Source organism: Cyclopterus lumpus, chromosome 5 (genome assembly GCF_009769545.1).
Source record: "Cyclopterus lumpus isolate fCycLum1 chromosome 5, fCycLum1.pri, whole genome shotgun sequence".
Taxonomy (NCBI): domain Eukaryota; kingdom Metazoa; phylum Chordata; class Actinopteri; order Perciformes; family Cyclopteridae; genus Cyclopterus; species Cyclopterus lumpus.
This window is the reverse complement of record NC_046970.1, coordinates 12,463,704-12,732,675: the sequence shown is the minus strand read 5'-3', so window position 1 is coordinate 12,732,675 and position 268,972 is coordinate 12,463,704. Positions and strand designations below refer to the sequence as shown.

At 41.9% G+C, this 268,972-nt stretch overlaps 12 protein-coding genes and 1 long non-coding RNA gene across 24 annotated transcripts; 5 read left to right on the top strand and 8 right to left on the bottom strand.

Annotated features, from left to right (window-relative positions):
• Window positions 1-1,023: 1,023 nt before the first annotated feature.
• On the bottom strand, window positions 1,024-12,065 carry slc4a8 (solute carrier family 4 member 8). The gene is made up of 23 exons (XM_034532193.1): window positions 11,927-12,065; window positions 11,307-11,442; window positions 10,323-10,483; window positions 7,843-8,019; window positions 7,261-7,349; window positions 6,547-6,704; window positions 6,364-6,451; window positions 6,126-6,272; window positions 5,877-5,977; window positions 5,180-5,354; window positions 4,931-5,064; window positions 4,576-4,821; window positions 4,219-4,324; window positions 3,686-3,847; window positions 3,468-3,581; window positions 3,207-3,368; window positions 2,845-3,096; window positions 2,673-2,741; window positions 2,000-2,173; window positions 1,789-1,920; window positions 1,604-1,707; window positions 1,210-1,315; window positions 1,024-1,029 (listed from the first exon to the last, which is right to left on the bottom strand). The coding sequence occupies exons 1-23, from the start codon at window positions 12,048-12,050 to the stop codon at window positions 1,024-1,026; spliced, it is 3,123 nt and encodes a 1,040-aa protein (XP_034388084.1). The 5' UTR covers window positions 12,051-12,065.
• Window positions 12,066-27,601: 15,536 nt separating this feature from the next.
• On the top strand, window positions 27,602-33,539 carry ttll3 (tubulin tyrosine ligase-like family, member 3). The gene is made up of 13 exons (XM_034533395.1): window positions 27,602-27,683; window positions 28,284-28,320; window positions 28,401-28,519; window positions 28,605-28,764; window positions 29,196-29,251; window positions 29,416-29,544; window positions 29,648-29,762; window positions 29,924-30,004; window positions 30,078-30,258; window positions 30,949-31,097; window positions 31,443-31,686; window positions 31,863-32,298; window positions 32,412-33,539. Exons 2-13 carry the CDS (start codon window positions 28,305-28,307, stop codon window positions 33,180-33,182), a joined length of 2,457 nt encoding a protein of 818 aa, XP_034389286.1. The 5' UTR covers window positions 27,602-27,683; window positions 28,284-28,304; the 3' UTR covers window positions 33,183-33,539.
• Window positions 33,540-34,847: 1,308 nt separating this feature from the next.
• On the bottom strand, window positions 34,848-38,590 carry LOC117731185 (class E basic helix-loop-helix protein 40-like). Its single transcript, XM_034533363.1, has 5 exons — window positions 38,160-38,590; window positions 37,980-38,043; window positions 37,637-37,744; window positions 37,100-37,223; window positions 34,848-36,888 (listed from the first exon to the last, which is right to left on the bottom strand). Exons 1-5 carry the CDS (start codon window positions 38,228-38,230, stop codon window positions 35,981-35,983), a joined length of 1,275 nt encoding a protein of 424 aa, XP_034389254.1. The 5' UTR covers window positions 38,231-38,590; the 3' UTR covers window positions 34,848-35,980.
• A 2,829-nt stretch (window positions 38,591-41,419) lies between these two features.
• On the bottom strand, window positions 41,420-104,286 carry LOC117731168 (inositol 1,4,5-trisphosphate receptor type 1-like). Of its 8 annotated transcripts, none has more exons than XM_034533334.1 (61): window positions 104,180-104,286; window positions 103,620-103,928; window positions 102,495-102,613; window positions 100,216-100,286; window positions 89,803-89,912; window positions 89,107-89,193; window positions 88,012-88,170; window positions 86,079-86,177; window positions 85,247-85,330; window positions 84,593-84,739; window positions 84,066-84,161; window positions 83,790-83,834; window positions 82,609-82,763; window positions 81,165-81,264; window positions 80,677-80,837; window positions 80,437-80,578; window positions 80,069-80,227; window positions 79,273-79,445; window positions 78,840-78,959; window positions 78,332-78,526; window positions 77,962-78,213; window positions 77,732-77,873; window positions 77,478-77,634; window positions 77,197-77,387; window positions 76,670-76,802; window positions 76,523-76,577; window positions 76,261-76,426; window positions 75,937-76,110; window positions 75,751-75,825; window positions 75,499-75,636; window positions 75,278-75,403; window positions 74,975-75,175; window positions 74,625-74,876; window positions 74,249-74,374; window positions 74,021-74,149; window positions 72,386-72,506; window positions 72,110-72,294; window positions 71,887-72,035; window positions 71,672-71,783; window positions 71,052-71,087; window positions 67,094-67,141; window positions 65,758-65,890; window positions 63,957-64,144; window positions 58,207-58,390; window positions 57,794-58,047; window positions 56,889-57,089; window positions 56,691-56,801; window positions 56,404-56,499; window positions 56,070-56,213; window positions 55,836-55,943; window positions 55,506-55,698; window positions 53,578-53,700; window positions 51,981-52,156; window positions 50,159-50,323; window positions 49,365-49,554; window positions 49,156-49,248; window positions 47,544-47,683; window positions 46,556-46,721; window positions 43,906-44,066; window positions 43,162-43,323; window positions 41,420-42,541 (listed from the first exon to the last, which is right to left on the bottom strand). In XM_034533334.1, exons 3-61 carry the CDS (start codon window positions 102,584-102,586, stop codon window positions 42,455-42,457), a joined length of 8,238 nt encoding a protein of 2,745 aa, XP_034389225.1. In that variant the 5' UTR covers window positions 102,587-102,613; window positions 103,620-103,928; window positions 104,180-104,286; the 3' UTR covers window positions 41,420-42,454. The 8 variants fall into 8 exon arrangements, with proteins under 8 accessions (XP_034389225.1, XP_034389228.1, XP_034389229.1 ...); XM_034533337.1 differs by having other exon boundaries at window positions 67,094-67,138; XM_034533338.1 differs by having other exon boundaries at window positions 102,495-102,579.
• On the top strand, window positions 104,194-110,666 carry sumf1 (sulfatase modifying factor 1). Of its 2 annotated transcripts, none has more exons than XR_004609512.1 (9): window positions 104,194-104,537; window positions 106,070-106,243; window positions 106,410-106,484; window positions 107,462-108,007; window positions 108,127-108,249; window positions 108,360-108,474; window positions 109,015-109,128; window positions 109,217-109,276; window positions 110,018-110,666. XR_004609512.1 is itself a non-coding variant. In XM_034533343.1 (9 exons), the coding sequence occupies exons 1-9, from the start codon at window positions 104,256-104,258 to the stop codon at window positions 110,117-110,119; spliced, it is 1,128 nt and encodes a 375-aa protein (XP_034389234.1). In that variant the 5' UTR covers window positions 104,198-104,255; the 3' UTR covers window positions 110,120-110,666. The 2 variants fall into 2 exon arrangements, 1 of the variants encoding a protein (XP_034389234.1); XM_034533343.1 differs by having other exon boundaries at window positions 104,198-104,537; window positions 107,462-107,544.
• A 1,268-nt stretch (window positions 110,667-111,934) lies between these two features.
• On the bottom strand, window positions 111,935-114,073 carry LOC117731060 (leucine-rich repeat neuronal protein 1-like). Its single transcript, XM_034533200.1, has one exon. It carries the CDS (start codon window positions 114,071-114,073, stop codon window positions 111,935-111,937), a length of 2,139 nt encoding a protein of 712 aa, XP_034389091.1.
• Window positions 114,074-144,825: 30,752 nt separating this feature from the next.
• si:dkey-28n18.9 (sorting nexin-6) lies at window positions 144,826-149,617 on the bottom strand. 2 transcript variants are annotated; one of them, XM_034533891.1, is made up of 14 exons: window positions 149,404-149,617; window positions 149,109-149,219; window positions 148,869-148,976; window positions 148,082-148,142; window positions 147,813-147,937; window positions 146,935-147,018; window positions 146,773-146,847; window positions 146,633-146,663; window positions 146,371-146,458; window positions 146,221-146,260; window positions 146,037-146,123; window positions 145,789-145,878; window positions 145,525-145,590; window positions 144,826-145,421 (listed from the first exon to the last, which is right to left on the bottom strand). In XM_034533891.1, the coding sequence occupies exons 1-14, from the start codon at window positions 149,407-149,409 to the stop codon at window positions 145,284-145,286; spliced, it is 1,110 nt and encodes a 369-aa protein (XP_034389782.1). In that variant the 5' UTR covers window positions 149,410-149,617; the 3' UTR covers window positions 144,826-145,283. The 2 variants fall into 2 exon arrangements, with proteins under 2 accessions (XP_034389782.1, XP_034389783.1); XM_034533892.1 differs by lacking the exons at window positions 148,869-148,976; window positions 149,109-149,219; window positions 149,404-149,617 and adding an exon at window positions 148,433-148,860.
• Window positions 149,618-150,363: 746 nt separating this feature from the next.
• LOC117731378 (dnaJ homolog subfamily B member 9-like) lies at window positions 150,364-151,949 on the bottom strand. Its single transcript, XM_034533699.1, has 2 exons — window positions 151,278-151,949; window positions 150,364-150,751 (listed from the first exon to the last, which is right to left on the bottom strand). The coding sequence occupies exons 1-2, from the start codon at window positions 151,516-151,518 to the stop codon at window positions 150,456-150,458; spliced, it is 537 nt and encodes a 178-aa protein (XP_034389590.1). The 5' UTR covers window positions 151,519-151,949; the 3' UTR covers window positions 150,364-150,455.
• Window positions 151,950-151,956: 7 nt separating this feature from the next.
• Window positions 151,957-156,446, top strand: zc3h10 (zinc finger CCCH-type containing 10). The gene is made up of 3 exons (XM_034533698.1): window positions 151,957-152,176; window positions 153,265-154,462; window positions 155,447-156,446. Exons 2-3 carry the CDS (start codon window positions 153,326-153,328, stop codon window positions 155,957-155,959), a joined length of 1,650 nt encoding a protein of 549 aa, XP_034389589.1. The 5' UTR covers window positions 151,957-152,176; window positions 153,265-153,325; the 3' UTR covers window positions 155,960-156,446.
• A 171-nt stretch (window positions 156,447-156,617) lies between these two features.
• Window positions 156,618-173,197, top strand: esyt1b (extended synaptotagmin-like protein 1b). Of its 3 annotated transcripts, none has more exons than XM_034533697.1 (52): window positions 156,618-157,575; window positions 158,315-158,356; window positions 159,269-159,403; window positions 159,508-159,581; window positions 159,671-159,743; window positions 159,911-159,994; window positions 160,190-160,245; window positions 160,363-160,483; window positions 160,585-160,761; window positions 160,963-161,045; window positions 161,273-161,321; window positions 161,401-161,490; window positions 161,588-161,683; window positions 162,158-162,229; window positions 162,319-162,405; window positions 162,511-162,660; window positions 162,862-162,975; window positions 163,059-163,235; window positions 163,353-163,438; window positions 163,525-163,573; window positions 163,749-163,838; window positions 163,924-164,019; window positions 164,105-164,176; window positions 164,311-164,397; window positions 164,524-164,670; window positions 164,889-164,995; window positions 165,076-165,253; window positions 165,388-165,561; window positions 165,668-165,750; window positions 166,049-166,097; window positions 166,185-166,274; window positions 166,449-166,544; window positions 166,852-166,923; window positions 167,338-167,424; window positions 167,508-167,654; window positions 167,733-167,851; window positions 168,152-168,272; window positions 168,381-168,475; window positions 168,603-168,744; window positions 169,556-169,732; window positions 169,829-169,911; window positions 170,255-170,303; window positions 170,376-170,465; window positions 170,623-170,718; window positions 170,808-170,879; window positions 170,969-171,055; window positions 171,146-171,292; window positions 171,367-171,509; window positions 171,826-171,957; window positions 172,064-172,166; window positions 172,437-172,486; window positions 172,856-173,197. In XM_034533697.1, the coding sequence occupies exons 1-52, from the start codon at window positions 157,300-157,302 to the stop codon at window positions 172,881-172,883; spliced, it is 5,400 nt and encodes a 1,799-aa protein (XP_034389588.1). In that variant the 5' UTR covers window positions 156,618-157,299; the 3' UTR covers window positions 172,884-173,197. The 3 variants fall into 3 exon arrangements, with proteins under 3 accessions (XP_034389588.1, XP_034389587.1, XP_034389586.1); XM_034533696.1 differs by having other exon boundaries at window positions 156,619-157,575; window positions 159,911-160,001; window positions 168,152-168,230; XM_034533695.1 differs by having other exon boundaries at window positions 156,619-157,575; window positions 159,911-160,001.
• On the bottom strand, window positions 159,444-161,683 carry LOC117731379. Its single transcript, XR_004609527.1, has 2 exons — window positions 161,567-161,683; window positions 159,444-160,255 (listed from the first exon to the last, which is right to left on the bottom strand). It is a non-coding gene; the product is annotated as an uncharacterized LOC117731379 (long non-coding RNA).
• A 6,671-nt stretch (window positions 173,198-179,868) lies between the features above and the next one.
• Window positions 179,869-184,380, top strand: LOC117731369 (E3 ubiquitin-protein ligase DTX3L-like). The gene is made up of 6 exons (XM_034533687.1): window positions 179,869-179,970; window positions 180,259-180,308; window positions 180,465-180,518; window positions 182,420-183,511; window positions 183,621-183,838; window positions 183,938-184,380. Exons 2-6 carry the CDS (start codon window positions 180,273-180,275, stop codon window positions 184,005-184,007), a joined length of 1,470 nt encoding a protein of 489 aa, XP_034389578.1. The 5' UTR covers window positions 179,869-179,970; window positions 180,259-180,272; the 3' UTR covers window positions 184,008-184,380.
• An 80-nt stretch (window positions 184,381-184,460) lies between these two features.
• Window positions 184,461-268,454, bottom strand: LOC117731368 (low-density lipoprotein receptor-related protein 1-like). The gene is given in 93 exon segments (XM_034533686.1): window positions 184,461-186,205; window positions 186,306-186,450; window positions 187,374-187,467; window positions 187,568-187,641; window positions 187,733-187,840; window positions 187,923-188,106; window positions 188,212-188,373; window positions 188,613-188,786; window positions 188,869-189,009; window positions 189,138-189,314; window positions 189,446-189,565; window positions 189,993-190,099; window positions 190,241-190,389; window positions 190,391-190,423; window positions 190,525-190,790; window positions 190,938-191,057; window positions 191,146-191,283; window positions 191,371-191,511; window positions 191,661-191,783; window positions 191,882-192,004; window positions 192,108-192,240; window positions 192,335-192,441; window positions 193,135-193,251; window positions 193,341-193,466; window positions 194,139-194,261; window positions 194,850-194,969; window positions 195,066-195,182; window positions 195,265-195,358; window positions 195,447-195,595; window positions 195,671-195,859; window positions 195,946-196,151; window positions 197,589-197,776; window positions 198,020-198,139; window positions 198,242-198,327; window positions 198,406-198,589; window positions 198,674-198,861; window positions 199,328-199,468; window positions 199,577-199,699; window positions 199,834-199,962; window positions 200,335-200,451; window positions 200,555-200,677; window positions 201,039-201,188; window positions 201,292-201,405; window positions 201,508-201,627; window positions 201,726-201,854; window positions 202,438-202,563; window positions 203,390-203,582; window positions 203,765-203,969; window positions 204,068-204,257; window positions 208,047-208,421; window positions 208,588-208,712; window positions 208,800-208,951; window positions 209,059-209,185; window positions 209,319-209,448; window positions 209,746-209,880; window positions 210,012-210,143; window positions 210,261-210,386; window positions 210,587-210,727; window positions 210,907-211,056; window positions 211,158-211,252; window positions 213,201-213,375; window positions 213,543-213,770; window positions 214,558-214,689; window positions 214,869-215,113; window positions 215,221-215,385; window positions 215,569-215,773; window positions 217,270-217,467; window positions 218,356-218,601; window positions 218,761-218,958; window positions 219,044-219,226; window positions 220,091-220,258; window positions 221,261-221,341; window positions 221,442-221,558; window positions 221,651-221,776; window positions 222,451-222,591; window positions 223,285-223,410; window positions 223,564-223,753; window positions 224,203-224,425; window positions 225,493-225,673; window positions 225,852-226,088; window positions 227,067-227,210; window positions 227,323-227,512; window positions 229,123-229,345; window positions 230,613-230,775; window positions 237,972-238,235; window positions 238,342-238,470; window positions 241,719-241,838; window positions 246,043-246,180; window positions 256,580-256,592; window positions 256,594-256,632; window positions 256,634-256,657; window positions 256,659-256,705; window positions 267,837-268,454. Coding segments are annotated over 93 exon segments (13,671 nt in total). The 5' UTR covers window positions 267,934-268,454; the 3' UTR covers window positions 184,461-186,064.
• Between the last annotated feature and the right edge of the window lie 518 nt (window positions 268,455-268,972).

Here is a 268,972-nt window from a genome sequence, read left to right as displayed (position 1 = left end):
TAGCTGGTGAACATGGTGCAGCAATCAGCAGCTAAAAGACGGATCATTTCCCCAGGAGTTAGTCTATACCAAAAACAGAGCTAAAAGCAGAGTGAATATTCATTCATTGGAAAAATAAAATGCTAATGCACTAGACTGTTATATTACATATTGCATTGGTTTTAGACTGTGTTTATTCCTGGTTTATATCTGTGCTAGAGTTCAGTTTATAGTATTAGATGAAACATCCATCCTACAAGATAATTAAGTATGGGCTATTTCACTGACGTTGGGAAAGTTGATATTTATAGACAAACAATAGCTGTGTCTCATGAGTTAAAAACAAACCATCCAGACTTTTTGGCTGAAAAGTTTTGGAGACAGACAGATCAGTGACACTGAATTACTGACTCAGTGTCGGGTTGTGTTTGAGATGTGATTAAAATTAGTTTTGATTAAATGCATGGCTTTAAGGTGTGAATCAGCAAATGTTCCCATCTCTCAGTAAAATGACCATGGCTGCCAGCAGCTGTCACCGTGTCTTCCATTATTTACTATCACTGTGGATGGAACAGGATGTGTCTCTAGATCACATTATCACACAAATGATAATTATTATCATGACAAATGAATTCAAACTGAGCTATTTGATACTCACGGGAGAATGCCGGTTCATCCTTTATATCATCCTTCAACCTCACAACCAAGATGGCAAGTCAAAGGCAGGGTACAGGCCAGAATGTATTATCACTAACTGATTAACTGGTTATTTATTATTATTAGTGTTAGTTTATAGTTAAGGAATCAGAGTTTAAATTAATTAATTAGTTATTTTTGAGAAATACGCTTACAAATATATTTCTCGTCCCCGCAAAAATAAAAGTGCATGTGTATGTCTATCTATGTGCGTGTATTACGTTCAACATTTTTCTCTAAGCACTGAAGTGGCTGATGGTCAAAGCATCCAAATCGCAGTGTCCTGTGGTCCAGAACAAGTGTGTCAGGAATGCAGACATCTTTTACTCGTCTATGAACGTAATCCCTTCAATCCTGCAGAGAAAATCACACAAACCCAGAATTAATACAGCACAGAGCACAGTATGGCCACCCTCAATGTGCAAGTACCACTCCTTGCAACAACAGCAAAGCACAAAAGAAGTGAGTGACATCAATGTGCTGCAGGGATATTTCCAGAAAAACCGGGTGAGGAAAATGAGGGTACGGCCTTGCCTTTTTAGCAGCTACAGGACAAATGTCCTTTTGATTGGAGTTGAGGGATTTCCACACGGTGGTTTTAGACATTTCATCAGATATATTAATATCAGAGGGGTCACACCTGAGGAGCATTGAGAGGAAAAGGAGGTTGAGAGCAGAAAGAAGAGTAAGGAGTTGGGGCTTAGGGAGAGGTCTCATATACTCGTTAGTATTTACACGGTGCACTTGAAAGTAGATCACCACACACCAAACAAGACAAGCGTGCATATAGATAGACAGGAAGGTAAAGCATTTCTCTCATAATCTTACCACTCATTTGATAAGTGGTAAGACATCATTTGATGACATAATGTAATGTCGTCCCTGTCCATTTGAGTGTGTGTGGGGGTTCATGTGTGTGTGCGCTCACCTGGGGTCATGTTCTTTGGGGGTCGGAACGTGCTTGCAGCTCTCCATTGGAATCTGAACATCAGTTGTATCTTCCTTCTTTGGACTGAGCATAATCTGGGATTCCTACACATCAATGCCACAAACGTGCAGTCAATATGTGCATGTTTTATTATTTTCATCTGTGCACGTCAAGACTCAGACTACCTCTTCTATCGATTTGGAGGCATCATCAAGGTTTTTCTTCTTCCACTCAGGCATTACGTCATCCAGGAAACTTAGCTCTCGCTTGGAGAAACACCAGTCCAGCAGTTTGCGAACGAAAACCAGAGCCAGCACCTTCAGGCACAGGGGAGGGGGTTAAATGAAAGACATTTGGAAAGAGAGAGAGAGGGGAGGTTGGCGGTGGCCAGCTCACCATCATTGGGAAGATGATAGCGGCAGGTGAGTGCTTAATGACCCAGAGCAGCAGCAGACAGGTTAGCTGTGTCAGAGTGAACATGTGCACTTTCCTCAAGGGGACGTGACGCAGGTAGATGAAGTCTGGCTGGTGCTTCGCCGGCATGCCAAACAACTTTAGACGGTCGAAGAACTGACCGCAGTTGGTGGAGAAGTTAGAGACAAAGAGGGAGAAGGAGATATAGGAATTAATGAGAGCAGAGAAGGGAGAAAGGTGGTGAATATCGCTGAGAGAAAGTGTTTATGAATGATTTAGTTGGATTAGTCTGACAATTAACTGTCAAGCCTTACTGAATTGGAACGGAATGAATTAGATCAGGAGAGGGCATCACAGGGACAGCCACATTAATAAGATGGAGAGGGCATAAGAATAACCTCAGACACTTTGTATTTGAATGACTTCCAGCTGAAGCGATACGTATGAATATAGTAAAAGTTGAACACATATCTGCTCATTGCATCTTTCAAATTATTCACAAGTTCCAGACTGTCTAAAAATAGACACTTTCATTGAAACTACAACTAGGGGGTGCACAATACAGAAATTATCTAATTGTACTACAGTGGCTTTATTGTAAATTTACCATACTTTACCATAAAGGATATTGTTCCTGGGTCACTTTTCACATTACCTGTATGCCTTTTAATGAAGAGACTCCCATGTAAAGGAAAACACCATACAGCACTGGCATAGGAATGAACTGGAAAAAAAACAAAATACATCAATGAGCTCGAAAGATGAACATTATACAAAATATCCCAGCCAGAGGGGGGCAGCATTATTGCAGAGCTTGTCTGACTAACCTGCAGAGCTCCAGTCATAAATACAGAGCAGCCCATGAGCAGGAAGATGACCAAGCCAGTGAACCTTTGTTCCCTGATGCCCAGGAAGCGAGGCTGCTCTCCTGGAGCCGAGCTCTCTGACTCCAGCTTTAGGCTGTTGACGTGAGAGATGGACAGTACCGTGGCCGCTACAAACCAGGGCAAGCCCATGATGGAGCACACCGCCAGCATCACCCCGACGATGAGCAGGTCCAGGTGGTACCCACAGCCCTTCTGCAAACCAGAGAGAAGGTTAGTTAGATACACGTATGACTGAGCTACAGCCTGCAGCTCACCAGCTTCAGTTGGAAGCAACAGTCCAAAGCAGATGTATTTTGTCTAACCAGCAGTTTGTGCTCTTTGCGGTTGATGATGACGGCAGTTATCTGTTGGTCCATAAAGATGAGGATGGTGCACAGAAGAGCAGGAATAGTTGCAGCCAGGACTGTCCACCATGGGTTGCGTCCTATTGGATTGATCAACCAACCTCGGTCGTCTCTGGTGGGCTGGAAGATCACAATAGAGAGGAGTGAGGCCATGATTCAAAACATAACCATGTGGCGTTCATTTTAAAGTCCACACTAAAATCATTAATTCCTCTATACCTGGAATTGACTTGGCACCTTCAACTTCTGGGAGGGCACTCCAATCATATAATCAAGCAGAACCATGACGGCAATGGTGAGGAAAACAGCAAAGTCACTGATCATGGATCGCACCTGGGCACGAGAGATAACAACACCAAGAGATTGGTGGTTACTAATGTGGCATGTCAGGTTAGTGAATGTCTGATGATATCTTTTTTTTCTTATACGTCGATTACCTTGGTGGGGAAATAACGACTTGTCTTGAAATCTTTGAGGAATGCAGACATAAGGAAAGTGGAGAAGAACAAGATGGTGGACCAGAAGAGAACATCTGGGGTGTAGGGGCCATGGTGGCCGCATGCGGTCCCAACAAAGTGGCCCTGCAGACTGATACACTCCTGTAGAGATTCACAGATCGGTTACATTAAAAGTTGATTTTAATAAAAATAGATCAAAAGGATGTTTTATCTAAATGATCTGACGAACAGTAAGGAGTCAACAAAGCTGAAAGAATACAATACAAACTAAACAAGTCAAGTCTTTGGTGTGCTCAGTTATACACACAGCAGCGAAAGGTTAATCAATTACATGTCATTGTCAGTGTTTGCAGAGGTCCTTGAGAGAGGCGAGCTGCACAGGTGATTGGGTTAGGTGAATGTTAACAAAAGTAAACACCTTGGCGCAAAAGCAGTGTGTGCTATCATGTTGAAGTCACACTGAGATTTGGTTTCAAAGTGTGTGTGTGTGTGTTTCCACATAGTTACATTACCTTGACAGTAAGGTTGGTCCAGGTTACTTCCGCTGATGTGATGTTTTTCCCACTCCACAGTTGTAAGGTTTTATTACTGGGGTTATCAGGTTCTGCACACCTACAGCTACAGAGCACATACAAAACTGGGTTTGCAGACTTTTATCACTAAAATTAGGCCAAACATGAAGGGAACAGCGATCTAGAATTCTTCTTGCAGAGGAGAGCAAAAACGTGGAGGGAATAGAGGGGAAGCCACAATGTGAAAAGATGCTTGTAGAGAAAATGATAGCTATATATTCTTAGAGAAACACTACAATCAATGAAAAATGAAAAATCTGCCAGATGAGCCAGCAGTGTGAAAATGTTGTTACTCACTATGCCAGTGTGAGTTTGTCTAGATCGCTGTTTGCATTGAAGGGGTAGACTTCTCCCAGGTAGAATAGCTTCTCCAAGGCCTCGTAAATGAAGATGAGGCAGATTAGGGCGGCAAAGGCCTCCTCTGTGAACCGAGTGATGTAGCACACTAGAGAGCTTGCATCAGTGGCGACCAGTATCAAACACAGCACGGCTGTCCACAGGCCGATGCAAGTCCTCAGAGACAGATATGACAGGTCGTAGTCCCTGATGTGAAAAGAGAAGAGAAGAGTTGGTGACAGGATACATAATTAGTTCACCAACGACTGCGGCGGTGATAATAAAAATGTCACAGACAGGTTGTTGGAATACATACTTGCAAAACTTGTAGAGGATTTTCTCAAAAACCAGCACAGGACCTGTGCTGCCCAGAATGGTGAGAGGCTGACCAGCAAACACAGAGTAGGCTATTCCAGTCATAGATGCACCAAGTAAAGACTCTATGGCACTCTATAACACATGGTGGAAATACAGAGTATATCATATTCAGTAACAGAATACATATTCATAGTCTTCCAATCACACTGCATTATTTTACTGTGTCTGAGTATGTTTTTGCCCTTACGATGCTTCCCTCTGTGGCCTCCCCGAGCAGACCTCCAAAAGTGATGACCGGAGACATGCAGGCACAGTAGAGGAAGAGGAAGGAGGCGACACACTGGAGGTTAAGACCGTCCTTAAAGTCACTCAGATAGAACGGAATCTTCCTCTTGATGTCCAGTACCAGACCACCAAACAACCTGAACACGGCAAACAACAAAAGAAGAGAGGTGTGGAGGTTTAGAGCACAATCTGGTGAAGAAATAGGTAGGTAGAGATATAATATCAAGCTGACATGCCCACATATCCTAGAGTACACTTCTACATCATGACAGCACACGCTCAAAAATAATATTTTCAGGGATCTTTGAGAAATATCACACTTGGGTTGTCATTTGTCACTTGGGTTGTCAGTTTCTCATCGCACGTTAGCTCTTCCAAAATCAAAGTTTAGATTTGATGGCCCCAGCAACTGACAAACATGATGGACAGTGCTAATTCACCCCAGGCTTCTAAATATAATTTTAGAAAACAAAACCGGTGCTAAATTATTGTTCTCCACCGGCTGTGTTTTAAGACAGCATATCCTGATATTTACCAGTTGTGGGGATATAACATGTTTCTTTTTTAAACTTGAATTTGGCTAATATATTAACCTTGAATTATACAAACCATTACTGAAGCAACAAGCCTGTGTATTCAACCTGCAGATGAAAGCTCACCTTCCAGTTCTCTGTAGCTCTGGTCCGTGATGCTCAGCATGTAGTTCTTCCTCTACCAGGCAGGATGTGCCGTTAGAGACTCCTGCCGTCTTTCTCTTCTCCTGTAGGCACCCAATACCAGTCCAGGAACAGACACATTATAAAATTGCTCAACATTTACATACATATACACCTACTCATGGTTGTATCTAAGTTCTAGCTCAAATTCAAACCTAAAGCGTAAGTATCTATGTTCCCATAGCTGTGTACCTGAGAGGGGACACTCTTTGGGGGCTCAATGCGGATGGAGGGGTCCCACTCTCCTGGTGGTAGGACCGTCACCTGGTCTAGAAACTCATCTATCCCAGCCAGCAGGTCACTTCTGTCCTTTGCCTTGTAGGCTACGTCATGGAAGATCTGGTCCAGACAAAAGTGAGGCCAGGGGAAACTTAACTGCCTGCTATTGCAATACAGATGTTTAGATTTTGATTTTACTAGCAGAGCTTACTTCATCTGTCATGATGGTCGCCATAGAGCGTCCAATTTCGTGGTATTGCTGAGCCTTTCCATCTTGGCCAAGGAGAATGAAGAGGAACCTGATATTTGTCATCAGATGATTTAGAGCATATCAAGCATTCCCGGATTACTGAATTGACATTTGATTTTAAGACAAACTATTGTGGTCGTCTACCTGGTAGGAATGGGGACCTCAGTGAGTCCGGTGAGCAGCACAGCAGGGGAGAGGCGGACAAAGGCCACAATGGGCCTCTCCAGGAAGTCCAGTTCTCCCACCAATACATTGGAGGCCTCTGCCCCCTCTGGAATCTTCTTCATAAAGTGCATGTCCACCTGGTAAACCAATTCAGAAATTAACATCAGTTAAGAATACAAAAAAGACTGAATACCAATGGTGCTAAGAGATTCTTGCATCCTGTAACATCAGAACTAACAATGCAAATATAAATGTCTTTAATGTACATAAAGCTGTCCCACCACAGGTGTAGCCTAATGCCATTAAACTTAGCTAGCATTTCAGTGCTCTGGATATTAAATGGAAACTTTTATCTTTGCTCTTTGTGGCCGTACGTAACAGTCATGCAGTGATGGGCTGCTGCTGTGGTATGCACTTTGAACAAATGTAGTTCTCCTGTTGTTTCCTAGGGGGCACTATGCGACCCAGTTGTTGACAGCACAGTGCACCAAACATTGATTATAAATAACAGTGTGCTGCAAGACATGTATAGAGCTAATAGACAAGCAAAACGGATCTTACACTGCTTAAGTGCTGCTTAATCTACCCTTTTCTAAATTCATGTTTTATTGTGGTCTTCACAACATCTACCAGAAACGTAAACTGTGTGCACTGAACAAACTGCAGTACGTTAATGACTGCCTGCTTATTTACTTTGCTGAGGTCCACTTGAGTGCCGTCCTGTCCGCCACCATTCTTGGCGGGTTCTGTAGCTGCCGGAGGCTGGGAAGATGTGACTGACCCTGCCAGACAGTAAGGGTGTGTGTATGTGCATACGAGTGTGTATGTGTGTTTGAGAGAGAGAGAGAGAAAATCTGAGTTAGTACAAATATCTATTGGCCTGCCGAGTGCAAAGTGAAAAAAGGGCAGTAATGCTGAGCTTCCAATATATCGCCAATTTGTTCGGGAACAGGCTTTGGCAGTCAGTCCCTGGAAGCAGTAAATGTCACTGAAATCATGCTTTTGTATGTCTTGTTTCTTTTAGTCTCCCCATGTCTACTTTTATTCCCTATTAGTTTTTCTCCATCCATCATTCTGATAAAATTGTATGTAACTATTGTATCAAGCAGACCAGTCTCTGAGTAAAGTAATTATAAGTCAACTCATATGTCTAAGACTTGCTGCTTCTGAAGCTAGATGTACAAAAGTAATTATAGTTTAAATCCATGACAGTGGATTTCTACATATGAGTCATACCAAGGAATGATCTGTGATAACTAAATGTATGTCACTCACCTATCAGATGGGTCTCTGAATGTTTGCGGGTTCCCTCAGCGATGGAGCGCACGCTGGGCATCAGGTTCTTCTTCTTCTCATTCTGGTGGTGGTGTCTCTTCAGCAGAGCCTCTCGCACCTTCAGTCTCACACTGTCGTCCAGCTCATGGGACGCCTCCTGGTGGTCCAGCACCATGTCTGCAACACACAATCAAAGAAACACGCACATGCTCATGTTAGTGAAAGCAGACTCTAGACTTTTTCAGTTTTTATTTGTACATGTATTCATCTGTATTAAGTTGTTATTTATAATATTTGATTTAGCTTTTTCAAGGTTAAACACATTGGCACACAGCATATAACTTTTGAACGATGAATAACAGTACAAAGTCAACAAGACAACAACAAACTGTACATCAAGTAAACCACAGTGACAATAAAATGATATAACTACACAAAGCATTGAGAGAGGATAAAGTATCCAAGCACATCCCGAGAACAAGATTAAATAGAGACATGATCAATTTGGTGTGATGGGAGATTTTCCATATAATCCAAAAAGGGTTGCCATATCTTATTCCTCAACCAATAAGATATTTTCTCTAAGGTATACAAATAGTAATTTCAGAGAGCCACATTTAAACTGAGAGCAAGACATCGGATTTCCATTTTAAAGCAATATCAATTTTTTTGCAATGGCAAGATTTCTGTGAGGCTTGTTGTATGGTTATTTCTAATGTTGGATTTAGTAAAGTTAACCATTAAACAAATCCCTGGGACCAATCTGTGCTATGTATTATTATTATGGTCAATAAAATAAAACCTAGTTAGTAACCTCGTTAAGAACAACAAAGCTTTTTTCCGTTTTTCGCTTTCTGTCGTTGTAAATGTAATAATCTGTCAACATGTAAAGACCCAGTGTTGATAAGAAAGTGTGTGTTGGAGGTGGTCAATCAATATGTGGCTGACATATCAGGTCATGTGGGACTGCAGAGAATAATCTCCATCTCTTTATCTCTCTCACCCCTTCTACTCTCTGCCCTTCCCAGTCTTTTCTATTCCCCTTGCTGAGTCAGCACTGGATCTTTCCTTCCTTCTTTCCTTCACTCCTCCACAGTCAATCAAAGGGTCTGCCTGACACACACACACACACACACACACACACTGCAGTATCAGCATTCATTCTGAGCACGCTTCAAGACCAGCGATAACGTGTGACGCTCAGCGCCAGTTTAATCAGCAAGGACGGTGACAAGAGAACCGCCTGAAATGAAATCAAAACCCACAAATGGTACTTCACTTCCCTTTTACCCTAATTTAAGACTACATCAAAAGCTTTGCCTCCTCCGGTGTATAACTTGACCGGTGACCATCAGTTACTCAAACGAAAATGAAATCCATTCAGTAATACCTGGCATACAAATGTTATGCTACTTCAAGCATTTCCTATTCCATTCTCTTGGTCTCAGTTTTTGCCACAAAATCCAACAAGTAAAGAAATAAATAACTTTTTTTGTCTTAATCTCGCCTCCCATCTTGGCTACTCTTGTTGAGTCCAGGTGCTGCTGGCAGGAGTCACATGGACAAGAGAGGGAAGTGAGAAGAGCGCTGGAGAGCTGGAGAATAGGAATGATTGCAGGCAACAAGGTAACTCAGTGTCAATCGTAATCTGATCATGAGGAAAACTGACTGATGTGGAGCCTTGAACCATGTGATCTTTTGTATGTGTGTATGTGCATGCACTGTACAAATGTGTCTGTAATTTCAGAAGTGCTAAACCATTTGAACTTGTTATTTGTGCATTTGTTTAGTTTTGTGTGTTCTTAAGTGTGTGTGCGTGTGTGTGTGTGTGGGGGGGTGGGGTGGTGGGGGGGGGGGGGGGGGGGGAGGGATTACATATCGTTAATTGCATACTTGCATGTAAATGAGCTTGAACTGTGCAGGCAGCAGTTTTATGTAATCAGGTTCAACAGAAGTTCAGCTGCAATATTTCAGGAAAGCACAATTAAATAAAAACCATGCAGCTAATGGCACGAACTGAGCTTTCACAGCCACTGGTGAACTGTACGTATGTGTTGTGCTTGTCTATGTTTACGTCGCACAACAGTAATTTAGGCTTTTTTATGATTGATAGTTAAGTCTGCGTGTGTCCGTTTGCATTCAGCATGATAATGAAGCTCCCTGCAAGCCTGTACGATCGATTTGTAGAAGACTTCCAGCAGGCATCTCAGCTGAGATATGAAGCCTATTTTATATCAATGAATGTAATATTTGCTCAAGGACAGGAGCAAGACTTTAGAGAGCAGGAAAAAGAAAGACAGGAGAACAAATTGTGAAATCATCTATACATTTGAAGAAGCATAGCCAGTACACTCCCCACCAACGATACAAACTGATGTCTAATGTATGAAAACGTGTTCAGAACAGAGCTTGCCTTTCTTTCTCAGAATAGATAGCGCCCTGAAACTGAGATATACATGTCAGTTAGTAAAAGGTGTCACCTGCAATCTCTTCGATGCTGTCAGCGTGCATGTCAAGCAACACGCTGCCATTGATGATGCAACTGCGCAGCTCAAACAAGCTGTGGAGGGAAAGAGTTGCGACATAGGGCTTGCTCCACCTCTCCCCTCCATCCTCCACGTCTTCCTCAAACTTCAGCCACCTGCGAGGTAAAGACAGGCGAGAAGTTTGCAAGTAGGAGTAAATGTTAAATTCTATTCATCAAATTTCTTACAACTTAAAAATGCTCTTGAATATAAAAGAGCTCAAGAGGTTTCCTAAAGGGGCAATCTTCTTAAAAAACATTTTTGCTACTTTTGAAAAAATTCTCATTATATCAAGACAGCAATCATTGAATCAAATGCTCTGGGGAAAAAAGAAAAAAGATCTGGTATCTGTAGCTGTGGCAAGACTGTAATAAGCCTGGACAATCATTTAATTTGGCCCGTATATAATGATTGGACGGGCCACCTGCCTGGCTGCTTTTGTGTATCTGCCCGAGAAGATATACATATACATATATTATTCAATATTATGTATATTATTAAATTCCTTGTTTATGAATTACTATTTTTTTATTAGACATATATTAGATTTGTTGTCTCGCATGTTAAATGCTAGCGATGATATTAAGGATTTCACAAAAAACTTTTTTAGTAGCATAGTAGCACACATTCTTGTCATTGATTGGCTTCTCAAGCATGATCAATAACTTGTATCCCTAAACTTCACTGTAAGTTGGAGTGAGTTGCTTGATGAATGTGTCTTCAGAACTTTTTACTTCCATGTTGGGTCTTTAGAGCATTTTAAGTGCAATTCTCAGAGGATTTATCAATACAGTCCCAGATCAAACAGGAAGGAGGGAGCAATAGATAAAAAAAAATTTAAAAAGTTTTCCCTCAGAAATACACATCCCGCTATATTGTGGTTTCTCTATTCCCTCCCAGGATAGCATTGTTGCAAAAGCACCGGGCGGAAATCCTGACCTGGCTGTTTCCTTCCACTCGGCATCCTTGCCATCCTTCACACAGATCTCATCCAGCTCAGTGAACAGCTCGTGGGCCACATGTTCAGCATCCTCCTCGGTGCCCAGAATGAACTGGACACGCTGGGACGGCGTGTCTGATGAAGCGAGATGATGTGAGGAAGAACAAGAAGTGAACAGTGGTTCTTAAAAGACTTTGACTAAAACACACACAACACTTTTAAATGACCACTGGGTCCACACACACACACGCACACACACACACACACACACACACACACACACACACACACACACACACACGCGCGCGCGCACACACACTGATTGCTGACGAATCCCTGCTCTTTGGTAGCTAATTATTGGGCTTGTCAATTTCAGCCTGGGGTGCTGTATGTGTGTGCGAGTGTGTGAAGTGACCGCATTATTGATTAGCTTTATTTAACAACCACCTCCTCTCTGGTGGATGTGCAAGTAAGCAGGCATGTTCTACACTGAGCCATGACAATATGCTTGTAATTTTCCTTCTCTCTTTTTGAGAAATCACTGGATGCACCTAAGAAACATTGAATTTGAAAAGTAAAAGACACAGAGTTGCTTAAGAAGAGGTTCTGTGTGTGTTACCATGGCTGGAAGTGGCCGTCTCACTTTCCTCGCTTTGCTGTGTTGCAATGCTTCCCGCCCTCCTGTCTCTCTTGCGGTGCCGAGAGCCGTGGGCCTTGTGGTGCCGATGGCTCTGCCTGGGCATCCGGACCCCCACAAACAGAGCCCTGTGGCCTGAAGAAGAAGAGAGGATATTTGACTATCACTGAGTAATATTTCTACTGAAAGAAATCTCACAATGAACGTCTTGGCAAGTTATATGATGAAGTTTGCAACTTAAACAGTGGTTCGCAGTTAAAGCATGTCCTTTTTTAATAAATGTTTTCAAATGTAGGGGTGTTTAACTTTTTTAAATTTTGGGCTGCACTTTTACCAAATGTTGTTCTTTTGATTCTACTTCTTGGTAATTTCCAAGGAACAAAACCTGGTAAAATCGTTGTTATCATCACATGTTGTTACCTTTACATTGTGTCTGTTGTCTGCTGTTTGCCTTTACTTGTTTTTGCTATACTTACCTTCTGTTAATTTGGCATATGGGACTGCTGTTTGTCCCATATACTTCCAAAAATGTTTGTTTCAAGCGGATACATACCTATATAGATAGAACTCGTTGTTTAAACCTAGCCTACATGACTCTCCTGTCGTTGGGTTGTGGTGTTTGTGTAATTGTGTCCACTTTCCATCAATGCAAACAAAAGTCAGTTCATTTCAGGCTTTCTGATGAGACTTTATAAAATAAAGTCCTAATTAGCTGAGGATACAACTGCTAATGGTGGAAAACAGAGTTGACTATGGTGCATTGTGATCTCTCAGCTAAGGTGATTAAAGTGACTGAAGGTGAAAGGCATTAACCGCAGTGTGAGGTGTTTGCCCAAAGCTCCACAGGGAGAATCAGGGAACAACACTCTGCTTCATGTCCCACACTAGTGATCTGTGATTATCATCAGGGCTTTCAGTGTTGAATACAACATGCTGCGACAACAGAATGCACATGACGCTGACAATAATGTCATTATATTTAAATATCAAAGACTTCTAAATGTAGAATAGTCAATTGAAATAATCAGACAATTAAAACACAGACACAGACACATACCTGTGTCCAAGATTATTTTGGATGGATGGATCATTATTAATGTTCAACTCTATTCATCTCCACCAGACAAGGAGACAAAATAACATTCCCATGTTCTCAAGACACCTCACACTGTAAACTATCTACACATACCCAGCTCTACAAGAAGAGTGACAGAAATTACTTAATCATGCTGAACATCTTGCTCGTCATACGGTTTGGTCTGATGAAATATGCATAACCAACAGAAAGTGGTATTACGGGATCTGCTGTTGGCTGAGTGAGGCCAGGTCACCAGTGATGTTGTGTAAGGTAATTAACTGCAGAGCAAACTGTCCTTAAGCAGATACCACTTTTAAATATAGGTATTTTTCTTAAATATGTATATATTGTTTAAGATGCCATACTTCTGCTGCACTTCCTTTCAAAGTGGAATACATGTACTGCACTCTTTACTCCACTCCTTTTAGGCAATTTGATGGACTCAGTGACATTACAAACTGGAAAAGTGCACTCAGTAGAGAGCAGATCTCCCCCAGGTGTGTCTGCAATAACCACTGTTTTAATGTTTGCTTAATTTAATACAAACGGCAAGTGCCTGCCCCCATCAAGACCGCAAGCATTCTTCGGAGGCAGCAATCAGATTAGCAAACGGAAATGACAAAAATCGCCCCCAAAAAACAACTGGTGATAATGCCCAGCGGCAGCTAACTAGCTGTCCTCCTGTCGACATGAGAGTACACGCTACGTTGTAGGCAGTGGTTGGTTGAATGTGTCATTTGCTAAGCCATGGTGAACACATTATCGTTGCGGGTATGGCCCTATACCACCCGGTTAAGGGTCAATAAAACATGTTTTTAAAAAAAAACTGTGAACCACTGCTATGTATTTTCTCCATCCGAATTGCAAACTGCAGGTGTGAAGGTTGTTGGTAACACAGTGGGCACAAAGAGCACTAAATGCACTGTTAGAAAACACTACTACTATATGATTATTGTCATTGATAATAATAATAATAAACCCAAATGTTTTCCTCCAGTTTTCATCCTTTTGTTTTGTCTGTGTGACATACTGTGTGATTACAAACATTAGTACTCAAAGGTGAAGGTTGAATGGCATGGGAGTGAGTAAGAAAACCATACAAAAGAGGAAAAAGATTATATTCAATCATGGCATTTAATAACAATAACACTATTTTGTGAAAAGACATAATTCTTCATAAATTATCATCTTTTCTCATGATACATGTTGCCCCACACATCCCCATATCTGGCCCAGGGCAATAGCGAGAAACAAAAGCTTATCTCATCAAAACCATTTGAAACATAATCACATAAATATTCTACACTTTAGAACTTTAAGTAACGTGTTTGACAGTGTTTTCCACTGCATGTTACTCACCTTCTAGTTCCTCCTTCTCATAGTGGATGTTCAGCACTGAGCTGGTCCCTCCCTGGTCTACCACCCCCTCCTCATCTGGCCTCTGATGGATACACACAAAGACACATATAGGTATAATGTCACTGTTCTTTTTAGTAATATTCAGTGCCGATTACAAGTTTCTTTACAATATAGCCTTTGTCTCCAGGAGCCATATTGTTCTTATGGAAAAGTTCAACTTTGTAGAAAACCTTCATCCCATGAAGATTAGTCTGTAAAAAGGTCATTATATACAGAAGTGTCCTGTTAAAGACAAACTGCAGTAACAGAGCCACTAATTAATTTTTTTAGGCCTTAGTGCAGCTTTTGATACTGTAGATCACGCCATTTTAATCGATCGCCTCAAAACTTGGGTTGGCATCAAGGACACTGCACTTGGCTGGTTTTATTCTTACCTTTTAGAAAGATCGTACTCGGTCACCATAGGTAATCACTCGTCTTCCATGACTCACATTACCTGTGGTGTACCACAAGGTTCAATTTTAGGTCCACTTTTATTTTCTATCTACATGCTTCCACTCGGCCAAATCCTAACATTTTGAATCACAGATCCAAAAAATTGTCCAGTCCTGCTTCTTTTAATCAAGAATAATCTCAAAAATCAAACCCATATTGTCACGCTCAGATCTGGAAAAAGTCATTCATGCACTCATTTTCTCTCGACTCGACTACTGCAACTCCCTCCTTTCCGGCATAAATCAAAAATCCATCTCCCGTCTCCAACTAGTCCAGAATGCAGCAGCTCGGCTTCTGACTGGTTCTAACAGACGGCATCACATTACTCCAGTTCTGGCCTCCCTCCACTGGCTCCCTGTTAGTTTTAGAATTGATTTTAAGATTTTGCTGCTCACTTTTAAAGCGCGCCTGGGTCTGGCCCCAAGTTACATCATTGAAATGTTAGCCCCATATGAGCCAGCTCGCAGCCTTAGATCCTCCGGTGGGGCCCTTCAAGGCCCTTCAAGACCCTTCAAGGCCCTTCTGGCCGTTCCAAAGTCAAGGCTTAAATCAAAGGGTGACCATGCTTTTGCCATCAGAGCCCCTCGACTTTGGAACGACCTACCTGAGGGGACAAGACTAGCAGAATCAGTAGCTTCTTTTAAATCACTTCTTAAAACCCATTTTTATAGAACTGCTTTTAAGTGATGTCGTCCTTTTATGCAGTTTCCCCTATTTTAGTTTGTCTGTTCTGCTTTATTTTGTATTTGTAATTTTCTATTCCTCTATTGTGTTCATTGCCTCATGTATTTTCTGAAATGTTTACTTGTATTGATGTTATGTTTTTACCTTGCTTATATGTAGAGCACTTTGTAAACTCTGTTTTTAAAGGTGCTATATAAATACATGTATTATTATTATTATTATTATTACTAATTGGCCAAACTGGCAAACAGCCTTTCAACAATGTGCATCAAATTCCAGACAGTTTATTCTCAAACCGTCTGGCACAGACACCCAGAGAAGGACAGGCAGGCAACACACACACACACACACACACACACACACGCCACATCAGCATTGGGGTTGCTGATGTAGGACGTTGCTGTGTTTTACTATCCCAGCTTTGAGGCGTTCTCAGAAACAGTGGTGTTTGACTAAGTGCAGTGGCAAGTGTTATCTACGGTCATGTATTGGTGTTATGATAATGAGGGCAGAGTGCTGGGGGAACCTCTACTGTGGCTCTGGAGGTCTGTGTTGCTGCAGCGTCTCTGTTTTCAGCATCTCTCTTCATCCCTCTAGGACAAGCAAGAGTAAACAGTACATCTTTCATTTCTAATCTGTGTAACCTCCCACATGCTGTTAACGATGTTGAGTGTGTACCACTGCACCAAAGTATAAATGTGTTCAAACAATGCTTTGTATTCTGGCCTAACCTTTGACCCAGATAGGATGGATGATCTACACACAACTGGATACCGGATGCGACATGGACATAAAGTATGTGCTCATGAGCATAGTATGTAAAAGCTGGCTTTAGTTGTTGGAATCTATAGCAAAAATCTATAAATAAATGCAAATGGTTGATGGAGACACACACAGGCACACTGGTATGCAGCTTTCTACATAATGGATGCTTCCGCCGACTCTGAACACACATGATCTGTACGTTCTGGATGTGTTTCCAAGATTGTGTGAGGGAGGTAAAGGCAGAATTTGTTACAGAAGATTGAAATATCTGCCATGTGGAAAAACTGACACCCACTCTTAAAAAAATGATTCACGGTGTAAAGTGTTGACCTCCTTGAAAAAAAATAATTAAATATTTATAATGAGAATGGAGAGCTAAATGTCACAGAAGAGGAATAGCTTCAATTCAGTTTATTTTGTATAGGCCAGAATCACAAATGACAAATTTGCCTCAGAGGGCTTTACAATCTGTACACATATGACATCCCTGTCCCAGGACGTCACATCGGATCTGGAAAAACTCCCCTAAAAACCTCAGAAAAAACCCTTTCACAGGGAAGAAAGGGAAGAAATCTTCAGGAGAGCAACAGAGGAGGATCCCTCTCCCCGGATGGACAAGTTACATACGATTGTTACTGTTCAATAATGAAACTCAGAGCATATATATAGATATATATCTATATATATATACTATATATATAGATAGATGTGTAAATAATGACAGCCCATTCACTTAGTCTCAGTGAAAACTGCGATCCACAGTCTCATGCAATCTTTTACTGTAATTGTCTGTCCACTATCCAGAGAGCAGCAAACGCAACATCTGGCTGCTACATAATGGCCACAGAGGCATTATGTGATTTTTCTTAGTTCTGCTGGGTGTGTGTGTGTGTGTGTGTGTGTGTGTGTGTGTGTGTGTGTATTTACATCCACACTAAAGTCTGTCCATGCGCCTCTCCATGCTACTAAAACAGAACAGCTACGCATATTAATACAAGATTGTGATAAGAAAAACTAATTAACATGCAGACATAAATGTCTTACCTAATTAAAAGCAAGAAATCAGAGCAAAAAGGCTCAGTACTCTCTAATATCAGCACACGGTCACTTTAATTCACACAACAGTTTACAACAGCTTCGGGATCCCAAGACATTCACTTAATTCACAGGTGTGGGTGGCCTGGTGCTGCCTTCCTGCCTCCTTCCTCCACCATATCAGTGCCATGGGATTTATCTTTCTTTCCATGACTGAGCACTTCTTAATCCAGAGACAATTCTCTCCTCGTAAAGAATAAGGCCACTTAATCAAGAAGGCATGCTTGGGCCAAACACTGAATGTGACTCATGGTGATATGATTATGCAAGGGATGTGGTGACAGAACAAGATTGAATGTTTATGTAACTCCTGTACCTCCTGTTCCTGTCAAAGTGCCTCTAAGCAAGGCACCAAACTAGCACTTGATTTTTCCCTTAGCCACAATGGTGCTTGTACTGAGTACTGGGCTGCTCCTAGAAGTGACCATAAACCATGCAATGTGAAATGTCTTCTTCATCTAACTGTAAAGCAAGGAATCTCTGTTGTTCTGTTGTTCTGTTTGTCTGCGTGTTCTTTGCATATCTCAACAATATCATCGTACTTTACACTCGGCCAAGGGAGTGCCAATTTGGATATGTGACACGTTTACTATTAATAACCTTTGAATAAACAAGCGAACAGCGCTCTTTGCAGCAGCAGGAAAGGGGATGGAAATACCAAATGGAATTGAACCCGGGCCGCTGCCATGACCCAGGCAATGGGGCCCATGCTCTATCTAATTCCTCCTCCTCCAAAGTATAAAGTAAGTAGGTATACAGTTGCCTTGTGGGTAATTTGTAAGTTATACATTAGTACATTGTACTTTAAGTTAGAATAGTAACATAATTCAGTATTTTTCATGGCTAAACATCATAATAAATCTACAGCTATTAAAGACTATTAGTTGGGGGGCCCCAGGCACAGGTTGCCTATGTGTGGTGTTTCTCCCTGTGATCCAGAGTGTGTTTTACTGTTGTTTCTGACTGTTATTAGCTGCAAGCACAGTGTCAAGTGTCAAGTTGTATGAGCGGTTCTTGAGGAAGCTGCGAGCGACAAGCACTGCACTGCACAAGTCTTTGACAATAAGACCGATCAACCAGTCACTCTGCCTGGTTTAAGTACTTTTGTGTCGTGTTGGTTGACACTAAACGTTTTTCTCCTTTCTTTCACGCTTAAAAAAGACAATGACAAACTTAAAAAACTGTACGTTGTGAAGTATAGCACCACAATGTACAATAAATGTGCCAGAGGTAGAAGAAGAATTGTACAGAAGCAGGTAAATGTATCTTGTGAGCATGTTATCGAACAGTTGCTCTCTTTTAGCTCTGTTTTTGGTCTCCACAAACTCCGGAGAAAAACATCTGTCTCTTTAGCTGCTAAATGCTCCACTATTCACCATTGTCTTAGTTTGCGTCCCCGGGCGCTTCACTGCAGCCCACTGCTCCTTAATAACTAAGGATGGGTCAAATGCAAAGAAGAACTTCCCCAATAAAGGCATCAACAAAGGATACATTATTATTATTATTATTATTATTATTATTATAGTCACTTTCCATGTCTCGTCTGTCATTTTGGTGCAGAGCAGGTAATGTACAGTGTTTACAGCTGCCTGCTACTGCTGTAAATGACACTATGAGAGTGGTAAGTATGAACCATACCAGTATAGTTGCTAAACAATAATCTGAAACATGCTATAAAGTTCCATAAAGTCAAAGGGAGCTGCAGATTTAGGTGATTATTGTTGAGTATTGGTCTATAACAATCCGGTGCATGCAAACCTCCACTGGGTGAATCGCTCTCTGCTCTCTCATGCAATCCTGATTCACACACACACACACACACACACACACACACACACACACTCACACACACACACACACAGTGTTATCAGACAGTGCAGCTGTGGCTGGTGAATTAGGGCTGCTATGCAGTGTGTGGGTTTAAGCTCATGCTGGAGGCAGTTGGGTCCATTGGAACTGGAGCTTTACCAAACATACAGACACACAACAAGAGAGATGGTGAGAGAGGGAGAAACTCTAAAAGCTCTTTGTCCCAGAAAGCATTGTAGTTCATTAGATAATCAATTATTTTGGATCCATATGGTACACACACACTGACACAGACACACACATACAGACAAACAGAAAAAATAGGAAAATCAACTCCTCGTTCAATTACACATTAACTATAGATTGGGTGGATTTATTTTTCAGAGAAAAAAAAGAAATCTTCTTTTAGGTCATCTTTTGTGGCCAACATTGGATTACACCAGATATAGATATGATGTTCAAGTCCAAGCTATCGAGAACACACTGTGACTCACAGCTTGTAGTCACAGTCCACCTTCTTTTCAATGACAAATGCATGCAGGTTTGTGTTTTTCTATAGGTTAATGATTCCCTGTCGTTCATACCTCACCTCCCTTGTGTCACATTATGTGCTTCAGCTAATTTAAACCTCACATAGCACTCAAAGTTTAGTTTGTTCTCTCTCTGTGGGTGAGCACATCGGTGACCCTCAAAGCATGCATATGTGCATGATTATCCACTGACATGGGATTTTCTGCCTGTTTCTATCACCTGGCAACTGTCCCTTTTTTCTCCACTCTTGTCCTCAAGCTTTATATCAGTCACAGTGCTTGAGAGGGTTTATGACTGCAAAATAATTTTCCACACAGATTACTGCCACTGCACCATCGACTAGTCCCAAAATGGCTGCCTGTCCTTGAGTTTCCATCCTTTACAACCATAACAAAGGTAACCGCCCATGGGAAATGCACTGGACCCACCTCCTGGTTGGTTTCTGAGAAATGAAGCACATTATTGTGCCAAATCAAATGTCTTGAGGATACTATCATGAACATTTAAAAAAGGAAAGAAAGAAACAGAGCATTGTATTCTAACTCTTTGATATTTTTGCTTCATTTCAATTTTGGTCAAAAAGTATTTGTGGCCAAAAATATTCAGATTGTTCTACAGTGATGTTATTAAAGATATGGTTAAAATGTTCAAGTCTGTCTTAAAAATAATTTTCCCTTGCCCTTATGAGCATAGAAAAACAGTGTTTCCTTACTGAACGAAATCCTCCTGGTTGTAATGTTTAAAAGATCTATTTCTGATGCATGTGATGGGGGACCAAATTCACTTGTGTAGAAACTCAAATGTGGCTTTAAATCAAGTAGGTGTCTTCAAAAGTTGCAGTTATTTTATTATGAAATTCCTTCTTTGTGTTTCCACAGACAGTGTTTGCTTTTTGAGCTGCGGTGGAGAAACAAGGGCAAGTTTGACACTTGATTTGTCTAAATCAGACTGCTGAAGCCTCATATAAGCTTTATATAAACTTTGGAATGTGTATAGCACAAAACATGTATTTTTTTCCCACATCACTTCCATTGTAAGCATGTTAGGAATGGATCTTTTAATTGCTAATATGAACAGGAGGAATGATTAGGCTACAGCAAGCAAAGACATTTCAATGTTTATATGGGCACCTGTTTCTTCATTGAATCTATCATTGAAATGCTTTGTCTATAGTGCCCTCTGAGGCAAATTTGTAATTGAATTGAATAGTGACACATTTTCACATAATTTAGTTATTGATGATAATCTAACACAAACTAATCCTTCTATGAACCCATGAATACTTTAGGCACCGCAATCTAGTGTCTCAGCATGAAAAGGCCAAAAATAGAGAGATGCTATTACTCGCCTACGTGTGATAACTAAACAAAAACAAGATGAATTTTCTGGCCGGGCAGATTGTTCCAGAAAGACATTACCTTCCCAAAGCAGAATAAGATACTTCAGTCGCACACAGTGTCCTATTTATGCTGATAAACCTCCAATTGATTGAAGTGGCTGTGGACACGGACATGTTTATTCATTGGTTTGACATGTAAACTGTAAGTTAAGAATCACCTATAGAATATAAAGGAGATACATCCTCATACATTCTCTGATTATTGTTGTGTGACCCCATAAGCATGTATTAAACATAGTTTTCATGGGAGACTTTGTTGCCAAGAAAAAACATCCAGGTTGTGTTGTCAGTGAGCAGTTAAAGCTCTTCTTCAATTATTGTAGTTCAAAATTCCTCAGAGATAAATCCAGTTGGGTTGTGTTTGGCAACAACTTCAGACAAAATCAGAAGGTAATGTCAAAGTGCATTACAGTGAGACCAATTGAAGAAATAGAGCAGCAATGATTTGTATCACAGTCTCTGGACTGAGAGGGGTAATCAATGTCCACTCTATCAGGACTGTGAGAGAGGTGTGAGAGGAGCTTCAGCGGTTCGCCGCTATGAAGACGCTTGAAACGCAGACGGACAACACACATGACAGACGTCGTCTGGTTTGGCAAGGAAGAAGCAGGAATTATTTCCATTGATCGTAGTTCATCCAGTGTGATAACCACATAAGCAGTGAGCGCTGCATGACAGCGAATGGTACTTTAGATCCATAAAAGTGCATCATGCAATCATTTGCGATGTCTGTCAATAATGACTTAACTGAGTACGATGATCTAACAAAGCACTTGTTGAACATTTGTTTCTTTTCCAGTCTACGGACCCCCTCACACACCCCACTCTTAGGATGCTGATCCCTTGCTCCTCCCTTCCCAGAAGCACCCTGAACTGACAGCAGGGACACAGATCCTGACTCTGGCCTGTCACTTCCAGACCAGACTAGGCTTGGTTCCTGAGAGGCATTGTTGGCGCTAGCCACCAAAGCAGCTGGCTTCCGCTGCCCCTTCATTGCACCATCGCTAGTCTGCTGTACACAACTGATGGTGCTTCACTCAGAGGAGGGGTTAACATGAATGGATGTAAGGAAGAGGGACTGGTGAAAAAGTTAGACAGGAGAGGAGAGAGCTGCAAGAGGATGAAAGGGGCGGTTGTTTTGACTGCTTCAGGCCACGGGTAGCATGAGTCATACGCACCTTTTTCATACAATTCTGCCTCTCCACAGCCCTGGTGCTCTAATTGTTTTCTCTGCAGACAGATTACTGCAGCCTTAGATGGTTTAATGGGTGCACCAACGGTACAGTATAATTAAAACAGATTTGGGAGTTACACTTTACAAAATATGTTATCAAATTGAGATCATAAATTCTTAAAGAATATTCTCAATCGAAAACAAAAACATACTGAACTACATGTGTCTGGGTGATTCTCTGGTCATATGAAACCTAAAACAGTCACGTGAAATGCGTCTGGACCTACCGTTTAAATACGTTTGTTAGTTATTCATCAGATGGGTGACTATGGATCACCCTCCAAAAAGGACACCAAGCTGATTAAAATGAAAGCTAAAGTGAAATCGAATTGTGACCTAAAAGCAAAGCACAGGTACTGGTACTTTATGGAGTCACATTACAAGGCGTGATGGTACATTTTAAGCACAGAAAAAGAAATGTCAAGCAACATAAGATAAATTTGTCACACAAACATACATGCACAATAATAAACACTTATGTGGATAAAGGAAACACTGTAACAAAATCTTGAGCTCAAAATATTTTTAATAAATATTATTTTGAAATACATGTGTAAATAAGCAACAATATATTTGGGACAGTTGGTCAGACAAAACAAGGAATTTGAAGAGATCCCCTTCAGCTTTAGGAGTTTGTGTTGGCTATTTCTTTGTCAGTAATGACTGACATTTTATAGAGCAAATGAGGAATCTAAAAATAGAATCTTCAGAAGAATTGACCATGGTGTCTTTTACTTACGAAGGCTAAGGGCCACCTGTATTCTCAGCAACATTAAGGCTGCAAAGTGCTGCTTACAAATCAACACATAAAGAATTTAACACTCTGGATATGTGCCCTTCCGCTTTGGCACCTTAAGTGGATTTTTTAACACATAACTTTATACTATATTTATAAATGTATACATCCTCATATTGCTGTTTTCACTCAAGCGAAATGATCGCATTACCTTTCCCACTACTTGGGAAACCTCAGCAGCACATTGCAAACATTACAACTGGCTTCAGGTGGGGAGAATGGCAAAGATCCCAGTCCATGCTGACTGACCAGACTGTCACACACTTACAAGTTTCCTGTTGTGATAGTTAATTGGCATAACCCTTTGAAGAGTGAGCTTCCCGGGCAATTTACCCTCCCTGTCTGACAGATGTCTAATCATAGAAGATACTTCCCAGCTCACCTCTGGTCCTATACCACCTGTCTCCTGCCCTTAGACCGGATGCTATTATAAATCACCATGATGGCATGCCACTGGCATACTGCATGCATGTATGTCAGCTTCACTGTGTGCTCACTGGTCTATTTCACTACTGCTTTCTCCTTTCCCTCCAACTCCTCAGCTGACCTGGGATGTGATCATGGATCACACATCAACAAGACATTCAGGATGATGTTTACCTTCAAACCTCACATGACCGCACGTGTTCCTCCCCCTGCAGCCAGGATGGGCTAATAACGCACGTAAAGTAGAAGCTGATCAGCAGTGTATGGTACACGGTGTAAGGATGGCGTCAAGGTCATTTGAGGGTAACTGGGAAAATAGCACGCCGTTTAAGCAAATAGCCATCTGAAACCCCAGCAAACTGTCCCGTTCCTGTTATTCCTCTCAAACAAGCGACTTCAGGACGGGCAATTGACATTTTAAGGCGTTTACAGTGCATTGGGATCTATATTCAATAATCTGCTGCAATCGTCGTGGCTGGAACGCATTTATGTGTACTTCAGGAACAGTAAAAAATAACTCAGTTCATTGCAATTTCATACGCTCACCGGAATTACTGCACGTGTTAGCATCCCAAAATATCAGTATCAACAACATCCTCCGCACACAGCGTCATTCTGCAGGGTAAGAAACCTAATACAACTTAGTATCTAGGGAGAACGTGATCCGCTTATAAAAAACATGTGCAAAAAGCTGATCAATTTAAAACACTGCCGCATTCTAGGAAATGCATGGGGAAATACAACAGTGGCAAAAAAACGGTCGGGATCAATTATGTCATTAAGTAGTTCCTGATGTACGACACATTATTAATGTATATTGGAGAATTTCAAACTGAAGGCTATAGTTGTTGGAGCTTGCGTACAGGCTGTCTGTGCCAAAGCACCGCTCCATGCAGAAGACATTTAAAGGGCACTTTACCTGGTAGCTCAAGATGCTCTCGGGGTCGTTGACGGGTATGCTCATGGTTTTTGGGTTAACCTGCACAGTGTTCACGGAGTATACAGGTGAGACTTGCTAAGGGACGATCAGCCACTCAGCGCGGTCTTAGGACCTTTTGTAGAAGCGGTCACGAGTTGGTAACAGCAGCTGCTTCTGTTTCCGCAGACATGGTGAGTTTAAACATCTTCTCTTGATGAGGGAATTGGTGAAAAGCGTAATGTTTCCCTGGCCGTGTTATGATGATTTCCCGTCAGCGCTTCCACCTCCCCTCCATCCTGTCCTGGCTGTGGGAGCAGGATGCACTGAGCATCGCTGCAGCATCAGCCAATCAGAGCGCAGCGACACACAACGGGCTGCAACGCACTGCTACCCAACACTATAAAACCAAGAGTAGTATAAGGTTATAGAGTTACGTTACTCTACACAATGTCCAGATTAGCAGCTTCTCACATTTACTCTCTGCGTCCACACCGCTATCCGAATCATTAGAATGTTGACAAAACTTCATCTTGGCCTATTTATATTTTCATTAATTAGCTCCCATTTATTTTCTTAGACAGAAAAAGTGGCCGAAGAAATGCTTAGATCCTTTACATGAGGAAGTAAGAATACCACAATTCAAGGACGTAGGTTTGGTCTCAGCAGTGGTAGGGACACTGCCAGTCATTTATTAAAAAAAACAGTATTCTGTACCAAATAAATAATAATAATAAGAAATAAATAAGAAAGTTCTCCTCAAATGCCAATATACAGTAACAGTATATATGCAAAATATATATAAACAACTGTTACCAGTTGAATAGTGAAAAAAGACAAAAGAAATTAGAACATTTTAAATAGTGCCTTGCCTCCCGCTGTGTTTTAGCCATTGCACGTCGTAGTTGGGTGTGAACTGGCGTTTTCTCCAATGCATTTGTTGTTACAGCATGATGGCGATTAAAGCTTTCAATTACATTTTTCCAGTTACTAAAACCATTTAATCAGAAGGCTGGGTCATTCTTTTTTCCAGGGTAGTCTTTTTGATGGTGTATGATTTGACACACAAGTATCCTTTTCAATGTAGGGCTATAATGCAGCCACAGATACTGACTCTACCACTTTGCCTGAAACCATAACTTATTGTGCTGAAGTTGCTGGACTCTGATGAATTTAAGGTCAGGATGGTATGGTTCACTCCTCATGTCCAGGACACTGCTACACTCACTTCATGACGGTCACTGTCACTCAAACTGACTGTTCCCTAAAGAGCAAAGAAAACGTAGCCTAGTCTGCACATGCATGTTTTAACATAATAATAATTCACATAAAACAGGTAGACAATGTTTACACTGTCAGCCATGATAATACACCTCAACACAGAACCAATGTAAGACCTCACCTGAAGCCCTGATGGTCCAGCTGCTGCTTCCTGGATACATTTCAAAAATAATGCCTTCATGAATGAATGTGGATCTTATGTGAGTAGTATATGTATTTATTTTGAAAACAATTTAGAATATTTAGGTAATAGGTTCAGGTTTTATTATTCAACATCACATAATACACAATCCAAAAGTGCTGACATGAGGTCAGATTCCCCAAACGTCCTTCAGTTTCATTGCTAATGCATGGTAAAATGGTAATTCTTAACAAAAAGCCATGAGTAAGACCTCACCTGGAGCCCTGATGGTCCAGCTGCTGCTTCCTCAACCTGCACTACACCTGCCCCTGAATGCATCTCAAAAGGATGCAGGTTTGTACTGTGTGGGTAGTTAGCCTGCTACTAGCTAACTAACAACACTCTGGTGGTGAACAAACTTCAGATATATCTTTTATTTGTGGGTGTCATTTTCCTAACTACAAAGCACAACAGGGTCAACATATCAATGCTGAGACTAAACGAAAATACTACTATGAGGCTTTACTAACTCCTGTCGTGTTTAGTAGCTTAAGTGTTTCTCACTCTGACACTTCAGCCAATTCAATGACTTGAGGCCGCATTGGAAAACGTGGAAATGTATTTTTCACTGTTCTGGGCGACGAACATAATATAGAATAGATAATAATACGAATGTGTCTGCAAATATATTGTGCACAATTATTTTTTCAAATTAACAAAAATATTGGTGGGGACAATTGTGTATTTCCCAAACCTACGCCCTTGCCACAATTCAATACTCTCCGTTACAGAAGTAGATGAACTTTAGTGGCAAAATATACTTATATAGGATATAACAAAATCAGAGGTTTATGATAATATTAAATTCCATTTCTTTATCCGAACCGCTTATTAGCTGGAGCCGATCCCAGCTGTCATTGGGTGAAGGCAGAGTTCACCCTGGACCGGTTGCCAGTTTCTCTCAGGGCACATAGACAGACAATCATTCACGCTCACATTCACCCCTACGGGCAATTTAGACTCTATAATATTACATGACAATTATATAATATAATATAAATGGAATGACGAAATATTCTTCAGTAAAGTAATGCAAAGTGAGCGCACATACAATAAAAGAGAGAACAGCGTTATTATTGATATTGTAACACACTATAGTACAAAACCAACCAGAAACCCTTGGAGGCCATCTTGTGGTAAAGGTAAAGCATTAAGCAAAACATATGGTTATAATAATCCATGTAGGCTTCATGGCGTAAAGCTCATGTGCACGTGTTTGACAAAATGACGACAATACAGGCGTATTATTTAAGATGCAGGGCCAGGTAGTTAATTTTTTTAAACCTCTGCTGATTGGAGCTGATATTCATAAGGAAGCAAACATTTGAAATTGAGCGACCTCCACATTGGCAAACACTTGGTTGGATTTAGCTCAGCAGGTTTCAATAAGATGTGTCCACACATATGCATGACTCATGCTCCCCGTGCATGTCGCTGCACGTGTAAGCTATACCGCAGCGTCGATCAAGTGAGTGATCCACTTTCTTCAACGCATGGATACATGTGATAGATTTGGCATCGCGCTGCATAGCGTCCTGTTTCTCCTGGGTACGGTTGTCGTGGCAACTATAAACATTATGTGGGAGCATGCACGGGTGTTATGGGAACGGTCTGTGGGAGCGTGAAGGAAGCAGGACTGACCGAGTGTATGGGCTTGGTGGTCGTGTCACTGGGGAGGTGACAACATTAGGTTGGTATAATAATGCTCAGAGTAGAATCTTGGCTGCTTTTGTTTGAGAGGTATTTTAGGCACACTGACAGCTGTCATAGTTGTCATACAACGAGCTGGTCAAAGGTCGTTCAACATGTAGCTTAAGCCTATACTGTTGTTATGTTTCCTAGCCTATACATGCTTCTTTTTTTATGTTGTGTATGCGTGTCTGTGCGTGTGTGTGTGTGTGTGTGTGTGTGCTCCTTTTTGTGAATGGGTATGTCAATGAAAAGGTATGACTGCCTCAGTCAGCTCTGTCCAGATTTAGATGCCTGCTTGACCCAATTTACATCCTTCTTCAGTAGCTACAGAGGCAAAAGTTTGTGTAATGTTGTCTGTTTATACCGCAACAGCAGAGGACATCATGTCTGACAGTGAAGAGGTTATGTAAATAGGAAGAATGCATTTTTAGATCAATCAATCAATCAGTCTGTCTGTCTGTCTGTCTGCCTGTCTGTCCGTCCGTCCGTCTATCTATCTATCTATCTATCTATCTATCTATCTATCTATCTATCTATCTATCTATCTATCTATCTATCTATCTATCTGAACTGAACACTGTATGCTGATCACCTGAAGAGAGAACTATATAACAGTAACATGCAACAAATGCCAGGTAAGTGGATAGAGATCTGCTTATTCAAATACATGTTACAGTTACTTTATACTGTAATTTGACCAAGCAGTTTGTCTCAGTGTTACAATCCACAGTGGCTCCAGTGGAGGGGAGGTTACGTCGCAGTGTACCAAACCTGCCAGCGATCAAGCCAGACAGGCTAAAAACGGCTAAAACGCTAGTGGCGAAAGCAGTGAAGGTTATTATATCTATAAGTTAGATGTAATTGTAAGAACTCTGCATTTTCATGTGACAGTTTCTGTCTCTCTTCCACTCATTCACAGCTGAGGAAAGTGTTTTCAGTGCAGGGACCCTACCCTGTGATCCGTGCTGCCTTGTGGGCCAGAGGGTGGGTGGAACGTCATGTGCCCCATCCTGCCCAGAGAGCAACTCATTGCCATGGCAACGAAGAGGATGATGGTGATGCTGGTGCTGATGTTACTGGTGAGACAACGGAGGACACAAGCCTAACAGCTACCATATTAGACATACATGAAATGTGCAAATATCTACTCAAACCAAAAATGTCTATATATAAGTGAATAGAATACTGTGACAAGACTGGATGTGTATTATGAGACATTGCACTACTAACAAAGTGTCAATTAATCATATTTTGTCTGTTCATTCATAGTTTTGTTTGCAAAAGATCAAGAATACAGTCCGTTTAGTCAGGAGGGGCCGGCGCATATATATGTAATTGGAGCACTAGTTATGGAAACATGGATACCCCTACACCTGATATATGATACATTGTGTGCCACATTACAGACGCAACCTATAACAAAGACCCCTACCCTCTTAACACACCCCTCTACACATATAAGCCTGCATGCACGCACACACATGTACACTCTTTCCTCATCTCCTTCCAGAGAGAGCGGATGAAGGCGAGAAAGAGGAGAACCTTGATGACATGTATGACCTCATGGTAAGATAACGATCTTGTGAACCAACTTCACACTGACACTTTGCCCAGTGAAGCAATCGAATGTGCTATTAATGTCTTACTCACATTACTTCATTTCCATTTGTCTATTTTCATCACACTGTGTATTCTAGCTCAGCCAACCGTATTTATCCAACCTTTTCTAGTCTCGCCTGGTTCGAAATGAAACAACATATTTTCACTGGACAACACGTCGGGATTACATAGACTGTCACTCCTTACGGAATGACCAAATAACCAACCACTATGCGAATTCTGGGACGTTTACTACTAAGGTCTCAACCCTTAAAAGTTTCTAATGATTGACTGGCAAAAATACAAGCTTAAACTTTGGCCGTAGGTCTCCTACAGTATGTATATATGTTGTTTCTTTTTCAGGTGGGGCTCTGTGTCAACTTGCGTAACCTTCAGTGGTTCGATACAGCAGATCCTGACACCTTCTTTCCAAGATGCTACAGGCTCGGAGCAGAGGATGAAAAGCATGCATTCATAGGTCTGTTGTATGGCTCTCTAACACATATCCAAAGAGAAAAGATGTGACAAGTAGACTTGTCACAACAGCTGTCTTTGTTTTATTGGTGATACATAATCAACAAAACTACACGCCCTTTCCCTCTTTTTTGAGATCTCGTTCTGTTTTCTCTGACACTGCAGAGGATTTCAGGAAGACGGCCTGCACCAGCCTGCTGCAGCATGTGGTTGAGACAAGTAGATGGAGGAGAGATGGAGCAGAGGGTGAGGATCAAAAGGCCCATAACAGATCTGACCTGGCCATTTATTCTATCACTAATTATGTTTTTCTCTATAGAGTTGGATAATGTGGAGCATCGATTTGTTGGTCCAGGAATGATCGACACGGCTTTGCACGTGTGTCAAGAGTTTCTTAATGTTTTAGAGCACGCCGACATTGATGTTACAGTAGAGACACTCCCCTCGGTGGAGGAACAGCAGTGGGCAGAGTTTCTGCAGGACTACTACGTGGTTGTGCAGTGAGTATGTTTTCCCTGAGCTTCCTGAGTTCGATAGAATTATCTTTCTTAGGTTACACTAAATTGATCTGCAGTACTGACAGCTCAAGTCAACATATCAAATGAATAAAGGTTATTAAAATAGGTAAAACTCACTCTAAATGTATCTTGAAGAAGTTATTAGGTGAGGTTCAGAACTGATTAGATATTATCATACATACATGGCTACATGGATATGGCTTTTATATAAAAACACATCTACAGTTCATGTTAAGACATCTTACATACAAATACTATAGAATAAAATGCTAATATTTATAGTCCACTATTTTGACAATTGGTGTACAGGATACACACGTAGCCAAACCGACGTCATTGAGCTACATTGTCAGAGCATTACTGCCTATTTCAAATAAAAATAAAAGGTAATTATAAAGCTGCTGGGTGGATTTGTTGCTTCACAGTCTGCTATTTTTTTACAACATGAGTGAGTAGCTCCTCCACAATTATGTCCATGAACACCACACTCAGAAATTAAGTGGTTTTAATATTCATTGGTTGGTATTTTTATTGTCAAAGGTTTTCATTTCTACTGGGAATATACAGTATGTATATGTACTGTATTTTACATAATTACATAATAAAGCACTCTGGTAAGATTGAGTGAATATGCACATTAATCAACTCTGTGAGTCTAATGTTTGTGTGTAGTGAAGGTGCCTTGATCAGGGGTAGCGGTGTGTTTGTGGAGCGCTGCCAGGCCACTTTAATCAGACTGCAGGAGGCTTGCCCTCAGCTGGATACCGATGGACTGAATAACATCTGGATCATCAAACCAGGTGCCAAGTCAAGAGGACGGGGTGAGGTTATACAAATAATAATAATGATAGTTACATGATCATCTTATATATCAATCTTTAACTTTCTCTGCACACAATTCTGAAACAACATTGAAAAGAACAATTTGTGTCGTGAATATTATGATCACAACATGAACTGTAACATGCAGCTTGTTTTTCTACATTTAATAGGGACTAACTAAAATGATGATGCCTGCGATTTCTCTTATAGCTTCAAAGGAAAGTTAGCCTATTTGTTTGAAAAGGTCATCAGCAACACCATGTCTTCTTAGTTTAATGCACTTTTGATTTGTTTAAGCCAGTTGTGGGTCCTTTTTCCTCTTCCATGTCACCTTAACCACCCAGGTATTATGTGTAAAAATCGCTTGGAGGAGATTTTGGCACTTGTGGACAGTGACAGAGCCCTGACTAAAGAGAGTAAGTGGGTGGTTCAGAAATACCTAGAACGTCCTCTGTTGGTCCATGGCACCAAGTTCGACCTCCGTCAGTGGTTCCTCGTCACCGACTGGAACCCTCTGACTGTCTGGTTCTACAGAGAGTGCTACCTGCGATTCTCCACTCAGCCATACTCGACAAAAACTCTGGACAGGTCAGACAAAAGAGAAACGTAATATTGACTTGCACTTGACCTTCCTGTATCTTGCATCTAAAGAGATTGGTGGATGGATTGATTAAACATGTCAAGTAGACTAAATGTACTCATTTCATTCAAAGCATGTTTAACATTTTCCTTCATGGCCTAACCTCATTCGTTATTTGCCTCAGCTCAGTCCACCTGTGCAACAACTCTATCCAGAAGCACTTTCAGCCATCCTGTGACCGCCATCCAGGAGTGCCTGAGGACAATATGTGGTCCTGTTCTCAGTTTAGGGCTTATCTGCAGCAGCAGGGCCGTGGGGAGGAGTGGGAATCAGTGGTGGTCACAGGCATGCAGCAAGCAGTGGTCCGTGCCCTGCAGACAGCCCAAGACCTGGTTGAGCCCCGCAAGGCGAGCTTTGAGCTATATGGAGCCGACTTTATGTTGGGCAAAGATCTGAGACCTTGGCTTCTGGAGATCAACGCTAGTCCGACTATGGCCTGCACCACCGCTGTGACCGCTCGCCTCTGCCCTGCTGTGCAGCTGGACACACTGAGGGTTGTTCTGGACAGACGGACTGATCCCAGTGCTTACACAGGAGGCTTCCAGCTCATCTTCAAACAGGTTGAAATATATTTACACATCATGCCTATAGGCAATAGGTGTTCATTTCCAGGGGAAGTATTAGAGGTTACACTAAAATCATTTATTTGTGTCTTACTTTATCACCCTCCCAGGCTGCAGTTGACGTTCCTCAGTATATGGGAGTGAATCTGCTGGTGGAAGGAGCCCCCATAAGGCGATCCAGACCTCTACTTCATAGACAAACTGTTACTTCTAACCCAACTCTCGCTGTCCAGTTACCTCTGGACCAGTCGTTGTCAGAAAAGGTTGAAACGACACATAAACCATCAGGTCAGAGGTCCTACGCAGTCTCCGCTTTTCGTCACTCAGGCAAGGAGAACCGAGCTGCTGGAGAGAAAAAGAGGCAGCTGACATCAACATCTTCTAAGAGGGAACCCGAGGGGAGAACATATGTTCAGAATACCTTCCATGTTCGCAGGCCCTGTCGCAGTCGGACATGTGAACAGCCATTGGTGGTACACACTGAACCTCAGAGGAAAGCACAACGTTTGGGTTTGAGTCTTGTTGCCAACGGGGCAACTCTGGTCCCACAGAGCCTTTTCTTTTCCCTCAGCCCTCCTCAGAGCGTGTCAGATTGCAAATCTCAGACCAACGCAGGCCATGGATCAAGCATGTCCAGATCCTTCCTTCCCCAGACAGCCTTTGAGCTCCAACACAGAACTCCTACCTGCGGCTTTCCTTCACTCCGGGGTCCCCTTCCTACACTGGAGGTCTTTAGCTTGCAACCAAACATTGTGGCTGCAACCTCTCCCTGTCGTAATCCAAATGTGTCCTTTCACCCAAGTGTCCACATGCATCAGTTATTCCTCTGCTCTCGAAGGCAAAGCATGGCCAAATTTAAAAGAGTGCACAGGGGAACATAAAAATCAACGCTATTGAGTGTCATTACAACAACACATTACATATTACAGTCACAACCTATTGTGATTGTTGTATCATTCAAATTATTCTGATGGCATCAGATGTATTTGTAGAAACTTGAAACAATCGTGGTGCGTGGCAGTAGTGAGACATTCTCAAATCATCCACATAGGGACTTTAAATTTACAACATCAAAGTAAATATATGAGTAATTTAACACTCCCAAATAAGGATTTAAATATCACATATTCCATATATTTCAGAAGTACATTTGAATTTTTTAGTTTTAGTTTTTAGTTTTAGTTTGGCAAAATGACGACTGGTTCCATCCTCTGCATTAAAATAAACAGATGTATGTGAATAGAATGTAGGTATTTGTAATGTCCAGCAGATGGAAACAAAAGCTCAATGATCTATCTGCATGTTTATGCCACAGCCTACCTGGGAAAGGGACTTAACGGGAAAGTGCTGTCAGTTCTCATCCAGATGTTGCCACATCTTCAGCAACACCTGGTGTATTTGGTATTTCGACATATATTTTCGGAATAACTTCAATATCAATACACATTCACCTACCACTTATTTGAAAAAGAAAAGTAATTTATTGTCAAACATTTTTTTAAATAACAAAATAAATATGGGTGTTTTTTACTGAGCTACATGACTTAAAATCAATTACTGAAATTGTCAAATTGTAAGTAAATTATTAAATTATTAGATTGACATAAATAGTCAATCTAATAATCTAAAACAATCAACAAACAATCTTCCCTTTTTTCCCTATGAAAGGTTTTTTTTCAATTTTTTGGGGAGTTTTTCCTAATCCGATGTGAGGTCCTGGGACAGGGATGTCGTATGTGTACAGATTGTAAAGCCCTCTGAGGCAAATTTGTAATTTTTGGGCTATTTTGGGCTATAAACTGAATTGAATTGAATCAGGAAGGGAGACAGGTACGATGTGCAACAAAGGTCAAATTGGAGATGTTGTGGTTATGCATCTTCACCACTCGGTATCCAGGTCCCAACTACTGAAATGAGTGATAAAAGCATTATTTAATTATGGTAAATGCTGGCTGTAATAATGTGTTTACTACAGCTTGAGACATTTTGTGTGCTTTTACTTCAATTTGTTGGATCGAACATACAATAATAATACGAGGTTGAAGAGTTTGTGGTGTTGAACATTGACACTGGATACGTTGGGCCTGTGTAGAAATTTAGAAATCTGCAGCATGAGATATGCTTTCTTGATTGTAAGTGCAATCACACACATAGCTAAAAATTGTGATCGCACAAATCTACACATGTTGTGGTAATTAAGTAGTATCTGTTGAAATGTGTGCGTTTATATAGCATAGAGCAATCATAGAGCCAATAATAAACCAAAAAGGAGAAAATGTTTCCCTTTCAAGGCTGTTGTCAACCAGCAGATGGATCCTGATTATTGCCTCAGGAGCTAAACTGAAACTGTTTACACTCACGTGTATTTACTCGTTGTATTATTAGGCACATACGGTTACCAGCAGGAGAGGCAGGCAGCAGACCTGCCATTACATAAGTGTTCCCGGTGACATGAATGTTGTGGCACTGTAAAAGATGCGATGCATTTCATTGCCCCCCCCCCCCCTCCCCACACCTTCTCTTTTGTATACATACAGTCAAGGCGATTTTCCACGGGAAAAAAATACTTTATTAATCCACTTATATAATGTATACCAACATTTATAGACAAAATATGTACATCAAACATCTTTCACGTAGGTCCCAAAATATAAAATCTCAAGTACCTCTTTCTATAGAAAACTAGTCTTCTGGTAAAACTTTTACATTCAACTTCTCTCCTTCTCACTCCTTTGACTCCAGTATTCATACGTAGTACAGAGAATAAACATCTGAGATTTATCAGCTTTTCACAAGTAAAAGGCAACAGCAAGAACAAACACCAGGTTTGACTTGAGCAGAAACAGATGTTGAGTATGCAGACCAGGTCCAGCACAGTGCTACAGTATGTACACAGTTTTCTGCGTACACAACGTACAATTATCTGCACTCTGCCCACCTTCTATCTCTCTGGACAGACAGAGTGCGAGAACAGGTATCAAAAATAGAAATGTACGAGAAGGCTATGAACAATAATTACAAGAAATCCATCTGAACTGTCTGTTTGTTTGTCAATGAAAAACAAAACTTCTCATTCAGTGTGGTCATGTGGTGGCCCATTCCTCCATCCATGCATTGGATGTACCTTTACTCTTGTCTGTACACACTTGAGGAACCCCTTGTATCTTATGGTGCCAGTCGTCATAGTGTCTGGTTCGAAGGGCATTCTCAGTGATGAGCGTAATGGGGACCTAAAGGACATAGGCAACAAACTTTGGGTGAAAAATAACCTCTAACATTTGGTGCAATACTTTCTAAAGTACAAAGACGGCGTGTCTCTATTGCAGCTACAAGATGCATCAGTCATTGGCATTTAAACTTTAACAGCAGCATCTAAAACTTATCTTTCTTTACATTCAACCAAGTGTATGCAGGGCAGGTCCAGTTTATATGATACATTTGCACTGAGTAATACCACTGAGTATTTAACATTCAACCAGAGCTTTGCATCCTCCGGGTGTGGATGGATGTTGCTCTCTCCTCCATCTCCTCTTGATCAAGTCCTCCAGTTCGCTGTTTGACCTCCAGGCTGAGGAACAGAGAACGGGTATGAGGATGGGTTATGGAAAGGCTCAGTCATGTTTTCATTCCTACTACTGTCTGGGTACGGGAACAGGATCACCTCTTTACCCCTTTTCTCTCAGTCTTTGGTTTCCTGGTTGAGGGGTGGTACCTGCTTTAATGCCTGAAGGAGGGCAGGGGAGTCCATGGGGGTCTGAGATATGGCTGGGGCTGGAGAGCCTCCCCTGGGAGAAACCATTAGCTGAGGTGGATGCGGTCTTTCGCTGTGCATGGTGGGTGCAGAGACTCCCATGCCAGGGTATAGCATGGGCATGGCCCCGGGGTACCAGCATTTCTCCAGCATTGGCAGGTAGGCTGCAGCAGAAGGTGGAATGAGGTAGAAAGGCATGCAGAGGGGATGTGGAGGAGTTGGATTGCTCATGTAACTGCCATAACCGCTAGAGGACGATGATGTTGATGATGACTCTCCTCCTGAGAGCAGCTCGTCCTCTGACGACTCCACCCGAGGGCGTTTGTGGCGCGGCTCTTCATCCTCCTGTTTGATATTGGAGCTCTGCCTCTCGCCGAGTGCTCGCTTCAGATGGCTCCCATGACCGTAGTAATCTGGACGTCCCTGTTGCGCCCCAGATTCAGTCTTCTCCAGCTCTCCACCATAGCCGCTGTCCGTATCTGTATCACTGCCACTCTGCTCACTGCTCATTGGAGCATGCGCCCGCTGGATGACGGGCACACAGTTCCTCCCATAGCCCTCGCTGGGTTTAGGGGGTAAGCTGGTGGGCATCTCCTTGTGAGGTTGGTGCTGGAGGTAGGCAGGGTCTTCTGTTTGCGGGGTGGGAGGAGTGCAGGGTCGGACTGGACTTTGCAGCACCTCTGCGGCTAACTTGTGAAGGTAATTGATCACATGGGATGGGGTGAAATCTCCATCAGTTTCATGATTGCCTAGATACTGAAGCATCTCCTTGGCACAAATGTGGAAGCCAGAGCGAAACATCTCCTCTGACTTCTCCTGGTTGACAGCAGGCTGATCTGTAAAGACAACAAGAAACCAGTCAGAAAGGCTACAGTTTGAAATAGAACAACTATAGCTATATTTGAAGTTATTTATTTGCCTGCAGTTCTGTATAATCCCTTCAATGTGTATTCATCTTGGTAATTTGCACACTGTCCAACAAAACCATCCTGCTGCACGTGCATATTTGTGTGTGCAGCACGTGTGTGTGAGTGATCTGCAGCTCACCAATTTGCATGCCATTCTGCAGAGCGAGGATCTTCTGCTGCTGCTGCTCCAGAAGAGAGGTGAGGGCTTTCACATGCTTGAGTGTAAGCTCTAAAACTACAGCCTTCTCCAGATGGCCCAGAGTCTGTGGGAAAGACACAGTCAGCACATCCTCACATTTTATATAACACACATAAACTACGCTTTACTGCTCATGTTCACAGGATCACATCATCAAAACTCTACAACAGCAGCCATAAAGGCGAAAATTAATCAATTAGAAATATTCCATTTAATATGGGATCATATACATTTCATAACTAATATGCAGTCTGGAGTATACATTGTATTGCAAGTTCTTGTTTTATTGTGTATTGGTTTGAATTGTATTGTTTAAATTCCCAGTTTTAACAAAAGACACCTTTCAGTGCGAGCTGTCTTTTACTGACTGCTGACGCACTCAGCACAGAGGATGTAATACCACTGCACCGCCACTGGATGGTGCGTGCCACTCTACAGTGAATCCCGTTTTCCCTCTCAGCCACAGCATGAACTTACCGTGAGTTTCAGGTGCTCTGGTAATAAATCTTTCAGCTGAGCGATACACTCGTTTATCCGGTCACGTCTTTTCTTCTCAATAAGTCTGTGAGGCAGCTTGTAGGTTTCCTGCAGGATTAAACAGCATTGTTGGTTAAATGCAGCTGAACATAGAGCACACACATATAGCTCTTTATGATCAGAGGCAGTCACTCCGATAGGGAGGACTCCAGGAGTTATGTCATAGCAGAAATTAGGTCAACCATTTATGGTACTACAGGACTACTGCTAGGCTAATGCCTTCATGGAGTTCACACCCTTTAATTAAAACATGTGGTTATAACTAAGTAAAATAATAACGGACCTTGCTCTCCTCTCCTCTCTTCATTCCTCGCCTGGGTTTATAAACATACATCGGGAAATCCATCCTAAAGAAGTACAAAGAGAGAACAGTTAAGTATGAGGTAACGGTTTGGTAGAGATACAGAATACAAATAAAATAGTAAGTGCGTTTGAGGACAGCATTTTTCAAAGTATAACTTACCCCTGCAAGTCCGACAGATCCGCCTGGTGTTTGGACAGAGGAGGTGGTTGCGCGCTTGGGATTCGCTCCATTCTTTTCACTCCAATTACACAGTATATTCGAGGTACTTCTCCAATACAGTTACGAATAAAAACGCGTGATGAAAAATGTTGGAAGGACAAAAAGCAGTTACTAAAATACACAATAAACGGTTCCGATTTGTATCAATTCCGCAGTATTCAATACGCAACTAGTCGCACTGATGTAAATGTTATTTTGCGTGTGAAAATAGTTTCAAGTTAGTCCCTGCGATTTCCACTCCGTGGTTCCTGCCGCAGAAGGAAAGCAACCCTGTTGGTGGCGCGTTGGGAAAGTGGGTGAGGACAGAGCGACGAGTTAAATAAACCCTCTGACTCTGCGCTCCGCCTGACCTACCTCTGTCACATGAGGCTCACGTGTTAAACCGCGCTGTATCCTCGGCGGAGGGACGGCCCACTTTCTACCGATAAGGAGCCTCAGTGGGCTGACGGCGGCGGACGTCAGAGCGGAGGGCGGGGCGTGTCCCTTCTCGTGTACCACCATGCTGAAGTGTATTGAAACAAGGCTGAGCGCGCCACCGCACAGGGAACGTGCTTGCAGCTGGCAACAGGCCTGAGGCACGAGACTCGAGTGCCTCACTCCACTGCCAATGAAACTATACAACAACACAATTAATATACTATCGAAGTATAGAATTATATTATTAATATCCTGCAAGCTTATTATATAGTGATAAACAATGTCATTCTGCGCATTGAAGTCATTTTTAAACTGAGTGCTTTGTGATGCATCGAGGTTTATTTTGTTATAGTTTTACACTCAAAATGCAATTGATTTAAAGTTAGATTAGATTCCTGCAGAAAATACTACTAATAATTGATCATTCAGTGTATTCTATTGGCCGTTGGCTGCGGCAGGCAGGTGGGCTGCGGTATAAACACTGCGGTCACTGCGGGACAACCACGTGTACCTGTGCGTGGATGAGTGTGTTCAGTGGGTTTGTTGTCATGAGGCGACGCCGACTGTCACGTTGATCTCCTCATGGCCCAGGCAGCCTGCTGAGCGTGCAGGGCATATCCTGCTCATCCAGCACACGGCGGCTGCTGCTGCACCTGTCTGCTGCAGGCTCCAAGCACAGGTCACACAAGTAGGCTACACCCTTTTTCAAATGTTGATTTTCATTAATTTCCTTTTGCAAGTGTAAAGGTGCATAAATACAGGATATTTACTTTGAAACTATCATGATTACTCAATTAAATCCCTTTAACATATTTTTAATAACTCTAAAAGTATATTCTCATGCCAAGATAAGAACATAAAGGCATTTGAAAACATATAATTATTATCCTTATTTGCTATAAGCTATTTTGATCTAGAAAGAACACAATTGTATACAGTTTGTAGATGTCATTTGGAACCAGACAGCTCACAACAATTACTTTTTTTGTGCCAATCCCATAAATTCCATTATTTGTTCCTCTGCTGCTGCTTTGTGCAGGTTTCTTCCTTTTTTCACCCCGTTAAAGTTTTTTCTTTTTTGGGGGGGGGGGGGGGGGGGTTACCTGATCCGATGTGAGGATCCTGGCACAGAGCATGTATGTGTAGAGATTGTAAAGCCCTCGGAGGCAAATTTGTGATTTTGGGCGACACAAAATAAATTTAATTGAATTGTTAAAGTCAATGTGGACTAGAATGACGGAAGTTTTGTGAAGCTGTAAACAATTATAGCTATTATAGTGGGAATTATTATGTGATTAAAGCACAGCTGCAAGAATCTCTTTGCTCAAATTTTATTTTTTTATTTGTGCATGGCTCAGGATTTTAACTGAAAATCCCATTTATCAAAATCCCTGCAGTAATTGAATAATATGAAATCATACTTTTTAAATCATTTTGGGACAATTTATTGTTTTTTTTTCCGCAAAAAAACTTTCCCGCTCAAGACAGGAACACATAATATTGCTTTACAAGCCAGATGAGACTCAGGAGGCTACACAAAAGAGCATGGCAGTATTTTGGTTAAATATTTTTTTCCTATGTATTTTTAATCACAAGTAAGCTTGAATTTCTATTTAAATCATTTTGGCAACTCGCACAAAATTCACTAGAGATAAATATAGTATTTCTTGGCTGATTTTTAAGGTTTTCTCACCACACTAATAGGAGCTCAATCTTTAGGACTATTCATACATCTTCTCTGACCAACATTAGCAAAGAAAGTAGCAGCTGTCATAGTTATTTTCACAACCTTGGAGCTGTCAACCGTACAACTTTGACTTTCATGACATAACATTTTCAAAAACAGATTTTTCAGATTCAGAAAAGTAGTTTCTTTCACAGCAATAGTGGCCTATTTAACAAATGAACAAAGGTCAGTTAGAATATTCCTGGAGTTTAATGCATTAAGTAGGCAAACGGATTCAGTAATTACAATATTACTTTAACACTGTCACAGTGATACAGCTTTAACTGAATAACAACGATGGAAATTCCCTAAAAGGCGGTTAACACAAACGTGACTTCATTTAATACTGAATTTGAACTTGAGTTAAAATTATGATAGTGGCACATTTGTTTTAGTTCACTCGTAGATCTTGAAGTTGTTTTCAGCAGAAAAGTTCAGCAGAAAAAGTTAATATTTGAATTTTTTAACGAGACGGTTTTAATAATTTGAAGATGTATGTTGATAAAATGTCTAACAAGCTTAAGACAAATGGCAAGATGTTTGAAAGGTAATGTCAAAAGTGTCATAGTAGGCTATTTATATATAAAAAAGGTCATGACATTCTCATTAGGTTCAACGTGTATGTTTTTGTATTTTTGTTATAAACTATAATGTCAGTCTTCAGAAAATAACAGAGCCGTTTTACAGTTAAACAAATTCTACTTAGCTCCACCTGTGCTATGATGAAATCCCAAAACGTCAAAACTTTGCAACACCTACATGTGCTAAACATGCATACATATTTCCTCATACAACATGGTTATAAGATAAGTGCACTTCCTCATTTGTAGATAACAGAGTTCATCTGCAGGCAATCCCCAAATGTACTTTTCTTCTCTCTTTCATTCGACTGTACCACGTTAGCAGCATGACACCACTCACGTTGTCCACCAATACGCAGACAGACGGATAATAAAATGCAAACATCTGCATTACCTTTAGTCGCGCATATGTTCTGGCCTTTCTATCTTCTGGACTTCTATACAGATGAAGATACCGTTCAACACTCATTAACAGATTATTTTACACACTTGTTTATTTAAATAGACTCTGAGAATGTAATGTACAATTCAGACAAAAGCCATCCATTAGTAGAAAAGTTCACTTTGGTCAAGCAGCACTCCAAATGACTAAGCTACTATTGTTCTTTTCCCCCCTCATTCTCAAGTGGGTCTTTTACAAAGTGCCTTCACAATTATTTGCGTGCTACAAAAAATATCACTGCTTTAGGACTAAATGAACGAAAAGAAGATTACATAATTCAGTGCAAAATAAATCTAGTTTAACTAACGTTCTAACGTTTCTCCCAAATTAAATTAAGTTTGGTTCTACAATATGCTTCCGATGTGACTCCATATCACTACTATCATTAAAAAAAATGTGAAGGCAATAATGAATGGAGAAAAACCTGTATAGATTGTATGACAGCATAAAGAGACTTTGAAAGTAAGGTAACCTCTCCAGAATTATTTACAGGTGTTGTTTATCTTCATACTTCAAATATAAAATCAAATACCAGTTCCCAAAAAGAGTTCATTCTTATTTAGACATTGCATACCATTACGCTTTCCTATTGCTGTCAGTCAAAAGCAAAATGTGTTGTAGAGGTCATACAAACCTTCAAATACACGTGACCTGAGTTTGCTGGAGCAACACCGAGGATCAAAACCTCAATAAAAGGCCGCATGAGAGCAATACCCCCTCTGGAACAATGTCTGAACTTTGGCATGCTATCAGTGTGGTACAATACAGAAATCATTCAGGGTAGTAAAGCTGAAGTCAGTGTTTTCATCTCCTAAACCCACAGGGCTGGCTTCTCAGGTCCACCCACACAGACATCCACTCTACAGGCCGCCAGTAACATACTCCGATAACTTTCCCTTCACACAGACGCTCAGAAGCACGCATGTTGTACAAACACTTATTGTAGGAGTTTCTGGTGAAGACATCAACCTAAATACATACTGGCGACGGACATGATTTGGCATTCTCCTGTATAACATTTGGAGCACTGACAGAAGTGGTGGCACTGGTGATACTGGCCCAAGGGCCCTCAGGCAGGTTGCTGGGGATTGATGTTCATGTGCGGGGGATGACCAAGAAGACCAATTCGTTGCTTCTGCTTCCTCTGCTCTGTCATCTGCAAGTGGAAACAAAAAATAATGTTGAACACTGCAAGGTTGAAACCATTGCAGGATTTAAACAAATACACAAAAACGGACACAAGCGTGGTACCCATTGTCTCATCTAACACTTGGCATGAAAAAAAATAAGTGTATTTCCCAAGGTGTAAAACTATTCCTTTAAGACTCACAGGTAATAGTGTGTTCCATAACAATACAATAGTTCTTAAGTGTTTATAACCTTTTCAAATGAAAGCTGTTGCATAATCGTGTAACTGCATAATGTGACTAAGTATGGTGTATATTTAATTTGTGCATGAACAAACCCATGCCAAGAAAAAGATGAGGTGCAAATACTGAAAATAAACTACTTTAGGTATTAGCTTAAGCTGTCTGAGTCACCAGTTCCATAATGGTGATTGTACAACAATGAGCAATCAATCCCCAATACCTCTTCCCATGTTATTGTTCATAATATGGTGGTCCTGAGTAATTACATAACTTGTGCAAAGGTTGTCTATAACCTCCCAATGAAAAAAAAAAAAATCCTGTTAAAGCGGAGGGAAAATCAAAAAATAAATCATGGGTGATATACTACAAACTAAAAGTGTGGATTGTTCACGGTCACATGATCTACCTGTTCCTTGAGCTCTGTCAGCTGTCCGGACAGGTTGGAAACCAGCCTCATGGTCGTCTCAAGTTTCTCCTGCAGGTTCCTGATTTCATTTTGCTCCCCCTCTGCATCGCTGCTCACCAGTGACATGGCGCGCATCCGTGGGAACCAGTCCAGGTTGTGCTCCTGTGGTCAACCAAGCACATCAGTCACTGGCTTTGGTACATTTACTCAGAGTTAATAAAGCTGAATGATGTCAAAAATGAATTGGTCATTCTAACAGCTAATTCTAGGTGCTGCTGTTGGTCAACTGAGTGCTTCCATCTGAACTCCAAATGATGCTTACAGTAAACTACCTCAGACTGAGCACATCATGTAGTGCAATGGGAATCTCAGTGAACTGACCAACGATTCCTTGTCATGCTCTGGTCAGTTTAAGGGTTAAAGTGCAACTAATGTAATGTCTTGTACTGCATTCCAGTTTGTTATGTCATTAAATATGCAGCATGTCTGTCAGTTGAAATTAAAGAGAAACACGTTGTTGCATTAGGTGTGTGAAACAGGCCTGCACGTTTCCAAGTCTGACTCGGTAGGATAACCAACGAAGTCTACTTGATCATAGTTACTGTACTCAAAACATCATTCAGGATTGCTGCACCCGACTACAATGTACTCCAAGACAGCGTGCTCCAATAAAAAAAGAAAGCCTGCACTGAGAAGGTGGATCAGGATGTGTGTTTTCAGGGTGTGTCGGCACTCTTTATTTACCTTGATCATCTCAGCTACGTAGCTCTCGGGGCCTGTGTATTCAGTGGAGTCCTTAACTTTTACCAGCACAATAAAGAACAGGTAGTGCCACATGTTGTGCTCCTCTTTAATGTGCCCCTCAAAAGTCACCGTCTTGTTGTCAAACTTGTCACGCTCCAGGCCTGCAGAGGGGCAGTGACTCACATTATTTATGGTACACGTTACAACGGGTTTCAGAACAAACAGCTAGCTTTATACTGGGAAGCTGACAGGAAAATAGTAGGTTAGTTAAACATATGTATTCATAAAGTCTTATTGATGTAAAGGTTTTTTTAAGAGCGACTGGAGAAGAAATGACGAACTATAAGCTATACCGCAATATCAATAGAAAAAATAATGACATCCTCTCGCTCATTATTGGATAGGTATACATATATAACAAATATAATGCAGTGCATTGCAGAACATTTTGAAAAGAGGAGAATATCAGGGACTTATTTGTTTTGGGGATATTTTAGGTGGATCTGGAAAGCGAAACTCATGTTAATTATGGTCTACCTACTATAGTCCAGAAACTAAAGAGCAAAGTATACCATCAAAGTGAGAAAGACATTATTATTATAAAAGATAGTACAGTCCTGTAAGACTGACTACAATCAATTTGATTTCCACATGTTTTATGAAACCATGCAGACACCTTGTAATGTGGAGTCTTACAATACATCAAACAAATTTCAGTTCTCTGTGTTTGTGCCTTGAGAAAAAGATGTATCTGTGTGTGTGCGTGTGTGTGTGTGTGTGTGTGTGTATGTAGTGTATGGTCAGAGAGACAAGTAAAACTCACTGGTTATTTCTGTCCCTAAAAGTGCTTAAAACACATCTTTGGATTGTATATAAATGACAAAGGGAGTTTCCAGCTGTGCAGGATTAATACGATAGTTCAGCCAGGGATAACACCTTGGAGGGCTAGATTTAAAAAAGCAGGGGCTGTCTCTATATTTAGACCCAAGTTATAACCAAAAGATTAACTAGAATTATATTAGTTATATGCCTCCACCAATTTGCATTCAAAATATTTTATCCTGTTTCGACATGTCTGTGATTTTGTCTTAATTAGCATATGTAATCTTGAGTTGAAGTCACAGTGACCTTTGACCACCAACATTTGATCAGTTCATCCTTGAGTCCGGACCGACGTTTGTGCCAAATCTAAAGACATTCTCTCAAGGCGATCCTGAGCTATTGCGTTTACTAGAATGGACTGTACCAAAGGACGAACAAACATAATGCCTCCGCGCTGGCGACAGCTGTACAAACTGGTGTTAAGAATCTCATTAATGTTAAATACAGGTTGACATGTTTAGTAATGCACAACATTAGTTATTCATTTGTAGTGACAAAATACAGCTTTCTTGAGACATTTAGTCAGTTCCTCTTTCCCTTTTTCTATACACGATGGTGAGTGAGGTTGAGCTGGATTTCCTGAACAGAAATTATTTTAGCTATAGGTAAAAACCAAACCTGCACAGGAAGTTCCTGATGTTATTATTGTCTATAGACCCGAAGACCTAAAAAACAATACAAGATTGAAAGAAAGATCAATGGCTTATAAACCGAGCTGGAGGATGGAGAGACACTTAAGCCTGCGGAGGTCGGCTCCTAATCTCTGCATCTCCTGTTCCCTTGTGGAAACCATAGAAACGGCAGCTCCCCCCTGGGCCCTGGCCTTCTTTAAAATGAGTGAGTCAGATGATGGCTGGCTGGGTGACATACTGTTCTCATTCCATATGCTGACCACTAAGTGCGTGACCCAATTTATGCACGTACACACTTGCTCACCTACAGTACTTTTTTGTAGGCACTTGCGCATATAATGCACATATAAGGAAATGTAGATGCCGCTAGAGAAAGGGTCAGAGTATAGGTAATTAGTGAAGATGCACAAAACATATGGCGTGAAAATTAAGTTTGTGCTTGTGAGTGAGAGGAGGAAAATGTCAGGACGTGTGAGACAGACATGAATTATGGAGGCGAGCAGAGCCATGGCAGGAAGCTTTTATGACTCAGCCTTCTTTGGAACGCCTGCAACAAACTACGTGCACCTTAATGGACATACCAGAAACCACAAACACACCAAGAAATCACACTCTGAAAGCGATTTGGGGGCTTTTACCGAGTGACATGGGCTGGATTGTGGAAGAGTACTAATGACGCCTTTCAAACACAGATCATCTACAACAACAGAGCCTACCTGACCCGATGATCGGAGAAGTCATTCTGCCACTGGAAAGTTAGAGGTTTGATTGCTATGACAATATCAAGTCCGAAAATATTCCCGCACCAGCGGCAGAAGAGACAGTAAACGTGTGAGTGACACATTAGCTGTATGCATGTCTGAGGCACCGATGTAGTCAACTTTAGGGCTTGAGCTAAACATTAATATAAGACAACTATTCAATGATAGTTTCCAGAACCTTAGATGTTTTCTTCCAATTATTTGTCCGTACAACAACCCCATAAACTGGAGTGGAACTTTTTTAAGCAAAGACACACATTCAATCAATTGTTAAAATCATAATACATAGTTTAAGCACTAGTCACCATGCAGTAACTGAAAAAAGACATTAGGGAACCAACGACTGCTCTCTAAACACACGAAGAGCAGTCTCACCGCAGATGAAGCAAGTGGTCTTCAGGACTTCTTCTTTCTTCTGTTTTTCACTCCTCAGGTCAGCAAAGGTGTCGATGATTACGCCAAAAATGAGGTTGAGGACAATGATGATGACCATGAAGAAGAACAGCAGGTCGTATATTACTCTGGCTGCAAACAGTGGCTCCTGCGAAAGGAACAGAAACACAGCAATAACATCTGTACAGGAAGTATTCAGAGGTAGTGACTAGAACATTACATAGTAATTATTAACTGTATTTTGACAACAGAACAGTTAAGAGTACATTTAAGAAGAGCTGTATTGTAGAGGACTAGTATAGAAAGATTCTCCCATTTAAATGTATGACCCCAAAGGGCAGGTCTTCACAGAAAAATATGTGTAAGATGTTATGAGTTTAAAACAAGGTTAACCATTGTCATCATGAATCTAATGGAAACACAAGACCACAAGTGAAGCCTGCCAGATGCTAAAGTAACAGAGCCGGCAGAAAGCCGGTCAACCTGATGCAGCCTGTTTCTGTCTCTCTAGGACACAGGCGCATGTTTATTCAACATCATTAGCCAATCGAGCCTCAATGGACTTCAATGCCTACATACTGTGCTGTATAATGGTGAACTTTATTCACTCATTTTTCCATTTTGAGTTAATCTTTTAAAAGAAATGCTCACCAACCTAATGCAGTGACGCACTCACATGTAAGCTTGTTTTGAAGCAACAATGATCTGAACCACTCTTTCACCCATTGTGACTTTGTGGGTTGAATATGCGACTTTTTGGCCCCAGTTGCATTGTGTTGTGAGGCAGATATTCACATCCTCTTTTGATATCATTAGTGGTTCAGCCTGAACTCTGTGGAAATCTATCTTGAGGTTTAGCTCTGACACAAGATGTAGGCAGTACAGCTGTAAGGAAACATTGTGAAACCTCCATTTCTTTATAAAAAAAGTTCAGCACACGGTGGACACACACACACACGCACACACGCACCTCTTTGGAAGGCTTGCGGAGTACATCCCCTACACCTCCTCCACTCCTCAAGCCATGACTCAGCACAGTAACGATACACATCAGTAGAGAGTCACATGCCCGCTCCATGCCGCTGTCCTCCTCACTGTTATTCCCCAAATCTGAAGAGGCAGAGAGGAAAGCTTTGATCTAATAATTTTAGAGGCACGTAGTTATCTTTAAAAAAGGTGTATATTAGTTTACATACCCTCATAAACAACCCTGCAGCACCAGAAAATTTCCTTTACATTATAATGCATTAAGAACTGGTATAACTGGTTATTAAACTAACTCATGGGACCCAAAGATATTATGCAAATAAATTACATTTGAAATTAATTGCGTGACATACAACGTAAAGTACCACTTCAGATACTCATTGTATTTCTTAAGGAAAAATACAATCAAAAGTGAGGCATGATACAATGCACTATAATTTATTTCCATCAGAAATTGTAAAACAATTGTTCTGAATCATCATCATCATATTATTATTAGGTAGTATGGGAGTAACACTAAAGTCACTTTTATTAAAAAATTATGAATGATGATGAATTGAGTACATCATGGTATTTGTAATGTTCATACACAGTACAGACTCAAATTAGTTGTGATAAACAATCTAATGAGCGTATTAACTTGTTTTGAAATACTCTTTGAATATAAATAATATTAGACATCTGTGTTAGGGTAGGTTTGATAGCCTTGTAGTCAGTGTCAATAGGGTATCATCTGCTATTCAAATATCAAAATATCCTTGGCTTAGTTGCATAACTTAATATATGTTGGAACCTTGTTTACATGTTTTGCTTTACAGTGAGATGGTGGTTCGTTAAAGCAGAAGTGGTTTTGTTTGGATGGAATGTGACAACAGCTTTGGTTGAACTTGTAAGCAAGACAGAAAAACAAAGATCAACATGTCCGAAAGATATATCCAATTAGATAACGTTTATAGTTAATTGACGAATGACCTCTGACCCAGTCAAATGGTAATCCCCCTGCTAACTGTGTGTATAATTGGCCAAATCATATTATAGTTTTATGTTTGGTTGATGGCCAGGGGAATTAAAAACTTTGTTTTTTACTGAATACAAAGGCTCATGTTGATGTCATATGAGGGCCAGTGAGGTCACATGAGAACTGTTTGGCAGTTATGTGTCAATGGAGTCACATGAATGACATTGTGAGTTGGTGTGAAGCTGCAGAACAGAAGGAAACTGCAAAAACATCCCACAATTTTACTTTCACTAGTTTTTTTGCCTGAAGGGGCTTAGGAAGATTTCAGGTAGCTCGACAATAAATTAATTCCAATTATCCTCTTCCCTTGGACATCACCATGAACAATTCGTACATGAACCACTTCAACTTTTCAAATATGGAGTCTAGTCTAAAAACATTGACCCCAGGCTTTAATTAACCACATTATGTTTGTCGTTATCACCTTTTTTTAAATTGACGACAAGTACACCACAGTAGAACACAAAACATTAAAATAATATTTATGGACCGATTTGCTTTTAATGATTTAAATATTTAGGTAAAACACATTTCTTAAGATAAACCCATATAAAACCAGGGTTGCAGTTTACATTACCTTCCTGCAGGGCTTCCGTTGTGCAATTCCCATCAATCCCTCCCGGACACATTCCTGCAGACAGAAACTCACTGGCCAGACTGGCTCCATTTTCTGGAGAGTATAGGAACACATGTTGCAGAAGTTTTCTTGTCTTTTCAAAATGACAAACCTACAGTCTGTGATCTTCATTTGTCAAAAATGATTAAACAACAGGAGTCTGCCCTCACTTAGAGTTATGTTGGGGATACGATCCACCTCCAGGATGAAGTCATCTTTGAAGAAAATGTAGCCAACAATGGAGAAGAGGTAGACCAAGATGAGCGCCAGCACAGCGGTAAGCACGATGGAGCGTCCATTACGGGTCACACTCTTGATTACATTCAGCAAGGTCTCTTCTCTGTATACCAGGTCAAACAGCTACAGAGGCAACGCACACGTTATGAAACAAAATTGTAAAGTGAGCAAAATCTGAAATTGTCAACACGTAGTATATTAATTTAGATTACATACTACCATCCTCTACATACAGTGAGACCAGTGTGTGATGTGAGGTTACACAAAGTACAAGTGGCAAGAAACCAACAGTATATGTTGGATTAGATTTGCTTGCATTTTGTGGCTTTTATACTTTTTTTCTATTATGCTGAATCCTCAGTTTTTTCTCTGTCTGAATAGATTGATTTTTCAGCATCTTGCTATTACAAAATGTGGAGATATGTTGCACTGCATCTGCAGAGCAGCTGCTTGGACCTGTGTGAATAGAAAACTTCACAGTTCTTGCATTTTCAGTCTGACACGTTATAAAGGCAGTTAACACCAAGAAAAAGCAACAATGGAAAAAACATCAAAGCACTAAATAAGGCAACTTCTGGCAAGTAGGATATGTCTGTGAATGCACCAAAATGGGAAGGCTACATTCAGAGAGAGAAGTAATATTTTACAATAGTAGGTTTGTGTAATTGTTTTTGTTCTTAGTATATACAGTATGTGTGTATTCACAGGGTGTATGTGTTTCTCTCACCAGCAGGCTGTAGAAAAAGACATGAACAAACACCCCCAGAGAGCAGATGGTGAGGTAAAGGAGATGGTAGAGGAACTCAAAGTCAAACACCATGGCTCTGTAACCCCGCGTGAAGGTTCCTCGGTTCCCCACGAAACTTATCAGGAAGATTATTTTATTGCACACCTGGAAGATGAAGTCAACGTCTCTTTAGTAATAATACAAATAATGGACAATCAACCATTCATGATTAAAATATCGGAAAGTCTTGGCCTTGGCTGAGGGCTCTGGCCCAGGCACATCAAATGCTACACATCTAGGGTGTGGCTTTTCAAGCTAAATTAGGACACATTTGGTGTGTTTACATGCACATAAGTAACCTGCTGATTTAAACCAAACACGAGGGAAGGGGATAAACAAAAACCCGGTTAACATGGCGTCTGTGGATACATGCCGGGGAAACCTGAATTCTTGGTCATGTATACACTTAAGCGAGTTTCTGAAGGGTTTTCTTTTTTCTTTTCTTTTTTATAAATTTTAATAAGCAAGTCTTTGGTCTGACAATGAAAAACTGACACTGTTAAGGGCTATTTGAAAAATCCACACAGCTAGAAAAAAAACAACACATGGTTAAAAAATGTCAAACACACAGAGGGAGACATCTGACTACTGACCAGCTGCATGTAAACTAGATTTTAGAGTAACCAGGTTACTGCAGTCCATGGTAACGTGTTCTCAGATTTCCTGCATTAATGTGATCTCTCTCAATAACCCGGTTTCTTTTGTACATATATACGTAGCGATTATGGGGAGAGATAATCGAGGTGTGTCCAAGACGTTATTTTGTGTGTGTGTGTGTGTGTGTTTGTGTTTAAGAGCACATCTAGAAAATCTCTAGCGGGCGCAGGGTCTTTATGGGGGTCCAGTGACACACTTCACACCCAATAGGAGCTGACAAGGAGAAGCGTGGGGCCAGGGAGCAACACCACAGACAGACGGGGGCACCGGCCTGCTAGGCAGCAGGAGTGCGAGTTGAAAGAAGAACTGGAACTAGCGCTGTTGAGGTTTCTCACCACGTGAAAGTACAAACAGTAGTGCGTGTGAATGGGGAAATAGAAATGGTATGTTTTTAACATTTTCTGGGGGAAATTACAGACCACACAAACACACACTTTCACACAGGAGGAAAGTTTAAAGCGTGAGTTCACCGAAAAGAAAACAATATTTGACTCTTTTAGTGGCCATGCAGATATTTCTGACTTCATTTGTCCAGATTTTTAAATATTCTGAGATTTCTGCTCCTACTCCAATACAATGTAGGGGAAATAATTTCATCAGGTCTTCTCACACGGTCAGTTCTCATCGGGACGAGGCTTGTCTGTAAATACTAGATCCAATACAGACTGTCTAACAACATATTTGGAGTATCCAGGACAAAAGCTCATTGTTCAATTACATTTTCTCAATAAATGTTGAGTGCATGAAATGTTGAAAAATAGTAACTAAAACACAGAGTCCAAGGTGGCATCTTCCAGTTGCAATAATAATATGACGAAATAGAAAAGCACAAAATCCTCACATTTCAGAAGCTGGAAACAGAGAACATTTGCCATGATGATTAAAAAAATAAACCATTAAATCGATTATGAAAATAGTTGCTGGTTAATTTTCTTTGGATCAGTTAATTAACTAATTGTTTCAGCGCTACACAATTCCATTTCCTTCCTTTAGATTTAAGGGCAACACAAATTTCAGAGACGGATATCTCAACAGCCCGGTCAATTACACCAAACCTAACTGCGTGATGGTAACTTGGGTGACCATTTAAAAGGAGACTACTCACATTGAAGGAACCCAGAAGGAAGAGGGTGGGCTCCAGGCCAACAGAGAAGATGAGACGGATGATGGTGACAATGACGAGGGCACGGATGCCCAGCGGTTGGGGCATGATGATAACGATGAGCAGTGTTGCCAAAACTCCCATCCACAGTAGGGCAGAAAGGTGGGGATCCAGCATACCTGCAGGAGATAAATGCGGGTATTAATGCACATGCAAGCCTTTAGGGATACTTGCTACAATAGCTGTATTTAACAACCCGGTAACAGAGTGAATTGGTCATACTTGGAATAATAATGTATCATGCCAGGATTACAGCGCCGCTTAAATAAAGTATGTGACATACTTTTTTGTATATGTGGGCTTTAAGCTTTGGTGAGAGCCTACCTTATGCTTCCCTTGATCCCAAGGTAAATCCAGGATTAGTCAGGGGTTTCATGTGGCAACAAATCACTCAGGCTAAAACCCTGGATCAAGTTTGATCATCCTAAAAACAAGGCCACACCCAACCTTCTGCCTCTGTTACTGACCCCTCTTTCTTAAAGCACAGGGCTAACATGTGTACAAGTGCCTATGTTAGTAAGCACTCTATGAGCACTGGTCATTGAGTGCTCAGAGAACATAGAAAAGGGATATATAAATACATGTGTTGATGTTAAAAGGTAGAAAAAGGTCAAGAGAAAATTGTGAAAAACAAAGAAAAAGGAAAATGGGGAACAACTGCTGAGAAAAACAGTGAGAGGCAGATGTAGTCAATGAGAAGGCAAGGCAAAGGGGGAGTACTGCGACTAAGGGAGACCATCTTCCCTCCCACCTTGACTATCACTGTCTCCTTCCCTCCTTCCCTTCCTCCGGATTTCTCTCCCTCCCAATCCCTGTGGAGATCACATGACAGGTGCCACTTACATAACAGCCATCTCTAAAAATACCTCAACTGAAAGATTCATGAGGAACGGGCCAGGGGCAACACACAGCTCCAGTGATGTGGCAGACTGGCACATGTGCACTCACAAACTGTCTAGCTGCCTTGCACTTGCGTTTTTATGTGCAGACGGATAATTGTGCGCAACTGTCTGTAAAATCAAGAGTTGAGAAGGCTGCACGCCCACACTGTCAGTGTTTTAGCATGTGTTGAGTTCATCGGTGCTAACCAAAGCTATCAGTCAGAAGGCAGAACACACTGACCGAGATCTCCTGCTCTTATAACCCTTTAAAGCCCAAAGCAAAGAAGGGAGGAGAGGAGAGCTATGTGTGTGTTATATATATATATATATATATATATATATATATATATATATACACACACTATGTAAATAGTCTGTATGCAAGAACAGTGCAATACACATGTGTAAATGCTGCATCAATACAAAATCAACATGCATGAGCAAATTCACGACATGAAGAGTAAATGCATGAAAAATGACCAGTACTAAGCTGATATCCACTCCACAGTAAAAAGCGTACACATGATGAAAAAATATTGCGCCACTTGAAAGATGAAGTGAGATCTTACGAGGATGTTAGTGAGAGAATGTAAGCTGGTTTGGGCTCAGTTTTAAAAAGCCTGTTCTCACACTCAGGTGTCTTCTCATATGCGACTGACCTGCATGTACACCCTCTAGGGGGTAGAAGAAACAGACCAGCAGGTTCATGAGCACAGCCAGGTTAAAGGAGACGTTACTCCACACCGACATGTTTCTGGAGCACCAGTACAGCACTGGTTGAGCTGGAGAAGAAGGAGGAGGAGGGGGTTGGGGGGAAAGTGAGACCTTTTTTATTTATTTGGTCATGCACAATTAATTGAGAGATTTTGTCTATGAATGTTGTTTTATATTTGTAAATTCTAAGGTCCAATCAACAGATTCTCACGTTTAGGAAACTATAGGACCAACATTTGATGACTAATGATGATAAAAAGTAATGAATTTAACCATAAGTCAATGATCAAAAAGGTTTAACAAAACTTCTGTTGAATAACTGTTTAGTCAACCAATTGTTTCAGCATTAAATTGATTATTACATAATCCAATGTGTGAACAAGCTGTTGCTAGTAAGAACTTAACTGGTTCAGTTCTCCCTCTTCATACAGAAAATAATGTTACAGAAAGTAATGTAAGGACAATGTTGAACTTTGACAAAAATGTCAGAAAGCGTAGACAAAACCTATCCCAGCCAACACTGTTAATGTGTGTTGAAATGTTGATACTAAAAAGTCAATTAAAAAAGGTCTAAACCCTAAAACAGACCACTTTGACCTTAACACACAATCTGACAATATTTTCTGTAAGTTGAAAAGAGAAAAAGAATCAGGGACCTTTCTCTGTCCATTCCCTCTTCTGAGTGAGACAAAATATGGCTTTGTATGCAGTCTTTTATGTGCATTAGAAATGTGACAAAGTGTGGATGCCGGTCTTGTATGTGTAAGTTTATGTGAGTGAGCAAACACACTCTCAGTTGTGATTCATAAGGTTAATGTACAAATGTTTCACAACTCAAAGAATGTGGAAAGCCCCGGTCTGCTTTTAGACAGTGGGAACATGCACACTCAAAGCACGAGTACACACAGGGTGACACTGTTAGCCCTGCTTTGGAGTTGGAGATACGCTTCCATTTTCCATCCCGCTTTGAGGTCTATACCCCGCACGCATTGGGCAAGAGGCGGGGTACACCCTGGACATGTCGCCAGTCTGTAAGTGGGACACGTAATCACACAACAACATTCACGCCCACAGTTAATTTGGAGTTCCACACAGAAAGGACCGCCTGGCTGACGGTAATCATTGAGCCGCAATGTCGCAACCAAGTTGATGAATCTTCATCACATTAATGAAAATTCAAGTTAAATTTCAGAAGAAAGGCAGTGAAGTTGTGCACACTATCATCTGATGAGCCTCTTAAGAGACAACTCTTAAAATGTCCCATTTTTTAAGACGCTGGTAACAAATAAAATAACTCAAAAGGCTCACTAAATAATAATGCTGTTGCTCCTTACTGCTCCACCAGCTGTGTGCACAGACTTCTCCCACCAGCCCTGTCATTTCCCATTGCATTTTCCCATTAAGATTATTGTCAATGGCATCTCTGGTCTGAGGAATTATGTAAACTGTTGAAACAATTAAGACCGTTGATCGATTATCCAATAAATAAAAAAATAATCAGTAACAGTTTTGCTAATCATTTGACTAATTTATCAAGCAAAATGCAATTGCTTCCAATTCCTGATTTTTACAGTATTTTTCAATTTATATATTCAGTTTAGTTGGTCAAACTAAACAAGAAATCATGAGATTTCAATATATGAATCTGTTATTAACACTAATGATAATGAATAGTTCAGTTAATTAAGATTATTGCATATCTCATTGGGGAGCACTTAATAATTGTAAAGCACCTATAAAAGAAGACTTTATTCAGCCAAACTCAGGTGAATGATGAAACTCTGAATAATGATTTTCTGGGTCAAAAGTTGTCCTGTATCATTCGACATAGTTGATCACTATATGCATTACACCTGCTCCATGTTGACCCCACCTCTGAGTTTCTTTTGCCAGTTCATCTCATTAAAGAGGTCCTCTGCTCGCAGGAAGAAGTCGTTGATCTTGCTGCCCTGCTCGTCTCTCTCTGTGGTGAAGTAGACTCGCAGCTTTGACTCGGAGGTCAGGAACTCACAGATGTTAGGCACGGGGAACACTATCTCCTCCATGGTGCGGTCCTGGCGCACAATCTGAACAGAGAGACACACCGTCACCTTGCCATCCGACGGTCAACATTGTTGTACATTTGCAAGGAAATTGTCCCAAAATATTGTCAACATTTGTGAAATTCTACAACAGACTAGTGACAAGGGTTGCATGCTATGACCTCTATCTGAGCAGTGTGTTTGGCGTAGAACTCCAAGGCCTCATCTCCCTCTCCACTGGCCCCTCCTGGTTTCAACATTATGGACAGCTCCTTATTATGGCGCGCCAACTGTAAGGAGGAACAGGAACAGCCAAGAAGTGAGCGTGACACTCAAAAACAACACATGGATAATGTGTGTGTCTCATGACATTCCTGTATTAATAGAGTAATTGATTCATGAAATGAACAGCAGACCTGGTGAGCTAAGATGTAGATATTGTGTCCAACATTTCGGGGGGAAGCAGCATCGTGTTCTTCCTCTTCCCCGTTATCATCCTCCTCCTTTGTATCCTCAAACTCTACCTCTCCCTGTAGATAGGCTTTCTTTATCACCTCCACCTGGACACACACACAAACACAAACACACACACACACACACACACACACACACACACACACACACACACACACACACACACACACACACACACCTGTGCTGTGATTCTGGGTAGCTAAGGCAAAAGCTCAGTTGTATTTGAGAAGTAAAAAGCAAAAGAGAGAAGGACAAGATGCAACATCCTCTTCTCACCAGCTCTTTAGGCCTCATGTTGTATAGGATCCTCTCTGAGTTCTCACTGTCATGGCGGCTCTCCATGATTGCAAGCAGCAGCTTGGATGCATTGTTCTGAGAGTGACAAAAGAGACAAAGTAGGCAGAGGAAAAAAGAGCTAGTTTAACTCACATAAATAAATGCCAAGCTCTTATACTTGTAGCTTGTCTCTCCTGCTGTGAAAGGAAAGTACTGCACAATTGTTTTTTCTCACCCTAAACCCCACATCAAAAAGGTATAGATTCCTCCTATGAAGTCTTCCTCACCTTGAGCTCCAACACCAGGTCCATCCGCTTTTTCCCAAGTGGGTTGATGTCATTGAGGATCAGGGCGATTATAATATCAATTCCATTGGACTCGTGTGTGGCAATGCAATTCTGAATGAAAAAATACAATTATGAGAAAGACAGCTCGTGCCCTCGTACAGTCACAGAGCTCCCCTGTGGTATAGTCTCTTTATGTACCTGGTTTTCGTGGCAGGGGCCTTGGCAGTACTCTGTGAGACTCTCCAGAGTTTGGTTGATGAGGGCGACGTTCTTCTCGTTGATGTACAGTCCCAGTAGACCGAGACCCCCTGTGGTGCTGCCGCAGATACAGTCCAAGAACTGAAGCGTCTCACACACAAGGTTGTAGTTGTTTTTGTTGTTTTGACAGCGAAGGAAGTTCTGAGGAGATACAAGTGGTTGGGTTTGTGTGACTGGGACGGAACTGGATACAAACCCAAAAAAAACTAACAATCAAAGCCAAACAGAAAAACTACATAGTAAATTGTGTTGCTACAAATTTACATTCTGCCATTAACAAATCCCTCCTCTGTTAGACAGAACTTCGTGGAAGTTTTAAGATGACCAAAGATAGCAAGTTTGGATCCATATTTCTTTTTTAGCCTTCATCTGAACTGTTGAACTTGACTGTTCCATCAGAAACATTCTGCACCGACAGTACCATAACTATCTGTCATCGGAGATAACCATAAACAACTTTTAGACCCATAAAATACAAAAGAGGCTAACATGATCTGTCTTCATAAAAACTAAAGTACAGAGTGTTTCAGAGGAGAAAGTAGCTAATAAACAATCTTTGAGAGAAATCTATTCCTAAAAGTAATAATCTAGAGGAATGTTATGTGCCAGAGAAGCCATCTCCATAGCCTAAAGAAGTCAGGCCTGGCCTCCCATTCACATGACAATGGTGATTAGGGGATTTAGCATTGGGAATAAAACCATGAGACCTGTGTTTTAAACCTGCAGCAAAGACGCAAAATAATGGATGGATAAGATGTCAAAACCATAGTTTAGAGTAAGAAAGCCACTCTAGCCAAGTGTGATCCACTCTAATGGATATCTGTCTGAAAATGCGTCTTTCCCACCTGTAGGTCCCGGTTGTGATTCTCACAAAGCAGCTGGAGAAAGCGAAGGATGGGCTGCATGATAACAATTACAAAACTCATTTCTCCTTCGTCCTGGTTCTTGTCCCCAGTGCTGGGTTGGCCGTCGGCTGAGTTGAAGTGGTCCTCAGGGTCTGCTTCACGCCGGTATGAGTTGAAGGCCTTCTTGGTGGCAGTCGAGGCCTCTAATAACTGCTCTCTCACATCCTCCGTCATGACCACCGCTGAGTCTCTAGCTAAACAGAGACAGGCACCAAACAGGGTCTATGAAATCAGTCAAAACCCACATAAATCCTCTTTCGTTTCGGGATATAATTGTAGCAGGTCTTGGCATCCTTCGTTGGTAACAACCTGATGTAAATTCATACCTCAGATGATAGTATGTGACCTCTGACCTTTTTTGCGTACAGGAACATCTTTGTCCTGGCTGTCATCATCTCTCTTTCTGTTTCCCAGGTCGCTGGTATTTACGGTCACCGTAGCTTTGATCTCCAGCTGGGCCAGCTTCATACGGTCGTAGAAAACCCGAAAGAACTTTTCGGATTTCTTGTCTTCTGTCAGACGGCAAAAGAACGAACGCTGGACACATGAGAGAAGAATAGAAAAAACAGAGATTGTGGATCTAAGGGTCTGCTTAACGAAATTTTGATAATTGATTAATTGTGTCAATCATGCTCCAAGCAAAAACACAAGTTCCTCTGGTTCCAACATCTCAATGTGAAGATTTGGTGCTTTTCTCCATTTCACAAAAGATCCAAAGAGCAAAATGTTTCACTGATTTCTGACATTTATAGACAAAAAGAGCTCAAACTGATTAATCGCTTATTAAAATAGGAATTAGTTTCAGCTTTGATTATGCAACAGCTGTTATCCGCTGCAGCCTCCAGCCTCACCAAACTTACAGGGTGAAAAGTGACACGAGAGGGAGGACCCTGGTCTACCTTCACACAAAGAAACAGAGATGGTGGGAAATGGGAAGAAATGAGCTAGCGAAAGACAGACACCAAAAAGGGAATAAGGGAGTAAAAAAGGGAGAAAAAGCTATGATTGAGAGAGGGGAAACGCGAGCAAGAGATAGGAAGGGAATGTTATCAGACAGTATCTAGGCCAGTGCTCAAAGTTGTTACATAACCATCTTTCTTTCCAAGTTATATGTAAAACTGGGCTGCTAGAGAAAACAAATAAATGAAAGTCACAAGGAAAGCGTTCAGAAAAATTTACAAAACAAGCCTCACTTCTCCTACTTCAACGAGACTGAGGGTGTCTGAGAAATGTTTTTATAAAACACACTGCTAAATCTTTTCATTCCAAATTGAGAATAGCAACAAGCCAATAAAGTAGCCAAACAAGACAGTGTATGTAGCTTATTAACATACCACAGCAGAGCTACTACAGTCTTGCTGTTTTTTTACTGCATTGTGTGGCTTTCATAAGAAACAATGACATAACTGTGTGCTTGTGCGCCAAAACAGATTCCTGAGCCTCACTGTGCCCTCCACCACTGAGCAGAAGCCCTCCTGCACGTACACACTCTGCCAACACTAAGGAAAAAGGAGATAGCAGCGTGGGGAGGTGTGTGTGTGTGTGTGTGTGTGTGTGTGTGTGTGTTAGAGGAGAGCTGGCGAGCAAGGCCATCACGCAATTAACAGCTTGATGACAGAGTGGAGAGCGCCGAGACGAGGATTAGCTGCACCACTGGCAACACACTCACAGCTCACGGCTCACAGCATGCCTGAGGAGGGAGGTGATGGTCATTCCTGTCTGTCTGTCTGTCTTTCTCTGCTCACATAACAGTGTCCTCCTACAGGCCGCTAAAGTGTGGGCCTGCAGGGGGGAGAGGGTGAGGCATGAGGCCCAGGTTGACACACAGGGATTGGACCAGAGCAAACAGAAGCCCCCCACCCTCATCCCCAGCCTTTACCATTGCATAACTTGCACAGACAAACAAACACACTTGTACAGTACACACACACACACACACACACACAAGCTGGAGAGCACATACGCTAACACACCCACTAACATTTACACCTCACAAAACCTGGTCAGCTGTCTCCGGCATAGGCCCATGCCAATTTTGAGAAGACACACCCACATATCATACATGCAGTATTAGATTTCCCTAAAACTCTGTCAATGCCAATTCATTCTACTGCCTATCCTTTTAATAATGTCGTAGTCCTCATCTCCGGGATATCCCTGGTTAGAGATTCATTCAGTCTCAGTGTGTAGAACTAGCACCATGCCAGCAGGGGAATTTCATCTCATGGATCAGGGTTATCTGAGCTATTATGTTTCACTTCGGTAGAGGCGAGTTTGTTTGATTGATGGTGGCTGGGACGTGACCGTATTGGTCTTGTTGGAATTAATAATTATGGTGTCCAACGGTGAAAGTCTTTACCTGCAGCAGCAAACTGAGTATTTCTACAAACTGAGCTGAGCCACTGAAACAAAGACAAAACCTTGTACATACGCAATGAAGACAAGACACCACAGCAAACTTTCATTTGATGGTTTCTTTAGAATTGTATGTGAGGCTGCTAAAATGAATCAAAATTGAAAACCTAAATGTTCATGTCCAACCACAATGCTGCTTCTGAAAGGGTTTCAATGACAAACTATGTGCAGCCTCATCAAGACACCATCTGTGTTTAGATATCACTGGAAAAGCAAGGACAAGAGTGGCGTGGGGAGGAATGACGTTATGGATGAAGTAACACATGGGGGTTAGGGAGAGAATGGAATAAAATTAACTGAGGAAGAAGGAGCATCTCAGCGCCCCCCTACAGTGTTGGGTAAACACTGTGTCAGTCTGTATCCATGGAGACAAACCCAGAGAGGAATGAGACGAAAAGGAGTGGGGGGGAGGTGGGGGCGAACAACATTGAAAAACAAGGTCATCACGCTTTCCCTTCTACCCTTCCCTTCCGCCACTTGGCATCAACAAAGGGATGTTATGTAACAGCTATTTATACTTGCGCTCCCTTTCCCTCTCACCCTCCCTCTCATGTCAGGCAGCACACATGCAAACCAAATGCTGCTCCGTTCTCCTCCAAGTCCTTTTCCTCTTGTCCTTTGCCTCTTCCTTTTTTCCTCAAACAACCACCTTTCACTTTTATTATTCCACCTGAAAGAGAGTTTGTCTACTGCATTATGTTGCTTTTGCAATATCGGTTAAATGCACCTGCAATGCAAGACTTTTGGAGGGAAACAACACAGCATGCCATGCAGTTACACAACATATGGCTGACGAGTGAAATGTCACAAGTTGTCATGTCACAACACAATTTACAGCTGTTTTCAGCTCTCATATTTGTTACAGAGGAGCTGGCATGCGCCAGAAATAAAGAGAAGCGGTGAGGAGCCATCAAGTCTAGAAAGCAGTAAAATGCACCGACTAAGATATCCAAAACCTCCAAGGGCATATATGCATTAGCTTAGCATGACAGCAGAACGAGAGGGCGTGTGTGTGTGTAAATAAGTGACATGCAATATTGAGTTATTCTGTGTGGTTTATTTATTTCTGTGCACTATGTAGGTCATGTGTAATTAGTTAGCTGTGTTAGATGACAACAGGATATCCAAGTGGTGCTTTTAGTCAAGACACTGACAAAAAGCAACTCCAATTATCCTTGGAGTGCTTTCTTAAAGAGAGCACTGAGCAAAAGTAGTCATTTGTCTCTCATGGTAACACTTACTTACTCACTTTAACTTTTAAAAGGTTTGGACGAAATTGTCCAGCAACTCAAAGAACACAAATATTTGTACTATGTGGCACGTTTATAGCACTGCATATAGAGTAGGTTCCCCCAAAAGAAACCTCCCATTCCAGAACAAACTTAAGAATGCAAGGGTGAGAGCAGCTCCAGTTTCTCCTCAATCCCCTCTGTGTCCCCCCTCGCCACCCCCTCTCCCCACTGCCCCAGTTCCGGAGGCCCAGCATGACCCAGTTTGGTCCGGCAAGAGAGCGCAAGGGAGCGGGAGAAGCTGGTATGTTTTGTAGGCTGAGACATTCCTCATTGTTCATTCACACAGAGCTTATGTAACGCAGACGGATCACGTGACGTACTTCTGCAGCAGCCGTGGGAAGCCAAAGCATTATCTTCGCCACATTGGCTTCCTTGCTCTAATCTGATTATGCAAGCCCCGTGCTTACACAACAACACAAACATGGACAGACAGATGGAAAGACAGGGAGATCGACAGACATAGCAACAGACAGAAGGAAAGACAGGGAGATCAACAGACAGTGCTACAGACAGATGGAAAGAGAGGGAGATCGACATACAGAGCTACAGACAGAGGAGAATACAGGGAGATCAACAGACAGAGCTACAGACAGATGGGAAGACAGGGAGATCGACAGACAGAGCTACAGACAGATGGAAAGACAGGGAAATCGACAGAGAGCTACAGACAGAAGGAAAGACAGGGAGATCAACAGACGTATGGAAAGAGAGGGAGAGCTGCAGACAGATGGAAAGAGAGGGAAATCAACAGACAGAGCTACAGACAGATGGGAAGACAGGAAGATTAACAGACAGAGCTACAGACAGATGGGAAGACAGGGAGATCAACAGACAGATGGGAAGACAGGGAGATCAACAGACATAGCAACAGACATAAGGAAATACAGGGAGATCAACAGACAGTGATACAGACAGATGTAAAGAGAGGGAGAGCTACAGACAGATGGACCGAGAGGGAGATCAACAGACCGATGGAAAGACAGACAGATCGACAGAACTACAGACAGATGTAAAGACAGGGAGATTGATAGACAGAACTACAGACAGAAAGACAGAGCTACAGATAGACGGAAAGACAGGGAGAGCTACAGTCAGATGGAAAGATAGGGAGATCAAAAGACAGATCGACATGAAAAGAGAGAAAATTGAGAGAGTGGCTTAGGTTACATAAAATAGGGAAAGAACAGCCCCACTAGAGAGCTGCGCTCACTAAATGTGGGGGTACTCGTGGTTCCTAGAGTCTTACAAATTAGGATGGGAGCCGGAGCCTTCAGTTATCAAGCTCTTCTTCGATGGAACCAGCTTCCACTTTCAGTCCGGGAGGCAGACACAGTCACCTCATTTAAGAGTAGACTAAAGACTTTCCTCTTTAATAGTGCTTATAGTAAGGGCTGAATCAGGTTTGCCCTGGTCCAGCATCTAGATATGCTGCTATAGGCTGCTATCTCCTCTTCTCTCTCTCCTTATGGATGAATTTACATCTCTTCATTGCACATTACTAACTCTTCTTCATCCCCGGAGTCTTTGTGACTTCACGTCTCATAGGGTCCATTGGACCTGGCTGTGTCTGATGCCTCCTGCTATGGCCATGCTGATGCGCCCCGCCCCCTCCTCTCTACCTCCTTCTGATTCATGGATTGTGGAGGTCTGGATCGTGGTCCATGCCTACTAGGAATTATTCATACATTCTGTCATATACATTGAATGTGTTGTAACTCTGTAATGCTGTTCATATCATCTATTGCTTCTGTCCATCCGGGGAGAGGGATCCTCCTCTGTTGCTCTCCCGAAGGTTTCTTCCCTTTTTTCCCTGTGAACTGGTTTTTTCTATTATTTGGGAGTTTTTCCTGATCCGATGTGAGTTCCTGGGACAGGGATGTCATATGTGTACAGATTGTAAAGCCCTCCGAGGCAAATTCGTAATTTGTGATATTGGGCTGTATAAAATAAACTGAATTGAACAGTAAGTTAAATTGGCAAATGCACACATCAGCCCAGAGTGAGAAAATCAAGAATATACTTATCTACAAACCACAGACTTGATTAGCAGCTGCCGTGGCCTTTTAGCCAAAGGATGGTGTGCTAGATATGAGGTTCAGCAATGGTCTCCCAGTGACCCACATACTGTACATCCTCTTGTAATGAAAACCATCCATGGGACATTGTATTATTTTTACTGACCAAATTGAAAAGATGTACTGCCTGATAAGCTGAGCCTTTCCATAGATAACAGCCCATGAACTTTAAACACCGCCGATCAGTTACAGTAAGTGCAATAGGTAAGTGTGTCATTTGTATTATTTTACAATAATAAAGATTCAAAAGTAGACAGTAGCCCCAAAGATGTCCCTTCAGTTTCCACATGTGCAAGGTACGAGATGCAGGGGTTAACTAACCTGGATGGTGGTGTTTCCACCTTCCAGCAGTGCAATAGCCAGGAGGATGCTTTCTTGGAAAACTCGGTCACTTGTGGTGTTCATGATGAGGTCAATGACCAGGTCAGAGGCTCCCTCTTTGTCCAAGTGACACTGTACCTCTGCCAGGCTCATTTCCCCGCGACTCAGCCCCCCTGGACCCCCTAAAGCTGCAGAGACAGAGAAAGTGTGACAGGCCAGATCAGAATCATCAGGTATAGGGTTTCAAAATCTAGTTCCAAAAAGCAAAATCCTGCATTTAAACAAGAGCTGCAATTGTAATTGCAACTTCAGTAACTTGCAGGTATTCAACCAAGAAATTAGCCAAAACATGCCCACACGATAATCTTGAGTGCGATACAGGATAGTCATGTTTTAAACCATCCAACTGAAGAAAAAAAAAAAGAAATCACCTTACTCTTACTATAGTAATACAGTAGTAGCTGCCATCTTGTTTTGCAATATTTGCAAATGCAGAGGCCTGATATATTTAGCATTCATCTACATATTTTATAATTGTTTTATTCATTTAATACAACTATAATAATTATGATATACTTCTACAATAAAAAAAAAAACTGTAAATATATATTCTATATATTTTTTTCTTTATTTTGAAAAGAAATAGTTCTCCCTTTTTCATACAAGAAATCAATGGATCCAGGTTAACATATAGGGCAGATTGTTTGGGACATGCAAAGTCCAAAATCATTTATTTAAAAGATTTCTAACTGTGACGCTATCCCTGTGCTAATTTGTATAACTGCACAGTGTTGTTCATGACTTTGCCTGCACATTTCCCCTGAGGCCTCATCTTCAGGCTACATATTGAATTCTCAGCCTGGCTCTTGTTTCTGCAACAGGTGCAAAGACGGGAAGTAGCAGATTGTCACCTAGCAACAGTCACAAGTGGATCATTCAAGGGGAGGAGTATATTTCTTGTGATCAGTGTGCCAACATCTTGGTTCACATGGGAGAGATGTTGAACCCTGAACCATGGTGATTCTCTGTGTCTTTGACTTCAGTCAAAAATACATCAACATCTGGCTTATTCATCACAATTGTACATTACACATTATATGCATACAATGTGGCGTCACACCGATGTTACACATTTCACACGTGAAAATGCTGCCTTTCGTGCCACAGCAGACAACAACACAATATGGCAGCACTGAATTTATATCAAAAACCCTCACAGCTCATACCCTTGGCACCAAAATGTCCTCCAAAATCTACATGCAGATAAAATATTACATCATACATATCAGTCTCAATAACTCAAATAGAGGGAGAAATACTGCACAGATTCAGTATTCAGTATTTTGACTGCAGATGTAGTTACACAATGACCACGCTATCAGACAGTGATAAGAGTGTTGTGCTCAAAGGGCAGCTCACAGTGAAACTCTGGAGCTGATAACCGCTCAGGGCCAGACAGATGGAGTCCCATCTAATACAACATTATTGAGAGAACCTTGCTTTACTATGACTTCAGGGGCAGAGCACATTTTGGCAAACCAAATGGAAAGGTTTATCTAGACTAGACTTTGCCCCCTGATAGTAGTTGTATTCTTTACTGGCAGCAAAGTCATGCATCTCTTTGGCAGAGGCTTTTGGTTAATGCTTCACAGAAACGTCAGCTCAATTAAAGATTTTGACATCAATATTTGTGTGGCCTTGTGTGCTCTACACAACTAAACTACACTCATTACTTTCTGCTGTGAACAATTAACAACCAACTTCTGTCTTTGCTCTGAAAAGTGAGCAACAGCTGTCCCACCTGATTGATTTTTGCCGGGTCCTACTGGACTGAGGGGGCCATTGCTAAATGACGTCAGGCTGTCCCTCCTGCCACCACTTCGATAAAAGTTGCCATAGTAACGATTCACCAGAATCTGTCTCAGTGCCTCGCCCTACAAGAGGGAAAGAAAGGGAAGGATGTGATGTCAGCAACAGACACACAGAGAGAGAGAGAGAGAGAGAGAGAGAGAGAGAGAGATGTTGAACAACAGTGATAACATGCATCATCAGTAATAAAGTCTGCATTTTAGAGGCACATAAAGACTTCAGAAAATAGTTATGGAGAAACTGTTTCAACATTTCATTTGAATATTGAATTAAATGAATTGCTCCATCACTATGCAAGCAAAACCTGCAGACATAACCTGACGTTTATGTGATTCAGCAGCAGCAGTGACCCTGTATAGTGACAATGTGAGGTCCTGGTGTTCACTTAGACAGACCTGGGGCCAGCCTTCCCACACTGTGACTCATCCACTATTGAGCCGTCAGCAGCACGACTTTGTCGTTGTTATGGCAACCGCAGCCCATAGCTACCTACCAGACCCCTCATGGGATAAAGTGAAGGAGATTAGAGTTTTTTTCTTTTTGTGTTCCTGCGTGATCATGTTCAAATCATTGTCAACTGTTGGTGGTTCATGATAGTCGACAGCAGCGTTATGCAGGCTCCCCTACCACAGGTGTGAAGGATGCTATTCTCATCATTTTATTGTCAGGTTAATCAACTGCATGTATTGTGTGTCCCTCATGGTATGATCAGAAGACGATTCCCTGGTCTCACTGAAGTCTTGAGTCATGAGCCAGATCCTGCTGATGTCCTGTCATCTAACCTGGCCTGTATCTAGAATTAACAATTTACTGAAACCAACAAACTAAAACTGTAATCAAGCCGTTTTGTGAACTTGTTGAACAAGTTGGTGAGTAATACATAAAAGCATTTTAGATATGGTGACATTACTACCCTCATGAAGAAAGGCACGGCTGTGAAGAATTTGACATCTGGATTTAATCAACAGCTGAATACATGATGCTTAGTAGAGTCCCTGCACTGAAATAAACAACATTAGATAAGGAGGCAGAGGGAAATTTGGTTATTAAATTGTTTTCTTTTTTCCCACCTTCAGTTAAACAGCAGTTAGTTAGGTGGTTAGGTGTCACTTAAAGCAGGGAAGGGGAGTGATTAGAAAACACAAAAAGCAGGGAAGAAAGGCACAAACAGATCATTTTACATTCAAGATTGAATGACTGCTCTATGTCTAAAACTTGATGTCTCACTCTGAAGTATTGATGTTAAGCTGCCATGCTGCTGTACCTACCCTCTTCTGGTCCTCCAACAACTTCTCAGGCTGGTTCTGATCCAGCTGCTGGGTGCAGTGAGGAGTGTAAGCACAGTCGTCCAACAGATACAGACACAGGGTTAGTATTCATGCAGGCAATTGTCAGGTGAATAACCACATCGTGAGCGGCAATGCAAAGGTCTACTCGGTGTGGATTGCCATGCATTTACTGCTATGTTAGAAACCAGGGAAGCGTTAAGGAGGTGGCGCTTTTAGATGGCTGAGACAGGAGATGTGTACAATGTTGACGAATAATACCATGTCCAGTGTGAATAGATTTTTTTCTTGTGTTCATGGCCTTCTTTTCTTCATTTTAGCTGATTTTCACTTTTCCAATTGCTGTCTGAGAGTGAGTAAATATTGGATTTTACAGCTAGAGTGGCTCTGCCAAAAGTTAAACCAGCATTTCTAAAGTGTAAAAAATATATTTTTTAATGTTCTTGGCTGGTGCGCAGTGACTTCCTGGAGTCTCTGCAGTCAGGGTGGCGAAGAGACTCCAGGAAGTCAACAAAAATAAGCATTTCTTCCTAAAATGTCACACTTTTCTTTTAATGTTGAAGGAAAACTGAGAAAAATATGAAATCATACTGGAACAGTCATTTAAAGTCAGGAAGGTTCTTGTTTTAAGCCATTATGGGCAAGATGAATAGCACAATAATCAAAGCTGGACCAATGAGATCTGGTGTTTTCCCTCATCTGTTTTCTAATTTCCTTAATGGTTCACAGAAACAATGGGAATTCAGGTTAGAGCCTGTGTTGCAGTATCCAATTTCACTGCATCCATGCACAGTAATCACCAAGGGTAAAAGGAAACTGGTAAAGGGCAATTTTCCACATAAATTGTTATGTAAAAGGACACACTGAGGGACAGACGAGAGGTGAGGATTGGCGAGGGGCGATGGGGTTAGAGTTACATAATCCCTCCAAAAGGAACCAGGTCCCTAAACCAGTGACACAGAGCTGCTTACAGTGGCCATCTGTCACCAACAACACAGAGGGCAAGTGGTAGAGCAAGTGAGAGAGAGAATAATAAACACAGTAGGATAAACAAACTTTGACAGTTGACTAGTCTCTGTCAGTCAGGGTCACAGGCATGATATACAGTACTGAATGTATGCATATTCAGAGGGTAGTTACTGTTGCTTCTGTATACACCAGATATGGTAAGTTACCAGGGTTTATCTATACCATATCATGTCATGACTCTACTGTGTACCTTTTTTGAGGCGTGAACTTTTATGGCACCCTTATGGATGGATGATGCCACTGGCATTAATCTATACCACCTATGCCTAGGTTCAGCTCTGCACATATCTGACTCATTCATAAAATTACCTTGGAAATTAGCCTTTTCACTTATAGACCAAATATAAAACAAAATAACTGGACATTCAGTGAGGCTGTTGAACAGAAAGGAACCATAAGGCTCACCTAAACTGGTGTCTAAAGATACAGCCATGCTTGATAGTGAAATAAGTTACTCTGGGAACTGAAAAAAACAAACAGAAAAAGGGTCTGAACATGGCAGCACATGCTACATACAGGTTCTCAAACAGTACACATGAGATTTCAGCACATATAAAAAGTGAGACTTTTAAGCTGACCAAGGACCTTTTTATATCACTCATCATTTCCAAAATGTCCAGTACGTTTGTAGATGAGCAAAATTCTTTAGCTGTGTACTTGTCTTTTCTCACTTTTGACAGGCACAATAATTGCTGCGATCCTGCCTAAAGACAATTGATGTGGGGCAGAGTTCAGCAGCAGTCCAGGGAGCCAAACACTGGAAGAGCAACATCTTCCATGAGTCTGTGGACACGGCCTCACTGTCACAACTTCAAACCACAAAGCTGATCAGAGGAGATGAGTGCAACTAATCATCCCCGGTCCGACCATAGACACCACAGGGTAATAGTGCATTCCACCAAACTGGAAACTCCCCGGGGCAAACCCCTGATCTCAGACACACACACACGTTTGTTTAGGTGTTAAACATGTTTCTGCACCACGCAGGCTGAGAGTGAGTCGTGTTTAAACCAGTGGGGAATGACATGGACGCACCACTCGGCTGCTTGTTATGCGCAGACAGTAAAGCAGTGTAAGTTAAAAGACTGCCGCATATTTTCATTGCAACTGACCTATATTTACACCAGTGCCATAAAATAATTTTCTGTCTTGAACAAACTGGGTAAATCATCGACGTGTGTATGAGAGAAAATGTGTCGGGGGATATAAAAGCGAGCCGGTCTTAAAATGTTAAATATATTTCTTCTTATTTCATCTACCGACAAGTTTGCCAAGAGCAGAGTCAGGGAGGTGAAATGGATGGAACATGACTTACTGACAACATGGAGGGCTTGCATAACTGCTTTGATTATAGGCCACACACACTGGAGGCCAGGTGAAGAAGGGAGCCAGCACTGTGCATCGTCTTACATAATTCCGACAGGCAAAGAGCAACACATTTAGCTGATAATCACCTCCCTGACATTTAAGCAACGGTGTTGCTTAAGCAACGCATTGGGGAGTTAAAAAATGCATCTCATGCTATCTCGATTTTTTTTTTTAAATGCATTGATAATAACTTATTATGCAGAATACTATTATACTATACCTTCTTCAAGTGACCCCAACAATCTCACTATCAATAATATACTATCATGCTATACTGCTTTATTCAAAAGGGTAACAGAGACAAGAGACACTTACACACTTTCATATCACACCTTCACAAACACAGCCAACCCCATTAAGTTTACACGGCGTGGGTGTGTGTTTACATCCCTGTGAGAAAGGGTGTGAATAAAAGTGTACATTTGGGGTAGTTGAGAAATTGTGTCACAATGATTTAGCAAGAGCCAAAAGGGGAAAGAGAGAAATATGAAGATTGGCACTTAACTGCCTCTGCTTTTTATGTGGAGACAGACGGAGATACAACATTTAACAGGTGTGTGTGTGTGTGTCAACAGCTCCTCCACACTTTTATTGGCAATTATTGCTGAAGGTCACACATCAGCAGAGGGGCTGAGCTCCAGGAAAAAAAGCCTGGTCCTTATGTAACCTCAGCTCAGAGTTGGCAGGGGCCCAGGAATCGTGCAGCTCTCAGGCAAGGAAACACAGCCTCAATGACTGCCACATCTTCTCAGTCATGAACATACACGGCATACACGCAGTCACAGTGCCTCCTATTGGCACCGAAGGGAGATGCAGGGAAAACACCCTTCAAAAAGTGGAGCAGTCAAGCCATGATAAAAAAACTATGATGACCTCACTTTAAAGAAATAAATTTGCCTGAAATATTGGGAACATATGTGCAATGTCCACTAAATATTATTTGAGAACTCACTATCACTTTAATTTTTGTCTATTATTTTTCTTTTATAATTTATTTTATTTCTAATTAGTATGAGCATATATTATCTTTTCACATTAGTTATCTGTTGTTATGCTATGTGTTTAGGTGTAAAATAAAAAGGCAAAAGTATTAAACTGGAATTGATGTTAAAATATACAGTGAATATGTCCCAAGTTGACTTTTACTTGATGTGGTGCTAACAGTGGCAGAAAGTAGGGCACGGTAAATGCAGCACTGGCAGTTTTGCCCAGACAGAAAGTGACTCACCTTGGAACCTGGAATAACACCACTCTGTTGAGCAACATGCAGTCAGCCACAGCACACATCTCCCTATCTCTCTCTCTCTCTCTCTCTCTCTCCCCATCTTTCTTCTGTCATTTTCAGTTGATCTACACAGCGGTTTATGGCAGGAATCAACCTACCACTATTGTTACCAGCTGTGCCTAGAGCCTCTACAACCTAGGGCCACTACAACACACAACAACAGCAGCTGCTACAGGACTGTTAAAGAACAACTACTAGTGGTACACAAAAAGCAGCTCAAGGGAAAAAGAGCATGAGTAGAAGAAAAAGAGAAACAACCTTAGGCATATCCATCTCATCATCAAAGGCCCTGAGCTGAAAGAGAACAGAGGGTTTGAGGGGTTAGATAACAACACAGGCAGAAGGAAGCTAAAGCAGAGGTCATTGATACAGCATGGCATGTAAGTCATTCAAGTTCAAATTGTGGATATTGTGGATTGTAGATATTGGACAGTGTGCAGAATTAGTGTCATACAGTGGTGAGTGCAGTGAGCAAGTGATCAGTCCTGCCTTACTGACTACAGAGGTGACTGTGACAGGAAGAACAAGCAAATTCCCTTCAAAATAAGGGTACCCACTGGGTGCGTGGCCCAGTGAGGCAGTAAAATGATATACAACCCCACCTACATGGATACATCATTTAATCACATACCATAATGTATACACTATGTGAAACTTTGCAACTCAAATCTTTGATCATAATAGTTCCTGTAAAGTTAATATATATCTTCGATCAGAAATCCAATGCATCAACCCCCCCAATCCCGCAAAACCTGCAATATATTTTCTACAACTGTATTTAAGCATTTTATACAGCACAATATACATTAAATGCAAAGTTATACGGTGCACATGAGGTACATCTCCCCACCGTGTCCGCGCTTTGCAGCTTCTCCTACCTTCTCTCCATAACCACGGTCTTTTGTCATCATCTCTCGCAGCGTTTGCAGAACTTTGATGCACAGTCTCTCCTCGTTTTCCTCCAGCAGCTGCTTTGTATGTTTGATGAGCCTGCACGAGTACATCACTTCATGAGTCTAATTTATAATGAGAACACTTAGTCACATGCCAATAATAGACATATTTAGCTGAAGAAGATATTTACAGTACTTACTTGCATATGAAACCTCCGCTTTCACACTTCTTACGCGAGTCTGTGTTTTCAGGGAAGAGCAGCTCGGGCCGATGCAGCACATCCACCAGAACGGACAACTCAGCCTGGACCAATGGACGCAGACGGTCCTCGAGAGCTGACACAATGTCCTACAGTGCAGAAAAAGACACGTCCTTACTACATGAACCTTTTGACACACATCAGTAAGTATAAAATACTGCACCTGCAGCCTCTCAATGATGTTCCTGTAGTCCCGTGAAGCGGTGACCACAGAGTCCCTGCGGGCAGCATTGCGAGCAGAGAGTCTCCAGCTCATGGCGGTCTTCTGGACAATGTTGTTGGATTTCACAAACAGGTTGTTCACCTGGTTGTCAAGGTCCACAGGGATGGCTATTGCTCTGCCTTTGGCTGGCGGGTACACACAGAAGACAAGTCAGCTCCAGACTCAAAATACAAACTTTTAAACCAAGTGTAGATGATGGAAGGATTTTGATCTTACCAACATCAGAGAGCACCTTGATGCAGTTCTCAACTGAGCCCTTCTGGACTGGGACCAACCAGTTACAATGGTAGACCCTGAACACTGCCTGCAACAGCTGCACAAAGACTGGCTGCCTGGTCTGAGAAGAAGATGCAAGAAAAAAAAGCGTTGAGCATGTCGATTATCATACGCATCTATCTGGACTATCTTCTCTGGTCTTTAAAGAAAGAAATCGGTCCCTCGACAACATGCAAGATATGCATCAGCCATCAACAGTGCAGCACCACCAATCTGAACCAGCGGCTTTGTCTTTTAATAACAGAAACACAGTGATGTAGATTAGCAGCACATGTAGTCAGAGTGGTTTGTTACTTTTACACGAGACCCTGAGCAGACATACGCCCAAACCTAATCCAGTTCGAATCAGTTCCCTCTCAAAATACTCACTTAATAAATATGTTTATCTCACACCCAACAAGAATTTGAAACACCCAACTCTGTGTTTTATCCTCTGAATTGAACAAGTACCTGAAATATTTTCCACAAAGGAGAGGCCTGCAGCAGAGGATACAATCAGTGACGACATAAAACTGTCCGGATGCATCACAAACATACTTCCAAAGACATTACTAAACATTTCAGAGACAGCTGTCATTATTGGAGACGTCTTAAGTGCTCTATAATACAAATCTTTAAATCGTAAAACAATGTGATGTTTTGTAAAGTAAGTGAGATGATAGTCCAAAAATGTTTCTTTTGTAATTGCATCAGAGTTGACCAAAAGGATTACCATTATTTTACTGGTCACAAAGTTATTAATAATGCACTGAAAGAATATATATTGTGAATTGAAAACTGTTTCTATTAAACTATGACTGTTTAAATGGAAAAAAAGGACACTTTGTACTTATGTTCAAAGGAAATGATTAACCAGCAGGATGCTAACAACCACAATCATGACTAACTGGTCTTAACGTTGTAATGTCTGATTAGCTCTCCAGAATCATGACAAGCATTACTCTAATAAACACAAACGAATGGGAAGAGAAGGAGAACATTCATTCTCCATCAACACTTGCAATTATGTTAAACAGAAGAAAAATTATTCTGAGAAACTCCACAGAAGCATTGATTTGACCACTTAAGGAAGAACTTAACCCGAAGACACTGCAGTGTTTGTAATCTTAAAGTTAGACTTTTGAATAAGGGGTTTCTCTGCAGAGTCATTCTATTTGGTTATAATTATATGGGGTATACATATTCTATTTGTACTTGCATTCTTCTGATCGACACCTATAGCATGACAGTGTGTACAGTGAGGTTAGCAGTGATTTACATGTAGATATTAAGAGAAAAGAACACCTGAATATCGACCATCCATCACATGCTTCCCTCCCTAACTTTACTTTCTCTCAAGATTATCTTTTACAGATTGATAGTCGGGATTTGGTCTTTTAAAAGTATATTCTGAGAAAAATGACCTTTTAACAAGACTGTACATTTCAGACACTGTATGACAAGTCTATAAGGAAAGTTTATAGCAACAAATTCACGTTACTCCTGCAATCGTCAACTCTGCATGTGTGACTGACAACCAAACTACAGAAAATTGACACTGGATTCATTTTCCTTTTATTATTGGTGATTACATACCTGCAGGCTGGTGCTCTGGTCAGAGAAAGGAGAGCTGAAAAAAGTCGTTACAATGCCCATAACAGTCTCCGTCACATAGCGCTCCAGAATGATGTCTGCATGCTTACGGTCGCTTGTATTGTTGCACACCTGTAAACATAGAAAAATAACACAATGGCTTGTATTTTAACAATCCTCATTTTTTTAAGTGAGGTAAATGTTGCCATGGAGCCTCCCGGTGTTGCTTACTCTACAAATGTCAACCAAGAAGTTCTCAAAGAGTTTCCACATGTGGTTAGAAGTGTAGATCTCCTTCATTTCCACCTCGGTGTCCACATAGCAATGGTTCAGGAAGTTTATATAGGCGATCTTCACCTGAGAGATTAGGATATGGGTTGATGTAATAATGTAGTGCAGGTCAAGGATGGTTGACAGTCAAATACAACAAAAATAATTTTCGGGGAAAAATGATCACACAATACAACATTTATTTATGCACAAAACTCCTTGTATTGGTCGCAGATAATTAAAAGCACAAATTGCTTTGTACGCCTCGGTAATAAAGGTGGTGCTTCCTGCATCTGTTCCAAAGTCTTAGCACGGCTCAGTCTGAGGCCAATCTCACCTCGGGGATGCAGTCCTCATGAGTCACCACCCGCACAATGTCATCCAGTGGTAACAGGCTGTTACACTTGATCTCTGTGTAGACGTTCTTGCCCTCAGTGCACACAGCCAACAGCTCCACTAAGTGTATGTGGTACATCAGAGGACTGTTCTCATCCATGCGGTCCCGCTCTGATCGCATCATCTGGACCAGTGTCTGGAAAGAGGCGCGGTCATTATAGAAGACCAGAACATCTTCGCCAGCGTTCACCAGCTGTAGGAAGGAACCAATATACATGATTACATCAGTACACCAAGAGACATAGCAGTAGCATAGTTCAATTATAAAAAAGGCAATTAACAAGGCATGACCTCTGCCATGACGATGTCTTGACACTTTTTGATGAATTTATTCTCTGCTTTGACAATAGTCTGAAGGAACTTGAGGTACTGGACATTGCGGCCGTGTGTTTCGATGCAGTGGACAAAGTGCTGAACCACACGCTCATTGATCTCACTGCACAGCTGGAAGTTGTTCATGAAAATATGCTGCATGGTGATGGCTTCTAAAATCTGAACAAAAAAGAAAAAAGAAAAGAGAGGCGCATCAGAACACCATAATGTTGTTTGAATAGTAACACTGTGGATATGGAGAAGTGCATCATCCCTGCTCACCCCTGGGTTGAGAAACAGATTGATGTGCTTGTGCAGCAGGGCTTGGTTCTGCTGGTTTCCTGCACAGAAATTCTGTAGAAACTGGTGGGCTAGCTTCATGATATCCTGCATACGCAAATCTTCTCCCTGGAGGGGAAATGACTGGCGTGAAGGTTTGTCCACTTTAATGCACACACAAAAAGCATGCCAACAAACATTTCACTGAAAGTGATGATTAATACCTTCTCGTAGGGAATCTGTAGGAGCTCAAGGACCACAGCATGCGCCCCCATGTTCCTGAGCAGCCTCTGCTGCTGTTTCTTGCTCTTCCTACCTGACAAACCTTCTTGGACACACAGCCTGCTGAGCCGTAGCAGGATCTGATAAAGAAGAAAAGAAAATAGGAGACGGTGAGGTATGTGAAAAAAGCAACAACATTTGCAACATAGGCAGATAAGAGCTTGTTGACCATACTTATAAAGTGACATAGTTACCTCCTTTACCACCCTGTAGTTGTAACTGCTGGTGCTTTCTGCTTTCTTTGGTTTGTCTGTGCCCCCTGAATCTCCCTACAAGGTACACCAGAGACAATGCATCAGATGAAAAAGGTCTTACTCAGTAAGGAGAGTGTTAGTGGAGAAAGGCTTTTAAGTGTGTGGTTCTGTTGATGTATAATGGACCTTTTTATGCTCTTGCTCATTGGAGAGTCCCTCTCCCCCATCCATGCCCTCGTCTGGCCCCTGCCTCTTGTACACCCAGAGCTCAGACTTCTCTACGATAGAGCGCAACTGGTCCAGGTCTGACTTTATCTGCTTGTAATTTTCCACATCTTGGCTGGTGACCAGCAGCTGGACCTGTGAACACATATGTTACAACTTAAAGTGAAGTGCAGAAAAATAGCCAGATGATGCCCATCCCACACGCATTTGTGTTTGTATGCATTCAAGTTAAAATTGTATGTTTTTTGTTTCTTTCATTTTTAGCTGTAGCTGTAAACTGCATACCTGCTTAAAAGCCTGCAAGACCTCCTGCCTTTGGCTGAAGTGCCTAAAGAGCAGGTGGAGGGCTCTAGACACCAGAGGAGGATAGTCATGCATGGTCAAGTGGAGAAGGACCCTCAAGAAGGTACGGCCACCATGATCATCCAGGTCCAGTGGGGTGTTCTCTTCACTACACACAGAGCACACACACACACACACACACACACACACGTATAAACCTCTTTCTGGTATTTTGTGACTTTTCCTTTATTGAAACTGGGATTACCTTCCACCAAATATCCCCTCTGCCTGCTCTTCTATGTTCTCAAAATCCAAAGCACCTTGAATAAAAAAAAAGACATTAGTAAATCAACAAAGTCTATTTCATTGGCTCCACATTTGTGTAATATGCAGATAGTGATGTCACCCTGACCTGGCATGTTGTTAGGTCCTTCCACTGCTCCAGTTACAGAAAATTCACTCTGAGAGTTACTCTCATCAAACTCCCTCTTAAATATAGACAGCAGACAGGAGATCCTGTAGTCTAGGCGGACATTCAAGATGAACTGCAGAGCAGGACAAATAGTTGATGGGGACTGTGTATGCATTGTATGTCTACATTAATGTGATATATGTTTGTATATGCCTTTAAGTGTAAATTCAGGCTGAAACGAACGGTTATTTTCATACATTCAAATTAGTTGTCTGGTCTATAAAATGTCCGAAATTTGTGAAAAGTGTCAATCTGTGTTTCCCAAAGCCCAAGAGGACATCCTCAAATGCCGTCTTTGTCTACAACTGAAAGATATTCAGTTTACTATGATAGAGTAAAGACACCCCAAAACATTCACATTTAAGAAGCTGGGAACAGACAACTTAAACCGATTAATTCATCATGAAAATAGGTGGCGATTGATTTAATAGTTGACACCAAATCGATTAATAGTCGCAGATCCTCACCTGCAGGATTTCAATGATCTTTAGCTTGGTGTCCATGACAAGTATGTCCTGTTTCTCAGGCTCAGTCTGAGTCTTGACTGTGACTCCATTGGAGCTAGTGCTTGAAGTTGTGGGTAGGAAGCCCCCCCCTCTTAGGACTACTTGGGACATCAGCTCTCCTACACCGTGAATGGACCTCATCACGTTGCTGCCTGGAAAAAAGCACACATTCATAAATACAGACATCAACGTCATGTCCATGACATATTTGGTCCTCTACTGACCAACCATGGTGTTCATACCTTTACTCTCTTCTTCTTCTGTGTCCATCTTGTTGAAAGGGAACATTGTGCTCACATGGACACAGTCTAAAATAGCCAGCAGGATCTTGGTTAGTCTCAGCAGGTCACTGAAGTTGTAGAAGCCAAAATAAATCAGGTTCCTGGCCAGATTCACCACCTAAACAGGGAAGATAGATCAGTAAAATAGGTTTGCAGGTTTTACCATCAAAACGAGACATGAGTAGGATAAGAGATCAAGAATATGCCAAACTGACCTCAAAGGTGAGCTTGTTCTTCTCTTTATCTGCAAAAGGGAAGCTCTGACACACCACGTCTCTCAGGTAGTTCTCAACAAACTCCATAGTCAGACAGAATCGCTCCTTAATTTCATCTTTAGATGTTCCATCATTGTCGTAGCTACAATAAGACAACAAAATGTGGATACATCTACAACATGCAAAACACTCTACAATGAACAATACATTACATTTGTCTATTTACTCACTCATCAATTGCAATCTCGGAGGGGATTTCAGACCAGAGGCGTGCGTATTTGACAGGTGTAACCTGCTCCTGAGGATCACGATCGACATGCATGTGCAGCATCATGCGGCAGAAAGAAGCACGCAGATCATACGGCAGGTCTTCATCCGACATGCATCGCAAGATCAGGTCCACATCCAGCTGGCCAGATATCTTGTTGATTGCCAGGTACTGGCGGTCCAAACACATCCTGGCAAACAGGTTCAGCTGGTACCTATTGCAGCACAAACACGCTGTAATGTGATGAATTCCATTTGAAACAGCAAATACTTTTGTTGTTATGTTTGTTTTACCTACATAAAACTACATAACAAATAAAGCCCAGTAACTACCTGTAATAACTGATCACCTCCTGGTCCTCCTTCTGGTCCTCCTTGGCATCCTGAGCCAGCTCCCTAATGCTTTTACTGCGGATCTCTTTATTGCTGTCTTTCCAAAACAACCACACCTCCTCCTCATCCTCCTCTGACTCCACAGAGTTCTCCCCGAGCGGCGCTCCCTCAATCTCAAATCTCGACAATACCAGTCTGCAGGAGGAGGAGATTATTTTGGTTTGTTTAAAGGCTGATGGAAATAAATGAGTACGCTTTTTTTGGACAATTTTACAATAAAAACATTAGGATAAGGATACAATGACTTCCTCTGCAAATACGATTACCCTCAGAGCAAAAAGGATGCTATAGAGAGGATTCAGCTCATTAATATAGCCAGCCATTTACAATTATTTTCATTATTGATTCATCTTCTTCAATAACTCAAAGTGATACCTTCAAATTAGTGCATGTTGGTATTAAGGAGAATTGGACAAAAGTGGGTCGAGGCAGAGGGTGGTCCACTCACTTAGTTTCTATGAGGATGTCTGCGTTAGCTGGATCCAGCACTGCGTTACAGATGAGCTCCTGTGTCACAGGGATGGACTTATTCATTGACACACACAAGTCTGACAGGTAGTCCAGGAACCTGGACACACACACAAGATATGCAAAATTAAATCTTCAAACACACACACACACACACACACACACACACACACACACACACACACACACACACACACACACACACACACACACACACACACACACACACACACACACACACACACACACACACACACACACACACACACACACACACACACACACACACACACACACACACCACACACACACACACACACACACACACACACACACACACACACACACACACACACACACACACACACACACAATTCAGTTGATCGTGTTCATACACACAGACGCAGACAAACCTTGGCTCACGGTTCTTGCGGACCAGGCTAACGAAGGTGTCGATCTCTGCAGCAGTGATATGTTTCTCCAGCAGCTTGCGGTTATTATGGAGCAGAGCCGTGATTGTGTCCTCTGCCAAGACATCATAGCCAATCTGTTTCTGCATGAAGCGAAACTGTTTGGCGATATATTCCTGTGGAACGGACAGACAAGCAGTCTGACTATACACAAACCAAAACAAGACGACACAGACTCACTGGGAAAAATGTCATTATTAACTTAGCCCCTTTATCTTTATTTCTTTACATTCTCCAGGGGGACTAAGAGGCATAACGTTGTTATTTCTCTATCCATTACTTATATTGACTGGAGGCCATTTTGATCCTTGTTCATCTGTGTGCGGGAAAACAGAGCACGTTCACAAGAACCAGGCTGCCTCCTCCTTCAACATAATTAAATGACCATCCTAACAATTACAATGTAATGAGTTTAAAAGAAATTGATTTTTCTACGGAAATAGGAATGTTGAATTTCACATTGATAAGCCTTTGTTATAGGATGTGCTCGAATCACTGTGTGGCTCTGTGTATTTGTATCAGCAGACAATTTGATTAAGGGCTGAGCCTTGCAAAATGCACAAGACATTCAGTTATCTCTGTATAATATCAGAGCTGCCAGCAAAGGCCTCTTTCACTTGCTATTAAACTTAATGAAGGGATTTTGGAAAGCACCTTCGCACAAACTCCAGCAGCACGTAGACCATGTCATACAGTACCGGGGCTCAAGAAAACGGCTTTCTGGCCTGACAAACTGTACCTGGTTCTTGCGGTAGTCCTGCTGAGAGTGACGTAAAACACGGTAACACAGGCGGCAGATGTGCCTGAAGGGGGCATGACGCTGGTCAGCTAGCTCCTCCAGTCGCAACATGGGCCCGTCCCCACTGTCTGTGAAGGGAGCCTGCAGCAGCTTGAAGATCTGAATGTGAGGATAAGGTTGTTTGGAATGTAAAACCAAAAGAACATGCCGATACAGATAGCAGGCCTGACAACTGTGCTGCTTTGAGTCATGACAAAGAGTTGAGGTTATGTGGAGTTCAGTGAGGTTCAAACAAGTTCACATTCAATGGAAAACGTAATCTAAAGAGTGATGATCAACATGTTAGAGTCACTGTATTAAGGCATTACCTGTTTGAGAATATTTTGTTCTCTCATGAGTTTCTGTCGTTCCCTGTTGGGTTTGTTGACCATGATCTCCAGAACATCCTGTCCGTTGTTGGGAATATCCACCACAAAGAACACCAAATCCTCCAGTAGCTTGGTAACGGCTCTGATTGTACACACAAAAGACAGAGACAAAGCCATATCACACGACTATCTTGTTTCCTGATAGAATATGACAATCTGGCACCACGATGCATTTTATACCTTCTCTCATTCTGTGTGATGGTTCCTTTTTCCAACTTTCCAGCAATAGAGGCGAGCACTTTGCTGGCATCGTTGGCAAAGTCAAGGTCTCTCACTTCAGCAGGGGAGACGGGCACAATGGCAAATGCCTCTTTGTCCTCTTTTAGTGATGAGGTGCCAATCTTGAATGAGAAAAGAAATTTACAACTTTGTCATCAATCGATATGATTATTGTTTTTGTCCTTAGAATTGGTTTCTTGTACCACTTTTGATTCCTTCCCAAAATACTTTAGAAACCCATAATAAACTACAATTGTACATTTACCATATACAGGACACGTTACATTTAATTCTAAAACACTACCATAATTTCACAGCAGAGAAGAGGTTTGAACAGTAGATATTTCAGCTGGTTTAGATTTGTATCACAGGTGATGCACAGAGTCAATCGAGTCAACAGTTTACAAGATATAACTGTTACATATGAGTGTGAATGATCCATCACTCACGCGCAGCATGACGGGCTTTTCCTCCTCCTTGTCAATTGGTTGGTTGGTGCTGTGAACCCATGTGTTTGTACACAGGTGCCTGAGGCGCACATAGGAGTTCCTGAAAAAACATTTTTGTTTGAAGATAGTGAAGAGATATTTGAAATTACAAACAGCAACAAAATTATTAGGCATCTCTAAACTCTGTAAATCTATGGACATTCCAATATAAAGCAAAAATATAGCTTGGACTTCATGTTTGACAAATTCATTTAAATGCTGCAAAGTGTCCTCTTGGATTCAATTCAATTTATTTTATATAGCCCAATATCACAATTTACAAATTTGCCTAAGAGGGCTTTACAATCTGTACACATCCTTGTCCTAGGACCTCACGGATGGATGCCCTTATAACAATTTGATAACTAAAGTGCCCTCCCTCTATGTGGCTAAATGGTATGATAAAAGTGCCCGTCCACTGGAGAAAACATGAAGCAGTGCACTAATGGGCGCCATTTCAATCTTTATAATGTTCACTGTCTGCACAACTCATACACATGTGGCAAGACATGGCGAAACTGGGTCTGGCTGATGAACTTTTCATGTTTATCTTGGACTAAAGAGACTAAATATGTCTTGCTTTCATTAGTTAGAATATAATGATGTTTGATTGTGCAGTGCATAGTGTTGAGAGTATGGCATAAGTACTTATAAAGTACAAAAGAAAGTGTAGAGTTGATTGATAAGTTTAAACCAAAGAGATGTTCCTCTAAAGTTGGAACACAGCAGAGCACCAGATATTAATCGTGAACTTTAGTTTCACTACTTGATGAACTGATCTGTCTGTAATTTACCGTCCACAAAAAGGTAACTGCGTCAAAGACTAAATTAATCAATCGGAACAATGGAGACCACAACATCTTACATGATCAAATGACAATTACAATTTTGTATACAAAATATATTATAATGGATTGTAGGGTTTTTAGTTTGTACAAAAACCATTCAAGATACACAAGAAGCACAACAACTTTTAAGTCAAGTCGTGATAAGACGTGTTCACATTAACACGAGTTTATAATAATTTCTATTACAATAAATGATAATATAATTATTACTATTATATAATTACACACAAACAAAGATCATGCCGGAAAGTGTGTTTGCCGCAATGAAAAGGATCTCTATCTGTAAGACCAGCATGACACTGTCTACTGTGAGTAACACACTCACACACTCTCTTACATTAACAAGCATTAACACACAAAAACACTATTTCCATGGTGTATTGTTCTGCCAACATAATAAGATGACTTAATCTACAGTGGAAGTCCCCCAACTTATTATGTGCCTGCTTTTGGTTTTCTGTAGAAAGAGCGATACCCCGGGGAATGGACCGTGGTGCTCCTCTATGTAACATACGTCTGGGCCGGTCCAAAACACTTTAACGTTACGGTATTCCTACCTGGGTACCAGTGAGTCTCCTCCTCTTAATGTCGTAGGGTCAAGTTCAAATATGGAAGAGATGTCATTCCCATCAGGTACAGACACAAGGGTGTACATGACTTTGTCCTGGACATTTCTCAAACGGGCTCTTAAGGCTTCTTGCTCAGAGTCCAGCTGGAGGGAAAAGTTAAAACAGCAACTAAGATTACCTGTCACATTTGTGTCAAGATCAATAAGAGTGAACCAGTGACAGGGTTAACACTAGAGTATAACTGAAGATAGATTTCTAGAAAAATAAAATACAGTGGTTAAGTTTTTCTTTTGAAAGTTGAACCAGATAAATGTAACAGTCTTTATTCAATTAGCCAATAATGGTGGACAGAAAAGACTTACCTAAAGAACATCATCAAATCAGTCAGAGCTTTAAGTGCATTTCCTTCTAGGTTTGCTTAGTTTAAGCCTTTTTTGTAGACTCAACTGTAATTTTAAAAAGCCTTCACAATAAATAAGGGCCTAATTTATTTGTGCCTGGTACTTCTGCCATACTCAGTCATCAGGCCATTTTTCAGATTCTTTGGTTGCATTTAATTGTCTTTGTTTGTTGTTTGCTGGAGAAGCAAGGTAAAACACTCAGGAAAAGACTGGAGAATGTGAGATGGTTCAAGTGTGAACAGCCTCACCTTGACTGTAACAAACTACTACCAACCAGAAAGACGCATTCACAGTGAAAGGCTGCCATCTGCTGGTGACTGAGAAGTAATACAACCTCACGCTGCAACCATCTACTTCTGGAAATACTAGTACCTGCTAAAGTAGCTGTACAGCTTTCACATTTCACAGGACATTTACCCTCCAGGTACCTCTATGATTCTGTTTTTTTTTTTACGTTTGTTTGAAGGCACTTTAGGCCAAGTAAGTTTCACCAGTGAGAAAACCGGCAAAATAGTGCAAAGAATACATGTAGTCACAATGGTTACTTGCATTTTACTGACACCTTTGCTTTTCAACGGTAGTTAAACATTTTTCTGGAGCTGAGTTTGTGGTGCCGTGATATACTGCCAATCAGAAACAAGTATTTTCTTGCTCATAGTATTATATCAACAAGTTCAATTGGGTAACCATTAGACAATAAAAGGACACACTTGCTTGCATAGAAATGTTGCCCAATATAAACCCAAGTCTTTCAGCACGCTCACTTACTGAGGAGCGGGACTCCAGGCACTCCTCTTCATACTCTGGATTCACCTGCAAAAAGACAAAGTGGTTCATATTTGTTCAATGTATTATTGTTTTCTGTAATATCCATTTAGCTTAAATTTAATTTCAATCTGTTCTTCTCAGGTCTTAGAGGCTGCTTTACAGTGCCACAATTTAAAATGTGTGCAATATAAATACAATCAAATGATATCTAGAGTATTGCATTTTCTCAACGTTACTGTTCTAATCACAGTTACACTGTATCTGTGCTCCACTGACCTCTGCAGCCAGGTAGTGTCCAGTAGCCAGGTGTTTGAATCGGAACAGGCTGTTCCAGTAGCCGGCCCCCCCGCGACATGGATCATGCTGTACAACCTGATACCAGAGCAAACAGCAGTAACATCTTACACTTATGCATTGGGTGCTATTTATTTAACAGGTGCTGTAGGCTTAATGACCTGATAGGCTGTAAAGTAAATGATGAGAAACATATCAATGTTTTCCCTACAAAACTGGAGAAGAATAGAATAATCCAGCAAGGCTTACTTTATGTTTACTGGTGGCTACACTTTTTAACCACAATCAGCAAAACCAGCTCTAAAAATAGTTTACATTACATTTCATTTAGCTGACGCTTTTATCCAAAGCGACTTAGGGGAACAGCTCCGGGGAGAAATTCAGGGTTAAGTATCTTGCTCAAGGACACATCGACTAGGGCTAGCACAGCTGGGATTGAACCGGCAATCCTCTGATTGAAAGACGGACCTGCCACACACTGGCCCACAGTCACCCTGACCATTCCTCACCTCAATCTCCCAAAGGGCTTTACTGCTGGTTGCTGAGGTAGCCGACTGCCGTCCAGTAGTGCGAAGAAAAACATATTGTTTTTTTCTGTGATCATCACAGGTGAGGAATTTCTCCTGCTCTGCATGAAATAACCGTACCACGTCACCCTGGAGAGAGGGAGAACATTTCTTAGTCAAACATGATACCTGCTTAACCTTAAAACCAAATAATTACCCAATAAAAAAAATAATCTAATCTTTCAAATTCCAGAAGATACATTTCTAGTAATAAACCACAAGCTATTCCAATTTATATTTACAAAATAATTAAGACCCCTGTCGATCTTGACACGTCATTTGTTCCAAAATAGTTTCAAAATTAATTTAATGTATTCACAATTTTGTCACATATTCTGAAGAGACCATTAGACCCACTGTTGTTCTGGCTATTTTTGGCATTATAGCTCCAAATGTAGTGTTGTTCAATAACCAACAAAAACAATATCATCTTTAGAAATGTTTGAAAGAAACATAATAGGCCACTGCTAGTATAATATTTTCCCTTGTTTTCCCTATATTGTTTTACTTGACTTTTCATGTATTGTATGTGTGTTATTAGATAAAATTGAGTTTTGTACCAAGTTTGTAAAAACATACTAAAAGATAGCTACAAACCCCTTTTAGGATGATCTCTTGATTGTCGCCCCATTTCATAAACAAGACAATCTTCCAGCTGGTGTTACAGTTGACCGAGTTCACCTGAAAAACAAATAATCATAATCATCTCCTGGCACAACAACTCGGCCAAGATTAAACAGATAGTTTAGTCTTTGTGGAGATCATTTTTTTCCTCAGTACCTGCTTAGAAAAAAATCATGGATGAGTTTATTTTTTAAAGAGATGATAAGAACACAAAAATGTGTCTAAAGATTGATACATTGAAAATAATAAATGCACCTTCTTTTTACATGTGCCACAGCCAATGCAGCAGAAAGAATAGTTTAATAACTTTACCATGTTGTTCTACTTCATGTAGAGAAGTATAATAAGTTGAACATTGAACAAATTATAACTTCTTTCCTTTGTTAAGTTGCCACTTGATGTCATAAACATCAATTATTTGTGCATCCATTCTTCCATTTATTTATTCTGCTTGCAGAGTCATTACAAATGAAAAATTAACGAGTTTGACTCTTGGTAAACAGAAAAAATTGCACAAATTCCCCAAATCAGACCCCAGGGTCTATGTTTCTGTTTGGCACTTTGATGCAATATGTTGTTAGAAGCTGATCCCACTCTAGTTGTACGAGACCTTCCAAATGCAGAGTTAGCTGTAGCCCTGTCCTTAACTGTGCTACATTTGGAGGGCAGGAAAACTGCTGGACTGTTTCACATCAGACAATTAATAACCAAGCAGCACTTATGAGAAAAAAAGCTGTGATTAGTTTCCAACACTCCCACAGAAACATCTGAGTAGTGAAGATAAGTTGGAACAGCGTAGCCAAACCTCATTGCATCCTGGATTATCCACTAGCTGGTGTGTGCTGGCATGGAGCGGCTGACCAGCATTCACTGGGTTGAGGACCACTTTGTCCCCAATCACCACCTGCAATCACGCGCAAAAACAGATACAATAAAATAATGTTAACATATAGAGGAACAAAGGTTATGCCTTGTAATCCTGGCACAAGCAGAATTGTCTTTGACATATTTAAGGAAATGGAAAGCTATCAGGACCATGATGTTTGATCAAAACAGCATGTCATAATGCACACTAGGAAATAACTGGGTTTGGGCTGTTACTTAACTGTATTTGTACATATTTTATTGAGTTTGACTTACCTGTTTTTTTTACTGTATATATGGCAATTACTATATCAGAGCACAATGTATGCATCTACCATGAGTACAGTGCAATTTATTTGCATCCATGTACTCAACATTGAATCTGTAACTGTTAGGAGAGCATCTGTATCTATTTACATGCAACTGTCCTCTGTCTTTTCTCAGCAGGGATGGAGTTTTTAATCCAAGGCCTGCTGCTTAGGCCTTGTGCCTAATTTAAGAGGAGTTTAACAGATATGCTTGTGGTTGTCTTTGGGCACCAGCAGGGTTGCAAAATTCCGGGAATATTCAAAGTTGGAAACTTTCCATGGGAATTAACGGGAATATACGGGAATTAACTGAAAATGTTGGGGTAATTTAACTGAATTTACCTTGTCATAAGCAGACATGCATGCAAACGTTTATAATACAACTTTTAAAAATGAAATTTTTGACTTTTTTGACATTTTGTGAGTAGAACTTTATTCTTTCATCGAACAACAAAAACATGAACGTTGAAGGTATATTCCCTATGATCACCACCCCCCAACCCACATTTTTTTCCCTGAATCTAAATGCTTTCTTCCTGGACCTCATCAACGTCCTCCTCACTGCTGTACAAAGTTAGTCTACTGTACACAAATAAACTTGGTATTAAAATGAACATGGCTTCAGTTTACCAAGTACCGTAATCAATATGCTAGGTAATGACAAACAGTGTTGGGAAAGTTCACATTCTACATGAACTAGTTCAGTTCATAGTTCACACATTTTAAAATGAACTAATTCAGTTCATAATTCAAAATGTTGAACTAAGTTCACAGCTCCAAAAAATGAACTAGTTCAGTTATATATATATATATATATATATATATATATATATATATATATATATATATATATATATATATATATATAATATATAATTGAAATCTCTATCTGTCTGCAATACCGCTCTTGGCCTTTACGCCACTCGGCGCTCTCACACTTGCCAGGCATAGGGCTGAAACGTTCAGACGCAACACTGATGACAAAGACGTTCAAAAACAACAGAACGTTTTATGTTTACGTTTATGTTTCTGGCAGACAATGTTCCAAACCAGCTGCATTCAGGGTCCAGCTGAGCTAGGAGTGCATAGTCTTGTTCTCAACTACATTTAAGTTCCCTGTTATATGCTTTTGCAAAAAAACTTCTTTTTTTTTAAATTCCCAAAATTACCGTGGAAACTTTCCGGAAACTTTCTGCCCCTTTGCAACCCTAGGCACCAGCCCACTACTTCCTGCTTGAGGGAAGATGAGCTTGTGCCAACAAGAGCTTTATGAGCGGGTTAACACAAATTGGGTGCTGGCACAGGTCCATCCAGGGATATATGTGATCAGCGAGAGCCTCACATTGAGGCTTAAGTAAAGAAGACATGTGCTCTAGAGGTCTCAACCTTTATTCTGCGGTCTTAACCTTACAATACTCATTTACTGCTATACATTTTAAAGAGAGAAATGGCCTACAGTTACTGTATTTTAAAAAGTACACATATTTAAAATGTAAAAGATGCATCCCAGGCATGATGACACAATGCACCACTCCCACAGACGTGTGTGTACATGTGATGACTCACACTGTCCCCGATGGAGCGTAGTTTGTAGAAGGGCTGGATGTAGAACCAGGAGCCTTCATTTCCAGCAGTGTCCAACATCACCCTCATGGCGTTCTTCTCCAACAGCGCAGGCAGACGCTTGTTCACCGTCAGGTATTTGTTGCTCTTCAGGTGGAGGAGCTGAGCAGAAAAAATCAGATACAGCCTGATAAAATACAAACAAACAAACATACAGAAAGTGTACTGTCTAGAAGAAAGCCACTTGCATTTAGGGCACTATGAGAAACAAACTGCCTTAAGGGTTATTTAGTAAACCAATGTCATACATCAGGTAAGATAAATCCAAACAAGGATTGCCTGCAGAATGACACTTAAAGTCTTCTTCTTACCCAAAGTTACTGTGAGAAACTTTTAACTGGTTACGAAACAGTGTAAATGTAATACTGATGCCTCGATATAACCGACATAATTAAACGAGACCATCACCGAGAAGATTGTCTATCCCCCCCCTCCCTAGAGGGAAGAGAGACCCAAACCAGGAGAATGGGCGGGGCAGGCTGTCAGACCCTGTAAAATGGGAGGTTTTCTAAAGGGACCCTGGTGATGAGAACACTACCACTTTTGTTCACAGGGAGCACCACAATGAATACAAAAATGAAAATTCCATGTAGTAGCTTGAATGAACTGTGTAGGTTTGTTTACATACTATATTATGATTGCGTATGTTTGTTGAATTAATTTATGATCCTGCTTCAAGTATTCTCTGTTCAGGATGCTTTGCAGTATATTTGTATTATTAAAATTAGTGCTTTGTCTATGACTGCAGGAGGTTTCAGCTTCTTTCATTTTCACTGGGACTATGCCAAAGTTCACAACATTTTAATAATAGAACACGCAGTTTATGGTTCTCATTTTTTATGCAATGGTTAAATTCATTTTGGGGAACACGCTCAGTTGAGGCATATTTCAAATTTAAGATAGGGTGAGATTAAATCAGCTTCTTTAATGACATGTCAAAGCCATCTCAGTTAATCAAATAAAGGGTGGTAGTCTAAACACATCTTATCTCATCTGACTAAATACTAAGAAGATGATGACCATTTCAGAAGAACAAACCTGAATGACATTCCCGTACTGAATTACTGTTCCAAGCAGCTTTTTGTTTTCAGAGTCATTTTGCTTTTTCTCCAAGTCAGCTGCATGCTGGAAGGCAAGAAAGAGATCCGAATGAATATAACATGTATTAATTATCCGACCCACTATCTGCAACATTGTTAATTGATATCAGTTATACACAGTGATGTGGTCGGAAGTAATCTGATTGGTTAGCTGCTAAACAATAGCATAGTATAGTAGAAAGAAAGTTGTTAGCCAAAAGCAAACGCTTAAAGAGAGGTTGTCTCCATGGAAACGCAGGAAAGATTTCAGTCTTTCATTTTATAACTGGGTGGTCAGTTAGTAGATTGCTTTAAATGGTATTGTATTGAAGCAGAAAGAGAGAAAGTAGAGTGTAAAGGGCAGAAAGGTAGGACAGTAAGAGTGAAATGTCTATAAAAGGACTTTAGAGCAGGTTTCAAAGTAATTATGTATATTTGCTGCTGTAGAATTGTAAACTGTAGTCCAGGGTGAACATTTCTACACATTCACTATGCAGCTTGGCATTCAGTTTCGACCAAATCGTCCATTTAAATTTGAAGATTTAAATCTTCTGAAAAAGTGCCCGTCTCTTTCCCCTGTGAGTCCCGAGGACAGGTCTGTGTGTGTGCTGGTAGTTTACTGGTCTGTAGTGGGACCTGTTGTCACCTCACTTACATGGAGCTTGTTAAGGAGCACCGTGTCCGTGTTCCCTCCAGGCTTCGCCGCTTTCCAGAACTGCTTCTGGGCAGAGTAGCGGTTCATGGGACACAGTCTGAACAGACAGTCTGGGCAGAGAGAAAGAAATAGAGGCCGAGACACATGGACAGAGATTAGTACATAGAAAAGAAGAGATGGAGGAAGACAGTCGGATTGAGAATAATTATGTTGATGCACTGTTGTGAAGGCAACAACTCGGTTGCTAAAACAAGACGATATAAGATGTGCAATAAACACAGATGAAAAGTACACGACAGGCTTAACCTAATGAATGACCCCTCTCTCACATGCCAAGTGATGTATTCAAAGACCTAATAGCCAAACTATTTTCACACACTCTTCTGTGTGTGTGCGCTTGCCCTTTAAAAAGATATTCACTATTCTCCTGAATGGCTTGGTCTAGCTCGAGGAGGAGGAATGAGGGACAGGAAAGCATGCGCTTGTTTTTCGTGTACGTGTGTGTGAGTGCACTCGGCCATATATACAAGTATAGTAATACGTAGGTACATCCTGTGGTTAGTCAAAGTGCGTAACCGCAGCAACCATGCGATGCCGTCGTCAGCAAGACTCTGATTGTGCTGCTCATTTTCATAGATACCGTAGAAACTAGCCAGCAGGGAAAACGTTCCCTTAATTTGCATGTGGACACAGTTTTAGAATAACAGAGTTCCTCTTCTGCAGCAAGCTGCACAACTGCAACTGAGGACAGAGGCACTTTTAGCCCTGGCTGAAAGTTTAGTTTTGCTCACGGTTAACCAAAGCACATCAACTACAATGACAAAGTTAAACTTCATCAGCGACTCCTCCCTCGGAGTCCTGACTTTCCTCTGACTTCATCTCTCAGACCAAAGCCCTCTGTTCCGAGAGGGCGAAAAAAGAACAATCTGTCCATCCTTCCCTCTTTCTCTCTCAATCCCCCTCTCTCTCTCCGTCTGTCCTCCTGCTATAGCCGCCACAGTAACATGACCAAATAAGGCCAGCCAAGAGAAGGGGAGTGGGATGACAGAGGGAGAGAGAAGAGGGTGGGGACTCCCTATCTTCTCCCGTTCTATATTCTATCATCCCTCCTTCTACTTTCTGAATTCCTCTAGCCATTTCACACACCACTCGCTCCCTCCAAGTTAATAGTCTATATATCTTTTAAATCTTTGCCCCCCCCCTCCCTTTCAGGGCCTCATCTGATATAGTTTACTTTATGCTGACCTTAAATACAGCTCGAACAACAGGGAACAGGAAGTGAAAGAGAAATGAGGAATACAGAAAGACAGTGAAAGAATGTGAAACAGAGAGAGGGCATACAGAGGTTAAGGAAGAAATGAAGTGGACCTTTTTGCTGAGTAAATGCATTTTAGTGCGTCCCACATATGTTCACCCAAGTAGTTGAAACTCAAGTTAATCTACACCAGAACTGGATCATGCTAGTATGTGTAAACACCAAGTGAAGAAGAACACACACTGGGTGCAGACTACATGGGCAAAAATGCAGCGAGCAGGGATTTCTCAGCTGGATTCCCAGCAAGCCGGACCATTTGCTGGATATCATTCCCCCACCCTATTCCCCAACATTGCCTGTCTCTCTCCACTACCTCTATCAAATTATAGCATACAATGCTCAAAAAACAACCTAAAAAGAGAAATGAACACACACACTTACACTAGGAGCTCTCGTCTATAACGTGAACTTCCCTATCATTTGATGCAGATCAAACTGTTTATCAAACTTTATTAAACTCTAAACACCCAATCTCAGCTACAATATGAGTCCAATGTGCGTGTACTGAACATTTGCGTGTACTGAACGTTTGCCTTTAATCCTAGTCAGCTGGGAGAGAAAACATGTCAGTTCAGTGAAACTGAAAAGTGGGTTGAGAACTCCTTCTGGGATCACTAGGCAGAAGAAGTGGTGGGATTGGTCCAGAGGGCAGAAAACTCAAATGATTCATTAACATTCCTCCAACTTTAAATAGTTTTACCAGAATCTCCACCCCATAAACATCAGGTTAAGCACTCAAATATATATTTGAGTTCATAAACAAAGAACATCTTTGATCGTAGCTGCCCCACGTGCTCTAACAAATGCTGACCTGAAATCATGTAGCCCTGCGGTATGCATGATGAAAAATATAAACATTAGAAGTCACTAGTCCTTTAGGGCAAGTCCCAAATATTTAAGTAAAATGCAAGCTAATTGAAAGGTTTTCAGGCCTCTAAATGCCTGCATATGTTAAGAGTTTAGAGTCTTTACAGAGCTGACACCAGGTCTTTTCATTGCGTAGGCCTCAAGATAAAAAGGAGCACTCCACCAATTTCACATAGACAAATGGTTGTATAACATTGTCTGTGTCTCTGGAGGGTGTCTGAGATGTTGCTTTATGGGTAGTGTAGCATTAAATTTGTTTGGAACTTGACCCATACTAAGGACAAAACTTGTTTTCCACCTGTGTCACATACATTAAGATGTTCAACTTATGCAATGCAGTACCAAAAGGAGTATCTGTTTGAATGACCTACTTAAGTAAATAAGACAATCAGCACTGGTTATTCTCAATGCCCGTCATAGTGCCATCGGGTCAGATTCTGCACAAAATCATGCAGGTTCACCAGAAACTCTCAGCTCGGACTCTGCAGGGCCTGTGGCAGCGACCATCTGGGTCCAGACAGCCCAGAGCAGGCTCCACTGCTGCCCCTGACCTGCTGTCAGAAGCTCTGATGGGAGGCAAGAGATCAGCTCCCGTCAGCAGCATCGCTTCTGCCGGCTCATTGCTCCACGCTGGAAGCAAACACAGACACCCTGCTACTGGAGACCCAGGCCAGATTACTGGGCCCACTGAAGGGACCTCGGGAGGCCCGCAAGAACCACAATTAGGACTGACACTGCTGCAGGAAATCCAAGATGAAAGTCGCACATAGTAATCAGCGTATTAGAGTAAAAAGTTAGACATTTTGACAAAAGTGAAGCAATAAGATCGACTCTCTTACTCTCGTCTGTCTGTTAATTATAAAACTACAGCCAGTTTACGTGGAACAATGCACCTTTCAGCACCGGTAAAGCACATTTATAAAAAGGTTATATTTTATTTGTTTAATTAATAAAAAAAATCCAAAGTCAAAAAATGGCAATTAGCTGTTTATTGGTGGTTCTGTGCTAAACTAAGTGTGTCGCTATGGAGGGTCGCTTATTTTTTCTTGCCGTTTCGTTGTTAAACTTTGGACCTTCAAGTCTCTAGTCATGTCAGCTTTTCAGTCAACTCATTTGCTGTGACTTAAGTGTTACTTGAAACGCAGTCTGAATTCTCCAACTACAGGCCCCTGAGCTCAGCACACATATAGCCAAAGTGATGTACAGTAAGGACTTGCAGGCAGGACTTTGGTTCATTAGTGGTCACTATGTAGAATATGTCATGTAAAAGAGTTTCATAATGATCTCACAATGAAGCGCGTTAAAAAATTCTCATGTCTTCACAATAATTATCCTTCTTAAACAAACGAGTTGCTCCCTCACTCACACACTGCTGGCTTCAGAATAGCGACCGTGACCTGTGGAAGATGGTGTTAGACGCTGGCACTGCCTTGAAGCTTAGTGCTGATTACATGTATGGCAAGTGTGAACATCTTATTGAGGAACACAACACAGTAACAGTTTATTTTGTATATGACACTCTACATTGTAATATAACTGGTCTTAAAAGATGAGTCTGAGTTTAAGACGTGTACATAAAAGCATGATTTGTGACATCACAACTAGTTTAGAAGCCAATCATGGTCCAATACATGAATTACACGATGTGATGGGGAGCCTTCCGTGAACATACGGTGAGAATGGACCTTTCAGTGGCGTATGAGACATTGGTGTGTCCAGTAGTTAACGTTGAAATTAAATATATGTGCACATGATTATGTCGGTTTTAATTTGATATTTGTAGATTTGGATTTAATCATGTTTAACAGGGTAATTAAGCTAGATACAAATAAGTAAAATAATAATACAAAAGTGTTAAAACATGTTTGGATGGATCTTTAAATAAGTTTGTAGACCTTGTCTCTCTGGTATTTCAGTGGTATGCATGCAATACTGCTTTGAGCGGTCTTGCACAAGGCCTGCAGATGACTCAGAGAGAGATCACTAACACCAACTCTTTCAACAAAAAGCTAATAAAAGAAATCCTGATCCCTGATAAACCTCACCAGATTTAAGACTATCAGGAGGAAGATGCTTGTAGCCAGGGCGACCACAAAAACTACTAAGACGATGTTAGGTCAACAGAGATGACTTACTGAACCTGTGGGGAAGTTTGTATTAGAGCATATCAAAGTCTGATACTGTAAGAGCAGCAACAACACACATCTTCCAACAACTCTCAATTAGGTCCTCTGTGTGACAACACAGCGCTGCATCAATTACAATGATACACAAGTTTATCAGGTCACGGTATCAAGTGCAGAACAAGTAAAGATCCTGAAATGCAAATGTCCATCTCATCGACAGTGGCACAAAAATCCTGACACGTGCAAATTACGAAGAACTCATCATTGGTCAAACACGAGCAGGGAGGCTGCTGTTACCGCTGTCAGAGATCTGAGCTAATCTTCAGTAATTAGACAACATCAGTCTGGCTAGGGACCGAGAGAAACACATTGCATAATACTTCTTCTATTCTGTGTTAAATCAACAATATCCTCAATGATCTGGCTTGTATAAACTGCTGCTCACTCAAAAGGTTCTCATCCTGTTGGAGATATTATAGAGGAAGCATCTAATCACCTTGTGGTGCATCAAAGACAATAAATGGGTCTACTGACAACAGCTTCCCCGTTTCCTGCAATAGCTCTTCTCTCTTAATAGAGAGGAAAGCAATATATGTGGTTATTACTAGAGGAAGTGACTAAAGACAGAACTGCTCCTGGTGTTCATCTCAGATGAACCACCCAACTAGTCTGCAGTAACAGCGGTTTGGGCTGACAACAGACAGGTGGTGACAAAGGAGGTTTGTTGGAATTTCTGAGGTTTAAATATTTTTTCCCCCCCTTTAAGATTTTGTATATGCATACCTATAATGTTTGCCTTTGATACATACATCTGCATCAATGGAACCTCTGTTCCACACACATCTTTAACCTTGGTGTCATCTTTGATCCAACCCTCTCCTTTGAATGCCACACGTCACATCACAAAGAAAACGCCTTCTTTCATCTTAAAAACATCGCCCGTCTACGTCCCTCCCTCTCCTCTTCAGCTGCAGAAACACTCATCCACGGCTTCACCACCTCTCGACCGGACCAATGCAACACCATCCTGTATGGCACATCCACCAAAAATCAACAAACTACAACACGTCCAGAATTCAGCTGCCCGTCTGCTCTCCCGCACCAGAGATCACATCACCCCAATCCTTCAAAAAGCTTCACTAGCTCCCGATACAGCAAAGAATTCTCCTCATCACCTACAAAGCCCTTCGCAACCTTGACCCTCCGTACCTTTCTGACATCCTGCACTGACACGACACCACCCGCAACCTCAGATCTGCAGAAGCCAGCCTCCTTACCCCCCCTACTCTGTCCAAGCATCGGACCTCCTTTGCCATTGCTGCCCCCTCCCTCTGGCAGTCTCTCCCACAGCACCTCCGTCACTCGCCACTTTCAAGACTACACATATATTTAAACCTGCTTTTAACCTGTGGTGCTAGTTAAGTATGTTTTTGTTTCTTACTGTTATTTAATCTAATTTTTAGTATATATTGTTACTGCTTTTATCGTTTCGTTTTTTTACCATGTAAAGTCCATTTGAGTACCTTTTTTAAAGCGCTATGCAAATAAGAAAAATACTATTATTACTTCATGACACAACCGAAAGAGCTGCCACCATCAGCAACTTCAATTAGATATGGTATGCCAAAAATATACATTTACAAATAATCCAAAAGAGGATTATTTTAAACAACTAATAAAAAGAGCCCTATCTGAGTGTGTGTGTAGGTGTGTGTGTGTGTGTGTGTGTGTGTGTGTGTGATGACATTTCAAATACTCTCGGAGAGCAATACAAAGCAAGGCCCCTGATGTCTCAGCATATGCATACAGACTACATGACTGAGAGTGTGATTTTACGGAGGGTGCTTGTGTTTACATTAGGAGGAAATGTTATGCATACCTCAGCAATGACAATATAAGGCCTTGCATGTGGACATGGCTAGTCTGGCCTTGTGCCCTCATAGCATCCCTCTCAAACATCGGAGGAGGCGTCCCAAACGAGGAGGAAAAGTTGACCATTTGCTCTGCCAGAGGACACCCTGAGGACTCAAATTAGGAGTTCCCAAAGAAGTTTGAAGAGAAAATACAGATATGCAAGTACACTTAGCCAGACTGTGTACAAGGAAACCCCTGTTTTTGTGTTTGGTTGTAGATATGTTTTACACAATCTGTGGCAACTTGAAGTCTGTAAGGCAAATACTGAATTCATATTCCACGGTTTCTACTTCTAAACTGTCTACCTGTCTCTTGGACCCTATCCCGACGAGGCTGCTTAAAGACGTTTTGCCTTTGATTGGCATCTCTCTGTTGGATATTATCAATGTGTCTTTGCTAACAGGCCATGTACCACATTCCTTCAAAGTAGCTGTAATTAAACCTCTCCTGAAAAAGCCCAGTCTTGATCTAACTACCGACCGATCTCTAACCTTCCCTTCCTCACTAAGATCCTTGAGAAAGTAGTCGCAAATGAGTTGTGTGACTTTCTACATCATAATAGTTTATTTGAGGAGTTTCAGTCAGGATTTAGAAAACACCACAGCACAGGGACAGTACTGGTGAAAATTACAAATGACCTCCTAATTGCATCAGATAAAGGACTCATCTCTGTAATTGTCTGCACTGCCTTCTTAGTGCTCAATTCGACACCATTGACCATGACATCCTATTACAGAGACTGGATCAGTCGATTGGCATTTCAAGTACCACACTAAGTTGGATCAAATCCTATTCATCAGATCGATCTCAATTTGTATTTGTAAACAATGAAGCCTCGATAATCACGGAGTTCCACAAGGTTCTGTGCTTGGACCAATTTTATTTACCTTATACTGAATATGATTCCTTTGGGCAATATTATCAGGAAACACTCCATAAACTTTCACTATTATGCAGATGATACTCAATTATATCTATCGATCAAGCCAGATGAAACCAACCAGCTCACTAAACTTCAAGCATGTCTTAAAGATAGAAAAACATGGATGACCTGCAACTTCCTGACGCTAAACTCAGACAAAACTGAAATTATTTTACTCGGCCCTGAACACGTCAGAGATCAATTATCTGGTGATGTGGTTTCTGTAGATGGCATTGCCCTGGCATCCAACACCACTGTAAAGAATCTCGGCGTTATCTTTGATTTGTCCTTTAACTCCCACGTTAAGCAAATCTCAAGGACTGCATTTTTTCATCTACGTAACATTTAAAAAAAAAAATCAGGCACATCTTGTCTCAAAGCGATGCAGAAAAACTGCTTTACGCTTTTGTTACTTCTACACTAGATTACTGCAATTCCTATTATTAGGCTCTAATAAGTCTCTTAGGTCCTTACAGTTGATAGAGTCTTAAAAAGTAGGTCCCCTTGGCCCGGGCCTGGCCTCCTTCCCAATGGCCCTGCCTCCTTCTTTGTACCTCCTGCCTCAAGGGCCTGGCCTCAATGGTCCGGCCTCTTTCATGATGCCTCCTGCCATGGCCCTGCTGATGCCCCCCTCCCTCCTCCTTCTGTTTCATGGATTGTGGAGGTCTGGATCATGGTCCATGCTTACTACTCATTCATAAATGTCTGTCATATTCATTGAATGGGTTGCAACTCTGTAACGCTGTTCGTTCTGTAAACATGACATCTATTGCTTATGTTTATCCGGGGAGAGGGATCCTCCTCTGTTGCTCTCCTGGAGGTTTTTTTCCCTTTGAAAGGTTTTTTTCTGAGTTTTTCCTGGTCCGATGTGAGGTCCTGGGACAGAGATGTCGTAGGTGTACAGATTGTAAAGCCTTCTGAAGCAAATTTGTAATTTGGGGCTATACAAAATAAACTGAATTGAAACACAGTATTCAGTTTTAAGAAGACATTATGGAATTGGGATCAACATTTTGACATGGTACAAAAAAATATGATGGCTCTGTTACATTTACCAGTGACCCAGCATGCATCATACCAGAACCCTGAAACAAGCAGCCATCATTAATGTTGTTAATTACACCTGTATTTGAGGAGTCAGTTCTGTTTCTTATGCCGAACGTGCAATAAGCATCGCCAGTTTAACATTGCAATTTAATATTGATGAATTTAATGAAATTGGGAGACTAGAAGGTGACAAGTTTTAAAAAGAAAAAGGTCAAAACTTAACCAGCTGGAAAACTTTTAGTCTCTAATATGGGTAAAGCTCCAAACACTACATTTCCCATAATGCACCCAAAGGCATTATTATTATTATTATTATTATAGGATGAATAATTATTATTATTCATTAGATCCTATGTTCCGGTTAAAGGACACGTCTCTCAAACCCCACTTTGTGTTGCAGAATTTCAGTTTTACATTTTGCAGTCTCCTGGTCCAGGCGGAGATAACGCTGATGAAATCATCAAGCGTTATTTGCTTGCTCATTCAGAGCCGCAGAAATGACACAATAAGTTTGACATGCCAAGTAGTCCTCCTCATGATATGTATACTGCCATTCATGTGAGAAGTAAAGGAGCTGGTTACTGTCCCTAAAAATATCAATCTCTATTACATACCAGTATATATGTCTGTTCTAGCTGTCTTTGTCCATATGATCCTATAGTACACATATGTATATCTGGTAGACATCCAGAGGCCTCTCACCGTGACATGAAGGCCTCTTCTGGTCAAGACCAGCTGACATGGTGAAGGTTTTCCCAACTTGTTGTAGAGACATGCTGCTACGTTTACAAATAAAGCTCTTGAACACACAGCTTTAGCCACAATTAAATTGTTGTGTTTATTTGTTTCTTAAATATTGAAAATCACATCAAATAAAAATGGCAATCTACAACATATCTACAATATCGTGCCATAATTTAAAGATATTTAGTGCACTGCAGTGGGTCAGATTAAGAACATGACTTTTCCTTTGAGTGAACCATACCTTGTGATGAGTTTTATAAGTGAGGCGAGGGAAAACTGAGTGTGAGAAGATGGAAGAGTAAAGGAGACAACGTGATTAGCGAAACCCTTCCTGCATAAGTGAGCCAATAGGCAGCTCTCTCGGAACATTCACATGTTAAATGCAAACATGCTGTCAAAGTCCAGCTAAATTACTGAGTTAATGTACATCTTATGGTTTCAAAGCCCTTTTACAGCAGAGACAGACGCACACAATCACTGCACACTGAAGCTGTTTAGGCTTGTATGACGATGACAGATATAGATCCTAGTTTAGATGGAAAGAGAGATGTTGGAAAAGTAGAGCCACTGCTTCCATTATTGTTACACTTATTCACACGTCTTGGTCCAAGTCTATGGAATACACTTGACAGGTGACAGAATTACACACGGCAGCAAAGACAGAGCAAAAGACTGCTCCTTCTTGTTGCTGCAGGAGGTTTCAGTCAGCAGCCGGCGTTGCACACTGCTCAGATTAAAGCTTTCAGCTTTCTAAATACGGTGCAATCTTTATACTCTAGAGACAGTAAGATAGCATCCTAAATGGAACGCGTGAGCATGTGTGTGTGGAATGCTCACTCTCCAACAAGCTACAAAGTCAAACTGATACAACACTTTAAAGTCAAGCTGCTTGACATTGCAAAGTCAAATGGATTTGACAGATCCACAGCCAATAAAAAACTAAACAAAATGTAGTCTTTAACTGTTAGCCTAAATGTACCCACCAAAAGTCCTATAACATTGCATTTTTTGGATTAGAATATTTAGCAGTGACCAACAAAAAAAATGCATTTATATTTTGTACTATAAGATATACCACACAAGCCTTCAATACCCTCATATTCTCTGTTCAATGTCGAGCCAGGCGTCTCCACAGAGACATAAACCTCCAGCCTGAGAACTGAGGGTCATGAGTTCCACTTCCTGTATGGGAGCTAATAATAGCGGGTTCACCCAAAGAGGCATCTCAAGGCTTTTGTTTAAAAAAGCAGCTTTTCAAGCCTGTCGTTTTCCAACAAATCAACATCTGAGGAGATTCTTTATCAGCCTCTACCTCCACAAGCATGATGTGCACACACACAGCTATGAAGAGATGCACATATTGTGGTCACCAAAGAAACACAGCATAACACATTCAGCACAGAGCAGCAGTATAAACAGACAGCAGTTAATCTGATGACATCCGCCTCAGGAGGACAAGGGGAGTCAACTGTTCTTACCTCGGAACTTCTTTGGAGGGTTGTTAAGGTCTCCCGCGTCAGGTTGCACGACACAGCGGTCATCCACCAAGCTATGGATAGGAACAGGTAACACCATTAATATCAATATCTGTGCATATTATTTAAACAGTAGTTTAAGTATAGTATCTATATATTGTCACTGATGTCACAGTCAACTGACAGGTTTTCATAATAGAGTAGAGTTGCAAGTTATGATGTTTTTGTCATTTACTCTTGAGCTGAAACAATTAGTCGAATAACAATAAGAGAACATCAACTGCAAAGAAAATATCAAATTATCCTAACCTGTTTATTAATCATTTTCTTAAGCAAAAAAAGATTAGGTGGTTCCATAATCTCAAATGTCTTTCTTTGTATTTTGTGATTGTTATTTTACTTGGGTATGTGAAGCTTCTGCATGTTCAAAAGTTGACTCCTGTTTCCTATTTATACTGAGACCTCTTGCATAGCTGCAGAATAAATACTCCATTGCGGCTCCACACAATAATTAAATCATTCTGGATTACATTACATTACATGTCATTTAGCTGACGCTTTTATCCAAAGCGACTTACAATAAGTGCATTAAACCATGAGTCCAAACTCAGAACAACAAGAATCAAGAAAGTACAGTTTCTTCAATAAAGTTAAACTACAAAGTGCTATCAGTAAGAGCCATTTAAGTGCTACTAAAGTGCTAAACAACAAAGTGCTAAACAACAAAGTGCTATCGGTAAGGGACATTTAAGTGCTACTAAAGTGCTACTACGCCGCTACCTTCCCTATTCAAGGTATAGTCGAAAAAGATGTGTTTTTAGGATTAGAATTTCTAGTGACAAATTTGACTTTTACTGGCTTAGAATAACACTTGGCTGGACACGGGCCAAATCCCACATTCATTTCAGGCCTTTTCCCGGGGAATGTCTGCAGTTGTCCAAACAAACCTGTCTACTGCTCCAGTCTATACACCTCAAGGAACAAGGCTGCAGACTTCGATAAAAATAGAGAAAATATCCAGGAGTGAAGAAATCATAAAGTATGTGTGTGCGGTCAACTGCATGTGTGGACTATTCACATCATTTCTAATCCAGCAAGTACACCTTTCTCCAGATCCTGTTACAGGCTCAGTGTCCAAAACAGGATTTCTAAAATGTTGAACCTTTAATTTGCTGACCTCTCTTCAGTGAGATAACAGGAGCTGAGAATGCTGCTCAGCTGAAGAAGTTATAATGCTAAAAGAGTTTTGTTTCTTCTTAATATGATTTATTCTTCCAAGAGTAGATGATCTGGAGAAAGCTGCTGAGTTGGTGGTTATGCGTGGAGAACATGCACTTGTTTGTGTGAGTGTGTACGTGGGACGCACAGGTATTCGAGAAAGGCCACATTGTGTCTTTGCTGTAGGTCATTCCATAATTCATGAGCAGATAGGGTTCATGGACACTGAGTCCTGATGGCATGAGAGATGCTCGATACAATATACGGCACATTCATAGTAATATATTGAGGTTTCTACCAGCAATACATTGGTGCAAACTTTCTCTTAACATTCACAACAGAAGAGGAAGTGCAACAATCGTGAATCATTATGTGATATCTTAAGACCAATATATTAATGCTCTAATCCATCTCTAGAGAAGGCGTTGTGATTAATTAATTCATTAATGTCAGAACTGCTTTTATTATGCTCCAAATTAGTTAGAATTAATGCACAAAATAACAACATTGCTGCGACTGTGTGGGCGATTGTAAATGAGCTTTACCATTAGCGTTGAATATTCTAGCAGCACCACTCGGGTTGTTTTCCTCCAAATCTGCCCTGCACACCCACCTGCCCCACTCTCACAAACAGACACCCCTTTATTATGAACTGGGCATTTACCGCCCCTGTATTTCCTTTTCTCCAAACATTATCAGTGGCGGGGTCAGTTATGGCTAAAGCACCACTTCAAAGGCCTCCCACTGTTTCCACAGCTTACTTCTGTGGGATAAAATGCAAACTTACATCCATTCGTCTCTCCTTACCTACTTAATCCCATGGTGTCACGGACTGTGCAAATGTTCATCAGGCACACACAAACACAGAATCCAAGGGAAATGCTGTTTCGGATGGCACCAAAATGTTATTCTCACTAAATCAGACTTTCTAAAAAGGCGAACAGTCACTGCTACTGGTGTGACTTCCTTCCTTCCAAATAGTGCTCAGCTTGCAGTCAAGCAGAGAAAGGTGTGAAGTGGGCCCACACACACACATAATGTTCGGCCAGCGAGGTTGGACATACCCCAGGGTGCTGATGAAACCATTGGTGGATCCTTCTGCATACATGGAGCAGATGTCCCCGATGTGTAGGAAGCTGGACATCTTGTCTGACATGTTTGACACACAACACACAGGGAACAACTATAGCAGAAGAAAGGAGTACAGATGAGTCATATAGTCCCAATGACAGGCATGCTTGCATAACAAATAAAGTCATAAAAGCAACAGAAGCATCCTTGTTTTGAATTCAGTGAATATATTAACGGTAATCTTTGTGATCATGACCTACAATTACATTTAATAAGCTTCAGATATGCAAAACCATTGGCGGATCCTCATCATTAATGAGCATGCACATGTGAGTACTTTCACAGTTTGCGTTTGCAGATATGAATATGCACACACAAATCCATGTGGCTACTGAGTTACCAGTGAGGTGGCAGTGCGATGTTAAAAAGAAAGGCTTCCCTGAGAGGTCGAGACAACACTGATACAGTCTCTACCGACGAGCATTTGCATAGATGCTGCAGGGAAATTCTCTGATGCCACGGTTACCCGTGTGTGAGGTGGAGAAAGGGATGGACAGTTAATGAGTAGGAGCTGAGCCACCAGGTCTGTGCACCTGCAACAGGTCATCGCTGCTGAAGCGGATCTGTGGGCACTGCAGGTACACCACACTCAAGTGGTCTGCTTGTTCTTGAGGCACTGCCTCTCTTTGAGGGCGATGGAGATTCTGTTTTCTTTTTGGGTGTTACTATTGGTGGGGGCTGTGGCTGACAGCCCTTTGTTGCACGCACTAAATAATGGCACACATCACGGACTGGTCAACTATTACACAGAAGTGTACATCTTCCTCATGGGCCTGTGTATGTGACCAATAAACCGCCCATGAAACTTGAGCGAACGCGTCCAATGGTGGGCTGTCATTTGATTCCGCAATCACACCGTTTCTCAGTAATGCGAAATTGTCACCGGACTCGTTTCCTTGATTGTTTTCGGTCCCTGTTGTGTGAACGACGACATATCCCACATGAGATGTGAGCATCGTGTTAACCATTTAAGGAGAGCGAACTAAACACATATGTGTGTGTTTTTCTCCGCGACGAGAGTAGATCGAAAGAGAGGATGGTAAAACTTTAAACTTTACCTCGGTCGTGGTAACGGCTTTCTCTGGACCCGCTAGGTCAGCATGCCTGTAGCGCTCCTCTTCCCCGCCGTGCCGAGGGGCAGATGCAGCCGTCAGCCACTGTAACAATCCCGTTATTTACGTCAACTCGTTCACCTTTCCGCGCCTGTCGGTGCTCCGCGCTGTGCTCACTGAGGCAGGCGGCACTCTGGCTCGCTGCCACTTCTTCTTCTGAGGCGGCCGGAGTGTTGATAGCTGAGAAATGATGTGGTCGCATCCCACCACCAGGGGACTCCAGGAGGTGTTATCACTCATAACGTGGAGCCTGGGCTTTTACCGTGCGAACAAAACAGCCTCTTATTGGATGTAAACGTTCAAACAAGCACCACTTAATTAGTTTAGTTTGAACGATTATTGTTAGGCCTATGGTATTTTTAAGGAAGTGATTTTATGTACATCAAAACAGGCACCCGCTGTATTTTACAATCCCCGAACATAATTTGAACTTTAACAATATTCTTTAATAGAAACTATAACAATCAATATCCCCTTCAAGCAGGAAAGAGTTACATTGCACCCACCTGACTGACCACGTGACATTGCGGAAGTGAGAGAGCATCAGCAACATGAGCGGGTCTTGAGTCGCGTCGTGCAAGAATGGTGCGCTGTTTCGCTTTGTGTTTCCTCTTCACTTGTGTGAACACAGTGTGGCACATTCAGGGTTCATGCGCGGCTCAGTCAGAGCCCTCCGCCCCGCGGGGAGCAGCGGGCTGCGGCTGCGAGAAGCTGAAGAGGGACGCTGCTTTGGAGCGTGTGGAGGACAGCGCTGTGTGTGTGGAGGACAGCACCGAGTCTTCAGACCCTGCTCACAAATACTCAAGAGGCGCGAGGGAAAGCCTGCCAGAGGCTCGGCGAGAGGAGAAGAACACGCAGAGTCCGGTAATCTATCTCTGGCCTGCCTTGTTTTGACTTTGTAGAGTAGACTAGTGGTTCTCAAATGGGGGTAGGCCTACGTGTAACCCTTGGGGTACGTGAAGGCACTCCAGGGGGTATGTGAGATACAAAAAATATTATCATCCATTTAAAAAATCCTTTAATAAATAATCAATAAAATATTAGCGTAAGTTCATAAACTGAATATTCTATATTAAATCAGACGCTAATGGCACAGCGTTGTGTATTTGTTTCAACCCAAAATGCTTTGCGCTGGTTAGGGGGTACTTTGCTGGAAAAAAATCCACTGGAGTAGACTACTATCTTCAATAGTCTATATGGAATAACCACACAGTAGAACATATTTGTGTTCACTCCAGTATGATTTAAATACTTGACAGTGTAAAGTACTGAGTATGTTCTTTATCAAGAACTTAAAATGAACATACATTTAACATGTAACAATAAATAAGTATTACCAGATCACTGACTGTTTACATGCATGTGGGGTGTTCCTATAAGCAGCATTCTTATTAAATCAGAGTTTCTATGAAATGTTAGTTGGTACTGTAGGTGTGTGTTGCCATCAATTTAGACAATGCAATTGTGTCTGACAATATCTCTTTATATGACTTGACCACAATATGATTCTGCTGAAATATGATAATTTATCATATCTAATTTAACGGCCGGTCATTCTTTCAGACCGCATTAGAAGAAAATTCAATTCAATTTAGGAAAAAAAAGGATGATCTGATTTCCGGAAATGATAACATCTTACACATAAGGAACTCTCAATACAAGTTCACATCCGTATCAGTCCCACAGCGAGCCGACTACCATGGTGGTTCTATTGCCTTGTTTGCTACAGATTGCTCCCGGCATGAAATGATTTTTTTTGGCTTTGGTTAGAGAAGGTTATGGTCATAGTCTGGTTCTGGTAAAACATGTGCAATCGTTTCACAGGCAGGAATGACACTCTGTTGCAACACATTTCATTTCTGTTGGAAATATGAGAATTCAGTTGCAGTCAGAAGCGCTCTCTGTCTGAACTCAAGTACTGACTGACAGCTTCTTCTACTCTACTACTGTCAGCTTCTGTACACTGACTAACTTAAGAATGCCTATGAATAATGAACACTTAAATGCAATGGACACATTTTACATATTACTATAAATGTATTTTCCTTTCCCAGTGTAACAACAGTAATTACAATAAAAAACCCAACAGTAAATACACCCTTTTAACCCACGGTGTTGAAAGAATTGCATAGGAATGATAAAGGCTGTCATATTAGCATTCTAGTAGCAATTATCATACCGATTTTATTTATCTATTAGCTTTCTACCCTCGTAAACTCTCTCTTGATTTTTTTAACTAAACAAATCTCTAAACTCTACTCCCAAATCTATATTTGCACCTGGAATAGATTACGTTTCCATGTATTCTTCTTCAGGCTTAAGAGACTGATATAACTACTTTTCTCCTCAAGGAAAAGTCAAATGAAGGGAAACCAAAGTGTATTTCTTCCATACAGATGGTGCTGATTTCTGGAGGACAGTTCCTGATGGGAACAGACGATCCAGGCATCCCTGCAGATGGGGAGGGGCCTCAGAGGCTGGTGCATGTTGATGCCTTCTACATGGACATCCAGGAAGTCACTAACCAACAGTTCCAGAGCTTTGTCAATGCCACAGGATATGTTACTGAGGTATGTATCTAAAGATTAAACCACAAGCTGTTTTTTAAAATTAATTCAAAATGAATTGAAACAATTCAACCAATAAGTATGAAAGCAAATCTGTAGCAGTGGTTACTTCAGTGTCAAAGGTTAACTGGCATCATTGCTCAAAACTTGTTTGACCTCGTGCTTTCAGGCAGAGAAATTTGGAGACTCATTTGTATTCGAGGGGATTTTGAGCGAAAGTGTGAAAAACCAAATCACCCAAGCAGTAAGTATAAATATTCAACTGTCACTATACCTGTACAACCCACTTCTTTACGGCACACCCGTGTGAAGCATTGTTAGTGCCTTGATTACTGGCCTTATTTTGAAGCCCTGTAGGAACACTTCATGCGTAAACCTTGATCGTTTTTCTTCATCAGGACACACACACACACATGTACACATCACACATGCCACACAAAACCATGAACATGCTCACAGATTAGTTGCTCACTCTTTGTGGTTGCCTTGAAAATGTGTAGCAATTTGAGGCCAGGAGGAGAAGTTCACATGCCTGGCTGTCTGTCTGGCTGTCATTTGTATGTTGCTCCTGCTTTTATATTTATTTCCAAACAACAACAAAAAAAATCTAATAAAATATACATTCCTAAGTTAACAGTTTCATAATGCTTCCTGCCAACTGCTAAATGTACCTAGAGCAGTAAACAACATCCAGTTTTTCATTAGGGTGGTTGTGATTAGCTGTGTGAGGAGAAGAAAGACGGTGTTTGCGTAATGTGTAAGAAAATGCCATTTTGTTGTGTCTCTCCCGCCATGATGTCTTTGAACATCTTTCGAGTAATATTTGTGTACTAAGCTTTGTCTGGAAAACCTGCCAGCCTGCGGTTGCACACATTTTCATCTTAGTCTAGCTACAGAGACAACTGTTCTGTTGTTTAAGAGTCTTGAGAATGTTCACAGATTAGTTGTAAGAGACCTGAGGACAACAGGCCTCCCACAGACAAAAGCCAGACATTAAGGAACTTGCTGCTTCATCTCAGCTGTCATGTGCAGCCTGATCATGTGGCTGAGAAGGCGCTCTGTACCCATTAGACTAGCAATACTGTAAACCATTTGTATAATTGCAATTAGTTATGCCAAAGACAATTCTAGATTAACCCTGAAGAGAGTGTGTATGAATGGAGAGTATGAGAGAAGCATAATATCAGTTAGTAACCATTGTTTATATCACATTGTTTTTAGGTTGCTGCTGCCCCCTGGTGGCTACCAGTGAAAGGGGCCAACTGGAGACACCCTGATGGTCCAGACTCTAACATCACATACGTGTAGAACGACACTACTTATACAGTTTTTACCTGTTAAATTGTTTTATAATATTTGTGTCTAAAACCTCATAATATATTATACTTTTATAGGATGTATAATAATAGTCTTTTACACACATTAAACACTTACTAATTATACATTGACAGCAAAGACACTTCATATAAACTTTAGCATACTTAGAGCATACTTAGATATTAATGAATACTTATTCATCCAACAAGTCAACCTTTATCCACCACATTTTTATCAACTACAAAATCAAACAAGCCGCTGATTGGCTCCTGATAAGCTCGTACACATGTTGTCTGATGAAATTAAGGGGGCTTCTGTGCCTGAACTATATGTGGACTGTAAACATTCTCAACAACCCCAACTGCAACTTTTGAAACCTTTGTTGATCTAAAAAGACAGTTTGGACAAAACCAACTTGATCAATCAAACTCAAACTGCTGTTGCCAAAAGGTATTTTTACTCAGAACAAAGACTAGATTGTGGTGTTCTTGTATTTTATTATGTACATTATTTATTTTGGCAAAGCAAACAAGCTCAGCCATTTAAACTTTTAAACCTGTTTGTTGTAGGCTGGACCATCCTGTTCTACATGTGTCCTGGGCAGATGCAGTTGCATACTGCTCCTGGGCCAACAGGAGACTTCCTACAGAAGCGGAATGGGAGTACGCCTGCAGGGGAGGCCTTAAAGACAAGTACAATATTTACTCATTGTGTCAAATATGCCAATGTTCTTATGCATGTGCTGTGATTTGAATACAGTTTGTCACATGTCAATATCCTGACATACTTCCCCTGTATGTAGACTTTACCCGTGGGGAAACAAGTTGAACCCTAAAGGACAACACTATGCCAACCTCTGGCAGGGGGATTTTCCCAACCATAACTCTGCAGAGGACCGATACATTAAAACGTCACCGGTAAGAAAATGAAAGATGGAGAGATGCCGTCGTTATGGATGTGTTAAAGGTGCATCATGACACAGGGTGACTGTGCTCATGAGCCATTGCCACAAAACTGAAAACGGGTTTATAATTGAGCCACTATAGAATCTGCGTGAAATGAAAGGTGCGGGAGATAAGGGCTCATTTCAGAAGCTGATATTATATAATATTGAACCAAAATCTTTCTCTACTGAGGGGGCAATCCCCGCTTTAGAGGTACATCAATCATGAATATATGCACTCTGATTCTTTAAGGACCTGAGTGCATCTTTCTCTTCGCACTAGATGAAAATACATGGACATTTATGGTTTACATGGAAGACTGATTATAATAACGCCAATGTTACATGCTTTTTTTATTACTATCTCATTTATTATGCGGCGATGCATGATGGGCAATAGAAAAAAAAGATGGGACTACCTGTCCAGATTTAACACTAAATGATCTGTTTTGTCAGTAAGTTCTTGGAAAGTTCCCTCAGAGTCACATTCTCATTCTGGCAAACACAAATACAGGTGAAGTCATTTCCCGCCAATGCTTTTGGTCTGTATGACATGGCCGGGAACGCATGGGAATGGACCTCAGACTGGTGGACTGTGCATCACACCATAGATCAACAACACAACCCAGTAAGAACACAATGCCTCGAAGCTTTGGAGTTGTCCAGGTTCAGTTTTTGCCCTGATATCTGATGTCTTCTCCCTCTCTCTCTTTCAGACAGGTCCTCCATCGGGCACCGACAAGGTGAAGAAGGGAGGTTCTTACATGTGCCACAAGGTAAAACATCATGATTATGAAACATGAAATTAGAAATGGTCTACTTCCATATGTGAACTGTTTGCTCACTGGGTGGTTAGATTGTATGAGGAGTGCAGTATTTTGTGATGTGACCTAAACAGTGCAAACAAAGTAGTTTTAGCTGATTGTGAAAACCAAGTAATGGATCCAGTCAACAACAGCTCTGACATCAGCATCAGAAGACTCTGTTAATCTCTAATTGTTTGATTATAGAGGGGCAATGCCACCTCTCTCCTATTCTCCCTTTTCTTCCTGGAATGTGAAGTGGTTTCTGTGCTCGTGCATTCTCAGTGGCCTGGCCACTTGTTCTGTGGCTCTGTTTGATTCATTCCTTGATATGGTAAATTTACTTTATCTCCAACACCATTTGAGCCACCTTCTAGTTACCATTCAGGTTAGCCTACCACAAGCATTGGTTGCCATGGGAATGTGGCTAATTGCATGCAAAATAAGTCCTCGGCACAAAGGTCTAGTAGTTTGTTTGATATGAATAAATCATGTGAGCCTTAATGAATGTACACAAACAGGTGTAGGAGTGGGAGGATCAAAGAAGAACTCAGAAATATAGTGGTGGCTGTACTACAATGGTCGCTGTGTGATTGTTTTCATTCTTTTTTTTGACATATATATATATATATATATACTGTAACAAAGCAGTTTCCATTGCTCAGAAAATTAATTCCACACTAACTGTTCTGGTTTTCTTTCCCCCTGCTTCAGTCTTACTGTTACAGATACCGATGTGCAGCCCGGAGCCAGAACACTCCGGACAGCGCATCCTCGAATCTTGGTTTCCGCTGTGTCTCTCGGGGGCAACGGTGACCTGAACAAGTCGTCTTAAACACAGGGATCTAACTATTGATTGTGCAGTAAACCAAGGACAGGAATTTAATATGTGCCATCTAACTGACGGGTAGTTGAGAATGTCTTTCATTCCAGTAGATATTCTAAGAAATAACATAACATTTTATAACTTTCTTTATAAGAAATTAAGCTAAAAGGCAGTTTGTTCTACATATCTGTTTTCTTTAGCCCTTTGAGCATAGGTGAAAAGAGCCTTGAATAACTTATAATAATAATTGTAAATGTTAAGAATAATCTTAGTAAGCAGTTGTACAAGTTAACATTATCAACAAAAAGGTTCGCTGAGTAACAGACTAAAAGTCAACTATACAGCCAATATACAATTACACTGTTGATGTGCAAGATTATTGTAACATCTATGACAAATGTGATCCTAAACAATCCCATTGTTCTTTTTCTGTGTGTATTCTAATTAGTTCAGTTAAATTTTCTTTCTTTCAAGATTTTAGTTTTATATTGTGTGTAAACATGGCTTAATAAAAAGCATGACTTTTTCAAAATTGAATGAGATTTTACACTGAATTTGTGTGGGAAACTTTAGGTTTAGTTCATTGATGCTAAATCTCAAGGTGCTACTTTGCTCTGTTTTATCATTACTATGAATATATAGGTGTATTATGTAGTTTGTATGTAAGTGTCGCATCCACCAGAGGGCAGCACATGCTCTTATTTTTATATATATATATATATATATATATATATATATATATATATATATATATATATATATATATATGTGTGTGTATGTATATGTCTCTCGAGTCAATGTACAGTATGTGATTCTTTCATCCACATATTGAGAAGTTAAGCTCACAGAATATAAACTACCAGTAAGGATGGTTCGGGGCAGTGAGCACTGACGATGTAAAGCTGACAGTTTTGGACTGAAATGAGTTTAAGTTCTTCAAAGACATGCGATTAAGACTCCAACCAACAGCATGTATTACCTGGGAGGGAGAGAGTCTGTTTGAAACTCTAAAATAATAATATAGATTAGAATGAGAATTGAAAAAAGACCAACTGTCTGCAAAAGAACCAACGGGTATTTATTGTAACTTCTTCAGCATACAGATTGCATGTGTAAATAATAAACTACGTAATTAGCGAAAAAGTCTAGCAAAGTAAGTCAGTAAATGGGGAAAGGTTCAAAAAGTTTCTAGTGCACCTTAGTAAAAAGACTCAAAATGTTTTAGCAAACATTTATATTTCTAGCATTAACATCACATTTATCAGCTAACTACAAATCCTATTCTCTTGCAATATAAATCAGAAAGTTAAAAGGTATAGTTGATACAACATTACTGCACAATTGCTAACATTCAGTTGACAGTTTAACAAGTCTAAACCTCACTGTCAGCTTTAACTGAAGTTCATACAAACTCCATTATCTATCAGTCAGTGCCTGTTTTACGAAACAGAGAAAAAAACACTGATTGCTACTAATGCTGCAAGAAGATCATTGGCACCTGCTGCTCTATTATTACAGAAAGTGTGTCAAAAAAATGCACCACGGAAACAACAGCATAGCAACTAAGACAACCTGGAGGCTAAATACAGCTGCCATCCTGGAAAGTCCAAAACAATTAAGAGATATAAAGAATCAAACAAAGGCGATACGCTATACTAATAAAAACCCTGTCCTTGATCACTCTGCCTCTTATTAGCAAAGCTAAGAATACAAAAAAACATTTGCAACTTTGACTTTTGCACCAAAATGGCAAAAGTGTGTCTTTTGTGCTGCTGGAGAGGCAGCCAGGCCTCCTGACTGAGTCCTCACCACATGTAATAACTGCGTGTGGTGTCAACAGGAGAGGGTTTTCCCTGTGCACTGCCTTCTTTGTCCTTCTCCGCGTCTACCTCCCACAGGTTGATGAGCGGCGGGTAAAGCTCGTTCAGAGGGATAGAGGACGTCTTCAGCATGTATTTCTTCAGAGAGTGGTGGTAGTTTTTTCTCTTCCATCTGCGAGCTATGTAGACGACCACGGTGGCCAGGCTGAGGAAAGCCAGCATTGTCGCCATGACGGCCAACACAGCCGCACTTGGGTGCTGGTCTGACAGGTCCAGTGCGAAGGTAGCGCTACGTGTTGTCACATTAACACACGACTTGTGTGTCTGCAGGTGAACGTTGGAGACAGTGAGGCATACCTCATACTCTGTGGCAGGTTGAAGGTGTGTGAGGTTATACTCATGGACGTCTACGGGGACGCGAGCTGTGTAGGTGATGTGCGGGTTGTCAATCTTCATGGTGGCTGAGGCCCACTTCAGGTTGGAGGACATAGCGTTAGAATTGATCTTCCAGGAGACCAGGATGGAGTGTGATTCGGTCTGCTTGACGTAGATGTTCATCACCTGGGCACTGTCGAGCAGGGTGCCATTTACACGGATGGTGGCGACCCGTGTGTCGGCTCCTTCTGTGTTCTGGGCCACACAGGTGTAACGACCAGAATCCTCCACCTGAACATGAGACAGCCTCAGGGTCCCCTCATTGTTCAAGTGGTACCGCTCTGACAGAGAATCTATTGTGATTTTGGACCCAAGAGGAGTCACCCAGTAGATCTCAGGCTGTGGTTCAGCCATGGCTCTGCAGTCGAGACTGACACTCATGCCCAGCTCGAGGTTCAAGTGGCTCTGGAAGGTATTGTGGGATATGAGAGGCAGGCATTGCTCTGGGGACTGCAACAGCCTTACCTCTCTAACCCGCTGGCCTTTGAGTTCTGGTGGGGAGGAGCAAAGCATAGCCAGGGGCTCCATGAAGCGCACAGTGGTCCTGTTAGAGCTCATCCACTGAATGACACAGTCACAGCGCAATGGGTTGCTATGCAGACTGATTTCCCGCAGATTAGTCAATGCCTCCACAGTGTGCTGATAAAGCGCAGTGAGGGCATTATTGTTGAGCATCAGGCTCTCCAAAGAGGACATGTCCCGAAAGGCCAACCTATGCACATAAGAAAGCTTAGGGTTGTTGGTGGCCTCCAGCTTTGTCAGCTCTGGGAGGTTGTCCAGAGCGTAGCGATCAATTGACACTAACTCCATCATATTGTTGATGCCCAGCTCCTTCAGACGTAACATGTTCCTGAAATCTCCTTCCTGGATTTTGTGAACTGGATTCTTGTTCAAATCCAAGAATTTCAAATTGTGAACTTTTTGAAGGGCCAGTTGAGGAATTCGGACCAGTTTGTTGTCATAGAAAGAAATGCTTTCAAGGCTATCCAAACCTACAAAAGCATTTGCTGGAACATCAGTGAGGTCCATGCCAGCCAGGACCAGACTCCTCAGACTTCCGAGAGGCTTAAAGTTCATGTCTAAGAGGCCAATAACTGGGTTCTCCCCGATCATGAGGATCTCAAGGTTAGGTGTTTCTTCAAACCAGCGGCTGTCTATGACATGGAGCCTGTTGGAGTTCAGATGAAGGCGCAGCAGGCTGTGCATGCCGGCAAATGCCCGAGGGGAGATCGTGCTTATCTGGTTGTGGTTGATGTAGAGCTCCTGGAGATTGGAGAGGTTTCCGAGGCAGTGGTCTGGCAGTTGGCTAATCTGGTTCTCCTCTAGATGCAGGGTGGTCAAGTGGTTCATGCTTGTGAGGCCCACAGCTTCCACAGTGCTGAAGTTGTTCTGGGATAGGTCCAACTCTGTCAAGTTGAACAGCGCCTCCAGCTCTCCACTGGTGTGAGAGATGGCGTTACTTTGGAGCAGTAACACCTGAGTGTCCGTGGATAGGTTGGTCGGGATGTGCATGAGCCTCAAGTCATTGCAATCCACTGTGGTTGCCTCCTTGTAGGTCGACTGGGGGGTGAACCAAGGGCGGATCTCGCAAACACACAAATGTGGACATTCTTTGCCATATACGGGGCCCAGAAACAATCCCATACACAGCCAGAGTAGAGGAGGCCACTGGTGTGAACTGTGCGCCATCTTGTCTGCTCTGCCAGCTCACACAAAGCTTAGACGAAAGAGAGGCAGTGTTCTTGAGAAAGCCTTGGAGAGAACGTTCATGAGCATTAGTTTTCTTCACTGCTTGCTGAATGCTGTTGGCATTTTCCACAGTGGAGATTTCTAATCCAGGAAAAAGGTTATTTGCAGAAGCCAGGGCAGAAGATCATCTGGTCCAAACTTGACCTCTGCTGATTGTTTTGTTTGTTCTCACTTCCTCACCTTGATGTTTGAGCCTAAAAAAGACAGAAAGCAAGTACAACGTTAAAGCATGTAACCTGCATATGCAATTTATTTGATTATCAGTTTGCAAAAAAAGTATTGAATTAGATTAACAGAAAAACAGCTGAATAGAGAATGTGAGAAAGTAAGAGCGACATATTTGGTTTCCTTGTAAGGGTAAGAAAGTATGCAAGTGCCAGTTTTCCACAGTGCCACCCCGCAGATATTTAGGGGACTAAGTTGACATGTCCAACAGGGTAGAATAAATCTGTCAAATTTGTCTTGTTGCCCTGCCCTCGTGTAGAAATTCATTCCTTACCTTTTAATGAGCTCCTAGGCAGCCATAAAATAAGAATAAGTTTGAGAATGAATTACTTCTGGATCTTGACACACAGTGGAGGGAGGCCATGCATGCCAAAACAAACTACTTCACCATTATGCTGTTCGCTTGGCCATTCTCTGTTCCATGAGTTTCACTGTTTCTAAATGCAAAGATAGCTATAATTTGGATATTATCTAAGATGATATGGTTGATATTAGCTCTGCTTCCCAGATGTGTTGCGTATCTGTCTCCTCAGAGATTAACAACATGTTTTGAGCTCTTGGGCTGGGTAGATTATCTTCATACCAGCTTGGTACCAGTGATCCTCTTGAACGAGTGTGTGGCACAGCCGGCAGCTCTGGCTGTGAGCCCATTACACAACGGCCTTAATAAACAGGGAGTGTGTGCTCTTCCCTGTTAATCACTCACTACTTATGATACAGGTCCATGGGAAGCAGTCATGCACATGTGGAAGTTTTAAGAGCCAGAGCTGCTGCTGATTCATGCACACCATGACTCTTACAGGTTTGGTCAAAGTGAGACAAGAAGAGAGAGATTGGAGGGGACTGACAGGCTGGGCCCCCAAAGGAATTGTAATATGTTATATTATGCTCTCATTTTGTCGATTTCATGACACCAACTCCCAGAAACGTCTGAAGGGATGAAAGGTACTGACTCAGTTTTCACAAGCAGATATGATATCATGAGCAATGGGGATGAAGAATCAGTCATCAGTTTCCTTGAACAAATCCTTGAATATATACATGTATATTAAATTGGTGTGTGAAAAATATGTAATGACTAAACATTACTGTGTGCAGGCATAACTTTGTCGGCATTTGTGTGCGTGCGTGCGTGGGTGGGCGCGTGCGTGTGTGCGTGCGTGCGCAACAGAGAGAGATAGTTGAGTGCAATTCGTTTCACATAAGAACTGACAAGTTTCTCCAGTATTAATATAAAACGGATACAGATGTTTTTCCTCTACTTTCCGTCTGTTCATGCCCTGCGATGTTTAAATATTTTTTCTAGAAATGTCAGGTGGCTGGTCTTTGCAATGACCCAGTCACACTCAAACTGATTGGATTCCCTAAGTGTGACTGAAGTGTGGCAGCAGGGACCTCAACCTTCTCTTGGCTCAATTCATAGATCCTAACTGCTTAATCATCCATCATTCAGTTTCTCCTATAATCCATTCAAATGTCTTTCAATTAAACTACGATCTACTGTGCTCTGGAATATAGAGATTAACTTGGTGATACATTTGTCTGTCTTCTCTCTTCCCCCAAGTGTTGCATTGCTTGGGTATTAAATTGGAGGAGACAAGCGGAGTAATCACTGCTTTCATGCTGAGCCTATAAAACTCAAGACACCTGGCACCAGGTTTCTGGCAGACTGGCAGCACTACGGGGGTCTGCATCCGTTCCACCTTTCTCTCACTGTATGTACGTGTTGACCTTTTTGACCCAAGGAAGCTCTGCTGAACACATATGCTCTTTTTCACTGATAACTTTCTTCATAATCACTGCAGTATACAAGTTCATACTTTCAAGCTGCCCAGTAGACCCACATATTGCCTAATGTTGGCCACAGACCAGCTCCACTGAAGTGGTTGGAGTTAACTATTGTGTTTAACCTACAAAATGTCTGACCATTTGTATATAAATGACTCACCCGGAGTGAGCCTGTGCAAGCGTTACACTGATTTGTGTTTTAAATAGTTATGTTTTAGCGAAGACGCATGTGTTTGATAGTAGTGAGCATACAACTGGATAAATGAGATTTAGATCATACTGCACGAGTTGTGTGAGAGTTTGTAAGCGGATGTTTTGCTATAGTTTTACAGTTAAACGCGGCCCCCATACTTCAATTCATCAAGATTCTTCACCGTTTGTTTTCTTATTGTTCGCCCTGGAGGCATGTTCCATCAGGTACTCGAGGTAACACGAGTTGAGTAATTGATACAAATCGTAATTTTTTGTATGAAGTATTCTTTTAGTATTCTTTTTAAGTTTTACATAAAGCTGTGCAAACCAAATACATGACCCATCACCGCCTTCCCACCTGTTTGCTTTTGCACTCTGCTACAGTGTGTGTGGGTTTCTCTGTAACCTATACCTAGACATCTCCATCACACATCAGTTACTTTGTGCTTTCATGCAGATACATACAATGTATCCATGTGTTTAAAGACACTTTTAAACACTCCATCTATCCATTTGCTACACAGCATGTATCACATATCTGAATCATCTCAAATATTAATTGATTGTCCCAACACATGTTTTACCTTGTGAGTGTCCTTTGTGAACTCTTGGGTTCTCTGGGATGCGACAGAGATTAGGTTTGAGATTAATTATCTCAAAGCAGGCCTGGACCAGTTGAGGGCCAGCACCTGTATCCCCAAAATATAATTGATTGGCTAAGGTGGCAGAGAGCACTGTAAGTAGCATAATTTAAAATGCTCACATGCAGCCATCTCCCATCTCCACAGTGCCAACAAATATACTTTTGGTTTCCCTTCACATGCTGTGACATTAATGCATACGCAGACCGCTGGAAGGAGACAGAAAAAAATCCTCAACAGTTTGGGATTATCCAGTTGACTGTCTGAATCGAAGCCTCCAGCAGGAGGGATTTACACTCTTTACTCACCCAATCCTTATGAGGCTTTAATCTAACATTACACATTTAAAACACACACACTGTCTCCAAGTACACACCTAGTAGCTGATGTTTCCTCTGGGTTCTGTTAAACCTTCAGAGGATCACTGGCCCGGAGGTTGGCAACAAGACAGCGAGATGTAATTGTTGGACATAATAAGCTTTATATTCTTCCTGCTAACGCCTCAGAAATCCAGTTATAAGATAGGATCTCTGCACAATACAGGGAGCAATGAAGAAAATCATAGTCAATTAAAAAACAGAGCTGCAGTGCAGTCAGATGCAAGGACCATTCCTCTTTAGATCTGTGAAATGTAGGTGTTCGTGTGTGCAGGCAGCAGTCATTATTTTCAGAGAAAGACATTTAAAAAAAAAGTCTTTGCTTGAAAGACTTGTTAAAATGATGTCTCCTAGGTTGGTTTGAGGACATTTCATTGTACTTGACTTAACACCTTCTCAGAGTTTAGATGCAATACTACATTTCACCATGTGCCACTGGTGCTGCTGGGAGGGACTTCACTTGATTGCACACACTGCATAATTTTTCATAGGAGGCTTTGGTTTTACCCCCTTTATTTCTAAGGCCCTTTTTACTGGGTGCAAAATGTAAGCAGTGTTTCTGAATCAGCACAACAAGCTCTCAGACATGCCATCACCATAGCAACGGCTATGCCACAGGCATGTCTGTTTCATAACCAAATGAGAAGACATGAGTAGAGTTATCAGTGTCATCAGGCAGCTTTCAGAACATGCTACTGGGATGAAACAACATAATCATGTACATGCTCAAAAGTCTGTATCAGCATACACCGCACTGTAATAATGTATTTTTCTAGATTTAGACACTTAAGCGGCTGTATTTTACAATCAGTTTCAACCTAGAGCTATCATGTGGTGCTGGGAAGCTGAGTGGTGCTGCCTGATGTTTTCTCCATGTCCCCACTGTGCTGGCCTGCCTCAGAGACATCCTGCTCCATTAGTATGCAAGCGTCTCACTTCACATCACACAGGGCTCCGTTGCAGCTGCTGGTGGCAGAGGTGTAGAGTCGAGGAGGAGTAGGATGCATGTCCACTCAGTCAGAGAGACGAGAGAAAGTAAGGAGGGAGAGGTTGGAGAGCTCTGTTTTCTTTTATTGGAAGGCCACGGGAGGAAACTGATGAACTGAAAACGCGATAGGGCTGAAGGTACAATGAGAAAATTCAAAACAACATATGGAATGAAAGAAAAATGTGCTGCATACTTTCACAATGTCTCTTTATACTGCATTAGGGTTTAAAAGTGGCAGCATGGCAAATTGTCTCTGCATTTCTGCCTACTGCAAATCCATATGGTTGCTTTATTTCCCTGTGGAACTGAGATGGATCTTGGCACAATTTTTCGTCGCTGGCGCTCAATTGTTTCTCTCTCTTTATGCCCTCATCCTCCACTTCATCTATCCTTACAGTTGCAATGTTGGTGAAAATCCAAATGTGTTGTCATTGGGGCATCGATCAATTACACTGATGGGTCAGGTGGGTCTCTAATCTCAGGGGAATCACTATTTGAAACAATGCAGAGGTCAAGGAAGATTAAGTTGCACAGTTCAAACTAGCTTTAAAATCAAAAAAGAGTGTGTCATTAATAATGCTTTTAAAATGGATTTTGATAAAGGGCATAAATGGAAATGTGTTTTTCCCAGGTTTTGGTTCAACTTAACTTTTCTATTGTATGATCACATCCAAAAACGACAAAGTGTCTTACACCCTGTCTATCTAAAATATTTTTTTTTCAGTTGATGGCTGATAAGTATGATGAACAGCTGACATAACATCTTGACTAAACCTTACAATGGCCCGTCGTGTTTCCATGTTCCCCTTTAGCTCACGCTCACAAAGGGAGAAGGTCAAGCCATTGCATCCTTGTCTGTGGGAACCCCAGCACTGACACATGCTGCAGAGTTAAGGCCCTGTGGCTCACAATGGCTTGTACCCGAACACGCACAGAGACACACCAAGACGTGTCTTTGTTTTGGCAGGTTCTCACACTCCTCATTACCAGCTGAGGAGATACGTCACTATGCCTTGTGAAGATTGGGGGAAGGTGCCACGGCCTTCTATACATATCATTGGCTCATTGGGTGACATCTGGATCAATTGTCTGCTTTTACTCACAAGACAAAATATATACATACAAGTTGTGTGGTTGCGGTTTCCAGAAAAGAAGCGTGCAAATCATGCAGTGCCTAATTTTCTTCCTTTCTTAATCAAATATATACGTGATAACCCATCTACCACAGTGTCCTGATATTAGTGATTATTTGTGATGTTGGTGGTTTCAGTAACAGGTGGCGCTGTGCAGCAGCTGAAACAACGGAGCCCATTGACAAAGGTGACCCTAACAATACACACTCCCCCTGCTTTCTCAAACATCTGAGCAGAAACTCTGGAACCCTTGTATTTCTCTTCTGTGTCTTCATTTCAGAGACAGCTGCCAATTTCCTGAGTTGTGGGCACAACTAGGTTTGATGGAGCACTTTAGTCCATTACTCCTACTCAGCTGTTTCACTCTGCACTGGAGAGTGATGCTGCAGTTTGTGTAAATGTTACACTTCACTGTTAGTTGAACCTGGTGTCACAGTGCAGTGAAATGTCAGGACTGCTGGCAAGACTGCAGTTTTAATAATGAGCCCTTTAGAGATTCATGAATGCTTGGCTATTCATGGCTATAAGTATAAGAATGGGCAAAAACTGTTTCTAAATATCATCACAGGATTGCAGTGCAGATTGTATTTGGTCATGTTTTGTTTTGGTTGCCTTTGTTCATCCGTGTATATGTTTCATACATTGTCTTGACTTCATAATAATGATAGATTCACTGCAGAGCACAGTGTCCTTGCAGATCTAATACTTCTATATATTGTATTGATAAGACTGACCCGACGCACACAAAGAAGATAAATGTTAAGAATACATCAATAAATATGCAAAATGTTTAGCATCGATCTTCTGTTTTTATCAAATCTTTGTTGAAGCTATGTAATGTTAGTGTTATCACCTCTTTGCGGTGATAACACGCCATGGAGAAATAACGCGTTATTGTTCATGTTCATCTTTGTTGATCGGCGCATTTACAACGTAAAGATTATGACTTAATCTGTTCGAGTTTAACACTCTTTTCTAGACCGGACTGATACACCCCCCTTTCTCCGGAGCAGGAAATGAAGAACAGATCAGTTGATATATTTCATAGACATATGTATCACAATTTCAGCCGATGCGTAATAAACACATTGCTCTCACCTCTGAAGCGCTGTATCCTCCTGCTGCAGGCTACTGTATCTGACCCATGCAGTATCCGCAGCTCCAAGATGATGCGCGAGGGCTTACAGATGATGTTTCAGAATGAAAACAACCAGTCTTGTTAACGAGAAGCAATCTTATCTGTGGTTGTATCTTGGTTGGAATATTTGCTGTGATCTCCAACGCTGGAGACGCGCTGATACTTCAGAAGGGGAAACGCTGCATGCGGCGCACAGCTTCCAGTGACGAGCAGCTGCCTGGTGCAGGTCAGCTCGACTGAAACACCAACAGTGGTGCCCAAACAGTCAACCTCACCATATGTTCTGTCATCATCACAAACCATGGGAACACAAAAAGTCCCCGCCTATCGGCTAGTAGAATGTGGTGGTGGGTGTGCTGGAGAGACCAGCTGAGATCTCATTGTTTGAATGCTTCTGTTTCTGACCTCTTTAAGATGGCTTCTGTTGTCACCCCTCACGTCAACATAAGTGAAATGTATTCGTTATTTAGGAAAAGGCTTGTTTGAGGGGAGGACATCATAAGACGTGTTGGTGCCATGGATACTGTTGATATAAATTGAATGACTTGCTAATTAATAATTAATAATAATTATGGTAATGAAATGGACTTGAACGTGGATCTTGTGAGTCTCTCTCACTCTATCTCACACACATATACAAACACTTGCACACACACAGAGTCATGTGGAAAGGGAGAAATCTTTTCTCTCAGAAGTGTCACTCCTCCTCCTGCTCCCCCTCACCCTCCCCTCTAAGGGGAGCAGTGAAAATGACAACGTTTCATCACTTGCTGGTTGAGCTGCTGGTTTGGGAGCTGCCTGACAGGTTCATCATCCATTGCTACAAGAAGAGATGTGATCATCTCTGTGTTCAGACCAGAAAGTGTGCCAGGCAGATGCCACGTGCATGTTTTGGCTGTTTATATTGGAATTAAACAGAATCAGAATAAGCGTTATTGGCCAAGTATGCACAAACAAGAACTTTGACCCATTTTCTGCATCTCTCATAATGTACTAACACAAATAGAAATAACAGCTTGGGTCAAGGACAACAAAGCTGAACTGTTAAGCAATTGTAAACAAAACTAATTTGGAAATAAATAGTGAATTAATTCATTTAAATGGACTGGATGATTATAAGTTAAGATGTTTATGTACTGTATATACAGTGTGTGTGACTTATATTGACAGTGACAGATTAAATGTACCTATTATGCAACACATTGTGCATTCAAAACAAAAATTAGAATCTATACAGGCAGCAGTTGATATTTTGGTGTTGGTGGGTTATTGACAGTGACTGATCTTAATTGTTCATCAGAGGGACGGACGGCCTTTTGGAAGAAGAAAAGTTATTGCACTGTTTTTCTCCTCTTTAAATTGTACTCAGATGGTCCACAATAAGTCCTCCAGTGTTTGAGTTGTTTATCGGGCAGAAATGTATCCAGAAAACTATGAAGCTTGAACACATTTATGCAGTCGCCTCATTAATGAAATTCATAAAGAGTAAACACATCTTTATGCATTTAGCCTAGAGTTTACTTCTGAACACAAACATTAAAAGGTTCAAAAAATAGACTTCTGACAGCTTAGAGGGTTTAGTAGGCAACAGTGACAGATTCATTTCTATTTTTGATTGTTTATAACATTAAATGTACTAAATGCTCTGTAATACACAACCTTCAACTTAGTCTAGTAGGGCCAATCTGTAATGTATGTATAGTGTTTAACTACAAATGGAAATTATGTTAGCCTTCTGCACTCTATTGGCTGACATTTTTTCATCACACAAAGTTTCAACATTTTGAAACATACTTAAAACCACCTGTTAGAAGAATTCATATTTGAGATTATTTTGGGCGTTTGAGAGATTATGGTAATCTCATTTGAAATGTTTTACTACTTTCAGATTCAGGATTTGATACATTTGACTGCATGAGGAAAATATAGAGTAAAGCCTTTCTAAATACAAACACATTAGTGAACTGTAATTCATTTTGCTGGAGGCCAACTGGAACTTGTTCAAAGACCTGCACTGTGGGAGCCTGTTGTATCGTTCTGCCACCACAGAGAGCTCAAAGTTGATTCAGCAGTCACCCTTTTATGTGTGTTAGTTGCAACCGGCAAATCCTAATTTCCCACCATTAACCTGCAGTGCTTGTGGTGTGGTTGCTATGGCAACAACTCCCTTCCAGGAAAGGCGATGCAGCATATCTACCGGTTTATTAGATCTCTGACTCTGATCAAACAACTCCCTCCACATGGCCATCCGGGAAAACCAGTCACACAGAAACGTATTTTACCTTTAGCAAGTCTTCTTATCATCTTGCTGCATTACACTCTAATGAGAACACAAGGTGTCAGTTTTCTCGTTAGTGCTTGTTTTCGGTCATTGATGGATAGCATATTACATGAGAAGTGTTGCAATGAATGTTGGAAGAAAATAACCAATATGCAAAAACAAACACAGTCATGTGATTCAATTTCAATTCAGTTTATTTGATATAGCCCAATATCACAAATTACAAATTTGCCTCAGAGGGCTTTACAATCTGAACACATACGACATCCCTGTCCCAGAATCTCACATCGGAGGTATTTGTCTGATTCCTCCCACAGTTTATGTGGAAAATATTAAATAATGTCTATCAGAGCATAAGAGGACAGATACTTTCATTTTTTAGATAAATGTTTTAGTTTTTAATTAGTTTTTTGTGATTAGATTAAATCTGATTTTAACTGGCATTAATATGAACAGCTTGACGCTGTCTTCAACTGTAACTAGAGCAACTGTAACTCTGAACATGGAGCGCATTTGCCACCTTGTTGGGACATTATGTTACTGGCACACTGTTCCTGGTACCATCGCTAGAGCAAACACTGCTGACAAACCGCAGATGTTGTGTCACTTTCACGCACACACACGCACGCACACACACGCACGCACACACACGCACACATACACAGTCACACACATACACACACACACACACATACATAAACATGCCTCTGTGTATATATACATAACAAACACTGTCACTCTCAATAAAAAAGTAAAAGTTCACATTTTATTTCAATGTCCTTTTACCTAACCTAATACATGTTTGTCATGGTCCGACTCTCTCGGTGGACACAGAAACAGAAACACCGTACGATATGCAGCCTATCACAACAAATAGCACAAACTACAGCCACAGAAAATCCCATGTGAGTTGAGTCAGCACCAGGCTCCACACAATTTGAACATTTTGAGCTTCACTGTGGTTGAATTTATTGCAGGGTTGTTATATTGGATTGCAATGGAGTGTTCAGGTGGGAGGCTACTTATATTGTTTACCATGTAGCTTTCACCTGTTTTCAGAAGAAAGAGTTTGACATTTTGGGGAATACCCTAATTTGCTTTCTTGCCGAGAGATGAGAAGATAGATGTTTCTCTCATGTTGCTAACAAAGCTACAGACAGGAGACGCTAAGCAGAAGGCCTGAAAACAGCTTGTCTTGCTCTTTTCAAATGTAACACAATCTGCTTACCAGCTCATCAAAAGCTCACTAATTAACATGTTATATCTTATTTGATTAACAAGCATTTCAGAGCCAGTGCTCTGTACTCCTCCGTAGTCTGCTGGAGGAGCAGCATTGGAGCTGGAGACACCAACCGACTCACTAAACTGGTAAGGAAGGCCAGCTCCATCATTGGCTACAAACAAGACTATCTGGAACAGGTAGTGGAGAGGAGGACACTGAAGAAATGATCGTCCATATTGGATAACCCGGACCACCCTCTCCACCACCTACTGCAGGGACAGCGGAACACTTTCCCCAACACATTGCTTCAGCTCCACTGTCACAAGGACAGATACAACTGCAATTATACTTTATAATGAACCACCTATCTAATATCTAATATCTATCTATCGATCTATGCTAACTCCCGGCAGGAAAGAGAATAAGCATATTTCCAAAATGTAAAACTATTATTTTAAGTATTTTTTTCCACATCACTCAAATAAGATTCCTTGAACTCCCTTGCATAAGGTTTGCAGATGTGTCCTATAATTTGACTAATTAAACAGACATATTCCAACCAATATGTAGCTGCAGAAGACAGAGGTTTATTACAAGATGAGGTTAAACTTCAAATTGACCCAAACAGTAGTGGCAGTGTCAGCTACGGGACAGTTTTAGAGGGAAGTGACCAGGATGAGCCATATACTCTCCATATATACATTTGTATGTGTTAATTGTGTCAATCACTGTTGAAATGTAAGGCAGTGCTCTTCCATTGGCATTGACTGTTTATAGTTGCACTGTCAAGGGCTCAAGGTGAACGTGAGTGGGAAAGGTCTCATCTGAATTGGTCTTAATAGCCACAGAGGTGATGGGGTCCTGACTCCTGTTACACATGTCACTTTGCATTAGTGCCCACATTAGAGTCTGGCACTCCGCAACCAATCAGAGACACATGACAAACAAAATCAAGGGATCCCTTTATAATTGCTCCTGAGTAAGCAATTTAGCTGCAGCTCTTGGGTATTGACTTTCATTTGGGTTTGTCAAACACAGGTCTTGCTTGATTTGTTTTGGCCCAATCAAAATCAAAATATTTTCTGAAGCATGTGTGTGTGTGTGTGTGTGTGTGTGTGTGTGTGTGTGTGTGTGTGTGTGTGTGTGTGTGTGTCTGTCTGTCTGTATGAGTGTGTATTTGAGGAAGCCGTTTGTACTTATTTGCTTTATGTAAAAAAAAATTTAAATGAAAGGTAATTGGTCTTAGTAGAAAATAATAGTACTCAATAATCGCCTTGTGTTAATCAATTTTACATATTCATCCTTCTTATGTTCCCAATTTAAAAACATTAACCAGAATGTGTTTCTTCCTTTCACAGAAAAAACCCAGAACATTAATATTGAATTGACGTGACATTCACAGCTCACTGATGTTTGCAAAGAGAACTGCTCTAATTAGTCAACTAATTTTGTGGGGGATTTTAAAGTACAGATTTCAGACACAGCTGGAAAAACATGACCATTAAGTTAAATATTCTGTAATTCATTTAACTATTCATTCCATTCCATGCAACCCTTTGCAAAGTATGACATCACAGCGTTAAAGATGTCTTTACCATCTGTGTCTCATCATTATGTTAGGATCATGGAACCATACCGGCTGGATTGTGTCTCCATGGAACGAAGCAGGAAAAGAGCGAAAGGTTCTGAGTTAATAATGAACGAAGTTTACTTAGCTTTTAAAGTTCTCTCTAGGTCGCAACAACATCGTGTTTCTTTACTTCCTGCTCGGAAGCTGAACATGAAGTGATTGTTGGTTGTATGGTAAATTGTTGATGGTCACATTTTTCCATTGCTCAGGTGTTCACCATGCCAGCAGCGTGGCTCTAGGGATGGCAATATGGCAGTCAGTTGGTCCATCCCTTTGGTTCAGACGGAGATTAAAAAAAACATTTTGATATTTTGGACACACACTCATGTTTCCCAGAGGATGAATTCTTGAATTACAAGGGCGTAAATATAGACAGTGAAGGCTGGCGCGGTTGCACTGGGGCCCGTGGGATGGGGGGGCCAGTAGAGAGAGAGGGCCCTCCAACAATATGTTGAGAGAGGAACAGGCTCAAATGGTGATTCAGATTTACTATTACTATTATACTATTTTACTATTACATTTACTTTAATACCATGTTGGGCGACTGGCTCAGGGCTGAGCTAGCCCATGTCGATGTGTCCTTGGGCAAGACACTTAACCCCAAATTACTCCCATAGCCGTGCCTACGGTGTGTGAATGTGTGTGTGAATGTTAGTTACTCCTGATGGGCAGGAGGCTATCAGTGTATTAATTGGTGTGAATGGGTGAATAATGACACATTGTGTTAAAACAAGTGCTATACAAGTACAGGACTATTTGCAATATATTCCCTTGTAAAGGAAAATTCATCTTCATCATGTTTTTTTAGTGATTAGTGATCACAAAATGATATACTTGTGTTTGTCTGTGTGCTTCCTAACAAAAATAACTAGCATGAACTTGACAGGGTGTTGTCTCAAATTGAACATGGCGGCTTTGCACATTGCAATCAGATGGAGCATTACTACCAACATTTGACCGCAGTTGTTGCTCCCCAAAATATTTGCAAACTTACATTTTTATAGTATATCACTGTAGCAATTACAACCATTGCAGCTTCCTCTGACACCATATTTTCAAATGTCGATGGTTCCCCCTCTTCCAATGATGACCATTAAGAGTTTTTATCCAGTATTCCACACTAAAGCTTTTGACCGTTATGATTATCCAGTTACGTGTGCTGCATTTTGTTATACTTAGGCCTACGCCTTATATAGCATCTGTAAACTACATACGGAAGAGCACACATTGAGAAATAGGATAAGATGGTGAAAATGGACATTACACCTGCCTAACATAAGCATGTGTACATTGCGACTGTAAGCATATCAGCATGCTGATGTTAGCGTTTAGCTCAAAGGCGCCACTGTATAAAAGTACAGTCTCACACATGTGCTTGCATGGCTAGAGCTATAGCCTTGACAGCACAATTCAAGCTAAACTCATTCTTCAAGAGCAGAGATACACTACATGCTCAAAAGGAATAAACTGCATTATTTTATACACCACTACTGTAAGTATCAAAAATCATTGAAGTCATTAAAAACACCTGCTTAAGCAGAGCAAGTGGTTGCAGCTCAGGACTCTCGATCTGAACAGGTTGAATTGTGTATGTGTTTGATTAGTGTAGGAAATGTTGCTTGTCTGCTGTTTTTTGAGCTCAAACAGAAAAAAGGGAAGTCGGTGTCTCTCCCCATCCTCCATCCTTATCCCTCCTTGTTCACGCCTCCCTCTCCTGCAGCAGCTGAACAAAGACAACTGCTCTTTGTTAGCTACATGCTCTGTCTGAGACTTGGAGTCAGAATGGGTCTGTTCACTGATGCTGCCGGTATAGAGATAGGGGCACTGCTATGTGTGTGTGTGTGTGTGTGCGCGTGTCTGTGTCTGTGTCTGTCTGTCTGTCTGTCTGTCTATGGGCAGCTGAGATGGGGGGAGGAAATAATCCTGAAGATAATGTTAGGTCTTGTACCCACTGGGTTTCTGTTTAGAGCATCAGCGCCTTTTTCAGACATTTTCAATAGAGACTGAATGCGTATGGAGCTGAAGCAGCTGTCTCTGTAAAAGTGCTTTTCACAGCACCTTTTCTGGTTCAAAACACTCCATGTTTTTGTTCTGCTTGGCGCTTCAACTTGAAAATATCTCTGATTTTCAAATAAAAAAGCATTGCACTTTTCCTGTCAGAGGATGAGATGTTGTCAAAGACCTTTGTTTACCCTCAATCCACCAAAGCACTAGATCCCAGCAGCCTGCGAATGCTTATTTGCAAGAAATAAATGCCCACTGAGCACAAGGTTTAGCTCTGGGTTAAATGGCAGGTCAGGTTGTTCCACTTGGGAAGAAGCAAGGTGAATAAATAAACGCTGGAGTGATTAAGCCCGGGGGGGGGGATAGGGTTTGCATTAGGAGGAAAAGTGAGGAGAGTGATGGAATTTTCTATCCCGTATACCCCACCCAGTTTTGTCTATATATGGCAGGACTGATGGGCTGGGGGCTGATGAAGAGGTTTACCGGTCTGTTCTCTGAGGGTATTATTCGGGCAAAAGGAGGGGGTTGGGTGGCCTCCTTTACCAGTCTGCTCTATATGGATTACTTCTTTGTCTGCTTTTTCACTATTTTTTCCTTTTTCTTGAGAGCCCTGATAGCCATGTTGTGCTTGTTTGCATTGCTGGTTGTCTACACTGTGACATAGTTTAGAAGGAAAAAAGCTGTATCGTAATTTTTGATAATGTCTGCATAATTAAATTGCTACATGTGCATAAGCAGTTGTCAGTGGGTTGAGATCTGTAAGTGTGTGTGCGTGTGTATGTATGAATGTTACAATGTAGAAGAGTTTCTCTTAGACGGTAAATCCTATCGACTGTTAAGGTCACCTGGTGAATGGGATAATTTAGCTCCATTTCCCAGCTGGCTAATATCAATAGATGGAGAGTTAAAGAGCGTGAAGGGACTGGGCGGCTATTAGCCCTTATAAATCACTGATTCTAGAGAGAGAGCTGGAGATAGAGATAAAGTAGTAGGGTGTGAGTGTACGATGTCAAGGACATGAACACTTTACCTAAAAGAGTCTGTTTAACTCCAAAAGAATGACCAACTGTCTCACATAGATGCTAGTCTATTATGGAAATACCACCTGAGATATAAGACAACCTATGAACAACTATTAGGCTACTCTTAGATGCTCTATATGTATGTAACATATACACAAAGATGCCTCAGGAATATGTATATTTTAAAAACAGGAATCCAGGTGCACATCCCCACTGCACTACATCAGCTTCTCGACTAATTGCAGCTGCAGTAATTGGAACGCATTTGGGATTTTAAAAAAAGTAGTTTCATTAGGTTAAATCAATAAAGACTGCTCTTTAAAGGGACACAGTGAAGCAGTGTTAAAACTCTTCCAAGCCTCATTACATGCGAATAATTACTAAAAATACATTTGAGGCATGCTGCCTTTCCAACCCTGACATCTGGTTTTGCAATGACTGGTTCAAGTACGTGGCACCATTTAACACAATCTCTTTAACTGGGGCTAGGGCTGGCTCTAGCGATGTGTTTGCCTCACAACAGCAAATGATATCCCCAACATGTTCCAGCTTCCATTGTAGTTGTTCTGTATTGCAGATACAGCTGAAACCATATGATCAAATATGTAAACACAGGGCATTCCCTCAGGAGACCACTGCTCATGTCCCCTGTGAAACCAAGTAAATGTAAATTCCAATGTAAATGTTGACTTTACGTTTGTTATGTAACCCAAGCCAGGAATTGTTTTCTAACCTTGAACAAGTTTTGTTGCTTTAACCTAACTAATAGTTTCACAATGTTAACCACGTACATTTCTTAAAGCCTGATATATGAATTGAAATGCATTTTTTGTTCTGAAAGGTCGACATTCATCATATAGCATGACTTGCAGAGCCGTACAATGCCGACCTTTTTTTCTGGCGACTGGGTTGACCTGCCACAGCCCCGTTACCCATCTCCCTCCCTCTTTCCCTCCCTCCCAGTGCTGTGGTTTCTGTCACTCATCACATCTAGACAAACATGAAGTTTAAATATTAACTAGCTCCTCAGACAAGAAATTACATTCTCTCTGGGACAGCCGCACAGCCAGTGGTAGTGGCGGCAGCAGGGGAAACCAGCTCAGTCAATGTGCATTTTACACCTACAAATGTCAAAAAATCTCATTAGAGGTTTACACAGTGGTGTGGTTGGAGTCACATGGCATGAAAAAGCCTATTTGGGACAAATGTTAGCCTTGAAAATCTTGGTCAGAGGGATGAGAAAGGGGCGAACCTTTGGCTCAGTGGTTATCAGATCCGAATTAAATGTGAAATGTAAATGTAAAAGCATGTCAGTGTAGGAAATTGGTGAACGTAGCCCTACATGTTGAATGAATGGGCTTTTCCAAATTCAAAGTGCTGTATTTACATTAAGGGAATTGTTTAAGCACTGCTGAGTTGAGTGGACAGAAGTTGCCTTTATCCAGCTAGCCAGTTTATGATGACTTTGCTGCTGAGCAGCTCCGTGACCAATTAGAGAGGGAGGCTGGAGGGGTAATGCTGTGGGGCGTAAGGAAGCTCAATGAAAAGGAAGGCATGACTGACAATATTCTCTCAGCCACTGCTACTGAGAATTGAGTTCACATCAGAGTTACAGTATCATTAGATTACTGTGCTATCACCCACCTCAGACTTCAGTCGAGGGACATCTCTGTTCTTTGACCTGGAGCCAAAGGTAATGCAGTCATGCCAGGAGTATATTTTTGAGGCTGCTGCATAATACGATGACTTCCATAGTTGCACCGTCTACCAGTGGCATCTTTCTGCCATCATGGAAATGAAGCAGTGTGTTCAAGCGTCCCTGTAGTTCCTCTGTGGAGAGCATGGTTCCATTTGGTATTTAAATGGGTCAAACTGTGGTGATTTATTCATGCTCTGAGTCTTTAGTGCCACTCAGCCTGACAGGCAAGCTCCAGGCTCACCTGCTCTTAACATAAACTCTCCCTTCTACTCTGATACACCTTTATGTAAAGTATATACAAATGTACTGTCTTACAGGGTATTTATATGCGGGTGTGTGTTTAAATACAGATATTTGTTATTTTTTAAATTGTCAATATGCACACAATATTACAGAATAACTGAATTAAAATGTTATGGCATATCATGTTATGGCACTCATCAGGCTCAAAGTTCCTCCAAAAATCAAATTATTCAATAAAGAACATAATGGTTAGTTGTAGATTGTTTCTGACTTTTGGCCATTGAAAGAGAAGAGCAAGTGATAAAGTCCCATATAAAATCATTTACTGGAGAAGAAAAAGATGATTCAATTCAATTTTCAATTCAATTTTCAATTCTATTTTCAATTCAATTTTCAATTAAATTTTCAATTCAATTCAGTATATTTTGTATAGCCCCAAATCACAAATTTGCCTCAGAGGGCTTTACAATCTGTGCACATACGACATCCCTGTCCCTATGATTTTGATACGGTGGGTTTGATTCTTACCAAGATCAAACCGTTAGGACACTCGATCCAGAACAAAGAGATATAACAGAATGTACATGAGTGCACCTGCACCTTAGACTTTGGCCCAAGTGGACTTATGTTTGTATTTCCTACATGGACCAGCTTTCAGACAGTGCTGTTGGTGAGAGAGGTATCCAAACCCTCTCAATCTCCCTTTGAAATCAGCAAGCTGGTGCTTCTGCTTTCATTCACTCTGCATCACCTGTATCACTGAGCAAAAGAATAGGAGCATTGTTCACTGCACACTCAAACTAAAAAACACTCTTGAGACAAACGTACATGCAGCCAGGTACTGACACAGAGTTCCATTGTGTTTTTTTCACTCCTGGGCGGTGTAAATGATGGAAAGAGGGAGAAAGGAAAGGAGAGCAGAATGACAGCAAAAGGTTGACCCATAGACCCATGAAGGTTGCGACAAAGACCAACTCACAGGGTGACAAACAGGATGAGATTCATATCGAGGGCACGTGACATCCAAGCTTGTTTTGACATTTATAACCTATAGAAAGGTCTTGTCTCATTGTAGCAAAATTGGGTCTAAATATATCTTGCACAAAAGGTGTCAGACTGCCCAAATATACGGAATCATGATAAATCAACTCCGACACTCTAAATATACAGGATCTATATCTACTCCCTTCAAATAAGCTTCATCTTAAAGGCTAGTGTTATGCAAATGTCCGTGTCTCTTTGTGTAATGCCTTTACTATCTGTGTTGAAATGTGGAAATGTTTCTTTGGGGAAACAAATATTCCTTGAAATAGCTGATAGTAGAGAGGTGACAGGAAACAAGAGAGAGATGGGAGATGACATGCAACAAAGGTCCTCATCGGAGTGCCAGGATGTCTTGGAACAAAACATTTATTATGCATATTTCTCAACACCCAATAACATAATCCTCATTAACAACAAACCAAAATCAACAAAAAACTCTCCATAAAAAATTATCAATATTAAAAAATACAATCCAAACTACCAGCAAAGTAGCAGTGGATTTATTTTCTTTTTCAGTATAGTCTTGATCCACCGACTGATGCCGGGTGCAAAGAGGGGCCCAGAGAGAACTGTTGCTGTTTTTGAGGCCTGGGAAACCTGCAGTAATTACACTAATACAGCACCCTCTCAACAGGCTCATTTGTTCAGCTTCCAATAGAGCCGACCAGATGGTACCCTGAGCCCAGCGGCCTTCCATATTCATGAGATGAAGTTTGACCCTGCCACCTTTGGAGGGCTGACCTCTAACCTGGATCCTTTAGGACATCAATAGGATATGGAAGAGGGCAGAGAGAGATGCATCACACCAGGCACACCAACCCCCACCCACAGTCCCATGGGTGAGCACCCGACCCCTCTGACTGAAGGCATTGGTCATGTTTGAACATTATGAGTGAGCTCAAGCTAGGCAAGCCTTGGCACTGGTTCCCATGTACCTACGGGGCGTCGTCTTTGGAAGTGAGCATCTGTCCCAACTACTCAAGAGTCCTATGCATGGAGGTGTGGCAGGGAATCAAACTAATGATGTCACACCGTGTCAACAGTGTTCAAGAGCGTGGCGGTAAACTTTGACCTCCCTGTAGGATGTTTTCATGAGCTCAGCCAATCTCTGGGAACATTCAGTGGGTTTATCATTCAAATAAAGTAAACATAGTAACTGTAAATTAATGGCCTGCATGATTGATGAATAAAGCGTCTGGAGTGAAAATTTGAGATACGACCTGCTGGCTTCTTATCTATTTTGACTCTATTCCTCCTTTGTTTTTTCTCAAAGAGAACATTGCAGCGTGGTTTTATACCAAAGGAGGAGAGTGTCAATCACACAAAGTTGTTAGTGCAGTCTGTGTGTTTTAGGGATTAATGTATACCAACTATGCTGGTTGGAAGCTGGTTAGCTAAGGACGCACCAATCATGTGCCTTTCTGTGTTCATGATAAGCAAAGCCTCTGACTGAACTCACAACTCATTCCATGGTGTTATGAATTTATAATAAATAATCATATGTATTATATATAAGTTATATAGTTCTGTCTGACACATGGTAAGGGACCAAAAGTCAAGTTTCTGCTGCATCACGTTCGACAAGTATACAACAACATTTCTGGAGTACCCCTTTACGATATGGTTTCTAAGACACTCTCATTATGGTCCAAGAGATGAACAGAGATTACTTTTGTGTATGTGAAATACTTTATTATCTAAACTAAAAAAAATGAGAGTGGAGAGGTTACAGAAACAATTTATTGCCCATTCAATAATGCTCTAATTAATTAATTAATTAATTAAATGAGAGTATATACGACACCATAAGGTGGTAACCTCTACTTTTTCTCTTTTAGCTGCTGTGATGGCAGAAATATCAGCTTGTTGGTTCTTTATTACTGATCTTATCTGGGCCTATTGGGCCGCAGTACAGGGGCTGCCTGCGTAGTGGAGATGAGCGAGAGTGAAGATAACATTGCACATCCATCTGACTAATTGGCTCTACAATACAGCCAGAAGGGAAAACACTCTGATTTATAGGGGTTGAGAATGTAGTTTCTCGCTTTAAAAATATCTATCCTTCTCTATCAGCGTACTCTCAAGTCTGAATTTACAGCCCATTTACCAATTAAACAATTTGGTCAATGATCTGATTTAGGGCATTCTGTCTGCAATGCACAGTTAATATATTTCCATGATAGAGACTTCTAGTGCTCAAGATCATTGAGACCATTTTGCTGCTTGCTGGGTGTGTATTGTAAAGCAGAAAAAGGGCCACAAATGTGCATCCCTGGAGCCTCCGGCAGGCTAAAAGCCTTCAGAGAGGGTTTGTACAAAGAGATTCATCCGTATAAGCTGATTATGTTCCTCCCAGAGATGATCATGTAACACTTTATTTTGGGTGGCCACACATTATTCACAAATGATGTGCACAATGGGATCTAATTAACTATTCATTTATAATGTGCGGACTCTCTCTCTGTTATTGTCCTGAAACTCGATAGGCTTTAACAGGGACATTGATGGTTTTAGTGTCTCTTTCACACTAGCTGTGCCCCTGTGGGAATGTCGAACACAGTTGTGACATACGGAGTGTGGGCAGACCTGTCTATGCCTGTCACACCCTTCGGCACCGCCTTCACGGAAACATGTCACAATTTCCACCATCACACTTGTCACAGGGATACTTGCCTCTGTCAATACAGTCCTTGTCACAGCAGATCCAGGAAGTTAGTTTGAGGGAAGTGAACGTTTGATGACAGTGTATGTATATGTGACAGTGTCTATATTATATCAACATTTGTCCACGTCAGAGAAACAAATTACACAAATATGTACTTTATTATTGAAGAGGAGAACACATTGCCCTTCACATACCGAAGAAATGCAAGCCTTTATGAATATTTGCTTCAAGTCTTGCATTGACCTGATACATTCACCTCAGTAGTTGTCAGTAGGCAACATTGTTATAGACTGAATACAGAAGAGTATGACAGTGAGAGTTTACTCTATTACAGAGCGGAAGAAGAGTTTTAGAGTTACCCACAATTTAGCAACTCGCCTTCTCATCACAAACTTATATTTTTTCAATCATGCTCTTTATCTTAAACATGTCCACGTTAGGAAAGGGTTTAAATGGCTGTATTTAAGGATAGGCGATACTTTAATATGATCTTCTTTCAATTAAATAATATCGTGATGAAATCATATTTTAAAATATTGTGATACAAAATTACATCGTCTGATTTCATACTAACAAGAACAACTATTATTATTAAGTTATTAATTAAATGAGAAAATACTATATTGTTCAAGTATTCAATTTGCACAAGAGCCCTGTTATATGAACAGGGAAAAATGGTTATTGATTTCTTGCCGAGATGAGAAGATCTTGTGCTTTATGTTCAATATGAAAAGCAGCGGGCAACTTAGCATAGCATAAAGACTGGAAACAAGGGAAACAGCTAGCCTGGCCAAAGATAACAAAAGCAGTACATTGTTTAACTCACTAATTCACATTGTTACAAAACCCAAGAGCAAAAAAACAATGGTGGTTTTTATGAGGGTTCTGGACTATTTGTCCCTAAATAGATCCTTGTAAAAAGTGGTGGTTTTACTAATTTGTTATTATGTGTTAATGAGCAGGTAGGTGAATATGCAATAGTTAACTAATCATTAACAGTTAATAAACCATCAATAAATGGCTTGTAAATCAGTGATAACTTAATTTTGGGTTGCAAAGTTGTAATGTTGCCTTGGGTACATCCTCTTGGAGCATCAGGCCACCTCAGCCATCTAATGAAGAGCCCTTGAACTCACTGTAACTCTTTGGCAAAGCCATAATGTGTAGTTGTCCATGCAGACATTTCAGACTCAAGACTCACTTCTCTCTTGCAGGGATCAAGGGCTGCACAGTCAATATCCCACAGATGGTGGGGGAACAATGTGATTCACTCAGCCATTGGTGCCTCTTGACTCATTACTGTGAATGGAAGGCCTGGGGTAAATGGGGAAACGCACAAGGTAAGGAGGTGGTAAATGATCCCCCAGCTGTAGGAACAGGAGACGCTGCATTAGCCCTGTAATGGACCACTGAGAGGCAACAACCTGAGGAAAGCCTTTCATTCCAATGGAAAGTTAAAGCAGAGGGGATTGAGTGCTGGGTGACACTGAAAAGAGGATAGCAATGTCAGGTATCCATTATCAGTGATACCACGCTTTATGGTAGCTCAGTAAGCAATTAAGTCAATAAGAAATGATGACCCTTGACCTAGCCCCATAACTTCCATTAGTTCCTCTGTGATCTGACTGGCTTGCCTCATTGAGCTCTGGGGTTGGCTTAATCAGTTTAATGATAATGAAACCATTAAGGAAAATGCATGGCTTGTTTTGCAAGTAATTTATCATCCCATAAAATATCTTGCCGTGATGCCATTAGTTTGTCAGGCTGGATGCATTCATTACATTTTGTTTACCACAGCTTAAAATGTACCAACACACATACCAGTTCTCATTAATTACTAAGGCTGCAGACAAATCAGTGCAAGGTTACAGTGAAGTGTTACAAATGGAGCTAAGAGATTTGAGACAACACTGCAGAGTTATGGTCAGCTGACCAACAATTCTCTGATAAAAAATACTTAGGCTTTTACATCAAACATGTATCTATATGCACACACTGAACTGGAAGTGTATACTGAGCGACAGACATGCCTGCCAATCATGTGGGTGCTCTATGATGATTGATTGGTTCCACTTAGTGCTCCCACACCATCAGTCAGAGGGTTAAGAAACTGCCTTCATGAATATTCTTTTTTTTTACTCATCTATATTCATATCCTCATTCATATTCATCACTGGTTACACAGAGCAGATTCGGGGGCTTTGTGTGCATTTCGGTGGATCGTTGTTTTAGGTGAAAAGGTGGAGTGCTGCATGCTTGTTTTTGTCACGGGAGAACGGCAAGAATAGGACCCAAACGCCAACAAATAGGTAACAAAAGGCAACTTTATTGCTTGCAGCAAAAATCCAAAGTACTACCTCACCCCAGTGATCTATGGTGATCATAACAGGACGAACTGACAAAGGGGAAAGACACAAACAGGGATTAAATACAGAGGGCTGGTGCAGGTGATTGGACACAGGAGGAAACAATCAGGGACATTGCAGACAATCACAGGGACAGGATGTGCAGGGAAAAAGAGGACACGATAGACAAGGACTTCAAAATAAAACAGGAAACACAAAACAAACTACAGATCCTGACAGTTTTAGTTAATTAAACTAGTTAATGTACACATTTTACACATTAAACTACACTTAATTGTGTAGTTTCACATTGTTTGGTTATATTTAAAGTGTTTCCAAAACAATGCCCCCTATTTACTATTTGTAAGAGACAAACCATGATAACATGCTGACATATAACCAGTACCATGTTCACCATCTTATTTATTAGGTATTTGGTCACAAATCATAAATAAAAAAGTAGTGGACAGATGTTTTGACTTGATGAAAAGTCAGAGGATCACAAAGGTTATTACAAGTCATCAATCAAAGGGAGAATCAATATATTTGCTAAAAGCCATGACAATCCATCAAGCACTTCCCTACAAAACAAAAAAGTCAAACATGATGACGCTAAATGAAAAGTCTGGGGGAAACTAAAACCATGAGGTCACAGAGTTTAAGAACCATATCAACTTTTTGTCATTCCAGAAGTTGAGAAAATGTACTGGATAAGTGAAAACATTTGCTGGTTAATCTCAACTCAGAGAAAGACTGGACACACTCCCTCATCATTCATTATCACTCCCTGAGAATAATTCACTCAGCTGTTTGACTTTGATTAATAACAGCAGTACACGTAAAAAGACTGGATTCTTTAAAGATGGCCCAATTAATCTCCTTTTCCTGAAAGGTGTGTTTATCCTTTGCTGTTCTTTTGTTTGAGTTACATAGCCATTGCTCTCTTATCCCTTCTCCTCCATTTGCCTCTCCGAGCCACCTCCCCTCTAATTTCCACATACTTTTTCCACTTTGTCCATTTCCCCCAATCAGCCTCTAATTGTCTGCTTCACATTATGAGAAGGGCAGAGATAGAGCAGTCTCTTACACACACACACACACACACACACACACACACACACACACACACAGAGTAGACATGTGTAATGGTGGAGAGAAAACAGGAGCACAGCTTGTTAATTAAGCTTGTTAAAAATGTACAACTGTGCTCATCACTTTAAATTACTCTGTCCCCCCCCCCCCTCTCTCTCTCTCCCTCCTGCTCTTTTTCTCACTCTTGCTTCCTCTCTCTTTCTCTCTCTCCCTCTCTATGTGCATCATGCAGTATCATCAGTATCATCATGCTCTCTATAATAGTTGCCATACTAAATGGCACATTTTGATCAACTGAGAGATCTTTTTTAAATATGTGTGATCTTGATCTTATCTTTGCTACTACAGCACATGCCTCACCTGTCCTTACTCTGTGTGTGTGTTTGTTTTGGAGAGGGGTAAAATATAAAATAAAACATGAACAGTTTATTGGCTAGAAAATAGACCTAATAAGATAACTCAATAGGTATCATGTCCTCTCCTTTGTCTCAGCTGCTCTTTTCTGTAGATGTGCTGTAACTGCTGTAATCGGCAGAAAATATTTTTTTTCTCGGGGCCAGTTACTAAGCCCTCTGCCTCCCCTGTGGGCTCAGCTGAAGGAGAGAGAAAGAAGAATCGCGGTTCAGGCAGCAGGTGAGAGAAGCAGTACAGGACACAGAGCTGTGAACAGGCTTTAACACACCTATCTTCCAGAATGTGCTGTCATGTCATTTCTTATGGTTTAATATGCCCTAACCTTTATGGGAAAAGTCATGTTTTTGACTAATAATTCCTACATTTCTTCAGTTTCATCTCCCCAGTATTGTTTTCCTATTAAAGGAAGGCTTGCTTTTAAAATGCTGCTCCAAGCTTATGAAATAGTTGATAATCTTGCTCTGCCATACTTACCAACGCTTAGAAGCTCCCACGTCTCTTTGGATGCTTTAAGACCTCAGCGGGCAGGCCGCTTGGTTTCCAAGAACAAAGAAAAGTCCTGAGGATGCTGAGCTCTCTCCTACTGTGACACCTCTCTTTGGCATAAAGTTCCAGCTGCTGTCAGGGGAGCTTCCCTCCTTGTCATTTTCATATCCAGATTTAAAAAACTACTAATTCTCACAGTCTCAAAGTGAGCATGATGTTTTAAATTTGATAGCATTAAATCTATCTCAGTTTAGGCTCAACATAGGCGTGTGGCTATGTCACTGTTGCCTCGGTGCAATAGTTGGTGCAATAGTTTGTCGGATGGGGCACGCAGTCCAACGGCCGCTGCTGAGGTTCCCTCCATGTCGTTTTTTCTTGGTTTTTGTTGTTGGCTCTTTATCCAGTATTTCTTTGTCTTCGTAGAGCGCTGATATGGTAGCCGTTGTTATTATTTCTTTTATAGCCTCATTAGACATTATATCAGCTATTGGACAATACAAATAAACTTGATTTGACTTTGTCCTCCAATGATATGGGTGGAGTCTGAAATAGCAGGAAGCACAGAGACCGCTGCTGATTCCTCTCTGGCCCTGTGTAAAAATGCCCTGTGCCATCTGTATGGAAAAGCTTTAGTTATTTAAATATCTGGCAAAACTATACGGAGGGTGCAGCTAACAAATAAACTAAAACAACTTTGTCTCCTCACTTCCATCCATGCATGCACACACACACATTTGTGAGACCTTACATCTTTTGTTTCCACTCCACAGCTTAAGACTGAGACATTATCAGTGAATGATACGTTGGATATATCTCAGGTGTAGCTGTGGGTATTACAGGTAGTTGTGAAACGTGCCGTAAACACGTTCCCATAGAGCTTGGGTCAGCAACATTGGGGAAACCAGCCATAGTAAGCCACTCCCCCCAAATTATCATAATGAATGTAAACAACAAACATGGCTATAGTTTGGACTCACAGCTGTCACGCAAGCAGCTTGTGGAAGACTTCGGTGACAAGCAATGAGGGCTCAGCAAAGTGCGTGCAGGGAGACAGACAAGTAGCTCGTCAAATGATTTAATCTCATTGTAGTGCTGTGACATCCACAGATACCTGGTTCTTTTTCTTTTTTGGTTGGAGTATTCAATACACAATGTAAAGAGAATTTCAACAAAGAAATTAACCTGATAACTAAAAGTGTGCTTCTTATAAGAGTGTGAATATATTCCAAATATGAAATTTTTCTGACAAAGTTTGAGAGCACGAGAGACATTAGACTGATGCAAAGCTCTTTTTGCTTGTTCATTAGTTTGTGTTCCAACAAATTATTCCTTTCTGGAGGCACAGTAATAACCCTGAGAAACAATTCCATTTAAAATCCACCCTCATATACTTTCATTATGCCAAAAACAATACACAACCATTTCACTAGTGTCCTCAGAGAGAGAATAAATAGTTTCTGCTTGCTCAGCTTGTTTTGCTTTGTTCCTTCTTTTTCTCTCTCCTCTTAGCTCTTGTTTGCTCTGCAGCAGGATGGATCTGATTAAAAAGACAATCAGCACGACGGCCGCCTTCTAATCAAACCATAATGGAAGTTTACCACGCATTATCTCTGACTGCGATTTAATGAGACTTTAGCTTGCATTATCTCAAAGTGAAATTTAATAGCAGTATCCAGGGGGCATTTGCTATCCCATCTGTATTTCTTTGCCAAGTCTGGAGTCAGAGGTAACAGCGGCAGGAAAGGTGAGGCGGGACTTGAGCTCTGGAGTGGGCTTGGATACATCCCTGCAACAGATGCTCAACCTCTGTTTGCCGCCGGCTTGGGATGACTTTCCATCTGGTTGCTTTGCCCTTGTATGTTTGTTTGGAAAGATACTGAATATATGCTGTGGAAGGCCCTGGTTTGAGGCCCTGGTTTGGCAGCAAGCATCACCCCGCTGAGGTGTCCTTGAACCAAACTGAATCCTGTGCAGTTCCAGAGGCACAGTAAAGTAGCTGATGGGTAAAAAAATGAATATAAACTATCAAAAATCACATTGTCATCAAAGATTTAACAATACAACAAATCAAGCCAAAAACAAATGTACTTTTGTTCTGCAAAATAGCAAAAATAACACAAATCTGTCCCACTCACATCATTAGGCCATCTCACTGATTTTCCAAAACACAGACCTTTCCTTTCAGCTGTGGAAAATGTGCCATGTGGCAGATTTGTTCACCTCTGCCACGTTGCAGTGGTCATGCAGAACAACTGTTGCTACAGTCGTATTTTATAGCAATCGTGTCATGCAATACAGCACACAGGGTGCTGTAGGTTACGCTGTTGGTGATGGAGACTGAACAAAAGGCCACATGTTGAAGACATGTGACTAAATGACCTCTGGAAGTGCACAGCCTGATTGTGTATGGGTGCCCTGACACTCTGGTCAAAGCTGTGGTGGAAAGATTGATGAATAATTGATTTTACTCTAATGGGTGCATTTGTATCTGTGTGGGTAAGTGCCCCCCCTGAATTGTGTACTTGTTCAGTCACTGTACTGTAACTTTTGCGTGACAAAACATAATCACTATTTCTCAGATAATGCGTTTCCTTCTATAATATGTAATGGTAAGCTGTTATGAGAGAAAAAGGAATGATTATGTTTTGAATTCAGATGATGGACAGTTTTTCCTCCCCACCGTATGTCTCCTGTTAGTGTTTTCAATGTTGCGGTATTTTCAGAGAAAACTGTTCAATTCAATTCAATTCAGTTTATTTTGTATAGCCCAATATCACAAATTACAAATTTGGGATTTACAATCTGTACACATATGACAACCCTGTCCCAGGACCTCACATCGGATCAGGAAAAACTCCCCAAAAATGAGAAAAAAAACCTTTCACAGGGAGAAAAGGGAAGAAACCTTCAGGAGAGCAACAGAGGAGGATATACAGACAGTCATACTCAACAAACTGGTGTGGAGTCATAAGTCATAATCTGTTGTGTATTAATGGCAGGAAAGTCATCACCTCAGCATGTCAGCTGGTCCAGAGGTTCGCTGCTGACATTATTCCTGCAAACCTAATTAACAATATCATACCATCACCCGCAATCCCCTCAGTGCATGACAAGCAGCTAGGCGGGAGTGTGAAAGTATTAATATGTATGGGGCCATTCAGTAGTGAACAGAGAAATCGAGCAAATTAGCAAGTCTAATGCTTTGCAATGCTATAATCCACTGCAAAGGGGGAGAAAATTGATACACCCACTATCCAAATCCTCGGTGGAGTGCTGCCTTTAAGGTTAATTTTAGGGCTGAGAGGCACTATTTTGTAGCATTCACCTTGTGCCGTGCTGCACATTCAAAACGGTTCATCTCTTTTTTTCCCCTTCCCCCTCTCCTCCTGCTTCAGTCTCCATTCTACCAACTTTTAATGAGTCATATTTTGTGGACGGCAGTCCTTAGATTTAATGAGGTGCCAACAACCTTGGGTTGAGTCAACTCTGCTGCAACACTCTTACTAATTTTTGACAGAAGACCGTATGACCTTATGACAGAAGCACCACAAAAGCGGTTAAAAAATGAAGGCTCTCAAATTATGTTTTTTATTTTAAGACCCGTGTAATTGGCAGGGATGTCAAGTCCTTGCAGCTTACCAGGAGTGGGAGATTCTCAAATCAATTCTCAGATATCACAGCTGGCTGTGAAGATGGAGAAGAGCAATATAGACCTCGGAAGGGGGAACCAGCCGGGGAAATACAAGAAAGAATGTATGATTTATTATCAAATTCACATGCAGTAGTTGTATGAGACAAATTAACAAATTTCCAATGAAAGTTTTTGCATTAAATCTTGGTTGTTAACTTTTGATTTGTTTAGCCTTCGTACAGTTAATGACTAGATGTAGCAGAACAAGTATGTATAATCTATTCCAACAATATCCTATTTCAAGATCAAACATTCTCATGACAATTCATGTGACTCATATTACAAAAGATGAATACATTTATTACAGCAACATATAAATCACCCAGTGCAGATGTATAACTCTAGACACCAGAAAATGTGGAAGCAACAATAAAACACCTCCGTTGTAAACACTGCTAATCAACTGTGGCCTGACTCCATATTGTTTAATCATCTAACAGACATACTAATCAAACTGGTGTGGAGTCATAAGGGCTTTGTCCCATTGTGTATTCAGACAAATTATTGCCTTCACTTCGCACTAAGACGCTATCTTTAAGGGCGGTGTTCCGAGTGCTGCCTTTCCACCAGTAATGAGCTACTTTAACAAATCAGCTCTTAGTGCATGTTGTCAATGGGATGCTCACACACTCACAGACACACACACACACACACACACACACATACACGCTCACTCACAGACACACAGAAACACACACTCACAGACACAGAGCGGTGACATGATCTCTCCACCCTTGATCTGGGTCATGCTCTCAGCAGTGTGTGTGTGTGTGTGTGTGTTTCACCACGTGTGATAGTTAACTGCTGCCGTCCATAAATGAAAGCACGAGACATGTTGCTTCCTGTTGTGAAATTAATTTGGTATAGTGCTGTTCCAAGCAGCAGAGTTGGAAGCATCACAGCTTCAGATAATAACAGAGAGAATAATGTTACAATATATAGACTCCTGTGAAAAAATGCATAGTTTTCCATTTGTGTTGCTCACGGCATAATGCATTTTGTTCATCATCCCACAAACCTCACAGGTTTGTATCCACAGTGCTTCTCTCAGGTAGATAGAAGCGTTCACATAAAAAATGTAAACCACAGAATCATAAAAATGCTCGATAAACTTCTTACATTTAACTTTTACTGCGCCTCATTAAAACCAATAAACCGTGCGAAACATAAATGGTGAAATTGCTGGATTAATTATCAATAAATGTGTGCACTATAAGGAATTTGCATGTCTTTGTGTTGCTACTTAAACAAGATAAAATGGGGTATAAAGATCTGATATGAACATAAAATGTGTTTTAAAATTAGGAGATAAAAAGCTCATGCTGCCGTGGTTCAACTTGCACGAGAACAAACAGCTGTCTTCCATTTGTTTTTAACAGTTAAGCCTACAGCGTTAGCATGTATGCTTTGGGACTAATGCTTTTTGTGCATATTTTCACAACTTTCAAAACTTAAATACTTTAAAAAATGATAATGAATTGAGGCTAAAATGTTCAACATGGTAAACATTATACCTGCTATACCACCAAAATTGTGATTATAAACATGAAGCACGGAGCCATAGACTCTTAGTCGAAGTTTAAACTCCATTTGTGTGTATTTCTCTAGGACCAAGACCACATAGACAAGATGAAGTACATTTATTTGTTGTTTGGCAGCATTGTATGATTCTATCCCAGGCTGAGGATCAGCAGTAGTTATGAGGATGGAGGATACAGGTATAGAAAGGATATCAGGTTACTGGACCATGATACATGTGTCCCAAAGGGAGAACAACATGTGCCATCCATCCAATGCTCAGAGCAGGCAGACGTTCATTTTGATGCTATACCAAATTGTTCCATTCATGAAATAATTTATTCATTTGTGATTCTGGGCTATACAAAATAAACTGAATTGAATTTAACTGAATTCTGTTTGGATTCTGTTTGGGCACTCCATTGCATGATTGCCCTTATCTAGATCGTCATCTTCAAATAAGCCAAACCTCCTTCCCACCCTCTCTTCTTATGAGACCAGTCATCTATCTCTCTCTGACTCATTCCCTCAAATGGGATTCACTCCTCATTCACCCAACGGAGACATTACGGGCCAGGACAGACACATAAGAGGGGGATGGCGTTGTGCTTATGTGCAGAATTATTTGAGCAAATTCCGGAAAAGTTTTATTCTATTTAGTTTAGCGCTCAGACCTCACTCAAGGTTTAATACAAGCATATGGAAAATACAACGATTGTAAGAGAAATCGTCAAGATAGCCAAAATAGTTTCCAAAGCCAGCACACAGTGTCCTTGTTGCCATGTCCTTGCCGGGCCAGTCAGACCAACTGATTAATGATCCAGGAGTAAGAAACACAAACAAAGGCAAGCAGGTACCTTGGGAATCAATTCATCACACTTTATTTTGTGTGACCCCAGCTGATGTGGTGGCTGGAGAGCCGCACAATACACTCCCAGCACAAACACACACACACACACACACACACACACACACACACACACACACACACACACACACACACACAATTGCCTCGCCCGACTACAAGTTCACTGCTAAAAAATCAAAACCATCATTTCTACAGGGGCTTCATTTCATTCATTTGTGGAGTGTGATTGAAGAAAGAGTGAGGGAAATAGAGTGAGTGTACAAATTATAGGGTGGTTTGATGATCAATAAGGTCCCCCTTTCTTTTTTAATTGCATTTCCTTATTTACACTGGATGTAATGAATCCACTGAAGACCACCACAGCCCAACAGCATGAAGGACATGTTTGGGTTATCCCATGCTATGTTTAGACATACTGAGGATGCTTCATTAAGAGTGGGTTCACTAGGCCATCCCCCTAAAGGCGTGCAGGTGCTGGGTAAACTGGTCAGCACTTTCTTTGGCTGTGAGAAGCTGCTTTTCACACCACTGAACCAGAGCCTGCTGCAGCATCTCCACACGTGCAGCCTGGAACCGAGCAACCTGTTAGAAACACAGTATGTGGATGTCAACAAAAAGGATGTTACATAATACACTTACGAGCCATGAGGAAACGGAGAATCCAGTTTTTAATTTGGTGTTTTACCTCCTGCTTAGCTACTCCACAAATGTGATCAAACTCTGTCTCCACCGCTTTCTTTGCCTCCTCCATCTGATGATTAGGGGGAGCATGATGTTAATCCTCATTATATACTTCATACAGATTAAACCTGCAATGAACATCTTCTCAGCAGTTTTCCAGGTCTATGGCTACTGAATAAACTCAGCAGAGCGTCACTGACACCTGCTGGCCACAAGAAAGCATGCACATCTGATCTCGCAGTATGTTCTTGTGATACTTAGTACTCACAGCAGCCTTCTTTAAAGGTTTGGCCTTCTCTGCATTCCTTCTGGCAGTCTCTAACTCCACTAGTTTACAGGTTCTCCTGAAGAGCATCTCCTGTGTTGGATATATTATTATTATATCATATTAGACACAGGAATATTAGTCAGACATTTCATTGTGGCATTTCACACTTTAATATAAGGCCATGATTTAAGGTAGATGGAGAGACAACATACACATAGAATGACTAATTAAATGACAAGAAGACACACCTTTTCTGCCTCCTGGCAGCGTGACTCCAGGTCCAGGCTGAGCCCAAGAGTGTTGATGTTGTTCTCAGCAACACTTGTCATGTTTTTCTGCCCACACAAAAGCACATTATGTGCAGTGTATTTGTCAAAGCCATGGTGCATTGCTCTGTAAATATATCATTGCTAAAACACTCAAACAACTTACCTTCATAGAATCAAAGACTTCTGATAGTTTCACACAAGCCCTGTAAGAAGAAGACAGTGTAGTTTTGTTATCATGCTTATTTATTGTAACTTTTGCGCATTCATTTTAAGAATGCATTGTGGCCTGTTGTCAATGATATAACTCTCTCACTTAGAGAAAGCCAGTTTGTCAGGATCCTCCCCTGGTTCCACACAGAGATGCAGAGAAGCTGAGAAGTGCCCACAGGCCACTGCTATTTCTGCAAATCAATGCACATGGAGCACACACTCACATCAGGCCCGGGACAAAAGAAATGTGCATACACTACATATCCTATATAGATTTGAACTGTTGAAACAAAGCACCAACAAATCCTATAAATCCAAATGCTTAGCACCTCTTGTCCCCAAAACTTTAAATGAAGTGTTCTTACTTTGCTCAGATTGCACCACATCTAGGAATTTCTGCAAGAAAAACAAAAGTGCAAAAATCACACAGGACAATGTGTCTGGTTGTGTGAGAGAAGAAAACAGTGGAGGAGGACACAACAAAACCATTAGGTGACTGGCTCACCTCGGCTGCAGTCCGGGCACAGCCGGTTAGAACAAGGTTCTGATGGCGTTCAGTTTGAAAGAACTCATCCACATCCTGCAGACACAGACATTACGGTAGTACAACCTGACATGCGGGTGTAGAGGCTGTCAATTCTGTTTGTATGAGTCACAGTTTGTGTACCTTATGGCCTTCTTTCCTCCGTTCTTCCACAGCTTGACTCAGCCGGTTGAAAATGTTTTTCCTCACTCTCTGTCTGCCTGGAGGCTAGACACAAGGACACAAATAAGCTTCAACATTTTTCAAGCACAGCGTGTACAGTATATGAAATCTTCCCAAAATGAATCATACATGAGTGTTGAAACTATGTGCTGTTGTATGATTGCATCTTCAAGAAGTGTAGGACTATGCTCACAACATTTTTCCTATGGAGCATATATTATCTATCTTAGCTTATCTTCATAAAGGCTACAGTCTGACAACAGGAATATAGTATTCCTCTAAAACAAAATAAATATGGAAACAATTGGTATGTGTTTCTTTGATTCAAGCATCAGGTGAGATCTTCTTTCCTCTTGATGCTATTTGCAGGCCCACTGAGCAGGTTGAGAATATGTACTTGGTCCCTTTTGAAAATGTCAATGCACTCATTTTGTGACATTTCACCAGCTTTTTTAAAGTTTTGTTTATCTACAGTCAAAATATTATCTTCCACTGCAGCTGCATCCCACTTCAGGTTCTGCCTTCTTTAAAGTGCACAATAATCACAGGCCCACATACAAAAGGCTCCTCCAAAAAGTGTGCGGAAGACCATTCTGCCTGTAGTTCTCGTACGAGACTACAGCCAGAAACCCGCCCTCAGTCCTCCCTATGTGGAGGACACTTTATTTGTCACGTGGAACGTTCCATTTTCTCTTTTGAAACAATGTCAGTGAAGGTTTAACGATTTATTATCTGCCTCTTTTGGAAAAAGGTATCACGTTGCACCCTTTTATAACATCAAAATGTAATCGTTAAAAAGAGAATATAAAAAAACAGGCTGTTTATTAGTGTCCACTTACGTCTGAGCTAGTCAGGAAGATCTCCACAGCTTTATTTTTGCTGAGTATGCTGTGTGCAGCAATCTGCCGAAGGAAGCTTTCCAGTGCTTTACAGTATGGCAGCCACTCTCCTAAACCAAGGAAACCTGCGAGAAAACCATCAACATTTGTACTTTATATATATATATATATATATATATATATATATATATATATATATATATATATATATATATACTTTATATCACACTCGACACGACTTTTATGGAAGTGGTGTCAGATGTACTCACCAAGCTGTTTCATAACCTTGGCGGATGCATTAACCTGAGCCTTTGCAGGAAGAGAAGGAAACTTGAAGAAAAACAGAGGAGGATGTTATTACTTTATATTGTTTGTCAAAGATGTATTCTATCGTTTGTTTTTCCAAAAAAACTAAACTTTTTATAATTAGCTGCCTGGCATGGGAGATGAATATGAATAAGGTTAATGTTTTTTGAAATGTGCACTGCTTGAGTTTACAGTATGCACACTTCATGCCCTGGATCAGACACAGCATAATCTTACATATAATACATGACAAACACAGCCACGCTGCACACACGGCCATACTAGGAAGAAGTCTACAAAAAATACTTCCTGACAGGATACTGTTGCATTTTCTTGAAGAAAAAATTATCCAATCAGACCACAACGCTTTGGCTTATTTTCCTACAGTACTGTGCCAACTGGCAGAATGGCAGCTCTAAAATTAGCTTCCTGGTTACAAAGGAAAGGAGGACGTTAAGAATGAAAGGAGGAGCATTTTAAAAGAAGCAACTTGCTTCCCATAACTTGGCTGACTGTAGCACATTTTATAACCATGTATTGTCATTTTGATTTGTGATTTTTCTGTTACAAAAGTTAAGCTCAAATGATTGTGTACAGTATGCAGTTAGAAAAAAAGATAACATAAAGCAGCATGCACACTTCTTTGTATCTTCGCTGACTCCATATATAGATTTTCCAGTACTTATCGTCTTGTTATTGTCAGAAAGGTGTGAAATAGGGGACAGTGTGCAGATGAAATGAAGCACTGACTATGACTCCCTGTATCCCGGGCTCATCCTCCTGAGAGAACAGGTGCTGTTGCAGCCATTCAAAATCCTCATAGGTCCGGTCCACGTGGTACTCCCCTGTCCCAGACAGCTGGCATGGATGAGAGACAACATCTCATCAGAGCAGTCAGTTTTTGCAATACCATAATTCAAACAAATCAACTGTCATTTTCTGCAATCTAATGTAGCTTGGAGCAAATAACGAATAAATGAATCATCTCACCTTTTGAGATACAACTAGAAAGGTAAGTGTGTCCCCGTCTTTCAACACCTCTGTAACCTTGATGTTAGGACCATGGACACTCAGAGTAGAGATCACTTCTTTTACCTCTTCCTGTGATTAAATGTGACAAGCAATTGTATCAACAGCTGGAAGTAAATTCACATTAGTATGCAAGCCAAAGTTAAAGGGAATTAAACACTTCACTTAAAGTGCATGCTTTAAATCGGAATGTCTCTGTAGAGAAAAAGTCACATGACACTCAGAGGCTGTAAAAAACATGTTCAGGAATACTTACCATCATTGTAAAAACTGTAAGTTAATGACTCCAGTATGTCTTTTATCTGCTTTGTAGAATGCTTAAATCTCTGTTTATCTCGATTAAAGTGCATAAAGCTTTAAAGATCTTTTGTCTTGTGTTGGCTTTAGTGCGCTTACGCTCCAACTGCTGAGAAGGCACAGGATATCCTCTGGGTCAAAGTGCACAATGGTCCTGTGAGAAATGGAGTAAAACAGTGCCAGATCTGAAGTGCTGACGCAGGAAAAAAGATGAGTAAATTGTGTTAGTCAGTAACTCAGGCCCTTCGACACACCCACACAGGAAAAGTGGCCCAGCAGTCTAATTGTTCAACCCGTCAACCTCACAAACCTGAACCAAAACCTGAAGTTCTCGTAAAAGAGGCAGAACACACACAGCTTCCTTTGTTTATTTATAGAGCAAATTGAAAAACAGCCAACGTGATTTAGAAAGAGATTAAATAAAACTCTGGAATAATGTAATAAAAACAGACACAAATAAGAGAATACAACTAAATTAATAGAAGCATAGAATTAATCAAATCATGGCTCAACAGTATTGCACGCGCAACCAAATAAAAAATACTAACAGATCAAAACCAGCGCATGGTCAGGGATGTCGTATGTGTACCGATTGTATAGCCCTCGGAGGCAAATTCGTAATTTGTGATATTTAGCTATATAAAATAAACTGAATTGAATGGTCAAGCATGTCTAATTAAAAGGCTAAAGAAAAGAGACGTGTTTTTAAGGTATCAATGCAGGGAAAAGATCTCATTTGTAATAGAAAACTATTCCACAATTTAAAAATTGTTCACCTTTAGTGTTAAACTGGGTGTGTGGTGTGAAGCTCAGTCATTGTTTAACAAGAGGAATGCGGGTAAGCAGTTCAGAGCCAGGTGCCAGGTGCAACACATGAAAGATCACTTGAGCTGAATTTCTACAAACAACAAGATACATATACTGTTAAAACAATTTTATATAAAGATGTGTTCATCAAAGTCAATACACTTAAACAGACACACAGGATACAGGGTCAAAGATGCTAAACATCTAGCAGTAGTGGTCTTCTTCTTCATCCCCCAAATAAAAGCTTAAGCCAGGCTCTTCTATACTGTAATGTTGATATGGACCATCCTCCTCCCCCCCATCCTGATGAAAGGTCCAGTGGAAGAGTGGCTCCTCCACAAAGGGAATGTCTTCGAAGTCATGGAAGAGGTCTTCAAAACCAAAGGGCCTTGTGTCATGTTCATCCTCAGGGTTAACAGAGGCCTCGTCTTCTAGGAAAGCCTTGTGGCCCACAGAGTCATACAGCCTCCTCTTCTCCTTGTCGGAGAGCACCGTGTAGGCTAGGGGAGGAGGAAACAGGGGTGTTACTTTATATTTAGTTGAGATTGCCAGTCTTGCAATAACTTCATGAAAGTTCTAATGTTTGTTTTGGTGGAACAGTTTTAGAGGGGGTTTGATATACCTTGCTTGTGGTGCTGTTAAAATTGTATTGCATTTACTGTATAGAAAGTTTTTCAAATTGTTCCCCCCATTTATGTCAATACGGGAATACAAAAATATTAGAAACTCCTCGCTGTATAATACATAAAAACAGATGAACAGCATCACACACTACAGCCTCCATAATAACAATAAAAACGGAACCTAATGGAAGTTAGATTTAATTTAATAATTGAATGTATCGCAGGGCTGTTTATTTAGACTGAATCAGTATTAGATGTGACTGCCTTAAAAGAGGCAACGGGCTGTGTTTATAACCTCAGGAGAATTTAAAAAAAAACATGTTTTGAAAGTGGTGCACGTCATTTCACTTGCGAAACGACATATACAACATAGATTACACTATAAAAAGGTCCACCGTGTTACCTTCAACAATCTCTCTGAAAGACTTCTCGGCACCGGCGCTCTTGTTCTTATCTGGGTGGTATTTGATGGCCAGTTGGCGGAAAACCTTCTTTATGTGGCTGCCAGTTGCTGATCGCTCAACATCGAGAGTCTCGTAGTAAGTTCTGTCCGACTCGGAGGCGGCGGGCAGGACTTCGGCTAAGCAGAGCAGAATGACCACATATGCGGGCATCCGGTGGGAAACACCTTGCACTGCCATCATGGGGGTTCGGAGCACAGATGAGGAACTGTGTGACACAAAGAAGTTATCTGGAAGTCGGCTACAGCTGTCTTGCGGTTTGACAGCTCATCTTCATACGTCGTGTAGCTTACGGCTGTCCGTCCACACGTCAGCGTAGCAGCACTGGGCACACCTTTAACGCTGCTTGACTCGGTTTGGCCCAAGTCAACTTGCTCAGCTGACATGAGCTTCAAGATGTTCCGGACAAAACGTGGTGGTGAAAGAGTGTCAAATGAAATGCTGTTATTGTGCAGCTGTCGTTTCTAGCTTAGCTCCCCGTCGTGTTGCAGTCGGGCTAACGTTACCTCCTGCGTACGAAGAAACTTTTAAAAAGACCGGTTTTCTCAGTGTAAAGACACACAAAGCGGAACTTACTTCAGTGCAATACAGCCTTGTCGCCGCTAGAGGAAAGAAGAGCACTCGGAAGACAGCTGGAAAAGCGTCTTCTTCGTTGGTAGTGAAAGATGTAGTAATGTGGTAAACAGACCAGGACATCGAGGAATTGCCATACAAACTAAAGAAACAAAAACACATGTCTGGTTGATGTTGCAGCTGTATGCATTTCAGTCAACGAGAGCAGGGCGTTTCTGCGTGGGAGTCCCTCGGCTATTCTCTGGATCCTGTTTCTAGTTTTTATTTGGTAAGACAACATTAGCATTTAGCCAGTTAGCTACATACCATTCGCTAGCTAGTGTAAGTCTAAAATGGGTTTAATTGGCTTAGCTATTTATTTACTTAGCCTAACGTCACATGCCACACGTGTTCTTTATGTACCGAGAGCTAACGTTACCTGATACAATTGAGCTACGCATGGTGTGCATTTTGTTTTACCAAACCAGTGACAACAACAACAATGCTGACGTTATTTGTTATTTACCAGGTTTAGTCACGTGATAAAGGGCCAGTTAGAGATGTACCTCGCCTATAATATTTTACTTCAGTTAAGACAGTTTCCACTAGCCTCCAAAGGTAGACAGGAAGTTATTGGAATAGTTTGCGATTTGCAGGCTACTTGTAGTTTGCAGACCACGTTTCGATTAGTTTGTAAGTACATATATGTGGAAATGTATCTGCATTGTACTTTTGTCTTTTTATTCTTTATTCTCTTACCTTGTAAAACACTAATTCCTTCCTGTTTCCTGTATGAATAACCGTTATTGTTATTATCAACCACGCAATATATGTTCGTCAACAGATTAAACGTTCATTGAGACATGAGACTAATAGCCTACAATCAATTATTACATCTACACCAAAAATTATGATTTTCTATAAAACATGGTGTTTGTTGTCAAAACCAAGGGCCAATCAGCTCTTTGATCAGGTGACAGCCAGGCATTTCCCATCATGCCCTAAGTCTTGCAGTCGGTGGAGAACAACTGCAGCGCCTGGCTCTAAATACTGCGGCTGCGTCTATCTTGTCAGGCTTTAGTTACCCACATGTGCATGAAGTCAGAGCAATATGAGATCAAGTTGGACACAAATCTAACCGCCATGCATTGTTCAGTGATTGATTCTGCACAGGCCTGGCTCATCGCGAACTAGCCTAACATTTCAGCTAAAGCCAAAAACATATCCAGTTTAACCACACATGCTCTTCCGGGATCTGTCATATTCTCCTGTAACGGAACTTTGAAAGCTAATCTAAATCTTTGAATAGGAAATTGCAGTACTCCAAGTAAAAAGCTATTCATGATTTGTTTAACTCTGTATGTGAATGTTTGGCAGGTCATGTCCGCCCCTCTCACACACATGAGTGCTGTTTTCTCCTTGAGCTGGGCCGAGCGCTATGCCTGACCGGGACAGCTCCTACCTGTCAGGTGGTGGTGGGAGTCTGGGTGAGGAAGGAGGACCTGGGTCTGGTTTGGCAGGGGGCACACCGGAGGGCAGAGGTGGTTCAGGAGGAAGTCTCGGAAGCAACGTCTCTGGCATGGGCGGAGGAGGGGCACTCGGAAATGGCAACAGCTGTGGGAACAGCGGAGGTGGGGGTCAAGGTGCAGGATTGGCAGTGGGCGGTGTCTGCAGGGACTTCATACGCAATGTCTGCAAGAGAGGAAAGCGCTGCCGCTTTAGACACCCAGACTTTAATGAGGTGCCAGACTTGGGGGTGCAAAAGAATGAATTTATCTTCTGTCATGACCACCAGAACAAGGAGTGTATGCGCTCTAACTGCCGCTTTGTCCATGGATCTAAAGAGGATGAGGACTATTACAAGAAATCTGGAGAGCTACCCCTCAGACTAAGAGGAAAAGTTGCAGCACGACTGGGCCTGTCCCCAATGGATCTTCCCCACAGTCGTGGGGAAGTCCCTATCTGCAGAGACTTCCTGAAGGGGGAGTGCCAGAGGGGCAATAAGTGTAAATTTCGCCATGTCGAAAAAGACTATGAATATGAGCCTTCCAGGGTTGGAGTGGGAGGTGTTATAGGGCCAGGGACCAGTGGAATGGTGAATGCTGGGGGAGGGATAGGTGGTGGAGGAGCAGGTGCCTGTGGAGGAATGCAAGGACTTGTGGGAGGTGGAGGTGGAAGTAATATGATGGGGATGGGGATGGGTTGCCCCAGCCTGGCTGGTTGCAGAGATCCAGGTATCACAGGAGTTGGGGGGGTAGGTGGAGGTGGAATGAGCACGTGTCTGTCCATAAGTTCTGCGGGGCCACGGCGTTTTGACAGGAGCTCATGCTCAGTGTATGACCCTGTGCTTGAAAGTGGGCTGTTTGATGCAAGCTCCCTAGAGGCCTCCATGGACCACAATGCTCTACAGTTGAAGAGGCGGCGGTTGGAGGGGCTGCGCATGGCTGATGTGAGTGGAGGTGCGCACTTTGAGCTGGGAGTTCAATCTACCTTGCCGCCACGCCCTCTGGAGTACATGTTCCTGGAGGAGGAGAACTCCCTGCTGAGGAAGAGAGTTGAGGAGTTGAAAAAGCAGGTTAGAATGAGACATTTTGGGAGGCCTTTCTTTAATTCATTAATAACACTTGTATTTCAGTCAAATCAAAAAATATTTTTGTGTTTATTATGCAGTATGATTCCTTTTGTACAACTAATACCAGATTTGACTGCACAATGTAATGCAATATAGCATGTAAACAAAGTCATAGTCTTTACAGAAAATTTGATTTTATAAGCTCCACAAAGATATCATTTATTGTCGGCCGTTGTATCGAATTTAGATATATTGTCTAATGTAACTTACTTTACCGAATAAATCATGATCATGTCATGTGAAAGAACTATTTTACAAATTTAACTTGATTCACAAGAACTTTAGTTTGTATTATATCTCACAGGCAAAGTAAAGTTTATTTGAGGAGCTAAGAGGTGATTTTAACAATGCAATCTGTGTCGTCCAACACTTCTCATCTAACGTTATCACAGCATCTGAACACCAGTATATCAAGCAAGCATCTTGGAATGTTGAAATGGAACAAATTAACTGAACAAAACTTGCTATTAGGGCCAGAAGTTTGTAGTAGAGCTGAAACAATTCAGCAATCTTGTAAGTTTTTACAGATAATCTTTAAACTAGTAGTTTTTGATAAAAGATGACAGCCCAAGAGAATAGTTCTGTAATAAATGCACTAATTACCCTAAAACAAGGACCCGAATAATACCCTAATGAATACATTTGGCACATTTATTACACACAAAACACACTCCTAAGAGAGTAATGCTTAATCATTCTGCACAAACTTGTAGAATCAGTATCTGCAAAAGCTGTGATCACGGTAGTTAGTTGACATACGAAATGTAAAGAAACGATGGCTGTCTAAACAATGTTCTTTTTTACTTAAAGTAGCTAGAATGTTTAGAAGTATCAAAAGTATCATTTTATAAGAACTTTGTTTCTGCCAGACACAAAGCCACGGTTTCTGGAAGTGGACTTCTAATCCATGTCTTGTGTGTTTCTCAGGTTTCAAATCTCGTTGCCACAAATGAGGTTCTTCTGGACCAGAATGCCCAGTTCCGAAGCCAGGCCAAAGTGATGACTCTGGCTTCCACTTCTGCATCCATTGAGCAGAGTCTGGTGCCCCCTCTAGGTGCAATTGGTTCCTACAATCATAGCATTGCTCAAACTCACACCACCCTGAGCAGTGCTGGACTGCAGCCACGGCTTGTCACCCAGCAAGACCTGGTAGCATCTACCGGCGCCCCTTCAGTGCCGCAGAGTAGCGCTGCACAGCCCACAGCCCCTCTGCCTCACCTCAACCCTGAGATCACCCCCCTCTCCGCCGCCCTTGCACAGACTATTGCCCAAGGGATGGTGGCACCGGTTTCTATGGCACCAGTGGCTGTATCTGTGGCACCAGTGGCCGTGGCCATGACGCAGCCTATGTCCGGCATCACCATGAGTCATGCTACCACCCCGATGGTGGCGTACCCCATTGTGAGTCAAAGCATGAGAATCACCACTCTGCCTCATTAACTGATTAAGGGCAGGACTGTAGTACCCATGATTCAAACTGTAGCTTCCTGAACTGTGATTTTTAACATAGATGGCCTTCTTTTATGTGTAGTGTACACTTACCTGATGACAGAAAAATGATAACCGAGCTGTATTAGACTCTTGTACTTCTCCACCAGGGGGCAGGATAAAGACTCCCCTCAGTCTTTTTTTGTGGCAACATTACAGATACATTTTTCCTACAGACAAACTGACCTGTGAACAGTTTGGTACGAAAGGAATCTATTCATACACGCATGATAAATGTCAACAAACTGAACATATGTGAGATCATCCATATTTTTTTGAACCATTTCTGCAACACTGCTTTGCTGTCCTTGTGGGGACATGGCCATTTTGGGAGCAGTTTGTTTTGACATTGTTGTGGATGCTCTGGTGTAAATTAACTCTGATACTTTGCACATTTAAAAAAAAAACAAAAAAACAATAACAGCCACTCGACAATGAATCCTGTGTTATGTGACTTTTTTCTTCTTTTTAAGCTGCCCTCTCCGTTCACATGTACTTGTGTATGATCATTTCACAGGTGCAATGTTCCTGTTTACATCCCATTGCTCGATTTGTTTGGGTGGAGTCACATTGTGTACACTTGAATATAACAGCTGTTGCTTGTTCAGTAGCTTCATATCCGTGTGGCTCTTTAAACAAGTGGACTATTGTGTGTGTCGGTGACGCCGGATCGAGGAGAATGTCCACTCTGCTGTTTTAAAATAAACTGGAGCAGCAGACAGTTGTGCTGGGGGGTTAACTTGACTTGACAGGAAGAAGTATGCTGCATTAATCCAACAGGCACGGTTTAGTTTGAATAGACGGGGAAAGTTTCATTTGAATAAGTAAGCTTTTTGATCGCGTGGTGCTGCAGTAATAACGCTAATTACTACAAAGTGGATGACTGTCTTGCCGCAGTAACGAAAGAGTCAAAGATGCGTTTTTTGGCTTCGGGGAGTGGGCGTGTTTTCATCCGGATAACGGGACTGGGCGAGGGGGGCAGACATTGTCTGGCACTTTTTCTGGACCGTGGTTAGTCGGTTAAACGGCTCCAATTCAACGATACTATCGGTAACGTTCCATTTGTAACGTCCAACATTTGTAACGTGCAGCCGGCTGACGTTACAAATGTACCGTTAGACTAACTTTGCTAACCTCCGTATCCTTACGAACTCCTAACTATCGTGTAGTTATATCTAACGCTAACATATTAGTGACGGTCTTCTCGAGGAAAACAGGATGCAAAGCGACAAATCGGAGCCGAGCGAAGCCAAGGTCCGACGGGAAACGCCGAGAAGAAAGCCCTGAGCGCCATGGAGACGGAAGGTTCCACACCGAAAGGCATAAGTGCGGTCGCGGTACTCTGGACGTTTGGGAAATGTCTGGGCGCCCTGCTCCCAGTCTACCTGGCCGGGTACTACCGGGTCAGCTCCAGCCTGTTGGTGTTCGGAATGATGGTCTACACAGGATGGAAACATGCCCGAGAAGCCAAGGAGACACGCCTGAGGTCAGCCATGCAGCTGCTCAACAGCGAGGAGGAGTACACATCCATGCGGGTGTCCAAAAGCAAGCGAGGGCTCCCGGCGTGGGTAAGAAAGTGTGTCTCATATAGTCTATCAACAACATTCCGGATACAGCAGCGTTCCACTATCTTTGAACCCTTGTAGACCTAGAATTACCCGAAGTTACCCTAAAATCATAATATCACTACTGGGTGTTTGACAGTAAAAAAACATAATTGACACTAGTTTTTAAATGTAGCATTTTGTATAATAGCTTTGATTTGAAGTTATACAACCTGAGAATATATTTACCAAAAATGGAAATGCTGAAACGCACATGGGCCTTTTTTTGTCAGAACATCTGGCCACACCCATATAATGTTCCTTTGGATACACGTTTGCATTGAGTGATTTCAGTTCAGCTTGCATAACAAGGCAGCATGCATATACTCCTCATTCCAAAAAGGGTCATCTGTGTATTACTTTCCAGTGTGCATAACAAATAACGTTTTAAGATTTTCTGGAGTTGTTCAATGTACGGAGACTCACATTTAGCATCTCAACTTGTAAACGTTTTGTCACACATGGAATATAAACCATACAATAGCATGACAGTTGCTGCACTTATCTGATTCCCTTTTTCCTTTTTGTAATAGTTATATAGCCTAAAACGTAAATGTAAAAAGCACCGGGATAATATCAATAGGGCTATTGATGACATTTTATGAACTGTATGAACAATGACTGAATAATGTCCCTATCCTGTTGTGTGTTGAGCACAAAGCATAATGTAAGTATGTGCACTCATTGTCTTTCTTTCCTTCAGGTCAGCTTTCCAGATGTTGAGAAGGTTGAGTGGCTGAATAAGGTAAAATATCAGTGTTTTCCTATTCAGCTTCATGTTTTCACTTTTGTCAAGCCCACAGCAAACACATGTCTGTCTGTTCAGCTGTTGTGCTGATTGACACTCCGTACAGCCTGCTAGGTTAATAGCTGGTAGCACTGCTGCTGTTGCTACCATGTTCCAGAAAAGGCCACACCCCCAAGAGTGTAGCCACTCTGTCTGTACTGCAGAGAGCAGGCCAAGTGCCAGGCAACCCTCTCAACATTTCCATGTCATTACAGGCTAGCTGACAGGAAGGAGGAGCTGCACAGCCCCCGAAACTAATAATAAAACGGCAGCCATTGTCCCTCCAACCCCTTTGCTTTTTGTAGCTCAATAAAACAGCTACAGTTATATACAGTAATAAAAGTACTCATGCTAACGGAACCACGAGATCTAAGCGTCAGAACCAGACAAAGCAGTGATTTGAGACTCTTTACTGAAGGGAAGGTCAGCAGATTCACTGGTTGCTCAGGCTGCATCCCTCCCAGGAGCAGGCAGCTGATGACTCAATCTCCACTTATGCTGAAACCAACTCTGTTCTTTTTTTTTTCAGTCACACAAGCACAAGAAAAAAGCAGTGCTTTTGGTTCTTTCACCAAAGGAATAAAGACTTAAAAAATGAACATGTTTATGTAGCAACATTACCTTTGTGTAAAACATAAACACACAAAGAGCACAGGAGTCATTGTGGTATATGTAAGGACTCAAAGTAGACTACTGGTAACAGCTGTCTTTGTCATTCTTTGGTTATTGGTTATGGAAGCTGTTGAATTTGGTAGACCGTTTTGTGACAGTGTGGCTTAATGCCAAAATTTTCTGGGATGTACAATGTATCATGCTATGCGTCTTACCAATAAGAGTAGCTTATAACCCCGTCCTTGTTGGCCTGCCTAGGTGCTACAGCAGGTGTGGCCATTTGTTGGTCAATACCTTGAGAAGCTGCTGGTGGAAACCATTGCTCCATCTATCCGAGCCTCAAGTGCCCACCTCCAAACCCTCAGCTTTACAAAAGTGGATATGGGAGACAAGGTGATGCCATTGATAGCCCAAGTATAAAATGACACTGCCATAAAGATTCACACAGATGCATGTTGTTTTTATTGTGCTGAAAATGTGCTTTCTCTTTGCTGCAGGCCATGAAAGTCGTAGGGATCAAAGCACACACTGAGAATGACAGAGGACAAGTACTGCTAGATCTTTATATTAGGTGAATGTTTGGGAACACCCTCACCTTGGTATCACAACTTTTAGAAGGCATTACTGTGGATGACATTTTGTTCTTCATTGTGTCCTCAGCTATGTTGGCAATGTAGAGATCGATGTTGAGGTTAAAAGATACTTCTGCAAAGCTGGCGTCAAAGGAATACAGGTCAGTTTTCTTTTCAAGGTTAAAAGTATTATTCAATTAAATTACAGAGTAGCATGTCATTAATACAAATATGTTGTCTTAATGGATAACTGAATTATACAATGGGCCATTCATTGAGCATTTATCCATGTGTGTCACAAACATCCGTCGTGCTCCTCTGTCCTCAGCTACATGGGATGATGCGGGTGATTCTGGAGCCCCTGATTGGAGATGTGCCCATAGTGGGTGCGGTCACCATGTTTTTTCATCCAGCGGCCTGTACGTCCATCTACATTCACTTCTTTTTGTCATTTTCTGGTTGCCCATCAACCCCGATTCCTGTGAACGGGAGAGAACGAGACTCTATCAAGTTGTGTCTCGATAGTCTTGTATGCTTTTCATGCTGTTGATTTATCATCTATCCTGATTGATTTGCTACATACAGCACATGTGTTATCTCTTACCAGAAACTGGACATCAATTGGACTGGACTTACTAATTTGTTGGACATCCCTGGACTGAAGTGAGTCATGCTGAAATAACCTTTCATTAGTAATAGCCAGAACCTTATATTAACATAGTAAATTATGAAGTCAGTACAGCAGTACATTGCCATTAAAATGCAGTTTCTTTGTTTCAGTGTCATGTCTGACAGCATGATTATGGATGCCATTGCCTCCTTCTTGGTGCTGCCCAATCGCTTGGTTGTCCCCCTGGTTTCAGGCCTGCATTTGGCCCAACTACGCTCTCCTTTGCCTAGGGTAAAGCCTAAATATGCACCTACAGATGGAGGAAGACTATTATATAATGTTCTCAGTCAACACCAGTACATTACATCTTGGCCCCTCTTTTCCTGCATTAGGGTGTTGTACGCATCCACCTACTGGAGGCACAGAATCTAGCAGCCAAGGACAACTACGTGAAAGGGGTTATCGCTGGCTTGTCTGACCCCTATGCCATATTGAGGGTTGGCCCTCAGACCTTCACCTCCAAACACTTTGACAACACAGACTCTCCCAAGTGGGAAGAGATTTATGAGGTAAAAAACAATGAAATGTTTTATGGAAAGCTTCAAATTTGTGTCATCATTGCACAGACTCAATCAAATACCATTTAACCTTGTCCTGTACTTGAGGGATTAGAATGCTCATTTTCATTCATGGTCGCATGAGGCCGCAGCCAGCTTCCATACAAATCCCTCTGTCAGTCTTCATGTCGTTGTCTGTGTCTGGTACATCAGGTTATAGTCCATGAAGTCCCTGGTCAAGAGTTGGAGGTGGAGGTATATGACAAAGACCCAGACCAGGATGATTTCCTGGGCAGGTACATATACATATTCATGTCTCTCGTGTGCCTACGTTCAATTTTGCATTGTCACTTTTCATTTGTCATCTTTCCTGGCCAGTTGGAACAAGTACACTACTTCTTTATGAAGCATGTCTCTGTATTTTTAACGTTACTTCATCTGATTTCTATGCTATCCTGTTGTTTACAGAGATACATTTTTCTTATTTTTATTTAATTCTGTCTTGCACTCCTTCTCCATATAGGACCAAATTGGATTTGGGCATTGTGAAGAAATCCATAGTTGTCGATGATGTAAGTCAAAGCTATTATCATTACAGTCACAGTTTGAATAAGCTATGTTGAGTCATTGTATGACTGGTTGTCTTCCCAGTGGTTCACTTTGAAAGAAACTCCATCAGGACGGGTTCATTTCAGACTGGAGTGGTTGGCCTTGCTGCCTGTCACTGATCGACTAGAGCAGGTTTGAGTCCCTCACACTCATTCAACTAATGCATTGCTCTGATGCATTAACAATAATCCCTGATACTAATAATCACCTTTTTGCAATTCTCCCTCAGGTCCTAAAGAGAAATGAAAGCGTCACCAGTAAGACTGCCGATCCACCTTCTTCAGCCATCTTGGTTGTATATCTGGACAAGGCGGAGGCACTTCCTGTGAGTCAAATAGCTCTACCCTCTCTGCCCACATTCGTGCTCAGCACAGAGCTGCTTCCTGTGTGTGTGGTTAAACTGGGGCAGAGCTGTAACTACCAGCTGTCATGACATTCCACAAAGTTGTTGCCTTGGCTTTTAACCCCGTTCCCTCATTGCAGTATGGATGAGTGTGGCTAACTTTATACAAAGTTGTTAAACGCTCATTTCCTACCGTATCAATTCATATACAAAAGAAAACGGTAATAAAACTTTGTCTTTGTGGTCTCTGGTGATGCAGACTTATACTTCCTGATTATACCATGCTGTGTGGTACTTCCTCTCAGTTATTTGTGCTGTTGCTATGGTAACCCGGTGCACACTATTATTCACGTCAACCATGATGGCGCTCAAGTGGATGAAGTCTATTTATTACTCTGCTCTTGAATAGAGTATTCCATTGTTCACATGCCTTACTTCTGTATCTGTATCTTTTAGATGAAGAAGGGAAATAAAGAGCCCAATCCAGTGGTGCAGTTGTCTGTGCAGGACATCACGAGAGAGAGCAAGGTATATCTGTTGGGAAAACTATTATAGTACGGTAGACTGTGTTTAATTAATTTCTATTTTATATGCACACTATTTATTCTTGTCTTCAGACTTGTTACACAACCATTAATCCAGAGTGGGAGGAAGCTTTTACCTTCTTCATCCAGGATCCTCGCAAGCAGGACATAGACATTCAGGTAACGGCTCATATGATTAGCTTCTCTGCACTGAACTTTGTGTTTGGTATTCTATCAAACTTCTTTTATTCTTGTTTTGGCTTTCCTTCATGGTAAATAAACCAGGTGAAGGACGCTGACCGTGTGCAGACTTTGGGCAATCTGACCATCCCTTTGTCCCGCCTGCTGTCCAGTTCTAATCTTTCTCTGGACCAGTGGTTCCAGTTGGACAACTCTGGATCTGCAAGTCGCATTTATATCAACGCAGTTCTCAGGGTAAATGGCAACACGATCCATTCACTGATCCTGCATGGCATCAGACCAATTACTGAACAATAAGTAAAATAACCAAGCACAATATTGGAGGTTATTAATCATAAAATCAAAAGTTAGATTTTGAGCAAACTTTTTTCATATATATAATGGTGTCCCAACTGTGTATTTTAGCGGTCTCTTCTCTTTTCTTTTGTAACATAGATCCTGTGGTTAGATGAGGAACGAATTCCATCTGATGTGTCATCTAATCTGGAGTCTGGAATGTCCAAACAGCTGCCCCAGCAGACCTCCCCTCATCCTAGTTTTGCCACAGAGGTAATGGAGGACATTGTACTTATTGTACTTATTTTGTCTTTTCTTAAATTGCTATTCTAATGTCTTCGCAATTGTTTTTTCAGGGACTGCTTAGAATTCACATCTTGGCAGGACAGAACCTTGTTCCAAAAGATAACCTAATGGGAGGCATGGTAAAAGGCAAGAGTGACCCCTATGTCAAGATCAACATCGGGGGCGAAACATTCACAAGTCAGATTATCAAGAGTAATCTTAACCCCACGTGGAATGAGATGTATGAGGTAAATAACACAAGATTATTTATTGAAAGCAAACATTTTTTGTTGAAAAGAAAAAGTGGCTGCATTTGTAATTTGATTTTAGTCCTTTGACATTTGGAACATTATTTCACCCCCCAGGTGATTCTCACCCAGCTGCCTGGCCAAGACTTGCAGATGGAGGTGTTCGATAAAGACATGGACATGAAGGATGATTTCATGGGAAGGTACAAGAGCTATACATTATCAGATATATCACATACAATGTATGGCTTTAGAGATCAATTCTAAGCTCACATATCCTGACATGCAGGCTGAAGATCAATCTGAAGGACATCATCGATTCACAATTCATTGATCAGGTAGGATCTTCCCTTCCAGACACAATGCTGCATGTTCAGATGAAGCGAACATGAAAGTCTGCCATATCTTCTAACTCCCGTTCGTGCAAGGGTCTAAGACCCTGAATCCAGAAGATTTACATCTGTAACCTGTAACACAGCTCCTGTGTTAAAATTATTAAAATTCTTCTCTCAGTGGTACACTCTCAGTGATGTGAAGTCTGGTCGAGTTCACCTGATATTGGAATGGGTAATGACAGCCTCAGAGTCAGACAGATTGGACCAGGTTGGTATTCCCAGATTAGACATGGATTGGTGGGCCATAGCCGGTAAACTTGATCCATACTCACTGGTACTTTCTGTGTCTTCAGGTTCTTCAGTTCTATTCCAGGCAGTCCTACCTAAACAAGGCGGTTCCCTCAGCAGGCCTACTGTTTGTCTTCATTGCGCAAGCAGATGGTTTACCAGTGAGTCTTTTTCTACTGATGTTAAGGGTGATGTCAGGACAGGCACATATGCTTCTATTGCTATTGCCTGTTTGTCTCTTTTCAGGTTAAGAAGAGTGGTAAGGAACCAAAAGTAGGAGCAGAGGTTACTCTTGGAGAAATGTCCCGCAAAACAACAGTAAGACCTCAAACTTAATTTTAATAGTGTTGCTTGGAATAATATGACTGTTAAGGTACATTCTAAGCACTAATTGTAAGAGTGGCATGAGGTCTGTCAGTAATATGACATAACTGACTCTTGTGTCTCTGTAGGTGTGTGATCGTACCACATCACCTCAGTGGGATGAGGCATTCTGCTTCTTGGTTCGGGACCCCAGAGAAGATATTCTCGTTGTAAAGGTACGCTCACTACAGTGCACAGTCAAAGTGGAACAGAAAGAGTGTCGGTCATACAGATGCAAACAGAGTGTGATCTCCAATATATAAATACTACCAATGCTAACCCCCTGCATTGTGTTTCTTCAGCTCTCCCACAGCTGGACCTTGCCCATTGGTTCCCTGGTGGTTCCTATCAGAGAGCTGCTCTCTGAACCAGAGCTGGTCCTGGACCAGTGGTTACATTTGGATGGAGCCTCACCTGAGAGTCAGATTCTTCTGAGGGCTGAACTGAAGGTGGTTTCCTTGTCATTTTCTATATTTTAATTATTTTGCAAATCTCTATTTCTTTCTATCACTTTCACTAGTCCCTTTCTCTAATTGATCTTTTATTTTCTCTGTTTCCTATATATTTCACTGAAATATGGTTTTTGGTGATATTGATATATGCAATCAAAATGGATACAATACTGGTTAACAAAGTGAAACATTAATTATTTTTTAATCAACTGTAGATGCTGATTCCCAGCAAATGTCCGGGTACTATTGATATGGCTACTATCACTTCAGCATCAGACCCTTGCCCTGCTCTGAGAAAACAGGAAATGGACAGAGTGCTTAGGTGAGATAGTTAATTCAAAAAGTCTGTCCATTAGACCTTTGGTCTCCTACATTTTTTTATTGCCACTCTTTGGGTTTTAGGTCAAGTTCAGTGGACGTTCCTTCTGTGGAGACTATTGCCTCCTCAGTGACCTTGCATGAAGATGTTGACGAAAAGGAAACGTCAGTTGATGTGACTGAAGAGAAGGTGGAAGAACTACCAAGCCCTGCCATAACACAACCTCCTCGTACTTCCCCAGACCTCAGCTTTGCCAGTGAGGTACCTTCACAAAAGCGTGATCTACAGAAGCAGATACATGCAACACAGCATGACACCACATTTAATCACAACACGTTAACCACATATAATTTTTTAAAAATAGCAATATAATGTTTAATGATCCCTTCCCATAGGGGCTGCTAAGAATCATCCTGTTGGAGGCCCAAAGTCTGGTTGCCAAAGATAACATGATGGGTGTGGTGAAGGGCAAGAGTGACCCCTATGCCAAGATCAATGTCGGAGGAGTTGAGTTTATGAGTAATGTGATCAAGGAGAATCTTAACCCAGTCTGGAATGAGATGTATGAGGTATGTATCAAATGACTCATTTCAAATAAGATTTCATTGATACAACTTTAAGTTAACCACCTTGTATTTTATTCATTTAACTGTTGTACCTCTTGTGTTCTCTCAGGTGGTGCTGAGGCCCCTGTCAGGACAAGAGGTGCAAGTAGAGCTGTATGACAAAGACATGGGCAAAGATGACTTCCTGGGCAGGTACGGTCACTGGATCAACATGTACACACTCAAACTGTAGTTATTTCAACATAAGCATAAATTACAGGTATATTTCGCTCTGGTTTGAGTTATGGAAAAAATCTGCATTTGGTGTTTATCAACTCTTCCTAGTTTTTTTTCTTCTGTGTTTACTACCATTTCTTATGTAAACAAACCTTTCTCAGCTTTAGAAAAATATGAATAATTTAGATAACATTTTAGTGTAATTCAAATTTAAGCACTTAATTTTCACATTTTGTTTGTGTAAAATGTGCAACACATTTTTCATTCCGAGCAGATCCAAAATCAATGTGGCAGACATCATCCGTTCCCAGTACACAGACCAGGTCAGTATTGCTGGCCTTACTGTATCTTAGTCAATGCTGTGGTGTTATAGGCTGCTATAATTCAGTAAGTGTCCCTTTCTGTTTCAGTGGTACACCCTAAATGACGTGAAGTCTGGACGTGTTCGCCTGATACTGGAGTGGGTACCAGCTGTTTCACATAATGACCCCCTGGACCAAGTTAGTGCAATTGTTATTGTTTGTTTTCTCCCCTATTTACACAGAGATCTATAATCTTTATCAAATGCGTTGCCTATTCCTGCCACATCAGTTCTATTCCATAATGATACCCTGTTTTCACCATGCACATCAGTTGAGTCATTAATGTATTTGTCATGTGATTCTCTGCTGCAGGTGATGCATGTGCAGTCTCTCCAGTCTTTCCAGAACAAGGCTGTTCCCTCTGCAGCCCTGCTCTTTGTTTATGTTGACAGAGCACACTCATTGCCCGTGAGTCCCTCTACATAATAATAATAAGTGTGATGTCTCAGAGTTTTAGATAGACGACAGTTGATAAACAGATGCTCTATTGGCATAAGGTGAACAACTCCTACTCTTTAGGATAATGTTTATGTAAGTCTTTTACAGGATGTTGCCTGCTGAGTAGCAGTCACTGTTGTTTGACTTTGTGATGCAATTATTCAGGAATGTTTAATGTTTAAAAGAAAGGGAAGTTGGCTCTCGACCTGTTGTGGCCGTAATTACAGTGAGACGATACAAACTACTCGCATAATGTTATGTGTCTTTCTGTGTCCAGTTTAAGAAAAGTGGAAAGGAGCCCAAGGCTGGGGCAGAGCTGGTTTTTGGTAAAACAACCTACAAAACCAAGGTATGAGACTGATGATAAAGACAATAAACTAAACCACACTTTTGCTATACCAGCGTAGACAGCAACTAATTAATATTTCAATAAAATGTCATTAAGAAGTCCCCATCATAATTTCCCAGAAACCTAACCAGTTTGTTGTCAAATAGTTAAACATTTGTTATGGGATAGATGACTAAACGGTACTATGTTTAAATGTTAAAACAATTTAAACTTTGCCGCCCCCCACTGGTGGAGACTTGACAGTAATACTTGCTGATACCTTTGTTAGGCTGTTCAAAATACCAGTGGAAAGATAAGAAGAAGAGAAGTAACAACTTAATCAGATTACAATGACTGTATAGATATTGTTATTCCATGCCCAGTTTAAAGAACAAACCCGTGCCCAATTTACCCCTCCTCTTTTTCTATCTGAAGATATGTGATCGCTCCAGATCACCTCAGTGGGATGAGGCGTTCTACTTTCTGGTTCGCAACCCCAGAGAGGAGATGCTCATAATAAAAGTGAGTGTACTCGAAAACCACTGCGAGTGTCAGGAACCTCTCCCGGTCTGAGTGGCATTATCCATGTTTCCTTATCTCTGTAGTTGTCGAGCGCATGGGACCAGCCAATGGGGTCTATTGTAGTCCCAGTGAGAGAGCTGCTCTCTGAACCACAGCTGGCCTTGGACCAGTGGATGCCTTTGGATGGAGCCTTACCTGAAAGTAAGATCTTACTGAGGGCTGAACTCAAGGTAAGAGTGGAAACGCAGGGCATTGTTACCGTTCTCATTGATACACAGAATAGCCAACAGCAGATGTGTTGTTGACAGGTCCTGAGCTCAAGGATGGCTGAGGCTCCACAGCCTTCTGTGACTGGCTCAAAGAAGGAAGAGACGGTTATTTCATCAGCCAGTGAGGACAAACACAGCTCAGAACTGACAAAAGATGAGTAAGTGTTGTGTGCCTGGTTCATTAATACACACAAAACTCTTACGATTGTAACTTGGTCTTATCAATAAAACACCAACTGCATACCACTTACTGTATTTTAAATATTAATAAAAGTTAGCAATAAATACAAGTTTGAAACATAAACTAGTGCTAATTAACATTAAATGAAAAGTGTAGTGCCTGGCTTTTGGTAGGATGTACACCTGAATGTGCTCCTATAAAAGCTAATATTCTCCGTGGTTAGTTCCAGTCAGAAGTCTGGCTGTGGTGTTTTGTAACAGCAGTGTGTATTTTTCAGATCGCTTGTGGTATCCAGCCAGTTTAAACGCTCTGAAGCAGCAGATGCTGCGGCCTTCGCAGAAGACGCTGAACCAAATGTAATTTACACTGCACTCGATACATTCCCCGCAGCTGCAGCAGTGAGTCCTTGCGCATTATAGTCAGTTGTTATCAGGTTTAACTATTGAAACTAAACTAAAGTCATCTGTCTATTTACACCTTCATAACCTGCATGTCATTTTGCCCAGCTGGTGGAGGAGCCAACAGAGCTAGAAGAACATCCCAAGCAGTCAGACACAGACGTTAAAGAAGAGTTTGAACCGCAGCAAAGGCACACAGGGGGGTGAGCTCCATGTCACAGCAAAGACGACAATGTTTATTTGTTTACCCTTTTTATTGTTCAAAACATTTGAAAATAATATTTATTAATAAATAATATTTATTAATAAGAAACGTTTACATTTCTGCAGGACTGGTTTAGGCAACCTTGCTCAAGCCACAGTGACGAGTCTTCCCACTGACACCCTGGGGCCAGCAGAGGTCACAGAAATCCCCAAAGCTGGGGAAGTCCTACAACCACACACAACCCCCAGCCAAGACTTTGGTGAAGAGGTGTGTTTATGCCATGATTAGCAAAGGGGGAGTTCAATAATAAGTTGCTACCAACCGAACAGTGTTTTTTGTTCTAAAAAACACTGTTTTAGCAGCCCCTCCCCCTTCTGCCAAAGTGAACACACTTGAATTACGGTTTTCATCAATCAAGAAAAAAACATATACTATCTTAACCATCAGAACTATGTGTCTGCGAATTGATCATATTGACAGTAATATGCTGCAAGTTATTAATGTTGTTCCCAATCATCAAAATAACTCATATGCTGCTGGGTCTCAGCCTCGTCATCTGCCTGTTCTGAATAACCCCAGCCTCTTTCCAAACACTGAATATGCCACTTCCTCTTGACTTTAAATATCACTGTATGTTCTGCTGGGGAGATTCCAGTGTCCTCTGGTGATTTGGTGGATCAGGTGTGTGTTCCACAGAACTTCTGCATAGATACCTGTGTCATGCCAGCTTTAGTCAAAGAAGAGGAATTTCCAGACCGGAAGCACAAAATGAAACGGGCCATCTATTGTATCGTTAATATAATGTAGAGAGGTCTGGTGTGAGGGAGGGACCTTTACTTCTTTAAAAACTAGTTTTCATACACCCAATTTAGATTAGACAATTAGAAATGCATCCTCTATCTTGTAGTTCCCTTTGACTTTACTTACTACAGTGTCATAATATGCTCCTAAAGGCAGTTTAATGTATAATGACTGTTTTCCCGTCACACATGTAGTAGATTCACATTACCAAGCTACTAAATTGTGTGTTCAGTGACTCGCTTTATGCTTAGTAACATTTACAGTCTTCATCCTGCAGGGGCTGCTGAGGATTCACTTGCTAGAGGCCCAGAATCTGGTTGCCAAGGATAACCTGATGGGGGGCATGGTGAAGGGCAAGAGCGACCCCTACGTCAAGATCAACATAGGAGGAGTTACATTTAAAAGTCTTGTCATTAAGGAGAATCTCAACCCAACATGGAAGGAAATGTATGAGGTATGAAGTATTCTCAGGTTAGGCGTTGCAATTTGTTTGAATTTCACTGCATGTACAATATTTTGGACACAAATGTGTTTTGTTTGTTTCTAACAGCTGGTTTTGAGTGGGCACAGTGTCCAGGAGATCAAGTTTGAAGCATTTGATAAGGATTTAGATTCTGATGACTTCCTTGGCAGGTATGTGTCTTAATGTTGGTTAAGTAGTCACTTATACGTATAAGTACTCCAGATAACAAGTGTAGAATACTGATCCTCAGTGAGATACCTGTGACTTTACATACTTTTGCACTGAAAGACAATATCCATTCACAGTGGGGTCCAGCAGCTGCCTATCATTAACATGGACTGAATATTTGATGTTGGTGGATTTATTACATATTTACAGGAAGGGTATTTACAAATGCCTGGAGATTATCTTCAAGAATATAGGGGGTTGATTTATGTTCCTTATTTTTCCTTAATTATTATTGCTATACACAACATTTTGTTGTTCACCATTTGCCTATTTTCATGTTCACAGATTCAGCATTAAGCTAAATGAGGTCATCAGATCCCAGTACACAGATAAGGTTAGTCAATAACTTTTGATCTGAAGCTGTGCCATGTCATTTCCTTATCTTATAACTGTGTCTCTGTTGTAGTGGTACACTCTGAATGATGTGAAGTCTGGTCGGGTCCACTTGATACTGGAATGGGTTCCTACTGTGTCACATTCAGTCAGCCTTGTCCAGGTCGGTCCTTACTTGTGTTCAACCACTGTTAATCTAGCACTCTGCAAACAAGCACTATTTCCGTGTCCATGACAAAGCAGCCTCATAGATGGACACATTATTATTCACACTGCAAAACAATAATCTACTTCCTACCTGGCTTTGCTCCATGTCACAGGTGCTGCAGCTTCAATCTCTTCAGTCTTATCAAAACAAAGCTGTCCCATCTGCTGCTCTACTTTTTGTCCACTTGGAGAGAGCACATTCATTACCTGTGAGTCACCTGTTCTTTTCACATACAATGCAATATGAAACAAGGTTTTTCATATAATAAAACTTGAATGCCCCTCTGTCCCTTGATAGTTGAAGAAGAGTGGAAAGGAACCCAAAGCAGGAGCTGAACTTGTTTTGGGGGAAACAACCTACAAAACCAAAGTGAGACTTTTGATGCATGGTGCTCTATTGTCAGCCTGATAGATGAATTATTTTTGTAACAACTCTACCATATATTTTATTCTTTCAAGCTGTGTGAGCGCAGCGCCAATCCTCAGTGGAATGAGTATTTCTACTTCCTGGTCCACGACCCTACACATCAGATGCTTGTAGTAAAGGCAAGACATTTATTTACTTTTATTCTGCATCTCACATTTCACAGCAATGATGTTGTGATTTTTTCAGGCCCTTTCTTTCTTGCATTGCAGTTGTCCAGTGGTTGGGACCAGCCAATGGGATCACTGGTGATTCCTGTGAAGGAGCTGCTTGCAGAGCCACAACTGGTCCTGGACCAGTGGTTCCATCTGGATGGAGCAGTATTTGAGAGTCAGATCCTGCTGAGGGCTGAACTCAAGGTGACAAACACATCTGCCCACACACACGTATTGTAATACATAACAACACATTAACAATGACTCTTGTTCAATAGGTTCTGCATTCCAAAATGGTGGATATGATCAGCGCAGGGCCTCTACCGTGTGCTGCCTTTGGATGTGGATCTGGGCAGGTGAAGTTGTCTCTTTCTTATGCCTCACAGAAGAGACAACTCACCGTCATCGTCCATGCCTGCAGGTGTGCTTCCTCAAATAGTGTGTATTAGTCGGATTGTGTTCTCACTAATGATAAACCGTTGCTATTTTAGCTATCTGAGGCATTGTTACATTTTTTTCCATATCAAGTTTGTTTCCAAGATTATTGTTTATGGTTATAGTAATTTTGGAAAAGGGTCTATGAACCTACCCTTTAAGAGAAACCTGGCGCTTCACAAACAGTGGAGGATATTGTTGATAACAAAAAGGCACTCTATTGCTCTAATATACTGGGACCTTTAAATATTCTTACGATTTAACAGAGTTATTTAAGGTATGCTTTCTCTTTCTGTGTTCAGAGGTCTGTTGTCTCAAAGTAAGGATGGAGTAGACAGCTATGTCTCCCTCATGCTGCTGCCAGACAAAAGCAAGGCCACCAAGAGGAAGACAGCAGTGAAGAAAAGAGACCTTGACCCAGAATACAATGAGAAGTAATTAAATAGTTAGATCGTTACATTCCTGTGCTGGTTTGATCAATCGCTTAAGAATTGTGTTAGTGTCAGTGTTTACATTTAATAATCTTTGTTGATTTTTTAGGTTTGAGTATGATCTGTCTATGGATGAAATGAGATTCAAGCGCCTCAGTGTATCAGTGAAGAATAACTCGGCCTCGTTCAGGAGCCGCGACATCATTGGACAGGTCAGTCTGAGGCCTCTAAAGGCTAACAAGGGACCATCAGGGTATCCAAAGAATGCCATAATGTATGCAACTCCTCCACAATACATATTGAGATAACTTCCACACAGATGTGGCTAAGCTGAGCACTAATGTCAGCCTGCCTTGTAATTGTTTACTGTTTTGGAGTGTGATCCTAGCGTTTAAATTCTTGCACCGAATTTACACAGAAATACTGCAAATACATACGCTGTATGTTCAGCTTGATGTTGACATGTCATTCCTATTCTTTAGGTGCAGATCGAGTTGGCCCAGGTGGACCTGATTTCTGGTGTCACAGAATGGTGAGCAGAGTAGGCTGTGTGCAAGTTTGTTGAAGTGATACTCGGATTGAAAGGTAGCTGCAAAAAGTTCAGCGTGGATTAATAACAACACGTGAACTACTCCGAAAGCATTAAACCCCATGTCTGCTGTCCCTATCCATCCATATGCTCGTTGAACAACGTTTCACCAAAGTGGCTAAGTACTCCTGTGGAGCTTTGAGGAGGATTAAGCAGTGAGTTTTGGTTATTTTGAAGAAACTGTGACGATTTGTAATATATTGAGTGTACGGATAGCAGAGATGTTGGTTATCATGCATGTCTGGTGTCTCTTAACTGTGCACCCGTTTTCTTTTTCATTGTTAAATGTCTTTGTCCCTCTATTTATTCTAGGTTCACCCTGAAAGATGAAGCTGAATAGACGTTCTGCTCACAAGTGTAAAAGTACAATAATGATGTTGCCACTCAACCTGGCATTGTGCCACTGCTGTAACTCACATGGATGCCTTCTCCTCCCCACCTCTGCATACAGTACCACCGTGGCAGCCGTACCTGCAATCACCCGGCTCGCCATGTATTACCATATCGTATAGAATTGCACTGTATACTCACAACATCAACAATAAACCAAAGATAAGTAGGCTGAAGTAGCTGAGTTGACAAGGATGGAGTGAAAGTTCATATTGACTGAAGGATACTTTACTATATGAAGAGATAATAGTTTGAAGATTGAGTGGAGCAAGTGAAAAATGGACAGATTCAGAAGGAATTAAGTCATATTTTGTTGTTTTGTTTGCTTTTCTTGGTGCAAGAATGTTTTAGATCTGAGACTAATGCATTGTTTTTGGTTCTGTTTTATGACAGGCTTACATTGAAGTTATATTTCACAGCACCTTGCTATGTTTGTGTTTGAAAATGATTTTTATAAGATTGTCTTTTTTTTTACAAGACATGTTTTTCTTACACCTACGTCACAATTATATTTGATTTTGTGTATATTTGCAAATCATTTTGATCAGATCCAATGCAGTTTGTTGAAGTTTGTTGTTTGTATGACAAAAATAAATAGATTCTACACATCTCTCCTTTTTCTTTTTGTGAATGTTTTTTGGGCGTTAGACTTGCACTATATTTCGAACCCTTTATTTAATTGTTTGATTAAATAATAGTACTGGGTATACTGTAGGTGAAAAGATCTTGCCACTGAATATAGAAAATTAAATGATGTTATACAACTGCAATTTCTATTAAAGTGTATTAATGTTGTATGTTATTTACTTTAGCTGTCAGTTGTGTTACATTTTAAGATGGGTGTGTTTATTTGTCACACAACCTCAATGCGTGACATTTCATTCAGACCCACTGGGACAACATCTCTGTACTGAAGATGAAATTAAAACCCATTTAAGAAGCTCATTTGTTGGTTGTCAAAAGATATTAGGTTGTGGGGAACGAGGACATCAAGTCAAGTATGCCATCAATAAGTCAAAGTATGCTGTTAAAAGATAGTATAGTATGATGTAAAAAATAATAAATGTCATACCATAGAAATATGAATGTTAAAGTACAGTATGCAATACAAAGGTCATACAATTGTCACAATAATGCCATACATTAAAATGCCATAGTGCAGTCTGTAAATAAAGGTCATAGTAACATTTGTTGTAAAAAAGTCATAATGTAGTATACCATACAATATTTTCTTTTTAAATCACAGTATTAGATTTCTTGTTTTGTCATTCACAATTTAATTTGGAATAAAAGAGAGAAAAAAACATTTCTCCATATTTTAGAGGCTGAAAACTAAAAGGCAAGACAAATGGCATTTTCTGCCATTTGTCTTGCCTTTTTAATACATTAGCAAAAAAAAACTGCAACGATTGGTTAACTCATCAGTTAGTTGACCAATCGTTGCAGTTCTAATAAAGAAAAATCCATAATCTTTATTGTGGTTGTAGATCTAGAAAGTCACTGCACCACATATCAATCAATCCCACAAGCTATGGCATACTATACTATGAAAATCTGCATGGCATTACATTTTTATGACTTCTATACTATAATTTGTAATGACATACTGTGATATAACACTCTATATCATGGACATATATAGTATGACTTTTTATGACATACTTCATGATTTTTTTTTAAGGCAAACTATACTATGACATTTTTATGTTATACTGTGAACTTTTTGATGACATACCATGTTAATAACTATTTTATGGCATACTATACTACACTTTGTATTGCATACTGAATTATAATGTTATGGCAAGATGAACTATGACATGTACATGTTTTTTATGACATACTATATTAAAAAAATGTATGACATATTGTATAATATTCTTTTATAATATTAATAATAATAATTTTATTTATATAGCATCTTTAAAAACAGCGTTTGCAAAGTGCTTTACAGAGAAGCAAAGCATAGACATACATAACGTCAATACAGATAAACATTTAAGAAAACCAAAGGCAAAAAAGACCATGCCATAAAGAAGAACCCTGATGATAAGCAGCCCACGGATTGTAGCCACCTTGCCCGGACAAGGGAAACCGGGGCACCCTCCCGGAGCCAGACCCAGGAGGGGAGCTCGTCGGCGAGCGTCTGGTGGCCGGGCTTTCGCCCATGGGGCCCGGTCGGGCTCAGCCCGAAAGAACAGCATGGAGCAGCAGTCACCCTGTGGACCCACCACCCGCAGGGAGAATTATCGGGGTCGGGTGTTATGTAGACCGGGCGGGCCGATCGCCGGCAGCATAGACTAGCTCTAGGGACGTGGAACGTCACCTCACTAGCGGGGAAAGAGCCGGAGCTGGTGCAGGAGGTGGAGCGGTATCAGCTAGATATAGTTGGGCTCACCTCCACGCACAGCATGGGCTCTGGAACCAAGCTCCTGGAGAAGGGTTGGACTTTGTCCTTTTCTGGAGTTGCCCAGGGTGAGAGGCGCCGGGCGGGAGTGGGGATACTCACGAGCCCCCGGCTGAGCGCCGCTGTGTTGGAGTTTTCCCCGGGGAACAAGAGGGTCGCCTCCCTGCGCCTACGGGTTGCGGGGAGTAAGGCTCTGACTGTTGTTTGTGCTTATGCACCGAACAGCATTTCGGAGTATCCGGCCTTCTTGGAGTCGGTAGGAGGGGTCCTGGAAAGGGCACCGCCTGCCGACTCCATAGTTCTCCTGGGAGACTTCAACGCTCACGTGGGCAATGACAGAGAAACCTGGCGGGGCGTGATTGGGAGGAACGGCTTGCCCGATCTGAACCCGAATGGTGTTTTGTTGTTGGACTTCTGTGCTAGCCACAGTTTGTCCATAACGAACACCATGTTCGAACATAAGGTGGCTCATAAGTGTACCTGGTACCAGAACACCTTAGGCCGGAGATCAATGATCGACTTTGTAATCGTATCATCTGATCTGCGGCCGTATGTCTTGGACACTGTGAAGAGAGGAGCAGAGCTGTCAACTGATCACCACCTGGTGGTGAGTTGGATCAGATGGCGGGGGACTCGGCTAGAGAGACCTGGCAAGCCCAAACGTGTAGTGAGGGTAAACTGGGAACGTCTGGCAGAGGATCCTGTCCGGGAGGTCTTCAACTCCCACCTCCGGAAGAACTTCTCACAAATCCCGAGGGAGGCTGGGGACATGGAATCCGAGTGGACCTTGTTCAAAGCCTCTATTGTGGACGCGGCTGCTCGGGGCTGTGGCCGGAAGGTCATCGGTGCCTGTCGTGGCGGCAACCCTAGAACCCGGTGGTGGACACCGGGGGTGAGGGAAGCCGTCAAACTGAAGAAGGAGGCCTTTCGGGCCTGGCTGGCCCAGGGGTCTCCTGAAGCAGCTGACGGGTACCGGCGGGCCAGAAGGGCTGCAGCGACGATGGTCGCGGAGGCTAAAACTCGGGCATGGGAGGAGTTCGGGGAGGCCATGGAGAAGGACTTTCGGTTGGCCTCAAGGAAGTTCTGGCAAACCATCCGACGGCTCAGGAAGGGAAAGCAGGGTCTACCCCAGGCTGTTCTCAGCAGGGGGGGGGGGAACTGCTGACCCGGACTGGGGACATCGTCGGGCGGTGGAAAGAGCACTTTGAGGAACTCCTAAACCCGGCCAACATGTCCCCCGGAGAGGGGGCAGCGCCGGAAGACTTTGGGGTGGATTCACCCATATCCCAGGCAGAGGTCGCTAAGGTAGTCAAAAAGCTCCTTGGTGGCAAGGCGCCAGGGGTGGATGAGATCCGCCCTGAGATGCTGAAAGCGCTGGACATTGTTGGGCTGTCTTGGTTGACACGCCTTTTCAGTGTCGCATGGGGGTCGGGAACAGTGCCCATGGACTGGCAGACCGGGGTGGTGGTTCCCATCTTCAAGAAGGGGGACCGGAGAGTGTGCTCGAACTATCGTGGTATCACACTGCTCAGTCTCCCGGGAAAAGCTTATGCCAGGGTGCTGGAGAGGAGGCTCCGACCGCTTGTCGAACCTCAGATTCAAGACGAACAGTGCGGATTCCGTCCGGTCGTGGAACAGTGGACCAGCTCTTTACCCTCGCAAGATTACTGGAGGGGTCCTGGGAGTTTGCCCAACCAGTTTACATGTGCTTTGTAGACCTGGAGAAGGCTTTCGACCGGGTCCCTCTGGGTTTTTTGTGGGGGGTGCTGCGGGAGTATGGGGTGCCGGACCCGTTGGCATGGGCCATCCGGTCTCTGTACGCCTGCAGTAGGAGCTGTGTTCGTCTCCTCGGTAGTAAGTCAGACACGTTCCCGGTGGGTGTTGGCCTCCGCCAGGGCTGCCCTTTATCACCGGTCCTGTTCGTGACCTTCACGGACAGGATATCTAGGCGCAGCCAGGGGGCGGAGAGGATCCGGTTTGGGAGTCTCGGGATCGCCTCTCTGCTGTTTGCGGATGATGTGGTCCTGTTTGCCTCCTCGGACCGTGACCTCCAGCATTCACTGGGGCGTTTTGCAGCCGAGTGCGAAGCGGCAGGGATGAGAGTTAGCACCTCCAAATCTGAGGCCATGGTGCTCTGCCGGAAACCGGCGGATTGCTCCCTCCAGGTGGGGGCAAACTGCCTACCCCAAGCGAAGGAGTTCAAGTATCTCGGGGTCTTGTTCACGAGTGAGGGTAAGGTGGAGTGGGAGATCGATAGGCGGATCGGTGCGGCTGCAGCAGTAAAACAGGCGCTGTACCGGTCCGTCTTAGTGAAGAGGGAGCTGAGCCGGAAGGCAAAGCTCTCCATTTACTGGTCGGTCTACGTTCCAACCCTCACCTATGGTCACGAACTCTGGGTCGAAAGAACGAGATCTCGGATACAAGCGGCCGAAATGAGCTTCCTCCGTAGGGTGGCCGGGCTCAGCCTTAGAGATAGGGTAAGGAGCTCGGACATCAGGGGGGAGCTTGGAGTCGAGTCGCTGCTCCTTCGTGTCGAAAGGAGTCAGCTGAGGTGGTTCGGGCATTTAGTCAGGATGCCTCCTGGACGCCTCCCATTAGAGGTTTTCCGGGCACGTCCAACTGGTAGGAGGCCCCGGGGAAGACCGAGGACATGCTGGAGGGATTATATCTCCCGGCTGGCCTTGGAACGCCTCGGGATCCCCCAGAATGAGCTGGAAAGTGCTGCGGGTGAGAGGGAGGCCTGGGTCGGCCTGCTGAACCTGCTGCCACCGCGACCCGACCCCGGATAAGCGGGTGATAATGGATGGATGGATGGATGGATGGATGGGTTTTAAGAAGTTTAATAGAAGTTACTGATTCTGCGAGCCTTATCTCCTCAGGCAGGTCGTTCCAAAGTCGAGGGCCCTGATGGCAAAAGCACGGTCACCCTTTGAGTTAAACCTTGAGCCCCAGAAGGACCCCATGAGGATCTAAGGCTGCAAGCTGGCTCATATGGGGCTAACTTGTCATTAATGTAGCTCGGGTCCAGACCTAGATGGGCTTTAAAACGTGATCAGCAAAATCTTAAAATCAATTCTAAAACGAACAGGAAGCCAGTGGAGGAGGCAGTACTGGAGTAATGTGATGCCATCTGTTAGAACCAGTAAGAAGCCTAGCTGCTGCATTCTGAACTAGTTAGAGGCGAGAGATATACTTTTGGTTTATGACAGAAAGGAGGGAGTTACAGTCGTAAAGTCGAGAGAAAATTAGTGTGTGCAGTTTATGGCATACTATATGATGACATTTATATAGCATATTATACTATGACATTTTTTTATGGAAGACAATACTGTGACTTTTGTATGATATACATCATGCTAATTTCTTTTCACGGTATATTCAACTATGACATTTTTATTAAAAAAATACTATACTATCAACTAATTTATGGCAGACTATACTATGGCATTTTAAACATGTTTATGACAGTTAACAGTACAAAATAAAAAAAATAAGTAACCATAAAGAACCTTCACATATCAATTAATCACTCACATGTGGGCATCAACGATAAGTTAGCTTCTGCACAAAAGGATGCAATTGCTGAGGGCCACTGTACTGGTCCAATGTTAAGCATTTAACAGTAAACTACCGTTATGATGATGACACACGTTTTTACTTCACAATCTTTTGTCCAAGTTATTGCATTGAGGTTTTCAAAGATGTAACTTCCTTTGCATCTAAAGCATCAACAAAAAGGGAGAGAAAAATGTCTTCCCATAAATGTATCATCTTTGTCTGTTGCTTCTTCTTTGTATTCATATCGCATACAGCTTGAGGTTCACCCCTCCACAGGATAAGTAACCTCATATCATTTTACCCTATTTCTTATGTATTGTTTAAAAAGGGAAACAAGTGAACTGACTCCTACTCGTCTCCTTTGTCCGTTACCCAATATCCCGTCTAGCATCTCTGGCTTATCACTTTGTCTTTCTTTCTGCTTCGTACAAGTTGCAGTGAACAACATATGTTCGAAATGTTCTTTAACGCCACAGTTACCACATTCCTGTTCCCTTTCCTGGTCAGACAGCCTTTTGGAGATATATATGTTGAGGTCTGGGATATAAATGCATATAAATACCGATGTTGACACACTTGTAACTGCAATAATCTTTCGATTAGCTGAATTTATATCCCATAAACAATACAGACAACCTCACTCACTATAAGTGAAAAGTCTGCAGTTCATTTATCTGGCTCCTCTATGGAGCCAAATCCAGGCCAATAGTTTTGTTCTCTTGAAAAAAAGATTTGAGCCTGAAAATTCAAGTTTTGATCTTGAACATTGAAAAATGAAAAAAAGTGTATACAAAGTTGTGTTGGTTTAAATATAATTTAGATTCAGTTTTTTTTTTTTTTTAATAAAATATATTTATTCATTTTTCAGTAGCAGATTTTATATTTACAGTTTAAAATCTTTTTTTCAAACGAACAAAACTATTGGCTTGGATTTGGAGCCATCTCGGTTTTTTCCGGTGGCTCTGGTGGGGAGCCCATACGGTGACGTCACGTGTCTCGTCTCGCGCAGCTTCACACTTTCACTTTGAATTATCGGGAAGAAGCTGCGTTTTAACTTCAGAGCGAAGTGAAGGTAAGTCGACTCGGATGAGCGATACATATTCATATTTTACGTGCTGTATGTATGCTCAACAAGTTTATCTAAAGTTTGTGACACAACGTGGTGTGGAAGATTGAGGAAATAAGAAGGCAATTAAACTTACAACCCATCGAAGTTAGCGTGCCGTAAACGAAAGTGAAGGCAAGCGATATAATTCATTTTGACCATAATGTTGACATTAGACCGTTTTTTTATAAAAAGACATCAAATACATATTTGTTGGTTGACAACACAGTGACTATGATTTTCTCTGTGTTAAAGTAAGAAGACTCAAAATGTCAGGCAGTGACGCAGAGGTGGAGCCCATGGAGGTGAGTCGTTAGCTGGACTAACAGCTAACGTTAAACGACTAAAAATAGTAGTTTGAAAGACAACTGTTTCGGGAGCTGTGGTGTTTAGTGTGAATATTTACAGTGACTGTTCCGTTTAAATGTTACACGCTGCCATTTTATTTGAATATCCTGTAGTTTACTGACGGAAGCGAGGAGCAGCCTCCGATGTCTGAAGACAAGTATGCTCAGGTGGGTGTTTGTTTAGCTACGTGTTCAATGGCAGTTTTTATACATTTTTAAAACCGATGTATTTTTTTCTATAAAGTGAAAGTGAGAATCCAGTCACAAGTTCCTAGGACAGAACGATAGTCTCTCACGGCCTGTTATTTGTTGCTGTATATTTAACATTGCATTACAACCAGGTTATCAATATTATGTAAAACTTGTAAGAGCCAAATGTGGTAATTACATTTATTTACTCTATATGTACACTGGGTGGCGCTATTCTGGGGTCCTGTGCTCGCTTATATAATCAATGGGATGATTATTGACATCAACAAATGAATAACCCTTTATTAATGCAACATTGAACGTGTCGGTGGATCATGTCTGCAATCGAGGTGAACGCGGAGGTAATTGAGGTTGACAGACCAGCGCGTGTCATATACAGAACATGCAAAAACAAAATATGACCCAAAAAAAGTCAAACCAGACCATTTCAGCTGGATGGCATCAAGGATGTTGTACTATCTTGCTTAGTAATGCATTTACATGAACTAACATGTTTTCTGGCTCTGATGACTTTATAATAGAACAAAGAAGAAGTTCAAGTTACTTTCTCAGTCGAGTGGTCAGAGGGATTTCAACAGCAGAAAAAAAAAAAAAAAAAAAGTGCTGGAACTGGAGAAACTTCTTCAGAGTTGGGTCAACAACAGTACATTCCACGCGGACTGCAAAGTGTCACATGTCCATGAAGACGGGAGTGCTGTGGTTATTTTTAAACCCGCTCCAGGTATAGTATGAAAGTTACACGTTGAATATATATATATATATATATATATATATATATATATATATATATATATATATATATATATACAAACACATACACTGCCAGTCAAAGGTTTGGGGACCCCCCCCCCCCCCCACAAAAGCTTGATCCACTACAGCCTTGTGCCGCTCTCAGCCACTACAGGACTGCTCTGTAGTTGTCATGCTTTTAGGTTGAAGAAAGTCCTCTTCACAAATATATGTTATTTTGTATGAAAGGGTTTGTAAAAAAAATTGTGTTTTGTAAATGGAGAACAACACGCTATACAACGGCTAGACCATACTGACAATTGAAAGGGCAGGAAGAGAAAAAGAACAGCTATTCTTAAAACATCACAATAGAAATGAAAGGTTAGTAACGGATTAGCAGTATTGGAATTGGATCAATGAATATCAGATGGAAAAAATATGGACAAATAAATCACATTGTAAAACTATTCAATCTGAGTAGACTGCGGAGGGTTCAAAATATTAGGAGCCCAAATGCACCATTGAGTTACAAGAATGAGCTTGGGCCATTTATGCAAATAAAAAAACAACGGTTATTTGGGGGGAAACAGTATTCTCCCCTTGCATGTAACACTGTGGGGACTTTGAATAAACACACATGTTATTCAAGTAATTCTTCTTTTGGGGCAAAAACTATTCTAAAAGTAAATAATAAATGTAGTGTCTGAATTATACTCTTTTTGTCTCTGAAATAGTCATCACTGAAGGAAAGAAAAAACATCAACATACCAGGTGGCCCCAAACATTTGACCGGCAGTGTATATATAGTTATTTTCTTAAAATCCCCAAAATAGTTACTTATTATATACATTTTGTGTTTTTCTTCTTTTTTCTTTTTAAGCCCAGAGTGAGCTTAAGAAACTAAATGGACAAGAACTGAAGGGGCGAGATGGACAAACAGTCAAAATATTGTCTGTTTCTTTCCCAATGCGAGGGGTTAATTCACCAGCTCCAGAGGAAGCTTCCATTAATGTTCTTCCTTCATCTGTGTCACAGCAACATGATGTATGTACTGTGTTGTGAATCTGTAGGAATGAATTACATTGAAAATTATGGCTTTTTACTAAGTTAGTACATTGTATTTTTTTCAGAAAAGTGCAGTTTCTACAGCAGGAGAGGAGGAAGGTTCTTGCTCTGTCCCAGTGAACCATTTCTGGTACGTGAAAAACATCTACAAGGAGGAAATTAAACGTATAGAGAAAGAAAATGGTGTAAAAATCATGGCAGAGGTAAATGTGACATTTCAAGAAGACCAGAAAGATGGAAGACCACCAAAAGCTCTCTCTGAGTTCATAAGCCTTGTCCAGAAGTCCTTGGGTGAATCAAATAGCTCAATTATTCCTCTCAAGAAAGTAAATCCAGAAGAGTGGGAGGACACAGTGAATATCATCCAGAGAAAGGAAAACAAACTTTTGCTTACAGTATCCTCTGAAGAAATTACTGCATGTGGGCCAAGACAAAGTCAAGATGTCATCAGAAAGTCCTTAACCGCAACAACAAATGGAGAGTCGACATGGCTGTCTCAAGACACACCACCGAACTTTGGCATGAGCATCAAAGACCCTCTTGTCAATGCTGGACTAACCATGGAGGAGAGCTACTGGGAGCGGATGACTACTTCCTTCCTAGTAGCTGAGATCAAAACTAAGTTCAATGTGGACTTTAAAGAATCATTCATGGGTCAGGGCAAAGTCAAAATCAAAGCTTACCACAACAGATTAGAAGGAAACGTGTCAATGGTGAGCCACGCTGTCAGAGCTCTTCTTCAACTGTACCAGAAGATGGCCACATCCCCTATGAGCTTCACCTGGCAAAATCAGTCAGAGGGAGCCTCTGGTGGACGTGGGTTAGATGGACAATCTGGATACAACACTGGAGCAGCCACAGGAGGGGGAGCAACAGCAGGCGACCCAGCAGAAGACGAAAACTGTCCTATATGCATGGATAAGTGTACCAATAAGAAACAGCTTAAGTGTACACATGAATTTTGTGCAGAATGCCTGGAAAAATCAACACAAGTCATTGGACCCACCTGTCCTGTTTGCAAAGATATATTTGGTCTGATAGAGGGAGACCAGCCAGATGGAGAGATGAAGTGGACATGTTTTCCGTCACCCCTCCCTGGATTCCCGGACTGTGGCTCTATAACCATCTACTATAATATTCAAAGTGGAGTACAGACGGTAAATGGCTGCATTCAAATATGTTGAGACTTTTTGTCAATTTGGTAACTTTTAAGTTTATTTCTTATATGGTTGTCATTTATCTTTACTTCTCGTTTTCCTTCTGCAGAAAAAACATTCAAATCCTGGGAAGCACTATTATGGTTTAACCAGAACAGCATACCTGCCAGACAACAAAGAGGGCAACGAAGTGCTAAAGCTGTTGAAGAAAGCATTTGACCAGAGGCTCATTTTCACTGTTGGGACATCCAGAACGACTGGGAAGGACAACCAAGTGACCTGGAACGACATTCACCACAAGACCAACATGACAGGAGGAGCAGCAGGGTACAGTAGCCACACCGCTTCTTTTTTACTGTTTTTTTCTGCTGAAATGTTGATAATGTTTTGCATTAACACTTGTTTTGCATTACTCTGCTTCCACAGTTTTGGGTATCCTGATGATCGCTACCTGGGCAGAGTCAAAGAGGAGCTGAAGGCTAAAGGCATCGTGTGAAGACTTCCATACAAAGTAGCAGAGGAGAGATGTTTTCACCCAAAAAGAATTAAGATGATTATGTAGAACAAGCAATTAATAGAATGCTCATATCGTTGTGTTTTATGCTGTGTAGCTTCTTCTCTTGTAATTTATTATATTATCAGTAAGGGTTGTTTTGAGGTGTCGGACAGCATTTACAGCTTAAGATTTTATGGTTTAGCCGAATGTAACTTAACTTTCTTTGATGAGAAGGGTTTTCTCATTATTTTGTTGATTGCTAAAGTTTCTCAACCTATAACAGAATAACTGATATTTGTATTCATAAATTGAACGCTATGTCTACAGTACACACAATCTGATTTACAATTTGTCTAATAAATGATTAAACCAACCCACATTGAGTCATAATATTTGTCACTATATCAGCAAACAATTTTGGGAAAAACAAAACACAAAGGCTTGTTTTCTGTACAATTTTTAAAATGTTTATTTATAACAATATCTGTTATTGAGCTTGTAAAGTACTCCAGCAAAAATTAAACATTATTCTCTTTCCAGAAGAAAGTATGACCCTCCATGCATCGTGTACTATAAAAGCTATGTGTCATTTTTCATTAGAAAAAAAACAAGGACTAATCAAAACCAATTCTGAAAATGAATGTATGATTTAGCAAAAATGTTCTCTAGGTAAAATGATTGTACTTCTCAATTAAAGTCAAAACATACAACAGCGTAAAATATCACTTGCTGACAGGTAAGCAAAATTAAAACTTCGTTATTGTAGTTACATTAAAGATTGGTGTTACTTTTCACATGCATTAACATATGGCTGACACATTTCTGACAGAAAGCAGCATTTTGAAACAGGCTGAGCGTAAAGACGTGTCAGAGCGACCAGAATGGAAGCATTAGCAGCAGCAGGGCACAGAGGAGAGTGAGAGATTAGAAAGAGCTCAAGAAGAGCACAGACCAAATGAACATAATGCACTTGAGTCATTACAAAACTGTGAGCGTACAGACTTTGATCCTCTAAAAGTAGAAAGATTCATCTACTCACAAAGCCATACAGATGATATCTGGTCTTTACAAAAAAAATGGACTGAACAAAGAAAAGACCCATCTTTTCTTTCAATTTGACCATAATTGCAGCCTCCCTTTCTCTGTGAAGGAAGACTCTTATGAACAGGCAACAACCATCTCTGTACATCTGTGATCTCCACCCACCACTCTGGCTGGAATGTTTAACCCATGACCAACTTCCTCACTCTCTAACTCCATAATCACACACCAAAAGCACCTCTCATCCTCTCACTTCAGCAACACATGACTCTAACTGTCATACAATGTGATAAAAACAAACATACCTGTTTTACATCTTACGGTATAAAGCCTACGGTATACACTATGCCGTAAAATATGAATTCTGTGCAAGGAAGACAACACAACCATTTCATGAACATTGTTCTCTGAAAAGAAATTATGTGGAAATACTATAGTTGCCATCTGGTATTGACATTTTCCATGTGCTCTACACAAATGGTGCCGTCACAAATCTGTCTCACACAGTCTTGCTAAGACACTCCAGCAAGACAACATATGTACCGATTTAGAAAACTTTGAGTTTTGCCTTTCCCGCTCAAAGTTAACACAAACAACAAACAGTTGGCACTGGTGAAATGGAACAATGTTTTTTTCTTTTCTATACAATTCATACAAAAATAAAAAATTAAAATTGCTCCAATGATAGCATCTTTTCTTCAGATTTCCTTGTTTCCATTTCATTTTGCACAGAGGTAGTGGCTATTTAGGTAAAGGGTAAGGGACAAAGTGTAAATTAAAAATCTCTCATAGAAAATGTTATTCATTTTTGACCAGAGGAATCTCAAAAGAACAAAATATAATACTGCAATCACATACAAAAGTAGTCCTTCATTTTTGTACATTTTATACAGTGTTCACACTTTTTTTAATCAATTTTCTCTCACACTTTTTATTGATTTTTTTTCATTTGTTTTTCTTTAAAAGGCAAGAAGAGGGGTGTGTTTGTAATATTGTGATCCAGGCCAATGGACAGTCTATGTCAGGGGGTCCACAAGGGGCTCCTCATCTCCACGTGATAGCAGCTCCTTCTTCTCATCTGTGCTGGCCAAAGAGTTGCGGCTGTTGTGCGCTCCCATGTACAGAGTGGCATATACTGGGTTTGTGAAGTTTGTGGGCTGAAAAGAACCATCCATTAGATATTATACATACAGTATGAGCAGAGGCTACTACATTGGTGTCTATATATATATATGCATGCCTAGTATTTTTCTCTACCTTGTCTGGGTCCAGCGTGAAGTCTGCGTCGAGCAGCTCCCCGGCATCGTCATCCGGCTCGCCCTCGTAGATCTTGTAGGCAGGGTTTCCTATCTCAACATTCATGGCCCCATTGGTCATCCTTTGGTGCTGGAAGCCCTTGGCCCTAAACAAAATATGAATGGCAGAGTCAAACCATTGTGTCTTTTTCAAGGTTATAAGAGCCTAAACGGTGCAAGCAGGGAGACAGCCACATTATGAAGGGAGGGAAGAGGCATCCCATGGCTCACCACCACCCAGGCTGAGTGAATGAAGCCACAGCACCAACACAAACCCAGCATTCATGTGGCTCATGACAGATCCAGACACAGAGGACAGGACTGCTAATGTACAGCCTATCTTTTAAAGCCACAATAAATCCACACTAAATCCTCCTAAACATGCAATGAATGTCTGCATTGTCTCTGGTAAATGTTGGATTTCTCACACTGCATTTTCCAATCGGAGTTTGAAAGAATGCTGTCACACTGTCCATCTCCCACAATACCAACCACAGCACAGCACAGTAAGTACAATATGGCACAATATGATGGACAACAGCATGATGGATCTACAGCACAGGCTAGTGCACAGGCAGATCTATTCAATGCATCCTTTCAATAGATCTGCCCTTGAGCCGCTCTGAAAAGGGCAATTAAATAGGAGAGAGACTGTAGGAGCTTGATGAGCTATAGCTCCCATGAACATCTGAGGGAATGGCACGACATTCAACAAAGGACCAAACACTGTACAGCAACCAAGACTTATGGGTAAGGGAGAGACAGAGAAAGAGAAAGCATCAGGATGCAGAACTGAATGAGCATATGGAAGGAAAGTGTAACCCTGGCAACCGTTACCGCAAGCGCCTGGAGCAGGTTTTGTGGGGCCGACTAGACCTGAGGAGCAGAAGAGATGCCATTACAGAGAGGAGAGGACAAGTGTAGACGGAATAAAGGAAAGAAGGGAAAAGGAAGAAAGAGGAAGGGATACAGGGAACACAACGTTGAAAAGGTCTCAACTGTCTCTTGTTTTAAAATGAGTGTTCCTCACCCTCTCATCCTTTTTCTATACCAGACCAACGCTCCTGCAGCCAGCAGAACCAGCAGCAACAGCAGCAGCACAGGGATCACTATGGAGGCTGTTCCTACGTGCACACACACACACACATAAGAATAGTGCATGGAGAATTGTATCACATTCAATGAACTTCTATTATTGATGTCATGGGAGAAGTGTCGACTTACGTCCACCTGAACCTGAAGCACTATCACTGGTGGCTACGGACTCACAACGATGCCCCGCCCAGCCAGGTGAACATCTACAAACACACAAGAAGAGAGGAAATGGACATATGCACTCCCTGCATGTATGCAATGGTGCACTGAAGGTATTCAGACTCTGCTCCTTACCTGCACTCTGGAAGGTGGGTGATGGAGTTTATTGAGCACTGGCCATTTGCACAGTACTCATTTGTATCACATGTGTAACAGCTGGGCTGGACTCTTCCATTTGTGCAGCTGTAGAAGACAGAACACATTGTGAGTAGCAGAGTAGCAAAGTTTGTGTGCCTATTTGTGTTGAGTAAGTGACATGTCTCACCGACAGGTGAAGTCCCCTGTAGACGTGAAGCCATTGCTGGGGATACACTCGCCGTCACGACAATAGTGACACTTGTCAATCTCACAGGTGCTGCCAGTGTACTGAGGCAGACAGCGGCACAGTTTTGAGCCATTTTCACTCTGTAGACATGTACCTTTGTTCAGACAGTGGTCTTCACAGCTTCCTGCTCACACACATAAACATGTTAGTGCACTGCTACCCAACCACATCATGACATATTCGAGGTACTTTGAATTCAACATTTCGGCTAGATAGTAGGAACACTCACTGTACTGGCACTGGTCGCCGAGGAATGAAAGGGGGCAGCGGCAGGTTGGCTGGTTACCGGCGCTGACTGTACAGTTGCCTTCATTTTTGCAGTAATCCTTACAGGTGTGCAGGTTACAGTTTGGCCCCGTAAAGCCTGTCAGGCATCGACAGGTAGGTGAACCTGTGGAAGGAAAGACATATGAAGAGATAAATAAATGGAAGGCTAAACAGGGATGATGAGAGAGAAAGGATGTGTCATATTACTGGACCAACAGAAACACGATTGTGGCCCGTAAAGCCATACTTTAGCCGAAATAGCGGCATTTAAACTTTAAATTAAACTACTATTATCTTATACTGCACAAGTCAAAGAAAGTTAACATACAATGCCAAAACCAGCAGGAAATGTTCATATCTTACCTGTAGGGGAAGGTGTGCATGTGCCTCCATTTTTGCAGTAGTCCCTGCACAGGTCAATCTCACACCTATCTCCTCCATAATTGGGCTGGCAGCGACACTTGGGCTGCTTGTGGGCATTCAGGAAACAGCTGCCACCGTTCATACACTGGACCAAGCAGGGACCACTGGGAGGAGCTGCAGAGCATGACGGTTTTTAGTCATACAGAATGAGTTCAGCTGCCGGAAAAAGGTGAGTGTGTTGTGTGTTTTTACTCACAGATAGGAGACAGAGTGGGAGTGGGCAGCTCCACACATGTGCCATTGTCCAGCGTGCGTCCATTGGGACAGATGCAGACTGGTCCACTGGGGCTCAGCAGACACAGCCATTCACATTTCTTCCTGTCACAGGGATTGATCACTGACAGGAAGAGAACCAGCATTACAAAATAGGAAGAAAATAACTAGCTACCATCACGATCTCTTCTTCACTGTCTTAGTTTCAGTGAGCATTACTGCCGTTGAGAGATGTGTCTGATTCCTACTCACTCTCAGGCTGCTTGTAGCGGTGGTACAAAGCTATATCTGTGGCGTGGTTCATTCCAGTTGTCAGGTTCTCAATGGGGCCTTTGCCAAATTTATTCACTCGGAAGACGTAGTTGTTAATGTAGGTGACGCCGTAGATGTAGTCCTCAAAGACATCGATGCCAAAGGGATGGTGGAGCTCTGTAGAAATAGAGGAGACATGTTAAATGCAAAAATACACATTCTTACATTGTGCACCACCTCCTGACTAATAAATACTGATCGCTGATGTGGATTGCAACTTGTATAGATTACAGAATGTGCCACTCAACTGTTGTTAATGCTGTTTACAGCCACAACCACATCGCTGCCATTCAGCCTCACGCTGCAGATCAAGGAGAGTTTAGTGTCGGCCCAGAATAGACGCTCGTTGAAGTAGTCCACCGCTAGACCTATACGGAGAGAGAGGAGGATTAGAAAAGGTTTGAAAGATTAACGATTTACATTTTTTATTTAGTATAAAGCAGATGATTCATCCACATTTGACACACTCCATCATAATTAAATGTCATGGAACTATCTGGTATGCTGGCTTTGGACATGACCGTACCTATTGCACTACCCTCATTCCCTCTCTAAACCAAAGTGTAGTACCCGTACAGTATATGTATATAAATGATTTGTATATAAGTTACTGTATATTTTGTTTTATTTTATATAGATTTTATTCTATTCTAAATATTTTTATTTATGTTCTATTTGTGAGTAGCATGAAAGTACTACAACTTACATTTCATTGAGCAACCCTGTGGTGTGACCAATGACCAATAAATTAACCTTGTAAAGAGAAATACTTATGTACGTGTGTGCATGTTTTACCAGTTGGCCACTGAATGTTTTCCTCCACCAGCGTCTCTCTCATGGTACCGTCCATAGCAGCTGTTTCAATCTTGGGATGGTTCCCCCAGTCGGCCCAGTACATTTTTCTAATGAAGGACATGTAAAAGCTCTATTTGTCAATGCTGTTATCACAATTAAATCTCATTTGCCTACTCGTGATTTTCTACAATAACTGCTGTCACCGCCATATTACTCCCCCCCCCCCCAGTCTCCAAAGACCCACTCACCCTCTCTGTGGGTCTACGACAATGGCATAAGGCTCATCGATCATGCCGGAGATGAGTGTTTTCCGGTGGCGTCCTCCACTTATCTGGGCCACCTCAATGACGTCTCTACCAGAGTCGGTCCAGTACAAGTTCCCTGCCACCCAGTCCACAAGCAATGCCACGAGGCATCTTCAGATCAGGGATCTGAACACAGAGACGTTTTTGTTGTACATCAACATGCATGCATAAGCACATGCACATATATACATATATATATATATATATATATATATATACACACTTACTTCAACGTTTGTAACCCTTGAGTCACTTTGGCGTCGGTTGCGGTTGCTATTGGGGGAGGAGGAGGAAGAAGGCAAATCATAGGAAGAGATTCGGCCTGTGTGCCAGTTTGTCCAGTAAATGCGGTTCTCCTTGACATGCAGGTCCATGGCATCGATGCGCACGTTAGCATCGCCCTGGAAGACCTGCTCGTAGCGCCAGTTTGGCATGGAAGGGTCCAGGCTGCGTATCTCACTGTCGTCACCAATGTAGAGCACTTGTCTCGGAGCTTTGGATGTACAGGAAATGATGGACAAACAGATCATTGTAGTGGAGCAGAGAAGTGAGAAAATAAAAACTGGTAGGCAAAATGCAGTATACACTGAGTACATTTATACACTTGGAAAGAAATGTCAGTTATGGTGAAGGTATTCACCATCAACCTTGCAGGTGTCATTGATTCTGGTGAAGTACTTGTGGCAGCTGCACTTGTGGGAACCCTTTGTGTTGTTGCAGATGTGGGAACACGCTCCAAACTGCTTACACTCGTTCTTATCTGAGAAATACCCAGAGGCCACATGGTACACATTACAAATAGTTTTAAATGGCACGCGCTAATGGAGCAAGATCAGAATAAACTTTACCTTCACATCTGTTATGTCCATTGGACTGGAAGCCGGGCTTGCAGGAGCAGAACGAGTCGGTGCCGTTCACCACACAATGCGCTTCATCTCCATCTCCACACACCGTCCTGTTACTGCGGCAGTCATTCAGCACCGTGTCTGCCAGCACAGCAACAGGTCGCATGAGTTCACAGAGACGCTGTCTTTACACTGTCATTAAGACATCTGTACTGTGACACAACACACCTTTCTTATTGCAGTTGATTTCATCTGAACCATAGTCCTCGCAGTCATTGAAGTAGTTGCAGCGCAGGACAGAGCTGATGCAACGGCCATTAGAGCACTTGAACTCATCTTTTTGACAAACTGATGTGGGAGGAGCCGATGCTATAGAAGTAGGGTCACAGAGAGGTCATTACCCTAATGATTTAAAGTGCTATCCAATTGACATTTTAAATTAAATGTGTTCTCGAATTGTTTATGTAACTTTACAGTGGAATTTGAATAGACTGACAAACAAGAGTAAACAAACTCACGGCAGTTGAATTCATCGCTGCTGTCCCCGCAGTTGTTGACAGTATCACAGCGCTTTGATAAAGGCAGACACACACGATCATTATGGCAACGAAACTGCCTTTTGGGTGGGCACTGGAATTTAACTAAGGGACAGAAGGAGAGACACATTAAGAAAAAGGGAAGAAGTTTATTTAGCAATCTTCAAGAATACTGCCGACTGTCAAAACGCAGTAATTCTCACCACACTCTTCTGGATTCTCATCTGAATTATCTCCACAGTCGTCCTCGCCGTCACACTTCCAGCCCAAGGGTTTACAAAGAGTGTTGTTGCACTGGAACTCATCTAGGGGGCAGTGTCTACCCACTGAAAGAACAGCATTGAGTGAAGAGGAAAGAGGAATGAATGACACATAAAATCTGCTGCTGATTCATAAACATCGAGGAGAAAATAAGTGTGTGTTCCTTACTGCCGCTGTCACATTTCTCCTCATCACTGCCATCCAAACAGTCAACATCAGCATCGCAGCGCCAGCGAATGGCGATGCAATGGCCGTTTTTGCACTGGAACTGATCACTGTCACACTTCACATCACAGCCATTCTGGACCAAACCAAAATAATATTTTCATTAGTGCCTTTAGCGTGTCAAATGTCAAGGCAGAATGTCAATCAGAATGGAAACGGCTGAGCGATACCTCATCTGAACCGTCAGCACAGTCATGGTCCCCATCGCACTTCCAGCGCCCGGCAATGCAGCGGCCATTTGTGCAGGAAAACTCACTCTCCGAACATTGGCGAGGCACTGAGAACAGAGAGAATACAGCTTAGAAGGGTGAGGGAGGATAATTAAGCAGCAACAGAGAGTAGAGGCGAGGACCAAGGAGAGGCGTAAGGAAAGGTAAAAGAGACAAGAATGGTGGGAATAGAGCAAACTGGAAAAAGAGCGCAGGGTGCTCTCTTGAGAGCCAGACAAACATGAATAAAATAAGGCTGATAATTAATATCACGGGATTGACTCATGGGGCACAAAGGTGGGGATGGTGCAACATTCTCTATTGTAAGAAGTGGAGCAGTTAAGGAGCTAGTGGGATTGAAAGGAAAGAAAAGGCACACAGATCAAAAGAGAAGCTGGGAGGCACATGAAGGATCGGGAAGCTGAGGTTGTGAATGGTTGAGCTGAAACTGTGAAAACACCTACCTCTGGCTCACATCAACAGGCCAGTGTGAAATGCAAAATAGACATGAGATGATGTGAGATGTGCAAATGACCACAGGACTAATTAACCCAAAAAAGAAGTCTCAACCATGCGTGTAATTGTGTAAATATAACAGACAAACACAGTGAAAGGTGATACATTGCTTACCACTCTAACCCGTCACATCTGAACAGCGTGCTAACGGGTGAACTCAAATTGTGTTATAAATGACTGTTTTGATACAGACAATGAGTGTTGGTTGTGGCTGTTTGAGCGAGCAGCAAAGTAGATAAACCTACCACACTTGTCTTCATCAGAGTTGTCCCCACAGTCATTGTCGTAGTCACATTGCCAGCGGCCTGGCACACAGCGGTTGTTCTTACAGCGGAACTGGTATGGCTCACATGTCCGCTCATCTGAGCATCAAACAGGCATGATAAGTAAAAGTGTGGCCCTGTTAACAACTTCCTTTTTTTTCTTTCTCCATCTTCCACTCGGTCCTTACCACACTCTTCCTTGGGTTCATCTGAAGCGTCTCCACAGTCATCCTCTCCGTCACACTTCCAGCGTGCCGGGATGCAGCGCCCCGAGTCCTTACAGCGGAATTCATCCACACCGCATGTCATTTGAGCTGCGATAGAAAGGATTTAATGGATTAGGCACACAGACACTAGACGTGGCAATACATGACGTTATAGTCTCTTTCTGTAACAGCATTAACAGATCAGGAAGCTATTTTAGAATTGATCTGTATAAGGCTACATATAAAACCTATTTATGCAAATCAACAAGTATGCATGTCAGTGTGGGTATTTCCCATGATTGATAGGTCAAAAGCTGTTAAAACTGTTGTGCCAAAATCATCATTGGACAGTACGCGTGTCTATGCGCTTCACAACATTTGCACCAGCTGTCTGGGGGTGAGCAAAGGGCCTGTTTTCTATTAATACTAATAATGCTTATAATCACTTATTTCTTTGTGAGCTCTTTATAACACCAAAGAGCATAAATATAAACATCAAAAGCATTAAAGTGCTGCTTAAACTTCTTTCGGTCACCGGAATTTGATTTCCCCTTTTGGATCCTTATGATGCAGGATGACAATCGCCAAAACTGTCCCATCAATGAGTTACCTGTCAGTCTGTATCACTTCATATTTACTGCTCTCATATCATTTTGTACCCCTCCTTGGTACGGACATCCAGAGCCTCCCATCAATATAATCAGTTAGGTCCTGTTCATGCTATAGAGTCTTATTCTGAAGCAGCAGTGATGTTTTGTACAGTAATGAGCTGTGTCTTACTGCAGTTGGCAGGCTCATCAGATCCATCCACACAGTCATTGTCCCTGTCACACACCCACACCCGTGGGATACAGCGCTTGGTGATGGCACACTGGAACTGGTTGGGGGCACATGTCACTTCCGCTGCAGAAGAAACAAACAGAATAATTTCTACCGTATCACAAATTTAACAAATTAAAATTATTACAATGCTTAAGTCATGCTGGCAGCTAATTGAGACTCAAATATCCATAAATGCATGATGATTTTGCAATTCTTCTTGCAGTCTTGCAGTTTAAAGGTGCTAAAATGTTAATTTGGACTTCAGGTTGGTCCGGCAGAACAGTTAATGTGGTCTCATGAATGTGCTCAGCAAATGTCTTGGCAATTACATTATGTAACATGCTTTGGCCTCCGGGTATTGATGAAGGAAAGGTCAAAATGGACAGAGATCCTCTGGGGGGCGCAACAGTGCTCAGCAGTCTGATCTGCTCATTAGATCTTGAGATATAGTATGCATAAGTGGAAACTGTGGCTTACGAAGGTGATAGAGAAAAGGTCAAAGTGGACACTATGAATAGTAGGGTTCATCCGGTGGGGACAGAATTTAGTCACGCATCGAGTTGTAGAGATATCTTGCTCTGGACCAACGTGTTCAGATAAATGAATCCTTAGGCACTGCCAAAAGGGCAAAAAATGGAAAAACAGGGACAGAAGGGCAATGAGACTCACGACAGTCTTTCTCATCCTCTCCTTCTCCACAGTTGTCCTGTCCATTGCAACGGAAGATACCAGGAATGCAGCGACTGGGGTGGGTACATTTAAATTGACTTGGCAGGCACACATGGATGTCTGATGGCAAAAAGACAACAACAAAAAGCATATGGGTTCTTATGGGTTCATCTCAGAATTTCTTTTTAATTCTAGAGCATTAGTAGGTGCCTGTACCACAATTAGCCTCATCAGAGTTGTCTTGGCAGTCATTGTCGCCATCACAGATGTAGGCTGGGTTGGTGCAGATGCCTGTACCACACTGAAACTGGCCCGGTCTGCACTTGAATTCAGCTACGAAGACAAAACACAGAACATTATTAAATGGAACAAACAATACTGACATATATTCATACATTTAGTAGACATCACTCACGGCAGTCTGCAGGCTCATCTGAGCGATCCCCGCAGTCATCCTCAGTGTCACACTTCCACCAAAATGGAATGCACTTGTCATTTTTGCAAACAAACTGAAGTGACAGAAGAGAAAAGTATTTACATTTTTAAAATGAATAATGTGTTAATACAGGCTCAAACAATAGCGTCACGCCAGCTCACCTGACTAGCAGTGCAGTTGGACAAGCACTGTTTACCATCAGCTGCAAGGTAAAAGTTCGTGGGGCAGGCACACTTGTAGCCCCCTCCAGGTGAGATCAGACATAGGTTACTGCAGCCTCCATTGTTCATTTGGCACGGGTGGCCGGCCACTGAAGAACAAGAAAATGATCAGACAGATGAAGATTTACATGGAGTACTTGTGAATGACGGTTACTAGGTGTTACCTTCAGGCTGGCGGTACGGGTGGTAAATGTGGACGTCCATCGGTCTGTGTAAGGTGCTGATCAGCACAGTCTTGTTGATTCCTAGTGTCTTATGAGCTCTGTTGATAGACTTTGTCTCCCAGTCTGTCCAGTAGATGTACTCCTCAAACAGAGTCATAGCAAAGATGTGTGGGATATCCTGAACAAGAACTACAGGGGCACAGGCACAAAGACAAGTACGTTAGTAACGACAACTTGAACAGTGCTCACTCCTATTGACATCATGCGTGTGTTACCTGTGTGTCTGTTGGTTCCATCCAGGCTGGCAAATGCAATGTAGTCCTCTCGAGCATCGGCCCAGTAGATGCGGTCATTGATAAAGTCCAGCGTGAGGCCATTAGGCCAGGTGATCTTGTCCTCCACAATGGCACTCCTGTTGGAGCCATCCATCCCGATCCTTCCTATATGGGGGGTGTCACCCCAGTCTGACCAGTATAAGTACCTGTCAGGGATGTGCCGTATTAGTTAGGTTCAGTGGCCATAACAAATCAGAATTTAACACACTGTAATTCAGTCTAGTATACATGTATTGTATGTAATTGACAACTGAGTGGGCAGTTTAACTCAGCAGTACATGAATCTCAAGGACTGCATTTTTTCATCTACGTAACATTTAAAAAATCAGGCACATGTTACTTCTAGACTAGATTACTGCAACTCTTTATTATCAGGCTGCTCTAATAAGTCTCTAAGTCAGTTAATTCAGAATGCTGCAGCTTGTGTACTCACAAAAACTAAGAAAATAGATCACAATAGCTGCTCTGCACTGGCTCCCTGTAAAATCAAGAATCACATTTAAAATTCTTCTCCTCACCTACAAAGCCTTGATTGGTGATGCACCATCATATCTTAAGGAGCTTGTAGTACCATATTGGCCCACTAGAGAGCTGCCCTCACTAAATGCGGGTCTACTTGTGGTTCCTAGAGTCCTAAAAATTAGGATAGGAGCAAGAGCCTTCAGTTATCAAGCTCCTCTTTTATGGAACCAGCTTCCACTTTCAGTCCGGGAGGCAGACACAGTCACCTCATTTAAGAGTAGACTTAAGACTTTCCTCTTTAATAGTGCTTATAGTTAAGGGCTGAATCAGGTTTGCCCTGGTCCAGCCCCTAGATATGCTGCTATAGGCTTATAGGCTGCTGGGGGATGTTTTAGGATACAATAAGCACCTATCTCCTCTTCTCTCTTTCCTTATGGATGAATTTACATCTCTCCATTGCACATTACTAACTCTGCTTCCTCCCCGGAGTCTTTGTGACTTCACATCTCATAGGGTCCATTGGACCTGGCTGTGTCTGAAGCTGGTCCTGGGTCCTTGCCCCTGCTTCCTGCATCCAGCCTCTGGCCGAGACCTGGCCTCCTTCCCAATGGCCCTGCCTCCTTCTCTGTGACTCCTGCCTCAAAGGCCGACCTCATTGGTCTGGCCTCTTTCGCGATGCCCTGGTGGACCGGCCTCCTGCCATGGCCCCGCTGATGTCCCCCCCTCACCCCCTCCTCCTCCCCTCTTCCTCCTTCGTTTCATAGATTGTGGAAATCTGGATCGTGGTCCATGCCTACTAATTATTCATACATTTCTGTCATATTCATTGAATGTGTTGTAACTCTGTAACGCTGTTCATTCTGTACACATGACATCTATTGCTTCTGTCCATCCGGGGAGAGGGATCCTCCTCTGTTGTTCTCCTGAAGGTTTCTTCCCTTTTTTCCCTGTGAAAGGTTTTTTTCTATTTCTTGGGAGTTTTTCCTCATCCGATGTGAGGTCCTGGGACAGCGATGTCATATGTGTACAGATTGTAAAGCCCTCTGAGGCAAATTTGTAATTTATGATTTTGGGCTATACAAAATAAACTGAATTGAATCGAATGAATTCTTCACTCTTACCCATAGCGTACGTCCACAGCCACGGCCCGTGGCTCCCTCAGGCCGCTGTTGACCAGAACAGTCCGGTATGCTCCGTTCAGCTTGGACACCTCGATAGTGTCCCGTCCCTTATCACACCAGTACAGGTTTCCTCCTACCCAGTCCACTGCCAGACCGTCAGGGTTGCTGAGTGATGTGCGATGAAGGACCTAACAACAGAGCAAGCATACTTGAATGAACACTCTGAATATGTGCCTCATAATCAATCCATCCATCCATCCATTTTCAATACCGCTTATCCTCATAATGAGCTATTTAATTTATTTTGCTCGGTTTTTACTTCACATGCATGCATAAAGATCAAACGTAATTATTTATTTCGATGACGATGTTTTATGTTAAGACTCAAGAAACATTTTCAGCACATTTTTCTCTCCTCTGTCCACACTGACCTGAACATCGCTGCCGTTTATGTGCATGCGTCGGATCATGCTGCCCTGGGTAGTCACATCTGTCCAATAAATCATCTGCTGGCGATAGTCGAAGTCCAGAGCCACAGCATTGTTTAATCCCTGTCAAATCACAGTCACTGCATCAGTCTGAGCCAGTTCTAAATCCCTGTTTGCAGGATTTCTCATCACTTCAAAAGGTCATACTTTATCTGCAAGTCTCACCTGTTTGAGTAGTGTGTAGTTGGAGGCATCCAAGTTGAGCTTTCTCAGATAGTAGCGGTTGGCAAAGATCAAGAAGGGTTCTTCATCTGCAGGGAGGGAGACAGCATATGTGGGTGGATTTTTCTTCAACCCTTGGATGTTATTAATCTTGTCATGTTTCTTACCAGAAGTGGATTTGCATATGGTGGGATTTTCAGGGCTCAGCTGGAAACCCTCCACACACAGACAGTGGAAGCTGCCATGTGTGTTGATGCAACGCTGCGTGCAGGGATAGGTGGTTGTGCACTCATCTATGTCCACACACGTCTTCCCGTCATCTTTCAGACGAAAACCAGCGTGGCATCTACACTGTGAGGGGGCAAAGTACAGAGCAGGTAAAGCAACAGCGCATGCTATTACTGGAAAGCTAAAGTCAGAATTGTGTTCACATACCTTGAAACCTATCTTAAGGTCTTCACAGAGCTGGGAGCAGCCACTCAGTTTGCTATTCAGGCACTCGTTAATAAAACAGTTCAGCTCATCGGAGCCGTCGCCACAGTCGTCCTTATGGTCACAAAGCAATGTCTCATTGACACAGTTTCCATTATTGCAGGCGTACGCAGTGTCGTTGCATTTTTTCTCTGGACAAAGAAAGAAAAAAATGAAGAGTAAATGTCAGGCAGTGATGCACCGATCAGACTTTTTCAATCCAGATACATAGGAGTGAGTTGAATACATCAGCCTCATTGTCACCGATACCTGAACTAGCTAAACTAGCTGAACTAGCTATTTGAGTCACTATCGACCCACTATCGACGTATCCCTTCAACCAGTGGGGCTGATATATTTTCAGGAATTCATTTAAATCACAGCTGTGCTGTCCAGTTGCGAAATAGATAAGCACTTCACTTCATATGTTCTTATACTTGCTGTGCCTTTTTCATGTTTGCTTTCTGTACTGTTGATCTACTGTAAGTGCTATAATGTTGTTTGTCTGCATTTACATAACACTGGTCTGAATTAATGTACTGATTAAATTGCATAAACAAATAAAATAAAATGTAAGAAACAAGTAAAGTGCTTTTGGCGTGGCTGTGCGGAACTGACCTGGGCCGTTGCAGTGTGGGTTCTTGGGGGCTTCGTCTGAGTGGTCATGGCAGTCAAAGTCTCCATCACACTCCCACGAACTCTGGATGAGGCAGCGTCCATTGGCACAGCGGAACTCATTGGGTCCACATGTCGGATATTCTGAAAAAGGAAACAATAAGAGGGTTTAGGACAGTTGAACTCAGTGTTGATAGCGAGGAGGAAGAGAGAGGTTTTCCATCAGGAATAAGAGGTCATGGTTGTACTCACCACACTCCTGGGATTCGTCTGATCCATCACTGCAGTCGTTGTCATGGTCACACACAAAGTGTTTGGGGATACACTGTCGGTTTTGGCACATGAACTCACTGCTGCTGCACGTGTTGTTGAACACTGAGACATAGAAATATGTGGTGAGTGAATTATGTAAATAAAACCCTATAAGTGCAGAACATGTTGATATCTTTCTTTGTCTGGGTTATTGAAAAGTTCTTATTTTGACACAATCCACCCCAGCCTGCACTCACCACAGCCGGCTTTGACGCTTTCGTCAGCCCCATCAGGACAGTCTTTATCTCCATCACACTTCCAACGCTGGGGGATACACATATGTGATCCAGGACACTGGAACGCCTCGGGACTGCAGGTTTTGGTCTCTGAGTTGAAAATAGGTTATTGAAGATGATTTTGAAGCCTTTGTATGCCCTGAGCATTTGTGAATATATAACTCTAAAACAATTTTAAAAAATGTTTCAGAGGCAGAATGATTGCTTAAAGCTATTACAAAAACCTCAATAATTTGCATACATGCCAATGTTTTAGTCCATACTGCACATTTGTGCAGTGGTCATCAGCTGAACTTAAGCTCTTGTTAAAAGAGTACCACAATATCCACAAACCAGAGAATCCTCCATGTTTAATAATGTATGTTAATACTTTCCACAGATTCTAATGCTGTCAAAAATATTGTGCGAGAAATGTTAACTCTAATTACTCTTATTCATTAAAGGTATTCCCCCAACACTCACTGCACTTGCTGTCCTCATCGCTGCTGTCACCACAGTCGTCGGCTCCGTCACACACCCAGCGGTTGGGAATACAGCGGTGGTTCCCACACTCAAACTGAGAGGCTGAGCAGAATTTATCTAGAGGTCCAGAAATAATGTGTATAGTGCAAAATATAAGCTCCAAGACAAAGTAAAAGTCTATTGCACTTCAGCTTGTTTGGGCTTGAGTATCTTAACTTACCACAGTGAGCCTCGTCTGCACCATTCTCACAGTCGTTCTCCTTATCACAAGTCCAGCTCATAGGGATACAGCGTCCACTTGGACAGGCAAAGAAGGGCGTTGGACACTTTGTTTTCCCGCTCCCTGGCAAAGCGACAGAAAAGTGGCAAGTCGATGGAGAAAACATAGAGAAAAATTGAAAATGTTATTTACACTGCAATCATTTTCAAGGATAATTTCCTCCCAAACCACAATTTAATGGATGAAAGCATTTATTGTTTATGTTCCATTTTGAATAATTTGGACTTCAGTTTATTTAGAGACCAGAATTGCAAATTACAAATTTGCCTCAGAGGGCTTTACATTCTGTACACATACGACATCCGTCCCAGGACCTCACATTGGATCAGGAAAAACTCCCAAGAAATAGAAAAAAACCTTTTTCACTTTTCCCCATGAATAGCACATGCACATTTAGCTGTGAGAAAATGTGAGCATAAAATACCTGGGCAATTTCTTTCATCTGAGAAATCTCCACAGTCATTAGCTCCATCACACAGCCATGAAGGGGCATAGCAGAGTGTAGTGAACTCGCACTTCTGAAATGTCACTCCCTTCACTCCCAGATGGAAGTAACTGGAACAGTCCGTGGCAGCTTAAAAGAAGAGAGCAGCACTACTTTATACCATAGCCTGTGAGATAGTGGTGCCATTTTTTCCATAACATCTAGTCATTGCGAATGGATCATTGTAACTTACTGCAGTTCATCTCGTCACTGGCATCCTGACAGTCCACTTTCTGGTTACACTTGCTCGAGTTGGAGATGCAGCCTCCATCTCTGCACTGGAACTGATCGGCTGTGCATAGTGTAGCTGACAAACACAAAAACAAGAGACATTTTGGTGGAATTTAATTTGTAAATGTCATATGACTACAGGTGCGAACAAATTGTTTAATCAGAAGACTTTACTCACTGTTACAGAAGACTTCATCAGAATTGTCACCACAGTCGTCCTGCCCGTTGCACCAAGAGCTATGCCCCACACAGCGGGTGTTCACGCACCGTCTATAACCCTTCTTGCAGACGCGGTTGGCTGAGGACCGAAAAGGAAACAATACAGACTCAAAATACAAATGTCAACAACAAGGACATGGTTGAAACTGTTTTTACTGAGACACAGGTTACACTTACCACAGTAGGACTGTTTTTCGTCAGACTTGTCCTTGCAGTGGGCCATGCCATCACAGGTCAGGGTGTAGTTAACACAATCTCCATTTCCACACTCAAACTCATCAATGTTGTTACATGTCGTATTGAGGGCTGTGAGACAAAGACAGAAAAATGCAGTGAGGAAGAATTGTCTACCATGGGCATGCAATTCAATTCAATTCAATTTAATTTGTATAGCCCAAAATCACAAATTACACATTTTCCTTAGATGGCTTTACAATCTGTACGAAAAACTACCAATAATAGCAGCAACAGTGGATGTAATAGAATCATAATGATAATAAAAAAAGTAATGGTAGTGGCAATACTAATAGCAATACAACTAATAAAAATAATGATAATAGCAGGAGGTGTCGGGCAGGACCATGGTCCAGATAACCATGATCCATGTCAACAGAAGGAGATAGAGAAAAGTGGGCATCAGCAGGGCCATGGCAGGGGGGCAGAAGGCAGGACCCAGGAGGCAGGACCCAAGACCCATGCAGCTTGATATAGTGCTCATTCAAATCCGTTAAAAGCCTAATCTCAGTCTTTTAATAAAAATATGTTATTACAATAATGTACATAGAATAACTTTTATACAAGCCCTTTATATGGTGTCAAATAGAGCTCTGGCGTCTACATTGTATTAAGCCAAATATTTATGTTATTGTGATTCCCTGTCATGTTTTACCTATGCAGGTGTTGTCTTCCAAAAGTTTCCTGTCGCCACGGCAACTGCAATTGACCCTTCCCTCAGAGGTCAGCAAACACAGGTCCTGACACCCTCCATTGTTAACACGGCACAAAGAGAACTCACCTATGCAGCAATGAGGACAGTTAGGGAAGGTTAGCCCCATAAAGCTGCTCATATTAACAGACACACACACACACACACACACACACACACACGAGTGAGTAAGCTACACCCTCCAAACACACACGCTCCCTCATGTGCATCCACATCAGCAGACAGATACGCCTGCATAAATGTGGCAATGTCTCTGCCTCCACTAAATGCATATTTCAATGTGACTCAATCTAAATGGGATTTGCAGCTATTCCCACAGGCTCTCTGCTTGTATGGTTGCTGTGGGTATTGGAGCGCAAGAGAGTTTACTGAATGAGGCAACTCAACTTGAGGGAGAGGATAGCTGACAATATGAGACAGAAGAAAAAAAATGCAGGACTGAATTGATTTAAAAGAATGCAGACAATGTAAGATTTATAACAAGATGAGTTTTAGAAGGAGGTGGAGTATAGATTAAAGTGAAAAACATTAATTCAGCAGGTACTTGTGTGTTTGTGTCTGTGGTGATACATAGCTGATGTTGGAGTTGTGAATGTCGGGTGGGTCCATTCTATAAAAAGTCATCAACTCATCTTGTCTGTTGTCACTCCTAGATTACTTCTGTCACCTCATTAACTGTGTATGAATATTTCAGCAATGCAATTTCAAACCACCTATTATTTTACATATTTTTTTATGGCAGGCACTTCTTTTGCTGGATTAGCGAACAAATTATTGTCTACATATTTTATTTTGTATTTGAAGTGTAAGTGTACACACACACACACACACACACACACACACAGATACACACACTTATACAAAAATCTGGATCCCACACTGTGTAAAAACTCACAGCTATTGGTGTCGTTAGCCACAGCGACGATACCCATTGGCTGCTGAGGTATGTCAGCACGTAGCACCTTCATGTCTCCTCCTGTGTATTTGTCAGCCCGAAGCACGGCCCTCCTCACCCAGTCCGTCCAGAAGATGTAGTCACCGTACACGGACAGGCCAAACGGATGGACCGGCTCATTCTTCAACACCACCTGAAGGGGGAAGCACACCCACAGTCACAATCTCATACATTCAGGAATTTCGAGCCTATCAACAGATAAACAAACTGTTATTAGGCAACCCCATAATACAATCATACTATCGTATATGTGTTTCCATTACGCAGCACAATGTGAACCGTGATTGTCTGCATGTGATTGTGTATGTTACTCACGTAGCGGTGAGTGCCATCATACTCGCAGCGCTCAATCTTGTCTAGTGTGGCATCAGAGAAATAAAGTTTTTCAGCGCGGTGGTCTATAGCCAGGCCGTTAGGGGTTCGGATATCATTGCCAATGATCACAAGCACGTTGGAACCAGCCAGCGTGGCACGCATAATACTGGGAGACTGCTCATTCCAGTTGGTCCAAAACATGAGGCTACAGAGAGAAGAAAAAAAACCAGCAATGTGCATGTGAATTTGTTTAATTGTTTTGAATGCAAAGAGGTGTGGTGTGAATTAATTAATTATATTAACCTCTGACACTCATCAAGGACAAAGGCTCTGGGGTGGTCATCTCCCGACATGCTGACCACGGTGTGCCTGTCAACGGCACCCCAGCGGCTCTGATCCACAGTGTGGCGGGTGATGGTTGAGGTAGTGTAGCTGGTCCAGTACAGCATATCCCAGCCCCTGTGGTATGCCAAGCCCTCCACCGAACCAACATCTGAACAAAAAATGAAAGAATAGAGAGAAGAGCGCAAGAGAATGTGGAAAAGGGACAAGAAATGGAGAGGGAGAAGACAGAAGAAAAAAGAGGGTATGGAAAAGAATCACGTCAATCCCAGTTCTGTGTTAAAAGGCCAAATGTGGACTGTCTGGCAGCAGCTCAGTGTTGGCAGACTGCTTTGGGGCAGCACAGAGTCACTATGGGCATGACAGCGTGGTATTAATGACCAAGAACACAGTGTGATTCAAGGCTTTTATCCAGCAAATAGCTCACTAAAAAGGTCACAATAACAGTTGCAGCCTTGCGTATTACTTTCCATCGCACTACCTCATCAACAGATGAGAAGTAAAAAGTCATTTTTTTCAGCTCCACAGCCTTGGAATTAGTCAGAGGTCACAGAGGCCAGAGGCCAGGCAAGAGTCAGTCAAGATGGAGGAACACAAAGTTCTGCAGTGGCAGATAAAGAACAGCTGCTCTGCTGGTGAAATAAGACAAACAAACACACGCACACAATATGGTAATAGTTGCCTTCTTGTTGCTGTTGCTGAACAGTGAGGGTCTAATGATTGCAGCACCCTTTTCCAGGGCTAGGTATGATCTCACTCTATCGGCTCTTGCCGTGGGATCAGTGAGATTCACCACCAGGTGGGACACTTAACACTACACCTCAACATATCCAGTGAAACGCCACGGACATGAATCAACATTTGTCTCGCTCATGGGAGGAGACTGTGAATGAACCAAAGCAACTGGAGAGCTGAGCGAAGGCATGCAACGCAAAAACCACCCGCCACTGCTTCTTGTGCCCGTAAATCAATGCCCTAAAAATCAATGAGGAGCAACTTGAAATCCATACGCCCCCATTTCCTCTTTCTCTGGTGCTGTTAATGAATTATAAAGCTCTAGCCTGCAGCTCTCTCTACTCAAATTCTTGCTTTTTCGTTGTGTTTATCTTCACACTCCATTGTTGACCGAAGCCTTTTTGGGTTCCAGTACATTCTCTCTTGCTGTTTATGATCATTCAGGTGAGCTGAATTTACAGCTCTTGAACTCAGCTGGTTATACTGACACTGATAGTTCTTTATTGCAGTTATCTGCAGTAGGTGTGATAGCAGTTCAGTGTTTGTTATCAGACCAGCAGTCAATAATTACCCAGATTTCACAATTTCCCTCTGCCTCTCTCTGTATGTATCATATATTGGTGTGTTTTATATAGGCGTGTGCAGGGACAAAACCACAGAAAATATACAGAAACAATTGACTACGGAAAAAACTTTGGCCCCATTAGTCCCTCCCACAGAGAGCTGGCCAGCCCTTCTCTCGCCTGCTCTATGATAATCAGTCCAGAGTTCACCTGCCGTTTACTCTGGTTCATCCTCTCTTACTGCCGAGCTATTCACCTCCTTTCATTTCCTTCTCTGCCAGAATTGTGTGTCTCAGGAGATCCGTTCCTTGGAGGCAAGAGTGAGGCTGATTGTGGAATCGCTGAGCACGGGTCTGATTGAGATGTCATGTGGAGTAGCTGCCTGCTCTGAGGTGACAGGAAATCACACAATCTACGGCATTTAGCGCTCAACACTTGGACGCTTTAACAAGAGAAGGATGGAAAGCCCAGAGTGTCTTGACTTCAATGGAGGAGTCTGATCCCCCAGCCAATCACAGGTGGAGCTGATTGCCAGGACTGGAGTGGCTTGATTCACATGCAGCACTTTGGAAGCAGCTTGAATTCTACTATGAAAATGATCATTTGCTGGATACGTTTTAACAGGGAATGTTAGTTCACAAAGTAGCTATGAATGTATGTAATCTATGTGTGTATTTATGCATGTAAATCACATCCACCATTTGTATTGGTAGATTTATAAATAGATTACCATCAACCTTTAAAGGGATGTTATTGGTATTTAGTATGCTGTTATTTCAAAGTAAACTGCTGTTGACCCACAGTACGAGTAATCCTTCCCACTGGTATTATCAGTAGTTTTATTACCGACTTGAGAATATTAGACCCAACCAAAAGCCAATAGTGGCAGTATGACTGGAAATCATCTCCATAACTGAAGGCAGGATGCTGCTGTTGAACTCTACGGGTTCAGAGGATCTACTGGGGAACAGCAGCGACACTGGGCTGGGCAATGTGGAGCAGGTCCTCGTCCCTATTCTAGATGTACTGATTCTGGTGCTGGGAGTTGGCGGGCACACCATGGTGATGATGATCCTGTGTGGAAGGCGGAGAAGTGGTAGGAGACATATTGGACAGTCCCCTCAAAGTTCCATGACAGGCACAGGAACTGACATCCTACTGCTGGCTCTGAGCGCTGCGGATCTGCTTTTGCTCTCCATGCTTCCCTTCCACACCGTTGCCATAGCCATGCAGCGATGGCCGTTCGGAGACTTCATGTGTCGTCTGGTGAGCTTCTTGGGATCGGCCTGCTCTTCAGCCAGCGCCTTCACACTGGCCATGCTGGCTGCGTCTCGATATCTGACTGTGGTGCGGCCTGCCAGAGCTTTCAGCTTTCTCTCCTCTCGCCGTGTGTCGATAGCTGCTGTGCTCCTCTGGGTGCCGGCCTGCTGCCTGGCTATTCCACAGCTGTTTTTTCGCTTTGTGGGAACCCCACCACGAACCCCTGATAGCCTCGCTTGTTTTGCTTTCCTGTCCCACAGAGACCAGCTGATCTATGGATTGTTTCACTTCATTGTGGCCTTCTTGCTACCACTGGTCACAATTGCAGTGGCATACGGCAGCATCTACATGTTCCTGTGGAAGAGGCAGCATGCCGGCAGAGCTCCCCAAGTAGAGCGCTACCAGAGCAAAGTGACCAAGACGTCGGCCATGTTGGTGCTGGCTTTTACCCTGTGCTGGCTGCCATCCTACGGACTGACACTGGCCTTATTGGTGGATGAACGCTCAGAGGCCACTGGCGCCTCTCCGCGCTACGGCCCCTTCAGTGTATTTGCACGCCTCATGGCGACCTCCTCTACGGTGATGAACCCCATCCTATATGTACTGATGTCCCAAAAGTTCAGACAAGACCTACTGAGGCTGTTCAAGAGGGGAGGGCAAGGATCCAGTGTTGCTATTGCTTTGGCAGCTGTCTGACAGTATTACCATCAACAACTAGTTTGATATACCTGGACATCTGACACATAAACATTGGGCAAATCCTGATAGGAAATCATAGTAAAACAATTATAAGCTGAGCAGCTTTGCTGAAAGACTCACCTGAAAAAAATTGACACAATCATTACCCTCATGAGAAAAGTCTACTTAACAAGGCAACATCCAACATCTTTGCCTCCTGACAACATTCACTGGTTGTCTAAATATTGTACAATGAGATCAAACCAGTAGCCCTGGGAGTTGCTGCTCCATAGGGACAGTGGGACAAACAATCCTGAATCATGTTGTCCTTGTAAAACAGTTTCAAGTAAAGGCACATTAACGGTGCACCTGTGTTTTGTCGTGCTGAGATAAGGTCATCTGTGAATCTGTCGTCCTGTTTATAATAATATACACTCTGTTCTCAAATCTTTCAATTTGTTTCTGGTTTGGCTACAGAATAAAAAAGCATTCTGGTTGTGTTTTGAAAAACAGCGGTTTTGGGGTCTGATGTTTACACATAAGTTTCTTTGTTGTTCACCAAAAAAGTGGAGTAACCAGAAATAACTCCTGACTAATGACATGAACAAGGGGGAATACACTGTAGATAAACTGGGACATATGCTGGTGGAGGTTGAGTGATAAAACACAGGTGGCTCTTAGACTTAATATAAAGGAATACTCACTCTCTACCACAGTCTTGCGGTCGGATCCATCATCACTGATCCGCTGGATGTTCCCAAAGTGAATGTCGCTGAAGAAGATACGGTTAGCTCCCTTTCCTCCACCTCCTCTGTAGTCAAAAGTGAGTGCAATGACATTCTTCATGTGCTCGGGGTCCTCGAATGGTTTAATGGGTGCATTCAGGTTGTTTTCATCCGACAGGTGGACACTCTTTAGTATGGTGCGCTCTGAGTAAAGCAGGTAGCCATCGTAGTCACGGCAGCTGCAGCCGTCCTCAGCCAGCATGCCATGAGCGCAGGCACATGTCCGCTGTCCATTGCCACGGAAAAGACAAAGCTGCTGGCACCCACCATTTTTGTCTTTGCACACATTTGTTCCTGTACACAGACATGAAATCCATGAAGTAATCATCAACATTAAATTGCTCAAAACTACATGAAATTGGACAACACATGTTATGTGACATTTACAAAGTATTTACTTCTGATGATTATGTACAAATACAAAATAAATTTGAAATGTTTTAAACTAATGCCCCCTTACCTTGTTGCCTGGCCCTGTTGAAAACCTTGATGTCTTTGAGTTGCACACCAATACCAGTCCTCAGAGACACAGAGTCTGTGGCATTGTCCTTGCTGCCTCTCTTTATGGAGCCATTAGCATGTGTCCTGGTTCAAATGTTAAACAGAAATTAAGCTAGATGACTGAAATGTTAATACTCACAAATAAGTGACAAATGAGGGGGTATGTCTGACCTGTCACTCCAGTAGATGTAGCTCTCAAACACAGACACAGAGAACATATCCATGTTGTTATTGGCTAGCACCACCTCCCTGTTCTCTCCAGTCTCCAGGTTGATGCGCTCAATTTTGTCTGTCCTGGCATCACACCAGTAAAGCAGACTCTCCTATATGCATACGAACAGGAATTTTTGAGATAATGTTATGATGCAGTGTTCACTGTCTGCACTGTAACATAGTGATATAAATGCAAGAATGGCCCGTTATACTGTACCTCATAGTCAATGGAGATACCGTTGGGCCAGCTGATACTGGCATTGACCAGGATAGCCCTCTGAGTGCCATCCAAACGAGACCGTTCAATACGGGGGTACTGGCCCCACTCTGTCCAGAACAGGTAGCTACACGCACACACACACACACACAAACACACACACACAGTAAAGCACAGAGACAACTTCCTCAGTAATCAATAATGAGAGAGATTACAGAAGCAGAAGCTACAGTAGTATTTGGAGTGTTGTTTCCCCTCACCCTTTTGCAGGGTGGACAGTGATGGCTCGAGGCTTATCCAGGCCCTGGGAGATCACCACATAGCGGAAGGAACCGTTCAGTCTGGCCACCTCGATCACATCAAAGCCTTGGTCTGTCCAGTAGATGTTTCCTGTAGAGCATGAAGGAGAACTGTTCATGCTCCGGCCCTGTAAAACCTCCTTCTGGACACTTAAAGGGACTTTCAATGACCTCGGAAATAAATTATTTACCATTCTCTTTGTTTTTTTACATCTGTGTGTGTTCTTTGAGCATCTCTTTCTAGGTTTTCTCATACAATAGCTTTAAATGAATCTCCCTTTATACTGCATGGTAACAGACAAACAAGCATGATAGATATACTGACAGAAAAAGTGTTATCAGTATATATGATTGATGCTGTTTTTTACATGTCTGAGGTGTCTCTCACCTGCTATCCAGTCCACAGCGATGCCCTCCACCCTGCCGATGCCGTTAGTGACCACGTCCTCTCTCCAGGTCTGGTCTCTCTTGGCCCTGCTAATGGTGCTCAAGCCCATGTCCACCCAGTAGATAGTGTCATTATCTGTGAAAACAAGTGAAACAAGAGTTGGACTAAACAAAACTTTCCTTTACCCTAATTTAGTACATACTAAATGCAGTGGTAAATTAATCTGTTATTTAATGTGTGAGTCATTGTTGTAAAAACAATCTTACCAGCATGGAAATCTATGCCCACAGCCAGGGATGTGCCTGACACTGGTACCAGGGCATCAGACTTGTCTGATGGGTCCAAAGGAATACCACGTATGCCTTCATGGACAGAGTACAGCAGGAAAGAGCCAACACCTAGAGAAACAACAGATAAAACTCTTGTTGTGATGTTACATCACACGTGTATCATTTTCATAAATTCTTAAATCCATATTTGGCTAAATCAAGAAAGCGTGTATGAATGTGTCTTACCCTCACAAGACTGTTGCCCTGTGCGCAGGCTGTATCCTGCAGTGCACATGCAGGCTCTGGTGGTCGGGGAGGTGGGAAGACACAGCTGGGAACAGTCTCCATTGTTATTACTGCAGAGATTGGTGCCTGGGAACACAAAAGCACAAGAACAAATACACAAAACATATCAAAGAGGGGTTACAGAGACATAAACAGATGTGTTTTGGCATAGACAAACAGGCTACATGCAGCAAGCAAAACAGACCTTCAATGAGACAAGGACATATTTTCCTCCCTTCGTTTTTAAAAATGCATTTGCTAAGTAATTTAATTAAACAGCTCTGCACCTTTCTGCACAGTTTCATTGTAGATTTTCATGTGCATCATGGGGGACGTGCTGTTCCTCAGGATTGTCCAGTTGCCACCGTTCTTCTTGTCACAAGTTCCTATCTGGTCCGTTCCTTGGTCCGCCCACCACAACTTTTCTCCTAAAGGATACAACAGAGGACAGGATGCTTAACACTCTCCATCAGAACCCAACTTAACACCGATAGAGCCATCAACCTTAAAAGGCATGCATACATCAAATATTAAAGTTATCATATTGCAGGGCTGAGCTCTCTCTCCATACATTGCTGGCTAGAATGATCACTTTCCGGAAACGTACCCATGATGGCCAAAGCCGTAGCCTTGGTCAGCTTGCCCTTTATCCCATCAAGCACTTCCAGTCCAGAGCCATCCAGTTTACAGTGGTTGATGGTGCTGTTTCCTGAGCTGATCCAGTACAACTGCTCAGTGTCAAAGTCAATAGAGAGACCTAAGAAAACAAAGAGAGCGCTGATGTGTAATGACATGCCCTGTCACTAGGGTGTACTATATCTCATGCAGCCACACAAAGAGGTACAGTATGACACTCACCGACAGGGCCTTTCTGGCCGGTGAAGAGGACACTTCGGTTGCTGCCGTCAGTGTTGGCAATGCTGATGTTGTCCCCATCTGTCCAGTAGAGTTTCCTGAAAGGGTCAGGCAGAGAGAGAACTTCTAAATCATTCTTAAATCATAACTTAAATCAATTTTCTGCCTGAACTTCCTGTCGTAGTGAACACTCCACCTCACATCTCTTCTCCCATTTAAATCACAAATAAATTTCAATCCTTTCTTAACCTTAGATATGCCATATATACTCAATTATCGTGGCAGGACTGGAAGTATTTAAAGTTGTATATTGTGATGTTTTCATAACTGTTGTAATAGTTTTTATAATTATTTTGTTGGTTGATTGTTGAGAGCCTTTAGTTTTACCCGTGGTCATGGTTTGTATGTTGGTTTTGTGTTTCTGTGTCAAATCTTAGAAAAAAGTTGTCTCTCTTGAAAAAGTGATATTGATCTAAATAAGACTGCATGGTTTTATAAATGGGTAACTATAATACATAGCAGTTTATAATATTATTATAATAGGAAAAGGAATAGTAACAACACAATCCTGGAAAATCTATTGAGCATATGGTCTGTAAATCATACCATGTGTGACTTCAATAGGAATGTTTAAAACAAGAAATCCAATATGTCGTTCAAGTTCAGCGGAGGCTGAAGAAGTTAGATGAAGCAGATATATAGCTATGGAGAAACACTTCAATTCAGCAGCTGAAAGATGACTTCTGGCTCATCATTGCCTTCAACTTCCTTGCTTCTCGTACTGGTCAAAGTCCTCACGCATGCATGCGGAGTATACAGGACAATGTGATTGTGTGTCACTGTATTTAGTCTCTTTGTAATCTATGTTTAAAGGGTATCTATCCTCTCCCATCACCCACTTCCTGTTAAATCCCACCACATCCACCACACCCTCAATTTGTTTGTGAACATGCCTTTAAATAAAGTTTCTGCAGCATTTAAACGCCCTCATTCTTATGTTTTTTGTACACACACACACACACACACACACACACGCACACACACACACACACACACACACACACACACACACACACACACACACACACGCACACACACACGCGCAAGTTTGAGTTTGTCCCTCCCTGACTCTCTTTGCCCCCACCCACTCCTGGACATGTTCTGGGCAGTGTGTTTGTGTGCCAGAAAGAAGAGACAGCCCCAGCATATGGATCCAGCATCTGCTTCCTATTTTCCCCAATGCCAACAATGCTCAAATCGGAAACATTCCTCCGCTTAAGTAGGCTAAGTCTTTGAAAGCAGGAAGGAGTACACATAAAAACACAAGGAGGCAGAGACATTTCTTAAGAAAATATCCCTTCTTCATCCACCTCAAATACTCAAAAGCACACATATTCCTGCAGGACAGAACTAAATATATAAATACAGATGGTCTGTCTCTGCTCTGGAGACAGAGGAGGGACAGAGGCCAGGTTCTGTTTGGGGAGCTTAGGGGGATGAGGTTTCAAGGGGAAGAAAGGAGGGGAAATGGACATTTGCTAAACAAGGCAGGAGGGGACAGGATGTATGATAAACACTGGATCGCAAATAGCGACAGAGCCACAGAGACACTGGCAGTAAATAATTCATAGTCTATCTGACCGCAGAAGCCATCTTTCAAAAATAGAAATGGAGCAAGATGTAGAATGAGAGCGACGGAGTAGAAAGAGGACACAAGGGGAGGAAAATTGGAACCACATCCTGAGCGAAGAAACAGTCAGAGGTCAGCGACCATCTATACCAAACTACTCTGCCTGTCATCGCTGACTGCAAACAGAAGGGAGCCTGACAACCAGACATCGCCTGAGTGTGTATAATTGTATGTGCGCACTTCAGTGTGTACGTGTTGTAGGTTAAAGGTGAAATCAGGAGGGTGTCTTAGAACAATTTCTGAAAGCTTCATTTTGACTAAGTGTGACAGCTTTAGTGTGTGTGTGTGTGTGTGTGTGTGTGCGTGTGTGTGCGTGTGTGTGTGTGCGTGCGTTTAGGTGTGTGTGGACGACCAACCCTAGTATTGGATGCAGCACTAGACAGTGAGGTTTGTCGAGGCCCTGGATGACAGCATTTTTAAAGGAGCCATCCAGTCTGGCAACATTAATCTGTTTCTTATTGGCATCATAACTGGTCCAGAACAAGTTCCTGGACACCCAGTCCACTGCCAAGCCGTGAGCATTGGGCAGATCTGAAAAAAATGTATACAACATATACACAGAGACATTAATCAGAAGACACTACCCTCCAAAGTCATTGTGTGCGACATGCACACGTTTGTTTGAAAAAAAGCTATCAATACTGAAAGCAATGAGCCTCTAGTCTGGTGTGTATTTTATTGTGTTGCCTCCTCCATACCAGCAGAGATCACAGTCTCAACTCCAGTGCCATTGATGAAAGCTCTCTTGATGGTCTGGGTGCGGACGTCCGACCAGTAGATACGGTGCTCCAGAGCATCGTAGTCCACCACAGTCACGTTGTCGATATCAGGCACGGTGAAGGAGATGATGTAGTTGTAATAAGGGTTGTCAATGTCCACTCCTCTTATCTCAATCTGGCGAGCATACAGCAGGAACTGACGAGACTCTGTATGGTGGGGAACATGTAGACAAGCATCCTTCAGTAACTCCCAAAACCTTCGGCCTTCAATGGGGGTAATCAAGAGTTAAATTGCAGCTTCAAGTCAAAAGTCAAATGCATGAGTGCACGCAAATGCTAACGTTGTGGGGATCTGTTGTTGCAGCGTGGATGGTTGCATCTGCACATTATTCCTGCCACTTGAACAAACAGTTAATCCAATTACATATTTGACTCTAATGATTGTGTCTGGCTGGCTAACTCAATAGCACAGCCATGGCAGCGAGAGTAAATTCAATCAGTGTAGAGACGTTACAATCGGTCTCAACAGTCCTATCATCATTTAACTGTGTGCAGCTTAAATGATAGACAGGACGAGAGGGAAGGAGACAGAGAGAGGGGGAGAGTAATGACAGTGTTAGGGCTGCATCGGCCAGGCCAGACTAGGTGGTGGATGTGGAGGGTTGTGGCTGATGCCTGCAGACTGGGGCTCTCCATTCCATTACCCCTGAAGATAATAGAAAGTGCCTCCCTGAATACTAAACTCACACACTGAATAAACAGGCCCGCTCTCACTTTTCACGGACAGACACTTCAATGCGCTGCAAAGCTGTCAAAGCAATAGCAACTCAAAGTGAAAAAAGTCTAGATTGTTAAATTCTCTGTCTCTCTCTCGCGCCCCCCCCCCCGGAGAAACTGTGGCAAGCAGAGGAGAAAATTGTCTGCTAGCTCAAAAGGGAATCGACGAGTATGTTTACTACAGTAACTGCATTTATGTACGTGTGCTCACGCTTACCATAACAAGTGCGTTTGTCAGGGCTCAGCTTCATTAGGTGAGGGCAGGCACACGAGAATGTCTGATTGTAGTTGATGAGACATAGATGGGAGCAGGGATCCTTGCCGTTTTTAGCTGCACATGGGTTAGGAGCTAGGGAGAAGGGAGAATGGAAGAATTATTCTGAATCTCACAAGTCAGCATCTCATAATGAATGTACTAGTTGCTTCTGTAGCTATATTGGCAAGCTTTTTTCCGAGCCCTAATTTCTAAACAACACTTTTAATTTACGCCAGTATGAGTATGTTCACGTGTACCACTGTGCTTCTCACCCTGTGGCTGTCTGGATGGATGGTAGACCTGAAGGTCAAATGGTTGCGTGTTGGTTCTTTGGACCACAGTGACGTTGCCACCTGTCCACTTGTTTGCCTTTGCCAGCGTGTTGGTCCTCCAGTCCGTCCAGTAAACCTCTCCGCCATACATAGTTACGGCAAAGGGATGTGACAGATACTCATGTCCCCTCAGAACCTCGATCAGCCCAGAGCCGTCGTACTTGGCTGAATAAATGGCATCAGACCTGCATATAGCACAACTGTTCAGTTAATTTCTGGGTATGACTGAAGGACACAGAATGTGCATCAAATTAAGGTGTGAGTGTGTTCATGTCTGTGCCCTTTTTATGACCTGGCATCAATCCAGAGGATGCGTCGCTCTAGATAATCCACAGTGAGTCCATTTGGCCAGCCTCCGTTGCCAGTTTCCTTATGGATGGTCTTCCTGCCTTGTCCACTCATGGATGCAGCTTCAATCCTGGGCAAGCTGGCATCCCAGTCTGTCCAGAAGAGGATCCTGCAACGTCATTGCACAATATGCAGTTAATAAAAGATTATGGTGCGATAGGTTCATGGTCAGTGTGTAAAGCCAGCTCCAAGATCACAAAAAGAGCAACCCTTTAAATACGCCTTTAAATGTCATCATCATTTATTGTAAATGTGTTTTGTTTGATGTCAGCAGGAGGTACAGAAAGCATACCCATCCCGGGGATCCAGGGCAATAGCTCGAGGGTGCTCCACCTCCCCAGCCAGCAGCGTGGTCCTCATGGTGCCGTCCAACTTGGCCACCTCGATCTGATCCAGGTTGCTTTCCACCCAGTAAATGTTTCCTGCTATCCAGTCCACTGCCAAGCCCTCGGGGGTAGCCAGCCCATACTGGATTACCACATCGAAGCTGGTTAAAGCTACGAAGGACACATTTAAAGGATAAATGGTAAACATGTTTTGTTTTTGTGTGTCTTTTAAACTGTCTTACTTGACTTGAAGATGTCATCCTATCCTTTGCCTTTTCTAATGAGGACTACAATGGAAATTCCAACAGTATTGAGTATTTATCTTTGACCAGTTTAACTGAATGTCAGTACACTTTTGATTGTTTGTGAAATCTATCTAACACAGTGGAAAATAATGAATTTCCAGGATGTTGTTGCATCATCCATATTTGTTTAAAACTGCTAGAGAATTCTGATCTAATCATATTTTAACTTGTTACTCAGTAAAATAAAGATTCCTTCGGGGTGCTTGAGTTTCTTAATGAATTCACACAGTATTTCAACATGTATGGATAAAAGCTTCGAAGGCTGGGATTTGCTGATGGCAATATTTCAGATTGCACTGTAACCCGAAGCAATGATCCACTTTGCTTCAAGTATTTACAAATGATGTACATGTATTAGGAATCAAAGCTAACATTGCATCACAATCTGTTATTCCTTTATTCAAATTGTTAGCCATGTTTGGGAGAAATCACATGTCCGTACGAAAAATGAAAACATTAATAAATACAGTAACGGCTCAGCAGGGGTTGTGATACACAATTTTCAGAGAGAGAAAAAACTAAGTATGTGGTGTCTTTCTGGGCTAAAGAGACACATTTTCCAGCTTCTTTCTATCCCTTTCATTTTCCACTGGGTCCCTAATCAGAGGGACAGGGCTAATTATTTGAGATGAGTCATTATCCTGTCCGAAGCAATGAAAACACACATTCACTGTATGTAGGCCATTAGCTTTGCAAAGGAAACATGGCACAGAACATGCAACACAACTTAAGGGCAGACTTGTACACATGATTTGGTCATTCCTTACTGCTGTGGTGGTGATACGCCATTGTTTGTTATGCACACTGGTCATGATTGACTGGTCTGGCCTTTATGAAACCCCATCGGATTTTCTGCTCACAAGAAGCCACTGTAACAGCCCCGACTGCAGTTTTACATGCAAAAAACCTTCATAGTTTATTTACCAGATATTATTGCCTGCATTGTTACAAACAGTTAAGTCACAACGATGTAGTTATCATTGAAATGTATAAGTACAAACGGTTTACCTCAACATAACTAGAATATATGTTCCAAGTGTGCAATAAAATATTTAGAGATTACAATGTTATGACTCATACAAGTCTCTCTAATCCAGTAAAACCAAGTCCAGAAACTTGTTTATGTCATTTTTTCTGATTTAAAACATGTAATACTCAACTACTACTTCTCCATACTATAATCTGATGGTGTTGTCTTAATTAAATATGCAGCAATGTAATTTGCTGATGTTGAACACTAAGAAATCTAGATGGTGGACCTTCATTTTACATCCAAATATAAATCATCTGTAAATACCGAAATTTAATCCTGGATGGTACAAAAAGTATTTTAAGTATATTGATTGTGTTAAAAATGCTCACCGCCATTCTCGGACAGCTTCCCACGATAGATCTTGTCCTCCACCACATCAGTCCAATAAAGGGCGCTCTGGCTGAGATGGAAGTCCAGGGCAATGGTGTTTCTCAGGCCCGGTACCAACACACTGAACTCTCCTTTATTCAGATCAATGCGGCGGATCTCGTGGCGGTTTGAGAAAATGATAAAGGGCTTGAAAGGATCTGTGGAGATGAACAAGATAGATCAGTGAAGAACAAAGTATGTTGTAAAGAGTTAAAACCCTTGTTACTCAAAATACTGCAGAGCAGCTTTGCTTTACAGCATGGAAAATATTGCAGCCATGTTACACTGCAGTGTATAGCTTGTCCAATGACAGAGGGGCTGTGTTGAAAGTGGCTCTAATCCTGGGTAATTAAAACCCAGAGTAAATGAGACAGGAGTTATCTGTACCTAACAGCCAGCCAGATGAATGACAGGGTGCTGGCGGCTAGCCTCTAAGACCTGGCAGTGAAGAGCACAATCATACATTCATGTTGCCTCATTGGCAAGTTGCTCCACGGAGATAACTATATTCTATATGTGGATGATAAAATTCCCAGCTGATTCACTGTGACCGAGCCGTTTGCGTTTTTTTACATCTGACTTTAACAAAAAGCTTATCTGTTCTTCACTTTATTCCTTAATAGTTCCAATTCTGTCTTTTCAACAACAACACAAAATAATGACAGCTAGAAATCAAGGCCCATATCTTTTTGATGTTTTCTTAGTCATTTACTCGTGTGAACAGTATTTAAGCTCTTCCTCTTTTCTGTCTCCAGTGCTTTGTCTAAGGAGTATCACATTTTGCCTTACTGAGAGTCATCTCTAACCACAGTTTCCTGCTTGGGTTGCCTCTCCTTCAATTGATCCCAAACTCACACCACATTTCTGGATTCTGCAGTCTTGAACCATGACGAAGCCCAGAAACCAGTCACTTCTCTATAGTATCCTCCCTAACTGTACAGATACCATCAATCAAATGTTACAATTCTTCACTGATGTCTCTTGCCTTCCTCTGCTCCTTCCTGCCCACAATATCCCCCTCTCGTTCTTTTTCCCCGGTCCCTTACCCGTGCTCTTGCAGTTCTCCATGTCAGGCTCCAGTTCCCAGCCCTCATAACAAGAACATTTCACACTGAACTTGTCTTGTTCGCACCGTTGACTGCACTTAAGGTGTTTGGCACAGAAGCTCTGGATTTGACAGGTCTTGTTGTCGAGCCCTAACTCCATACCCAGTGGGCATGAACAGATCACCCCCTCGCCAGGGGCCACTGTGCAGTTATGACTACAGTCGCCATTGTCCAGTGAACACAGGTCTGTAAAAGAGAGAAAATCAGATAAGGACTGACCCATGGGATAGCTACACAGAACTGTTATTAGACCCCTCTGAAGACAGGATTTTAAGATGCAGACTTTTACTCGCTGTTATGTCGTTCCATGTACTGAAACGCAGCCTGGGCACTGTTGTCTCTTACCGCAGAGTTTCTCATCAGAGCCATCTGGGCAGTCATCAGTGCCATCACAAAGTTTTTCTGCAGGCAGGCAGATGGTGGAGTCGTTGGCACACACATGGTGAGAGAGCTTGCATACCAGCGCCTCACAGTTGTCCTCGTCGGAGTTGTCCTCACAGTCGCTGTCTCCGTCGCACACCCAGGCTTTGCTGATACAGCGTGCTGAGGAGAGAAGGCAGGGTTACCTTAAAAATAACTAAATCTGACTTTACGTACTTCTCGTTCATTTGAAGTATTGTCCCCTCACCAGAGTCCCTGCAGCCAAACTTGACAGCCGGGTCGCACATGTGTGTGACGCCCTCACAGTTCTTCTCGTCGCTTAGGTCCATGCAGTCAGTGTCTCCGTCGCAGCGCCAGCGCAGGGGGATGCACAGTCCGTCCATACGACACTGAAACTCATCTGTGTGACAACCTCCTGGGGGACGCGTGGCTGTGGAGGGAAAGAGGTCATTAAGACTCGAAAGTGACATTGTCTTCAACCCTTGCCTGCATTAATCAAATCAGGACACACAGCCTTGAGCATAGACAATGTACAACATCAAAAGACTGTGAAAACAAAAACTAATGAGCTGTTTATTGGAAATCTGGATGGCAACAGGTCTTAGCAACGGGACAGACTGAACAGATTGAAGTATGCATTCAGAGGGTCATTGCTTTAGTCGTAAACACCAGCTGCCAACACATCACTTTTGTTATTGTTTCAATGTTGTTGATAATTATAAGTAGGTATATCTTAACAGTTATTATATGACTCAACAAACGACTAGGGAGAGTAATGAGATGCCAGTGTGACTAATAGGGATTAACATCAGCTACAGCTTTTAATATTGACACGTTAATAAAGGTTCTTCTTGGTGACTGGGGCATCTTGTTTTCTTGAATGAAGATGCAGAGTACTCATTGCATCATGTGCAGGTTCTTCAGGCATTTGCATGTCTAGGTGTGCATAGCGAACCAAAGGCACACACATTTGGAAACAAGTTGGGATCAAGAGAAATCCATTAACATGCATTATTAATGCCGGGTATCAGTCTCATCAGCGGCAGCAACTCATATTTATGATCATGTAATCTTGCCACAAATAATTACTGAGATGTAGTTTGATGCACCATTAAACCATACCAGGGTACTGTGTTTATATATTTTATACTGAACACATTTAAGTTATTTTTGAGTTACAGGTTATAGCATCCTCCTGCAGGTGTGATTTATGAAGAAGAACAGAAAGTCAACACTGATGCAAAACCAGCACTCTTTGAGTGGTCCCAACTGATGGGCAGGTTAAGACACTGACCCTGATTGGTGCAGTTTGCGTGTGTCTCGTCGCTGTAGTCCCCACAGTCGTTATCTCCATCACAGGTCCAGTAATCTGGGATGCAGCGGCCACTGTTACATTTGAACTGAGCACTGGAGCAGGAGTGACTACAGCCTGCCTCGTCGCTGTTGTCCCCGCAGTCATTATCTGAAAAATAAACACAGTCGAACAACACCCACTCTCTCACATTATGAGGCGCCCACTGCCTCAAAGGGCAAAGAAATATTAATATAAATATGCAGAAAGTAATTGCTTTTCTTTTTTCCCACAATTAACACAGTGACAGAGAAAACAATGAAATACAAATTAAATAGAGTATGAGAGATGAAAGTAAATAATGACAGAAACTGCATAGATCAGACCATGCACCATGAGGGAATGTACCGAGCACTGATACATTGAGCTTGGCAGCAAAGCGTGACAATTTAAGGACTTTTATACCCACACTAATGTAAAAGGGCAACCTGATGTAAATAAAACCTTTTGTGGTTTCCAAAGCATTTCATTTCATAGTAATCAGGGAACCATCATCTATGGTTTCACTACTTTGTATCATTCAGTCTAGCATTCTATTAAATCTATACCGAATTAAATAGTTTCATTTATTTGACTACACTTTTCACTTGACTGAATAATGTATTACGAGCTATCAAATCTAATTTAGCTTGGAAACCTGTGTGCAGAAGACTACAGTAAATGAAAGCCAGCAGTATTGGCCCTTAGCTTGTGGCCTTGTTTAATGCAGAAAAGCAGCCCTAGTGTTTGTGAACTAGTCCTAGAACGAGGCTAGCATCATGGCTGTTGGGGTGCATGTTGATCTATGCACTAACCGGTCAGGTTTGGACAATTCAACTCATCAGAGCCGTCCCCACAATCCTTTTCTGAAAGACAGAACCAACGGAAGACAGCAGAGTGGGCGAACAGCACAACACAGTACAACAAAACCAACAACACAGAACAACAAAAGAAAGCAGAAACAGTAAAGGGAAAAAACACAGAACGTACAAGGTGACAAAAAGAAGAGTGTGTGCCAATATGAGGGTGGTGGCAAAACATGCACAGAAAACCTGGGACAAAGGAAAGTGAGTGATCGCATATGTAAATAGACATACAGGAGAAGAGGAGGAAAGATACAGAGCAGACACTAACCATTATCACAGCGCCAGTTTATATTGATGCAGCGTCCGTTGTTGCAGGTAAACTGGGTGAGGGGGAAACATGTGGGGTAGGCTGTGGACAAAACTACAGTTTAGACATTCAATGTTAAAACAACCTCTAATAACAGCCATAAATCACCCTTCTATAGACCAGACCACTGAAGTTGACCAACCACAGGATGCAGGTTCATCTGACCGATCACCGCAGTCATCGTCCAGGTCACATGTCCAGGAAATAGGGATGCAGCGCCCACTGGCACATGAGTATTGATTAGGCGGGCAGGTACGAGCTAAAAGACAACACAAAGGAGCACATTTCACATGTGAATGACAAAAAAGAAACTGTACGATTGTGGCATGATGAGTATGCTTGTTTGTATACCTGAGCAAGTGGTGTTGGATTCGTCCTCATCGTTCCCGCAGTCGTTGTCCCCGTCACACAGCCAACGCAGAGGGATGCAGCGGTTGTTCTTGCACTTAAATCGGTCTGTAGGGCAGGTGTGCTGGTCTGCAGAGAAGAAAGCACGCATTGGAGGGCAAGAAGAAGAGAACTACAAAATAGTGAAGAGATGACAGTTGCAAATTGAGTGAAAAAGAGAGCAAATATTCTAGTTGTTTTTGGAGGGGCGTTTGATTTGTCTGGGACGGGATCAACCGTTGGCCTCAAACCGCAGACAGAGAGACGGACAAGCAGAGAGAGGGTCTCAATAATTGCAAATGCACACAGACAGACTTACAAATGCAAACACAAGATTTACAAATGCGCACAGAACAATTTACTAATATGTTCGATTTACAAATGCACACAGAGAGATTTACAAATGCAAACACAAAGATTTACAAATGCGCACAGAACAATTTACAATATGTTTGATTTACAAATGCACACAGAAGGATTTACAAATAAATTAAATTGTTCTGTGTGCATTTGTAAATCTTGTGTTTGCATTTGTAAGACTGATCCGGCCCACATACACACACACACACACACACACGCACTTACACACACACGCACACGCACACGCACACGCACACACACACTAACACGTATAAACAGACACTCACTAGTTGGTACACATAATCTAAACATGTTAGATTATGTGTACCAATTCCTGTTAAATAATCTGTTATATTAGGTGTGTGTGTGTGTGTGTGTGTGTGTGTGTGTGTGCAGTAACTCACGGCACAGATCAGGAGCCTCGTCACTGTTGTCCAGACAGTCGTTGTCTCCGTCACACTTCCAGCGCTCCTGGATGCAGCGGTTGTTTTTACAAGCAAACTCCCCAGGCTGGCACTGAGGAGGTGGTACATAAGACGGATTGGCTGTGGAAGGAGAAGTAGAGGAAAGGCGGAATAAAAGGAATGTAAAATATGATTACATCATGCAAAATACAGTTTTGAATGATCAAAATTGGAGGGTTCATGGAATAGAGATTAAAAGAAAAGTATAAATCCATTAGTGAAAATCCACCTCTCCTACAGTAGACTGAAGCTGAGCTGTAATAATTGCTTTTCAAATCTACACATGCACTATATGGGGTGGACAAAATAACAAGATAAACAGGGTGAAGGGTACACACATTCAATAAACTATTGCAGGTGCTGGAAAACTAAGGGGAGAATGAAAGTGAATGCCAAGACACAAAACCTTGTACTTGAGGCACAATTATTGAAACCATTAGCGCATGTAGCCTATCCACATGGTATGGTAAAATAAACCATAAGCACATTGACTGATTTACACAGGAATTTTAAAACACACTTTTTACAAATAACTACACACGGTTATCTATATTAGACACATAATTCAAAACTAAAAGCCTTTGTGTTGTTTGCTAAACACCGCACAATTATCAGTCACCTGCACCCTGAATGCAGCTGTGAAAACACCAATTAGACTTGTCCAACATACTGGAAATAAAACCTTGTATGTGTAGCAGAACAAAATGAGTGCCATGAAAAATACCTTTCACACACACTCAGAAGCACATACAAAGCATTCATGTTTGAATTTACCTTTGCAGCTGGTGTTGTCAGCTGGGTCTAATATTTGGTCTTCTGCACAGGCACACTGCCTTCCTCCTGGAATAGCCAGACACAGACTGCTGCAGCCGCCATTGTACACACGACACGCATTCGAGCCTGAGAATGAACAAACGTGAATGTGTAGATACATATGGTTAATGCAAACAAAAATTAGCACCTAATATGCCTCAATAATACAATAACACTGGACAATCATAATTAACATGGATTGATAGATGAATTATATATTTGTAATGCATTTCCAGTCACCTTGCTGCTGCTGAGCGTCATACATGCGGATTTCAAAGATGGGCGGTCTCTCGTTGCGCAGCAGAGTGGCAGTGCCAGTGGTGGTGTCCAACTTGTAAATGCTGCCACTACGATATTCGTTCCAGAACAAGAAGTGTTTATAGTGGCACAGACCAAAGGCGTGGTTCAGTTCCTGACCTTCATACACCGTCTAATGATGTGAAAAAGAAACATGATGGTAAAGTGTAAAGCGTCAAAGCAATAGTGGTACTATAAAACAGAACATAAATCTATGTTGTCCTAAAATAACCTTTTCTGTAGTATTCAGAGTATGCAAATACATATTTTGATGTCATCCATAACATAACAAATCTTTAATGGTTAAAAAATAAAATATAACCAACAGACAGGCCAGAGAAAACAAAATACCATAAATTTAGCCAGAAGGATTGGCCAGTATTATAAGGGCTCAAGCCCACAGACTATGAACTGCATTGTGATGGACCACCCACAGTCCTCCATTGCTGTAAAACGCATTCCTTTTTACTGTAGCTTGTCACAGCTCGCCATGTCAGAATAATCCTCCGCCTTGATTCCTGTGAACCACGCTGTCTTTAGCCTGCAGTAATATAATCCCGATCATAGTGGGCGAGTGCTGACCTTGCGCTCGGTGCTGTTTAGGTAAACCATCTCAATCCGGTCATAGTAGGCGTCCACCCAGTAGAGGATGCCCTGAGGGATGTCCAGGCTGAGACCGTTGGGCCACAGCACCGTTTTGCTGGTCAGGAACACGTTTCTGTTAGAGCCGTCCATCCAGGCCCGCTCAATTTTCCCTCGCTTGCTCTCCTTAGGGTCCTCCTCCCAGTCTGTCCAGTACATCCACCTGAGGAGGCAACAAGGGAACTCTCATGGGTACAAGCACTGAATGAAATGTGATAGCAAGAAAATGCCCCAATTTGTTGGGGCATTTTCTTGTTTTCTACGGAGATCTGCCCACAGGCAAACAAATGTTTGCCACCAGGTACTTTAGCACCTGTCAATTTCCCTCAATGCTATACACTGTGCAAGACTATACAACCCACCCACTCCCCCCCTCTACAAGAATATGACTGACATTAGCATTACAATTTCATTTTTCCTTTTCCATCTGTCTGCTTCTCTTCCTTTTCTTTCTGTGCATTTCTACTTCTCCTCCCTCTTCTCAGTGAGCCTGATTGATTACAGGCATTAGTGGAGGCGAGTGCCTTTCCCCTGGGAAGTGTGTGGACACACATCACCCTGCCGCTTGCAATCCCAAAAGTGTGTGTGTGTTTATGAGCATGTGCTTCTGAGACTCCAGGAGGTCATTATCAATAAGACATCCATACATGGGAAGATTAAGCACTATTTGAAAGAGTGCGAGACAGATATGGGTGTCTGTTAATAAGCTTGGGGAGGAAATCTACCATGTAATGCACAAAATGCTCCATCTGTTTTATTAAATAGCATGTGATAAGTGAAATCAGAAGGGACATTTCAGTGTGGTAATGATCCACCACATAGATGTGATGAAAATGATAAAACACTCTCTGCTGGAAATTGTGAAGAGACACAGACAAGAGAAAAAGAGGGATGCAAGTGGTGTATAATAAAATCAATAAACAGCTCATACAAAATAAATAAGTGAAACTGAGACAGAAAGAGAGTGGACAGACTTTGCTAAGAGGTGGGTGACAGAGCACTTGAGTCATCAGAAATAACCAATAATCATTTTCTATCTCCGTATGTTGCCTTACCACAAAATAGGCACAAACAGGCACGCAAGCATCATAGATACTGCCACCTCAAAGTCGGCATGATTATAACTGCTGCCATAAACTCTCAACTCTTAATCTTGTTCAATTATCTTTATTTTTTTTCTGTGGAACAAAAACATCAAACTCTGTCACTCCCCCCATCTCTTTGTCTTACCCGTGCAGAGGATCCACTACAATGGCTCGGGGGTGAGTCATTTTTCCCTCGATAAGGGTTTTGCGTGTCTGTGAAGCCTTTTCCAGCCGAGCCACACTGATGGTTTTCTTAGGCCCGTCATCTGTCCAGTACAAGTTGTCAGCCATCCAGTCCACAGCTATTCCCTCCACTGTGTGGATTCCTGAGACAAACACAGACTGTTGGGGCCTGTTGCTGCTGCAATAAAACCACTACTGACTGCATAGTCTTTTTAGAAGTGTAAATCAGGATTTACATTTTGTACATTATTTTATGTAAGCCTTGATTTGATACAAGATTTCTTTTTGACTTGTTTTTCCAATTGGTTGTCATTACCCTACCTTCCTTCACAATGGTATCTCTCTCTGTTCCATCAATCTTCTGTCGCCCGATGATGTAACTGGTGGCGTCGGCAAAGTAAATGAACTCGCTCTCAGAGTGAAAGTCCAGAGCTCTCGGGTTCATCAGATTCTCTATGGGGATCATGTATTCATCTGGTACTTTGGCGTTCATGTCCATGCCTCTGATGACCCCTGGGCGACCTTTACCATAAACCAGGAAGAGCTCATGCTCAGGTTCTGCAGCAAAACAAGAAAACAAAAGTCTGTAACTTTGTTCTGAATTTTATATATACACAATTCAACAGAGGCAGTTAACACTAAACTCCTTTCAGCCTTATCACTTATATCCTGTTCTTTTACAATTTTAATTTATCAGGAGGCAGATCAATATAATGCTATTACTGGTTGATATAATATCAAAGCACTTCTCTCAACAAGCTGTATCAGGCTTTATGGGGGAGGTCAACAGAGAGCTGAAGAGTCAGACTAAGTTATGTGTTGCTCAGCTACTTTGTTCAGCCCTTCCCCATTCTATTGTGCAGGGGAGAACCACATCCCTGGGTCAACCTTGGCTGCCCTTGGCTTGAGGTTTATAAAGCTGAATCACTGTGGCTCCTGACTTAATACTTACAGTTATGCTGCGTGCACGCACACACTTGTGCTGAATCTACAGTGTGCAACAGTGCAGTGGTTCCCAGCCTTTTTTGTCAGATGTACCTCCACAGTATGATGGGCCCAACATTTAAACTGATATTTAATACTTTAAATTACACAAAAGAAGATATTGCTACAATATGTTTTCATACATCTGAACTGTCAGTTTGGTCAAGTTGTGTATTACTACCACTCTTAACCATTAACTTTAGCTAACTATTTTAATGATTTTCCCTTAGGCTACATCCAGCTAACAATGTCAACTGTCATTGTGGAATAAATATTCCAACTGTGTTTTATAATTGATAGTTAGTTATCAATTTCAAACTTTTATTTAAAATAGTACTTTTAGCTCTGTTTGCTAAGCTGATGGTTCAGAGCTTTCTTCCTTGCTTGCTTGCTCAGTCATGACGATATTTCTCTCTAGATATATTGGATTGCTAACTACTTTTAGTTGTGTTACAGCCTCCTCAATACTTCCTTTTTTCAAATTACTTGAGCTATTTCTAGTTAGATAGTTTGTTGAAACATAATTTTTTTCACACTTCTAGTACTACTCACTTTTGCAGGACTTTCCATCACTGCCCAAGCTAAATCCGGAGCGACAGCGGCAGGTTCGGGTCTTGTGGCCGTTCCCTAGCAGACAGATGTCCGAGCAGCCTCCAGCCTTCCCAAACTGGTCCGCCTCACATGCATGGCTACGTACTGGACACCAAGAAGATGGAAAATAAAGTCAGATGATATCAGATGATATGAAAGTGTGTGCGTGTGTGTGTGTGTCCGTGTGCATTTGTGCATGTGTGTGTGTGTGGTCTACCTGGAGGCTGGCGTCTCTGGTGGTAGACGTGCAGTGCTCCTCCCTTGTCCACCCTGGTCACAACTTGGTAGTCTGTGCTGTTGAAGCGGTTGACCCTGATCACACTGGTTTTAGGTTGCATGTTGGCGTTGTCTGAGTTGGTGGCATACAGGTAGTTTTCAAACACAGTCAGCCCGTACAAGTGCTCGATCTTGAAGAGGGAAGATGGAAAGTGGAGAGATGATGGAAGGGTTGAAGGAAATAGAAAAGGAGAGGAAGATAGTATTGAATCTAATGTACAATCCTGGTTGAGGGCTTTACTCAAATCACTTATTAACTATACATGTAGTCTGGCTAAGGACTTCCTTTTTCTGACACTGTCACTGGTTTGCTGTGCCTCATGACAATAGGATACATTATTTTCCATATCTGGAAACCTCTGAGTCTATTATAATTATTTCTATCATGGCTCTGTTTGAAATATCCTCCATGTTTCAGAGATTTTCTTTTGTCATTTGTATCCATTTTAGTGAGTTAATTGATAATGTAGCATAATGTAGAGGTGATTGTTACTTTTACTACAAATAAACCACGTGCCTGTAGGGTGGTGCTTAATCTGTTTGCCCTCTTTTTGAGATGTCCTGATACACAATTTTAACGGACACCTGCCTTTGGTTCAGAAACAAGTATTTCCTGTGGTACAAAGTGGTACCATAAAATCATGAAGTGTTTAGCAGCAGCAATGCCTGAGAGGAACCAGCAAAACTTCCACTGCTCAAAATAGTCAGAACTCATGGACAAACTAGCTTTTATATTGACAAAATCCAGAAGCAAAGCAAGGCAAACACTTTCAGATCTGGACAAACATAGGCCAGTGACTCAGTGCCCCAAGAGGCTGTGTCAGCAGCAGCAGCAGCCTAAAACCTGTGATGGCATTGTGGTCTATCTCAGGCTGCTTGGAGCCCACTGAGCCACAGGGAGACACAGCCAGAAAGATAAAAAGGGTTATTGTCATAGGCTGAAGGGCAATGCCCACTGAGGTGATATGGTAAATGGATGCCTATCAGCTTCAGACTGTAACGAAATGTGACTGTGCACAATGTCACATTTACTCAGGGATTCAGCCAAGATAAAACAGACCAATGGTAGCTGTGAGAAGAAAACTGAACTGAATTTGTCCAAATCTAATGCATATAAAGGGTCTCAATTGGAAGGTATAGCCTTTGTAAAAGTTTCCTATGCAGCTTTGCAAGGGCATGTCAGGCCTTCTTAAACACTCTTAAGATAACAGAGAGAACAGCCCAAACTCAACACCATCAATAACACACTTTTACTCTTTACCCATCAATAACACACTTTTCCTCTTTACCTAATGTGAATGTACTTCTGCCCTATCACAGGTGCACACACACACAACACTAAAATGTTAGTGTGAGTGTGCACCTGTGTGTGTGTCCTTAGGTTCAGTGAGTAAATGAAAGCCATTACTATCCCCTTCACAGATCACAGTAAAAGCCATGGTAACAGATTTAAGAGCCACTGAGCTTCATCAGCTCAGCATCAGACACTATTAATCAGCTGCTTTAATGAAAAGGCAAATGTTTGCGGTCTTCTGTCTGCATATAACTTACTGGGAAAGAACACATTACAGGAGTACACAGGAGAAACACTAGGTGTATTATAGCTATACAGGGAACTATAAAGCACACTGGAGTTTTAGAGCATTATGAATAGCATACACAAAGACAGGTAAATTAAGGGAGATTATCTTCCTGCTAATTGATAATGGGAGTTTAGCACATCCTGTGCAGCTGTTCTCACCAGCAGGCCTTGGATGATGGTATGCCGGTTCTTGCCTTCATAGTCCACCACCTCAATGTAGTCCAGGTAGGCATCAGCCCAGTACACCAGCCTGCTGACGAGATCCAGCGTGATGCCGTGGGGGAATACAATCTTACTGTCCACGAGTTTGGTTCGGTTCTGGCCATCCATGTCGCAGCGCTCCACTTTAGGAATCTGACCGTAGTCTGTGAAGAATACTTTCCTGTGGACACAAAGGATCAGACCTGATTGAGGACAGATGGATAAATAGATCAATTGAGTCAGAAATTAGTGTTATTTTCCGCCCATCTGGCTTTGTTATAAGCTATTGATTGCCCTTATTTCCATCATAGTGAGACAACAATGATCTAGATTCAGTGAGTAAACCAAGTAGGAAACCTCCCTCCCAGCAGTCAGCAAGGAAAATTTAAGTACCGTTTCAAAATAAAGATATCTGAAGTCCTCAACTTTAATTCGACACGTCTCCTATACCACAATACCTAATATTTGGAGATTATTTTTAAATATTCTGAAGGAAAACATTTCCACTGTAAATCTAATTTAGGTGTGACTTATTTCAAACTTTGATTAACGTATACTTATAGTCCCCAAAAAGGTGTCAAATGTGTGTTAAACAAGCTGGAAAACATGTTCCAACAACAACTTTATAGAATTTCCGTCAAAACTAATCCTCACAAAGTCCTGTCATAGTGGAGTGATAAGTAAAATAGCCAGGAACCATTAGGTGAAGGGAAGTACAATTCTAATGTTTTAATTTTTTAATTTGACAGTTTTGAGGTTTTATACAGTAAACATACACTATATGTTGAAATATTTGTGGTCACTAATATAACAGCACTAAAAAGGATGAATGTTGCTTGTTTTTCTCCCCCTCTAATGACACTGCAAACCACAACAACAACAAAATGCAGCTACAGTGAATCTACCTGACCTTGTTACTGGAAAAAACAATTACGGCCAAGGAAATTGCGTGGAAGCTGCAAGCACACGAATACACACACACACACACACATTCATGCTGTTAAATTTTCCAATACAAACAAGCTCTCAGACACTCACACAAGCATGCACCACAGATACACACACACACACACACACGCACACACACACACACACACACACACACACACACACACACACACACACACACACGCACACACGCACACGCATACACGTTCAGGAATTCAGTTAGAAAGTGTGGTCATAAACAAAAGAGCTGTAACAAAAACATGTTTTTACATTCAAAACCTATACAGTCAGCATACCACAGTGCAAACAGAACATCTGCACTCAATTACTCCAAAGTCCAAACTTCCATTCAGCCTTTTCCCTCCATTTCAACTCATTGTTTAAAGTTGGGTAACATTGGCAGATGACAAAAGTCTGACTCCAGTTGTTTTCATGGGATATAAATGAGTTTGCATGAAGTATGTTTATGCATTATACAGAAATCAAGATTTCGAACTGACCCCATGGTGGGGTCCAGGGCAATGCCTTTAGGGTTATAAAGCTCCTGGTCCAGGAGGGTGACACATGTCTGCCCATCCTTATCACACACGAAGATCCTGTCGTCCACGTCATCCACAAAGTAGAAGTTTCCGGTAAGCCAGTCGATGGCCATCTGTTCCACATCTGGACAGAAAAAGGGTAAAGAGGTGAGGAGGGGGTGAGGTGGGTTACAGACACAGGAGGTGCAGGGGGAGGCAAATACAGTGTTTTCATGTTTTCTTGAGTTTTGACGCATGCATATGATGTTGTTGTACATACTTGTAACAGATGGGTAAGAGTTTGACTCATAGTCATGTGATGAAGTAAATTAGTCAGCAATACTGTGTGTGAGCTACTTCAACAGCTCTCTCTCTCTCTCCCTCTCTATGCAACACTCACACACACATTCATCACACACGGTCCAGATTTTCAGGTTTGGACTTCTTGTTTGGTCTAGTTTTCGATAAACAAGATGACAGCCAACTCCAATAAGCAAGTGTCTAGGTAATGCATCTGTCATTCAAAGTCACTTAGACAGACAGAATATGATACAGGCTGTTTGTTGCTTCGGGAGTGTGATGTTGCCGCAGCTGTAGCTAAGCGACAGTGGGCGTGCGGTTTCCGCTGCATTTATTTTCTTGAGGCTCAGATCACGGGGAAGACCAGTGCCCCACCCCGACGATGAAAATCAAACACCTAGACGCGTGCACATGGCACCACACACATACTTTATGGAACATTTACCGGGTAAAAACACTCTGCACCTATACAAACTGTCCTGAATGTGGTGCAAGACCACATAGCGAAGGTCTGAGAGAGCAGAAAAATATTGCAAAAAGAATAACATGAGACACTAATGTATCCTTCTCCCTGGTTCCCTCATTCCCTCCTCTTCCTTCCTCTCCTCAAATAGCAGCTCAGCCACACTGAGGTTGAGCCAAGGATCAGAGACAGAAAGCTATTGTTAAAGCTAAAGGAAAGGAGATGTGAGGATATTTACTGTGGTGAGTGATGGAAAGTACATTTACTGTACTGTGCTTGAGTATACTTCAGAAATACTTGTACTTTACTTCCATTTTTTTCATTCTAAATAATATTGTTATATCAGTAACATTATTCCAAAAATCTATAATAACATGACAGTGCCAACATACAGTAGTTAGTACAATAACATATTTTTTACACACAGTCAATGGCAATAACCTGCTGGTTCTCCACCACAAGTGATCCCTTTCACACAGTAGTCATGTTATCCATTGTTAATGACTTTTTTTGGATTATAGCTACTTTTAGTAGCATTTTGAAGATGATATGAAGACTTTTACTTACTGAGTATGTCCACATTGTGGTATTGCAACTTTTATGAAAGCAAACATCTGAATACCTCTTTCAGGACTGACTGTCACACCTATATATATTAATCTTAACACAGGGAATGAAAACTATATGTCTGCATGACCAGAGAGCGAGAGGGAGAGAGAGAGAGAGAGCGAGAGAGTTCGGAGGAGGATTTCACAAACCACAAGACTTGTATTTTCACAGCTGCCACAAGCTCTACTTTCCACAGAACTATGCACACACACCTACTGACACACATACACAAACACCTCAGATATGGGGCCAAAGTCGTGCTGCAGGAGTCCATGGTCATGCAGTGCTCAGTGCTAAGGGTGGAGGTCTAATATGGTGGTATGTTTACCAGGGTGAGCAAGTCACTGTGATGATTTAGGGGGAGACAAGAGGATCGGTTTCTCCAACCCGGAAAGAAAAGCTTGAAAGCCGGGAAATGACGAAGCAGATTCCTTGGCATAACAGTGCAATAAAAGTGTGCATAGTGGACCAATAACTGAGTGTAATTCCAGAGAAAGCTGTATTTAGAGAAACCAACACATTTTTCTGAAGAGCCTGGATAGCAGAGGGATTGAGATGGATCACTTTCTAATATTTTTGTTCAAGTAAAAGTGGAAAACGAATAAAAGAAAAAATGCAGATGGACAGAGAGCAAAGGAAGAAAAAGTGAGAAGAAAAGAAAGAAGACAGAGAAGAGAAGAAAGAGGGAGAGAGATCTGATTTCCACTAGGGAAACTTGGCCATTGTGCAGCAGCATTTCTGAGGTTTATGGGAATCAGGGGCCATATTCCCAAAGGTGCTCTTAGTTTTTAACACAGAATTCTCGGTTTAAACACTTCCAGCTGCCCCACAACACACTGATTCATTGATGAAGCAATGGGTAAACAAAGGAAGCAGGGGGGTGACTGAAAGACCTGACAAAATATCTGTCCCCAGCTTTCTGACACCACCCACTATCCATTTTCCTCCACCTTTGCTTCACAGAAATGGCTCCAGCGAAGGCTTTTCAATCTCCTCCCATTCTGTCTCTCCTCCTCCTCCATGCATCATTCCCCTATCCCTCCCCTTTGTCTGTTCCCCAGAGGTGGGAAAACAGTCTGGATTCATTAACTGCAGCTCTGTCTGTCTCCAACTATGCTATAAAAACCAACACAGCATAATTGAAAAAACACAACCGACCGCTGTCTTCATTTTTTCCTTCCTCTGTCTAAACAACTTGTTTTCTATGCGTTTCCTCATTCATTTCTCTGCTCTCTATTGGTCTAAGAAAAACAACAGTCGAGTGACTATCTAGATAATGTATTTAATGTGCATTGCTAAATGGAGCAAAGCTAGTCAGAGTTTTACTCTCATAACGGGATGTAGGAGGACAAGTGAGGGGCATACAGTATATCTTCACAGGCACCTACAGTGCTTAGTATGCAATATCAATAGTATAGTATAGTATCAATAGTGTAATATAGGTGGCAATACTTTTTTTACCTGAAAATTGTCACTTTTAAACTATGATTGAAGCTTTTACACCACCCGCTCATACACCCCAACCCCCACTTCCCCTCGCCAACCTCCCGCACTCCAAAACACTCCCTCAAGCATCTGGCGACTACGTCACACCAGAAACACAGGCGAGGGGGAGAACTGAAAAACAACAAAAAAAGTGTGGTTCTGTTAAGATCCAGAGTGACTCAAATGTATTTCATGGTTCAAGGTTAAATAGTTTTGTATTGCAACTTAAAAACTGAGCCCTTTCCCAGACATTCACGGTTGCCTATAACAGCCTGTTAGCGATTATTAAAAATGACTCAAGACAGATTTGCCAGGAAAATCAAAAGGATGTGATGTTTATAGATACTCACAAGTGCCTTTCCTCACTTGAGCCCCTCTATATCACTAACCAGTGTTGTAGTGAAGACCTCGGAAATCGTGGCGAAGACAAGAGTGTATCAAAACCGAGACAAGACCAAGACATTGAGGGGTTGAAACCAAGTCGAGACAAAGAGTCTCACATTGCATGACACAATTAAATGTGGAACATGCAAACCAAAAAGGTGCTCACGAATGAAGATTCCTATTTAATTCACGTCTTGTAATGCCATATACTGTACATCTGTATGTATATAAGTGTACCATGAGGAATGTCTTGATAAAATAATCAGCCATGATTTTGACAAATAAATAAGACGTGTACAGCACAGGACCAATCCGAGAAGACCAGTTTTTGTAATAATTGAGTCCGCTAACATCAACAAACCATCGGCACCCACCGCAACACAAAGGTTTTTCTAGTTAAGCCCAAACCCCCATTTGGCTAACTAATGCAACAGAAAGTTGACTGCCGTTCACTCAACGGTGATACTAATAACAAGGATTTTCTGAAAATTCCATATAGTACCTTTAATGTGTGATAAAGGAGAGAGAGAGAGAGAGAGATGTTTGAAGCTGAACACAGTGATGAATGGAGAGAAGATTTGAAAATGTGCTGACTGGTCTTTTAACGGCACATGACCTCTTAAGGAGATTTCAGGCCAGTGTCTGTGTTAAGCAGCACACTGTGGCTCAATGTGCAGGGGGAGCAGGTAATGTGGTTCTTACAGTACAAGCAGGGAAGGGAGGCTTTGTGACTGCTCTGAGATCAGCCCTCCTGTGCACAGTGTGGAGCATCAGCATTTAGTACAACTGAATTCTATTCTATCTTTCATTTCTACTGATTTCCACCTATAGTGTAGGTACTATATGCATTTGATGATTGTTTTCTGCTACAGTAAGGCACTCGTCAACACAGTTTACAATAAATTATCTCTGACAAGCGCAGCTCATTTAAAATATGCTTTATCTATAAATAATGAGGAAAAATTATTAGAATGTGCAAATTGGATATGGTTAATGTTTTAGAGTCCCTAAAACAACAGCAAATGTCTGTGATGCATCGTGTTTGCACGACAAGTTGTATTAGTATAATACATTTTTAATCTGGATCTTTAGCCATCATCCAGACTGACTGTTCCCAACAACTTTTGGACGGATTGCCATGTAATTTGTATGTTTCCCTTAGGATGGACTGCAATCCCTACCTCATCTTGTGCCATCAGGTCAATATTTGAGTTGGCCTAATAGTTTGGTTCCCATCAGCCTCAGCTGTACTTTATGTTTGGTGCTAATTAACAACTGATAGCATTCTTACACATTTAACTGAATTGGTTTATAAACATTATGCTTGCATTAATCAACATTAGCAGCATGTTAGCGCAAAACACAAAATGTCAGTCATCTGGGGGGCTTACATCACAACCTTTGTATAAAGTGAGTGACCGGTATAATTAGCAATTGTAAGAAACATAGAGTGTGATGAAGTTTGGAAGAGGAAAGTGGGAATTAAAAAAAAGTCAAAGGAAATGTAATGAAAGTGAGAGAGCAAGAGAGAGAGAGAGAAAGAGAGAGAGAGAGAGATACTGTGTGTCTGTGTGTGTGTGTGTGTGACACATCTGGACAACTCATCTGTGGCATACTGAGGTCATGAGTCATTCCAACCACACGCGCATCATTTCCTGTACGTTCACCTCTGCCATTGGTCGCTGCTGGCTCATTTCCATGTTGACTGTAAGCATAAACCTGCTCTGCGTATTCTGTCACACTCACACGCCAGCAGCTTGTCCATAAGAGTAACTATGCTGTCTGGGAAGTTGCTCCAGATTAGGGACTGGAACAAAAATCTGCCTTTTTGCATTTTAGATATTTTGCGCTGACGTTAAGTATTTTGGGTCCTCTGCATGGTCAGATTTGTTTGTCTAGGTCATCGTAAATAAAAAGGCTTATACTCTGTTCTATGTTTTGTGTCATATCTAGCACCTGTCTACGCCTGAGATATGGTTTATTGTGCAAAACAGTCACGTGAGGAAACAACTAATCCTTAATTTGGTCATTGTGTCTCATTACAATCAAAATGCCAAACGACATCTTCTTCTCATAGTACTCAAACACAGACTGACATGTAAATAGTACAATTATCACTACAGGAACTGCAATGCCCGTCAATTGCTTCCTTATTTCAGTAATACAGCTTGGCCGACATCATCAGTCATGCACATCCTGTCCAAGCTGCAGTGTGTGTGGGGGGCAGCCGTAGGGAAACCAGCTGAAGCTGCTGGAATTTCCTGCAAATTCCTCTGGTCCTTAAATTGCTATGGTTCTGGTTAAAGCTGCATGGTTATAGCAACAGTGATAATCCGACTTAAATCATAATGTTAAGCGCAAATACATGGCAATGTTGCTCTAATTTCGAGGAGGCTGTTATAATGTCTTTTTTTCCCCTGTCTGAGCCTGAAAAGGGTTGTACTGAATAATTTGCCAATAACAGATGTGGCATTAGCAAGACTCAAAACAGACGCGAGGTGCTCAATCTTCCTCTTAATACAGAGGGACACCAAAATGCCTCATGCATAATTTTCATCATTTGAAGCTTGCCTGATACTATCTGGTTTGAAATGAACATATTTCCAAATGACAGTTACACCGCACTGTGCGAGCATGTGCAAGACAGAGCTGCCCAACTGACATGATTCGGCCTTTTCATTTTCTGTGATGCTTTGTGCTGAGAAAGTAATTTCTGTCATGAATTCATTCTTTAGTCACATGGAAAAGGGATGAGGAGCATGCTGAGTGAATGTGATAGCTCACAATATTTGTACCCAAGTATGCAACAAAGAAAGAGAAAAGAGAGGAATAAAGCTGAGCTATATGATTCCATGTACAAGTACAGGTCCAATACAATTAAATTAAGTGTCGTGTAGAGATCAAAAGTTAAGGGATTGTGGAGAGAACCAGGAAGGACGGGGCAGAGAATATCGACATGACTAAGTGAGTGAGTAAAATGCAATGCTGTTTTAATTCAAGGCAACAACAGATAGTTATAAATCATCTGTCAACCAGCTTCCTAACAGATACAATGATGCATTCCTGCTGCCTTTGTTTGGATAAATGTTGTTTCTGTACTTTCCCTTTGATTCACAGTGAAGACATGCTGCCCGAAAACCAGGCTGAAACACGACGAGGAACTTGAAGCAACCAAGAGAGAAACAGAGGGAAGAGAAATGGATGTGGAGGCTTTTGACCAGCAGGAGCATGCACATACGCACGTCTGCACTCATTCGTGCGCCTTAGATCTCCACGGTCTATCTTTTAGTTTCCTTTTTACAGGAGAAGAGACTGAAACGAAACTTAATCCATGGAAAAACACAGCTGCTTTTAATGTGCTGCCACAATATCTCTGACTCACAGGCTGCGCAAAAGCACATAGGTATTAATGCTCAGTAGAGTTTTGGCTCCATTTCTGGAAATTTTTTCTCCACCGGTTTACATTTGACTTTAAAGTTAAACACATTTGAAGTATTTCAGACCAACAAGCCAGGCCAAATCGCCATCTTTAAAGGACTTAATCCAGACAAATAAGATAAATCAAGGTGAGGATTAGCTAATAGGTGGGGTAGACCTTGGAAGGCCAAAGGTGAATCAGAATTATTTAAAATTCTGATTTGTGCTTCTCACACATTTTCCAATCAGGCCATCAGTCAGATTAGACCAAGAAAATGCATTGCGAATTATAAAGTTTATGTCAAAATACATTTTCTGGAGAGTGGAGCAGGTATGTATTTTTCTATATGGTTCCACAATAGACAATCCTAGAACCAAAACTAGAACATTCTGTAAAAAATCATGAGTTGGTTGCCAGATTGCTGGTGGTGTCCAGTGAAATTTCAACTCATATGCGACCCCCAAAAATAAAATCTCCTGGGAAATTAACAACACACACACACACACACACACACACACACACACACACACACACACACACACACATAGAGACTTTGCTTTGTTGCAGTGTGAGGCAATCTTCTCTGCCGTATGATGTTTTATGTGTGGAGAACGAGGCTGTAATATTCTGCTGTGTACTAAATGTACCAGGGCGAAGCTCTGTGCTGCTGTGGTGTACTCACGATGCAGGCTGAGGGAGATGTTGATGACTCTCTCCTCTGTGAAGCTCTTCAGATTGGGAATCTTGGCACATTTGAGGTGTGTTGATGAGGGTGCGTCTCCGACATGGATCCAGCAGACAGTCTGCTGGGCGTAGAGGAAGTCCATGGCTGTGGTTTGTTTGGTGCTAGTGGACAACAGGCTGTGCACCGTGGTGCCGCTCAGGGAGGTGGCCTGGATGTTTTGGGAGTTGGCGATCAGCAGGACAGGCAAACGGTCTACTGGCACTGGAAAGTGATATAAACATAACTAACGGTTGACAGCATGAACATGAAGAGAACATTCGCACAGTCTCAGTCAAAACTGATCTCCTGCTGATGTTGGCTTACTTACCATTCTTGGCCTTGCATGAGCGGTTGTCTGGCTGCGACAAGTAGCCCTCCACACATGAGCAGGTGTAGGAGCCTTCAGTGTTGATACAGGACTGACTGCAGGTCCCATACAAACTGCACTCGTCAAAATCTGAACGACAGAAACCACAGATGGTCTTATTAGGATATAGCAAATAACAAATTAGTGTTCTAAATTTTTACGAACTAGAAATACAAAAAGAAAACTCAACACATCTGCGGATGAGACCTGGATATGCTGATTTAACAACAACTGTGTCTCCTCCTATGAATCGCCACCTTAACGTGGTGGAGGAGTTTGAGTGGCTCAGTGATCCTGGGAGCTATGTTGTCCGGGGCATCAGCCCCTGGTAGGGTCTCCCAAGGCAAACAGGTCTCGGGGGAGAGCCCAGACTAAGAGCGGTTCAATAAACCCTGATGATAAGCAGCCCACGGACTGAAGCTACCTTGCCCGGACAAGGAAAACCGGGGCACCCTCCCGGAGCCAGACCCAGGAGGGGAGCTCGTCGGCGAGCGTCTGGTGGCCGGGCTTTCGCCCATGGGGCCCGAAAAAACATCATGGAGCAGCAGTCACCCTGTGGACCCACCACCCGCAGGGAGAATTATCGGGGTCGGGTGCTATGTAGACCAGGCGGCGGGCCAGGCGGGAGACCTGGGCGGGCCGATCGCTGGCGGCATAGACTAGCTCTAGGGACGTGGAACGTCACCTCACTAGCGGGGAAAGAGCCGGAGCTGGTGCAGGAGGTGGAGCGGTACCAGCTAGATATAGTTGGGCTCACCTCCACGCACAGCATGGGCTCTGGAACCAAGCTCCTGGAGAAGGGTTGGACTTTGTCCTTTTCTGGAGTTGCCCAGGGTGAGAGGCGCCGGGCGGGAGTGGGGATACTCACGAGCCCCCGGCTGAGCGCCGCTGTGTTGGAGTTTTCCCCGGGGAACGAGAGGGTCGCCTCCCTGCGCCTACGGGTTGCGGGGAGTAAGGCTCTGACTGTTGTTTGTGCCTATGCACCGAACAGCATTTCGGAGTATCCGGCCTTCTTGGAGTCGGTGGGAGGGGTCCTGGAAAGGGCGCCGCCTGCCGACTCCATAGTTCTCCTGGGAGACTTCAACGCTCACGTGGGCAATGACAGAGAAACCTGGCGGGGCGTGATTGGGAGGAACGGCTTGCCCGATCTGAACCCGAATGGTGTTTTGTTGTTGGACTTCTGTGCTAGCCACAGTTTGTCCATAACGAACACCATGTTGGAACATAAGGTGGCTCATAAGTGTACCTGGTACCAGAACACCTTAGGCCGGAGATCAATGATCGACTTTGTAATCGTATCATCTGATCTGTGGCCGTATGTCTTGGACACTCGGGTGAAGAGAGGAGCAGAGCTGTCAACTGATCACCACCTGGTGGTGAGTTGGATCAGATGGCGGGGGACTCGGCTAGAAAGACCTGGCAAGCCCAAACGTGTAGTGAGGGTGAACTGGGAACGTCTGGCAGAGGATCCTGTCCGGGAGGTCTTCAACTCCCACCTCCGGAAGAACTTCTCACAAATCCCGAGGGAGGCTGGGGACATGGAATCCGAGTGGACCTTGTTCAAAGCCTCTATTGTGGACGCAGCTGCTCGGGGCTGTGGCCGGAAGGTCATCGGTGCCTGTCGTGGCGGCAACCCGAGAACCCGGTGGTGGACACCGGGGGTGAGGGAAGCCGTCAAACTGAAGAAGGAGGCCTTTCGGGCCTGGCTGGCCCAGGGGTCTCCTGAAGCAGCTGACGGGTACCGGCGGGCCAGAAGGGCTGCAGCAGCGATGGTCGCGGAGGCTAAAATTCGAGCATGGGAGGAGTTCGGGGAGGCCATGGAGAAGGACTTTCGGTTGGTCTCAAGGAAGTTCTTGCAAACCATCCGACGGCTCAGGAAGGGAAAGCAGGGTCTACCCCAGGCTGTTCTCAGCAGGGGGGGGAACTGCTGACCCGGACTGGGGACATCGTCGGGCGGTGGAAAGAGCACTTTGAGGAACTCCTAAACCCGGCCAACATGTCCCCCGGAGAGGGGGCAGCGCCAGAAGACTTTGGGGTGGATTCACCCATATCCCAGGCAGAGGTCGCTAAGGTAGTCAAAAAGCTCCTTGGTGGCAAGGCGCCAGGGGTGGATGAGATCCGCCCTGAGATGCTGGGAGTTTGCCCACACAGTTTACATGTGCTTTGTAGACCTGGAGAAGGCTTTCGACCGGGTCCCTCTGGGGTTTTTGTGGGGGGTGCTGCGGGAGTATGGGGTGCCGGACCCGTTGGCACAGGCCATCCAGTCTCTGTACGCCTGCAGTAGGAGCTGTGTTCGTCTCGACGGTAGTAAGTCAGACACATTCCCGGTGGGTGTTGGCCTCCGCCAGGGCTGCCCTTTATCACCGGTCCTGTTCGTGACCTTCATGGACAGGATATCTAGGCGCAGCCAGGGGGCGGAGAGGATCCGGTTTGGGAGTCTCGAGATCGCCTCTCTGCTGTTTGCGGATGATGTGGTCCTGTTTGCCTCCTCGGACCGTGACCTCCAGCATTCACTGGGGCGTTTTGCAGCCGAGTGTGAAGCGGCAGGGATGAGAGTTAGCACCTCCAAATCTGAGGCCATGGTGCTCTGCCGGAAACCGGCGGATTGCTCCCTCCAGGTGGGGGCAAACTGCCTACCCCAAGCGAAGGAGTTCAAGTATCTCGGGGTCTTGTTCACGAGTGAGGGTAAGGTGGAGCGGGAGATCGACAGGCGGATCGGTGTGGCTGCAGCAGTAAAACAGGCGCTGTACGGGTCTGTCTTGGTGAAGAGGGAGCTGAGCCGGAAGGCAAAGCTCTCCATTTACTGGTCGGTCTACGTTCCAACCCTCACCTATGGTCACGAACTCTGGGTCGTGACCGAAAGAACGAGATCTCGGATACAAGCGGCCAAAATGAGTTTCCTCCGTAGGGTGGCCGGGCTCAGCCTTAGAGATAGGGTAAGGAGCTCGGACATCAGGGGGGAGCTTGGAGTCGAGTCGCTGCTCCTTCGTGTCGAAAGGAGTCAGCTGAGGTGGTTCGGGCATCTAGTCAGGATGCCTCCTGGACGCCTCTCATTAGAGGTTTTCCGGGCACGTCCAACTGGTAGGAGGCCCCGGGGAAGACCGAGGACACGCTGGAGGGATTATATCTCCCGGCTGGCCTTGGAACGCCTCGGGATCCCCCAGAATGAGCTGGAAAGTGTTGCGGGTGAGAGGGAGGCCTGGGTCGGCCTGCTGAACCTGCTGCCACCGCGACCCGAAATACAAAGATTGACTATTTCCCCTGATTTGTTAAATACTTGCAGCATACACTGAACTGAACTGCAGGTATCACAGAGGTTGGCCATTAAACAAACTCACCTTTGCATGTCTTTCCATCTGCACTGATCTCATAACCACTCTTACAGTAACAAGCAGGCCCTGCTGGAGTCACTGCACAGTTTTCCTGACAACTCCCGAGCGAGCAGTTGGACATAAACTCTGGAGGGAGACAAAAGAGGTGAGGGGGACAGGAGACAGGAGTGACTTTTTGGAGTATTGCGCATGGAAAGACAACATTGTATAAAGGTGTGACGTAAGACATAAGGCATTTATTCATGTTTATTTCCTGTTAAATATAAAATAACTGCATTAGTGGTTATAATAGAGGGTGGATTTGTGGATAATTCTGTAATAAACCATTCAACATACCACTATAAACCCATATATTATACGGTGATCATTTCATCCACCCTACTTGGTACTATCTGGCAGAAGATACGAAGACAGTCATGCCTGTAGGTGACAGGAGCAGGTGCTGGAGCTGCCATTGTACACTTTCTGTGGACTATTTACAGTTTAGCAGAGTGCTGAAGGGCATTAATACTTGATGCGTTGAGCTAAATTGTTGAACTACTGTGTACTCTCTGCAGCCTCCTCCTGACGATGAGGTGCATATAAATAATAAGTACAAAACATTCAGCGTCACATTAGTTACCAATCAATTCATCATCAGCATTAGAACTGGCAAAAGATGTGATCTCCAGTAAGGGGGGCTGGATGTAGTTTTACTTCCAGAAACCAACCACCTCTGAGATAGTCCAAAAACCCAACTGCCGACAAGTGGATCATATGTGAACAATGGCTTAATACAAACGTAGTAGAGATACAAGTTAATGCAAGCTAATGCATCATCACACCAATTAAACGAATATTTAACTTAAAACACACGACACGTCTTGATGAACTGGAGTAAATGGGGGGCCTGTTTAACAAGTAGTGAGCATACAACTGGATAAAAAAATAAATACTATACGAGCAAACGGATGTTTTGATATAGTTGTACTGTTGTTAAATGTTGCGCCCCTCATTTACTTCAGTTCGTCAAGACTTTTCTCTGTTTTTTTATGCTTTGTTCGTTGTGGAGGCATGCGAGGAAAATAAAGTTGGCTAAAGAATTCCAGGTAATAATATGGGTGAGTTGTTGAGCTTTTACATTTTTTGTGACCAGCAAATGTACCCATCAAGATCATAAAAGGTGACAGGCCTTCACCTGAGGTGCTCAGACAAACTCAGTATCCTTTTTAAAATAGATTCAACAACAATAATTTCTATTCTTTGCTGTAATTGTCTAAATGATTTTCTTATGGTTGTATTTACTTGTATTCATTTTATTCTGTAACACTTTTGGTTTTATAAATAGTTGTATTATATATATGTATTATATATATTTATTATATTAGAATAATACCTATTATATATAACTAATAATGGTGTTTCCATCATTGAATGAGTTGTATGTGCAATTGCTGAATAACACCCAATTGAAATATGAGTCTAGAAAGAAATACTTTGAATTCTTTGAACAGAGAAGGGCATAAACACAAGCCGCTACAATCACACCTTCCAGTCAGATGACCGACACAACATGGAATCTCAGCAGAGTTTTCAACAGTGCACTGCTCATCCTGTGAGATATAAATTAAAAGATGCAGCGAGTCATAGTCAAACAGACACAGTCATGATCATCAAACCAAGATGAGATCTATCAGTCACAAGTGATTCTCTTTGCCAAGAAAACACTGGCAGGCAATTCACACTTACACAGCACCTCTGGGGAGAGAAAAAAGAGGCATCAAGAATCTCATCACACTTTCAAGATTAAAGAAACAAAAGCCCACCGTTTTGGTGCAGTGATGTATTGTGCAAATAAAAGGACAGAAAATTGCTCTGTTTTGGTTCAAAGTGCACAACACTCATATCAATCAGATGACCCCTTAGAAAATAAAAGATTTCAACGAGAGATATTTATGTTACAGACATAAAGTAAACACAAAACCCCAAAACCTAATTCTATAACCTTAACCCTGAAACCAAAACCATGAAATAAACATGAACCCCATGTTTGTCCTCAGAAAGCTGGTGCGCCCCCAACTGTGGACAGATATTTGTGGTGAATACAAAACACATACACATAGGCACACACATACTAAGAGGTTCACTCCCACCTCAAAGTCCAGCCAGCCTGAAAGTACATCAAAGTTTGATGTCCTTTCCCAAGCCTCTCTCTCAGTTAAATACATATTTCATTCAAAGGTGTCGTGGGGAGACGGAAGAAAAAGAAAAAAAAAGTTCTTTAAGTAAAGACAGGTGCTTGCCCCAGTAAAGGAAAATATTGACTCAGAAAAGAAAGATTAGGTATTTAATTGTGCACACTGTGCCAATCAAAATCTTAGAGCATGAACATATTATTCAACATTTTACTTTGGTCAGTAAGATTCTTGGAAAGGGCAGTTTGGTAAATCCATAATTAATATATACTTTAGGGTGAGTAGTGAAGCTGCAGTAATGATGCCTGCTATTTAAACATGTATTATTATTTAAACATAGTATTAGGACACGAAGCAGCATGATGGACACTATTTGAAGGTCTATCATCAGTGATGTTCCTTTGATAACCTTTTCACAAACATGACTCCCACATAGAGGAACGCCTCAGTTCCTTTTAAACCTCCACCATTTCATGTAATAATCCATCTATCCAGTGAAGATTTTTAGATCTTTTGCACAATCGAGTTCTATTTTTACTCGGTGTGGTCAACTTGATCAGCACATTCTTGTAATGGGCAGTATATTCTGTTGGGTCATCATAACTTGCTTCCCAGTTTCAGGTTTCAAAATGACAACTTCCTTAATTTAAAATAATTAATTAAATCTTTATGCTAGCACTGTGAGCTATGTAAGCTCTGTCAGCATTGTTAGCTCTGTTAGCTCTGTCAGCACTGTTAGCTCTGAAAGTACTGTTAGCTGTGTAAGCTCTGTCAGTACTGTTAGCTCTGTTAGCTCTGTTAGCTCTATCAGCACTGTGGATTAGTGGTTAGCCAGTCTGTCTTTCAATCAGAGGGTCCATCCCCACTCACTAGTTGATGTGTCCTTGAGCAAGACACTTATCTGAATTACTCCCCGTAGCTTTGTCTAAAGTGTATGATTGTAAGTCACCTTGGATAAAAGCGTCAGCTAAATGAATTGTAATGTAAGCACTGTTAGCGCTGTATACTCTACAGTATACTCTGTTAGCTATGTTAGCACGGTTAGCTGCGAGCCACTGGCTCAGCTGTCTCCAGTTGAGAGTTGTGTGAAAGCAATATATGTTCTGAATTTTGTTTTGAACAATGTCAACAGGGAGTCGAACATACAGTTGGTTGTACCTACAAAGCATACAGAACAAAAACAACCACAATATGTTCACGTTGGTGTGGTAAATCAACCAGTTATAGGGAGTTCAGTGTGAAGATTTTAGGGATGAGAACTGAACAATAAGAAAGTGTTAAGTTGTAGTGGATTTTATATACACTTGCACATGTAGATAAGAGAGGTTATGTTTTAAATTAATACATAAAGAAAGTTATGATAATTAATTTGAGGAATATTCTGAGGAATGTATTATAAAGCATAAGAGAGGATCACTGTTTTATTATTCTGTTTGTTGATGACAAATGTAATGATTCATGAGAATGAATGATGTTTTATTGTTTAGACAATAGTTAAAAGGGATGTCGATTGAAACCTGAGATGTTGCTTTTATTCTGAAGGCAGGATAATAGGTTTTATTCTGAAGGGGAACTTCCTGTCCTTGACCGGAAGTGTGAGCTTTGACCCCGCTAGCTTATCGATTGGAGGCATTCTTTGAAGTGGCGAATGGAACTAACCCTCAGGTGTGAACCTTATGTCTTATTCGCTGGTCAGTAGCATGCTGTGTCTCTGAAAGGTATTTGCATGAATACCTCCATTAACCAATGGGAGCTTAGCTCAGCGAATGGACTGCGAATAAAACTAATTGTAAGACGCGAATTCGGTCTCTTACGGGATGACGCCAGACAGAAACTGCTGGCTAAGTCAGGAGACTGTGAAAGCGAAATCACGTGAGCGCATCCGGGCCGGGACTGTATGTATACAGATGACTCTTGTTTGTTATGATTAAATAATGATTATTATATATCTCTGGCTTCAGAGCTTCTTCTTCTTCCAAGCACCAGGCAGCTCGAGATTCTCAGAACTTTTACAAAAGCAACAAATAGAACAACAGAAATCCAGTCAGAATGCATATTACCCATTTCTTTCACACCGACAGGATGCAGTATAGCAAGAATTATATTAATTTACCAGAACACTGATGCGTGTGTGTGCGAGTGTGTGACAGTGATACCTCGGCAGTGTGGTCCCTCATCCCAGCCGTCAGTACAATCTGGAGCCCCGTTGCACAGTTTTCCCATGTGGATGCAGAGATCCGTTCCTCCACACTGGTACTCATTGGGAGGGCACCGTGATATGGTGCTGTGAGGACCTGCAGATGACACACACAATTATGGTTGACTGAAAAGGTAAGTAGCATAATAATCCTTTGTATATATGAATAAATGTGAACAAAAATGTGCTTTAACCCCATTTCTGTCAATATTTCCCATTATTGTCAATTTAATTATCTATACATTTTACACAGGCTGTTTGACCAGGGCATAATTGTATGCAGTGCACCAATCAAATTAGATACTCCAACATAATGTATGATTCTTGCAAAATGGCTACACATATTACATAAACTGAAACAGAAAGACATTTAGTAATGTGGAAAACATTGTGGACGTTACTAGGTTCAAACCAACTGTTAATCTAACCCAAAAAGTTTTCATGAGCATTATTAAATTTAGTTTGATGTATATTGGATGTATACTAGATTCAAGTTGTGCAGTACATCAAAGTAACGCAAAACTCAACTTGCCCTGGTTTGTCTTTGGAGAGGTCTGTGTGCCTCTGTCAACTGAAGTTTCTAAAATGGTTATTTCTGATTGGATTTGCAATAAGAATCGTTCTCAGCAGGCAGAAACACTGTAGCACTGCAGCCCCTTAACTGTGAACACAGCTCCAGCTCTGCAACTCCACACACCCAGTTACAAGTGGGTTTGTTTGGAGCCATGTGGGCACATACAGTACAGCACCATGTACTTCATAAGATTGATCTTACCTTGGAATCTTTGCCATCTCCCTTTGTCTCTTTCATCTATTTTGTCTTGACAATGAACTGATCAGCAACGCGGAAATACTTTCAAATATATCTTTGTAAAACACTGCCCTTTCATGCTGCTGGTGGAAGACAGATTTTCTGACAGACGGCGCGACTATGTGTCTGACAACATATTTTTCAGACTGAAGAAACACAGAAGATGTTTCAATACCATCTTTCCATGTAGATCAAATCAGTGTACTTCCTATTTGTGGTGGGCCTCATCCCCAAATAATTTGGAAATTAATAAACTAAAAACAGATCACCAAATATCCCTCATGCTCACATAAATAGACAAACTTAGTGGCATATGAACTGGAAAAAACCTTAAATATCATCAGACAAGTATGGGACAACACAGTACATTTCTCGGTGTGGCAACCAAAGATGATCATGGTCATAAGACATTCCTGAACAACAGATGGACTACAAAATGAGGAAGGTAATTGTATGAACCTTCACTTCTGACACGTCAAGATCAGTCTGACTCAGCAGAGAATGTGCACTTTGCAGTAATTAATCAGAACTGCATGTGGAAAAAGAGAAGACTTTGTGCAAGTTGGGAAATGGTATAGAGTGTAAGCCCTGATTATACCAGGTCTCACAAAATCACAAGAATGTACATGTACCAGACAAACTGATTCGGAATTATTTGTTCATGAAAACAGGCATCTGTTTCTCCGTTACCGTAATATTTTTCTCTTGCCAACTTCACAGGCAGAACCATAAGGCAGAATTTCAAAGAACCATTGTGGCAGCAAAAGGTGGCCACTAGGGAAAACTATCAGGAACTACAAGCACACTGTTATCCTAGTTGGAACTGGCTAAATAACTATAGTGGCGACTAGTGGCATGTCGGGCCTGGTATTATAGTAGTATCTGCTAAGAGAAGACTTTGGAATCCCTGAAAAGGAAACACATTCATCTTGAGGAAAAATATTAGTTTGTCCAAAACGGCTCCCTCGTAGACTAAATCTATGCAGCTTTAACTCGATATAGAAGAGAATGTATGAATAAAATCACTGCACAAGCAGCCAGGGCTTTTCAACTTAATGGCATTTAGTGAACTCTTTTTTTTGGTTGAGGTTCCATGCCTTGTGACTGAACTGTCTTTCATTTACAAAAAGACACAATGTCTGTCCTTAAGTCCAACTCGTCCATGGGTTAACAACAACTCAGTTCTGTATGTCCAAACTGCTGTCAGACTGTCCAGGTCTACAAACTGTGAGTTAACTGATGAACTGTATACCTGCCGGAGACAGTGATTGTATTTTGGCACATTAAGTACAAATAAAGCACACAGCTACCCTGGTTCAATAATCTGCTTACCAGTACTTCTAAAACTCACCCATGAACACATTGTATGTTGTGTGTCTATGTCATAAACAAACAGAAATGTACTAACAACAATTTCTGTTTTCAAGTGGACTAACAAGCTTGAACTCTTTCCCGGTGACCGGTTGCCTGGCAACCGAGCAGTGAGAGAAAGACCAAAGGAAGACCCTGAACTTGGCTAATGGTCTCAATGGCTGATGGTTTAAACAACCAATATACAACATGATTACCTATTAATTGGTCCGCCCTATGTCAGCTGGGATAGGCTCCAGCGCCCCCGCGACCCTAATGAGGATAAGCGGTATTGAAAATGGATGGATGGATGGTCTGCTTTAGAGAAGTAAGTAGGCGTATTTTTTTACTTTGAAAAGAGAGCCAGGCTAGCTGTTTTCCCCTGATTCCAGTCTTTATGTTGATGAACTAAGCTTGTCCCCGGCCAGCTCTACTTTCATATTTAGAGAATATAATTGAAAGTGGTACGAGTATTCTCATCCAAATCTCAGCTGGAAAGCTAATGAGCCTAATTCTTCCTTTTGTTAACTCGAAAGTTGCTAAAATGCGAGCAAAATGCATGGGCTTCTTTCTTCCTTTTTTTTTCCTTGATGCATGAACTTTTTTTGAAAACAGATTGCTTCTCTAAAGGGCTCATCTTTCTAAGCCAATGTGCAAAGTCAAACTGTTGGCCTTCCCTTTTCCTCTTCACACTCTCTCTCCGTCTTTATCTCCTCCCATCATATTTCTTACAACATCTGTTGACCCATTTACAGTAAGTGTTTAAGAGGGAGGGCAGTGCGTGGAGTGAGACACAAAGAGAGAGAAAGAGAAAGGAAGCGAGTAGACATAGACCGAGTGGAACACCTCATCCACAGGAAGTGGACAGAGCCCCACAAGGCTTCATCTTAAGCGAGCTGGCAGCGGTCGTCAAGGCCGCCGTGAAAAAGGCATTGCTAATTTGAATTAAACAGGGTCTTTTATTCAACATTCCTCTACTGCGAGTGAGCCAGGTTAGCAGACCCAAACCGTTTTCTCTTTGAGAACTTTGTATTTGCTCTGTTTCTCTACACAGCTTGTTGAATGGTTCAGTGAAAGATCTACACAGGCTGGCTGGTACAGCTTCAACTACTCTATTTTCTGTAGCTCAATTAGAGTTCCCAAGGAAAAGGGAAATCATCCTGGTGTTCCCATCATCGACCCATACAGGCTATCCTTGTGTCAGAGCCAGTGGGTGAAAACCAAGGGTGGAGATTTAACTATTCTTTTCCTATGGAGAGCTTGAGATTGTTCCAAGGCTTCACGTCTCATAGAGACGTAAGCCGATACCAGGACAGAATTCACTTTCTTCATAGATCTGTCTGATGCAACACATGTGTCTAAGGATGTACAAACAGACGCAAACAGCTTCAACCTTCAATATCAACTTATTCACTATGAACACCTGATGGATACTTTTCTGCAGGTCACCGAATCACCATTCTAGTGCCAAACAAAGCCTTTCTTATCCAAGCATCTATCAAAACAAGAGAGCATAACGGATTTCAGACACCTTGCATGAGCGTAGTATTTAAGCCGCTATCACATGCACTTTTCCAGTGCTAAAGAGTGAGGGCGGCGGGAGTGTCGAAAGAGGGGGGGGGGGGGGGGGGGGCAAGAAAACTATGGCCATTGTTTGGATCACACAAATCGGCTGTGACCCCCCTACAAAGCAGGCTGAGCCGCAGTGCTGTAAGCAGCGCCACGTGCTAAGCCTGATCTGGACTGTGGCATGGCCACCTGGAGGGAGAGCTGGCAACATGGCAAGGGCCACGGGGATACATTGATGAAGGGGGAGCTGGCACTTTCTAATTATGTGCTGTTTTAGGATTAATATTTTAAGACACATTTTCCTTGCTAGCCGAGGACCGTTCATACTTTCGTGACTTGAGTTTTTTCTTTCATAAGTAAGAATTATTCATCTTGGAAACAGTCTCTTGATCTGTGTTTCTTCTCCAGTGGTAGAAATGAGGCCCGGCTGACTGAGAAGGCGTCAGGATCTGGGTCTGGATCAGGCTGTCCCCGTACCCAGAGCTTGTCAGGCTGTGGGGATTTTCCATTCATTAATTCATGCCTCCACTCCATATGTAATTCAACACAATGTCACAAACACACAAAGAAATAACACGACACTGCCAATGCTAAAACATAAAAGGGACACTATGTAAGCCAGAAGGAGGCCAGCTCTAGAGAGCAACGAGGAGACTACTATTTCAGCATAAACAATTACAGAGCTGCACTTAAATATCCATAATAACAAGCAAGATAATTACAAATAATCATTTTCACAGTCAACCATCCACATATAGCTGAATAATTTAACATGTTGATCCATAAATATACCTCATGAATAAATAGTGTTGCACCAGTTTACTGCCAGCACCTCTTAATGACATACTAATGCTGGGTTTCTCCGACCACTGTCCCCACAAACCAGCTGGCCCTCCCTCTCCCTCAAGCTCTTGGCCCACTTGACATATTCTTGGACGGAGCCCCCCCCCCCCCACAAAATCTTGACCAAGCAGCCCCAAGGCGCCCCTTGACCTTGATCCTTCATCCAGTCCTGCCAAAGAAACAGAACTCCAAACAACTAGGACACAGCACCAAGAGGAACAAAAACAGCAGAGCTTAATGTAGGCTAGAGGACACAGTGGGTACCGTGGAAGAGGATTATTTTGATTTCGCTATTCAACACAATCTTGTCAAAAGGAAAACAGGCAGCAAAAGAGCAGGTACAGCAACAGCTAGCCGCAGAGCACCCAGGGCAACATTTGTTTTATGGTAACAACACTGTATATTTCTGACAGCTAGCCTATAAACACTTCACTCTGCAGGTGGAAAACAACACATTAACCCGCCACTCCAACCACACCTGTGAGTGCCTCACAACTAGTACAATGGGTTTATTTACAGCTCCATGAGTTCCCTTTGTCCATGCGATCATACAATGTTTAACAATGTTTTTATACAAGCTGACAGCATGAATTCTCTTTATTATTAGCATCTCTGGCTTCCACCATGGTGCCAGACTGTGTGCCCTCTCTGCACTTGATGGTCTCTGGCTCTCGCTGCTTACCACTTTGCTTCTAAGATATCAACACCACATTTTCATTCTTTTCTGAGGGGGCTTCAGGGGTGGCTGGCAGGGCGACAAGCAAAGCAGGAAGGTCTAAATCCAGCTCTCGAAAGCACAACAAACTGAGCCTTCTCCAAACACAGCAGCAAGACTGCCAGTAAGCAAACAGTTCACAGTAAATTACAATATTCATTCAGGACAACGCAACCATCACCACCAAATAAAATTATTGAGCATATTTACTTATATATATATATATATATATATACTATTTATGTAATAGAATGTAAATACACGCAAAATAAATCAATGGGGAAATTTCAAGAAGTTATGTCATCCATCCCATGCACACCTATTTCCTAAAGCTTGTGCATAAAAGGGCAGATACAAGTTAAAATAACACACACACAGACTTTTTGTCTCTCTTTCTCCCGTTGTCTCACACAAACACACACAGATGAAAGAAGAAAAATAGATCTATTGCCAACTGAATAAGGTTCTTAGACTCATTATTTGATTAATTCGTCTCTTATTTCTGCACAGTTAAAACTATTAGTATTGTGCAAGTTTTTTTGTAAAGAGCCTAGAGGGGGCAATGCTGCTGCCCCAGAATGACTAAATATCTGAAAGGCATTTAGTCTGTTTTGGCTTAAAGTTCTTATACAGAAAGCAAGACAAGCTTTATTCATCAGAAGAGCCAAGCCCCTCTCCAGACAGTCATTTTCATTTGTTACGTAGGGCATAAGAAGACTAATTCAAAGGACAGACGACTAATTATAGCGTAAAAAAACAGCTATGCAAATGACAGGAAAGGCCCAAGGGTGTCGGATATGAAGATGAGAGTAATCGTCGCTGTTCAAGCCAAGGAACCCAAGGAGACTGAAGTTAAGCATCCACGGCAGAACACAGGCTGTGTAATCTCGCATACGAGATGTAATAATTTATTACCGCTACTTATAAGTTACAAGGTAGTTTGCCGTACAGACAGAGCAGCCACAAGGCATAGCCAGGTGTTCAGCATCTGGGAGTCTATAGCTTCAAGTTTCAGGGTGGGGGACTTCAATCATCATATTGTTATTGTTTATGTCCCTCCTTCTACCACATCATAAACCCTGCTCTATCTCGGTACTTGTCTCCGCTTTGCTCCCTGTCCCCTTTTACCCCCACCCCACTAGGGTTCCTCTGTCCCACACAACCCCTTTCTGAGAGAACCCTGATGAGATTACATAATGATCTTTTTAAAATTTAAACCCCTGACACGCTTTTCTTGGCTGAACACAGGCCGGCTCTCTTGTCCTGCTTCAAGGGGCCAGCTTTGCCCTCTCTAATGCCCCAGCCCATCTAAATCTAAAAATGTCTAACTGGTGGCCTGTGGATCACATCCGCCTCACCGCACCCTTAAATAAAACATGTATATATATATATATATATATATATATACATAATTTCAGCAGTTTCTCTATATGTCTTTCCTGTTACTGTTGCACACACTCTGTCTGTAATAAATTGGGACCTTTATGAATCTTTGACTTGTTTGGCACTGGTGGTAATATGTGGTCAAATAAATAATAACCTTGTTTTCATTGACTCTTATGCTGGTCAAATGAAGACATAGGTTTTGAAAGTTGGGATTGGAAACATCAATAATGTGTAATGTCAAAGGTGTTTGCTCTGTGCCTGCTGGTAAGTAAGTGTAAGTAGGCATTTGTTTGATAACAAGGTAGCTATACCAACGTGATAATATGTTCGTTTACAGCATTTAATCATTCTGCTCAAATTCCACGTGAAATAATAATTAATCTACAGGATATCCCTGCATCAGCTCACATAACACCACAACACATAACCTACTGAGATGGTATCATTTACTGCAAAAAAACATTCACTACAAAACTGTATGGCATTTCACGGTATTGTAGACACATTAGCACATGAAGTCGGAGCTGATCTAAGAGTGGTGTACACTCCTCATTAGTGTGTGATGTATTGCTTGCATGAATAGTTGTGTGTCAGTCTTCTGAAAGTGACAATTGGGGATCGCCGTTTGAAGAACAAAGTGTGAAGCTTAAAAAGTTAATTTTAGAAAGGTATACGGTTTGCTTTATTGAAATGAAGTGTGTGTGTGTGTGTGTGTAGAAGAGAGCAGACTGTGCATATGCTGTCACACCTGCATCAGGTTCTTTTAGGGACAAGGTTCTGCAAGGCAACACTTCTAGAACAACTCTTTCAAGTGGAGCAAAGGTTGTTTTCCTTGTCATGTCGATGGCTAATTGGACTGGGTGGTGGCTGCTGTAAGGAGACAGTAGCAGGATCAAACAGATCACTTCTTCTTCCATATCAGTATAAACACATGGCTTGGAGTCAACCTTTTTGGTAAATGACACCACTGAACAAATATACAGCAAACAATAAATCCATGTTTGATCTCATAACAACTGCTGTGGCTCAAACTTCTGAGCAAGTATACACATATAAAATCTTATTTTCAAGACGTCTATCATTTCTTTTGATAGGAGTCAGTGAGACACATGTTACATCACGAATGCGTGTGTATTCCACTCTGAATGTGGCTGTTACAAAAGTGCCTCATTTCCTAAAGAGCTAATTGCAGCCTAGGTGGGAACTGTCTGTAAAACTGCCCTTATTACAGGCCGTGGGAAGGGGACATCTATTTACCGTTACACACTTCCTGTGTTTCCAGGGCTCACTCACTACACGTGGGAATATTTCAGGACCCCAATAAAGTCTATAGCCTGAGGAGATGGCAGCTCTACCAGAGCCTCCACCCTACCTGAGGGCTCTCCAGGCAAATAATCTTCACATGTATCTCCCGTGTTTCAATTGTTCATTGATTAGGAATGCAGATCAAAGCGCTATATAAAAAGTAATATGCCATGACAACCATTTTGTTTTTGTTTTACTCTTTCAGTATCCCTCTATGCCAGTCTGACCGAGCACACCACGGTACAAAGAACAGCATTGTGGGGGTTACACAGCAGGGCAAAGCAGCTGCACTGGACAGTGACTGACTTCCGTGGCAATAGCCAACACACTAACAAAGCCCCATCCACATGAGTGAATAAATAAACCTCTCTCACGCATCTTTTCAACCAGAAGCATCTGCAAAACCACCTTCACAAAGAGCACATTTATCACAACAATAAAACGGCCGCTGCTACTCAGTGTGTGGGTGGTGTACATACAGTTTGGGATATATGCTCATAAAACATATGACAATGTGGTCTTTAAATTCATTTCATTGTCAACCCTTGTGACAACTTCTCCATCTTTTTTTTTTGTTGTATACTGTATACATTTGATGAGTTACAAAAATGATAATCAACCAGCCAATTTTAAAGGGGTCGATATTCATTCAGTGCTCCACAGCTTCAACACCCAACATCTGCTCTGGACCAAACATCATATTTGTAAGCCTTGTTTTTCCAAATAGCTATGATATTTAGATGTTTGATCATTTGACTGTAGAGATCCTCATGAAACATGGGCAAGAAAGGGTAGACATCTTACAAAGGTCTACATTTAATGATGGAGAGGTAAATGTTTAATTAACAAAAAAAAAGGCAAAATGTGTTAATAAGATAAATGTATTGATTGTTTTTTGTCTTTTCAAGAGGCATCTTAGAATATCAACATACTTATCCTTTAAGTTCAATCAAATAAACAGAAAGCCACAGTCTATTTAACCCTCAGTTTTTACAGTAGCAGATAAAAGTGTGTGTAATGCACTTTTACTTGCCACATTCTTTAATAACATCAGACTCACTGATTTTAACCTCAACAAAAAGAAAAAAAGCTAAGATAAGGATTGGCATTTATTTAGTCTCTCTCACTCATTCTTGGAATTTCCACCGTGACGCTGAAAAGTCAGGTCCCTCCACAGCATGGGTCCTCTTTTTGAGGGAGTTTGGCTTAAGCTAGACGGAGTAGCAGGAGACAGAATACGGAGTCACTGTTGTTTCTGTCCCAGATAGAGACATGGAAGGAGGCTGGCCCACAGATGGGAACGGGGAGAAAGAGCAGGTTGTGAAAAAACAGCAGGTTTCTCCATTGCTCTGGGCGAGTCTCTAATGACTTCCAGACCTACACTCATACAGTCTCTGCGTCTAGACTGCTGCTACAGCACCTTGGCCTCATTCACTCTGTTCCAGCCCCCCCCCCCCCCCCCAACAACCCCCCCCCCCCCCCCCCCCCCCCCCCATACACACACAGACACACACATACAGTACTGTCCCCCCTAACAACCTAAGACCTCTGAAAACTACAAGTGTTTCAGTCGGAGAGACTGACCGAAAATATACTGCTGCTTTCATCCCCTCCCCAGGAATTCAGCCTCAAAGCATTTTCACTCTAATGAAGATTATGAAATGATAACTTTTTTTAATTTATTTTGTAGGGACTACTTTCAGTTTGTCTCATGACTGCATCCTCTGTGGCTCAGAATGCAAAAGGAATCACATCTATGATAAAAGATAAACTTTGTTAATCCCCTAATTGAGCCTGACAGGAGTGTTTAAAGGCATAATGACCTCTCTCACTCGCTGATAAAACACCCCATTGTTTTCTCCAGCATGGCTGTGGTTAGCCAAATCAATCTAATAGGCCAACAAGCTTAGTCTGAAGATTGTGTTTAGAACGTGTGGATGGATTAAATGCTACAGTGAAATATCAGCATACTTAAAAAATGTCTTTCAAAAGCCAGAACAGCAGGTTTTTGATCTATTTCTGGGGCTGTATTAAAGTCAAATGAATCTACATAATTCACACACTGACAAAAGAACACATTCACAGATATATTGAAGATGTTACAAGAACCAACTATATACCAACTTTGTAACATTTCTTTTTAAAATAAATAAAATGAAAGGTTCAGCTAACATTTGATTTTATTTTATTCATACCAGAGAAGATAAGCAAGTGTGAGCTTTTATTTCCATATACACAATTCAAAAGACTTGATTGAGCAAAACCTTTGACCTATTTGACTAGGTAGGGGTGCTTAGATTATACAATACATATGCATACAGTAAGCTGAAAAGCATTTCCTCTCTAGACTGCAATTATCTTCCCTGAATGATTTAAATGTCGGCCAAAGTTCACTATGCTGTGAAAGTCTTATGCAGCAGGATCATACACACAAGAAGGTAACCTAAAGTGTCAATAAAAAAATAAAAAATATATATATATATACACAATGTAGTGTAATGTCTTCATAAGACTTACAAACATCAGGTTCCCTCGTCAGAGCCATCTGGACAGTCCTTCTCCCGATCACTAGCGCCAGCCCTTAGAGATGCAAGTCAACCCCGTCTTTACACACAAACTGCTTTGGGCTGCAGGTCTTTGGAGCTGAAAAGAAACAAAGAAAAACAAATTGATTAAAAGACTTCTGAAAAAACAGCTGCTTGTGTGGCAGTGATTCTATTCTATTCCTGAGGTCTCATTAGCAACCAGGGTTGGATTCAATAGTGACCCTCGCTGGCCCTAACTAGGTCCTGGAAAGTAGCTACTTGTTGGAGGGGTTAGAAAACGGATACACCAAAAACCCAAAATCACACACTCATGCAGGCTTTGCATACACTTGCTGCACCTAAATAGCCAGGTTAGCATTCCCAGGCCACTAGCAGTGATGCAACATGTCTGGAGGATATCAAAGAACATCTTGTTCTGTGAATTGCCCCCCTATCATCCATTTCCCCTTCACTCTCCAACCTTTTAAAGACAGAGGAAAAACTGCTCCCCACAGCCAAATGGGGGAGCATATTCAAACCCACACTAACTCAATTCCTCTTAGAATAACACATAAACACCGACAACACACACACACACACACACACACAAACACACACACACACACACACACACACACACAAGCGCCAAAGCTGAGTCACCCGGGGGAATTCCGGGGGAGCTCTGAGTGGAGGTTGATACAGAAATATGCTGCTCAGTAGGAAATGCATTGCAATAAAGAAAGACAGCAGTGTGCCTAACTATTTTTATGTGTCACTAAAATAATTTCTAAAGGTAAGAAAAATAAATATCCATGATGTAAATGAGTACATTATATTGTGCACTCAGTGCTGTCCTCAGCCTCGTTCATTCAGCAGCTATTGAGCCGTCATTGAAAAGCAGAGAAAAGCAAAGATTAATGAATTGGCTACTTAAGACTGTGCTACTAATGTTGTCCTGTTGTTCTTTTATTTCCATGACCCCAGCGTTAATTCGCACTAAATCATTAAAATGTCTAATTAACTATTATTTATACTACTCCAATATTTATACTAATAAAGAGTGGGAAAAGGGTAAAACAGAGACCGTATTATATGTGTGGTCATGTCACAGTAATGTAGAGTTAACAGTATTGAAAAGAAAGAATGGCAGTTTATTATCATTTTTATTTATGACTATCCCAAACTACACTATAATTAGAATCCACTCTTGGATATTTCCGTGTTTAAATATTCATCTCCAGGCTGTGATTGAACAGATTGTTGTATCATCTGAGCTCCTGTTACTCTCGGTGCCTCTCTAAACATCGTTTTATATGCACTCCCCTTTCGTTTATTTCTGTCATCACATGAATATCAAGTGTGGCGTCTGGACAAGCGTCGACATCTCCCTTGGACAGCTACTCGGGTCAGAATATAAAGCACAGTTCGGAGACGGTGATGTTATTGTAACTCCCTCGATTATTTAGGCATATAGCATGATGAATAGGACAGGGGGTAACCATGGCATCGAGAGGGGTGGAGGATGGGATGAAGCAGGATAAACAGGACGACTGTATTTACATTTTAAGCTAGCCTCCGACTCCTGCAGCGAAGGGAATCTAGAAATGGAGCTCAACCTAAATACCATGAATTCAACCTGACATATTGCTGCACACATTCACACACACTCCCCACTTATCCTCCTCTGTGTACCGCTGTGTTCGGTGTGTGTGTGTGTGTGTGTGTGTGTGTGTATGTGTGTGTGTGTGTGTGTGTGCGTGCGTGCATGCGTGCGAGAGAGAGAGAGAGTGGGAGGGTGGGTTTTGTGCATGTGTGTGTGTGTGTGTCTCGAGGGGCGTCACAAGGATTTGAATTATTCATGAAATGCAACCAGGCTTGTGTTAAAGTGTTTCCTCTTTGTTCCTCATCTTTCTTCTTTTGTGTGTGTGTTTATTTGTTTGTTTATTTACAGGTGTCACCACCAGCCATTGCAGGCAGCTTTTTGCGCTGCATCTGTCTATTGTTTATTGAGACGTGCTTTAACTCGACATGCTGTTAACTGGTGTTCAAATAATGGCTGTGGGCTCAGTGCACACACGACTCAAGATGGGGCCATAGGAAGTAGGTCAGGAGGTTAGCTGACTGAGGGTAAAGGAACGAGATGGGTTACTCAGCTAGGTGTGATGGTGAGAGAAGCAAAGGCGATGTTTAAGTCAGCCTCAGGCCATCAATCATAACATGACTTCTAATAATATAAAGTCGACATAGTTTTAATGTATGTTGAATATTGTGAATATTGTTTTGTATCATTTGGGCCATTCTTCTTGGCGCTGAGATTCCAGACAGCACAAAGCATATTAGTCGTCGAGGTGGCAAACAGTTGCATAATATTCTGTTAAAAGATTTAATAATCAACTTTAGAATGAGAAACTTTGGTGACTGACTGGAAATACACCTAGATAGTTAAAATGTGAATTAGTAATATTTGCATGTCAAGCAGTACACAGTCAATACATCTCTGTTAACAGATGTAGGAAAACATTTAAATGCGACTTCAAATTCAATCTGTGCTTGACTCAATCAGGAATTGTCTGGTAGAAAATATCTAAATAAGGTTTCAGTTGTCTGTCTCACGGTTTTGTGAACTGTGTGCATAATACAACAGGTCACAACGGGTTTGTCTTTTGCTCTAAAAGAAAATGATGCAGTGAGAAAGAGGATACAGCAAAAAAAGATGATAAACAGATGGATATCACACAGGATGACATAACAGAACAAGCTATGAGAGCAAATGGAGAGGCGGCCGGGCGAACTACAAGTCAAAGGGGGGCAGGGCTTTCACAGCTGGGGGGCAGGCCTGATGATCTGAGAACAGACTGAGCTGGGCTGGGATCCTGAGATGGGATGGAGGAATGTCACACATGCTATCAATGAACTGCTTGTGTGTTTACCAAAGTGGTGGCTAAGTGAAAATGCTTTGGGTCATCGCCATTTGGGCCACATTACAAATCCACTGCCCTCTGCCCTCGCCGCTGTCTGATGGTCCTCCAAGATGAGCTCAGTCTGGTTGGGAGGAAGAGTCCTCTTTTAAGGCAAACACAAGCTTTGCCCCCCAGCCAAAACCCCACTTCCTCCCACAGCAGTGCTATAAATAAGTTGAATGTCTGCCCTCTGAGATCAACCAGGGCCCTACAAAGCTCCAGCAGACACTCAGACTAGGGCCTCATCACGCACCACTCAACAGCGGTTGAGGTGAAGGTGGACTTATAGTGCTGTCAACAGTGGTGCTGAAAGGGAGCTTGAGCATTATGGGATCCGTTCTTCAAAGACGGACGCATACACAACCTGCACCAGCTCCATGGTTGCTGTTCCGTACCTTTTCCGGTGTTCACAGTGGAGGCAGACCACAAACCAGAATTTCATGGATCAGACAAGTGTCTTCCAAACCCTGTTCATCAATCAGTCCTAGGATAACAACACAAATAATCTGCAGCCATTCTAGCAGCTCTGTGAGACTGAAAATAGGTACAACGGTGCTTTGCGCTTAGTGCTAACATCATGTTCAGAATCTAAGTCAAGTGTATTAGAATGCTAACATTTGCTCATTAGGACTAAACACAAAGTAAAGCAGTACAATTTTAACCTGATGATGAAACTAGATGAAAAGTCAACTACAATCCAATGCATTCATTCTGAGGGGAACATGAACGTCTGCACAACATTTCATGGTATTCCATTAAAAAGACATTTCACTTAAAGCCACAATGCTCACCTTCATGGTGAAGTCATGAACATGATCAAAGTCATCAGGATGCATCCACTGGAAACCATAAATGTATATACCAAATCCAACCAATAGTCGAGATATTTGCATTTGTGTTGGATGAACCAACTGAAAGACATTGCCATCCAGAGTCATGCTGCTAGCGCGACTGAAAAGGCTAATCTAATACTCTTTAGCAGAATACTGTGCAATGGATGATTATCTTTAGTTTATATTGTCCTCAGTTAAGATATGTTACTGAAGCTTCATTTCATAACCATGGAATCTACAGTAGCTGACTCAGGGTTTCCCCTGTGCTTTTGTGAACTTAAGTCACTCACACGCACACCTTGTATATGTCAGTCTAACTGTTAGAGACTGAGAAATATAACGCAGGCATGGAATTTGAATTGTGCATGCATAAAGTTAATGCTTTTACATGACAGCAGCTGATTTCCTTTACACATACATGAAAGTCCTCCTCATGATACATCTGCTCAGATGTGAGGAGGTGATCCTTTGTAACTGTCACTGATTCATCCAAAACTATTGAGAATGATTAGGATGGCAGGCCAAACAAAAGCACCAGGTGGGTGTGTTGGGTAGTAAGTGCATCGTGAAGTCTTTCAAGACGCTTTCAGGGACTGTTGCAATGTCTCCTGGGAAAAAAGCATGTAGTTTAGTCTACTAAAGATTGCGTGTACTCGCACTAATAAAACACTTTTTCTCAAGGGGAGAAGATGATCACACTCTCCCAAATGCTCTTCACTGTGAGACATGATAAAGCTTCATTATCTTCTCAAATATTTAGGAAAAGGAGGTTTATATGAGGGCAGGATAAACAACCTGAATTGTCTGTAATCAATCTGGACATTTGGCCAAATCTTTATATGTACTTCATCTGTTCAGAGAGCCACAGACTGGATTACCAATGCAGCACAGACAGTTTCACATCGACTCAAAGCTACATTCCTTCAGAGTGAAAAATAATTAAACTTAGGAAATGCTACAGGTTTAAATGAATAATAGACAATTCAGACCAGTCCATAAAGAATATCAAGTGAGAAATGTTTTTTTATATTTTGGGTTCAGCAGCACTAAAGCCCTGATTAACTTTCATTTAAGATTGAAACAAAACAAAACACACATTTGGCCAGTAATCAGCCAGCAAGCTCCCAAAACATATAGACATATAGGTAGAGACTGATGTAGAGCAGAAAGAGAGCGGGGTGTGGGGACTATTTTGCTGACCTTTGGGCTGACCTGAGGGGGTTCTGCTAAGGCCAAGAAACAAATTAAGTGTCTATATTTGCCAGTTTGGCTGCGGCCTGCCACATCGTCATCCTCCTCCATAGCCCAGGCACGAACGCTTCAGGATTGTGTAAGGCAAGCGAGTGAGAAGAAGGATGAGGGAGGGGAAACAAGTTTTCCAATTTGGCATTTTTACAAAACAGAGAAAAGGGGGCCCCAGCTGTGCCTCTTAAATAAACCTTTCCGGCCGAGTTTGGAGGATCTGAGGCAGTTGGTAGCAAGCGTATTTGTGTTTACGTAGCAGTCACCATTATTATAGCAACAAGAGTTCAAGTTTGGGTATGTGTTCTGTTTGCATGCATAGCCGCTCGACTGCTCACCCTCTGGATGAATGTTTACTTCAATCATGCTTTTATGAGATATTTTGTGTGTTTCTAAGACAGTCTGCATGTTTGCAAGTCTATTTAATTGTGTGTTGTACATGCACTTAGAGCTGGGGAGAATTAACATCAGGAATGTGCTCATGTCTGGTGAGAGTTGCCAAGTAAAATGGGTCTCCGTCATGCAGGATAACACAGTCCTGCCTGCAACTGTTTGGATCTAGACGGTCAGATCTGAGCACAAACACAGTCAATCTACACAAGCGTTTGTGGCAGTGAGGGACTGCACCTATTAAGCCAAGCCGAGTAATCAAATGTGAATTTAATGAATAGCTATTTGGATGTCTGAGATTTCACCAAGTCTCAGGCCCAGAGTGGTAATCAACCCTGAATGCTATTTCTTCAAGAGGTAGTGTGGTAGCTCTGAGGGAGGGAGGTACGACCTCCTTCATTTCCACAGAAGGATTAACCAAATTCAGCAGCAGAGTGGGTGACAAAGCAGAAAACCACAAGGTGTGATCCGCCATTATCAAGTGAGTTAATTTAGACAAATCCCTTTGCCCCACCACTGCCAGAGCACACGCTGAATGTATAGCTGCACAGGGAGAAAAATGACAATTAAGGAAACTTAGTGTGCTGCCGAAGGGAACATATTAAAGAAGATTATGTGAAATTCTTTGGTGCCTTTTCATAAGACCGGTACAAGTTTCAAGCGTGACGCAGGAGCTGGAGAAGTGATTCTCTGGAACATTCACTCACATTTGTAGTGCATGTGCTAAAGTAACCTGAGCACTGCTAAAGAAACCTGCAGCTAACGGGACCGGGTCCTCAACATTATGTTATACACACAGTAAATACTAATAACTGATGCCGATACACATTTTTGGAGTGCTACTTGTCAAATAAGCTGACATGACAGTTAAAAGCCCTTTCAATCAAATAATGATTGTGGGTTCATGTCATGTCAGGAGATTTCTGCCACTACATGAAGGGTGAATGCCTGCTTGAGGGTTTAATATTACAATTAGGCGTAGGTTACGAATATGATTGGGGAATTTGTGTTTAGGATTTGTTTGGGAATAAATCTAAAACACAGTTGCATGAATAGTGACCTTGATGCTGAGCGTGTGTCAATAAATGCATTGTTTGCATGTGTAAGATATCTGAAAATGTCAGTTATGGGGACTCTTCTTCTTACAAGGAATGAATCCATACATAATCTACAATAGGTACGAGTCTGCTCTGACACACATCAGTGATTGCGGGTTAAAAGCTGAAATTTGCCAATTTGTGCGCATGTCTCAACTGATTGTTGCTGGTAAACAATAAAAAAATGTCAGCAGCTCAGTAGAAAGCACACACCTGAATTGTTTTTACTTATTAATAAAGCTAGACAACATTTTTCACAGTCAACCAAACAGGCGTGACCCAAAGAAAAAAACCCAGCTGAGAATGGAAAAGTATGGAAAGCTATCATTAGTTTTTCAAAACACTGTACCGCCAAGACAAATATATCATTTCTGAATTTAAAAAAGTGGTGCAACCTGAAGATTCAGGGGTGAATCCACCCCCACAGGGAGTGGAGTTCAAACCATGTGCCCTGTCAAATACAACTATGAGTGGGAAGTTGCAAACACTGCACATAGTTGTTAATCTCTCCTTTTCTATTCTATTTCTACCTCTATTCAATGTATTTTGCATTACTCTATTTGCAGTTATTTCTAGGCTCCACAATGGAGAAAGAAAAGGGCAAAATGGCATCTCTTCCTTGGTGTTAAATGAGTAATGTTAAACCTAAGGTCATCATGGATGGATTTCTGTCATTTTGTGCCAAGAGAGATACTAACCACGGAGTAAGACAGATTTTGCAGCCAATACGGCCTCCACCTCAGCATTTTGTCTTAGCTAAATCAAAGTCTTCTGGCAGGTAGGACTTAGCATTTATCTGAGCCTGCACGAGTGATTTCCTTCCGTGTCTTTGCCTTCATGTATTGATAGCTACAATGTCAAAAGTTGCTGCTTAAAAGTGAATATACACGAGCGTGTTCATGAGGTTTTTGCTCATACTCCTTTAGAGGGCCACCTCAGACTATTTTCTATCTCCAATCCTAAATTAGCTCCATCTAGATATTGTAGCTCAATCAGTGGCTCACTACTCTAAAGTGGGTTATAGTGCGGTTCTGACAAGCCTGGCAACATGTATCAGCAGTAGTAAAGCTATAATACATGTCAGCTTTTAAAGATTTCAGCAGTGTTTTTAGGCAATTATGAAAAGGGTATCTTTATTTTAAATATAATTTCTGATATGAGATGATCAGCGTATTTAGAAAACATTTTGGAGTTATTGGTGTGGCAGCAGTAAGATGCTCGCAGTTGAATCTCTTTCGTTAGATAAGAAGATCTATACTTATGTACATCTATAAATAAATATTTCTGTTCAATGTGAAGCTGGATCCAGGCGACAGTTAGCTTAGCTTAGCATAAAGCATCTCTTAGGCTCACCGATTAACACGTTATATCATTGTTTAATCTGTACAAAAAAACAAAGTGTGTGTTTTATTCTGTGTTATGTGTGGGACTATTCCTTGGCTGTGAGAAGTGCCTTCCTGGATTCTCCTCTGGTTGCTTTAGAGGCGCCGGTAGGTGGATTTTTGATAACTCCAAGCTGTTTCTGGTCTTTCTGCAAAGATGAATTCTTTTGGCAGGCTACATATTAAACAGATCTCTTGACGAGAAAGTGAATACAAATACAGTACTTTCTTTCATGAAAGAAAAAAAGGTATAAGGGGGAGCACTTGTACAGTGCTTCGGGTATTTACAGACCATTACAGATAAATACCTTCAAGGCACTAAGATTTTACATCAGGTGTGACGCAGTTGTATTGTCATTTGTGTAACAGTTGGAAAACTATGGCTACAGAGAATTTCATTATTGCTATTCAGTCACATAAACCGTTGGTGTAATAATGTGACTGAACATTACTTAGCCTCCGAGTTGTTTTCCCCCAAGGAAAAGCTGCTGACCAAAGTACTGGATTTTATATCTGCTCAGTTATGCAGTGGTTTTCAGTGTGTCATATAAGGCCTTTAGGCAGCTACCAACACTACTTAAGTTATGTACTAATCCAAACCATGAATTCATAGCAGTGTTAAATAAACTCTTCCTCTGTTATTTGCATTAACTGCTTTACGCTAAGGTCAACAGTGATGAGGAACTAACAAATGTCCATATTGCCCTCAGTTGTCAGTAAACAATAAAGTGGTAACCTTTCGGCCATGTGGATGTCATTGTGATAGCACTATCACCCCAATAACAGCCGAATGCTGGGCCAGTTCTAAGGCCTCCACCAAATGTTACTGCAGAGACGTCCACAGGGGGAAAGTGCCAGCAGAAGCACTAGATGGCAAGTTAATTAGGAAGAAAGCAGCCTGTGCTACTAGATGAATAAGTTTAACATTTAAGGCAGGAAAAATAAGGAAACATGAGCCAGTGATTTCAGATAAAAATGGCTCACTTAAAAGAAACATTTAAATTAATGTTTGAATGAAAGAAATATACATTTTCTGCGGCAACACCACATAAAGCATTGAAGGACAGCACAGTCCATTTCTGAGGACTAGTGATCTTGTTGTGCAGTGACGTGACAGTACTTTCATAAAGTGAAACGATGCAAATTCTTTCATTAGGGCCTTTTCCACTAGGTCCCCAATTAGCAGCGCCTTCTGAACAATTTGAGGCTGTTCATGGAGGTCTCCTCTGGGAAACAAAGCGCAGTTTAGACCCAATTAAACGTGTGGTTTGTTGGTGGCCCAGGGTCTTTGCTCTGCCTCCAGTACAGAGACAGAGAGATAAAATCTTTAGAGGTCTAGAAAATGGAAAAAGACGAGTTCCAGGCAAGTCTGAAACAAACTTTACTAGTAACATATGTGGTTCAAAGGGCCTTAACAATTAAAGGGGCAATCAAAGAGGTTAAAAAAGTAATTTAGCTGTGTTTGAAAGGGGAGTAACATGCAGTCTAATTTCCTACACAACAAGTAACATATTGGTTATGGTCTGCTGAGGTTGGCTTCAAAATGTGGGTGTTACAATTACAGGCAGGCCCCCATTTAAAATCTAAGCAATGGAGTAAATTTGCCATTCAGTCTAACTGATTAATACAAGTTTTAGTATGTTGCCTAGAGACGCTCTGACAAGCACAGCCGCCTCTGCATCCCACTGGGTTTTCAAGTAAAGCTAAGGTTTGGCAATGTGCTCTGGTATACTGCACAAGGCTGACTCATCAAATCAAGGCATTAAAGACTGAGAGGGAGGAACATTTCACTAAAACAATAACAGTATTTCAAGACACAAACTGTTTGTTTTAAAGCAGTTGCTGTAGACTTAAGATGAAACACTACAGGTGATTGCAGGCTATCCAAGTCTATCTTCAAGGTAGTCATTTATATGGATTGTGCTCCCTAACAACCTCACAGCACTGGATAGCCAAGTGCAAAAAGATGACTTCAAAGGCAGAGGGAAGCCTTATGACTCGACGATAAATTTCACAAAATGCAGCTTGTGGTGTAAGTCAGTCGTGCATGTTCCTACTGAATCTAATGAAATGTCAAATGTAGAACCCTGATTATCTTTACAACAACTAGTGCTCCTTATTAGAGGTATGTTGCCGTAAAAGTCTTGTAAAAATATGTTTAACATTCACTCACAGGTCAAAGTATCCCAAGATGTATGAGAAGCATTATATCACTGCAAAAAAAATAAACTTACATTCTTTTTTCACCTGCAAAGAATTTAACAAATCTGTCTGCACCAACTCCCCTTTGATAACGCCCTTTTCCTTTCTTACCAAACAGAGGAGCGCGTGAGTGGGACTGTGAGGCTTAATAGTTTCCAGAAGTGGCTCCAGTCTGTGATGGTATGTGTTCACAGGGTCGTAGGGGGAGCTGTTTTTAACGGTTCACTATCTGACTGCAGAGCACAGTATGAATGTTGGCATTTTGAGGGGCGGGGGGGTCCTATTGTCCCCAGGTGATAAGATGAACAATCACACTGAGAAAGAACAATGCTGGCAGCACTAAACATCTGAGTTCATAGAGGAAAACTAATTTACATATAATCCACATAGAGGCGTGTATTGTTCTAATAAAGCATCATTCAGTTAATCCAATGAAGCAGCAGCCAGTCACATACAACAAGATATCAAAATCACAGAACACCTTTGACTCCCCCAAATATATAGAAGGAAACATCACAGTGCTGTTGTGTGGAGGACTAGCATGAGAGCTGTCATCACATCAGCACACCACTCAGTGATCTGTTGAATGTGAACTGAATTAAACACAGGGATATTATGTACACTACAACTCAGCAGGAGGCTCCAAAAGCTGACATTCTTAAAAGACATGACATTTACTTATCTGTCACTTAAGCAATTCAAAGTAACATATCTGATTGCTGCTGCTGCTTTTTTCTTGAAATGAATGCATCGATCTGTAAACAAGTGCTGAAAGCAGGTACTGGGGCCTATGCTACAATTGTCATCACTGGACGTCAGTGTAAATGTGTAAGAGCGCTTGTATACAGCGGAGGGCAGGAGAAAAGGTGCGTTCGCTGCTGTGACGTTGCAATATTCACATATGGCACTTGGAGACAGAAACAAATGATCGCTTTAATTGTCTCGCCTCGGTTTCAAGCCCTCCACGTTGCTTCACTCAGCCGAGCAGTCATTCCTTCGGGTTTCAGTCTACTCCTCTCGCATGCAGACACACAACACAATGCATCCTGTGATGATCAGCATGCACACACTTATGGGCTATAGTATTTTTTCCCAAGTATTCTATACAATATTCTGTTCATTTTTTAAATCAGTCCTGCTTACCATCAATAGCCCTTGTCGGAGCGAATACTTCCAAAGTGTGCAACAATCCCAAGAAAAGCAATCCTGTTGCCAACACGTTGGCCGTGGTGCGCAACATTGTAGCTTATCTTAAAAGAATATTAGTCATCAATCGCCTCTTGGTCCTGTCAAGCTGGAGGTTGCAGACAGGCGACGACGTGTAACCAGGCGGTGATGCTCCTCACTGGAAATCCGCTTTCTTGTTGCGCAATGAAGCTGACAGAGATGCTGCTGTCTGCCCACTCAGAATATATATAGCCTATATATTTATTTTTAAATATTATTTTTTTGCAGACTGTCAAGGCAAAAAAAAGCCGAGGCTTGTCCCAGCCCGGGGTTGCTTAGGGGCTCCTTGGATGCATGGACAGCCCTGCCACAAAGGCTAGCGGGCTGAACGGAACATCAAGCTAGCCTGGCTTGCAGTCGAGATGGAGGAGAGCTGGCGCCTCTAATCATGCAGTCGTCCGTCTTTTGTTCTCCTGCCCAAGTGAAAGAAGCCAAAGGAGGAAATAAAGTAGCGGATCAAACGTCCCTCTCCTCCCCACCGCCTCTGCTGCTGCTGGCCGCAGATTGAGGCTGAAGCCGGAGCTCAGTCAGTCAGTCAGCGGTCTGAGTGACGTCGCAACAGCAGCAGCTCCACTGGCCCTCCCCTCTCTCCAGCACCCCGAGTCCCCCATCCACCCCTCCATCTCCTCCACCCCATCCACCTCCATCAAATCACACACTTTCCTGTAATTTTACTGGAACAATGCTCCGGATTCGGCTTTATTAAATAGTGTCTATGTAATGATTATGTTATGTGTTTATTGTTCTTTTTTTTCATTTAAAAGTAAGTAATTTACAACTGTCGTTGTTGTGCTAATTTGATCATGATTATATGTAAGCCTACTACTATTACTACCGAAACAACAACAACAATAATAATAATAATAATGACAATAATAATAAAGGATGATTGCTTCTCTTCTCCAGAGCTTTGTTAATTGCTATAGAGTATCTAAAACCAGTATTTAATTAGATACTAGAAGGGGAGGATAATTAAATTACTAAACATATATATCAAAAATATGTAGCCCAATCAAATTAGCTATTCATCAGATATATATCAATGCACACTT

Bases quoted from the DNA above. Each gene is read 5' to 3' on its own strand.
- slc4a8 (XM_034532193.1), bottom strand. From the start codon at position 12,050: ATGCCCAGGCAGAGCCATCGGCACCACAAGGCCCACGGCTCTCGGCAC. The intron at 11,443-11,926 runs GTAACACACACA...TCGCTTCATCAG, and splicing joins GACGGCCACTTCCAGCCATG to ACACGCCGTCCCAGCGTGTC. The intron at 3,097-3,206 runs GTTAGACAAAAT...TCTGGTTTGCAG, and splicing joins GCAAAGAGCACAAACTGCTG to AAGGGCTGTGGGTACCACCT.
- ttll3 (XM_034533395.1), top strand. The intron at 29,252-29,415 runs GTAAGATAACGA...AACCTTTTCTAG, and splicing joins ATGACATGTATGACCTCATG to TCTCGCCTGGTTCGAAATGA. The intron at 31,687-31,862 runs GTCAGACAAAAG...TATTTGCCTCAG, and splicing joins TCGACAAAAACTCTGGACAG to CTCAGTCCACCTGTGCAACA.
- LOC117731185 (XM_034533363.1), bottom strand. From the start codon at position 38,230: ATGGAGCGAATCCCAAGCGCGCAACCACCTCCTCTGTCCAAACACCAG. The intron at 37,224-37,636 runs GTAAGTTCATGC...TCTTTCCCACAG, and splicing joins CAGAGCACCTGAAACTCACG to ACTCTGGGCCATCTGGAGAA. The intron at 36,889-37,099 runs GTGAGCTGCAGA...TTGTCTTTACAG, and splicing joins GCAGAATGGCATGCAAATTG to ATCAGCCTGCTGTCAACCAG.
- LOC117731168 (XM_034533334.1), bottom strand. From the start codon at position 102,586: ATGTCAGACAAGATGTCCAGCTTCCTACACATCGGGGACATCTGCTCC. The intron at 74,877-74,974 runs GTCATGCCTTGT...TCCTTCCTACAG, and splicing joins AAGACATCGTCATGGCAGAG to CTGGTGAACGCTGGCGAAGA. The intron at 55,699-55,835 runs GTCATAGCATGC...CTCTCTGTTCAG, and splicing joins AACACACTGCTCAGATAGAG to ATTGTGCGCCAGGACCGCAC.
- sumf1 (XM_034533343.1), top strand. From the start codon at position 104,256: ATGGTGCGCTGTTTCGCTTTGTGTTTCCTCTTCACTTGTGTGAACACA. The intron at 107,545-108,126 runs GTAGAACGACAC...TGTTTGTTGTAG, and splicing joins GACTCTAACATCACATACGT to GCTGGACCATCCTGTTCTAC. The intron at 109,129-109,216 runs GTAAGAACACAA...TCTCTCTTTCAG, and splicing joins TAGATCAACAACACAACCCA to ACAGGTCCTCCATCGGGCAC.
- LOC117731060 (XM_034533200.1), bottom strand. From the start codon at position 114,073: ATGGCGCACAGTTCACACCAGTGGCCTCCTCTACTCTGGCTGTGTATG.
- si:dkey-28n18.9 (XM_034533891.1), bottom strand. The intron at 148,977-149,108 runs GTGAGATGATTC...CATCCATGCCAG, and splicing joins TTCTAGTTGTATCTCAAAAG to CTGTCTGGGACAGGGGAGTA. The intron at 145,591-145,788 runs GTGAGTACTAAG...CCTAATCATCAG, and splicing joins AACCTTTAAAGAAGGCTGCT to ATGGAGGAGGCAAAGAAAGC.
- LOC117731378 (XM_034533699.1), bottom strand. From the start codon at position 151,518: ATGATGGCAGTGCAAGGTGTTTCCCACCGGATGCCCGCATATGTGGTC. The intron at 150,752-151,277 runs GTAACACGGTGG...CTCCTCCCCTAG, and splicing joins TTTCAGAGAGATTGTTGAAG to CCTACACGGTGCTCTCCGAC.
- zc3h10 (XM_034533698.1), top strand. From the start codon at position 153,326: ATGCCTGACCGGGACAGCTCCTACCTGTCAGGTGGTGGTGGGAGTCTG. The intron at 154,463-155,446 runs GTTAGAATGAGA...TGTGTTTCTCAG, and splicing joins TTGAGGAGTTGAAAAAGCAG to GTTTCAAATCTCGTTGCCAC.
- esyt1b (XM_034533697.1), top strand. From the start codon at position 157,300: ATGGAGACGGAAGGTTCCACACCGAAAGGCATAAGTGCGGTCGCGGTA. The intron at 162,230-162,318 runs GTATATCTGTTG...TCTTGTCTTCAG, and splicing joins ACATCACGAGAGAGAGCAAG to ACTTGTTACACAACCATTAA. The intron at 166,924-167,337 runs GTATGAGACTGA...TTCTATCTGAAG, and splicing joins AAACAACCTACAAAACCAAG to ATATGTGATCGCTCCAGATC.
- LOC117731369 (XM_034533687.1), top strand. From the start codon at position 180,273: ATGTCAGGCAGTGACGCAGAGGTGGAGCCCATGGAG. The intron at 180,519-182,419 runs GTGGGTGTTTGT...TATTTTTTTCAG, and splicing joins CTGAAGACAAGTATGCTCAG to AAAAGTGCAGTTTCTACAGC. The intron at 183,839-183,937 runs GTACAGTAGCCA...CTGCTTCCACAG, and splicing joins ATGACAGGAGGAGCAGCAGG to TTTTGGGTATCCTGATGATC.